The sequence below is a fragment of the Callorhinchus milii genome, unplaced genomic scaffold (assembly GCF_018977255.1).
Source record: "Callorhinchus milii isolate IMCB2004 unplaced genomic scaffold, IMCB_Cmil_1.0 Scaffold32, whole genome shotgun sequence".
Lineage (NCBI taxonomy): Eukaryota > Metazoa > Chordata > Chondrichthyes > Chimaeriformes > Callorhinchidae > Callorhinchus > Callorhinchus milii.
In genome coordinates, this window is record NW_024704773.1 from 596567 (window position 1) to 847075 (window position 250509).

Here is a 250509-nt window from a genome sequence, read left to right on the forward strand (position 1 = left end):
GGTACAATAACAAATCACTGTGAGTGCGATACAAAGGAGGCTTTAAAACTTAATTTCCCCTCGTTCGCTCACTGTCTTAAAATTAGACAAATGAAAAGAGGGTTTGTGCTGTTCCTCGTGCAGACTCCAAGTTCTTGTAGAGCATTGGAGGGATCTCTATCGTGAGGGACCAACTTCATGGCAATACATTAGATAGCTGTAAAGAGGAGGAAAAATCAACAAAATAAGTTGTATTTTATTAAATAAATTACATTTTAAAAGAATTAACATCACCCCTTGCACTTGCATTCCTTTTAGACTGAAGTGCGTTCGGCAGAGCATCAGCTTTTGACTTTGACAAAACAGAGAAGGAAACTAAATCCAGGACATGATGTGATAAATATCATTGATAATTGTCATTTTACCCCAATATAAGTACAATGTAAGTCAAATTATGAATGTCTTTGACACATAAAACTCTATAGATTTATGTGCACCTGCCTCACAGTTCTCATAAGGGAATCCTTGAGAAGGCATATATATATACTTAACATGTCTTTAATTTTTAAGAACTAGTGACAATTTATAACAGTGTATTTTAATAATTTTCCATTTGACACATTGACTAATCACTTTGAAATATGTCAAAGCGCTTCACAGAATTTTCTGTTCAGCAAGTGATTATACGTTTATAGGCAAACACAGCAGCCAATTTGTACACTGTAATGTATTACAAACTGCCATGAAGTAAATGCACATTTTTTTTATATATTAGGTGGATTGTTGTCCAGAACATCAGGAGAAATTCCCTTCTCTTTCCGAATAGTGCCATGGCATCTTTAATGTCCACCTGAAATTTAGGATGGGACCTCGGTTTAACATCTTTCTGAGGGATGGCGCCTCCAACAATGCAGCACACCCCAGCAATGCACTGGAGTGTCAGCTGAAACCCAAAGCTCAAAGGCCTGACTTAAATCCATAACCTCATTAAAAAAATGGATTTGTACAATTCTGGGTTTAAAACTATTTTTCATCTCTCCAGTTTTATGAAGTTAGATGTGGGGGTCAGAAACTCCTCCTTTATACCTAATCAGCATTCTCAAGATAAATAATTTGGTGAAATATGCAAGGTTTTTGGTGATAATTACAACAGCAACAACAATTTACATTTATATAGTGCCTTTCAGATTGGGAGGATGTCTCAAAGCACTTCACATTGACTGGGAGCTTGACCATTTCTGCAAGGAATGGATTACGAAACATCACAGATTTTATACCAATTTTACATAAAATCCCCAAGAAGAAGAAAATAAAGAAAAGCATGTTAGATTTGATATTTTTTATAACCATTGAATTCTGCAAAGCGTTGGGCATATAGTGATAACTTTGGAATTTGATCTCCCAACACTTAGTGTAGGATATCACTAAGATTATTGGTATTATGTGGACAATTCACTAAGAAACAAAGATTTTTCAATCTTTTTGTTTTGGTTGAAAGATAATTATTTTCGTCCAATTTTGAAATAGGGAGGCTTTCTTGTTTTACAATAAGAACACAAAAAAGTGTCCGGTTTTTCATTGCATTCACACAATGCAAGTTGATCGTTTACTGCTGAGGCTTTCATGCTGAATTGAGTGAGAGAAAGAAGACTAGCAGTTGTCTGGCTGTTCATTTGATAAATTGTGATGTGCCAAGGGTAAACCATGTTCAAAGCTGGGGAGTTCAAAGGGCAGGGTGCACGAGGTGTAAATCTTTCACTTACTTCATCATTCTGCTGGTACAGGGTAGGCCCGATCAGCTCAGAGAGGGAGAGATTCAGCACACTGGAGATTCTATCCTCACCTCACATGTTCAGAAAAGATCCTGAATCTCTGAAGTTTGAGACTGCACGGCGAAAGCCACCAAAGAGCGCTTTTTGAGGTGAAATTTCACATTTGTTTTGGTTACTGGTGTTTGGGGGTGTTTCCATTTCTCGTCCACCCTTGGCAAAGACCAAACCTGAAATTGCATTCAACAAGTTGTACTGCATTGTTCACTTATACCAGTCAACAACAACAACAAAGACAACTCCATTTATATAGCGCTCCTCATGCAGGGGTAGTGTCCCAGAGTGCTTGACAGTGGAGGAGCACAATGCCGAACCAGGGGTAGGGTCGGAGAAGAAGGTCTGCAGCCATGACCTGAAGATTGGGAAGGTTTTCAATGCTTGTTGGTTATATATGAAATAAATACAAGATTTTTTGAATTGGCAAACAACATTGAGAACAGTGAGCATTGATCGACAATGGGCGGGCATTTCTGCCTGTGGCATGTCAGTGCTTAACATGTGTGTGAACCAAGGTAGGTTCAAGACGAGCACTTCCCACGAGAACTCCAGGTATGATTCAATGATCCTGCGAATGGTCAGTCTGACGGTCAGTGAAGGATGAAATATGAGACCATTTATCCACGAGAATTAGAATAAGATTGGTTTTCTGACTAGAGAAAATAGAACCATCAGAAGAGTGGAAGCAACATTTGGGTCAGGGAAAATCAGCAAAGAATTCTCTTTAGATCACCCCCATCAGCTGATTCTGTAGCATGTTATTTGCCTGAGCAATATCGAGGAGTTCAGCTTATTTTTGATTTGACTTCAATCCAGATCGTGTGGCATTGCTGGCCTACATCGAACCGTGTCTCTCCAAGACATGAACAATAACTGTAGAAATCTCCATCACATACTTCCAGGTATTGAAGTATACTTCCTTGCTCAGATTCCCTATAAAGGAATCCTGTTTGAGAACACTACATTTGGGTCTTAATGACAATTAATTTATACTGAATATTTGTGGGCCCCAATTAGAATACTCACAGGGAGGGTGCTGGGCAGAGCACATTTTAAGATGTGTTTATCTGGGATTCCCCTATGGTGGATCCATCCTGCCTTACACAGCAGGGTGAGTCTGCTTCACTTCCGCTAACAAGAAATGGCACTTGGTACTCCGTGGTACTCTGTGGAGAAGCTCTTCCAAAAGCAATGTTCTTCAAAGAAAGAAGGTTATTAAAGTTAACGATGTGAAACACACAGGGTCTAAGGGCCATTCACTGAAAGCATTTTCCCCACGGTCATATTTGCCTTTAATTATGAATTTTTGTTTAACATGTGTGAAATAACACTATGAGCCAATTAAAAATAACACCCGGTGTTTATAATCGTTTACTTATATAAACTGCACCTATGTGTCAATTTGACTGTTTTATGGAAAAGAAAGCAGCTCAGGTCCTTCATCAAGACAATACCAAGCACCGTACACAATATCGTGCCTTCAGATTCATTGAACAACAAAGAAATGTACTCCGAATGACATTGGCTAATATATGCTGTATTTATCCCTTTTTTTCTGGGTTTGAATCTAGCTAAGAATCATGCAATGATGGTTCCCACTCACTGTTAGTATCAGCTTTGATAGTAGTGCCAGCTTTGGCTCAGTTGGTAGCAGTCTTGGCTCTGGCTCAAAGGGTTGTCCCTCAATCCCTCCATCTTGTGCCTTCCTTATCCCTACTTCGGGACTTTGAACTTATATAGTATAAGATGACGCTCTGTTACAATCCTGGGGAACTGCCCCATGTCAGAGGTGCTGTCCTTTAGATGTAATGTTGAACCAACGTCTGCCTCTTCAGGTGGACACGAAAGATCCCATGGAACTATTTAAAAAGAGGAGGGAGTTTCTCCTGGTATTTTGGCCAACGATCCCTCAAATAAAATTAATCATTCACATCAAAGGATCATAAGTTTTGTCTGAAGAAAGTCCTTTGGCCTATCTGATCGCATCCCTCCAAAACACACAGTGTACTATCCCCCCACCCCCGCCCCATCACTCCACAAAGCTTTTTTTTAAATGAATCCAGTGTGCTACCCTCTCCTACATTTTCTGGCAATCTGTTCTAGTTGTTGATTCCCATCTGTGTTAAAAAAACTTCCTGGTTAGTGTCCCGATATTGCCTTTTACAAACCTAAACCCGCGTGCTCTTGAACTAGTATCTGATATATCTTGAAGCATTGTTCTGGTTTTATTTTTTTATCACTTTAAGATTCTATAAAGCTCTATGGGATTCTTTATGAGATGTCTTCTCAAGATTGAAGAGCCTTAGCTTGTCTAATTGTTGCTTATTGCTCTTTCCTCTAACACTAGGGATTATCCTTGTCGCTCTCCTGTGCACCGCTTCTAGGGCTTATGGTGACTAGAACTGTATGCATTATTATGCAATATTCAAGGTCTGACCAGAGCACAGTACAACAACAACAATAAAATCACATTTACATAGCGCCTTTCACATCGGGAGGACGTTCCAAGGCGTTGGGCAGTCAGTGTTTCGGACCCAAGCTGGAGGTCAGTATTGGGGAGACTGGAGGGCAGTGGGGGAAGCAGGGTGATCAAAAGCACGGTCGAAGAGATGGGTCTTGAACCTAGGTGTCTTGTTCGACCTTCAACTGTCTTTTCTTCCCCACATTCAAGCCATGACCCACTCTGCCTTCCCTCACCTCTGTAACATCACCAGACTCCGCCACTACTTCACCCCTCAGGCCGCTGAAACTCTTGTTCATGCCTTCATCATATCCAGGCTCGACTATGCAAATGCCCTGCTTGTCGGCCTTCCCAACTCCTCCCTCCACAGGCTGCAGATAATCCGGAACTCTGCAGCCCGTGTCCTCTCCCGCACCAAACTGTGACCCTATCTCCCCAACTCTCGCCCAACTCCATTGGCTCCCTATCCTTCAGAGGATCCAATTCAAGATCCTAGTCCTCACCTACAAAGCCCTCCAGGGCCTCACCCCACCCTACCTCTGTGACCTCCTAACCCCCTATCAACCCGCCCGCTCCCTCCGCTCAGCCGGCTCTGGCCTGCTCCACGTCCCCCGACCCACACGGCCCACTATTAGTGGGAGAGCCTTCAGCCACTCTGTCCCCAACCTCTGGAATTCCATCCCCCAATCACTCTGCCTCGCCCCCTCCTTAGCCTCCTTCAAGTCCCGCCTCAAGGCCCTCCTGTTCGACCATGCCATCAGCCAACCTCCTTCCCCTCTCCTCCCTTCTCCCCCACCCACCGACCCCAGCTCGGGTCTGAAATGCTGTACTCTGTCCAGTGCCTTGGGATGTCTTGGGACATGAAAGGCGCTATGCAAATGTAATCTTGTTGGGTTGAAGGAGGCAAGGGAGGTGGTGAGGTGGAGGGACTGTGGGATGCAGTTCCAGAGGGTGGGATCAGTGCAGCAGAAGGCCCGCACGCCAATGGTGGGGGGGGGGGGGGCGAAGCAGGGTATGTGAAGCAGGCCAGAGCCCACTGAACGGAGGTTGTAGAGGTAAGGGGGAGCAAGGCCATGGAGGGCTTTGAAGGTGTGGGCCAGGATTTTGAACTGTATCCTCTGTGTGAAGGGAAACCAGTGTTAGCTCTCATCCAGAACTTGATGTCTGACAGACATTCTGTCAGGACAGCAATGATCCTGGAGTCAAGGGTGGAGACAGAGAGATAGAGTTGGGTGTTATCCGCATACATGTGGAAGTTGATCCCATGTCTGTGGATGATGTCACCAAGAGGGAGCATACAGCTATTGAAGAGGAGGGGACCAATGCCAGAGTCTGAGGAACGCCGCACGAGATGGTGCGGGGGCTAGAGGAGAAACCGTTTGTGGAGATGAAGTGCAAACGGTGTGAGAGGTACGATCTGAACCAATCAAGGACAGAACCATGAAGGTTGAAGTGAGAGGAGATGAGGACAGAGTGGTCAGCGGTGTCGAAGGCAACAGAGAGGTCAAGGATGACAAGGAGGCAGAGAGAGCCCTTTCACAGATGGACAGAATGTCAACTGTCACTTTGATCAGGGCTGTTTCTGTGCTGTGGACGGCACAGAATCTCCATTGCATAGTACAGTACAGCCTGAGTATGAAGTCTGCAACTCTATATTCAACTAATTTACATTGATATACATTTGGGAAGCAAAACGATAGAAATGGAGTCCTCAAGCAGTCACCTCCCCAATCGTCCATTGTGTAATGATTCTCAACCCACAACGCTGGTATATTACATAATTCGTATATTCTCAGCTCACAATAATCCAACCATAAATCCACAGCCTGGGACCCTTCCCAGGATCCTTTTATATTACCTGCTTCCATTTCATTGGCTCTTTCTTAATTGCCTTTGACTTCTTAGAAGGATATCATACACATAGTGACATTGAGAGTGATATGTCTCTGATAGCTGTATGGCTTTAGGTAATGTAACAGCTGTAAATCACTATAAATCAATGTCAAATGATGGCATCAACGAATGTTGCTTTCAAGGGGAAACTGCTAATTTTTATTGTTTTAAGCAAAGCCCTCAGCGTTCTCTCTGAGGTTTGTGCCACCCTATATTACACAAGGGGGCAGGGAAGGGAGAGGAAGAGGGAAATCCTGCATCTATTTAACATATTACTGATCTTTCCTCTGTATGTGTTGTTAGCTGCAAGTGGCTACACAATATCCATTAAGGGAACCGTAATGCCATCTCCTAGTGTGAATGAGGGAGCAGTGTTGCAAAGATCCAATAAAGATTTAGTACAGGAAAGAAAAGAATATATCTGCTTTTTATTAATTCAATGACCCTCCCCACCCCCAAGGCACTCCATATGTATTCATTAACACAGCTGTTGCTGGGCAGGAAATAACAGTAAGTGATATTATTCACATAATAATATTTACTCCATAGCTCTTGTGGGTAATGAGATCAACACAAATAAGCACCATCTTCACAGCATGTAGGACACAGCCTTATATCCCCCATTGGTCATAGGCCACAAAAGCTGACACTACTGTATGTATGCGCACATTACACGGTTTGTTAAGGACACAGTGCCATTAAATGTGTCTTGTGAATGCTGTTTCACTATATATTACAATATGGCAATGATCAGCAGTATTCCTAAGAGCAGACAACCGTAGTAGAAGCTTCTTAGCATGACCACTACTTACTGTGATTAATACTTAAGGGTAATGACTAATTTGTGTTTTCTCAATTTACTGCGATTAATACTAAATATAATTTCTTGTTAATGTAAATAATAATTGATTTTGATACAGCACCTATTATGTGCATAGCCTCAGGATTTTCCTGTAAAAGTATAATGACTGTATCTGTAGGCAAATGTGACTGGCAATTTTTGCACAACAATGTCTCACAAACAGCCATGAAGTCAACAACCAATTTATCTAGGGAAAATTGTTGATCAGGACCTCAGGATAAACTTCCGTTTGAATGGTGGCAAGAGAATGTTTGTGTCCACTTGAGCAGGCAGATAGGACCTCACTTTAATATTTCATTCAACTGACACCTCTGATAATCCAGCTCTCCCAAAGCTCCACAGTATCTGTCTCGACTATGAGTTCAGAGTCCTAATGTGAAGTTTGAATCTTCTTACCTGAGGAAAAGAGCCAGGAAAAGCAACTGAGGCAGACTGACACCTAGGTATAGGCTCTGGTTAACAAAATTAATACTTGAAGGTTGTGTGATTGCTGATTGGTGTGATTAGAGTAATATCTGAATCATAAGATTCATGCTCAGTGTGGTCACTGGTTCGTGGAACCACTGGTTTATGAGATCACTGGCTAGTCAAACATTTTCAAAAAGACCAAAAGAATTGAGTTAATGTGATCTTTGGTTTCTGCTTCTTTTGATCCTTGTGTATAAAAAAATCCTGGTAAAAAATATGTCTAGAAATATCCTTTGGGTAAGAGAACCTTCTTAGGGCTAAACTGGCTCTGCGACACACCTGACAAGATGAAAGCATGCGGGTCAACAGCAACCCGAGACAGTCTTGGTGGTGGAGACATGTGAGTCAAAGCCCTGATGGATAGGGTGGACCTAGCTATACATGGACTATTTTCAAAAATAGTTTTCAAACTTTATTTTTGTTTAAGTGAAAGAATGACTTGTTTACATTTGGTAAGTTGAGTTCCTGTCGTATTCCACAGAAAAACAAATAGACTTTAAAGAATTGTATCAATTGATCCATTGATCAAATGGGCTCAATTCCAAAGAATTTGTTCATCCCCGGAAGTTTTTTCTTTTGAATTATTATTAGCAAGAATTTAAGTGCAATTTTTTGTCGGCTGGTGTCTAACACATGCATATAACAACAACAACAACTTGAATTTATATAGCGCCCTCCACGCCGGATGGGTCTCAGAGCGCTTTACAGTAACGGATCCCGGCGCCGAGCCAAGGGAAGGGGGAGGAAGGTGACCAAAGGCGCGGTCGAAAAGAAAGGTCTTCAGCAGAGACCTGAAAATAGAAAGGGAGGGAACGAGGCAAAGGGAGTGAGGAAGGGACTTCCAGAGCCTCGGGGCATAGTAGCTGAAGGCACGGCCGCTGAGGGTGGAGTGGAGGACTCGGGGGACAAGGAGGAGGCCAGACCTAGAGGAACAAAGGCAACGGGTTCTGTTTTGAGGAGAGAGGAGGTCAGAGAGGTGGGGGGCTGCAGAGGAGTGCAGGGACTTGAATACAAGGGTGAGGATTTTGAAATCGATCCTCTCTGGGACAGCCAGCCAGTGCAGTCTGGCGAGGACTGGGGTGATCGGGGAGCAGAGTTTGGTGCGGGTGAGAATGCGGGCGGCAGAGTTTTGAATGATTTGGATTTCATGGTAGTGGATGGGAGACCGGTGAGGAGGGCGTTGGAGTAGTCCAGCCGAGAGGTGACAAAGGCATGGCCCAGTGTTTCAGCGGCTTTTGGGGAGAGGTATTCGTGGAGACGGGCAATATGTCGGAGGTGGAAGAAAGCAGTGCTGGTGAGGGACCAGATGAGGGGGAAGAAGGATAATTGGGGGTCGAACCTGATGCCTAGGTTGTGTACGGGTTCAGAGAGTTTTAAAGGGAGGTCGGGTAGGTGGAGGAGGTGAGAGCCGTAAGATTTTAGATGTTGATGGGAGCCAAAGAGTATGGCTTCTGTCTTGTCAATGTTCAGCTGAAGGAAATTTGCGCTCATCCTGCCCCTGAGATCTGACAGGTAGGCTGACAGAACATCAGGGGACTGGGGGTCACAAAGAGAGGTGGACAAATAGAGTTGGGTGTCATCTGCATATATGTGGAAGTGTACCCCATGTCTGCGGATGACATCCGCAAGAGGGAGCATATAGATCAGAAAGAGGAGGGGGCCAAGGATGGATCCTTGGGATACCCCGCAGGTGACGGGGTGAGAGCGGGAGGAGAAGTCGTTTGTGCAGATCTACTGCTGGCGGTTTGTGAGGTAGGACTCGAACCAGGCGAGTGCGGTCCCACTGAGGTGGATGACAGAAGAAAGGCGGTAGAGGAGAATGGTGTGACCGACTGTGTCGAATGCAGCAGAGAGGTCCAGGACAAGGAGGCAGAGGGAGCCCTGGTCACAGATAGAGAGGATGTCGTTTGTGACTTTCACAAGCGCAGTCTCTGTACTGTGGTCAGGGTGGAAACCGGACTGGAGGGATTCGAAGAGGGAGTGGGAGGAGAGGTGTGCGCGAAGTTGGTTGGCAACAATGCATTCTAGGACTTTTACGAGGAAGGACAGGTTAGAAATAGGACAGTAGTGGCTGGGGTTTGAGGGATCTAGGGAGGGGGGTTTTTGAGGAAGGGGTGATGACAGCAGTTTTGAGGGCGGCAGGGACTGATCCGGAGGAGAGGGACTGGTAGTGGGCAGAGGAGGGGGAGCTAGGTGACCAGTAAGTTGGTGGGGAGGGGCTCGAGGCAGCAGGTGGTGGGTTTCATGGAGGTGATGGTGGGTGAGAGGGAGGAGGGAGAAATGGGGAGGAAGGAATGTAGAATGGGGGTGGAGCTCCGAATGCCTGCTCATAATGGGCGAATTCAACCTCCACCTAAACTCTCCTTGCACCACTTCTGCCGATTTCACTACCCTCCTCTTCTCCCTAAACCTTACCCTTCATGTAAATTCACCCACCCACAACCATGGTCATGCACTTGACCTCGTCATTACCCATGGCCTTGACATTTCCGACCTCAGCATAGTGGACAAGGCCATCTCAGAGTCAGGGGACTTAGGGGGTCGGTAGACAAGGAGAATTTTCAATGGGAGAGAGGGGTGGAAGAGGGTGAGGTGCTCGAAGGAGGGGAAGCAGCCAGAGGAGTAGGGAGATATACCCGTTGCCATGCTTAAGAGTATACAAACCAAACTACCGAGAGTTTCATATATGTATGGAAATGTTTGTTAGTCTGGTATGGTTTGCACACTCTCTCTCTAGAGGGGGTGCATCATGCTCAACTAATCCCAGAAAGGTTTACTTGCAGTTTGACAAGAACTAAGGCTTGGGGACACCAGAGTGTGCTTTGGGTACTGCTGGAGATTAACTAGTGAAAACCATGCAGCTTGTCATTGAGAACATTGGCAAGCTTTCCGTTGCTTGTCCAGCAAAGACCACCTTATCCAGAGCTTTGACTTGTAGGGTCAATCGGAGCCGAGTGGGAACAATCCGAGTACTCAATTTCAATAGCGCAAACCAAGATTACTGGAGAATCAGTGAACTGCTTTGACATGTCAAAAGGAAACATTCAGTATCACTTAAGGAGCAGATTGGAGTGAGCACAATGACAAAAAGAGCAGGGACATCTGTCACTGGCAGATGCCACAGGCAACTCGAGGGTTTTTCAATTGATATTCTGACTCCTTGCAGCTGATGTTGTTAATTAATTTGCTTTACAAATGCAAGGTGAAAAATTATCAGTGACCTTGCCCCAGAAAGAGGTCGGTCCCCGAAGGGAGTGGTGAGGGCCGCACAATGCCTGTTGTGAAGTTATGTGGAATTTCTCCTGATGGAATGCTTGGGGAAAACAACAAGCTGTTCCTTTGAAACTGCAGATAAAGCTTGTGCAAACCTGCGAATGGAACCTGCACCAAAATTGCCTGATGCTTTCCAAAAGGCAAAGAGCAGAATCCAGAATAAATGGCGACTAATTTGATATATTGATATAATTTGAGAAATGCAAGGATTATTATTATTATATAGGGGATTAGGAGGGATAGAGTATAAACAACCAAGCGAACATTATGTTAAATACAGACACCAGCATGTTCATTAAGGTAGGTTTTGAGGCTGGTTGGAGACTTAGCAACTGAAAGCCCAATGGTAGGTGCAATTCAACCTGTTGTTTTCCCATCGTCATTGTGCCAAAGTACATGCTAGGCTATTGCATCGTCTCCTGTCCTGTCACACCCAACACATTCTCGGGTCATCAGTTCTCAAAGTGTGGTAACATATTGGCAACCTGTCAGCTATCCTCTGCTTCCTTTAAATTTATCCAACACAGTTTATATAAAAATAATAATATAATAATAATCATAATAATAAATGTATTTGATATGACTCCTTATCACGTAATTGAGGTGTCTCAAAGTGTTTCACAGGATTTCCTGTAAAATGCTTTACGACTATATTTTGTGGATGAAATATGGCAGCTAGTTGCGCACAGCAGTGTTCCACAAACAGCCATGGCGTGAATGACCAATTTTATTTGTGGTGGGGGTGTGGATTGTTGGCCAGGACACCAAGAGAAACTCCCTTCTCCTTTCAAATAGTGTCATATGGGATCTTTAACGACCACCTGAAGAGGCAGATAGGACTTTGGTTCAACTGAAGGCCGGTAGCTCTGACAATGCAGCACACCCTAAGCATTGTATTGAATTGTCAGTTTAGACCATGTGAGTTCAAGTCCTGACATGGGATTTGAACCCACAACCTTCTGACTCAGAGGCAAGAATGCAACCACTTAGCCAGACTGATGCACCTTTACTCAGTGGCAGCACTAATTGGTCTCTGTATCCTGTGGAAATTCTACCCACTGGAGAATACAGTTAGTAATGCCACAATTTTTTATTTGAATACACATATGATTACGACTACAAACCCTCTACAAAGTTCAAAGTGGAAATGCTCCCATAGGTCTTATATTTTGCGGGAAATTTAAATGTTAAATAAATGTCAATTTAGTGACACTAGGTTGTAAATCTCTGATAACTGACACTTTTGTAAAGAGCAAGACTTCTTCCAAATTGCTTTTATCCTGAAGAGGAACTCACTATAAAATGGACTAATTTTGTACCTTATCAGGTGTCTAACAATCTGTGTGATCTTTAAAAAAAATCTAAATGGCAAGATTCCTAAAAAGCATTTGTAAATGACGAATCTGGAACTTCCCTCAAGCGGTCTGAGACACTATCCTGCATGAGGGGCACTATATAAACACAAGTTGTAGTTGTTGTTCAGAAACTAATCTTCTGATGGGCAAAATATCCACAGTCCTGAAGTCAAATCTGAGACCAGTCTGAACAGAGGTGGTAGAGGCAACTGCTTTACATGAAAGGAACTAATTTGGTTTATTTGCACCGTCGATATGTCGATACTCAGCAACAACAGTGGAAAATAAGCTACCAATAAAAGCAATTTCAGTTAAAAGGTCATATTTAACACAACACTTTACTTGTAGCTATATGTACAAAATAAAACATGTCAGTCATTTTCTCAATAAATGTAGTCACCCGGTGCTAAGGGGATTTATGTCTGAGATGTAAACCCTTTCTCTCATGTGTGATCAATCATTGGAGAGTGGGAAGGAACAGTATGCAATTCTTTTATTAAACGTGAGCATCTGTTAAAACAGCGAGCGGCTGCAAAAGGTATAATTATCAGATGACTGTTGACCTCCCACACAAAACATAGCATAACCTGCCTTTCAGATGGTTGATGTTAGGGAAAATTAAAAACAAGTTTAAAAAACCCTGCCACTCCGTTTCCTGTATCGTATTGACTTTGTCCAAGTACTGAATAAACTCAGAGACTCTTTTCAGCTTTGGCATTGATGCTTTGGGTGGATTGTGACAGCAGTGAATGATATTTTACTGGGTGTGTCAAGGCTAGGGAGGTCGATCCAGGATACGATTTGTGCTGAAAGAGTAGCAGGCAAGAAAGGGGTTTCAATAGCACTCTGCACCTGGTTCATTGACATTCTGTGACTATATTCCACATTTGCATGTCAAAACTCTAGAGTAATAATGATCTGTATCTAATGTATTTACATTTCACAGACAGCCATTAAACTTTACCATCTGATTTATTAGCCATGACAGGAGTAACATATAAAACATCCCTCAGGCCATCCGTTAGCTAGCCAAAGTCCTCAGGACTTGAATTTAGAATCCAGGGAGACTGTTATTGGGATAGCGATGTATTGCTGGAGGTATTGGTGCTGACCTTTGGATGAAATGTTAAACTGAGGTATTTTCTACCTGTTTAGGTGGATATTAAAGATCTCATGGCACTGTTTGAAAAGAAAAGGAAGTTTCCCTTGGTGTCCCAACCAACAATACCACAGATACATTTGGTCATTCACTTCATGGCTGTTTATGTGACTTTGCCAATGTGCACAATAGCTGTGTTTACCGTGGACAAAAACAGTCTCTACTCTGACTGCAATTACTTTCCAATGTATAAAAATGAAGTTCCTCCTTTTCCATTTTCCCCTAATAATGCGTAGCATGAAATGTGTCACAAAATGTAGCACTCGGATTCATTTGAGCACCTCCGAAATTCCACTTTTAAAACCTGATACAGAAACGTGAAATGAGTTAGTACTAAAAACTAGAACCCAGTCTGTTAGAGATTGCTGTCTGAGATATTCGATCTTTCTGTTGCTCAGTACCTCTCAGACCCATTAATCACTTGAAATATCTGTGGATGCAGATAACACCTCGGGACAAATTATACCTTGTCGTTTTTTAAGTAAATTATACAGGAAGCAATGGGAAGTCTTGACAGAAGACTAACTTGTAAATGAAAATGAAAACCTTTTTTTTGTATTTTGTTTAAACACCATGCACCTTCCTCCAATAATTATGTGGATAAAAGCACCCCTGCGGCTTGTGACAGAGGAATGTCCCATCCCTGGTGATGTGCTGAGTTAGCTGGTTTCAGAAGAACAATGACAGGATCTATTAAGATTAACCTCAGTAGTTTCTGGGCCAGGGTGTGCATGAAGTGAACAAGAGTAGCAATGCCTATTCAATGACTCTGATGGAAAGTTTGTGAACGTGGATATGGAGTACAAAACAGGCTCAGATTTGGCTGTGGTTTTGCCCAGGGCTGAATGTTAATGGGATGTTGTTAAGACACACGGTGTTTAGGCTCCCATGTGAAGAAAGGCCGTTCGAGGAAAGAACCAGATGGTTGTCAGCCTCTATGGGAACATGCTCAACATATAAATGCCACATTTCTGGAATTCTACTTTCCTCCCTCAAATCTTGGGATTCCTATAGCACAATTCTTGTTATATTGGGGTCTAACATGTGTTCCTCAGTAACACCTGAGTTAAAAATAGACTAAGTGCATATTTGGTTTTGGAACTGAAATTCCGGGATTCGCTATTAAATGTTCACACCTGCAAAGGACATTTTGCAGCTAGGATTCTGCATTCCTTCGGCAGAATCCTACCCTTTATGTGGACCATTTCTTGGCCAAGAAATTACCTGAAAGTGAAAAGTCGACTGCAGTCACAAGCCAAAAGCTGCTATTTGTACAATGACGTCCGGTTTGTGAATGCGTGCTTTTCAACACCACTGACAAACTTTTCATCCCAAGCTAATAGTGGGAAATCACATAATAAATGCGGAACCAAGGGTTCACTGGAGTTACTGAACAGTGTGTGATAGACCCCACTACATGCCTCAGGTCCCAAGTCACACCTATTCCAATTGCTCTCTCACGTAAGTCATTCAGAACAACTTTCATCTTTCCCACAACAGCTTGACAGCATTGCTGCATAACTTGAATCTGAAAAGCTTTAAACTAGCTAGAAATAGCAATTATCATAAAAGAACTTTTAAAGTGTGACAGTGAGAAACAAGGCTATGTGGGGTTCTGACTATGTTACAAACCAGAAGGAGCCCCTTGTTCAATGAATAGTTTGAATCTCTCTGTCAATCATTTTTAATGCATTCTGTAGCTCTCTAACAGCTGGATTTAAAGACTCAGCACAAGCAATTTACAGAGCTCAGTCTTTCTAGATATTTTATGAAGGAAATGGATATTTTTTCCTGAAACAATAACGGGATTAAAGGTGATGTCTCATCGTCACTTTCTTTGTTTAAAGAAGAATTGAAAAGAGCCATTATTGCCTTTAACAAGCTTTTCATTCTGCTCATTTTCTACCATGTTCTACAGCAATTTGGATAGTGCCCTTTCCTTTCCATAGGATAGTGTCTTGCAGTGCTTCACATTGGAGGGGATGAGTGCTGAGCAGCAGGACAGAGGAGGGAAGGGGGAGGTGACAATACACATGGTTGAAGAGGTTTGTTTTAAGGCAGGACCTGAAGATAGATAGAAGCGAGAAGACAGAGAAGTCGAGGTAGGGAGTTCCAGATGTTAGGGGTGTAGAATTGAAAAGTTCGGCCACTAATGATAGCGTGGATAGGACGCAGACATGCAGCAAGCCTGTTGAGCAAGCAGAGGTGGCGAGCAGAGCAGTGAGGTAGGAATAGATCAGAGAGATAAGGAGGTGTTAGGATGTGAAGAGATTTTTTTGGTGAGGCTGAGGAACTTGAAATCGAATTGTTGAGAGATAGGGAGCCAGTGGAGCCTGGCAAGGACTGGGGTGATTGACATGCTGAGTTTAGTGTGGATGAGGATGAGAATGTGTTCTAACAGGTGGAATTGGCTTGAGAGCTGTGGTTGAGTCTGAGTGCGAGGATGCTAATTTAACAGCAATGCTTACTTCCATTATTTCACGGTGCTTTATTGAGTTTATAAAGCTCACTGGGAAAGACATTTATTTTAATGATGGTTTTCAATTCTCTCGAAAGCATTAATATAGAGGATAATGTGCATGCTGCAGTACGTCACAAAACAAAAACATTTGTTGAGGTTCACATAACATAAGGGACCATGCCAGTGAGGCTTATCCTGCTGTCAATGTCTGAATCCAAAGCAACAGGTGCTGAGCACAACATTGGAGTGACTGGTTTGAAGAAGTCAATGAACCAAGCAGTCAATAGGGAGCTTAATGTGCCCAGTTAAAATTTCATATTCACAGAAAGAAAAGTAAAATTACACAGACTGTTAGAACATAGAAACAGGCTATTCAGCCCAACTAGTCTGTGTCGGTGTTTGTACTCCACATGAGCCTCAAAATCCCTTCTCGTATAATCCTCTATTCCCTTCTCCAACAACAACTTGCATTTATATAGATCCCATCACGGGGGGTAGAGTCCCAGAGTGCTTGACAGCGGCAGAGTCTGACATTGAGCCAGGGGCAGGGGGTAGAAGTGACCGTAAGCATTATCAAAAAGGAAGGTCTTTAGGTGGGATTTGAAGGTAGGGAAGCAGGGGGCAAGGAAGAGGGATTGAGGGAGAGAGTTCTAGAGTATCGGGGTCGTAGTGGCTGAAGCACGGCCACTGATGGTGAAGCGAAGGGGTTGAGAGACAAACAGGAGGCCAGAGCAAGCCAAGCAGAGGCAGTGGGTGGTGCAGTGGTCAGTAAGCAAATCGGATAGGTAGGGAGGTGTGAGAGAATGAAGGGATTTGAAAAACAAGTGAAAGGACCTTAAAATCGATCCGTTTGGTACTTGGGAGCCAGTGGAGCCTGGCAAGGACTGGGGGGATGGGGTTACAGAGTTTTGTGCAGGTGAGTATCCAGGCAGTGGAGTTTTTAATTAATTGAACTTTCTGTATGGTGGAGCTGGGGAGACCAGCGAGGAGGGCATTGGAATAGTCCAGCCGGGAAGTGACGAAGGTGTGGACGAGGGTTTTGGCTACGTTGGTTGTGAGGTACGGATGGAGGCGGGCAATGTGATGAAGGTGGAAAAATATGGTCCTGGTCAGGGAACGGATGTGTGTATGAGGTATTAAGGAATATGTGACAGGGAAATAGTGAACTGCCATGTCTTGATAAAATAGCCAAACAGACGGGATGGATGAATAGCCTGCTCCTCTTCTTACGTTACAATGAGGTGAAAAATGTAACTTTCATTATCATCATTATCACCAGCAATGCTCTGCTGGCCTGCAGCCGATTTGAATTGGATTCTTTCCAAACCCGGAAGCATGTAACCTGGTACCTGATTTTCTGCTTTGTTGGAATCAGGAATACATTACTGCTTAAAATATTATAATGTTGGAGTCAGAAATATAAGTTAGAAATGCTTATGTTTGTTAGCTCACCTGGGGAATGACAATCTTGATATTAAACTGCTTATTTAATCAGGTAAATGTTGTTTATCACATGATAGTCCCTTCATGCCCTGGCACCTCCCTGCGTCTCCAACCTGCTTACACCCTAACCTACGACCCGCTGCCTCTGCTCGGCTGGCTCCGGCTTTCTACATGTCCCCCGTGCCTTCCGTTCCACCATTGATCCCGCGCTTTCAGCCACTATGCCCCGTAACTCTGGAACACTCTTCCTCTATCCCTCCGCCTCACCCCTTCCTTCCCTATTTTCAGGTCTTGCCTGAAGACCTTCCTATTTGACCATGCCTACGGTCACCTCGCCCTCCCCCCGGCTCAGAGTTGTGCTCCGCCACTATCAAACACTCTGGGATGCTACCCTGCACTATATAAATGCAAGTTGTTGTTGCAGTCATATTGAACACACTATAAGCCTAATCAGAATCCGTAAAATTGTAGAATTTATGTCTAAGCTCGACGTATGTTACGGGTTAGTTGGTATAACTTTAGATAAATTGTTATGAGGAAATGATAGTATGTTGTGCCATGAAAAGTTAAATTGGTTCAGAAGTAAGAAATGTGTTTATTACAGCTGCATCTTTCTCATCAATTGTTGATGTAACTGCATTGTATTAATCAAACTCAGCTCATGGGTAACAAGGACAGTTCCGCTTGTTTAAACCAGCCAGTAAACAACTGTCAGGTGGGTGAGGACATGTAGATTTGCATGGACCATCCTGATGTTTAACAAAAGGACAATTATAAAAGAGGTTCAGCTAAGCTATACTTTGTTCAGACAGAATTGGTCATCATGGTGTTCAGACTGAGGTGCATCCCTGCACTTTCCTCACACTGTGAATCAAACCACTCGACCCCGATTGGTGCATTGATTTGAGTAATGTCACAAGAAAGTAAAAGACAAGAAATACGACACTGATTCCAATAATATCAGAACGTAAAAGAGAAGAAAAGCGATGAGACAAGAATACGGCTGAAACACAACTGCTAAAGACAAGGACTTTTGATTCCTTAATTTGATACCTGCTATTACCAGCATACCAGTTCTAGAGACAACCCTCGCTAGTTCAAGTTTTCGAGAAAAGAGAAACGAGATCTTGAGATTTCTCGTCTACTGCCTACGAAGCTTATGAATTTATGAACTTTAGAATTCTCATTACAGTAGCATTGCTATATATGTGAGCAGAACAGTCAATATTGTTGGTACAGTAGTAACCCTGCCTATTTTAACTATGTTTATTGAACTAATGCAACTTTATGCCTTATTAAGTCAACAAGAATTTGGTTCCTCTGTTCACTGGTCTGAATATATAAATTTCAGCAAACAGAATAAGCCAGTTTCAACAGATTGGTTAACTCCACTACTTAACAGTATTTTCAAACCCAACAGCTTACATGACTGCATCTCTGTAGTTGAATCACAGTTTGTTGAGAAAACTAGAGGACCAAGCGTTATCAGTCTACACTGCCTGGTAACAAGCACTTCAATGTACTTAGCTCCACAATTCCACTTCCCAGGGGTGGGGAGACAGGGCGGTGGAATTGCATTCACACCAGCAAGTAGGAAAGTTTCATTGTCTAGCACAAGTCTGCAATGTCCTGTCAATCATTAGTTTCTGGGAGACTGTGCCAGCTGCAGCTGCTACACTCACCGTGCCGCCTGGTTATGTATTGGAGGGTCTTGCAGGGTCTGGAGCAGTTGATGAGGCATTGCTCAGCTGTCAGCAGGAGTTTAGCTTTGAATTCACATATCACAAATGTGCCAGTAATTCCTCCAGTATTACTAAGGATGCAATTAGTGCTCACCGACTTTTGATGAGCTGGGTGTCTGACATATGTGGAAATGTGGAAACCTATCACCATACTTAAGAGTAACCAAACCAGACTGAGAGTTCCACATGCGCATCCCAACTACACATGGAAATTTCCCTGTGTCTGTAATGGAATTCTTGCTCTCTGCCTGGAATGACGCATCCGGGAGGAATTAGGTGCAGATTGGCAAAGACGAGGATTGGGGACAGCCGGATTGTGCGTAAAACAAAAACAATGAAGTAAAGCATATGAATCAACCCGAAATAAAAATGGAACCTTACAGTATTGGTAATCCTGTGTAAATGATAGAGTTTATTTGATCATCTGTTCTCTTTGTGTTGTCCTTTTAGACCACATAAAGTCAAGCTGCAGCTGACCTCCATATCTGATAGCACGCTTAGATTTAGCATATAAAACAGACATTTGCACATATCTTACTACTGGGTGCTGGAGCTCCATCAAATTACTCTTTAAAATAAGGAAGCTGGAAGTATGTCATGCTGAATCATTGAACTCTTGAGTCTAATCTCCCTCAGGAGCAGAGTTCCTACGGGCAGGTTAGTGTGACATAGGTGATGTACTTTCAGTTAGAGGCAGAAATAAATAATGAATTCCGTTAGAAAGCAACATACATCATATTTATTGTCTTGCTGCATTTGCTCACAGGCTGTGTTACAAACACAGAGTGGCTCTTATTCAGTCAGATGAGCTAATTCAGCCAAATGCACCTGACAGCTGTTGGAGGTGGTGCACAAAGCCAGCTGTGTAGCTACTCATCTGTATCTGTCTTGTATAGATTGACTAGACAGACACTGGCCCCTATTGTGAGGATCTGTGGGGACAGTTGGGTTGAATTTCTAGTTATGTAGACAGACAAATAAGTAACAATAGATGACTACGTTTTAACTAAAAGCCCTCGAGATATAATCTGCCACTTGAGTAACTTTGACAGAAAGTTTGTCTGGTATTATAAAGCTGATCAAATACAGGGTTATCCTAATACTACAGCGCTACTTATAATACTATAAGTATTTATACTTTATAGCAAAGGTGTACCACTGACTCGAGGCTACCTGGGCTAACCGTCATCCAGGTTGTCAAATTGCCCCTGATATCACTTCCTATCGTGACCCCATCACTCCCACCCTCGCCCGACTCCACTGGCTCCCCATTTCCCAGAGGATCGAGTTCAAGATCCTCGTCCTCATCTTTAAGGCCATCCATGGCCTTGCCCCCTCCTACCTCTCTGACCTGCTGACTCCCTACCAACCTGTCCGCTCCCTTCACTCATCAGGCTCCAGTCTACTCCATGTCTCCCACCCGACCCGCCCTACCATTGGTGGCCGGGCTTTCAGCCTCTCTGCCCCCACACTCTGCAACTCCATCCCACGGTCACTTCGCCTCACTTCCTCTCTTGCCTCCTTCAAGGTCGGTCTCAAGACCCTTCTCTTCGACCGTGCCTTTGGTCTCCCTCCCACCTCTCTGCACCGCCCCTCCCCCATGCTCGGGCCCCGACAGCTGACTGTTCAGCACTTTGGGACGTCCTCCCGACGTGAAAGGCGCTCTATAAATGTAATTTTGTTGTTGTTGTTGTTCCTGAAGTTGCCCTCACATATTGATTATACTTCCTGTGCAATATATGTGCAACATTGTGTCAGCCTGACTCGGTTAGTACCACTTTCTCCTCTGAGTCAGAAGGTTGGGGGTTGGGTCAGGACTTGGAACTCATATGGTCTGAGCTGACATTCCTATGTAGTGTTGCATGGCTGTCCTCTGGATGAAATATTAAACCAAGGTCTTATCTGCCTGTCAGGTGGACGTTAAAGATCCCATGAAACTATTCGAAAAGTGAAGGGAGTTTATTCTCGTATCCTGGACAAGAATCCCCCAGATAAAATTTGTCATTCCCCCACACAAACATGACTGTTTGTGTGTAATTTGTCAGCCAGTTTCACTGACAAGACGCACAGTCACTCCACTTTACAGTAAATCCTTGAAGCTCTTTGAGACATCTTCACAACATGATAAGGCGCTATATCAAATGCAAGGTTTATCAGCATAAGGTCCTTCAGCCCAGAATATAGTACTGTATTTATCTTTCCCATTAAAGCATCAAGATGATTTTAAAATGAATCTAGCATACTACTTCCAACCACCCTTCCAGGTAAGCTGTTCCAGTTGTTATTTTTGGTCAAGCGTTCCAGACAACAGAGTACGGTAGTTGAAAGCTTAGCTACCAGTAACGGGATACAAAGGAAGCATTTTAGTAGCCTCTCAAAGGTTTCCTACATAAGGTGACTGACATTTAACAACCATATACAAAAATACAATGCAGAACACATATGTTTCTGTTTCAATTGGAATTCCAGTCACCTGAATATCTTGTGTGTGAATCAAATCACTTACATAATAAGTACTCGGCAAACACTAAGGGGTCAGTGTCACTGGCACAAACAGAAATTACTGTTTGAAAACATTCAGAACGATGCCAGTCTTTCTGGTCACCATTAGATACAGTACAAGATAAGGAATATGTACTTTACATACTCAGTGCACCAGTGACACCCAGTGGAGAAAACCATCATAAGTCCTTAAAGCACTATAATAATAACCATTGTGTTTGATACAGTGCTTTATCACATCAAAACGTTTCAAAGTGCTTCATAGGACTATTTTCTAACGTAGTGTCTGTGTATTTGTAGGGAATAATTGCAACATATTTGCACAGAGCAATGTCCTACAAAATGTCTATTTTCTTTGTCTGGAGGACATCTAATGCAAGGATAATTAGTGTGCAATAATGTGCAAGCCAAAACACAAAACAATCTTGTTTTTAAACAAAGTGACCTATTCAGACTTGAATGTCATTGATGTGTAAATGACTGAACAAGAGAAAAAAAGCAAAGCTTTAAAAGTGACAAAAAAAACTTGCCTTGTCCTACATACAGACATTCGTTAATTCCATGAAATTGAATAATATTATCAAAAGCATCGGAACCTGATTAAGGTCAAATTTTAATTTTAATAATATATGTATAGATATACAAAGAATCAAAATTGCAGTCTTCCTGATGCATTACATTAGGGAGCATGTAGGTCAGAAAGAGGAGGGGGCAAGGATGGATCCTTGGGGTACCCCGCAGATGACCGAGTGAAAGCGGGAGGAGAAGCCGTTTGTGCAGATGTACTGCTGGCAGTTTGTGAGGTAGGACTCGAACCAGGCGAGTACAATCCCACTGAGGTGGATGACGGAGGAAAGGCGGTGGAGGAGGATGGCATGATTGACTGTGTCGAATGCGGTGGAGATGTCCAGGAGGTCAAGGAGGCAGAGGGAGCCCTGGTCACAGATAGAGAGGATGTCGTTTGTGACTTTCACAAGCGCAGTCTCTGTACTGTGGCAGGGTGGAAACCGGACTGGAGGGATTCGAAGAGGAAGTGGGAGGAGAGGTGTGCGCGAAGTTGATTGGCAACAATGTGTTCTAGGACTTTTGCGACGAAGGACAGGTTAGAAATAGGACAGTAGTGGCTGGGGTTTGAGGGATCTAGGGAGGGGGGTTTTTGAGGAAGGGGTGATGACAGCAGTTTTGAGGGCGGCAGGGACTGATCCGGAGGAAAGGGACTGGTTGATGACATCAGCCAGTAGTGGAGAGGAGGGGGAGCTGGGTGACCAGCAAATAGCTGGAGTGGGGGTCAAGGCAGCAGGTGGTGGATTTCATGGAGGTGATGGTGGGTGAGAGGGAGAAGGGAGAGATGGGGAGGAAGGAATTAAGGATGGGGGTGGTGGTAGGAGCAGATGATGGGGAGGTGAGGGGGACAGAGAGGGTATGGTGGTGGGTGACAAGAGGCAGGTGGATGAGACTGCCTGGCGGATGTTGTGTATTTTAGATGAAAAAAAGTTCATAACATCCTCGCACTTGGCATTGGATGTGAAGATTGAGGAGGCCTGAGGAAGGGCACAGAGGAGGTAGTGTGTGGTGGAAAAAAGAATTTTAGGGTTGCGTTTAGCCTCCAAGATGATATTGGAGTAGAAGGCCGTTGTTGCGCATGTCAAGGAACGACGGTAGCTGTGGAGATGCTCGAGCCACAGTTTGCGATGAACTGTCAGGCCAGTTTTCCGCCATCTGCGCTCGAGCAGACGGGTTTGGGTGTTTTGGCGGCGGAGATGGTTGTTGTACCAGGGGGATTGGGTGGGTTTGGAGATGGTCCTGGATTTCAGGGGGACGAGGGAGTTGAAGGTGGAGGAGAGGCGATCATGGAGCAGCTGGACGGCTGCTTCAAGATCTCTGCGGGTGGAAGGCCAGAGGGATAGGATATTTGATGATGTGAGGGCCTTTGTGAGAGTCTCAGGGGGTAGCCTTTTCCAAGGGCGGTAGAGGATGATTGAGAGCTTGGTGGAGGAGAGAGGGATGTGAGAGGAGAAGGAGATGAGGAAGTGGTCCGAGATGGCCTTGTCCACTATACTAAGGTCGGAAATGTCAAGGCCATGGGTGATGACGAGGTCAAAGGCATGACCACAGTTGTGGGTGGGTGAATTTATGTGAAGGGTGAGGTTTAGGGAGGAGAGGAAGGCAGAGAAGTCTGCAGAAGTAGTGCAAGGGGAGTTTGGGTGGAGGTTGAAATCGCCCATTATGAGCAGTAGTTCGGAGCAGAGGGACAGGGAAGAGAGGAGAGTGAGATGTCTGTATGAAGTAGCCGGGGGGCTTATGGGGGAGGTAAACAAGAAGGATTTTCAATGGGAGAGAGTGATGGAAGAGGGTGAGGTGCTCGAAGGAGGGGAAGCAGCCAGAGGAGTAGGGGGTAAGACCAAGGGAGGCTTTGGAAATGAAGGCCACCCCGCCGCCATGTTGGTTTGGACAGGGGGTGTAGTGGAAGGTGTAGCATGGAGGGGAGGCTTCAACCAGGGGGACGGGGTCGTTGGGGGAGAGCCAGGTTTCGGTGAGCCCAAGAATGTCAAGGTGCGCGTCCAGGATGAGGTCGTGGATGGTGACGGCTTTGCTTCAGAGGGAACGGATATTTTGGGAGGGAAATGCGGGTGGGTTTGCTGGAGGGAGGGGAGGGAGGAGAGAGTGGCGCGGAGAGGATTTTGGGTGTACAGGAGAGATGGCTGTGGAGTGTGGTGGGAGTGGAGTGTTGGGGAGGATACATATGAGGGAGGGGGAAGTTGAGTTTGCCTTAAGGAGGCGGTTTGAGTGGAGGGAGTGAATGATGGGACACATGGGGTTGCTGCTCTGGGACAGCCAGTGCCGGGTGCCAATAATTATTAATAATTATTAATAATAATAATCCTTACATTTGATATAGCTCTTATTACATCTTCAAGACGTCTCAAATATACTGTAAAGTGAATTGACTGTAAATTTGTGGGTGAAACGTGGCAGCCAATTGCGTACAGCAGTATCCCGCAAACAGTCCTAGATTCAGTGACAAAATTATTATTATTATACTTAAATTGTCTTTGTTTGTAATGAACTATATAAGAAAAAAACACTTTTCTCCATGTCAAGATTTAGAAGCCACATATGCTGACACTCAAATGAGGTGCTGGGGATGGGGGGTGGGTGGGGGGGAAGTGCTGCATTGTAAGAGGTGCCATCCTTTGGATAGGATATTAAGCTAAAGTCCTATCTGACTGTTCAGGTGGACGTTAAAGATCCGGTGGCACTATTAGAAGAGAGAAGGCAGTTTCTCCCAGTGTCCTGGCCAACCGTGCCCTAAAATAAAAAAAATGGTCATTCACTTTACGGCCATTTGTAGGACATTACTGTGTACAAAACTGGCTGTTGCGTTGGTCCACAAACCACTCAGACACTGCACCTTACAGTAAATCCTGTGAAGTGCTTTGGACATCTCCCCTGACATGAAATGCAATACACCATAGGTATATATAATTATTACAATATAAATATTACATAATGCTATGAGGAACTGTGAGGCACGTAAAGTGCTACAAGCGACAGTGCACAAAATCTTATTGCACAAAACTATGGATATTCCTGACTGATCAAGAGTTAAACATTTTACAAGATATAACAATATAGGAAGGGACTGGATGTCTTTTCATTCCTGGAATCTGCATGTTTCATGGCAGCCATCCCTGCAGATCACTGCAACAACATATGTAGACCTGAAATTTTACCTGGTCTTAACCTGTAAGATAATTTTGTCTTACAATTTAAGATCATGCAGAATTGTGGAAACTACAGTCTTCCATTTAGAAGCTGTTTTTCCACAATTCTTAAAAAAGAAATTAATGATGGAATTGAAGGGTTTCCCACTACTCTGCACAACCTTAAACATTAAGACAAAATGGTCCTAGGCTAAGAGCAGAAATTTCAGTTTCAATAACACCTGAAATACTATTCTTTTCATTTGCTGTTTTTAAGACAGCAAATGAGGGGAAATGCAGCTTAAAACTATTCTTTTAAAATGTAATTTATCTAATAAAACACAACTTTTGTTGATTTTTCCTCCTCTTCACAGCTATCTAATGTATTACCATGAAGTTGGTTCCTCATGACAGAGATCCTTCCAATGCTCTACAAGAACATGTTAATATCACTGTGACATGCAGTACAATTTTGCCTGTGATATATGCCTGCTATTTGCCAGACTTTTACTGAGGCACAATCTGAGAGATGAAAGGCGTGTGTTCTGCCACAGGACGGGACAGATTTGCACATTACACAACTCGACAGAGCTTTAAAGGTGAGTGAGTGAGTGTGCGCTGGAAAGACTGATTGATGACTCTTTACTTGCAACATGAATTTTTATTATCTGCTCACAGTTATTAAATCTCTCCTCACCTACTGTTGGGTCCCTCCACCTTCTCATCACCCGACACCCTGACAAGCTATGTGTTCCGCAACTGGGATTAGGTTTCTCCTTCAGCAGATGCTCTGGGGGCTGACATGTGTGCATGTGTGGGGGTGGGCAGAACACAATCCCTCATTCACAAGCAAATTAAACAATCCTTACATTTGATATGGTGCTTCGTAACATTGGTGAAATTTCTCAACTTGCTTCACAGGATTTACTGTGAAGTGTAGTGACTGTGTATTTGTAGGTACTTACTTCTCCATAGGTAGGGGGGTGGGGAGTGTCTGAAGGAGGCTGCTCATATTAAACATTTTTTATGGAAGCGACCTTGAGGGATGTATACTGTAATAAAGATTAATGGAAGGGGTTAGCATGTTCCAAATTCTTTAAATAGATACTGCAATAAATATACCAATGCAATACAATATGCATTTACATAGCATCTTTTACATCGGGAAGACGTCTCAAAGCAGTTTGCACAGCTGGCTGGGCATCTGGGTGTTGAAGAGGATGAGCAAAAGTGAAGTGAAAAAAGTAAGTTTGGCTTTAAAATTGTGGAGGCACTGCAGAGGGACTCTGGGTGCAGTATCAGAAAGGGAGAGCAGAATGACTGGAAGCTCACCATCTAATGCTGGGGCAGATAGGGCCGGCGATGTGAAACAGACTAGTGTTCCGTGAATGGAGGGAATGATGAGTTAGTAGGATCGCAGGTATTTGCAGACCAAAGGTGGGGAGACACCATGGTGGAATTTGAAGACAAGGCTGAGAACCTTGAATTGGTTCCATGGGGGATGAGGGAGCCCGTGGAACCGAGCAAGGATGGAGAATGATTGGTTCATAGAGTCTGATGCAGAGTTCTGGATGGAAGTCCATTTATTAATCTAATAAATCACATTAAAAGTAAGAAATTAGAATATTAGCTATTTGATTTGAAAGATAACCATCCTAGAGGTAATGTGATGGCTAATTGGATTAATGCACCATGTGCAACCTTACCAAGTCATGCTAACCTTTGAAGGTCCCAAGTCTAAGCTCCTGTCAGAGAAGGAGCGGGAGTGCCTACACAACAGGTTCAGATCTGAGAAAGGTCATACCAAATACCCTATCCCTTTCTTTCAGGTCCCACACAAATCCAGCACTTTCTGAACAGTTTTCAATTCAAAGGGTTTCCATAAGCTTTCATGAGGTCATTGGTAGGGAAACCAATTTGAATTCTAAACATCAAGCTTTGATCTGTTTGTGCAGATAGGTACGAAGTATGTGACCAACGTTTGGTCCAGACATTTGATTGTTAGGTAGGAGATCATGTAGATCAAGGTGACATATCTTTGCAACATTCAGTTTAGAAATTGACATAACGCCTTATCACATCTTCGAGACGTCTCAAAGTGCTTCATAGAATATACTGAAAAGTGAATTGACTGTATATTTTGTGGGCGAAACGCGACAGCCAATTGCACACAAAAGACTACACAAATTAGGCTCAATACCCTCAATTAACACATTATAAGAAAAAAATTATAAGAATATATCTGATGAGATTTCTCATTTTCCTCACATTTGGAGTCCTGTAGCTTAGTGGTTTAGAACGCTCACCTCGGAAGCGAGAGGACCTGGGTTCTATTCCTGGTGAAACCCTAGGCACGTTTGTTTACTCCTTATGCGTCTATTTACCTAGCAGTAAGTAGGGACACTGTTGATAGTCGATTGGCGGATCGCTTTTCCGGGGTAATAATCTCTTCAAAAATAAAATTAAAAAAATAATAATTTGGTCTCTGAATCCACGACTGTTTGTGGGACACTGCTGTGTGCAATTGTCTGCTGCGTTTCGCCCACAAAATATACAGTCAATTCACTTTACAGTATATTACATGAAACGCTTTGAGGTGTCTCAAAGAAGTGATAAAGTGCTATATGAAATACAAGAATTATTATTATTATGAACACTCACTGAACCCTATTTTCATTAAAACAATAAATATATCAACAAGCACATTGATCTATATTTACAAAGACTTATAGAAGAGATTTGATTGCCAATTTCATGTTTCATTTATTTTAATGAGATGATCTACTGTCATCTCATGAAGAATTGAAAGTATTGAACAAACTGGTTTCATCTCTTAAACTAATTGGGTTCTTAAATTCATATCATAATAAAAATGTGATGTCTTGTAAATACTCAATTGCATATAGAAAGTGACTGCACTTTTGGAACTAGACATTGGATTTAAGTAGTGCAATTCATAACATTTATAGAAAATCCTTTGTTGCAAAGAATCCATTCTGATCTATTATAGTTCTGCAATGTCAAACTTTAAATCAGGCTGAAGCCATACAGTAATCCTTGTATTTGATAATGCACTTTTCACATCAAAAGAAGATTACAAGGCCCTTCACAGGATTTACTGTAATATTGACTGTAATTTGTAGGCAAATTGGCTTGCATGAATAATCTGATCTTTAAAGACAATTTGAAAGGATCAGTTTGTGGTTTGTGACATGGCCAGAGTTTTGTTTTTGTGAAGTCTGGGGACTGTGTATTTTGCAGGCAACAACAACAAATTGTATTTATATAGTGCCTTTCACGTCGGGAGGACATCCCAAGGCACTGGACAGTCAAATGGACAAAAAACAGACAAAGAGATCACATATGCTCATCAAGCTGTGCACCTTCAGGTCAGCCGTTTGAAAACATGGAAGACTATTGTTCCACCTTAGATAATGTTTTGTTAACCTACAGTGCAGTAAATCCAAGAGTTGAAATACTGTACTTTATAAATGTTACAAAACCACCACAAGGTGGCAGGAGAAGCTTTATTTTTGGTCAGCTGGGCTAAGAAGAAGCATCTTACTGTTACGAACACTGGTCAGTTTTCTGCTACTTGTCCACCTAGGACAACCTACCCATTAGGGCTTTGGCTTGCAGGATTAACAGGAGCTGAGTGTGAAGAATCCCAGCCCCCAGTGACTGGTATGCTGTTGCATTTAGGCTTTAGAGTATATCCTGTGAAGCGCTTTGAGACTTCTCGACAATGTGATAAGGCGCTATATCAAATGCAAGGATTATTATAATTTATGTGAAATATTACAAAACTGATTTGACATATCTGCAGAAGAGTTATAGTCAAATGCTGATTTCTTATTCAGGTAGGTCAGGTCTTAAGCCTTTCTGCCCCCATCCTCTGGAACTCCATCCCGGAGCCCATCCTCCCTGCCTCCTCCACCCTTGCCTCTTTCAAGGCCCATCTCAAGACCTTCCTTTTCAACCGTGCCTTCGGTAATCTTCCCTCCTCCACCCCCTTGCTCTCCACCCCTCTCCAATCACAACCTGCAGCTCGGGTACGACACCCTCATTGTCCAGCGCCTTGGGACATCCTCCCGATGTGAAAGGAGCTGTAAAAATGCGATTTGTTGTTGCTGTAGTAATGTGTAATAGAATAATAATAATCCTTGAATTTGATATAGCAACTTTAACGTTTGGAACACGTCTCAAAGTGCTTCACAGAATTTTTTTTACTGTAGAATGCAGTAACTGTATTTTGTATGTGAATGTAGCACTCAATTTGTGTAGTCTCACAAACAACTGTGAAGTGAATGACTAATCATTGCCCACATTTCATACATTAAAAAGAACATGTTTACTGATAGTGTTTGTAATACAATGTAATGCAATATCAGCAGTGAAGTAAATCATTGTAAAACCTGCGATTAAATGTAACTTCGGGGGATAATAGCATCCAAAATGAATTTACACCGAAAACAATTTTCCACTGAGCACTGGTAATGCAAAACCATCATTATAGACGGATGACGCCATTCACAAAGTTGAGTGAATTAATTAATTATTACTGGAATGTAATTTTACATATCAGAGCGGTTTCCCCAATGTAACATAATATACATCAATATGTGAAATTTCTAATTTGCCCGTTGGAATCCCAACATAACTATTTCAAACCTTCAACATTAAAGAACCACCAAGGTTAGATTTCTGATTTTAACTCCAGCCTCAACCTGAACAACTGTCCCTATCATAGTTGTACAACACATTGCTGTGACAGTAAAGAATATTTTTAAAAATGCTGCATGTGAATGGAGTTCAAAATGCAATATTCGCAAAACAGAAACCACTGAATCTTCCATTTTGCAAATGAAATTCTGCGAATTATTCCAAAACTCACTTAAAAAAAGGTGAGAAGAGGAAATTTGGAAATTTTGCCTTCTGACTTTTTGTTGACTTTTAGGTTTTTCTTCAGTGGAGAAATAGCCCAAAAGCAAAACCTTCGGCATTGTCAGAATGAACAAACAGATTTTTTTATAATAATAATAATAATAATCCTTGCATTTGATATAGCGCTTTTCACGTCGGGAGAACGTCCCAAAGCGCTTCACAGAACATACTGTAAAGTGAATTGACTGTATATTTGTGGGCGAACGCGGCAGCCAATTGCGCACAGCAATGTCCCACAAACAGTCGTGGATTGAAGTGACCCAATTATTATTGTTTTTTTTTCTTGTGGGATTATTATTAGGTGTGTGGAGTAAGGAAACTTGCCCAAGGTTTCGCCCTGCCTGGAATTGAACTCAGGTCTCTCACTTGCAAAGCGAGTGCTCTAACCACTGAGCTACAGGACTCCACAAATCTATGACTGTTTGTGGGACATTGTATTATACTCTCTGGAGTGCACTGCCTGAAAGGGTGGATGAAGCAGATTTTAAAGTAGCTTTCAAAAAGGAATTGAATCTGACCTTGAAAAGGAAAAAAAACTGCAGGGCTATAGAGTAAGAGTAGGGGAGTGGGACTCGTTCGATAGCTCTTTCATAGAGGCTCGATGGGTCAAATAGCCTCCTTCTGCACTGTAAGATTCTATGATCTTTAAAGATCGGATTATTCATCCAAGATTAATTTGCTCTACAAATTACAGCCATTAAACTTTACAATGAATCCTATGAAGCACTTTGAGACTTCCTTACGATGCTATATTAAATGCAAGGATTATTATATTTCTACAATGTTCCTTTAAAACACCGTGGCGGGACCTTAAGTGCACTTGATTATTCAACAGTGATCTTCTGGGGGTCACTACTAATCCCCTGAAAGACCTGTACCTGCTGCTTTTGTTTAATATAGCTCACTGCGATTAAAATGGGATTAGAGCTCATCTTCCAGCTATAATAGCAACAGCACACAAATTATCACTGTTGCAGTCAAAACAGTGCAAAAGTCAGTTTTAGTTTCTATAAAATTAATTTCTGGAAGCAGAAGGACTTTGGATATCAATCTTTTGTGGATTATTTAAAAGGGGTGTCAGGAAACTGTCAGGAAATCATCACTGTTGCATCTTTTGTTATATGTTTTCCCCACAAAATATTCTGCCAATCCACTTTACAGTATATTCTGTGAAGTGCTTCAGCACATCTCGAAGACGTGACAAGGTGCTATATCAAATGCAAGGATTATTATTATTATGTTTTGGCACAAACACAAAGCACCGATGTAATTCATAGCCTGAAATGCAGATGCATTGACAAAGTATTGCTGAAATGGTCGTGAGCAACATTGGCGCAGTGGGAAATAATACGCAACACCTCAATGCAGTTTCCCTTCCTGAAATGTGACAATCCCTCTTTAACAGTACAAACCTGCGAAATCTGATTCATTTCACTATCCAGGCTTCGTGTCATTGTTAATCATCCAAGCTTCACAAGCCCGCTTCCGTGCCAAATTCAACACCTTTGCAAGATGACAAGAGGTTCAAATTACAAAGGCCTCTCAGCCCATTTGATTTCAGTCGTCCAGAAAACCAAACCTGGAGTCTTGCAATTACAACATCAAGCTGTTTCTTCAATAAGTCCACACCCTGTCTTCAGCTCCCTTCCAGGTAACCGCTATGTAAAGAAATATGTAAAGAAATATTAAAATTACCCTTTACAACATGAACCTGCTGTCTCTGTATATCTGAAAGTATTGTTCTGGGTTTGCTTTCCCTATCCTCTTTAGAATTATAAGTTCTCCTCTCGGGATTTGTATTTTAAGGAGAATAACGAATACCTGGAAATGATTACATGGCAACAAATAAACTCGGAAGGCTGGGTTGACCTCATAAACTCAGAATGAAGCTCAAACTGCTTATAACTACCATCTGCATCAAGAGATTAGATTACCCCTTGAAATCAGGTCCTCGTACATGTTATGTTAGTGCTGGTCTCTGCTCTCCTCGCTCAACCTCTCCCTCCACATCAACTCCGCCACTCACAGTCACGGCCACCCACTTGATTTGGTGATCACTCGGGGCCTCAGTATCTCGGATGTCACCATTACCGACAAGGCCGTCTCCGATCACCACTTCATCTCCCTCACCACCTCCACCCCACTCCCCAACTCCACCAGACCCACCACCATCTTCTACCGCCCCAGGAAGAAGTTACCCCCACAAACCCTAACCGCTGCTTTGGAGTCCTCTGAACTCCTCTCCCTCTGGCCTTCAACCCTCACTGACCCCTCTTCTGCTCTCACCCTCTCCTCCACACTCGACACTCTTGCCCCCATCACCTCCCATACTGTCTTCTACTCTCGCTCCTCCCCCTGGTTCACCACCCACCTCCGCTCACTGAAGAGCCAGGTGCGGGCCATTGAATGCACCTGCCTCAAATCTGGCCTCACGGTCCACCGACAAATCTGGCTGGACCTCCTCAAAATCTACCGCTCCACTTTAGCCTCGGTCAAGTTGTCCTTCTACTCCAGGATAATCCTGGAGGCGAAGGACAACCCCAGGCTTCTGTTCTCCACCACATCCCGACTCCTCCGTCCCCCCCGCCACCCGGCGCAGGTCATCTCCTCCATCCTTCACTGCGAGGAGATGCTGGATTTCCTTGAATCCAAAATCAAGGGAATCCGCTCCGCGGTAACTGCCCCTCCAACTTCCACCCACCCCCTCCGACACTCCGACTCCTACCCATCCACCCCCTACACACCTTCAAACCTGTTTCCCCACCCTCTGTCACCAAACTCATCCTGTCCCTGAAACCTACCACTTGCTCCCTTGACCCCATCCCCACTCCACTCCATATATCTCAGCTCCACCTCATTGCCCCATTTATCACAGACATCATCAACCTGTCCCTCTCCTCTGGCTCTGTTCCCATTCCCCTAAAAACTGCCACCATCACTCCCACTTTGAAAAAACCCTCCCTTGATGCGTCGCAGTTATCAAGCTACCGGCCCATCTCCAACCTCCCCTTCCTGTCCAAGGTCCTTGAAAAAGTTGTCGCCTCCCAGCTGCGCTCTTTCCACTCCACCCATGCATTATTCGAACCCCTTCAGTCGGGTTTCCGTGCTGCCCATAGCACAGAAACTGCCCTGGTCAAGGTCACTAATGACATCTTGACCATCTGCGACCAGGGCTCCCTCTGCCTCCTCGTCCTCCTCGAGCTATCGGCAGATTTCGATACAGTCGACCATGCTATCCTCCTCCACCGCTTGTCCTCCCACCTCAACCTTCAAGGCCATGTCCTTGAGTGGTTTAGGTCGTACCTCTCCCACTGTCTTCACATTGTTTCCAAAAACGGCTTTTCCTTCAGCTCCCGCACTGTCTCGTGCGGTGTCCCTCAGGGCTCGGTCCTCGGTCCCCTCCTCTTCACCCTCTATATGCTCCCCCTTGGTGACATCATCCGCAGACATGGGGTTAACTTCCACATGTATGCGGATGACACCCAACTCTACCTTTCCTCCTCTACCCTCAACTCCACGACTACCGATGTCCTGACAGCCTTCCTGTCCGACATCAAGTCCAGGACGAGAGACAACTTTCTTCAGCTCAACGGGTGCAAAACTGAGGCCCTCCTGATTGGCTCAAGTCAGCGCCTCCGCACCTCAGGCGCTGACAGCATCAGCATCCAAGGCTGCACTCTCCACCTCTCAAAGTCAGGAACCTCGGCGTTCTGTTCGACCCTGAGCTGTCCTTTCTTCCTCATATCCGCGCCACAACTGGCACCGCTTTTCATCACCTCCGAAACATCGCCAGACTACGGCACTACCTCACCCCTCACACTGTTGAAACTCTGGTCCACGCCTTTATCGCCTCAAGGCTGGACTATGGGAACTTTCTCTTCACCGGCCTTCCCGGCACCTCTCTCCACAAGCTGCAGGTCATTCAGAACTCTACAGCTCGTGTACTGTCCCGCACCAGGGTTCGTGACCACATCACTCCCACCCTCGCTCGCCTCCACTGGCTCCCCATCCCCCAGAGGATCGAATTCAAGATCCTCATCCTCACCTACAAGGCCATTCACGGCCTTGCTCCCTCCTACCTCTCCGACCTACTATACCCCTACCTACCTGCCCGTACCCTCCGTTCCTCTGGCTCCGGTCTGCTCCACATCCCCCGCCCCAACCGCCCTACCATCGGTGGCCGGGCCTTCAGCCTCTCAGCCCCTAGGCTCTGGAACTCCATCCCCCAGTGCCTTCGCCGCCTCCTCCCTTTCCTCCTTCAAGGCCGGTCTCAAGACCTTTCACTTTGACTGTGCCTTCAGCTCCCCTCTCGACTCTCTACCCCCTCCTCGCTCCCTCCCTTCCCTCCCCTCACCCTGACCATTTCCCCCCTCCTCCGGTCCTGACCCAACTGTCCAACGCCTTGGGACATCCTCCCGATATGAAAGACACTCTATAAATGAAATCTTGTTGTTGTTGTTGTGGTCTCTGTTTTAATACTTCATTGGTGATGTTTTCCTGCAAGCAGTGCTCATCAGTACAATGCCTACTGCCACTGTGTGGTTCATACCAATGTATTGAGAAGTATTTCTCAATTGATTATTGATAAAGTCTGTTCAGTTTACATTATAGTAAAGTTATAATTCAATTGACACGGAAAATTCACTTAGTTCCCAATCAGTTGAATTTTGCAAAGTGCTTTGAGACATTTATATATGTGTGAAAATGCTTCATGATGCAAGCTATTATTATCATTATTTTTATCTTTCAATTATGATGGAGCAAAGAAATGTACACAATAACAACAACAACAGCTTGTATTTATATAGCACCCCTCCAGGGCGCTTGACAGTGATGGAGCGCGATGCCGAGCTGGGGGAAGTGACCATAAGCAAGGTCAAATAGGAAGGTCTTCGGGCTCCAATGGTAGAACGGAGGGCACAAGGGACATGTAGAAGGAATGAGCCAGTTGATCAGAGGTGGGAGATTGGGGGTTGGGGGATAAGTAGGTCAGAGAGGTAGGGAGGTGCCGTACATGAAGGGATTTGAAAATGATTTTGAGTATCTTGTCTCTATCACCGAACTAGAGATCTCTATCACCGAACTAGAGATAATGTAATTAGATAGAAAGACAGTGGAGCCTGGCTAGAACTTGTGCAATGGGGGTACGGAGTTTAGTCCGGGTGAGTGTGTGGGTCCGGAGCTTGGAGCTGGAGCTGGATCCTGTGTATGGTGGAGCTGGGGAGACTGGCAGAGGGCATTTAAGAAGTCGAGTCGGGGGGTGACGAACGCATGGATGAGTTTTTCAGCTGCATTTGTGGTAAGGTACAGTCATAGGTGGGCAATGTGGTGGAGGTGGAGGTGGAGGAAGGCGGTCCTGATCAAAGACTGGATGTGGGGAAGGAAGCACAGCTGTGGGTCGAACCTGACATCTAGGTTGCGAACTGGTTCAGTAAGTCTGAGGGATAGATCAGGGAGGTTGAGGAGGTCAGAGCTGCAGAATAAAAGATATTGACAGGAGCCAATGAATATGGCTCGTGTGTCCCCCGTGCACCACGGGGGACACAGGAAGAGAAACCGTTTGAGGAGATAAAGTGAAGGCGGTTTGTCAAGTAGGACTCAAACCAGGCCAGTGCGGTCCCACTGAAGTGAATGAGGGAGGAGAGGCGTTAGATGAGTATGGCACAGTCGATACGGGATGAGAGGAGGGAGGAGATGTCAGAGATGAATGAACCAGGCGGTTTGGGAGGACGAATAGTAACTTCCCATCTATTGGAATAAACAATCTGATTTGGGGATTATTGGCCAGAACCCCAGAAGAAATTCACTTCTCTTTTTGAAAAAGTGCCATGGGATCTTTAATGTCCACCTGAACTGGCAAACAGGACCTTGGTTTAATGTCTTGTCTAAATGACAGCACCTCTGACAAAGCAAGTTCTCCCCAGCATATATATACAATTTATATAGTAGAAAAAGTAGNAAAAAGGTAAAATACTGCAGATGTTGGGGAGACACAATTTATATAGTGAATATATAGGACGTCTCAACACGCTTCAAAATAAAAATGAGGTTTAAAAAATCAAAGCTTCTCGGCAAATCGGTGAGTTTATTGGGAGACTTTGCCTTTACTGCATTCTAGTAAAAAGCAGAGTGAAGCAGAGTGTTGGTCCTATATCTAGATCAGATACAAACAATTATTGTCACATTTTGTTTTATCAATTGCAACTTGTTGTCTCCTGGTATAATCATTACCGTGTTGTGAATTGTAATAGTGAGCATCTGTTTTGCCTTTTGCATTTAACAGAATTACACTGCATTTAGCAATTTATAGTTTTATATGAAAAACACAGCTGATCATTATCCTGTTGTTCCATTACTGAATAGCACCACCACTCCATCAATCATGAAATGTGCAACAGCTCAAGGGAATTACAAGCCAATTTTTCAAAGATAATTTCAGCTCATAAACTATACTGTAGGAAATCTACTCAGATATCAGGAGCATCTTTATACAGTAACAATAACTAAATTAAACAGTGTTACAATGGGCAAAACTAAAATTGTAGCTTGCAGTCAGTAAATGTAAAGGTTAGAAAGAGTATTAAAGGAGGCAGAAGATTTGCTGAAAGGTCAATGATGCCTGAAAGGCAATGCAACAAGTCAGAGATGTGAAAGAGGTCTAATATGCAGCATTTCTTATTAAGGAATCTGAGTTAAGCAAACAGATACTCTTTCAGACAGGGAGGAGTACATCACGGCAACTTTGTTCTGACACAATCTAGAATCATAAAATAGAATTAGATATTTAGAGAAATAGGAATTTATAGTGCAGAAAGTGGCCATTCAGCCCACCAAGTAATCTAGGTCCTTAATAAGGAATCATTAAGAAATACAACAAAAACCTGTTTATTAGTAATAATAATAAGCCTCGCATTTGGTATAGGAGCTTATCACATCGGAAGGACATCTCAAAGTACTTCACAGGATTTACGGTTAAATGAAGTGACTGTGTATTTGTAGGCAAACGTGGCACTACAATCATGCACAGTAAATGTCGTACAAACAGCCATAAAACGAGTGACCAATTTTATTATTTGGGGGACTGTTGGCCAGAACACTGGGAGAGTCTCCCTTCTCTTAAATAAAAAATAAATAAATTCTTGCATTTGATATAGTGCTTTATCACGTTGTCAAGACAACAACAACAAAATTACATATGTAGAGCGCCTTTCACGTCGAGAGGACATCCCAAAGCGCCTCAAAGTGCTTCACAGAATATACTGTAAAGTGAATTGACTGTATATTTTGTGGGCGAAAAGTGGCAGCCAATTGCACACAGCAGTGTCCCACAATTTTTTATAAGGGATTATTACCCCTGGTAAGTGATCTGCCAATCGACTAACAATCAGATTCCTACTTGCTGCTAGGTAAACAGAGGCATGTGGAGTAAGGAAACTTGCCTAAGGTTTCGCCCTACCCAGAAATCAAACTCAGATCCTCTCGCTTGCAATGAGAGTGCTCTAACTACTATGCTACAGGACTCCATGTGAAATGGGATCTTTGACATCCACCTGAACAAGCAGATGTGATCTTAGTTTAGTTTCTTACCCGAAAAACGAAAATGCTAAATAAGCTGTTAGCTAAGCATATGGGATTGGAGGGTGTATAGAGGGATTGGGTAGGAGCAGGTTGGAGAGGAAAGGAGAGCATTTTTTCTTCTTAGCTGCTGTGTTACTGGACATATCTTCACAATTCAGAGTGAGCCTCAGCATCAACTAGGGTAGGTTCTTAAACCATGTGTAGATGAAGATTCTTTGATTGTTTTAAGGAAACAAAATGATACGCTGAGCCTTCATCCAAAAGTGATATCATTTATTTCAGTATTTCTCAGGCATTGTGCAAAAGCACAAGGCCTCACTTAACTGGTGACAGAAGCAGTTTCTTCAATATTCAGGTTTAAATTTCACTCACTAGCAGTTTCGTGCACTTATTCTGCCAAATAACTTTCCCAATCAAGGCCACATAAGCTTTCTCTGGTTTCTCATGGGTCAGGTCCCAACAGTGTCATGAGAAATGTGACTGGATCTGCAAAGGCTGAAAGAAACAGCTAACATCCAGCACTTCAATAACACTTATTAAAATGGTATCATTGTTAAATCCATTTTGATAGCTTTTATAGGCTTATCTTGTGTTTCATTTAACCCTACAGCCTTGTCATTTGAGATGATGCTTTCAGCAAAATACAGAAATTATAATGTGGCAATCTTCTCCATTGTGCTGCAGACAAAGATATCATACAGAGCTAATAGAGTGGGTGGGGGCGAGACTGACAGCGAGAGAGAGAGACCAAGACTGGAGCTTTCCTTTGAAGATAAACCTTACATTTGTGAAAACATTCCTGTAACCCACTAAGACAACTCTAGCAGACTATGAGGTACTGTTAAACATTCAAGCTGTATATGTTACCAGGAGGATTGGGGAAAAAAATGCAACATTAATTGAATTTCAATTGTAATTGAAATGAAAGGGATTTCCCCACTGCTAGGATGGTTACCACTTGCAATCTAAAGTAGTTCTGGCAAATGATTTTAGTTCAGCTGTTTCTACAGTTTAGCTCCAATTGCCAGTGAGGGTAGAATTCAAATGTGCCAATATTGTTGAAATCTTGTACAATTTATCCACTCAGAACAAAGAAAAATGACATCAATTCAAGGCCTTAACAAGTAAAATGGAAATACTATATACTGTATCTGTTATACTTCCAACAGGGATGTCCTTAACATAATTTGCAACAGGAACACGATATTATCAGGATGCTACCCCGCGTAAAGGATGCTAATATAAATGCAAGTTGTTCTTACATACAGTAAACCTCACGAAAGTCGTATCAGTCGGGACCATACATTTAATATGACTTATGCAAAGTATGCGTTCTGTCAAACTTGGAGTAGATATAAACTCTTGAACGGGACTTGAGCAGATGAACAACCTAGGCGATTATATGATTTATACAAATCAGACTTTGCGAGATTTACTGTATAACGATTGTTTGGATAGCCATATCATGGGGTCAAATTAGCAAAGTGTTTGATATTTACTACATGGAACATTTCTTGGAAATGCTAGAGGCAGATGATATTCACATTGGCAACATAAATGAAGCTGAGTATATGACATTGGACTTCAGACTAACTCCAGTATTCAGCTGCTCAATAGATTTTTTAAAAAAGTTCTCTGAACTGGGAGACACATTGTGCAAAACGATGGAACTCAAATGGCCTGGACTCTTCAGCACCTGCATCCAACATGAGTCAACGATGATAATAATGATCCTTGTATTTAATTAGAGCATCATCATTATCACGTTGCTGAAATGTCTCATTTGCTTCACAGGATTTCACTGTAAAGTGCTGTGATTATGTTTTGGTAAGTGAATAATATTGAATGTATTGGTCTAAACTGAGCCCAAATGTCCAAAAACATTGATCCTTCTGCCACCTGTCTGTAAGGGTCTTATATGAAACAACTTTGAGCTGACTTATTCCAGTTCCCGGTGGATGTGGGCGCACAGTAAAACGCTGCCCTCAATTAAGCACTAAATTGCCACTGTAATTCAGAGAACCCATGGGGTGGAAAGTGATGAACAAAGTGAAAATGTCATCCTCTCCAATAGAGGGTGCTCCTCTGCGTATTGGACTAAGCACAGTGCTTTGCTTAGCATCCCATGGAATACCGCACCTGACAATCCCAAATAGCTAAATATCTCTCACTTGATAAGTATAAAACCCACCATTTTTTAAAAAATCTGTTAATTGTAAAATAAATCTGAGTGATTCAAATAGTCTGTCAATAATTATAGAGGACCCAGGTTCGATTGATTCCCATTCGGGGCGAAACCCGTAGGCAAGTTTCCTTTCTCCACATATCTCTGTATACCTAGCAGCAAGTAGGAACCCGGTTGTTAGTCAATTGGCGGATCACTTTCTGGGGGAAACAATCCCCTAAAAAAAATTGGTTTATTCAATCCAAATGCTGTGCGCAATTGGCTGCGCGTTTCGGCCACAAAATACACAGTCAATCCGCTTTACAATATATTCTGTGAAGCGCTTTGAGACGCCTCAACAATACGATAAGGTGTTATATCAAATGCAAGGATTATTATTATTATATAGATGTGAGAAATATTACAATGCTGAAGGTGAACTAAGATGTACTTCAAATGGATTAAGGATTACCTTTCCAGTGTCAATTCTGTGTCTAATGCAAGGATTCTTTTTATAAACTGATGATGTGGTACATGGTGTACCAGAGTTTTGCTGATTCACAACTCTGCGACCTAATATAGTTCACAGTTGCAACCTCGGCACTTCTCACCCGCAAACACATTGTTTTGCAATGCGTGGATTTCTGTGCATTAATTATGCTCCCGTCCACTCTTTGAAACAGTAATCCTCACTGACAAAATCCTGACAATGACAGACAATGATGGGGATCAAACTGTTTGCTCTGAAAGGGAGCAATGCAATGGCACATAACCCATCATGTGAGTCCCATGACTGCTTCCCCTCTCAGCCCCACAGTTGCCTATTCAATTCAGACTCATTCAAATGAAAGAATGATCTATCATTAAAACAAGCTGACTCGTAAAACTTAACCCCATTCCCTTTGTCAACAACCACTTATCTGCCACAAAGGGAACCCGTTTATTATTATTAACAAGTCAAATAGCGTGCACAACCGATGCTCGATGTGTGTTTTTTTTCCTGCAGGGAAAGCCCCAGTGCACCGAGAGGTGCAACAAATTCAATGTCAAAATATACTTGACTGTGGAAATCTTAAAACTGTGATTTTAAAGGCGAATCGGTGCCCCTTTGATAATCTAACACTTTCATTGCGTGTTGTGGTCATCCTAAAATACTGATAAAACGCCGATCGGTGTTGAGGAGCCTTCAGTTCTCCTCTCGACTCTCTACCCCCTCCTCACTCCCTCCCTCCCTTCCCTCCCCTCACCCTGACCATTTCCCCCCTCCTCGCTCCCTCCCTTCCCTCCCCTCACCCTGACCATTTCCCCCCTCCTCGCTCCCTCCCTTCCCTCCCCTCACCCTGACCATTTCCCCCCTCCTCGCTCCCTCCCTTCCCTCCCCTCACCCTAACCATTTCCCCCCTCCTCGCTCCATCCCTCCCCTCCCCTCACCCTGACCATTTCCCCCCTCCTCGCTCCCTCCCTTCCCTCCCCTCACCCTGACCATTTCCCCCCTCCTCGCTCCCTCCCTCCCTTCCCTCCCCTCACCCTGACCATTTCCCCCCTCCTCGCTCCCTCCCTTCCCTCCCCTCCCCTCACCCTGACCATTTCCCCCCTCCTCGCTCCCTCCCTCCCTTCCCTCCCCTCACCCTGACCATTTCCCCCCTGCTCGGGTCCTGACCCAACTGTCCAGCGCCTTGGGACGTCCTCCCGACGTGAAAGGCGCTCTATAAATGGAATCTTGTTGTTGTTGTTGTTGTTGTTGAGGGGGTAACAAATATTTAGCTTCAGATGCGAGATGCAGGAAAGGTGGCAGGAAATGAATAGCCCGCAATATTATTATTATTATGTTATAAATGCGGGGATTTGGCAGCTCCTCTCGGGGCTCCGTGTCCATCGACACCTCAGCAAATGAACCTGTATTTGCTGCAGTTCCTTCGCAGTTCCTTTTATTTTGTTTAGTTGTTTGATTTTGAATTCTAAGCGCATTCGCGATTGCGGGTCTCTCTGCACTGAAATTATTACTGGTCACAAATACACAGTACATATATATAGATATATATATATAATATACACACACAACATACAACAGCAATTTATATCGATATAAGCAGCGTCTCGGAGCGCTTATATGGTTTCATTTATATATGAACCTGTACGAAAATACACACACACACACACACACACACAGATAGATATGAAAAAAAAATAGGATTTTGCCTGTTTTGTGTGTGTGTGTGTGTGTGCTTTTGCATTCGAATAAACCGCGTTTGTAACCATGGTTTCTGGACCATATTCCTGGACAGACTCTGATGTTATTGGGAATAACGTTAATCTGATGCTTTCTTTATCCTCAGGTTTGTCCTTTGGAGATGAGGAGGAGGAGGAGGAGGAGGCAGAGAGGGGAGGGGGAGCTCACAGGGGTGGGGGGGGGGGGGCGGGGGGGGTTATTAAGGCGTTCACGTGGTACTCCACCGTATTATGGCGAGATTATGTCTCGCTGTGGTCTCCTGAGGGCGAGATGTTTGTGGAGGAGGAAGAGGTTTGGCTGATGTGAGAGAGTGGGAGAGGGCGTTCGGTTTGCAGTCAGTGTTTAGCAGCTCCTCCTCATGGCTGGAAGTGGTCGGCGGCAGCAACAGCAGCTTCGTGACCAGGAGAGGAGAGGAAGAGAGAGGACACCGCGCTCCACCTCCACCTCCACCTCCTGCTAACAACTGATCGGCACGGTAGGGTTTCTCGGTGCCACCCGAGCCGGAGTGATGGCAAAGCAACTGTTTGGTGTGCGAATGGGGGGGGAGAGCGTATGTGTGTGTGAGAGAGAGAGACAGAGAGAGTCTGCAGAGAAGCACAAATTGCAATATGTTTGGAAGCTTATGCCTTATGCCTTATGTGTGTGAGTGTATGTGTGTGTGTGTCCACTCGCCCAACGACCAAAGGTTTCGTTTTATTTTCTCGTCTCTGAGTCAAATAATAGCTTTGAGAATGGCAGGTAAATGCAACAGCTGTCCTTGCACAGCAGAGAGGTGGTTGGTATAGGGAGATCTGAGGTGTTGGAAAGTGCTTCCAATTCTCTCTCTCTCTCTCTCTCTCTCTCCCCCCCATACACACACACACACACACAACCTTTGCAAAGTGTTAAAAATGCAGATAGGGAATAATGCGAGAAAGGCAAGGCGAGCCTCTGCCACTGACCATACCAGGCAGCAAGCAGAAGGCGAGTCTTCTTTTTGTTTTGAAGCGGGAATAACTGAAACAGACCCGTGGCGAACGGTTCTTTCACTGTGCATCAAATATTACATTATAGTGCAAAATAATATTACGAATTCTGCTGTGTTTTACGCTATATATATATATATACTGTGTGCATATAAAGGGGATGCAAATATTAGTATGCAATGTGTTGATTACAATGTGTATGACTGCTGTATATTATGTCTCAAACACGAGTCTCCCTTCCCCTCTGCGTCCCGTTTCTGATTTGAATCATCTTTATAAACAGAGATGAACATATGCCGCACAGTGAGTTTGCCCTTCACGCTGCGGTCGTCTGTCCTTCGCTCGGATCCATCTTCATAACTGTTTCTAAAATAATTGTCACACAGTCGATCCGAGCCGTTAGATTGCGGGCTGTGTGACTGATTCCTTCCTTTTTGTGTGTGTGTGTGTGCGCTTTCTGATCCTCCGTCAGCGGCAAAATAAGAAAGAAATATACAGTATATAAAAAAAACACAGGCTTTCTCTGCGGTGATCATCAGGCGGTAAGATCTGCTGATTCATAACAGTTGTAAATGCGAGGTATAAGGGAGAAGAGAACAGGGCAAACGTGTGCACTGTCTGTGAGAGGACCATTTATTTCCAGGTCGTTTTAATGCCTTTGTGTGTGTGTGTGTGTATATATATGTGTGTGTGTGTGTGTGTTTTGCTTATTCGCTCAGTGCACGGACTGATAGATGATATCTTGGCCTCACGTGAATGCAGTGGTAGAAAGGTGACTTTCGATGGTGATGGTGATGGTGTGTGAGTGTGTGTGTGTGTGTATACAATCCGGTTTGAGTTTAGAATACGTGTTATCAGGACGTTACCTTATGCAACACTCCCCAACAGCTCTTGTGTAACTCGGGCAGTTAACGCGTAGGGAACAGATCGCATAAATCGTATGTTCTTAGACTTTCCCCCCCATCATCCAGTTGTTGCCTGTGTATTTCTTTTAAATCCGGATTCCTCTACCCCCCCCCCCTCCCCAACCCCCCCACCCTCTCCCCTCCCCAACCCCCCCACCCCCCCCCTCCCCAACCCCCCCACCCCCCCCCTCCCCAACCCCCCCACCCCCCCCCCCCCCCCCCCCCCCCCCCCAACCCCCCCCCCCCCTCCCCAACCCCCCCCACCCTCTCCCCTCCTGCTTTCACTCCCAATTACAACGCAATGCGCAGAACGCTGTGATCTCTCTCTCTCTCTGTCTCTTTTACATTTAAAAACACAATTTTCTTTTTTCTCTCTCTCTCTCTCTCAATGTTTCTCCAGGACGCCAGAGAAAGTCACATCCGAAAGACTGGTCCCATCTCTTTCCCTCCGGACTCCCCATTGCCTTCCACAAATGCAATGCAGGCAGCCCGATAGACAGACAGACAGACAGACAGACAGACGGAGAGATAAATAGACCAGACAAGACAGTGCATGAATTATCTGAACTTTGCAGAAAGGTGCAGAGAGCTGAAAGCGGTCTAACTACTCCAACCACCAACCGGGCAGACATGGAGTCCAGCGATGTCTTGGGCGTGGGATGTAACCCCGATGGGAAGCCGGAGCTCCGGACATCCCGGACAAAGCTCTTCCGAAAACACCAACAGCAAAGCAAGAGGAAGCTGAGGCTGACTCGGGTCCTGGGCTTATGTCTTGGTCTGATGGCTCTGAGCGCCTTCTCCCTCTCATCCAGTGCCTTCTCGTGGTCCTCGGCCGAGCCTCCCCAGCCCCGGCCCCAGCCCCAGCCCCAGCCCCGGCCGGGCGGCGGCAGGAGCCTCCTGGGCATCGAGAACAAGGACGGCTTCCCCGACAGCCCGAGCCAGAGCCTGGACCCCCCCACCCCGGGCAGGGCTGAGGGGGAGCCGGGCACCGCCACCCCCAGCCCCGCGCCCACACACGAACCCAAAGGAGAGTATCCCAAAGACGTGTTCTCGCTGGAGGAGCGGAGGAGGGGAGCGGTGGTGCTGCACGTGTTCGGTATGATTTACATGTTCATCGCCTTGGCTCTGGTCTGCGATGAGTTTTTCGTCCCCTCCCTGACCGTCATCATCGAAAAACTGAGGATTTCCGACGACGTGGCCGGGGCGACCTTCATGGCAGCGGGAGGCTCGGCTCCGGAGCTCTTCACCTCGTTGATAGGAGTGTTTATATCCCACAGTAACGTCGGGATCGGGACCATCGTGGGCTCCGCCGTGTTCAACATCCTCTTTGTCATCGGGATGTGCGCCGTCTTCTCCAGGGAAATCCTGTGCCTCACCTGGTGGCCCCTGTTCAGAGACGTGTCGTTTTATATCCTCGACCTGATTTTGCTTATAATTTTCTTCTTGGATAATGTCATCGTTTGGTGGGAGAGTTTAATTCTGTTGAGCTGCTACTTCTCCTATGTGACCTTCATGAAGTTCAACGTCGGCATGGAATCGTGGGTGAAGGGGAAATTAAACCGCAACAAAGTCGTGGAGGCCACAGCAACAGACGGCGAAGAAAAGGTAACTTGTGTTTCTTTTTGTTGTTGTTGTTGTTGTTGTTGTTGGCTTGTGTTGGTGGAGGGGAAAGCAATGGAGTTAAACCAGTTTGTCGTCTTCAACGTGGCACTCCTTTAACTGCCCTTCACTTTACCAGTTGGCTTTCCGTTCATGTACTGCCTTTCACTATGTTGGTAGATGTTGGGTTAGGGTAGATGTTGGGTTGGGTAGATGTTGGGTTAGGGTAGATGTTGGGTTGGGTAGATGTTGGGTTAGGGTAGATGTTGGGTTAGGGTAGATGTTGGGTTAGGGCAGATGTTGGGTTAGGGTAGATGTTGGGTTGGGTAATAATAATCCTTGCATTTGTATTTGATGTTGGGTAGATGTTGGGTTAGGGTAGATGTTGGGTTGGGTAGATGTTGGGTTGGGTAGATGTTGGGTTAGGGTAGATGTTGGACCAGCTCAGTAACTTCGCCTTTTAGGACCTGCTGTTTCTGACCCGGCAAAGAGTAAGACCTGGACCTGCAGAGGGAGTCCAGGGTCTTTGGTGATGGAGGAAGAGCAAACCTGTTTCTATATGTTACCATTCATATAAAATGGGCTCTAATTCCTTCTTGTCTGATTTTCAGTGGTTAAGATTGTGCCTGGGGCTGAAGTTGTACTTCAAGTGGCAAAACTACCATTTTTTCTCAAGGCAACCAATCTGCTGGTGTCCAAGGGACCTGTGATGCTTGAGGAGGATGGAGATGATGGACACGCAGAGCCTAGTGCAGGAGAGCATGTGACTGCAGAATTTTTAATGAGCTGGAGCTTGTGTACAGTACCACTTGGCAGTCAGGCAGGTAAAGCATTTGAGAAGTGATGAAAATGTGAATGAGGGCTTTGGTTGCATTGGTGCAAAGATAGGGTCAGAGGCAAGTGAGAATAGAGAAAATTGGTCTTTGTAGGGGACAGGATATAGGGTTTGAAAGAGCTGAAGGTTGACCAAACCCTTTTTAAGCTGTAACAGATTCATCTGTCAGTAAACGTGCTTTGTCATCTCCATAAAGTCCTCAATGAAGTTGCAAATTTAGCCCCTAGATATCAGTTCAATGATGTAATATTGCGGAAGGGCACAATATTGATGGAATTAGCTTTTGGATAGAAACTGAAACCATTGCATCAAGTAAAGTGTCCGATTATCAAGGTTAAATTAACAGAAGTGAATCATCTTTACATTTTCAATGAGGTACTGTAGGCCTAAAGGTTGGAGTGAGCACGCAATGACTGACATTTATTCCAGGCAGGCCTTGAAAAGCATTTGGTATCAAACGAGAATTTCAGCTCTGACCTTCTCAATCACTCCAGCCTCCCTTGCAAACACATCCAACTAGAGCTCAACCTTATCATTTGGTTTGAACCTCAGGTCTCATTCCTTCCTCCCTTCCTTGCATTCGATGCATCAAGGCCATTTTCTTCAGTTCCACCACATGAGCTACCTCCCTATTTCACACCAAAACCCATCAAAACCCTAATTCACACCTTTGTTAACTCCTAACTCGACTTCTCTAATGCACTCAACATGGGTCTTCCTAGTTCTACCATCCTCAGGCTCCAGCTCTTTCAAAGCTCCATTGCCTAGATCCTCACCTGCACTAAGCTATGCATGCCCACCATCACCCCAGTCCTTGCCAAGCTCCACTGGCTCCCTAGCTCTCAATCGAACAATTTCAAGGGCCACATCCCACCTACAACAACAAATTATATTTATATGGTGCCTTACACGTTGGAGAACGCCCCAAGGTGCTGGACAGTCAGGGATTTTGACCTGAGCAGGGGATTGGGATCTGGAGTGATGGAGGACAGGGAGGGTATGGATAGGAGGCACAGTTGAAGAGGAGGGTCTTGAGACGTGCCTTGAAGGAGGCAATGGAGGGAGTGAGGCGAAGGGACTGCAAGATAGAGTTCCAAAGGGTGGGAGCAACTAGGCTGAAGGACGGGCCGGACGGGCATGGAACAGGCCAGAGCCTGCTGAGGGGAGAAACAGACAGGTTGATCTGGCATAAATCCCTTTATAGGATAGCACCTCTCCATCTATAGGATCTCCTACTGCACTCTTTTAATCGCCTCCTCTGTTTGGAAGTCTCGGGCCAGCTGCATGCCCACCCCCTATCTTTTCTACTCCACTATTGGTGGTTGAGTGTTCAGTTTCAATGTCCCCAATCCTCTGGAACTTCCTTCTCTGTTTTTCAATCCTGCCTAAAAAACCTATCTTGTTGACCATACCTACAGTCATCTTCCCACCCCCACACATACACAGACATCTCCCTCTCTTCCCTTGCTTGGGTGTCAGTGAGGTCATCAATGAGGTGTCAGGGCTGCCTATCACCATGAGAGTTTACCTGAGGTCACCAATGGTTGAATCAACTTGCTAAATTTGTTTTCAGTCCAAACTAGGGAAAGGGATGTTATTGTGCATTGAAGCCTGAGAAAATGTGTACTTCATTCAAGAGTAACTCAATGTAGAATATCCCAACTTACAGCGTTCATCATTTTGAAATGTAAATTATAACCTTGAGATATTTACAGTAAGTATTTATTTATCAGAATTCATCTGTACTTATTTATGCAGAAATAACACATGGGAGGAGGTTTGCTGATGTTAGAACATTTTCCACATGGGCTTCATTTTCACTGAAGCCAAGAACAGCCTGTGTGGTTCACATGACTGCTACAGTTTTTCCGGAGCATGATTTTTTTTGTTTGTGTAGTTCTCTACAGACATCGTAAAAATGCCTATTTTGTGTGAAAGGATACACTTTCTTTTTAAAGCTATTTACTCCCCTCTTTTCCACTTAGATCTACCCTGAACTGTGTACTTCCTGCAGCCAATATCGTACAGAAATGATCACCTCCCAGGTTTCTGACATTACTAATCAAACAATGGCTGCTAGGAGATTCAGGGGAGCATCTTGGTCTCTGCGAGTGGTGCACTGACACTGGCTATTTCTTGCGGCTTCTTCCTCCCCAACTCCCCCTTCCACAGTGATAGGATCCAGATTGGTGACTCAGTGGACAAGGGTAACCCACTCTGTGGTGGCCATGTTGGATTTCCGATGAGCTGCACCAATGTGCTTGCCCTCGCTTTTTAAAATTACAAGCCCATTAGAGTAGTGAGGTGTTTTAACGATAAATTTGTGGACTTGGAACACTTTGGATGTACATTACTAGAATATTATAACTGCTGCATTCAGCTGCCAAGTTATTCTTAGAGATGAGGGCATAATGTTATAGGTTTTATGTATTTTTAACTATATTCCTACACTTGTAGTAAGAAGTGTTTTTTTAAATAGTCATCAAGAATACAAAACAAAATGGTTACGCTTTACTTCTCTGTTCAGTTAAATTATTTCCAGTGAGAAATCAATGCTGATCAATGCCATTCTTTTACTGCATGTTGAGTGTTAACATGACTCGCGTTTTTTGTTCATTCAATGCGAATAGTGCAGTACAGATCTGATTTTAGGAATACTAATTTAATTTTGAGACCCATTCCTCAAATCACATATTTTGTCATGAATTGGTTCCATCAGCTGCTGACCTAACACCAACAGTTTGTAATTCCCCCAATATAAGTTGAAACAAAGTTGTGGTGCATTCTGTGTTGTGCCTTTTAAGATGTTTAATTGTCATTAGATATCTGGTCGTGATCCGGGCTTTCTGCAACATTAAAAGATTAAACTTGAAATTCGCTGCTGTTTAGTGGATCATTGCACTTATGCAGAGCTTTTCTCTGGCCCTGGCAAGGACGAGTTTGAGAGAGTAAGCAGGAACACAGGTCTCTTGCTTGAATTGTTTTATTGGAAATGATATTACAGTGTTTCCAGCAATATAAAACCCAAACAACAATTTGCGCTTTAGAACACAAACGGCTGTTGAAGATGGAATATGTGTATTCCATCTTCAGGTCGAGCCTTCGTTTTTGACCACGCCTACGGTCACCTTCCCCCTCCCCCTGGCTTGGCTTTGAGCTCCACCATTGTTAAGCACTTTGAGATGCCGCCCGGCGTGGAGGGCGCTATGTAAGTGCAAATTGTTATCGTTGTATACTGTACAATCATAGAATGTTTGTAACACAAAGTCTATTGAGCACATAATTTCTATATGGTATAACCTCTTTCACTGGATCTTTCTCTTCTAATTCTATTTTCCTGCTCTTTTTCCATGTCCTTTAATATTTTTCCTCCAGTAATCATCCAGTACTCCTTTAAATTGTGCTGTTCACTCTGCTTCAACAGCCGTTTGTGTTCTAACAACAATACGTGTAAATAAAATCCTTCTAAGCAGGGAGGAGATGGAGGCAGATTGTGTCCCCAAATTAGAGGAAATTGGATAGCTATTTCATGAAGAAATCAGCCAGCATGACAGATCAAGTAGTGTTGAGATTGTTTACCTTTGGGATTGACTAGATGGGCTTGGCCAGACCTGTACCTTCCTAGGCTCCTATTGAATGAAGACTGAATAGTCCAGTACATATGCATTATAGTGATGCTGTGGGCACTCTCAATTGTGCATAAATTGAATTGTTGATTTAAGTCATTGCCTCTTGGGAGCTACCAAGCAGGTTGCAAGATCTTCCTTCCCCTCTTGGAGGAAGAGAAAACTGTAGGGAGACAAGCGACTGGCAGTGACATAGGGTGGAAACCATTCACCCTATTAGGAATATTGCATGACTCAAGGAGACCATAGAAAGGAGGGAAAATATGTCACCAAACGCACAAATATAATATCTTTGTAGGGATGGGTTTGGTGAGTGAGTTTCATTGCTGGCCTGCATAATGGCTAAACATTTGTAGTTTGTAATGTGATTTGTAGAACAAACTGAAATATGGACCAAGCATCTAAATATAATAATAATAATCCTTGCATTTGATATAGCGCTTTTCACATCTTCTCAATGTCTCAAAGTGCTTGTTTTGAACTATTTTCTATGTTTGGCAGTAGGGGATGTTTGCGCAGCCAATTTCAATCATTCACAGAATAAATTAATAAACGGTCCTTTTAGTTAATTGCATATTGGAATTACAGTTGCAGGCTGTTTGGATCTGAGAAGTTTAATTTGTGATAATTGAAAAACAGATTTATTGAGCTGTTGTTATCCCATGATTCTGTTCCTTTCCGTTTTTTTTGCTTGCCCCATTTGGGGGTTTGTGTTTTGTGAGCTAGAAATTTTGCAAACTGGAAGTTGTAATTAACGCAATGAATCTACTTTGCAATTATTATCCAATCGAGCTGCTGAGGACAAGTATTTCAAAGATTGTTTTTTGTCTCAAAAATCTCACCCACACTGAGCATGCAAACAGATTGCTTCTCACCTGCACAAACTTCACTTTTTTAGCAAAAGATTGGAACTGATTGTCTATGTGGAAAAGTTTTAAATATGTAATTTAACAGCTTCCTCTTCAAGTGCCTGTATTCTACATGAGATTCCTTTGCTGAGAGAGTTGGCACCTGTTCGTAGGCTCACGCTATTGCTGTTCTTCATCTGTCAGCTATGAGGGGTACTTTTGTGAGTGCATGTGTGGCACAAAGGTTACTTGTAGGATCAGCTTCTAATTTTTCTGTCTCCCTGCGCAGAAGCCCCTGGCTTCTATTCTGTTCTTTTCTGGCCTGATGGCATGACCGAGAAAAAGAGTTCAGCAGTTGAGGAATTGCAATCTCACAGCTTGTTAACTACGCAGTGCAATATGTCTGGTGCACCAACCTGCTGCAGAATCTTAACACTATGAAGGATGGCGTTCAGTACAGCAGAAAAAATTCCACCAATTTCCCTTGCTGATGATTAGTATTCTCCTTCCCCAGTTCCATGAGTAGGCTTGCAATGCTGGCAACACTACAAGATGGAGATTAGCATTCTTGAAGCGAATGCTATTGCGAAAGGGAAAAATAATACTTGTGTTGGTGGAATAAGACATTGTGCTGGTACCCCAAGAGAGAAACATTTTGTCAGGTTATGCAATTGTTCTGTCATCATTATCTTTCACAGCACAGCCCTCACCACCTCTCTTTGTGCATGCACATATGAGAGCAATCCAGTTTGTAGAATGTTATTTTGCGCAGCGCATTTATTTATTAAAGAAAGAGTCCTGTAGCTCAGTGGTTAGAGCACTTCCTCGCAAGCGAGAGATCTAGGTTCTATTCCCGGCAAGGCGAAATGTTAGGCAAGTTTCCTTACTCCACACTCCTCTGTTTACCCAGTAGTAAGTAGGAACCCGGTTGTTAGTTGATTGGCGGATTGATTTTCCGGGGAAAAATAATTCCTCATGAGAAAAGCCCCAATAATAATTTGGTCACTCAATCCACGACTTGGGACACTGCTGTCCGTAATTGGCTGCTGCGTTTCTCACACAAATACACGGTCAATTCACTTTACAGTATATTCTGTGAAACACTTTGAGATGTCTAGAAGATGTGAAAAACACTATATCAATTGCAAGGATTATTGTTATTATTAAACATCAGGTGTGGAGAAATTTAACATTAAAAGGGCTTTAAACTTGTTGCTCTTCCGTGAGATGGTGATAGCATTTCAAAGCAGTGGCATTGTGTAAACATACTATGCGGTGTCTATGTTACACTACAAATGTTCATACAAATTTATGCTTGTAATGTTTATCTGTGATACCATGGTTGTGATGCAGAATGACACTGTGTTGATTCTAGTTTGATACAATATCTAGAATCCAGTGTTGAATCAGATGTTTTTGTGCAGGCCATTTGCCTTATTGTGTCTATCCCATAGTACTGTCACACCTTACCATAATACTGTCTCTCTCTTCTTTTTCCATACAATTATTTCTTCATTTTTCAAGTTTCTAATCTAATTCTGTATCAGCATGGCTCAGTTTGTAACACTGAATCAGAAGGATGGGGGTTGGGACTTTGAGCTCCTAGTCTAGGTTAGCCTAACGCTACGGTTGAGTGCTGGAAAGTGAGGAGGGGTGCCGTCCTTCAGATGTGATGTAAACCAAATTTCTCTCTGCCTATTCAAGTGAACATTAAATATTCTGTAGCACTATCTGCAAAAAGGGAGTTCCCTTTGTCCTGGGGGACAATCCCCTAGTTAAAAAAGTCATTCACTTCCTGGCTGTTTGTGGGACATTGTGTGCAAATTGGCTGCTGTGTTCGCCTACGAAATACACATTCACTACCCTTTACAGAAAAATGTTGAGAGGCACTTTCAGGATTATACTGTTGTTGTATACTAATTCTCTTTATAAATTACATAATTGAAATGAATATATAATGTACTGTGCATTGAAGGTGCTCAGTAACCATCATCTGGTGTGAGATCAAGCCCACAGGATAGCAAAGGATTCAACATTAGAAAGATATATCTGGATTACAATTGACTACATGCACTGGCTGCTCCAGCTTTCTCCACAACTTGGAGCATCACTGCATATGACAGTGCTTGGAGGAAGAAGTACTGTCCAGGGTGCGGTTAGTATAACCTGACTGACCTGAGTAACCTGACTGGTACTTGTGTTGGATGGATGATGCAACCATGTTAAAAATTCATTTGATAGTATGGGCTGGCTCTGTGAAGGATGTAGGTGTGAGTCTTGTTGTTGATGCAGTGGGAGGTGACGGGTTGAGGTCGGAGACAAAGGCTAAGCTAGGTGTCAGGTGGAGTCTGAAATTAATAGCTTCCTTGAGGACACAATTCTTCACGTTATGTGATGTTGACAGCTACGAGTTTCCGGAGAGGTTTCTATCTGCATTTAAGAGGCCAAAGTCAACGTCAGCTGGGGTTAGCCATTCTTTATGCATTTTTAACAAATGTTGCCAATATAAATAATAATAACATCTCCAGTGTTTGACAGTGATGGATATACACGAACCCACACTTAACAGAGCCTCATTGCAGATAGTCATGTGATTGGATAAGTGGAATGGTTGCTTTTTTGAAGGTTACCCTGAGCTGCTAAACTGTTGTCCTGGGAGAATTCGAGATGTGACTTGACAATTGAACAACAACATCTGTTCAGAGGGCATTCTGGTTAGTACTGGCACTGAGGTGATTAATATCCTGAACCGAGCATAGGATGGTGGCAGGAGCTCAAAGGCTGTCAGTCATGATGAACTGAACAATGTCCAGGTAGTGCTCTCACTGCATTTGCTTTTTCATATTAGGCACACTTTTTTATTCATTATTTTCTCTGCTCCCTTGTCTGTGCTTTTAAACGTTGTTGCCATTCCATTGCTAGCTCTTACACACTCTGGCTGAACTAGTTCCCCTGACCAGTGGATCACTCGACTAATGTCTGCTCGGCACCCGATGGGCTGATTGGCCTTTGATAAATTACTATTATTAGCACTGAAATTGTTCCTGAATTCCCAGTTCATAGCTCAGCTATCGGCTAAAACACAATTTGCAATATGTTAAAGAAATTAGCATGCCAGATCCCAATCTGTGAAAGTGCAACTCAGTATCACTTCCCTTCCCAGAGTCCTATGTTGCAGAGTATTTTATTCTTTTTTAATATATTGATGGGTAAGGATGTCTTTCTTGTTCATTGTTCATCATTTCAGCACTCTGAGATGCAAAGGGTATTGTATAAATTCAAGTTGTTTGCTGTTGGGGTATGCTGGCAGTTAGTGACAAACAGGTTTCCATGACCAAATTATATAATTTGTCAAGCAATGATATCAAGATTTAATTGATGATCTGATAAGTGATGTAATAGCCTCATGATTTTATTGGGCATCTAAAATGCTGTTTGGGTTATTAATGGCTTATCACAGGTGATTCTACAATTTCATTGGTTGTTCATTGTATAATTTAAGGCCATCTAAGGAGGGTTGTTAGGATATGGGTTGCTCAGATGCAAATTAGCTTTGAAGAGGGAACTAGAGGATATCTATAAACAACAACAACTTGCATTTATATGGCACCCCTCACTCAGGGTAGCATCCCAGAGCACTTTAAAGGAATAATTTACAGGGCTCTGAGGAAAAGCTGGTTCAATGGAGTTAAATTAATTGTTCCTTCAAAAGAGCCAGCACTCCTTTGAATGGCTGCCTTCTGTTTCTGTAATCTCTGTCGTCCCAGTTCATTTTCAGCATGGTTAATGCATGAACTGTTAGCCCAAGCAGGATACATTAACAGCAAACAACATCAACAAATTGAATTTCTATAACTCCCTTCACGTGGCATTTTAGACCAGCATTGTGTCCCAATACTTGAGGCCAAAGTGGGACTTTTCTCACACTTTAAACCATTCCTTTGACTGACTTGGGAAAGGAGTAATATTTTAGAAATCCAATTTCGTGGAATCAAAAGCGAAATCATCTTGGTTTAAATTTGTTTAAAAAAATGCTATCGGGAAAATTTTACTGTGTGGCAAGTTTCATTTCGAGGGAGAAAGGGGGGAAAATACATCCCAAAGTATTTCAGCCTCAGTTTCTTTTCATAACTTCGCAACCTACAATCCTCCATGGGCTTTGGCTTAGACAACATTGCAGAGTGAATCCTCTTCATTTGAAAACAGGTTATTAGATGATCTGGTTCAATAACCATCTAAAAACACAATTATAGATAGTGTCTTTCACAACTTAGTTGCGTTTGTTTGAGAGAAATTAGTTTCAAATGACCTTATTAGTTATTATATAGAAAACTCAAATATAAAAATGAGCAGGAAAAATCGCAAACCTGTGGCCCAAAATTTTCCCCAAATCTTAACTTGATCACCATTGTCTTAAAATGTAAGGTGCTAAGATTTCCAAATTCAATCTTAATTTGGAAACCAGAATTCTACTATCTGTACAAAACTCAGTTTTATTTTTGTCATGGAAACAAATGTGTTTCACTGGCATAAGCATATTTTGCCATGACGCAAATGTTACATTATGTTCAATCCTTCATTTGTGGCAGCACAATTAGTTTGCAGTACACCATTAAAGAGGGGATTGAGGCATGTTAATGGAGCGTGGGTGTTGACATACTAAAAATAAATCAAACTTAACCTGTATTCAGCTGACACCTTCAATGCAATATTTTTTCATTGTAGTCTTTTATCACTGTATTTTAAGGCTGCAGACTCAGCAGAGGTACAATATAGATTCCCCACTGAGTCACTAGAGGCACTGTGTCTAACGTCTTTTGTGAATTATATAAGTAATGACTTTGAAATGACCTACCTCAAGTCAAATGTCCAACTGATTGCGAATTTGGATCAAGCACCGGACTTGTAAAAATAAATGCATCGATGGAGCAGCAACTGATTGCAAGACGCTTAGCTGAATCAGAGGGATTCCACTTTGGGTACCATTTCACTACTCTTAATGACCCTTAATCGCAGAGAGAGGTTATTCAGCTCCATAGGCTCTTTGCAATGCATCTGTTTATACTGGTTAAGTGTTTTTCTGCAAATTTTAAAAAAAAGCTCTAGTAATTAGGGCCAAATTCGCAAACTTTACCAAATGGAGCAGAACAGCATTTAGCCTACATGAAACCTACAACGAGCGCAACAGAGCTGAATTAGTCCCTAGATAGATGCAGCCCTTGCTACCCAGTTGAACAATCTTAATTTCAGTGTTCGTATTTACTTTGTCCTGAGACCATGTATATTTCTTTCAAAAATATAGAGGTCAAATTTGTAATGCTTCATAATGGGCAAAATTGTATCAAATACTACAAATTGTGTCTCAGTATATTACAAAATTGGACTAACAACAGATTATAATCTCATTGATGTTTATGCGGCCTCTATGCAGTGTTATACATACAATTAAACTCTCTCACTATCTATTTCTTTCCCACACACCTCTCTCTCACACATACAGAGACACACACACAATCCTATTCCATAATGTTATGTAGATGTTTGTACTTTATACTACTTTTACAATTCTATTTTTCAGATTTAGAGAAAATCATGCATACAGTTTTGGCATTCTAGTCAGCTTGTGTGCATCTGTATCCTTTTGGTATGATGGTAACATAGAACCTTATACACCACATTACAGGCATACTGCTGGATATGCTGATATGGTACCTTACTGAAAATCCTAGAAGATTTATAATTAGCTTTGTGTGGTCTGGGTTCACCTTTTAAGATTTCTCAAATCCGAATGGAGTTATCCATTTAAGGAGCTTGAGATTTTAGTAAAGATCTGTACAATCTAACGCAGTATCATAGTGCCAGACAACTGTTCTGTGGACAGATGCACTGACCACTGCTACCAAGTGTAACCTGCAATTTCTGTCGATACATGATTAATAAAAGGCCTTTATTTAACCAAATCACTATCAAACTATATTGTGCCTCATGTAGGAGTCAGTCCCTATTATACTAGTCATTACAAACAAGCAATGAGAAGATGCAAGTAGTACTCCTCAGTAGGCATTATCTTGTCCAACATCTACTCCAGTGGTTAGGCCAATTATTGTGGTCTTATGATCTTTTGGTGGGGATTCAAGTGAACAGCCCTGTTGTGTTCATTCTTTTTTTTTAACCCGATTGCGTACTATGGCTTTACTGTTATACTAAGCCATTAAAACCTTACATCCAATTAACAGATCTATATATGGGCTATGCTCGTATTAGCCATTTCATTAGAAAATGCCGCAGGAGTAGTTCAAGCATTGCATGTCATAATTGCTTAGTTTTTCTAGTCTTTGTAACACAGTCACACATTTATGTTGTGGCCATTTGTGAAACAGCATAAGGAAAAAGAAACCAGCTCACATCACTAAATTATATTTAGTGATGCTTAGTCCAAAATCCCTCGTAATCCTATATTAACTCCTTACAGCTCCAAAGATGGCATTGGTGACTGACCCTAAGCAAATAGCTTTAGCGATGACTTTTGTTACATCATACATAACTGTAATGTGGAGTTACAAGGAAGTTGCAATGAAACATTGGTGTTTTACATGAATTTACAAGATGCAGAATGGCATGTAATAAATGGATGGTGTATTAGCAATCATAGTGCAGATACAATAACAATTTGTGATTCACCCACAGCAATTTCTCCTTCTTTGAACCTCTTTCTCATTCTGCAACACAACCTTTCTTCCCAACACAACCTTTCTCTATTGATATTATAGGTGTCTTGGCTCTTTTTTCCTCTCAGCTTGTTTATATTGTCACCTGTTGTTTCTATTTTATTTAAACCTACCTACACCAAAACAAGTATTTATTTTACGATGGATGTATTCCACAGAGAGTATAATTCAAAGAAGCTGATCAATTCATACAAATGGGTCGATATATTGAGTCTAGATTATGTCAGTGGATCTCAGTAAAAGCATTCTGTAATAATGCTCTCATCTGATAAATTGCCTTATCACACTGTAGCGTCTCAAACCAGTTAATGCAATGATGGTATGTAATGATTGCCCAGCACATCAGTTTATCTGTAATGACAATGTCCTACAAACGGCAGTGAGATGAATAACCGATTAATCAGCTCAGTGGTGAATTTGTATGAAGGAGGCATATTGGCCAGGACATCAGGAGAGCCCACTGCTCAGAATAGTGGCATGAGATCAGTTACAATTGTGCATCTTTTCTTCAGCATATCGAATGCCCTTTGTAGCCCTTTGTAGCTACTTTCCTTTGTCACAAACAAATATGACTTCTCAGAGTTTGTGTGGTGTGCGACAATTCAGGATCCAAGACCCAGCAAGACAATTTCACCACAAGTAATACTCTCAGTTTCGCCCTCTCTTAATTTAGGTATTGATACTATCACTTGGGCGGTAACACATATATTCAATCAGATTATTCAAGGGTCGATTAAAATGACGTTCAAGAAGTTAGAAAAATAATAATAGAAGAACACTTTGCAGAATAAAGTTTACCCAATTCCAAATGAGGTTTTTAGCAAAATGTAGTCCAGATCCCTTCACCAGAGTTTGTATTTTTTTCAAACAAGTTCCCACTCTCTCTAACTCAAATGTTGACAAAGTTCTATGAAGCACTTTGAGACATGACAAGGTGCTATATCAAATGCATGGATTATTATTTATTATTAAATTTCAGATGCACTGAGACAACAGAACAAGAGAACACAGGTTTAACATTGCAGAGGGAATAATTGAAATAATTGTTCTGGGTTTACTTTCTCAATCCCATTTAAAATCTTAAGTACCGCCTGTAAGGTTTCCTCTGAGATATCTCTTTTCAAAACTGAAGAAGCCTAGCTTGCCTAACTGCTGCTTGTAGCTCATTCCTCTAACACTGGGGATCATCTTCCTTGTTTTTTTCTGCACTGCTTGAGCAACCAAAACTCTATGAAATTGCAAGTACTTTAGCTGCATTCTGACAAGAACACTATACAACTTGAGTATGACTGCTGGGATTTATTAGGTATGACTCAATTCTTGACTTTCAACCCCACTGAAAGCCTACAAATCCATTTGACCAGACATTGGGAATGGGCGAGTAACTGTCGCTAGGTGAATATTCAAATGGATAAGCATCCAATGTGAAATTGATTACACTTCAAAAGGCCTGGAACAAATATTATTCATGTGCGCAGAAGCTCACCCAACAACAAGAATCATAAGCAGCAGATGCATTGCAAATTCCACAACAGGCAGACAGTCCGTAAACAACAGCACGCACAACGCAAAACACACATCAAAAATCCCACAGGATGTAAAAGCGGTAAATAAATTCCGCACAAACAGTGCCACGACCTGTACTTAGCACAATCGCAGCCGGTGGAGTGCAGCTTGCCAGGAATCTCTGGGTGTCCAACACTTCCACAGTGTTGCAACAACCACCCACATTCAAGCATTCAACAGAAATGACGGATGGAATGTTTTTCAATAAACATAGGTTGAATAATGCATAAAAGAATTGAACTCTAAATTTTAAGATCCTCTGGTTTATAGAAATTGGGCAATTTTCTTAGATCATGGCTGATCCGTAACTTAACACTATTTGTCTTTTCTCCAAACGCTTTGATATCCTTACTATCCACTTGCCTTTTTAACATTCCCAACCTGCATCAATAGCAGGAGCACAAAACAGACATTCTCAGCAATACAACCACCCTGAATGCTTCAGAAAAGTGAAATAAAAACACAGTTGAGAAATGAATTTTTTGAAAAGAAATCTTCTGGCACAGCTCAAACAAAAGGTCCATCTGATCAACAACCGATTGGACGAAGTTTTTAAAATGGAAAAAAAAATCCTCGTGGTTCGAGCTCGTGTCTAGGCTGGCACTCCCCAATGTGCTGTATTGTCAGGTGAAATGTTAAAGTGAGGTCCCGTCTGCCTGTTTAGGTGGATGTTAAAGATCACACGGCACTATTGAAAAAGAGAAGGGAGTTTCTCCCAGTGTTCTGGCCAACAGTCTCCTAGATAAAACTAGTCATTCACTTCATTCCTCCATTCGTCTTGACTCCAATCCCCAGCTTAGGTGCAAACCCTTCAGTGTCCAGCACCTTGGGATGTCCTCCCACCATGAAAGGCACTTAATAAATGCAGTTTGTTATTGTTGTTCATGGCTGTTTTGGGGACATTGCTGTGTGCAAATTGGCTAACAATTTTAACTGCAAATACAGTCACTAAATTTTACAGAAAAATACTCAGTAAAGTACTTTGAAATTATAGGTTTAATATTGAATGTGAGGATTATTATTTGATGATTGTTGTTTATTTGAAGCTAAAACTATGAGTCGTGAGTAGCAGCAGCCTACCCAATGATATGAGTACGCACTTTGTGGAGGCGATATGTCCATGGGGACCTTGTTTGTTTATATTGGATGATCAATGTTCCAGTGTGTAGTTTCAGATACAAGAAAACACAGATGTAGTCCTTATGGGGAAAAAATGTTCAGACATATACACTTTTTAATACTAGTCCATGTTTCAACAAAACAACATTACATAATTTCAGGGACAGGCAATCCATGTTTACCATTGAACTTGTCCCAATCCACTTTTGCAAACTTGAGGGAAACTAAATTGTTATCTTTTGAAAGCTNAAAAAAAGCTAAAAAGCTCCTTTAAATCCTCTGTTTAATTTGTCTGTGTAGTCTTACTTCAGCTGAATCTTGTGTCACAGGTTTTACCATTTGGGAATATAAACACTTCGCGTTTCTTTATAAAAGTATAAATTGTCAAAAAATATATATAATATCAAAAATCTATTTCAGCAGCATTGGGTGGAATCTCGTAAGGTGTTCACTCTGTGAATTAGTATTCTGTTATGAAAAACACCAAGATAAATAATTGTTATATCCCTCAAGATAATAGTTGAACTGGTATGTAAAAGGCAAATATATTCTGATTGATTTGCAGTCAAAATCCTCAACTATTTTTAATTTCATACCTTTAAGGTCCGGGTTACTTTATAGTGCAATTTCCCACATGTATATTATAAAATGCATAGGCTTGTTCATGTTATTCCATAACTCCTGGGATGATATAAATTTGAAATTAAGTTATACTTTGATATTGGCATTTCACAAAATTAAATTAATGCTCTCTTCTTACAAAGCTTAGTATTTATTAAGCGGAGTCTCCTTGAAGCTGAACTGGCTCCAAAGTGACATGCCTGACAATGGAATGTCGGAATCGAGCCAGCCCTCCTGAGCCAGGCGCGTCTCAGTATTCCAGGGAACTGCTGATGACAACACAGCCAGCCTGGCTCATCGGCAGGACATGGAAGGGCAGACCAGTCACCGGGGTCAGGGAGTCATCCTACTCAACTCCTGTTAACCTTGCAAGCCAAAGCCCTAAAGGGTAGGTTGGTCCTAGCTGGACAAGTAGTGGGAAAATTTGCTGGACAGTAATATCAATGGCAAGCTATGTGGTTTTAGCTGGTTAGACTCCAGCAGTACCCCAGCACACACTCTGGGGTCCCCAAGCCTTGGTCTTGCCAACCTGCGCCTAATACTTTCTGGAATTAGGTAAGCAGGATGCATTCCTTTAAAACAATCTATCTCTGGGATTTTCATGTGTAGGTGGGATGCATGGAAATCTCAGCTTGGTTTGGATACTTCTAGGCATGTTGATGGGTTTCTGTGTGTATCAGACACCCAGCTGACCAAATTTGTTTTAGAAAATATTTTTACAGCTGCATAAAAGCGAGGGCAGAATAAAATGGTTCCATGTTACGAAACTTAATTTTTTTGTTTTTATCAATATCCTTTTTGTCTGATCTTGAAAGCTGGGTTAGACCAGTACTGGGGTAGTGTGTGACCAATCAAACCATTTTGAGGACTTGTGCAAATGTCAGTTGAGTAAAATAATGTATTTCTTTATAACATACCTACAAAGTCCTTAAGGCTATGCTTTCCAAAGAAAGCTATAAATTGCAATAGCTATTTTCCTAGAGCAGCAGTTATAGAACTAAAGCACTTTATCACATCAAGGTGTTTTACAGTCAGAGTGTTTTACAGTAATTACTGTGAAGTGTAGTAACTTTCTGGCATTGAAGCACCATTTATCCTGCTGCTTTTCCAGTGAGTGTCTTTAGAACACCATTATACAATGCTAATCACAGGAGATAGTATGGATACAGTAAAGCCCATGGTAGTTCGAATTTTTGTGCCATGTGGAGGGAAAAGCAAAAAGCAAAAGCTGCATGCCATAATGATTCAAAGCTACGGAGTCTTGCAGCTCAGTGATTAGAGCACTCGCCTCGCAAGCTAGAGTCCTTGTTTTTGATTCCCAGCAGGGCAAAACGTTAGGCAAGTTTCCTTACTCCACACACCTCTGTTTACCTAGCAGTAAATAGGAACCCGGTTGTTAGCCAATTGGCGTATTGCTTTTCCGGGGGTAATAATTCCTCGATACCATGGACCACTCCATCCTCCTCCATCGCCTCTCCTCTCACCTCAACCTTCAAGGTTCTGTCCTTGAATGGTTCAGATCTTATCCCTCACTCTGTCTCCGGCAACGGTTTCTCTTCCAGCCCCCGCGTAGACTTGTGCGGTGTTCCTCAGGACTCTGTCCTCGGTCTCCTCCTCTTCAGCTTCTACATGCTCCCTCTTGGTGACATCATCCACAGACATGGGGTCAACTTCCACATGTACGCAGATGATACTCAACTCTATCTCTCTGCCTCCACCCTCAATTCCAGGACAGCTGACGTCCTGACAGACTGTCTGTCAGACATCATGTCCTGGATGAGTAACAACTTTCTACAGCTAAATGTCAGCAAGACTGAGGCCCTCCTGATTGGCTCTCGCCAGCCATTCCGCAGCTCAGGCACTGGCATTCATGGATGCACACTCCACCTCACCATGCCAGTCAGAAACCTGGGCATCTTGTTCCAGCCTCAACTGTCCTTTCTCCCCCATATCTGTGCCATGACCCGCTCTGCCTTCCTCCACCTCCGCAACATTGCCCAACTCCGTCACTGCCTCACCCCTCAGGCAGTCAAAACCCTCATACATGCATTCGTCACCTCAAGGCTCAACTATGGAAACTCCCTCCTTGTCAGCCTCCCCAACTCTTCCCTCCACAAGCTGCAGACCATCCAGAACTCCAGAAAAGGAGGGAATTCATCCACATTATTCAGGATTACAGTAAGAATGAAAACTTTGACTTCCCTCCTTTATCCTGACAGATTGATGATGGAGAGCTTGCTCAAGTTATCTGGTAAAACAGAAGTATAAGAAGATGTCCCACGAACAATCAATTTTTTTTTACTTGGGGGGGATGTTGACCAGAACGCTTTCAGATCACAATTGCCGGGAATGTAATAGCTAAAACTAAGAAAATAGTGACTGCGTTTTTGGTTTGTGCTTCTGTAGAATGGAAGGGATGGTGTCATTAATCTTTCAGTGACAAGAGATGTAGGGATTTATGTACAATTAGAACAAATTAGTTATTTGATCTAATGCTCATTGCTTGCATTAAATCGGTTTGGATGTTTTTCCAGTGGCGAGGTAGAGATCTGTTGCTGTTTAAATTCATGATCTGACATGTGTTGCAACGTCAGGTTCGATCAGGAATATAGAGCCATCTGAAAAGCCACATCCACATTGTGCTAGGGGAGGCAAAACACTCAACAACAGGCAGCTTGAATCCCAAAGCTATTTATTTCTCAAAGGATCATCAATAAGTCTCTAGTGCTATAAACACTTATATTTCTATTAAGTCATTTTCAGGGTAACCCATCTATTTCAAAACAAGGTGGTCACAGGTCATCTCTTAGATGGCTCTATTATTCCATAGTGTAGTCTATCTCCAATTGTAGTGTATGATAATTTCTTTGAAGAATTACATCTGGAAAAGTTTAGGATTTATTGTTTCCAATGTCAATAGCATGCCTCGCAAAAGAGTTCCCAACGACTTATTAGAACAGATTAGGAAGGTGCACCATCAACATTTGTAACAAATAAGAATGTTGTTTGGATTTTATTACCAATTTGAAAAATTTTAGTCAGGTCAGCATGACTCCTACTTTAATTTAGCCACACTGCTGTATGCCAAGAGTCCGCAAAATTGCCAAAGTTACTTAGAAGTCTGCCTGGGCACTTGTAGGTGATGTGCCTCAGGTTTGCAAACCCTGCTCCAAACATAAGTCTCAAATCCTAGAAAGGCTAAAGCACAAGGGCCGTCAGGAACCATCACCTGGTGCTGTCAGTAACCTTGAAACAATAAATAAACCAAAACATATGACTTCTTAGTGGGGACATTATAGGGCTATTTATTTACAACTCTGTCCGCTTCAGTTTGGAAGATGCTCTCAGGGGCATTTTATATGAGCCTGCACGATTATGCTTATTTCAATTGAAATGGAGCTACAAACTGCTATCACTTCATTGTCTAATAGAAAATGTGACAAGCTGCAAAGGAAAAGGAAAACCAGTATTTTTATTATTTGCTTATTTATATTTATATAATATTATCCCGACTCTTGAGACATCTTCCTGACGTGAAAGGTGCTATATAAATGCAATTTGTTGTTGTTAGTATTTTTATTACTTAGTTATTCTGTGTAATGTTTTCCCTGTTCTCCTGTTCACCTTGCTGGCCTTCACTGCATCATGCCAGGTTTTAACATTTATTGTAGTCAAGATATTCATATCAGGGCTTTGTTGTATTCCCTTTTGTTCAGAAGCTTTCAGTCATTTACTGTCACACAGATAACGTGCTCTGTGAGTTGTTATCATCAAATACTCACTTAATATCTTACATCTGAATTTGAAGAGCTTACAAATTGTTTGAATACTTAAAACAACAGATCAGCTCTCAATGTAAACAGACCCTGAGTTCTTTAACTTTTCACCCAATTCATAGTGACGTTTTGGGGGAAGAGGAATGGTTATCAAAATCTAGTTTCTAGTATTTTTATTACTTAGTTATTCTGTGTAATGTGTTCCCTGTTCTCCTGTTCACCTTGCTGGCCTTCACTGCATCATGCCAGGTTTTAACATTTATTGTAGTCAAGATATTCATATCAGGGTTTTGTTGTATTCCCTTTTGTTCAGAAGCTTTCAGTCATTTACTGTCACACAGATAACGTGCTCTGTGAGTTGTTATCATCAAACACTCACTTAATATCTTACATCTGAATTTGAAGAGCTTACAAATTGTTTGAATACTTAAAACAACAGATCAGCTCTCAACGTAAACAGACCCTGAGTTCTTTAACTTTTCACCCAATTCATAGTGACGTTTTGGGGGAAGAGGAATGGTTGTCAAAATCTAGTTTCTTAAATTCCTACAAATCACAGGCAGAATCAGTGATTCCACCCCCACCCCATCCCCACCCCCATACACACACACACACCAAATCTGGCTACCTTATGCAACATGCTTATATGTCTGGCCCAGAATGTCAGTCTCAGTTAGTGAATTAATCATTATTGGAAAAACTTGGAAAATTTAAGCATACCAGTACAATTATCCTGGGGTTTCCAAAATGTTACTATTCCAGGAAGAGATCCATCTTAGAAAATGAGATTCTCCTTTTGCCTTTCAACCTTATAATAATAATTCTTATATTTGGTGTAGCACCTATAAATGTAATATTTCTTAAAGTGCTTTACAGAGTTTTATGTTAAGGTTAGTGACTGTGTATTTGTAGGTGACCGTGGCAGATGTCCTGTGCCCAGCAATGCCCTACAAACTGTTGTTAAGCGAATGACCAATTTTTCCTGTTGAAACTCCCTTTCCTTTTCCCTCCCTTTCCTGAACAGGCCGACAAAACCTTAGTTTAACATCTCATCTGAAGGATGGCACATCTGACAATGCAGCACTGCCCCCAGCACTTCATTGGAGTGTCAGCCTAAACAATGAGCTCAAAGTCCCAAGTTGGGGCAACCTTCTGACCTAGAATTGAGGGTGCTAACAACTGAGCTAAATTGAACCCTTTGGCTGTGAATTTACCAGATATGTTGCTGAAGGCACAGCACCTTATTCTCTGAGCTACAGAAGGAAACTCGACTTTCAATCTTGAACTTCATGTAAAAAATTTGGCAACATTTCTTTTAGACTTAAAATTAATTAAAAGTCTGAAGTGAAGTGGGATGAAAGTCCTTTTTAATCTTGTGTGTGTTTCCAGTAATCTCATCTGTCTGGCTGGTGCTGTAGATTCTTTCGATGGTCCAATGAAAGTTATTAATGCAGTAGCATAAGAAAGTGCTTGGTTAGCATGACTTCGATGAACCTACTTAAGTTTAGAGAAAACAATCACTTGGAAAAGGCAAATTCCATCTCATGCCATGGCATTATTCTCTAGAGAAAACACACAATAGTCTCAGACAGACACATTTTGTGCAAGGTGATACTGCTGTTTGAACTAACTAGTACATAACAACATAAGAAAGGTGCTAAACTGAATTTGACATGGCAGATGGAACTAATTCAAAAGTGTTGGGCTTTGAGTTTTCTACACTTGCATCCTCACTGCAATTTGTATTATTTTCCATTGGCTTTCTTGAACTTACCACAAGTAACACTTATTTTTTGGGGGAGAATTATAATGATCCTTGTATTTTTTATAGCACCTTATCATGTTAAAATGTTTCAAAGTGTTTGCAGAGTTTTCTGTTTAATGAGGTGACTGTGTGCAAATGGATGTTCAGCACTTTGGTCACCAGTTGGCACCTATAATGACTTTCATTAGGAATGAAGAATAGTTCTGACTGGAAAGAAAACCCAGATATTAGCAAAGAAGATAAAACACTCAATCTTACAGCTATATCTATTATAAAAGTCATTAAGAAATCTCTAGGTTTATTTATAATTCAGTTTAGATTCCTAAAATATAAGATTTATTCCAACTCCAAGTAGTTACAGATCATCCATTGCCAAATTGCTTCCTTGTTGTGAATTCATCTTTTCGTCAGTTGATATTTGATGGATGCAGAAACCTATCACCATGCTTAAGTCCATGATGCAGCATCAGGATTTCCAGACAAAGTGGAAAAGATGGCTTATACACTATATTTTCTTTCTATATATTATATGCTTCATATTAAAAAATACATTTTTATTTTGTCTTAAAATTTAAGATTGCATAGATTTTTGGTCTACAAACAATTGTTTCCTGGTATGAATCCTACCTCACAAACCGCCAGCAGTACATCTGCACAAACGGCTTCTCTTCCCGCTCTCACCCGGTCACCTGTGGGGTACCCCAAGGATCCATCCTTGGTCCCCTCCTCTTTCTGATCTACATGATCCCTCTTGGGGATGTCATCCGCAGACATGGGGTACACTTCCACATGTATGCAGATGGCACCCAACTCTGCTTTTCCACCTCTCTTTGCGACCCCCAGTCCCCTGATGTTCTGTCAGCCTGCCTGTCAGATCTCAGGGGCTGGATGAACGCAAATTTCCTTCAGCTGAACGTTGACAAGACAGAAGCCATACTCTTTGGCTCTTGTCAACGTCTAAAATCTCATGGCTCTCACCTCCTCCACCTGCCCGACCTCATCCTAAAACTCTCCGAACCCGTACACAACCTAGGCAACAGGTTCGACCCCCAATTATCCTTCCTCTCCCACATCCGGTCCCTCACAAGCACTGCTTTCTTCCACCTCTGACGCATCACCTGTCTCTGCCAATACCTCTCCCCAAAAGCCGCTGAAACCCTGGTCCATGCCTTTATCACCTCTCAGCTGGACTACTCTAACGCCCTCCTCACCGGTCTCCCATTCACTACCATCCATAAAATCCAAATCATTCAAAACTCTGCCGCCCGCATTCTCACCCGCACGAAACTCCGCTCCCCGATCACCCCAGTCCTTGCCAGACTGCACTGGATGCCTATCCCAGAGAGGATTGATTTCAAGATCCTCACCCTTGTATTCAAGTCCCTGCACTCCTCTGCACACCCCTACCTCTCTGACCTCTCTCTTCAAAACAGTACCCGTTGCCTTCGTTCCTCTGGGTCTGGCCTCCTCCTCGTCCCCCGAGTCCTCTTCTCCACCCTCAGTGGCCGTGCCTTCAGCCACTATGCCCCGAGGCTCTGGAACTGCCTTCCTCACTCGCTTCATCTCGCTCCCTCCCTTCCCATTTTCAGGTCTCTGCTGAAGACTTTTCTTTTCGATTGCGCCTTTGGTCATGTTACCCCCCCTCCCCCTGGCTCAGTCCTGGGATCCGTTACTGCAAAGCGCTCTGAGACGCCATCCGGGTGGAGGGCACTATGTAAATCCAAGTTGTTGTTGTTGTTATCTTTGATGGATCGAAGAAAGCAGATTGTTGAGCAGTCTGAATTCCAAACCTTTGAATTTCAAAATCCAATTAGGATCAACTTCAAATTCATCATAAGCTATATCAAATGCAAGGATTACTATTATTATAATGAATAATAAGTGAGCTTTCAGGCAGGAAAATGCATCCCAACAAAAATAAAGCAGAATCCAACTTGATAAATATGTGGTTAAGAGTACAATACAATTTATATTTATATAGTACCCTTCAGACAGGGGTATGTCTCAAAGTGCATGACAATGCTGGATGGAAACTCGGGTTGGTGGGGTAGAAGCTGAAGGCAACAGGGAGGGAAAAAATGACTGAATGTACGGTCAAAGTGCTTTAGATGGGACTGTGAATAAGTGGAGGGATCAAGTCAGAATGACTCTGGGATTGTGTTCCAGAGAATAGGGTTACAGAGCGGAATAGGCAAAATAGAGCCAAGAGTAAGTGTTGACTGTGATATTTATCCTCAAGTTTAACATTGGGCTCTCCTTTGCAATATTCACAAACCAGATTCAAAGCATTAATTGAGACTCGAACAGTAACATTCTTGAAGCCTGAAATTTCACCCGATCTCAGCCTGTAAGATTATTTTGTCTTAACATTTAAGTTTGCATAGATTTGTGGAAAATTCCTGAATTTGACCTTAATTTGGAAGCCATTTTACCGCAGCTCAAGGACCAAATTTAAGAAGTTTCCATCATTCTGTGCAATCTTAAATATTAAGGTCTTGCAGATTCTGGCTGGTGGAATTTCAGGCCTTTAGTCTTTTGTCATGTGACTTGTATACGTAAACTTCCATCCTGTTCTGAACCAAATTGTCATCAATTTGGGATCTGGGTTATCGTATTCTCTGGGAGGCACTTTTTCGAATCAAAAATGTGAAATGCTTTAGGTTTGCGAATATTGAAATCCCCCTCAAATGCACTATCCCCCAACAGTTTTCAATGGAGGCAGCGGACGTATTACGTTAATTAACTCTGTGTCCTTTCATATCTGGAAGTTGACCAGTTCACCATTGTCCAGAAAGTATTGAAATTTTGGCACTGACCGCATGAGCAGAATCATTTTAAAATGTTTGACTAGGAGATTCCAAGTGATAAGAGTATGACTGACATTGAAAACGTGTTTTTAGCAATACTTAAGACTTAAAGGGTTTCTAAATGGGGTTATCCTTTATAATTGATCTTCTTACTATCTGCTGATTTGTCAAGCATGATATAGAGGCAGCAGAGTATATAAGCATGTCTAAATACTCGACTTCTGGGTATTCCAGTGGATTATTTTGCCTAAAATATAAATGCACTTGTGAGATGTGTATTCAGTCAAATGTGTAGTCAAAATATGGACAGAAACTCAAAATGTTTCCAGAGGATGTTGAGTTTGTGATTAGGCCTTTCGTTTGTTTCTTTCTCATGATAGTAATTCTAACTAATACCTGTGGAAACCAGCCTCCCTGAGGTTTTAATGCTTTAAGAAAATAAGAAGACGAGGAATGAGAAAGGCAGTTTAGCCCACAATGCACATTCTTTCCAGAGGCACAAACCTATAGTTAACTCTACCCAAACCGTTTCATTTTCAGGAAAGTACTGGATAAACACTGCCTGACTCTGAAACGCGATTGAGTAAAACCTTCAGAAATCTTTCCATCCTTATGTCCAATATTCACATTGACCAGCTTCCTTCCATACACAGACTCACCCTCCCTCCTTCCCCTGGCCTGAGCCACACAATATGTCCATTTCATTTTTTTTTTCATCTCAGTCTGCACCTATCTATATATTGTCCAATACTGTCACCAAGCAGCTTTGTATTCAGTTTTTTTTCTTGAAGCAGTTCTTCTACACAGCAGCTGCATTTGTTTGTAACCATTGCTCAATAGTCTGAGAAATAACATCTTTCTGGTGTCAATTTTGCTTTGTTAATTTTAAGATTAATTTTGAATCTAGTTTCATGATCGAAATCAAACACCCTCTGAACCTTTACATCACCTTGGCTCTTGTCATGTTAAAACCTGGATCCTGTCCTCTCTCACACTTCTTTTCTCCAGTGAATTTACGTTCAGCTCTGCAAAAGTCTCAGGAACCCAAGATCCAGTTTATCTTGTTTCTCTTCTCTGAAACTTTTGTAATCCTGTAATTTCATTTTTGTAAAAAATGTTTCTAAAAGTGTGCACAGTTCTAGCTTTATGTATATATATATATTTATGTATATAAAATACTAGAAATGATGTACAGTATTCTAAAATTGTAATCTAGTACATTTAAGAAGCACCGCAGTATTTGATTAACTTTGTGGATAAAGGCTCCACATTGAATTGGAAAATGTAAGTGAGCGCTGAATGATTATACTGGTATTGTTTCCTCTCTGCCTCTAATAGATACAATTCAATTGCAATTGTGTTTCCTACATCCTGCTCCAATATATTAATAAAAAATAATAAACCTTGCATTTGATATAGCACCTTTCACGTCTTCTGGATGTCTCAAAGCGCTTCACAGAATATGCTGTAAAGTGAATTGACTGTGTATTTGTGGGCGAAACGCAGCAGCCAATGCACACAGCAGTGTCCCACGAACAGTCATGGATTGAGTGACCAAATTATTATTTTATTTATATTTTTTCTTGAAGGATTATTATCAGGCATTTGGAGTAAGGAAACTTGCCAAATGTTTCGCCCTGCTGGGAATCGAACCAAGGTCTCTCGCTTTATCGATCGTTTTATGTGTTTCTAACTCTGAATATTTGTCACTTCTCCAATAGAATCAAGTTCTGGAAGAAAAGTTTGGTCTCTAAAGAACTTGTACCCTAAAGTATGTGTGTTTTAGTAAAGAACAGTGCAAGATAGCAGCAAGCATATCTCCACAGTGGGAATGGAGCTGAGTGGTAGAACGGAAATAGGTAAAGAGAACTCGCGAGATAATATAAGAGTGTAAGACTTGGCCACAGGGAGAGATACAGGCTCAAAGATTGTGGGTGGAATTGACTTCAATACTAAAATAAATTTGGGTAAACATTGTTCGGGATGACATCCAAAGCAGTTCTGGATGTGTGCTGCATTGTTGGAGGTGCCATCCTTCTGTTGAGACGTTAAACTGAGATCCTGTCTGTCTTCTTGTGGACATTAAGAATTCCATTAAGAATCTTTGAAAAGAGAAGGGAATTTTTCCTGGTGTCCGTTTGTGGGACACTGCTGTACACAAGTTAGCTGCTGTGTTTGCCGACGATACACAGTCACTATAATTCACAGTACATCCATGAAGTGCTTTGAGACATTGTCCCAACATGCAAGGCACTATATAAACAATGTAAGGATTGTTATGTAAGGATTGATAATGTTTACATCTTTCTAAAATCTGAAACCTGAACAAATGCCGAATTTGAGTTGAACAAAAGCCAAATTTATGAAATGTCCCCTGGTCTCTCCCAGTTCATGATATGAAAATACCAACGTCCTGACCTTTAAAATGAACTTTGGAATCCAGAAATGGCTATGTTACATTTCAACATGACTTGAACGCATTACACTCATACCACACCCACCTTCAGAACACTGTAGTGCTTGACAATGATGTGGGAGGTTGAATGCCAATTCTGCACTGCTACTTCAAATGTTGAGCTGAATACTGCAGTTGATCTGAATACTGAAGTGAGATAACATTTCATTATATCAGTAAAGTGTTCTTCTTGTGGCCAGCCCTGTTTTGTTTTTCATCTTCTGCACTTCCACCCCAACCAGCATTGCCTCTTGAACCCTTCTTTGAAACAAACAGTAAATTAAGATCTGAAGTTTATCATCAGAGCTAATTTGCAAAATTGATAAGGAAACCAAGTGCACAAATGGACTTTTTACGATAATTGGAAGTGCATCAATCTGACCCGGCAGGATCCCAATCCGATGTACTTCTGTATTTCCCACGATGGGAATTCTAATTGTTTTCCCTATTAAGAATTCCTGCTAAGAAATACTTTAAATAGACATCGTAATTACATAATGCTAAGTTGTATCACCTTCCAGTAACATCAGGATGGAAGCTAACTAAAATTGATTAGCAAGGAAACTAATTTAATAAGGGCAACCTTGCTGTTATGTGCCCCAGTTTAGTGACGGTCCCCTTATAGTGTGAGAATAATTGGCCCACCTTATGTCAGATGCACAGTCTACTCAGTTTTCGGCACTAACTAATTGACTTCTTGTGCTAAAAATTGGTAGCCTTCTGGATTGTGGGGTCACTGCTGTTGCAATTTCCTGCATGTTTTCTGCAGCCCAGCTACTCTTACTTCCTGTACCATGCACATGCAAGCTTTACGTAGGAAGCACCACTGACATCACTTTGCAAAGGAAGTAAAATCAGCAGAACTTCACACATACATACCATGTGCAAGAAAGTGATGATAATAATCATCCTTACATTTGATATAGCGCCTTTCACATCAGGAGGACATCGCATAGCTTTTCACAGGATATATTCTAAAGTGGAGTGTACCTGTGGACAAATGCAGCGAGCCTTTGATCTGGGAAGCAACTGTATTTTGTGTTTCATTTTAACCTGGTAGACTGAGTTTATGTTCCCTGACCACCACCTTATATCAGGATAATCCTGTAATAACCGCACCACTCAAAAACCTTTTAGACATTTTACGACATCACTGTAAGAGTAACCACCAGTTACTGGGAACCTCTACTAAACGGTAGTAGAGCTATAGGCAGATTTGTCATCATTCCACCATTGATGGCCAAGCCTAGATTCACTACGTCCCCTCTCCCAGTAACTCATATCATGTTTGAAAAGTACTTCACAAAAATTTATTGTCAAATGTAGTGACTTTTTTTGTAGAATCGCAGCAGCCAATTGAGCCAGTGAACCAAACAAGCATAAATTTGAAGGATTGTTAGTCAGGACACTGCGAGAAACTCCCTTCTCTGTTCAAATGGCGTTATGGGATCTCAACAGCCACCTGAACAAGCAAAGAACACATCAGGTTAAAATCTCATCCAAATGGATTGCACCACTGACTGCACTGGACTAGACCATGAGCTTGCATCCTAATTAGGGAAGGGGTTGAACCCACAACCTTCTGATCCAACAACAACAAGATTACATTTGTATAGCGCCTTTCACGTCGGGAGGACGAGCTCACTACCAACTGAGTTAATCTGGCACAACAAGAGACAGCATTAGAGATGCATTAAATTATGTTGCTGTGGGCTAGGTATTTTATGAAAATTGAGTGTCTCCTGTTCACGAACAAAACCTGTTTCAGCTTCTGTATTTTGCCTTTTCTTAACAATATAATCAATACAATACTCTACTAATAAAACTGGCAAGTCCTCGCTACTGGCTTGATCATGATATTAGACTAACTCATTCACAGTGGAACCTTGTTCACACAACATAGTGTTTACCTTGTGAACAATCTGTCTGCTAGCCTGACCTTTAATATGTTGAGCAGTTTGACAACTGTTTTGTTAACAATAACCCTCTGTTCTTAGGAAATTCTGAGCAGTAAAAATAAGAAAATCCTGATCCTGCGGACCAGAGAATAATTTAGCCGTCTTCCCTCACCCCTGGCTCTCCTGCCTCACTGAACCCAGTTGATTCTTTCCAAGGGAAAGAAGCTGAGGATTTCAGAGGCAAACAAAATGTATGATGTTCGTATTGATTATTCTTGCCAGAGTGCACTGGTTCCCAGCCCTCCCAGTAGATTGTCTTCAAGATCCTTAACCTGACCTTCAGACCCTTTCATCACCTTGCCTCACACCAACTTTGCAACCTTTTCCAGCCTATTTTTCTATCTGTGCCCTTCGCACTTATGTCTCTGTCTACTGCTCCATCCTCGTTTCCTGCGCTCCACCATGGATAGTCACTTCAGCCACTTGTCCCTAATCTCTGGCATTGTCTCACAACTTCCCTTTCAACTCCCGTGTCGCTGCCTTCAAAGTCCTCTCAAAAATATACTTCTTTGGCCATCACCTTTAAATTCCCCTTCCTTTCCTCTTTGCTCAGTGATCGCCATAGCCTTTGTGAATTGCATTGCATTGCAGAGGTTATCTGCTGTGAAAAATGCTAAATCAGTGCAAATTTATGATATTTGGGGATTTTTCAATATTTTCCATTTTTAAAGGGCTGCCGAGGGTGGGAATGCGAGAGTGGCAACCACACCACTGTAGTAAATAGTTAAAGTTCACATCAGTGTCACCTTCTCTGCCTTTTCACAATCATCCTGTAATCTTTGATGTGCCAATGCCAAATGGTAAGAAAAGAAAAAATATTTTACTAAAAAATAAGTTCCATATCACATCAAGAATAAAAATAGCTGGCAGTGAGATTAAATCTATAATTCAATCTCAAGGTCTTGCTGACACTTGTGAATTGCTTAAGCTTTGCTCTTGTAGTTTAGCATTTTCAGAACCAGTGGATTGAATTACACCTTTACAATCCTTTACGAGATCTGCAGATATACATTATATATGCAGATAGATATAAAGTACCCTGGACACAGAATGTCCTTGCAATACATGATGCAACTTATTTTTTGTTAGACCTGGAGTAATGGAATCGCAAACATGTTTAATATGTTTCTATGACTAACAATATGAAGAAGCAAAAAGGGATTTAAAAGTTATAAAATATGGGTCTGGAAATTGATCATGTATTATTTAGGTTTAAATCCATCATTTTAATATTTAAGACTGTGCAGAATGTTAGAAAACAGTCTTAAATTCAGTCTTAGTTTGGCTTTTGACAGTTCCTTTTGTCTATAGCGGAAAACAAGTGTCAAATTAAGACATAATATAAAACTGTTATACCATCAGCTACTGCATTTTTCACCATGTGATGCATCAGAAACATATTGCTGTTTAGTTACTTGTTAATTGAACTTGATCTTGATTTTCATTGCAAGGTTCAAAGTGTCTGAAAATACACTGTGATGTCCGGGATTATTGCACTAAACACTTTTGGATATTTTTGGCGGTGACAGTCAGGTGTCTGACACGTGCGGAAACCCATCACCACACTAAAGAGTATCCAAACCAAGCTGTGAATTCTTTGCATCCCACCTACACATGGAAATTCCAGAGATAGATTGTTGGAATGGAATGTGCGCTCCCAGGAGGGACGTATCCTCCTTAATTAATTTCAGAAAGTATTAGGCGCAAGTTGGCAAGAGCCAAGACTTGGGGACCCCAGAATGTGTTAATAATAATAATAATCCTTGCACTTGATATAGCGCTTTTCACGTCGGGAGGACGTCCCAAAGCGCTTTACAGAACACACTGTAAAGTGAATTGACTGTATATTTGTGGGCGAACGCGGCAGCCAATTGCGCACAGCAATGTCCCACAAACAGTCGTAGATTGAAAATGACCAATTTATTATTGTTTTGGGTTTTGGAGGGATTATTATTAGGCTCTGTGTGGAGTAAGGAAACTTGCCCAAGGTTTCGCGCTGCCTGGAATTGAACTCAGGTCTCTCACTTGCAAAGCGAGTGCTCTAACCACTGAGCTACAGGACTGTTGGGGGTACTGCTGGAGTCTAACCAGCTAAAACCGGATAGTTTGCCATTGATATCATAAGAATTTATTATCAGGATGAATTCTTTATGCTTGAGAAAAGTGGACTAGATGGCAGCACTCAGTTAGCAGCACTCTCTCCTCTGAGTCTCCTCAGAAGGTTGTTCTGTTCAAACGTACATTTTAAGACCATGGTATTATGACTAAGAAGATGAGGGATTTCAGGCCTTGATGATAATTTTCCTGAATGAGGAGAATGCCAGTGTTTTGGTTAGAACATTGTTTTATACAGCTGAATTGAACTGCAGCCTTGGAATCACTCTGCTTCCATTCCATGTTAGTATAACATGGAGGATCCTGAACGTCATACAGTACTTTATAACGGGGGAGGTGGTGGTGGGGGGGTTTCATAGGAAGTTATCAGCAGAAGCATGACTAACAATAAAATCATTACACAATTGCACAAAATTACCAGCATTCAGCATTCTCTCTGCAAAACTCTGGTTTCGTCAAAGGAAAGAATATCTTTAAAAATGGTTGCAAAGGTTTCTGTTTACTGTATATAGTGATCTGCCTGATGCTGCCAATATTTCATCAGGAACTTACTGGCTCAGAAATCCCACCGTGATTCTGAGTCTGTGATAATTTTTTTTGCATTATAGCATTATAAAGAACGTAAAATAAATCTCTACGAATATTGATTTGGCCAATATTTGCCAATCGTGATTTTTAAAACGAAAATAAGCTTACAAAGGGTCAGCTCAGTTTTTCTGCCATCGACGTTAGTTATGGGTTGAGAGGTGACAGTAACAAAATGAAATATTTGTTTCACCCTAATGAACAGAACAATAGGGGTGAGGCTTACCCCTCAGCAGCCACATTCCAGACTGTGTCCAGCATGGAGAAGGTCAAAGAGGTCCCAGGAGCAAGCTGTCTTACATCCATGGTTTCATATTATTGATCGTTTGTTCTAAAAGTAGCACAGGATCCCTTGGTTTACAGATGACAGCAAGAGGTGTCTCTTACCCACTCATGCTGAGGCATTTGTAACAGTTGTCATTTCTCGCGTCTGTTATGAAATGAACTGTTACTCTTGAATGTCAAAGGAGAATTCTTAGCTGGGCATTGATTTTGAAATGTGCAGCATTCATGGTGGGGCTACTTAGTGGATGGAATATTTAATGGTCAGTAGAGGCCAAGGTTAGGATAATCTATTTCCTCCTGATTTCCATCTGCATCAGGAAAAGTACTCTATATTCATGTGCAATCCTATGATGCTTCCTCTGCAATCCTATAAGTCTTGTGTAATGACCAAACAATCCTTACATTTCATGTAAAAATTATAACGTCAACAGCTCAGTGCACTTCATTGGTAATTATGTCAAGTAAAGTGACTGTGCATTTGTAGACAGACATCATAGGAAGGCATCTAGCCTACATTTGCCAATCTGCTTTCACGTTTGTGGGACATTGCTGTGCGCAATTGGCTGCCGCTTTCGCCCACAAATATACAGTCAATTCACTTTACAGTGTGTTCTGTGAAGCGCTTTGGGACGTCCTCCCTACATGAAAAGCTCGATATCAAATGCAAGGATTATTATTATTATTATCCTTATTGTAGTTTATTTTACCTTTATTATTGAAACAAATATTGTTTTTGCTCAGCTGTTAGCTGAAATCCAAAACAAACAGCAAATCAAAAACGATTGCAAGATGTGTTTGGTAACCATGCTTTCTCTGTCCTCTCCCCTGAAATATCTCACCAGCTGCCTCTCAGTCAGTGGTTTACACTCTCTTGGTTTTCTGGTGATTCATTGCCCATCTTTTATCATTTGTCTTGCCTCTCCCCATGATCCTGGGAAGTCTCTCTGGAGCAGTTTCACTAACTGTGTCCTCTGTCTGTACCTAATCAATCATGCCATGGAATATCAAATCGTATTCCTTGATTTCCATGTTCTTCTCACTCGTCGTTCATATTATTTTATTTCTTTCTGTCCTTTAAATTTAGTTTGTTTACATCCACTCACCTCTGCGGCTGCATCTCAGTTTATTGAGTTTTGGCATGTCAGGCAACCTTTATTTATGAGTTTTTGTCGCTTGTTCTTAAAATAATAGTTTTATGTTTCGTTTTCTTCTATTTTTAAAAGGGTGGGTTATATTGTAATATTGTAATTTGATACATGGTTCTTTTGCCATGTTTTATCATGCATTAATATTCCCTTTTTTTTAATTTAAATATTGTCATGTGGTTGTTTCGTGTGGACTGTGGTCAAAATTGCTACTCCCCTTACTTAGTTCATACAATACAATTTACACTTATATAGCACCTTTTCAACAACAATAACAAATTACTTTTGTATCGCGCCTTTCACATCAAGAGATTGTCTCAAAGACATCAAACTTTTGGTTGGGTACCCAAAATGGGGATGGAAACTGAGTGGGATGGGGAGAGAATAAGTGTAATCTGTCTCTCTGAGGCATCAAGAAGGTATCCTGACCAAATGTGGTATAAAAAGCATTAGAGCAATAATCCTAAAGTATATTTTCAAACACTTGAACCCTGCAATGAAAATCAAGATAAGATTCAATTAACAAAGTAACTAAACAGTGATGTGTTTCTAGCACAAGCAGTAGTACGTGATGTGATAATAATGTGCACTTTGGCTTTAAAAGGGTATTGATGCATTAGAGAAAGTTCAGCAAACTGAGTGATGTAGATATTTGATCCAATCATAATAATCTTACATTTGGGATAGAAACTTTCACATCAGGAGGATGTCTCAAAGCACTTCACAGAATATACTGTAGAGTGAAGTGACTATGTGTTTTGTAGGGAATATCCAGGCAATGAGGAAGAACTCACAACGGAGAGGATTTATGAAGTAGTGCAGTTGATAACAATAATAATAATAATCCTTGCATTTGATATAGCGCTTTTCATGTTTTCTAGACGTCCCAAAGCGCTTCACAGAATATACTGTAAAGTGAATTGACTGTATATTTGTGGGCGAACGCGACAGCCAATTGCGCACAGCAATGTCCCACAAACAGTCATGGATTGAAAATGACCAATTTATGATTGTTTTTTGTTTTGGAGGCATTATTATTAGGCGTGTGGAGTAAGGAACTTGCCCAAGGTTTCGCCTTGTCTGGAATTGAACTCAGGTCTCTCGCTTGCAAAGCAAGTGCTCTAACCACTGAGCTACAGGACTCCACAAATAGTAGGGTTTTAAAGGGGGTTCAGGAGCAGATAGACCTGGCGGTTCATTACACAGGTTTTTGAAGGTGGCAGTACAGGTTGATAGAGCTGTTAAAAAAGCATATGAGATCCTTGGCCTCATAAGTAGAGGCATAGAGTACAAAAGCAAGGACATTCTGCTAAACCTTATAAGTCACTAGTTAGGCCTCAGCTGGAGTATTATGTCCAATTTTGGGCACCACATTTTAGAAAGGCCTTGGGGAGGGTGCAGAGATTTACCAGAATGGTACCAGGGATGAGGGATTTTAGTTATGTGGAGAGACTAGAGAAGCTGGGATTCAAAAGGGAATTGGATAGGTGCTTGAAAAGAAACACAACAACAACTTGCACTTATATAGCACCCTCCATGCAGGGCAGCGTCTCAGAGCGCTTAAACACGTGCAAGGACATGGGGAAAGAGCGGGGGTGTGGGACTGATTTGGTAGCTCTTCCAAAGAGCCAGCACAGGCACGATTCTATGATAATTATTCTATGATTCAATGATTCTAAAAATAAATATGTTTTAATTGAGCAAAAAAGGAATTTGAAGAGACAAGATCTTTATAATGTTAAAGTCATGAATATTGTAAGGCGGATATTGATGTAAAGTTGGCAAATCTCAGAAGATTTTTATCCCCTTCCCCAGAGAATAATAGATGTGTAGAGAGTAGACTCCATCAGAAGTCATTAATACTATGTTGGACAAGACCTTTAAAAGGGCCTAAAATAAGATTGAGGTTATCAGGATTAAGCACTGAAGAGGATTCAGAGAACAGCAGCAAAGGTGATACCAGGACTTTGAGCTCTTTGATACTAGAAGAAGCATTCATATTAGAGCCAATATTCTCTTTGGAAATATTATCAAGGGGGGAGATGAACCAGGTCTTTAAAATTCTGTGAGGCGTTGGTCATGTGGAAGTAAGCAAGCTGTTTGGCACAGCCCTCAAGAGCAGAACCAGAGGGCACAGGTTTAAAATTAAAATGATTCAAGAGATGCTGGAAATTGGAAGTATTTTGACTTCCACCTCTACTCCTCCAATGCAGAATATGGGAAGATGTGAGAAAAATAATATAGATTGAGCAAAGTGATACTTCATGTGAGAAAAAATTTGACCTTGTACTCCACCGGCTGATATCTACAGATACAATTCATCAAGGCTTGCTGCTTACTTGGCTGATTACATGCACTGCACGTGGCATCATTGCTCATCATTCCATGTGCCCTTCTTGGCATTATATATTCAGGCCTGGGTACAGGGACTGGAGTTAATCTCTTCCAGACAGCCCCTGATACTTCATCATTCCTGCACCTTTGGCTATGAAACTTAAATTCCATTTGGCATTAGCGATGATGCCTTTACCCATGTTGTTCGCAGAAGATGTATACAGAACACCGAACAAAACTTCAGTCTACTCGTATCTTAACAATCACCCTTTGATGGGTTACAGTGGGAGGGGGTGAGGGTACGAACTGTAGACTGATAAACAGACTCGCATTTTGCCATCCAACATAGAAATCTTCCTTATGTTATAATAATCCTTGCATTTGATATAGACTGACACATATTGCTGCACTGTAGCTTTAATAAGATGTTACAATATGTGCTCCGAGATACTACACCGTGTGAAGGGTGCCATATAAATGCAAGTTGTTGTTTGTATCCTTTGAAGTTAGACCAATTTCTCAGGTTTTCTTTTTTTTAAATTGTCACTTACCTTGTCAGACACAAGCTGACTATTTGACGTTGATAGTGAGAGCAGGAATAGTGTGAGGTGAGTGGGAGACGACAGAAAGTTAAAATGGAAAAAAATAAGACACACGTGAGACTAGAGATCATTTTTTTTCTTGCAGGTTGTGAGAAAATGTGTGAAAAACAATATAAAGTGTGAAAAAAGCCTGGCCTTGCCCTCTCCTTCACCTGACACCCATGGGGATAATTCCAACAGAGTTTGCTGGTTGGCTGTCAGGAGACTGATTGGATAGACTTCATATCAGGCTCCTTTGCGCTCTGATCTTGATTTGTCTTTACTGTTTTTTGGAAAATTTCAATTAGGCATGTCTTGGAATTACAGTGACTGTACGGCACGGAAACAGGCCATTCAATTCAACTACTCTGTGCTGTTGTTTATATTGTACACGAGCCTTCACTTGTCCTATTCCCCTCTCCCATAACTCCTCTAATTCCTTCTTCCTCACGTTTGTGCAAAATTGTAACATTGGACGGTGTTCGATATTGACAAATGGAAATCGCAATTAGCTTTTCAAATTCTGCTTGCAAAGTTTGCAAATTGGATCATGTTTTAAGACATCCTTCTGACATAATAAGTCCTGTAGAGTATTGGTTAGAACACTCAAGCGAGAGGACCCGGGTTCAATTCATTTTACAATATAATCTGTGAAGTGTTTGAGACTTCTCAACGTGATAATGCGCTATACCAAATGCATGGATTCTGCTTCTCCTTCTCTTTATTATTATGTGTTCAGCAACTTTACCTCGATAGATTATCACATTGCCTCCTATCTAAAGTGGCATCTACCCATCATTTGTAACTATTTACTGCACATAGCTTGCAAAGGGAGGTGCACTGAATAAAGGCTGCACTATTTATATTTTATAAATAGGTATTCATCATGTAATAGCACTTAACATTTCTCATCAAAGAGCTTATTACAGATGGATGTTTGAAGAGCATTTTTTTCCAAGTTGACATCCTCTTTGATGTGAAAAGTAGCATTTTGATGGCTTACATTTTGTAGTGCTGCATCATGAACTATTAAAGTGATTTGGAAATTAAAATGTTTTCATGAATATTACAGTAGAATTGTTAAACAAATGTTCTCATTCAAATTTTTTAATGCATTTGCAATGTATCCGTGCCTATCAAAGCTTTTTTTAAAAAAGGCGTTGTAAATCAAATGGTAGTTATAACAACGGCCTTATGGATGGCAATGTGATATTGAAGGAGTGTCTGTGTCTCAGACAAAACATGTTAGCTGCTGAGTATTTGTGTAGGCGACCCCCTTTAAAACATTGAAAATCAAACTTCTAGATTTGCTCAGCAGCCCATGCTTTTTTTTATTGTTCAATTCAAAGTGGTATGAAGCGCTAAGTGTAAAACCGGAATCCTGTTCCACTTTGCTCACCTCCCAGGAACATAGTGCCTTTGTTTCTGGCAGTGTGACGGCAGCATAAAGACACAGAGAGAGTTTCTACCACAAATCACAGTGTGGTTTTGGAATGATATGTTTTAGTGTTGCTTTGGTAGAGTGCATTAGCTTTTCCTGGAAGCAGGAGCAACTGCAGTCAATTAAAAAAAAACTGGAAACAAAAGCTATTTCCACCAACCCTTTTGTCTCACCTGCAAATGGTGCAAGAAGCTCTATGTTCTGTAATAGTACATGTGTCTCCAATTATAGGCACAAGCTCTTAAAGTAAAAAAAAAAGCATGCTAACTGCTTTAAGGTATTGAGGATGTGAAATAATTCGTAACCAAGTGGATCAGAATTTTTTGGGGTGAGCCATGCGTGCAGAAACCCATCACCATGCTTAAGAGTATCCAAACCCAACTGAGAAATCCATGTATCTCACCTACACATGCAAATTCCAGAGATAGATGGTTGGAATGGAATGCACACTCTCTCCCTGTTCTGCAGCTGTCACTATTCCTCAAATGGCTGTCTCCAAATGACTTCTCTCACTCTCTCATGGTCACCTACTGTGTAACTCAAGGCTCTATTCTGGGGCTTTTCGTTTTCCTTATCTATATGCTCCTTCCCATTGACATCATCTGCAATCATGGAGTTAGTTTCCACATGTACACAGATAACACACAAATTTCCCTCTATACTTCTACCCTTGATTCCAGCTTCCAGACTGATGCTTGTCAGATATCAAGACCAGGATGAGTCTCAGCTGAACATAAACAAGACAGAAGCCATTCTTATCAGCTCTTGCCAACATTTCCTTGCTTCTAGTTCCAAATTCTTCATATTTCCTCTCCTTTCTCTTCAACTCACTGAACCACTGCATAATCGTTTGGTATAACCCTCATCTCTCTATCCTCCTCACATCTGGTCCTTGACTAACACACTGTTTCTGAATGTTCGCTTCATTTTACGTCTCTGACCCTATCTCACCCCCGATGCTACCCAAACTGTCATGTATACCAAGGATGAACAACTTGCGCATTACGCATGCATAAAATATGCAGTCTGCTGGTTGCAAGTTGGTCATCCCTGATCTACAGCACTCGACTTCTCAATTTTTCTTTTCGCCACCTCTCGGCAAAGCTCTTCCCGACTTCATCCTTACCCACATAAAACTTTGAATGTTCTTCACCTGGCTGCACTGTCTTCCCTCTTCTCCTAGTGAATCGATGTTAAGGTCCTGACCCTTACGTACAAATCCCTTCTTTCCCTCACACCTCTGTGATCTTCTTGAGCTTAATTCTTCTGCTCACCCCCTCACCCACTGAACACATTCTCATATCCCACCAGCGGTCAAGCCTTTACCCTCTGGAACTCCTTCCCTCAATCCATTCATCTCACCCCCACTTTTTATCTCTTTCACCATGCTTATGGTCACCTCCTTTCTGCCCTAAACCGCCTCCCGCTCAGTGTCTTTGCAAAGTGCTCTGAGATATTACTCATTGTGAAGGACATTATATAAATGCCAGTTGTCGTTGTGGATATCCTGAAGGATGCTTTTTTTTAAAGTTGTCTAGTCAGCATGATCACCGCATTGATGCTGAAAACTGCTGAAAGCTGGTGGTTTGAGTGTGCACTCCTGCATCAGCTGCATTGCACAGCCATTTATGTAATGTTATGGATGTGACCACAGTAACAACGCCATATCTGAGCTGAGGAAACCTGTGAGATTCAGTGTTTTAATTTGGTCACGCAATATCTGGCTGTAACATTCCATTTTTGCAACCGAATTGCAACAGCTGGGCATTGCAAAAACGAAGTATATTGTAACTGAGTACGCAAATAATAACTCAAAATAGATCAAGCTTTCCTCTATAACACATGAAAAAGGAATAGCTGACAAGTCATTATGATGGCAGCATTATTCATTTTTTTTAATAACCATGGCAAGCATTCTCTAGAGGGAGGGGGACTGTGTTTATCACTAATGATCTGAAGTTAGTTTGCATTTGTGCAAGCTGGGGAAAAAGTAGAGCTAAAAGAGCATGCAACAAAACGGTTGCATTTTGTATCTGCTACGTTGGCACACTATAAAGCGCTTCAAGGTTCAAATTTCATCATCTAGGTGAGGAAACTGGTTGAATAATCTGTGCAAAAACACAAGCTCACACAAGGTTCAAAACAACTGGGCTTTCTAGAGTCAGAGGAAGCTTGTGTTTATTATGGGGAGTCAATTTGTGTCAGCTTGCAGGAAATAATCTACTTTCCTGTACCTTTTAAATGGCTGTTCTTTGCATCTAAAGAATGATCGTATTTACCAATTTTTATATGAATTTAGATATGAGTTGAAAACAAATTGTTAATGGAGTTTACTTCTATGCATGAATATTTGAGGGTAGGTGAGGGCATTATTCTAGCGTATTCCTTTATAGGAAAATTATGGATGTGAGAAAATATGTCATTTGTAGTGCCCAGCTCTTCTTTATAGGATAGTGTCCCTGATTTCCGGGAACAGTCCCCAGATGAGGTATTGGGTCCCTGGGGCCAAATTTGCCCTGTCTTGCATTCAGCAATAAACTGAGCAAGAATAATACAACTATAAAACAGATACACTCATCAGAAAAACACAGCCGTTAATCCAACAAGCTTCTCCAGTACTGCCAGTACTGTCAACAATTTTGGTGAGTTCAAATTTTTTATATGGGTCCCAGATTCGGTTTACAAAATATGGCCATCCTATTATAGGACTTTCTCTATAATAAGGCTATTGAATATTGCTTCTTAATGTTTTCATGTTATGTTGTACACTACTGGGGAGAATTTTTTCTGTAAGTTCGTTATAGCAGTTAGTTTATTGTGTCTAATTTTGGTCTTCACACTATCAGGGCCTATAGAGAGGATGCAGAGGAGAATTACCAGGATAATGCCAGGGATGAGTGGTTTGCATATTACATAGAATCAGCTCCTGTTAACCCTGCAAAGTCCTAATGGGTAGGTGATCCTCGCTGGACAAGCAGCAGGAAAGATTGCTAGGCAGTGATATCAATAGTAAGCTATGTGGTTTTAGCTGGTTAGACATCAGCAGTTCCCCCAACACACACTCTGGGTTATTAATGAGGTTCTTGCCAACGTGCACCTAATACTTTCCGGATTTAGGTAAACAGGATGCGTCTCTCCAGGGAGAGAGTGCACATTCCGTTCCAATGAACATCTCTAGAACTTGCATGTGAAGGTAGGTTGCGTGGAACTCTCAGCTTGGTTTGGATATTCTTAGGCATGGTGATGGGTTTCCACGTATCTCAGACACCCAGCTGCCCACCCCCACCCATCCCCCAGAAAGAAAATTCACATATTCACATCCTAACATCTCCAACTCTCCTCTTCTCTGCTTTGGAGTCCTGTAGCTCAGTGGTTAGAGTACTTGCTTTTCAAGTGAGAGACCTGAGTTCAATTCCAGCAGGGCGAAACCTTGGGCAAGTTTCCTTACTCCACACGCCTAATAATAATCCCTCCAAAAACCAAACCCAATAATAAAATTGGTCATTTTCAATCTACGACTGTTTGTGGGACATTGCTGTGCGCAATTGGCTGCCGCGTTTGCCCACAACTATACAGTCAATTCATTTTACAGTGTGTTCTGTGAAGCGCTTTGGGATGTCCTCCTGACGTGAAAAGCGCTATATCAAATGCAAGGATTATTATTATTATTGTTATTATTTGAGCTGGCCATTGTTAACCGCTCTGGGACTCTACCCTGTGAGGAGGTTGCTATATAAGTGCAAGTTGTTGTTGTTTGGTTTTGACTTAACTGGGCCTATTTTCATTGGATCAAAGAAGGTTGAGAGGTGACCTGATTGCGGACTTTACAATTAGGAAGAGTTTTGATAGAATATATAAAGAAAAAATATTTGCACTGGTCATAATAATAATAATAATCTTTGCATTTGATAAAGCATCTTATCACATCTTCGAGACATCTCAAAGCGCTTCACGATAATAATAATATTAACAATAATTATAATAATAATCAATGGTTAGCAAAGGAGCAAAGAAGGAGATTCGGATCAATATTTCCATATAAAGAGTTGTTAGGATGTGGAATGCCCTGTCAGGTGCGGTGGTCGAGGTAGAATCCATATTGGCTTTCAAGAGAGAACGGATAGATATCTAGAAGGAATTATTTGCAGAGGCATGGAGAAAAGGCAGGTAAATGGATTGCTTTTATAAAGAGCCAGCACAGACACGTTGGGCCAATGGCTGCCTTTGCTGTGAATCTCTGTGGTTCTTCAGAAAAACTTCAGAGTCGAGACACAAATCAATAACTTGTTAAATGATGTACGCTCTAAAATGCTATATAAATATAGGCCCAGATTGAATTTCTCTCCATAGGTTGTCAAGAAGGTTGGTTTCATTAACCTTGACAGTGAAAGTAACAGATTTATATAAAAAAAACTTGCTTATAACCAGAAGCGAAGCAGCCTTTTTGCTTTTTCATGTAAAATTTATGTACAGTGCATCATGTTTTTTAAACCCAGAACTACCAGGCACTTACTTTGCACGCATCTTGTACAGAGTGTTTGGCTCCCATGGAAAAACAACAACAACAACAAAATTACATTTATATAGCACCTTTCACGTTGGGAGGATATCCCAAGGCGCTGGACAGACAGTGTTTTGGACCAGGGTTGGGGTCGGGGATGGTGGAAGCCAGGGGGGAGGCAGGGAGATCAAAAGCACGGTCGAACAGGAGATAACAAAAGATAACAAAAGGTGAACTTCTCCAGGAGATTACTCTGCTATATCATTAGATCATTGCAGATCTTTTAATCTCATTTTTTAACATCCCTTATAATAGTATAATAGTGCAGTCCTGTAGCTCAGTGGTTAGAGCACTCGCTTTGCAAGTGAGAGACCTGAGTTCAATTCCAGACAGGGCGAAACCTTGGGCAAGTTTCCTTACTCCACACACCTAATAATAATACCTCCAAAACCAAAAACAATAATAAATTGGTCATTTTCAATCTACGACTGTTTGTGGGACATTGCTGTGCGCAATTGGCTGACGCGTTCGCCCACAAATATACAGTCAATTCACTTTACAGTGTGTTCTGTGAAGCGCTTTGGGACGTCCTCCCGACGTGAAAAGCGCTATATCAAATGCAAGGATTATTATTATTAATTAATAATCCTCACATTTGAAATAGTGTTTTATCATATAGTTGAAACATATCAAAATCCATCACATGATTTGCAGACAGCGCAGTCACTATTTATCTGTGGAATACAGCAACCAATTTTTGGGCACAGCGATGTTCCACAAACAATGATGAAGTGATTGTCCAATTTGATCTGAAGAATTGTTGAACAGGATTCCAAGTGATACTCCCTGCTCTTTGGAATAATCCTTTGGGATCTTTAACTTCTATTTGAACAGGTAGACAAGACTTTGGTTTTAATACCTCATCTGAGGGATGGCACTTCTAACAATACAGACAACCCTAGGACTGCATTGGAGTGTCAACACAGACTGTGAGCAATAAATTGGCAACCAACATGGGAAATATCAAGAAAATATTTGCAAAACATTAACTTTATCAACAACGACAACAACAACTTGCATTTATATAGCGCCCTCCATACCGGGCAGCATCCCAGAGCATTTAACAATGGGGGAGCCGATGCCAAGCCAGGGGGAGGGGGAAGGTGACCATAAGCACAGTCGAAGAGGAAGGTCTTCAGGCGGATCCTGGAAATGGGGAAGAGGGCGCAAGGCGAAGGGATTGAGGGAGGAGTTCCATAGGGGTGTAGTAACTGAAAGCACAGCCACCGATGATGGAGCAGAGGATTCGAGGGATAAGGAGGAGGCCGGAGCCAGTAGAGTGGAGGCAGCTGATGGTGCTGTGAGTACAGAGGAGGCTGGAGAGATAGGGGGGTGCAAAGGCATGGAAGGATTTAAACACTTTGAGGATCTTGAAGTCGATCTGCTCTGTGACAGGGAGCCAGTGGAGTTTGGCAAGGACTGGAGTAATTGGGGTGCGGAGTTTAGTGCAGATGAGAATGCGGGTGGCTGAGTTTTGGATAAGTTGAATATTGTGAATAGTGGAGGAGGAGAGACCAGCGAGGGGGGCGTTGGAGTAGTCCAGCTGAGGGGTGACAAAGTCGTGGATAAGAGTTTCGACAGCTTGTGGAGTGAGGTATTGTTGGAGACGGGCAATGTAGCAGTGATGGAGGAATACAGTGCTGGAGGAATACAGTGCTGGTCAGGGATCAAATGTGGGGAAGGAAGGATAACTGGGGATCGGACTTGACCCCTAACTTGCACAAGGGTTCAGAGAGTTACAACAGCAACAACTTGCATTTATATAGAGTCCCGCAAGGTAGAGTTCGAGAGCGTGTTTTTATCCTTTTTTAAAAAGAGAAATATATTCTCCTCACAGATTGAAGCAACAAATCTGATTGATGTTTACATTGCCAAGAAGGGACGTGTGATGCATAGTGATGTGTGTGCCCATAACCCATCTGGCTAACTTCAGGTTACAGGCATGTTCTATGATGTACATTCATTCCTAGAACACACTAGTTGATGCACTGCTCATCACGTTATACGCACATTTCTGGAATTGGCAATGCAGAGAAATAAAATCAATAAATTCACTTTTTAAAAATGAAATTCGGGTGAGAATGTTTTTTCGCCTGATTTGCTTTCACCCAAAAAAGGGAGTGTTTATCAGCAAAAATTGGTAAACTATTTCAATGGTCCTTGTTTTACGACCCTCAAGGAGGGGAAATCTAGCTAAATCAATTGTCATCCATCTTGCTGATTCCCTTCGTTATTTTAAACATCCCAATCAGCTCAACCCTTAACCTCCTCAGCTCTCAAGAATATAATAATAATAATAATCCTTGCATTTTAAATAGTGCCTTATCAAATCTTCGAGTCGTCTCAAAACACTTCACAGAATATACTGTAAAGTGAATGACTGTGTATTTTGTGGGCGAAATGCGGCAGCGAATTGCGCACAGCAAAGTCCCACAAACAGTTTTTCTTTAAATTTTATAACTTAAGTTTACCCATCCTCTCATTGCAGCTGAACTCCTTCCTCCCAGATATTATATCCTTCCTAAAGTTGCTCACCCAAATCTCAACACAATAATCCAAATAAATCCTGAGTGTACTTTATATAACATTAGCAGGACTTCCTTTTCTTTACATTCCAGGCTCCTTGTTATAAAGCTAAGCATCCTATTAACCTTATTGATTGCTTTCTGTACTTGGAAACTAGCTTTTAATGACTTATATGTTTGGCTCCCTAAATCCCTTGGCTCATCTACCCTCCCCCCGCTCTTCACCATTTAGAATTTATTTCCATCTGCTATCCTTGCATGAATTTTTGTACCTTCTCCTACTTTGCTGTGTTGCACTCCAGCCATACTTCTACCATTTGTTTAATCTAGCTATGCTCCTTTGCAATTTTTGGCTCTCCAAACACTGTACAGCAACTAAAGTAGTTAACTACAAAATTGGATACTCTCCTCAATCTGCCTACAATTACAAAGTCACTACACTAACAGTACAGCCTCCAATGCACTATGAGATGTTTTGATGAATTGTTAAAGTGTTCTGTTAAAAGCAAGGATTATTACTGTTATATTTCTATATGCAGGTAATTTAAATACAACATGAAAAGCTGGGTAACATCACGTGTACAGAATGTCCCTTTATTTGAATTCTCTTTTGTGTCTCATCTAATTTTCTATTAACGTCACAAGGTTCTCTCCAATTCTGTGGACTTTAATTTTAGGTAGTAATCTTTTATAGTCAAATGCCTTGCAAAATTCATAGAAATTACATCAATCTATCCTCCTTTATATATCACTTTAGTGGTTCTGACAAAGAACTCCATTAGGTTAATCGGACACTGCCTCTCACAAGTCCATCCTGCTCCTTGATATAGTAGTTCATATTTATCCAGAAGCTCAGTTACACTGTCCCTAATGATGAATATCAATCATTTGTGCTTAACTAATATTAAACTCATTGGCCTATAGTTACTTGGTTTCTTCTCTTCTTGAATATTGGAATTGCTTTTGGTGCCTTCCAATTATTTTGATATTGCCAAATAGTTGTAATCTTTGGAGATTATAATTAAAAAATGTCCAATTTAAGATACAGATGTGGAAACGTACATTCATTTCACACAATTGTACAAAATCTATCCAAAAATATTTGCTTGTTTGCAGTTTCTCTTTAGAAATTAAATTCTGTTTTCCTTTCAAATGTTGAAAGTCTCTTCCCTGGTGTGCTTTGTGGGACTACTCTGAAGAAAATAAAAGGGAGATGTGGGTGTGGTGGTCGAGTTTCCCAATTAGCTTTCAAGAGTAAATTAGAAAGACATCTTAAAGGATTAATTTGTGGTGATATGGAGGGGAGGGGAGACAGGTGAATTGGACTGAATGGATTGCTCTTTCAAAGATCCAGCACAGATGTGATTTAATAATGAGAATAATTATTGCATTTGATATAGCACCTTATCACGATATGATACAATACCAATTTATATTAATATAGAATCTTTCACGTTGGGAGGGTGTCTTAGGGTGCTTGACATTGCTGGTAACCAAGGGTAGTGCGGTGAGGAAAGGTAACCAACAGCGCAGCCAAAGAGATAATGAGTATTGACTCAGACCTTGAACGAAGTGACAGAGGGTGGAGGTCTGGGATGGAGATCCCGAGAGCGGGGGTAGAATAGCTGAATGCCTGCTCACCGATGGTGGGGCGGGGGACAATAAAGCAGGCCAGTGCTCGCTGAGCGAAGGGAGCGAAGGGTCGGTGGGGTTAAAGGAGGTTGCAGAGATAAGAGGCAAATGATGGGTTGAATGGCTTTCTTCTATGCTGTGAATTTCCATGGTTCTATTTTTTTTCTGTTTATGCACAACACAGCCCTTTGTAGGAAAAGTCAGAAGTAAAACACAAACAAGGTTAAGCAGGGTGCATTGTGAGCTTGCTGCACACCTGCAAACATTTAATCCTTTCTCCTGAGGTTTGCATTTACCAGGAAATCACAATGCATCCAAAGAAAGCACTCTGATGTTCCATCGCTGGCACGTAATCACATTCTGTGTTGCTGCTGGTAGTTCTCTTAATATGGTGCATACTGGGGCTGAACTGTGTAATGCAGTGTAGCAGTGACTGGCACTGCGCAGCCAATCTGCTGTCTACTGCATTAGCCTTTCGTGAAGGACAGTTTCCTTGACCTTGATAGCGCAATTCATCAAAAGAACTCTGAAAGTTATGGATTAAAGCTGCCTGTCTTTTTTAAAAGCAGCGTTGTTATTGAATGCATAAGCTTTTTGGGAAATTTGATCACGTGTAATCAACGGAGGCAGATTAGGGAGAAACTCATTTTTTAAACTATTTTTTCTAGTATAAAATGATCGAAAGCTCTCAATGTTGTAACAGTATCTCTGTGCTCAGTTGTAGGGAAAGTGCTGTATTATTAGCCAATCTACCTTTGAAATGAAATGCTTCAGTTCCCTACCCTTGCTTGGCTGTTAAGCAACGATCCATAAAAAACACATTAGAATTTTTTCAGCAAAGTGATTTTCTTCTAATGACTTTGAAATGCTTCATGACAATGTGACTTCAATTGTCAATACCCTTAAAGCAGCATCTCATCTTAATAATAATCCTTGCATTTGATGTAACGTCTTATCACATCATTGAGACGTCTCAAAGCACTTCACAGAATATACTGTAAAGTGATTTGACTGTATATTTTGTGGGTGAAACGCGGCAGCCGTTTGCGCACAGCATTGTCCACAAACTGTTGTGAATTATTATTATTATTTTTGGAGGGATTATTACCCCCGAAAGGCAATCTGACAATCAACTAACTACCTTGGCAGGAGGTGCCAGGCATTTAAAAAGTCTCTGGGAAGCATGTTTCAGAGATGTTCCATCTTACTGATTGCCCTCTTACTGTAGCAACAGATTGATTGTTTTAATAAAACATAAAGCAGCTCTCTGACATCTTCACCCTGTTCATCAAGACATTCGTCTTCTTAAATTTCATCAGGATCGGTTGGGTTGTGGACTATAAAGGCCTGAAATTACCACCCAGGCTTAGCCTGTAAGTCAATTTTGTGTTAAAATGCAAGATTATACGGAATTATGGAAAATTCTTAAATATGGTTTCAATTTGGAATCTTATTTTTTCTGTAGTTCTAATCACAATAATAATCCTTGCACTTGATGTAGTCCCTATAATGTTGAGTACATCTCGAAGTCCTTCACAAAATTGCTGTAAAATGCAGTGACTGTGTTATTTGTAAGCGAATTTGTGGGAGCCAATTTATGCATACCAATCTCCCACAAAAAGCTATGGATATATGGTGAATTTTACATGTGGCATTGTTGGCCAGGACACTGAGAGAAACTCCCTTCTCATTTAAAAGTGGCATGGGATCGTTAAAGTCCATCCAAGCAGGCAGATGTTAATGTTTCATCATTCCTAAAAAGAATAGTCCACCTGCTGCTAGTCCAGTGACTTGACAAAATGCTTTATTTAAAGTGCGGAAATACCTGTGTAAGGGCACATGTCCCTCTATGGGTGAGAAATGAAAAGAGATCCAGGATGGGAGCTGATTTAAAAAGGCCAATTCAGAACCTGAGGTAATTTAATTGAGCCACTGGCAGTAACTTTGCAAATGCCTGAATTTTGTCCCATCCAGATGATTTAGATCTCTTTCCAAAACACTCCTAATTGCAATAGGTTTGAAACTTGCCATCTAAATATCTAAATTGCAAGGTTTGATCACTGAAGCCACAACATTTTTCAAAGTACAATTCCACCTGGATCCAGATTTATTCTATTAATGGAGCTTTTCAGAAGCATTCCAGAATTTGGCAAATTCTTAAGCCTTAATTCTGAAGCTGTTTTCCAGTGAAAACTGGGGCTTCAAAGTTAAGCCTGAATTCGGCTGTCTGCCTGGTGGAATTTCTCCCACTTGAAGCTTACGCAGACCCTGTCAATATGAAGTTTCTTGAATTATAGATGTTTTTCAGTGTATTACTGCAGTGTATTCAACGCTCTGAGACTTTACTCCAAGTGAAGGGTGTTATATAAATGTAAGTTGCTGTTGTATTATGAGCCGTTGTTCCAGGCTTTGTGAATTGATATTTTGAAGTTTGGTAACGATAATCTCTCCCCCATCTCCACCCCAATACTATAAAACAGACTCTTTTCGTGCGGCATATTAAATTGTGGCAATATTGGGGTAACCGATTGAATTTTCATCCAATGGTAAATGACACTTCACACATCACAATTTCTACCCTATTTTGCTTTAGCTTTGTGGGAAAAGCATTACATATGGGATAACACATACCGCATTACAACCTCTAGTAGAACATTGTGAGGATCATATTAAATTATCAGCATCACCCGCTCCCATTTCACCCCTAGATTTCATATGGTACACCTCTCCGATTCTCCTGTATAACACACACAGGTAGCAGTTTGTCCCACTTGAATTACTGCTTTGTTTGTTTTTGTCAGTGGACTGCACCAGATGACTGGCTCTTGTGATCAACATGTAATTTGAACTGAAGTGTATCTTGAACCTCATTTGAACTGCACTGATGTGATTTGTTTTCACTGGATATTACGAGGAATTAGCGCACCTTTTACTTACAGATGAATCGCACGTTGCACGTGGCTTATTTTGTGCGTCACATTCCCTGAAGGATAGCAGCTAAAGTTAACTGGAGAAGGATATATACAATCTAACCGATCTCTGGTGACTGTAATAGCCTCTACATCATGGTTTTGATTTTATTTTGGTGGCGAAAACGATCCCTCATTTCGGAACGTCTCCTCCATGCTCCCAGTTCACACTTCGAATCTGCAAAAGTCTTGTCCCCCCCATTTCTCAATTTACACAAAGCTGGAGCACAGACATGGTCTTAAGCTCTTTGCTGTGTGGGCCTCAAGGGCCTGTTGTGTGGAGAAGTGTTAAGATTTATTTGATGCAGGAGCTGTGCTGACAGTAGCATCCCATCGTGTTTCAGTACAGTGCGCACCAGCTCAATACACCATGAACTTTGTGGCATTCTGCGTAATTTCCTCTCTGCTTGAGCTATTTGTGGTATATAAATCATTTGCACAGAAAACAATCATTTGGACTGGACAAAAAGTGTTGCATAAAGGCAGGTTGTCTAGCCAAAGTCATTTCTCTGAGGAAAACAAAAGTGGCTAGCTGTAGAATATTGTCACCTATAAATAATGTAATCCAACAGAATTAGTGAATAAAGTATTCAGTGACTGTGGTATTAATTTTTTACAGTAAATTGACCTATACTGAGCAAAACGATATTCTGACTAGCGATGTAATGCACCCTTTTCTTGAATAAAGTCAAGGAGAGGATAGAAAGATGCCTACAAAATGTACAATCACTTCACTTTACAGTATATTCTGTGAAGCACTTTGAGACGTCTCAAAGATGTGAAAAGGCGCTATATCAAATGCAAGGATTATTATATGAAGAAAGAGACTTGATTGGGAGAATGTACGTTCTTAGTTAAAGGAAGTACCCTCATAGAAAATAAGGCATGGATCCCAATAAGGGATGATATTTATCCAGTTTGTAAGAATTAGTTGAATTCCAGGAATTTGAGAATGTTTACCTTGGTTGAGTCTATAATTATCTAATTTTCGCACATCTATATACTGCAGTGATCATCTGTCAGCGAATTACAAGGCAATTAAACACTTTGAAGGGGACAATGATGTAAACATTGGGGGTGAAAAGCCCAATGTTTCAAACAGTTTTAACACCTTAACTATCTTAAGTGATATTTAGCGCATCAACTCTGTTAGGGAGCATGGCATTTTTCACACCATGTTGTAATTTGCACACATTGGAAAAGCCTGCATACTTGTCAGAAGATGACAAGCCTCTCCATCCAACTTCCCAAGAGATTCCTCCAATCCATCTAATTCTTGACCTGATGTATCTTGTAATACTATTGTGATTTAAACAATTGAATAATATCACTTTTAATCACAGTTTGCCGCAATCCCCTCCCTTGACTCCTTCAAGACCCGTCTCAAGACCTTCCTCTTTGACCATGCCTTTGGTCATCTTCCCACCACCAACCCCCTTGCCCTCCACCCTTCTTGACTCCAGCCTGCAGATGGAGTGCAATCCCTTGACTGTCAAGCAACTTGGGACATTCTCCCAATGGGAAAGGTGCTACATAAACACACTTTGTTGTTTATAGAATGAAATGCAATTATCATTTCCATGATATTGCAAGACTGCATCTTCAGATAAGTTTAATGGGCCTTTTCATCATGTACAAATCACAATATTCTCCTCAAAGAACCATAGGCAAAGAGGTGATAAATACACTTTGGAAAGCTTAGTGTGCTTGCTGGACCTCTTCTGGTCAAACCTCTGTACACAATAGATATGATGGCTGCAAGTATAATCCTACAATACCCTCACACAACTCTGAGTGGGTAAAATAAATTACCTTGAGTTTGTCAGACTAAATGGACTAATGTAACGTCATGCCTTCTATTCATCTGTATTTGGTCTTTCTTGACTCAAACAGTTGCCTAGAGTTCCTTCCAATCAACATAATTGTTGATGGCTTGACAACTTCCATTGTGCGAATTACTGGGGGTTTGTGAATTATTGTTTTTAAATCTCCAACACTACGGTATTATTAACTTATATTAGTTGACATAATTCAGGCTGCTTTACTAAGATGCCATGTTGATTGAAACTGATTTCATTATCTGTGCCACCAGCTCTTATTGCTGTGCTTAATATTATTTAGAGGTTACACTTTTTCTTTCACTAATTTGCTCATGTTTACTGGCGTTTAGTTTTAACATCACCAAATGCATGAAGTCCTGAATAATTTAAATGATCCAGTTTGTTAACCGGGATCAATTAAAATATGAATTATTCATTGTTATTACTGAATAAAGACGGAATGGTTCTGTTTTTGGCATGAAGATACAAATCAGGGTTTTTTATGTAACCACCATAAACTACAACAACAACAAATTGCATTTATACAGTGCCTTTCATGTCGAAAGGACATCCCAAGGTTAATAACACTAAAACCTCCAGTTAATATAATCTATCTATTTATGTACTTGCTGATTTTTTGGATCCCTCAGATCCTTTGGCAAATTGCTTTATAAGCAAACTGCAGTTTGTATGTGAGTATGTGTGTGCATACTTTAAGTATATATTAATAGATTTCACTGTTCCAATTCACTTAAGAATCAAGGTTGTCCCTGCTGGCACTAATTGAAGGTTAAATGTTTATAATAATAATAATCCTTGCATTTGATATAGCGCTTTTCATGTTTTCTAGACGTCCCAAAGCGCTTCACAGAATATGCTGTAAAGTGAATTGACTGTATATTTGTGGGCAACACGGCAGCCAATTGCGCACAGCAATGTCCCACAAACAGTCGTAGATTGAAAATGACCAATTTATTATTGTATTTTTGGGGGGGGATTATTATTAGGCGTGTGGAGTAAGGAAACTTGCCCAAGGTTTCGCCCTGCCTGGAATTGAACTCAGGTCTCTCGCTTGCAAAGCGAGTGCTCTAACCACTGAACTACAGGACTCCACATTAATCATTTTTGAATTATTTGAAATTTCACCTGACATAATGATTTTTACCTAATTGTATGAGGCAAACTACTTCATTTTTTAAAGGAAATCAATGTCTGAAATTTTTTCAGGGGGGCAAAAGGAATCATCAAACGCTTATAAGCTGAAAGAGTGAGAAATACTTGGGACGAGCAGTGCATGCAGACGCTTAAGGAACATTTGGTCTGGTTGTCCAGCAAATGGATGCTGAGCAAGGCCCAATAAGCTAAAAAATACACAAAATACTGCAGATACTGGAAAGCTGAAAACAAAAACAGAAGTCGCTGGGAACACTCAGTAGGTCAGGCAGCATCTATGGAGAAAGGAAAGTGAGTCAACGTTTCGGGTCCACGACCCTTCGTCAGAATCTAATAATAATCCAATAATCTAATCTGTGTAATTCTTCTGTGGAATAGATTAAGGACATGAAAAATGTGATGTGATTTTATCACATGGTTGAAGGTTCAATCCAATGTCTCAGTCAATGTCTGGCTGTGGATGAATCCCAACCATGACTTTGTCACAATGGTTGTGCTCATCATGTGCTGCATTTTTCACCCCTCTGGTTCATTTGCTGAAGATCTCCCTCCTTCCCCACTTTCAAATCCCACCTAAAGACCTTCCTTTTTGATCATGCTTATGGTCACTTCCCCTCTCCCTCTCGCCCTGGCTCAGGGTCAGACTCTGCCAATGTCAAGCGCTCCAGGACGCCAACCCGCGTGAAGGGCACTATATGAATTCAAGCTGTCATTGTTGTTTTCTCTGTGGGATTCATTCTTCGCCTGCAGGAGGCGCTGCTCTGGAATCAACACCATTGATATAATGTTGAATATTAATGAGAAGTTAATGATATGGGTTGGAGTAAAAACATTTTGGTCAGACCAATTTTTTTTGGGGTGAGCAGTGTTTTCTCCACTCACCCCCACTAAACTTAATTAAACCAAATTGCATTCCACAACCAGCAATGTAGGTTGCCTCCCAGGCAACCCTTACTCCCATCCCAAATCTGGACCCTTGACCGTCAAATGACCTGATTCCTTGCAACACAACCTCTCGGGCAAGCCAGTTGGCCAGATAGCCTCTGCAAGCCTGGCAAGCCCAGTTTGACCCTGGTGACCAAAGGTTGTTCTGTGTTCCCGTTCCTCCACTCCTCTGTGAGAGCAGATCAAACTCCTACCTTTCTGACCTACTATCCCCCTACTTACCTGCCCGTACCCTCCGTTCCTCTGGGTCCGGTCTGCTCCACACCCCCCGCCCTAACCTCCCTACCATCAGTGGCCGGGCCTTCAGCCTCTCAGCCCCTAGGCTCTGGAACTGCATCCCTCGGTGCCTTCGCCTTGCTTCCTCCCTTTCCTCCTTCAAGGCCAGTCTCAAGACCTTTTTCTTCGACTGTGCCTTCAGCTCCTTTCTCGACTCTCTACCCCCTCCTCGCTCCCTCCCTTCCCTCCCCTCACCCTGACCATTTCCCCCCTGCTCGGGTCCCGACCCAACTGTCTAGCACCTTGGGACGTCCTCCCGACGTGAAAGGTGCTCTATAAATGAAATCTTGTTCTTGTTGTTCTTTGACAGCAGTGCCACAATATCTTTAACATCCCCCTTGGCTTAACATTTCATCCGAAGGATAACACCTCCAACAATGCAGTGCATCCTCAGGATTGCATCTGAGTGTCAGCCAAGACTATAAGATTTTAAAGTTCCGGGGTGGGGATTGAACCCACAACCATTGTCTGACTCAGAGGCGAGAGGTCTACCTACTGAGGCCTGCTGACAGTAACAGGAAGTACACACTGATCAACAAGAATTTGACAAATACTGGAAGCTCTGAAGTGTTTCATAATTAGAAAAATATCCAGGTGGGATTTATGTTCCACAATCTACCCCCAGAACCGAGTTCCTCCAGTGTCAAACAGAACTTAACTGGAATTCCTTATTCAGCAATAATAATGTGGTTTCAATTCCTGCATTTTAGACCAACAACATAATAAGAAAAGCAACATTTTATTTAATGCATCTTTAGTGAAATATCTATATTTAGATCACAATTTGCATACAGTTTGAATCATTAGAAACATCAGTTGCCCACTTTATTAATGCACAAGCTGTAATTTAAAGATTTGCCCACAAAATACAGTAAGTCCACCTTACAATATATCCTATGAAGCACTTTGAAATGTCTCAATGAAGTGATAAGGCGCTATATCAAATGCAATTATTATTATTTTAGTGGAAGGAACATACCCAAGATCAGCCTCTGATTGAACTGATCTGAGAGCCGAGCTCCACAGATCAGATCCATCCGACTGGCTGATGAAGGGCTCTATACAGCTCTGGTTCGACACACTGGTGAGCGTGTGTGTGGGTGGTGTGGGGGGTGGGGAGGGTGGGGGGTATCTGGTTTCAGGCCAGTGTAGTCAGCAGATTAATTATAGAGCCAATCTGCTCAGTTAGCTGTGCCCACCATAGTAGCATGCTCTGATGCAAAGATGTAATTTCATAGCACAGCTGCTGTGTGACGGCTCCACAGCCTCGGTAACATTGGCAGGACATTCAGGCCTCGAAGCGCTGTGCTTGTCAGTGTGGAGAGGAAGAGCTCCTAAACCAAGTCTCCCTTCATGCAGTTTAGCCAGGTTCCTGGGAAGACCACAGCGTTAATTGAACGTACTGCTCCAGACTGTTTGTGGGATTCTGCTGTGCGCAAAATGGGCGTTTGCCTGCTGATGCAGTCACCACACACTTGACAGCGTTTACCTGCCATTGTGACTGAATAATACACTACGAAAATGCAAATTAATTTCTTCTTCATGAAGTGGCCCTGTGGAAGAAGGTGGAATTCTTCCATTCCCAAACTGCACTGTGCACTGCCACCACTCATGGCATCACCTTTTAAACTTCACTGCTTACACATTCAACTCACTTTGATTTAAATACTTCCAGATACAAATAATGAAGATTAAAGAGTACAATGGGCATTCTGTTCCAATTGTGAGCTGTATTGTTCTGATAGATGAGGACAGGAAGAATATTACTTCAAAGCTCAGTGGGTCTGAACAACTCTTCAACCTTTCAAAACTTATATAATACAATTTACACTTATAATAATAATAATGATGATAATCCTTGCATTTCATATAGCGCCTTATCACATCACTGAGACATCTCAAAGCACTACACAGAGTATATTGTAAAGTGGAGTGACTGTATTTTGTGGGCGAAACGCAGCCAATTGTACACAGCAGTGTCCTACAACCAATCGTGGAATACTCCCCGGAAAAGTGATCCGCCAATCGACTAAGAACCGGGTTCCTATTTATTGCTAGGTAAACAGAGGCGTGTGGAGTAAGGAAACTTGCCCAACCTTTCGCTTTGCTGGGAATAGAACCCAGGTCTCTTGCTTGCGTGGCGAGCGCTCTAACCACTGAGCTACAGGACTCCACAAAAAGAGGACACTGAGAATGAAAGTGCAAAGAGGGTGTTATGGTGATTTGTCCAACGGATTAAAGTTTAGTACAGGCTAAGCATATGAATAATTAACATTTCTAGAAAGCGTCTGCTGGAAACATATCACTTAAAGTGACAGGTTGCATCTATTTGAGCCATGTTGATACTTTCTGTTTTAATCTTAATAATGCAGTACAGTGCCTTACGATAAGTCTGAGTATAAGCTATAGTAGTTATGCTGGCTTTACCTCAACAAGAAACAATACTGTCGTTTGGAATTGTCTGTATTAATGCAAGGATTATTATGTATCTGTAATGAACTTGCACATTTAGGCTGTGCACTGTACCAGCTAGGTTTCTTTGAATGTGAGACTTATGGAGCAAACAAAAAATCAAACTATTAATAATAATAATCCTTGCATTTAATATAGCGCTTTATCATGTCATAGAGATGTCTCAAAGAGCTTCACAGGAATATACAGTAAAGTGAATTGACTGTGTTTTGTGGGCGAAAATACTGTATCCGCACGAAGTTAAAATGTGCTAGCAAAAAAACGAAGTCATCGCCTTCGTGTATCAATATCAGGAAGCTTGGGATTGTGATTATAGGACAAAAGACAAACTAAAAATGAGCTCTGTTGGAAACATAACACTGTATTCTCTGCACCATCAAAAGTCAAACACATTGAAGACCTTCAGTGGTTTGCTAATCGAATAGCGGGGCAGGCTCGAAGGGCCGAATCGCCTACTCCTGCTTCTAATTCTTATGTTCCTATGTTCTAATACTTGTTTGGAATTACTTTTAATGTTGTTTCGATTTGAGTCCCAGCTGCTTTCAGGATAGACCATGGAGCAGTTTAGAAATGATAATCATCATGAATCTAAATAAAAATTGCAATTTTTTTAAAAAATCAGTTACTTGCAGGATTGATTTTAAAAACCAAGTACGTTTTCCTCTTTAAGATTAGGTTTATGATTTAGATCTTTACTAGGGATTCTTGTGTTGAGTTCCGCCCTGCATGTGCAACCGGCGTACTGATCGCTTCAGATAAGATGCATTCTTGTTTTAACAGGTAAGATATTACTTTTCTCTTATCTAGGCTTTTATTTACCGTATTTGGAAAAGGGAAATTGTTTTCTTGAGTGCTAAGAGGGTTTTCTTGCTGGGTTCCTGGCAAAAGGAAGAGAGAACATCAGATGGGTTTAGGTTAGATTCCGTCTATGGACTAGTCTGGGGGACTCCTGTAACAATAAGGATGAAAAAACAGGTTTACCAAATGTTTTTTCATGAAGGCTTCATCACCTTTAACGCATAAAATGACAGGCCAAGTGTGCACTTCCTTACTACTGTGCAATGTACGAGGCAAGCGTGTTGTTATTAAGTGTGGCCTCAGCTGCATGTAGTGCTGTTCTGTGCATTCTCAAGGGGGGGAGGGGGGAGTCTGGCAATGTGCAATTATTGCTACAGATTATTAATACAGTGCCCTTATCCATGAGGGACCATTCTAAAAAAAACAGCCACACTCAGGATTCCTTGTCCTTGGTTGTTACCAAGGAACATTCTAGAACAGGGGTTCAGCTTTCAAAATGTTAAGTTATTTTGAAAGAGTAGTTTAGCCAGTATCAAATTTGTATAATAATCATTGCATCCGATGCGGCACCTATTACGTTCTGGAGGACATTTCAAAGCACTTCACTGCGATTTACTCTAAAGTGTAGTGACTATGTATTGTGTAGGCAAATTCAGCAGCAAGCTTGCATGCAGCAATGTCCCACAAGCAGCTACAAAATGAATAACTGATTTTATTTTGAGGGATTGCTGTTCAGGAAACTAGGAGAAACTCCCTTCTCTTTTTGATTAGTATCATGGGATCTTTAATGCCCACCTAAACAGGTAGACTGGACCTCAGTAACATCTCATCTGAAAGATAGCATATCTGACAAGGCAGCGCTCTCCCAACTAGGGGCATAGCCACAGATGGACTTGGGAGGTCCACGGCCCACTCAGTTAACACCCAGGCCCACCCGTCACTCTCCAGGCTGCCTCATACATGTCTTCCGTCTCTCTTCCCATCACTGAGTGGTTCATAGAAAATGAAAACCAGTTATTTCAATTTTCTTGTGAAAAAAAATGAATCTGCAAATTCTTCATTGCCATTTACATCAGGAATGGAAATGGCAACGTGTGAAAATAAATAAATCAGACCTGCTGCAACTAATGCTGTTTTTAAGAAATTTCAAGCTGCCTTTCTGATTTATCTAACATCGATGAACCGCCGAACCAGCCAAAATAATTTTTTCCCACTTCTATTTTCTGTGGTTTTAAGTGTTTTAAATCATTTGCAATGTAAGTGGTTTGCTGTGACATCAGAGCTTTGGTTATTGGCCATCCACCATAAGTTGGGGCTGACTCAAATTTCCATTCCTAGCTACGCCAATGCTCCCAGTACGTATTGGAGTGACAGCCTTGACTGTGAGTTCAACATTTCAGTGTGGAGCTTGAACCCACAACACTCTGATTCGGAATCGAGAGTGCTACCAACTGAGCCAAGCTGAGACTATCTACAGTATCTGCAGAAAAACATCCTAATTAAATTCACTTCCCTTTACTTGTAACTATAAATTGAGGGGATGAGGGAGCAAAAAAGTATCTATTACAGCCTGGGAAGGGTGCCTGCAAAAAGCAGAAAGCCGGAAAATGTCATATTAATTTAATGTTCCAGTTTCCACGATCATTATGTAACATTTTGAAGACATTTGGAGGTTTTAGTCACCTTGTCAACCCTGACACTTGTCCAGGGTTTTAATTATTGATGGAACATGTGCATTTTTCACTGCATCCGTTAGCAAATCAATAATATCGTTCTCTTTTGACGCACTTTGACTTTTACCCGTCATGCATTTTGCTCTGAAATAATTTACAGGGGGGAGAGTGGGTAAGTTGTATGTGTGCAGAAACTGCTCACAAACGCAGCTATAATAAATAAAATAATAATCCTTGCACTTGACATAGCGGCTTATTACATCGTCGCGATAACACAGAATATGGTGTAAAGTGGATTGACTGGGTATCTTGTGGGTAAAACTATTGTGCAGCAGTTGTACAAAACAAAACAAACAGCCTGCTGTGTGCTTGGGCGTCTTTGACAGGTGGCGCTAGCTGCTTTGTGGTGCCTGGATGCTTTGAGTCGCACCACGCACGCAAGGTTGGGTTTTGTTTTGTGGTAAACACTGCTGTGTGCCACATGTCGGCACGGGTGACCTAAACTGCACTCGCGACAAGAGCGTCTAATCCCGCTAATCATCTCTTTGTTTTGCGGATTACCACTAAAGAAAAGCATTCAGGTTCCAGTCGGCTAATTTTACTGTCGCTGTTAAACATGATTGAAGATTGACTGGAAACTGGAATCAATCAAACATGTTGGGCCAATGTGTGCAGGAGGGGACATGCAGCAAATTAGCCCAAATGAAAGCGACATTGATCAATGAAATTTAAAAGTAATTATTTTGCATCCACTCAGAACACATGGTAAGGGTTTTTTTAAAACCAATTTCCGGAAAGGCATGTTACCCGTGTAATGTTTGATGAGAGCATTTTAGCCACCATTTAATAGTCAACCGGTGTGTTTGGCGCAGATTGATTTCTGTTTAGAAAATAAGTTTAATTATCAAAAGCGAACAGCATCTGGACCCCCTCACACCACATAACATGCAAATAATGTATGTGATATCTTTTAACATGTTTTGTTATTTATTCAGCAAAACAATATTTGTGGCTCGCCTCCCCCTCCTACCCCCACCCACCAATCCTCACCAAGTAGGCTCCAACCAAATAGCAAGAGCTTGGTGAGCATTAGGAATTCCTCATGCAAAGGAACCTAAAAACAGAGGAGGACAATTAGTCTTTTGATCCTGTTTTACAAGGTTATTAGATCATGAAGTTGAATAATAATAATCCTTGCATTTGATATAGTACCTTATCACATCTTCGAGGCGTCTCAAAGTGTCTCATAGAATATAATAATAATAATAATAATAATAATAATAATCCTTGCATTTGATATAGCGCTTTTCACGTCGGAACGTCCCAAAGCGCTTCACAGAATATACTGTAAAGTGAATTGACTGTATATTGTGGCGAACGCGCAGCCAATCGCACAGCAATGTCCACAAACAGTCGTAGATTGAAAATGACCAATTTATTATTGTTTTGGTTTTTGGAGGATTATTATTAGGCGTGTGGAGTAAGGAAACTTGCCCAAGGTTTCGCCCTGACTGGAATTGAACTCAGGTCTCTCACTTGCAAAGCGAGTGCTCTAACCACTGAGCTACAGGACTCCACATATATAAGTAGAACATATAAGTTCTATATAAGTAGAACATACAACAACAGCAAATATACTGTAAATTGAATTGACTGTATATTTGGTGGGAAAAATATACAGTTGATGTGAGGAGGGAGCAAGTCAGAGGGACTCTGGGATAGAATTCCAGAGAGTGTGAGCAACTAGCCTGAAAGCCCGCCCGCTGATGATGGTACAGATAGAGGTAGCGGACATGAAGCAGGCTGGCACCCATTGAGCATAGGGAATGGTTTGAAGAGATCGCAGAGGTACGGCGGGGCAAGACTGCAGAGGGATTTTAAGATTTACCATCTTGCTTATGAATTCCCTTTACTATTTTAAACACCTCAGTCAGACATGAGCAAACCCAAACACCAAGTCACTCTTCTGTGAGATTGCTTGCAGGCTCTGGTGTTTTCCTGGCGGTCACAGAGCATGAATGTGTGGAATTCTGGGATCAGGGGGACCTAGATTAGCAGAAAACCAGCTTTACCGCACAAGTCGTATTGTATAGTGTTTAACCTTTGGACTGACACTTGATACTGGGTTGCTGCAATGAAAACAGAGCCTCCTGTAATGGGCACGGCTCTGCAGTGCTGCAATAAAGAGTACAGAACCTGTTCCTTCTGATTCATTTCCCTTTTTTCCACCACATTTTATCCTGAAATTGAAGTGGTCTTTAGTGATTTCAGATTTCCCTTTCCTCCCTTCTCTCCCGATGGAAGTGCCCTGTACCAGATCCACAGGCACCAGGAACTTTTGGGGTAATATTGTGACCAAGTGACCAGGCTTTATTTTAACATGAGAGTCTGCACAATGAATATGGGCAAGCTATTAACTGGGGAAGGAGACATCGCTATCAAGCCCATGTCTGTTTTCACATCACACTGTCATCCTGGCTCAGATTGTTGCAGTTTCACCTCTGAGTCAAAAGGTTGTGGGTTCAAGACCCACATCAGGATTTCAAAGTTAAACTCTAGCTGATGCTCTTAATATAGCACTGGGGGAGTACTGTATTGTTCTGTCCTTAAACTGAGGCTCCATCTGCCTGTTCAAGTGGATGTTAAAGATCCCATGACACTATTCAAAAAGAGCAGGGAGTTTCTCCCGGTGTCCTGGTCCACAATCCCCAGATCAAATTGGTCATTCAGTCCATGGCTGTTTGTGGAACACTCTTGCGCACAAATTGGCTACCACATTTGCTTACAAAATATAGTCACTGCACTTTATAATAAAAATCCTGTGAATTTCATTGAAATTCAACATGAAAGTCGCAATATTAATTGTAAAGATAATTATTATTACCTGCATTATATGTAAAGCCACAATGAATATATCGCTGGGGGAGAGACGCTGTATACTCTGAAATCTCAATGTAACTTGCAATGTAAATTTGTAAAAAAAAAGCTTATTACTACCTTATTTCCTATTTATGTTCAGATATGATCGATCAAGAGCAGAAACGCTGGGTGATTTATGTCCTCCATGGTGATCAAAGCAAATTATAATACCTCTTTCAATGCCCCGAATGAACACAGTTCATAGGGATTAATTGTGGGATTTCCTAGTTATATAAATTAGTACAATGTGCATTTAGGATCTATCTTCTTTGACACTTTGTTCAAAAGTGAAACATATTTTTGTAATAGAAATGATCCCTTGTTGAATTTTCATCATGTTGTGAAGAGTTACCTCGCTGGTTATCATAAAACAGTTGTGGTTGTTTTCTTGAAATCTGATTTGAAAAGCAGATTAAAAATTGATATCGGATGTAATGATAACACACCACGATTAAATATTCCTCAACAGCAATAGGACTAGTTGACTGACAAAGTGTTTGGTACTTAGATGTGCCAAATAACTAGATCTCAAGATAAATAAAAATGATCTAACGTTTGATATTGACAATGAGCAAAACAAATTAAAAGTGACAGGAGGAAGCTTTCTGAGTTAGAAGCTAGATAGAAATTTATCATCTACTGAAGGATTTTTGTTGGACATTTAATTGAAAACACAGTTCATAAGCTACAAACCTCAAAATAGTATTGATAAATTAACTTGTTAGAACAATCAGCAGTGTCTTATGTTCGGATATATGAGGAACAAGGCCAGAATGGGAGCTGTGGAGGGGGATCTGGGTGAATGTAGGCTCATTTGGAGTTTTAATACTATCACGCACTAGTAAATAATAATAATAATAATCCTTGCATTTGATATAGCGCATTTCACGTCGGGTGGACGTCCCAAAGCACTTCACAGAACACACTGTAAAGTGAATTGACTGTATATTTGTGAGCGAATGCGGCAGCCAATTGCGACAGCAATGTCCCACAAACAGTCGTAGATTGAAAATGACCAATTTATTATTGTTTTTGGTTTTGGAGGGATTATTATTAGGCTCTGTGTGGAATAAGGAAACTTGCCCAAGGTTTCGCCCTCTGCCTGGAATTGAACTCAGGTCTCTCGCTTGCAAAGCGAGTGCTCTAACCACTGAGCTACAGGACTCCACGAGCTAGTTGGGCCGAATGGTGCATAGATTCTATCTAATTCTGTATAACAATCAGTATGATCTTATTGGCCCCAGTGTTACCTTTTCAATCATATTGCACTCTGTAATCAGTACTGCAATACGCAGAATCTGGAGCTGGTCAGGATGTTGGAAAATAGAGATCAGATTTCCCCCCAGAACAATATCCAGCATCCTCAGGCTGTTATCTATTTATAAACCTGATTCCCAGTTAGAAGTGATTTAATGTGCAACAAAATGGATTTTCAGACCACCTAGTTATTGGTTTTGAGGTTTAAATTTCATAGAATTGTTATCTACTGATGTTATTGTTATTGCTGTGCGCAGTTTACGGTGTATCATGTGAAGCGGGTTGAGATGTTCTCCTATCAAATGTAAGGATTATAATTATTATTATGGTGATGATAGTACAATGTTGGAGATGAGCTGAAATATTCCCTAAGAAATATACAGCATGAAAACAGGCCAATTGGTCCAACCACTGTGTGCCGGTATTTATATACCACACAAGTCTTTACCCATTCCTTACTCTTTTCCATAAACTTCTATTTCCCTCTCCCTCATGTAGCTTCCTCTTGAATCCATCAACTCTCTCTGATTCAATCACTGTTTCAGGCAGCTAGTTATTTAATACTGAGACGCTTCACTACAAAATGCACAATCACTACAGTTGAAGGGTCAGACCAGTCACTGGGGGTATGATTCTTGCAGGAAACTTGTCAGATAATAGAAGTCCTTTGGCAGTTTATTGGGGATGTGATCTAAGGCCCATTAGACCCATAAATGCCAGTGAAATACAATGGCCTTTTTGTATGAGTGACCGTGGGGGAATGAGAGATTGATTTATTCTTTGGGTAATATGGCCTTTGCATGTGTGGCTCCTGGTACCAGTCACAAGCACATCTTATACTCTGAATTGTGAACGATATTTTCCCTTTATCTGACCCTAAGTCCAATAGCTTTATTAGGGGGAATAACCTGTTTCCAGAATTTCACTGCAATTACTGTGATCAGCAGCTACAATGTGCTGAAACATAATCCATGGTGCTCTCCCCCCTCCCACCTAGGAAGCTGCTTTAGTACTGAGAAGCTCCCTCAAATGGCTGAGATCAGGAGTGCTCAGTGTGAGGATTTGCAGGGTGAAGCCACACAAGTCTGCAGAGTAGGTGCAGTATGCTGGTGCACTAACACGCAGCACCAGTATGCTTGGATCAGCCTATAAGACCAGCTTTAAATCCCTCCTGGAGCACTCTGCACTGCACCAACTAAAAACATTGTCACTGACTTGTGAACTGTCATATTTAGTATTTGAGTTATGCAATTCTCAACCTCTTAAGTAATTCTACTACCAAAACCTATGCCCCTTTATTATTTGGATAATTTGACCACATTTTCCTCCTGAATACTTCACCAGAGTCAAAATTCACTGCACTGCAAAGCCATCTGTTCCATAAGTCAATGACTGTGAGCACAAAATAGTTATTTCTTACGCTAAGTTTAGCTTGTGGCTTCTTCAGTCATATTTTCCGCCTTTGCACTTCTCTCAATCTGCTTTATTGATTTCTCTCGTTTTTTCTTAAAATCTAGTATCGCATCCTTCTTCATCTTTATTTTTTAATGAGAATGCCATAAAGGTTTGAAAGCAATTACTGGGCATGATGAATATCACCTACTGAATATCAGATTTCTGTGAATTATTTCTAACAGAGGCATTATTAAAATGAGCACAAGGTTACTATTCCCCCACTGTCTGTCTCTCCTATTAGGTTAGCTGTCATTGCCAGTTCTGCCTTTCTTAATCTCTCGATTTTAATTGACTCTCTCTCTCTCTTTGCCCGTTGCTCTGATTGTACTTTTCGTCTTTGTTTTTAGTAAAAGTTTTCCTCTAATTTCTTCCCTCCATCATCTGATTTCATATTCTGCTGCACTGTCATTGAATTTGTGCACTTTCAGCCTGTTTCAGCAGCCGCTCCAAAAATGCAGGTCAAAAGTCACCCTCTTGACCACTGCAATGAGCCCCACTTGTAATAAACGCTGTGCGTATTTCCAATACACTGTGTTCAATTTTTGTTCAAATTTATCGTTTGAACTTTGCCCAAGTCTTGACAGCAGATGCAGTCAGTGATACAGTGTCATTGTCACACCCCTGATCACATTACAGCATTTTTCTGGTTACAAAGGTGGTGAAGCGTCTTACAGAATGTCTCACCAAATGTCCATGTAATGGTTATTTTTCTGCTTTTTTCCTTTTCTCTGCCTGACTGTCCTTGCTTGTCACCTTGAGCTCTTTTAATAACGCTTTTCTCTTTCATTGTGAGCAGCAGGATTTCTCGACCAGCGACCAAAAAATCAAAATGCGCCACTCTTCCTCTGTATTCATGCGGATCACTTCTCATCTGTAATTCCACAGAGTTTCACACTGCGCCACACGCAGTATTGAAAGAGCTTCATTTCTGGTACAGCTGATGGTCGTTTAAGTTCAGCACTGAACAAAGCCAGTGAGCTTTCTCCTAAAGCAGGACCCCTTATTTCAGACTAAACAATCTTTTTGTGTGTGTGTGTGTGTGAGTGTATATGTGACATATAAAGAACCTGATCATGAAGGATTAAACAAAATATGATGACAGCTGTAATAATATCCTTTGCATTTGACATCTGTTGAACATCTTGAGGAGCTTAGCAAAGTTTCTGTAAAGTACAGTGACTGTGTATTTCTAGGCAAAATTGGCAGTCTATTTGAACAAACAGCCATGATGTTTATGACCTTTTATTTATCTGGGGAATTATTATCCGGAACACTGGGAGAAACTAATTTCTTTTGAAGGTGCTGTGCAGAATTTTTGACTTTGTTGTCTCTACCCCAAAGAGACAAAATAAGTGTCCTCACATAACAAAATGGTAGTCACCAGCTAGTTATTAGAAATCTGACAAGCACAGGTTTTAGTCCTTGGAAGGTGGATACCAGGAACTTGGTTACTCAATCCACGAGTGTTTGTGGGACACTGCTGTGCGCAATTGGCTGCCGAGTTTTGACCACAATTCACTTTACAGTATATTCTGTGAAGCGCTTTGAGACGTTTCGAACACGTGATAAGGTGCTATATAAATGCAAGGATTATTTATTATTATAACTACTTGTGAACCCCGAGTGAACACAGCTCAGTGTGAAATGCGTGATAGCATTGCCACCATCCTCCTGCTCACAGCTTGGACAAACATTGAGCATTGAGCGATGCCTCCATTAGTTGGAAGTGCAGAGCTTGAGCAGCAGCTGCTTACCTCTCTGCATACCAATTAGGGTGGATTCCAAACCCTGTATAAATGAGTGTGTGTTCACGAACATGGACTGTAGGTGATGTCTTTCAGCAGCTGTCATCCCAAGCCTCGGAATTTCCTCATTGACTTTTAATTTTATGAACATTTAACAAGAAAGTTAACCTTCAAAGCCTACTTGGAAGTATTGCCGCTGAGATACCATTTGGCTTTAGTTCCCGTTGAATAACAAGATTGAATTTGATATTCACAAACATTTGGGAAAAGCTCAAAAGGTCTGACAAACAATGGAAAAGCAAAGTGCCAGCTGCAAAACAAAATTTGGGATCAAAATTTGTCCCCCAATCAATCCCACAATTTTACAGGATCACAAGATTAGTTTGGATGAAGAAAGTCCTTTGGCCTATCTGATCTCATTCCTCCAGAACACCCAAACCTATCATTCCTCTCCTTCACTAACCAAAGTAACTATGAGCCTGGTTTCTCCTGATTTGCCTATACCCCATTTTTAGCCCTAAAGGAGCAACCGGTCTAAACTAAGCGTTTTTGTTTTGCCATCAGTGTTCATCTAAAAAGTGATACTTGATCAATATTTCTTTATGCTGAATTTTAAAATGGGAAATATCTTCTTTGTTTAATATTAAAGGAATTCCAGGGCTGTCCAGCCCCATCTTGTGTGATGTGAAGGAAAGTGACTTAGGTAGATGTCTAAAATAGGGATAAAAGGCAGGTCAATGGGACTGCATAGATTATCTTTCAAAGAGCCAGCTCATACACAACAAGCCAAATATCCTTCTTCCATGCTGTAAGTTCCTGTTGTTTTACAATAAAAATGTAAAGTTCGGATCAAAGCTAAAAGGGAAGGCTGTTGTGCCACATGTGTCACTACTACTATTACTACAGCCACTTTGTTCAATGCTGGGCACAGGCTAAAGTCCCTCAAAGGACCTCAAGTGCTGCGTGCTTTCCGGGTGATGTATTTTGTCAGCTTTTGGCCCTCCATTCATAGGAACAGAGGAACAGGCCATTCAGCCCTTCGAGTCTGTTCCACCATTTAATTAGATCATGGCTGATCTGTACCTCAACTAATCCTTTCAATTCCAATTTCCCACTTTCTCCCCATATCTCTTAATACACTGACCTACCAAAAATCTATCAACCTCACTCTTGAAGGTGTGGATGGATCCAGCATCCGCGGCCTTTCGGAGGAGAGAATTCCAGATTTCTACCACCCTTTGAATGAAAAAATGCTTCCTATTTTCTCTCTTAAATGGCCTGATTCTAATTTTAAGACTATGCCCCCTTGTTTTGGATTCCACCACCAAAGGAAATAGCTTCTCTATATCTACCCTTTCAAATCCCTTTATCATCTTAAATAGTCAATCAAATCACCCCTCAACCTTCTCAACTCAAGGGAATACAATCCAAGTTGGCAGGGCAGGCTCGAGGGGCCAAATGGCCTACTCCTGCTCTTACGTCTTATGGTCTAAGTTTATGCAGCCTTTCCTTGTAACTTAACCCTTTTAGGCCCGGTAACATTCTGGTGAACCTGCGCTGCACCCCTTCCAAGGCCAATATATCTTTCCTGAGGTGTGGTGCACAAAACTGAACACAATATTCCAGATGGGGTCTGACTAACCCTCTGTACAGCTGAAGCATCATTTCATCACCCTTTGCATTCCTGGTCCCTTGAGATAAAGGCCAACATTCCATTCGCCTTTTTGATTACTTTTTGAACTTTTTGATTACTTTGGGTTTTAGTGATTCGTGGATATGGACACCCAAATCTCTTTGCTCCGCCACAGTTCTTAATTTCTTCCCATTAAGAAAATATTCTGCCTTATCTTTTTTCGGTCCATAATGGATAACCTGGCACTTCCCTACATTGAACTCTATCTGCCACAGCTTTGCCCACTCACTTAATTTGTCTAAGTCCCCTTGTAACTTCCTATTCCCATCTACACAACTTACTGAGCCTCCTAGCTTAGTGTTATCTGCAAAATTGGATATAAAACTTTCTATTCCTTCATCCTATTCCTATTCCTTTCATATATAGTGAAAAGCTGAGGTCCCAGTATAGACCCATGGGGGACACCACTTGTCATGTCCCGCCAATCAAAGAATGTTCCCTTTATCCCTACTCTCTGTTTCCTGCCTCCCAACCTACTACCAAGCCAAATCACAAGGTTATCTCCAACTCCATGCATTTCCATTTTCGCTAATAATCTTTTGTGTGGAACCTTATCAAATGTCTTCTGAAAGTCCATATAAACGACATCCATAGACACTCCCTTATCCACCATTTTAGTGACCCCCTCAAAAAATTTAATTAGATTAGTCAGACACGACCTACTGTTCTCAAACCTATACTGACTCTCTTTGACTAGCTCATACCTGTCCAAACGTTCAGTCACTTTGTTCCTGATGATGGATTCCAGTATTTCCCTACAACTGACATTAAGCTGACAGGTCTGTAGTTTGCTGGTTTCTCCCTCCCTCCCTTCTTAAATAAAGGGGTGACATTTTCCAATCTAAGAGCACAATTCCCACATCTAGTGAGCTTTGGAAAATTATGAAGAATGCACCTGCAATTTCCTCACTTATTTCCTTTAACACTCTGGGGTGGAAACTATCAGGTCCTGGAGACTTGTCTAACTTGAGTCTCATTATTTTCTCCATTACCATTTTTTTATTTATATAAATTTTATTAAGCATTTCTCTTTGACTTATTTTAGGTTCCCCTGTACAGCTGGTATTTTGTCCTCATCCTCCACTGTAAAAATGGTACATTCACGCAGAAAATACCCTCAAAGCCACAAAAGGTTCCACAGATTGACTCCCCATGCATGAGGATGATCAAGATGTTACTGACTATTTTACTAACTCCCTTCCTCCCACCTTCCCCCTCCCCCCTCCAGGGTAATTGCTTATTTGACTCACTAACAGAATGGGCTCAGGTCAAACAAAGGAAGCACAGCATTTTTGAGCTCACAGAAGTGCACATATGAAAGCCAAGGGCTAAATGATAATTCACTCCATGGCTGTTTGTGAACATTTCTGTGCACAAATTGGCTGCTGCCTTCGCACAAAAACACATTACTAAACTTTGGGATGTCCTCCTGATATGAAAGGCACTATTACAAAAGCAAGGATAATTATTTTTTATAAATACCACTCTCCTGCTAAAGTCAATGGCAAAACACGCAAGAATGTGTTATACATTTTAATACCGTCCTGCTGAGATTTGATTGTATTGTTTCCAACGGCAGCATCCTGGCTCGTGGGGCTTCAACTGTGGGTGGAAGGAGCAAATGAATGATAAACAAAGGGCGTGAATAATGTTAAAAAAAAGTTAAATATAGGAAAATGTGTCATAAAAGGTGAGGAAAAGGGGGATGAAAGTGTAAAATAAAATAATGAAACAAGGGACCAGAGCATAGAGGCAAACTAGGGGCAGTAATGAATTGGAAAGAACAGCATGAGTTGATTCTCATATATAAACATTGACTTTGCTCAGTACCAACCAAGTTATATTTGGCAGCATGCCTTATTTATGCCTTAGCACAGACATCATGGGCCAAGTGGCCTCCTTCTGTGCTGCAGACATTCTACAATTCTATGATTTCAACAACCAATGTTCCTTATCTGATTGAAATTTAAACATTGAGGTTTTTATCAATGATCGCAAAATCAAAATGGACCTGTTAAGATGCACTCTAAAGTTGTCAATGCATTTGAAAGTGGAGTGCTAAATGAATCCAGTGTCCTGGCCTCAACCACTCTTCCTAGGAACAGATTGCAGCTATCAATTATGCTCTGTGTGAAGAAATACTTTCTGGTGTCTGCCTTAAATTTGCCCTTCACAACCTCTGAATGCCTTGCCTTGTCCTACTGCCTTGATGTATCTGTAAGCCTTGTTCTCTGGGTTTATTTTCTCTATCCCAATACTTCTAGATCTCCATAAGGTTCCTCTGAGATGACCAGATATCACCTCAGAGCTGAGCACTTGCTGTCAGCCAATCTGGTATCACCTCAACTGACTGGGGCGAGTACTCAGCTCTGAGGTGAGCTCTGATTGGAGTCAAGGTCTCACAGGCCCTGTGTTATGTTCTTGGAGGAGATGCATCTTATGTCCCCAGGTACTTCTCCTGACGCTGAGGTGCCCTAATGTACAGTTCAGCTGCCAATTAAAGATACAAGTCCTAGTGAAGATGTACATTTTATGGAACAGTCTGATCTCCATTTTGGGGAGAGACCCTGACAATCTCATGCATGGAATATAAATAATCATTACTACATTATTATTAAATGTGCTAAATTATTAAATATGAATGATTCAGAACTTTTTTAAAAAATCATTCTCTTCCATCTCCTGACTCCTGCTGGATTATAGTTCCACTGGAGCCAGCAAGTGTTTTTGCTATCTCAGCCAAGCGGCAATTCTTGATTTGTGAGCCTTGTGGTGTTAGGAGGTTATTTGACTGCACAGAGGAGAGGATTGATTAGTGAGATCAACAACAATAAAATTACAATTGTATGGAGCCTTATACGTTGGGAGGATGTCCCAAGGCGCTGGATAGTCGGTGTTTCGGATCTGAGCTGGGGATCAAGATGGGGGTGGGTGGAGGGCAGAAGGGGAAGGAGGGTGATCGAAGGCACAGACAAAGAAGAGGGTCTTGAGATGGGTCTTGAAGGAGGCAACTGAGGGGGCGAGATGGAGGGACTGCGGGATGGAGTTCCAGAGGGTAGGCGCAGAGAGACAGAAGGCCCACCTGCCAATTCTGGAGCAGGTGAGGTGGGGGGTATGAAGCAGGCCGGAGCCCTTTGAGCGGAGGGAGCGGGCAGGTTGGTAGGGGGTTAGGAGGTCTCAGAGTTGGGGGGGGGGGGGGGCGCAAGGCTATGAAAGGCTTTGAAGGTGAGGACCAGGATCTTGAACTGTATCCTCTGTGTGATGGGAAGCCAGTGGAGTTGGGCGAGGATGGGGGTGATAGGGTCACGGGGCCTGGTGCAGGAGAGGATGTGGGTTGCAGAGTACTGGATGATCTGCAAGTTATGGAGGGAGGAGTTGGAGAGGCTGACAAGCAGGGAGTCTCGTACCCTTGACTGATAATTCCTACCTAACCTGAAGACACAGAGTAAGTGTAAGCTGCAGCTGAGGTCAGTTAACTCAGTCCACACCAGCTAACATATAAACTGTGACCTCTCCAGTTCGGTACATTTATCCATTGGAATTCTGGATGGGGTGGCGGGGGGTTGGTGGTGGGGAGTCTGAATTCAATAGATTGTGGTGTCAGTGAATCAGTTTTGCTGATACCTTAAGGGCAGTGATGGCCAAACTTTTTGGTCGGCCAAAAAAATAACTGTTCTTGATTGAATATTTCTTGGATTATGGATTAATACCCATAAATCAAGAAATATTCTACCAAGNAAAAAATGGAAAAACACATTGATTTAAAACATACTCAGCTGGACTAATGCGAATGTTAGAGTTTCAGATTAATTGGTATGTTTGCTGTTGGTCACCTCCCTTAGAAAATAAATTGGGAGAATATCCTTGTGGACATCAGATTCATTTCATAGCAGCCATGCTCTGTTAGAGGGGAGGTTCAATCCCTGGATGACCAGGGATATTCTGTCTAGGATGAAAAAGAAGAAGACGGCGTACGACAATTGGAAGACGCAAGATATTGAGGATAGCAAAGCGCATTATAGAGAATGCAGGAGTGATCTTAAAATGTGATAAGACAGGCTAAAAGATCGCATGAGAAGAGGTTAGCGGGTAACATAAAGGGGAATTCTAAAATATTTTACAAGCACATAAAGGAAAAAAGGTTAGTTAAAGATAGGGTGGGGCCAATCAAAAACAATGATGGCAATCTTGTTGTGGAGGCAGAAGGCATGGCTGATGTACTGAACGAGTACTTTGCATCTGTCTTCACAACGGAAATGGATGCCCCTAATGCCGCAGTATTGGATGAGAGAGTAGAGGAAATAGATCAGATTACTATAGGCAGAGAGTAAGTTCTGAATAGATTGACTGGGCTCAAAATTGATAAGTCACCAGGACCAGATGGGTTTCACCCAAGGTTGCTGTGGGAGATACGGGTTCAAATAGCGGAGGCTTTGGCCATTATATTTCAATCTTCATTGGACACAGGAGTGGTGCCAAGAGACTGGAGAGTGGCTAATGTTACCCCCCTCTACAAAAAGGGGCAGAAAGACAAACCTGGAAATTACAGGCCAATCAGCCTAACTTCGGTAATAGGAAAACTACTGGAGACCATAATCCGGGACAGAAAAAATCTCTACTTAGAGGAACATGAGATAATTAGAGACAACCAACATGGATTTGTTAAAGGCAAATCTTGCCTAACAAATCTAATAGAATTTTTTGAAGAGGTGACTGCAAGGTTTGATGAGCGAAATGCGGTGGACGTTATTTACATGGATTTCAAAAAGGCTTTTGACACAGTACCGCATAAGAGATTAATATAAAAATTAGAGGCCCACGGTATTAAGGGGACAGTGGCAGTTTGGATTAAGAACTGGCTGAGTGACAGAAAGCAGAGGGTGGTGGTTAATGGGTGTTTCTCGAAATGGAAGGAGATGTGCAGCGGTGTCCCCCAGGGATCAGTATTGGGACCACTGTTCTTTCTAATATATATTAATGATCTGGACTTGGGAATAGAGAGCACTATTTCCAAGTTTGCAGATGATACAAAGTTAGGTAGGGTAGTAAATAGTGAGGAGGACTGTAACCAACTGCAAGCAGACATACACAGAATGGTGGAATGGGCTGACATGTGGCAGATGGATTTCAATGTGGATAAGTGTGAGGTGATACACTTAGGTAGGAAAAATGATAGGAGGCAATATAGACTTGGTAGCTCAATCTTAAGGGGGGTGAATGTACAGAGAGATCTGGGTGTTCAAATAAGCGATTCATTAAAGGTAGCGGGGCAGGTAGATAAGGCAGTAAAAAAGGCATTTGGTGTACTGAGCTTTATTAGTAGGGGCATAGAGTATAAGAGTAGGGAGATTATGGTTAATCTATACAAAACACTGGTTAGGCCTCAGCTGGAGTACCGTGTCCAGTTCTGGGCACCTTACTTCAGGAAGGACATTAAGGCACTGGAAAGGGTACAGAGGAGATTCAAGAGAATGATACCAGGAATGGGAAACCTTAGCTATGAGGACAGGCTGGAGAAGTTAGGACTTTTCCCATTAGAGCAGAGAAGGTTAAACGGGGACCTGATAGAGGTCTTCAAGATCATGAAAGGTTTCGACAGGCTAGATAAGGAAAAGCTGTTTCTGCTGGTAGGTGTGTCTGTGACCCGTGGACACAGTCTTAAGATATCTACCAAAAGAAGCAAAAGGGAGGTTAGAAGAAATTTTTTCACTCAGCGAGTTGTTTGAATTTGGAATGATCTGCCTGAAAGGGTAGTGAAGTCCGATTCAATAACAGCTTTTAAGAGAGAATTGCATAGGTATCTGGGGAAGACAGGTTTGCAGGGTTATGGGGAGAAATCTGGTGATTGGGGTTAGTGAAAGTGACTTGCTCTGTCAAAGAGCCGACACAGACTCGATGGGCCGAATGGCCTCCTTCTGTGCCGTAACATTCTATGAATCTATGAATCAATGGGCCAATTCACACTTTCTCATTCTACACCTTTTGTTTTCAGAACTCTTGAGCACGATCATATTCCCTGCCATTTTGATGCATGTTGTATCTGGATTGATTATATTTTTTGTGTTGCAAAATTCTTCTATATATCACAGTAGAAATTTCTGTTGCCGTGGTAGTTTTGAAAAAGCAACAGCCTCTTACCCAAAAACAGTGGCATGCACATTCACACAGCAAATGATTATTAGTCATCGGAGACTTCTCGCCCCTTACCCACTCACCCCTGCTGCAGTTATTTACTTACACTCACAATTAAAGCGTGTTTGATGTTTACATTAACTATCATCTCTCAATTCACAATGATTTTGTAACTAATGGGCAAATCATTTATTGTTGGTTTGTTCATATCAGTTATGCATTAGTACCCATCAGTTACATTTACATGCAACAGATGAATGCAGTTTCTTTCAGATCCCAAGCATTAGGTTTCAATGCAGCTTCATATCGATTATGCTTGTCATAGGTAGACACTTGGCCTTGATTCAAAATGTTTTCCTGAGGACAAGTGGTCTGCGTGACCTTCCTCACTGAGCATTTAAAGGTGTAGATCTGCATTTGCAAATTGCCTTTTGGAAGCTCAGTAGGTCGTATCAAGCATAGGGGTGGCTGATGAATGGTATCAGCTGCACAATACAGAACAAGACAAAACACAGCTGTATTGTTCGGAAAAGCCTGAGAAGTGCAAGAGTTCATTTGGTGTATTTACAGAAAAGCATCTGGGAATCAAGTGTGCTATCTTGATATATATATGTATATTTGCTTTATATATGTATATATATAAATATGTACAGTGTAACACCACTTTCCACTGCTCTTGTGTCTTTCAAACCAGGTTTGTTTTGTTTAATGTTTGTACAGTGCTGGGGGTAAGCTCCACTGTTAGAGGTTTCATCATTCAGATCAGATGTTAAACCTAGGTATCCGTCTGCTTGTTCAGGTGGAACAAAGAGATCCCATGGCACCATTTAAAAAAAGGGAGTTTCTCTTGATATTCTGCCCAACAATTCCCCAGATTCAATTGGTCATTCACTTCATGGCTGTTTGTGGGACATTGCTGTGTGCTCATTGGCTATCACATTCACCTACAAATATCCCCAGACATTACACTTTACAATATATACTGTGAAGTGCTTTATGTTCTTTAGACACTATATCAAATGGAAGGATTTAATTTGTTTAATTGATTCATGTATTTTAAATGCAATTAATGTATCATTAAGCATGGTGATGGGTTTCTTCATGTGAAAGACACCCAGTTGACCAAAAAAAGTGCAAGGATCATTCATATTTAGAAATATAGGAAGAAATATTTTGGAAACATTTCTGAAATATATCCAAAAGTTTGAAGGCCTGTTGTGCAGATGAGAAAAGGAGAATTGCAGTCATTTATCACAACACAGCTGTTTAAGCACTTGAAGGTCAATAGTGACTTGCATTTCTGATAAGGGACTTTTATAATAGAATATTCCATTTGTAGTTGGAACAGCATTGCACAACAGTAAGAAATCAATTGGTAGAGTGATTTCGGGAATGGAGAGATTCTGAGGCATACGTGTGAGTGAGTATGTTTTCAGAGAATCTGAAAGTCAAGGAAAACTAACAGCTGGAAATAAACAGCAGATCAACCATCATCCAAAGTGAAGGAAGGTGAACAGTTGAAGTGTGGCCATTGATCAGGTCAGGTGTTTCTGGTGCTGGCATAGTGTGGTAAATGTTGGATAGGTCAAGGTTGGTCCTTTCATAGGATTTATGAGGACAAGAAGTAACAGAACATGAACATGGGAAGAAGATAAAAATGTAAAATCATTAACTACGTACACAAAAAGCAGCTAAGGGGTGATGAAGAGCTTGCGAAAGGCAGGTGTTAAGGTGCTACACAGTAGGTGAATGTCATTTCAAATGGTGAGTTTCGAGATGGTAGAAACAAATTGAATTTCAGTGCAATTCTGTGTTTAAAAGTGTCAGATAAAATTGGTCATTCACTACCTGGCTGTTTATAATCCTTACATTTGATATTGTGTGTTTCACATTGAGAGGATGTCTCAAAGCCCTTCACAGGACTTACTGTAAATGTAGTGACTGTATTTCTAGGTTAACATTCCAGCCAATTTTGCACAGCGATTGTGTCACAAACAACTATGAAGTGAATGACCAATTTTGTTTGACAGGATCATAGAATCATAGAATATTACAGCACAGAAGGAGACCATTTGGTCCATCATGCCTGTGCTGATTCTTTGGAAGAGCTAACAAATCAGTCCCACTCCCCTGCTCTTTCCCCAGATCCTTGTAAATTTTTCCTTTTCAAGTATGTATCTAATTCCCTTTTGAAAGTTGTTATTGAATCTGTTTCTATCACCCTTTCAGGCAGTGCATTCCAGACCGTAACAACTCTCTGCGTAAAAAAAATTCTCTTTATCTCCCCTCTGGTCCTTTTGCCAATTATCTTGAATCTATGTGCACTCGTTACTGACTCACCGCCCAGTGGAAACAGTTTCTCCCTATCTACTCTATCAAATCCCCTCATAATTTTGAACACCTCTATTAAATCTCCCCTTAACCTTCTCTGAGGAGAACAAACCCAGCTTCTCTCGTCTCTGCACATAATTAAAGTCCCTCATCCCTGGTACCATTCTGGTAAATCTCCTCTGCACCTTCTCCAAGGCTTTGATGTCCTTCCTAAAGTGTAGTGCCCAGAATTGGACACAATAATCCAGCTGAGGCCTAACCAGTGACTTATAAAGAGATAACAGAACTTCCAGGAGCACTTCAAGGATACCAGGAGAAACTCCTTTCTCTTTTCGAATAGTGTCCCCCAGCAATACATTGGAATTTCGGCCTAGACTGTTAAACATCCTAACATGGGGCTTGATCTACAGCCCCATGAAGGGGACGTTTAAACGTATGACATGAACCCACAGCCTTCCTACTCAGAGTCGAGACTGGTGCCCGCTGAGCCAGGCTGACACCTGTGAGACATGTTTGTGGAACATTGCTGTGTGCAAATTGGCTGCTGTATTTGCAGGCAGTAAATCCTATAAAGTGCCTTGAGATGTCCTCCTGAGGTGAAAGGTGCTATTTTAAATGTAAGGATTTTTTTAATTATTATCTACAACACTGCGAATGTAAGTGAGCCCAGCTGTATTATGCAAACCTGATTCTGTTGGGCAATTATTCAATTAAAAGCAAGAGTTGTTAACACCAGCGGAGAGGCAGTCATTAACCCAGGGTGCTTCAGAGACCTTGTCATTTCAATTGTGTGTATGTGTATGTGTTAATTCAGCTCACCAGCACACCGGCTTGTCTCAGTGATGTCTGACCAGCCAGAACTCATTGAGAAAAGGAAAATAGAGCTTTTAAAATTTAATTCCAATATTTCATACTTGTTTGATTTTGGAAGGCATACTAGCTTGCTTCTGTAAGCAGTTGATTTACTTACTGACTGTTCAGTGCACAGAGAGTCCTGAGGTAGCATCCCACAGGATTACATGTACATAGTCACTGAAAGTACCTCACCTCGAAGGTTTACTAGTCCTTCAGATAAAGCGCTAAATTAATTAAATCAATAAAATATTCATTAAATGAGCAGGCATTCGCCTGCTCCATGTCCCCTGCCCTGTCTTCTCCATTATCGGTGGTCGAATATTTTTGATTGGGATCAAGGAGGGTGGAGGTCAGAGAGGGTAGGAGGTTGGGATCAGGGAGGATGGAGAGCAGAGAGGGTAGGAAGGTACTATTGAAAAGGAGGCTCTTGAGGCGTGCCTTGAAGGAAGCAAGGGAAGGAGCAAGGGAAAGGGAATGTGGGATAGAGTTCCAGAGGGTGGGGGCAGAGATGCTGAAGGCCCGACCGCTGATGGTATGGTGGGCCAGGTGGGAGACATAGAGTAGGCTGGAGCCTACTGAGCGGAGGGAGCGGACAAGTTGATAAGGGGTTAGCAGGTTAGAGAGGTAGGAGGGGGCAAAGCCATGGAGGACCTTGAAGGTGAGGACGACAATTTTGAACTCGATCCTCTGAGGGATGGGGAGCCAGTGGAGACGGGCGAGGGTGGGTTTGATGGGGTCACGGAGCCTGGTGCGGGAGAGGACACGAGCTGCAGAGTTCTGGTTGATCTGCAGCTTGTGGAGGGAAGAGTTGGGAAGGCCAAAAAGAAAGGCGTTGACATAATCGAGCCTGGAAGTAATGAAGGCACGTATGAGGGTTTGGCGGCATGAAGGGTCAGGCAGTGGCGGAGTCGGGCAATGTTGCGGAGGTGTGGGAAGGCAGAGTGGATCATGGCATGGATGTGGGGGAGAAAGGACAGTTGAAGGTCGAGCAAGATGCTTGGGTTCCTGACTACTTGGTGACGTGGAACATGCATCCTTGGATGCTGTTGCTTCCAGTGCCTTCTCTTCCAGTCAGGATGTAGCTTCCATATTTGGCACACGTCCAGGATAATGCAACAGAATCTGGACTAATGCTTCAAAACTATTCAAATCTTATCTGACACCTCCTATACACTCCTGTTCATAATTTTTTCAGTGTGTTGCAAAAATTAATTATTTATTTGGCTTACTGCTAACAGACCTCTGGGAACTTGATTGTTGTTCAGTACAGCAGAGATGGTGACTTTAAGGAAATAGGACATAGTGGTGGCTGTGCTCTTTGTTTGAGAAGTGGGCATAAGACTAGGAGGAGGCCATTCAGCCCATCAAGTTGGTTCCATCAGTTTTATTTTAGATCTTGGCAGAATGTAGTCCATTTTGCCATACCCTTTAATGCATCTAATGCCTAAGTGTCTGTCTATCTCCCTTTTAAACATCACTATTTACCCATTATCTTCACTCGAATGGCTCCGGGCTCCTGCTCATGCCCTCTGTTCCACCATTGGCAGCCGTGCTTTCAGCCACTACGCCCTAAGACTCTGGAACACTCTTCCTTAGTTCCTCCGACTTGCCCCTTGCTTCCCCATCTTCAAGTCCCTCCTGAAGACCTTCCTCTTCGACCATGCCTACAGTCACCTCCCCTATCCCCTGGGTTGGCATTGTGCTCTGTCAATGTCAAGCGCTCTGGGATGCATGAGAGGCGCTATATAATTGCAAGTTATTGTTGTTTATGAGGTAACTGGTAGCGTTGTATGCTTTTGGTACAGATTGGAAGTCGGTCAGTCACAACTACTCCCATGAGTTTGCCAATCTACATCCGATTCCGGCAGTGAAGTCAGCAGATGGTCCAACTTTTTGGCTGCTGAGGTCCTGATGCTGGATTTGAGAAGCGTGCCCAGGCAATATTTTATCCTGATTGGCCAGTCCTGTTGCTGGGCAGAGCCTGAGCTCCTGGTGACTCACTCCTGATTGGCTTGGGACCTGCTTGTCGCTGTATTTGTTCATCAGACATTGAAGTTAGAAATGGTTCGCGGACCAGATGAAATCATCCTTTAGACCAGAATCGGCCCCCGGGCCACCAATTGCACTATCCTGGTCTAGGGGATATTGCGGCCGCCGTACACTGTTTACTAGAAATAGAGGTCTTCGCATCATTTGTTTGTAACAATTTGGAATGAAATTTCCTGTTCCTATCCCTAGATTTAGTGATTTAGTGATTGTCATTCACTGTATCTAACTTGCTCCAGCGTGTCTTCCAAAATCCATTGACAGACAGTTCTACAAAATAACTGGGAGAAACGCGCATTCATTGATGTGAGCTAAGTGCTATTTTTCGTGAGCTCTGCAAATTTGTCCCAGTATAGTACTCTAAAAAATATTGTAATTTCAAAAGTATAATTGCATTGTAAATGTATTTATAGTTTGAAATTGCACTTGAGTTATTCAATATTACAATAGGGTGAAATTGATAAAACTTATTGAATGAGGGTTAGAATGCAGCTCACACTCATGCATGCTGAACCGTGGCGATCGAATAATTTTAGACACATTTATAGTATAATCTGGATTTTCTTGCGCTCCAGTAAGTGTCCAAAATATGATTTTTAATGAGTGTTAGTCGTGGTAATAATAACTACCAAGTGATGACTTACAGTTGGATGGACAAATATAGAATTTACAGTATGTATATGTTATAATTTCATCAGTAGCAGCAGTGATGAGATCGAGCAGAAGGTTGATTTAGCATTGCACTATCTTTGCTTTCGCATCTAAACACCCACAGAAAATTGTCCAGGGGTTACTTTAATCAGCAGCATCTTATTAATATTAACACATGAGGAGAGGATGTGGATCTGTAAAGAAAGACCAGATGTCTACCATGGTCATCTGATGGTATTTACCGTATCACTAGTGATATTATATTAACAATACTAATAATCCTTGCTCTTGACATAACACCTTATCACATCGTCTAGATGTATAAAAGTGCTTCACAAGATTTACTGTGAAGTGCAGTGATTGTACATTTGTTGGCGAACATGGCCACTGATTGTACATGGCAATATCCTGAAAACAGCCATGGAGTGAGTGACCAATTTTATTTGGGGATTGTTAGCCAGGACACTGGGAGAAACTCCCTTCTCTTTTCGGCCAATGACATTAACATCCACCTGAATAAGTAGACTCTACCTTGGTTTAATGTCTTATCCAAAGGATGGCAACACAATCTATGCAATCAGTGCCAAACATTTATAGACAAGTTTTTACTCTATTTATAATCAACATATTTCCAAAGATCTCTGTGGATTTTCTTGTAATACATATAGATATATATTCAGCCATTGAATTCTAACCTTCCTCAATTTCATATTCACCAAGTTATTCTTTACTAAGCATCATAGAACAATATCGCAAATTATACTGAAGATCTATTTAAAATGGTAACTATATTCAACACTTAAGATTTTATTGCTCATTGACTGTAGGTTCAAACACAGGCACCAGTCACATTTCTTTGAGCAGTGTTACATGGCATGTTATTTTGCTCACTGTGCTATGAGAGAGCCCAGTGCTCAAGGAGTTTTACTCAAAAAAATAATACTGTTTAAAACCATGAACAGACTTTATTGAGTGGAAGTGAGGAAGGCCTTTGTTTGAAAGTAAAACCAAGCAGTAAATGTAAACCAGGAATAATACTTTCAGAAGGACCCAGACAGTGGAACAAGAGGGTAAAGGGTAATTTCAAAACAAATATCAAGAAATGTTTCTTTAGAAAGTAATTAATGTCTGAAGCAGGTTATCAGGAAGGGTAGTTGAGGGCAGGATGCTGAACTATTAATTCTGTGGAAGAAGGACTCTAGGGTTGATGTCATGAAAGGATGAGATCAAATGGGTCGAAGGGGCTGCTTCATTCAACTCAATCTTGTGATCCTGTGAATTAGGTGGATGACGAAAATGTGGTATTTATCACATCATATACCATATTCTTAACCCCCGCCTCCATAGAGTTGAAATTAATATTTTTGTCAGTCTAAAAGTTTGATGATTTAAGGAATACTGTGCACCTAGCACAGCGACTCTTGAGTTATGTTGAATACTGTAACTCCAAAAGGAAAAGAAGTGAATTGATAGCGAGCAGAGGGCAAAAGCCATAGTGCCAATATATGAGTGGCGGAGACTTAAAGGGATACTGAAGAGGATCATAAAGAGGCAGTTCAAGTGTAATTTATGCAGACAGTTGGCTAAGATCAAGTGTAGTTTCTGTGCTATTAGTTACTCCTTAGGATATGCGCCTGCCAGAAAGATCTCATTTTAAGATTCGCTTGTGCAAACAACTGACTGATTCTCCCTATAACTTTGGCCCACTGTTGGCTGGGATCAGTATTGCAGTTCTTCTGAACTGAGGAGTTTGATCTGCCCTAACAAAGAGGAAGGAGAGTTACTAGAATACAGAGCTCACTTGAGCACTTGGTCACTAGGCTCAGGCTGGGCTTGCCCCGCCAGAGAGGCCATCCATCATCTGACTTGCTCGGGTGGTCGTGAAGATAGCCATCAGGTCCGCATTGTCCTTTGACGATTTGGGCCCTAGAGAGTTTGAGGGGGAACAGGGTTGTCTTTGGGGACAACCCTCGTTCCTTTGAGGAACATGTTTCGGTCTAATTCGGCTTAAAGGGTTGATTGGGGCTTAACCTCACTCACCAAAAACAAATTTATGCAGAGAGTAACAACAACAGCAACTTGCATTGATAGAGCTCCCTTCGTGCAGGGTTAAGGTCTCGGAGCGCTTAAAGTGAATAATGAACAACTGAAATCAACTATCCGGATAGGTGATAAATGCAGCAAATTTAAGATGCAATTAGATAGCTATTTGATGAATAAATCAATTGAAGGTTATGGCGGATCTGGATCCAGCTTCTTAGCACCTCAGAGAATATTGTGAAATTGTTGTGTTTTGTTTTAACGTTGAAGCCTGTAGTCCTTAAAGAAGCTGGCTTCAATATAATACTAATCTTTACATTTGATATAGAGCCTCATCAGGTCGACAAAATGTCTCAAAATGCTTCAAAGGATTTACTATAAGAAGAATATGAGTACTTTATTGGTGAAAATTAAGACCAAACTGGAATTGTAGACTTCACCTAGAAAAATACACAGTCACAACAACTTTGTAGTGAATCATATGAAGTGCTTTGAAACGATCTCAAGATGTGAAAAGCGCTAAATCAAATACAAGGATAATTATTATTACTTAAGTATTTGCCGAATTTTGGATACTTTGAAATTACAAGAAAATGGGAATAAAAACCTGTTGAGGTTTCTCCCCCAGAGGATGAAAGGAAGAATAGCGTAGGAATATTTGGTGAAAATTTTTTTCATGAACAGAATAGTTAGGATATGAAATGACCTACCGTGAGCGGTAGTTGAGGCAAAATCCATATTGGCCTTCAAGAGGGCACTAGACAGATGCCTTAAAAATAGTTAGCTACAAGGGTATGGGGAAAGGGTAGGTAAGTGGATCTGAAAGGATTGCTATTGAGGGAGCCAGCCAGCAAAGACATGATGGGTCAAACAACCCCAGTTAATAGAGCAAACTGTACGTGTTCAATACAATACAAATTTACATTTATTTAGCACCTTGCACATCGGGAGGTGGTGCCAAGGTTCTCAAAAGTTTTGCCCTGTAGCTGTTTGCCTGTTATTTTGCTGGGATATGCATGCTTTTCATTTACTTATCATTAGTCAGGTTCATGGCAGCATTAACATTAATTACAGTTAGTTTTTCAACGCTTGCTGAAAAAGAGCAATGAACAAAAAAGTTGCTTTTGGACAGCACCTATAACATCCAGAATATCTCAAAGAACTTAACGACGTTTTTTTTAAAGTGCAGTGACTGGGTATTTGTGGATGGAAGCATAACAAGAAATGAAGAAGGAATGTTGCTGTGAATGCTGGTGAAATATAGTCTTGTATAAAAGGATGATCATGTTAGTCAAAAAACAGAAAACAAGGCAGTGTTCCTGCTCAGCATCAATGCCCTTTTCCTTGTGGCTGTGTCCAGGATTTTAATACCATAATACAATCTTTTTTTCTGTACAGAATGTTAACAGAAAAAAAGATTGTATTATGGTATTAAAATTACTTTCAGCTCTGCCCGGTATAGTTTTTCAGTGTTAGAACCAGCGAGTGATTTTGTCAAGCTGCTTGATCCATGATCAGCAATAGCAATTGTCACCCTGGTGGCAGGAACATGTTCCTCACCAAGTACATCTGTCTTTATGTTTGGATCAGATTCAGCATCACTGTGTATCTTGTGTGAATGAGCTAGTGGGGGAGGGAGAGGGGAGAGAAATATAATGTGCCAATTCTCATCAATGCTGATAATCACTTTACATACCGCTTCTTCCTTCCCCTGCCCCTCCTCCATCAATCTTCAACAGGGCAGAATGATTTGTGTGCTCGTGCAGGATGTTGATGGGGGTTGGGGGGAGAGAAATAATAATAATTTGGTCACTCAATGCATGACTGTTTGTGGGACACTGTTGTGCACAACTGACTTCTGCACTTCACCCACAAAATATATCCAGTCAATTCACTTTACAGTGTGTTCTGTGAAGCGCTTTGGGACGTCCTCCCGACGTGAAAAGCGCTATATCAAATGCAAGGATTATTATTATTATTATTATTTTGTGAAGCGCTTTGAGATATCTCGAAGATGTGATAAGGCGCTAAATCAAATGCAAGGATTATTATTAGAGAAAAAAAATTCTTCTTCCCCAAGAGATAATGCTCAATGCCAATGCTCTGCTTGCTGGACTCCCCAGCTCATCCCTGCACAAGCTGCCAGCAGCTCCAGAACTCTGCAGCCCATGTCTCTTCCCGTACCAGGCTCCGTGAGTCTGTCCTTGCCCGGCTGCATTGGCTCTCCATCCTACAGCAGATAAATTTCAAGATTCTCACCTTTAAATGCCCCTCCCTAACTCTGTGACCTCCTCAAACCCTACTGTCCCAGCTGATCCTTTCACTCACCAGGCACTTTGTGTCCCCTGCTCTTCATGGGGAGGCTATCAGCCTTTTTGCGCCTATACTCTGGAACTCCATCATGGATTCTCTCCAACTTGCTCTTTTCATCATCTCATTCAAGGTCCATCTCAAGACTTACCTCTTTGACTGTGCCTTCAGTCATCTTTCACCCTGCACCAACCCCCTGGGCTCCCACCTCCAGCTCAGATCCCCAGCCAGGACTATTAAGTGCTTTGGGACGCCCTCCTGACGTGCAAGGTGCTATATATGTCAGGATGGCTCAGTGGTACTACTCCTATCACCTTTGAGCCTGAAGGTGCATGGTCCAAATCCCATGTCAGGACTTGAACTCACATAGTCTAAGTTGACATTCCAATGCAACGCTTGGGGGGGTTGGGGGGCGGGAATGTTGGAGATATTGTCCTACAGATGAGATATTAAACCAAGGTCCTGTCTGCCTGTTCAGGTGGAAGCTAAAGATCCCACTGCACCATTTGAAAAGAGAAAGGAGTTTCTCCCGGTGTCCTGCCCAACAATCTCCCAAATAAAATTGGTCCCTCGAATCATGGCTGATTGTGGGACATTGCTGTGCACAATTGTGCTGCTGCGTTTGTCTAAACAGAGGATGTCACTTCATTTTACAGTAAATCCTGTGAAGAGTTTGAGACATCCTTCCGACGTGATAGATTGCTAGACCAAAAATACAAGGTTTATTATATAAATGTAAATGTTTATTGAATTATATAACATAGATAGGATGGAGTCCATGACTGGATAAATTGTGTCTGTTTTTTGTAGGTAGTGAGATTATTGAGCTTTTTGCATTCTGTGGTTACACTGTATTCTGCTTATATTCTGCTTATAAATAAATGGGTTGTAGGGTCTAATCTATCAAAACTGGGGCTGAAATAGCATCCTTGCTACCCATGAATCTCTTAATCAATTGTCAGAGATAAATTATAAACTTTTGTGGAATGCTTGCGTTGAAAAGTTATTTAGAGGTTGCTTGTAGTAGGAATAGACAACTGTGCTCTCAATAACTAAGAACAACAACAACTTGTATTTATATAGCCCTCTTCACGCTGGATGTTGTCTCATCCGGGTATCATCCAGAATTCGACCACCCACATCCTCACCCGTATCATGCTCTGAATGTCCATCATTATTATTATTATTATTATTATTATTATTATTATTATTATTATTATTATCATCCCAATCGTCGCCAGGCTCCACTGGTACCCTATCTCTCAGCAGATCTATTTCAAGGTCCTTATCCTCACCTACAAATGCCCCAGCACCTCCCTAACTCTCTGATCTCTACAATCTCTGGCTGCACCACTTGCCCCTCAGATCAGTGATTGGCATCCACCCCACCATTGTAAAGTGCTCTGAGACATCATTGTATGTCATTGTATGGGTGTTTATATAAATTCTAATAGCAAGCAAGTAACAACTTTTTAAATAAAACGTTATTACCAGCTACTTGCAAATAGCAAAAAAATTGTTGTTATCCACTCTGAATGTATTTGTGTTCCCAATAGGTGTGAAGGATTCCCACATATTAAATTAGTGACAGATTAAGTCCAAAATGTGGCATTTTAGGACACCAGATCTCCAAATACCTCATGAATTTAGGCTCAAGCTCACTGTCTTAGTTTTGGAGACGGTTTTAAATTCAATTCCTGTTTCCTTATTAAAGGCAACCCACTTTAAATTGCCATCTAGAAGCCCCTTGGATCGCGTTACATATTTCTCTACAACTGTTCACAAAATAACTTTTCAATGCAAACATTCCACAAAAGTTTATCATTCAAGCAGTCTTTTATCTTTGATAAGGGTCTAAGAGATAATTGGGTAGCAAGGACATTGTGGAGTCATGTAGCTTAGTGGTTAGAGCAGTCACCTCACAAGCAATAGGATCTGGGTTCGATTTCCAGGCAGGGTGAAATGTTGGGCAAATTTCCTTACTCCATAAGCCTCTGTGGCACTGTATGAAATGCTAGGATTAAAGCATGTTTACTCTTATTGGGTTATTTGCTCTGGCTGCTGAGATTTGCAGCACTCTGTCCAGCACTCTGTTTGTTGCAGGCATAGGTGGACAACTGAGATCATTTTGTTTCAAAACACAGCCTGGCAGTGAATTGCAGAGTACGCAGATAGCTATGGAAAAAATAACAGCCCAGCTAATTCCATTCAGTCCATCAGAGTGAGTTAGCAAAGTGATATCCTAGAAAAGGTTAGAGAAGATGAAATACCATTTTTTAAACCTTGTTTGACAAAACAATGTTCATTATTTCTCCCCCTCCCCTCTCCTCCCAGTATAATGCAAACCATACAAAATGTCTCTCTTATTACTATGGTCAGACCAAACTGAGTCACCTTTAAACAACAAAATGCATCAATAACATCTGTTGTTCCTAATTTTTATTGGTATAATTTTTATTAGTGAATTAATTTTCTCTCATTGTTGTGAGAAATCTAATTTCTTGTATCAATAAGTCCTCTCCATTGAAAAGTCCCATCCAATTTTCCACCTGTCCCCATTTTAAACTGACAGTGGAAGTAAGTTTGAGGAACTAAGAAGAGTCAGCAAAGTGGGTATTGAATTGCTGCACAAAATTGATTCTGGAGTTAATCCAATGGCTGGCAAAGTATTTTCAGAAGGGAGAAGATCAAACTAGAATGCTGACTGCTACAACTTCAACACAGTTCTCAGCAATTCATTCCTGCCTGCACTGGGACAGATTCCTGCCGATTTCAGTTGCTTTTGCAAAGTTTTGAAAAGAAAAATAGTAATAGTAATAATAATCTTTGCAATTAATATAGAGCCTTTCACATCATGAGGATGTCTCAAACACTTCACATGATATATTGTAAATTGGAGTGGTTGTGTGTTGAGGGTGAATGCAGGTGAATTTGGGGGTGGGGTGGGGAGTCAAAAGAAAGAAAGATGCAGGATGCAGATGGCTTCAGAAATAACTGTTGATCTTAGGTTACAGGGATTAGATACTCTTAAGCAAGGTGATGAGTTTTTGCCTGTGTCAGACACTAGGCTGACCAAAATAATTTATAACTAGTACAACATACCTTTGCATGATCAATCAAAGGTGTCCTTGCAATTAACCCAAGCAAATGCTATATTAAACTTCTTAAAAGTTGACATTTTTAGTAAAAAGACCAGTTAAAGTCAGACAGGCTCTGGTGCTTTTCTGATGCCAGGATATTCCAGAAAGATTTCCTGCTTAATAATTGGTCTTGACAATAAGGGGATTACTCAGCTGGTAGAACCTTATACTTAGGCTATGTTAACTTTAATTCCATAATTAAACAGCTGGATAAAGAATGTTATATTCAGAGCAGATAACAGACCATGCCTGGCTGTGTCCAAATCTCCCGTTTCAGATTTGTCAATTCTCTCTTTGAGCTTTCAAAAACATTCATTCGGTTTTACCCTTCATGCCTTCAGTAATGTTGGCCACCAATGACATTTTCTATTGTGGGATTTGATATTATTGTCGAATATTGCCAAAGGTGCTGCATGGAACATTGAACAGGATTTTTACCCCTGTAAGGTAAGAATTGTTCTCTTAGGCCCTGGGATTTGGTGTTCCGCAGTCCTAATATTTTTGCTTTCAGAAATGAATATGTGCGTCAGCCTGGCACAGTTCCTAAAACTCTTCTCTGATTTAGAAGGTTGTGGATTCAAACCCCATGTCAAGACTTGAACTCACATAGTCTAAGGTGACAATCCAATACAGTGCTGACTCGGCTGTCATCTGCAGTGCCTCAGAGTACTGCAGACCTGCTTGGCGCAGGAACTGCACTCCTGAGAACTACTGAGGCCATCACAGATGGTTGGCTCTATTATGACATTCAGTTGCCAAACGTTACTTTGGAGCCGGTTCAGCTCCAAGGAGACCTGACTTACGTTCTCCTCCAACCCCCCCAAAGGTGGATAGTTACCATTTGGTCATTTGACATCTGATATGCGCTGGTTTGAGCCCTCACTCAGTGGATAGCAGGTATCAAGAAGTTGATGAGCAATATTGCTCAGCATGAAATGCTGAACACACAGAATAAGCAAAGCAGAAAACTGCATGATACGAAAGGGGACATCAATATTAAATCTTCTTGAGAGAATGAATGAAGTATAAAATAAATCGATATCACACTTCTCATCAAGCAGCAAACTGCAGATGAATACAAACCTGAGTGGAGCAGAATTCTGAATTATAATGTGTTGGATCATTTTCTATTTAAGTTCAAATCAATCAGCAACATTGTGTGGTGAAGGTGCGTTTGTACAGTATTTACAATAATGAGGACTCGAGCTATCCTGATTTAATCTTATTGTTTACATAAATAATAATCTTTGCGCTTGATATAGTGCCTTTCTCATCAGGAGGATATCTCAATATGCTTCACCACCGGATTTACTGTGTAGTGACTGCAAATTTTATAGGCAAACATGGCAGCTGATTTCCAATGGCCCACAAACAGCTATGAAGTGAACAACCAATTTTATCTGGGGGATTGTTGACCAGGACCAGGACATTGGGAGAAACTCCCTCTCTTTTCGATTTGTGCTGTGGGATTTTCAACATACATCTGATCGGCAGTTAGGACCTCAGTTTAACATTTCATCCGAAGGATGGGACTTCCAACAATGGAGTACTCCCCCAGCACTATATAAGACTATCAGCCTAAACTGTGAGTTTAAAGTCGACTTGGAGCTTGAACCTACAGCCTCCAGACTGACCCAATCAATTATTTGGACTTTACATTAATTATCATTGTTGTTTATTTCTACTTAGAATAGCAATCCCCTTGTTTAATCATAGATACATTAACCAATTTTTTTTCGTGGTGCTGAAGGACCTTTCTTACCCCTGGGTCAGTGTTAGGCACTCTGAGGTTACAGATAAAGTTCAGTTTCAACAATAACCATTGGTTCACAATAATGAGAGAATGTTACCACTACCTGCATGAGCAGGGAATGTTCCATTTCCTATACCAGCTATCTTTATTGCCTCTTCAGAGAGATGATTTTTAAACCACATGAGTGTCGAAATACAGTGAGGTATATCCTTTGAATCCGCTAGGGAAATGCATTAAGTCTGGCCAAACTTATTCCATCTTTCCGACCACAGACCTATTTCAGCCTTGCAACCACATAGTGTGTGTGAGAGAGAGAGAGACCACTGCTATCCCCCCATATGATGTGACCCTGAGTCAGACTCTAATCAGAGGTGAAAGAATGGTGTGCCACCCTGCTGCACCACACAATGCATCATTAAATTAATCGCCCCCACATCTTACCTTTTTCCTAGCTTCCGGACTACAACTGAGAGGAAGGGTAACAACTAGAAGCAACATTTAAGTAAAGTATTTGGGCAGACATTCTATTTTCCCTTACTGTGATTCAAAGGCCCAAAATTCTGCCTAGTCCAGCCCGTAAAATTTAATATTGTGCAGAATTATAGTAAATTCTTAAATATGGTCCGAATTTTGAAACTTTCTTTTTAAGAATTGAGAGAAGAATGTTCCACTGTTGTGTCCTATCTTAAATTTCAAACCAAAATGGTCTCACAGACAAAAGGGCTGTGAGAAATTTCAGGCCTTTGGTTTCCATTTGAAGTGTAACTCAAACAGAAACTCCTGTTTGCTTAAGCTAATGTTAATGTTGCAGTTAATATAATTCAAGCGCTCTGCTGCAGTTAACCTGATACCTTTTGATCAGGTCACTGTTACAGTAGATGAGGTTAGATTTTTGTTCCCCAAAGCTTTAAGAATGACATAGTCTTTTTATTAAACAAGTGAGACAGGGTGCAGAAAGAGACCCACAGTCAAAATATCTACAGGAATGTGAATAAATGATTCTAGTGTGTTTCTATATTTTTAATCTTAATTTTGCCCACAGTAAGTAACAAAGAGCATTGTTACTGTTGGTGGTAAATTGATCTTGTCGTGCTTTCCCTTCAACCAGCTGGGAGCTATGTATACAGGCAACTGCCAGGCTGAACAGCAGGCCCATCTGGAATCCCAGAAGGCAGCTTCTGCTGTTGTTCAGCAGGCTGGTGTAACAGAGAACAGGTAGTCATTACAATCGAATCACTGGTGCTATTGACTCAAGGTTAAAAAGAAAAACTGAATGCTGGGAATAATAATATAATCATTTGTTTTGCATTTGGTAAAGAGACCGTAACTTCAAGGACATCTCAAAGTTTCAATAAAGTAATGTGCTTGTGTACTTGTAAGCAAATGTGCCGGCTAATTTGCACAAAGAAGCGTCCGCCAAACAGCTGTGAAGTGAACTTTATCTGGAGAATTGTTGGCCAGGATATGGGAAAAATACAATTTTTGTTTGAATAATAATAATAATAATCCTTGCATTTGATATAGCACCTTATCACGTCTTTTGAGATGTCTCAAAGCGCTTCACAGCACTATGGGAACGCTAGTGTTCACCTGAACAAGCCTCAGTTGACTGTCTCGACTAAAGGATAACATCTCCATCAAAGCAATGCTCCCACACCGCTGCTATGGAATGTAGAACACTCTGACTCAGAAGTGAGAGCGCTACCAACTGAGCCAAACTGATACCTGGAATCTAAGAATGGGGCTGAATAAAGTCCTTGTCATGAAGAGAGCAACTTAATAGCACCTTGAGATCAGAAAAGACTCCTCAGGATGTAATGTGCATCCCCTCCAGGATGCCCTAGCCACGGCAGACTAACTTGAGAGAAGTCAGCTCTGATTCGAGTTTGGTCATAGAGCCAAAGTCTTGTGGGTCAGTAAAGGATAGAGGCCAATTGTATGGGAAAGAGATATAGTGCAACATGCCTCTTCCACGACTGTTGTGTGGGGGGGAGCGGAGTGTTTTCACTCCATTCAGCTCTCAACTCCATTGCCTGAAACAAAAAATGGAAAAGCCAGGGATTTTTAAAGTAAGGCTGGGCTGCACCATGAGTGAGGCTGTGCTACCTACATCTTCACTCATTAATGACTGTATTGCAGGAGGCAGTGGACAATACAGGCCCAACACTCGTCAATTTTTCAAATGAGCTACTCCATAGGTTTCTTCTTTTCTTAAAACAGCACCCGATAAATTACTCCATGCGGTGCTCAATAAATGCCCTTAGTGCTAATATACACATTATGGGTTACCTTGAGTTGTGTTTCACAATTGAATCAATGTGTCTGTGTAAATTAGCAGCCCCCACCCCCAGGCTCTGCGCGATAAATAACACTCTGACCATGAGTGATTACCCGTAGAGTTGTGCTGCACCATCAATTTGCACCAAGACATTGACCCCTTCCAAGCTGTGCTCATTAAATAAAGAGATGAGCCCCTTAATAGGAATATTTTGAGGCAGACTCAATAAATTATCATTTCTTTTGCCAAGTTAATGTACGTAGCTATGGTCAATAACCAATTAAAAAGTTAACTACTCAGCTAACACTCAATCACCATCCACCCATGCTTGCCTCTGTCTCATAGCTGTATCCTATATTGCACAATCTTGATAATAATCCTTGCATTTGATGTAGAGCAATATGCCTCAAAGCTTTTCACAAAGTTTCAGTCAAGTTTATTGACTGTATATTTGAAAGGGGATCCAGCAGCCAGTTTGCGCTCAGCAATGTCTCCCAAACAGTTGGGAAGTGAATCTGGGGGATTGTTGTCAAGGACATTGGGAGAAACTCCCTTCTCTTTTCTAGTAGTGTCATGGTATTTTTAATGTCCACCTAAACAAGCAGACTGGACCTTGGTTGAATGTTTCATCAGAAGTCAGCATGTCTGACAATGAAGCACTTCCACTACACTGGAGTCAACCTAGTCTGTGAGCTCAAGGTCCTGAGCTGAGGCTTGAACCCACAACCACAACTTAGAAGTGAGAATGCGACCAACTGAACCAGGCTGAATCCTTTGCCATTTTGCTTGATCCCAAGCCTCACTTCCCATCTCCAGAACATCTCCCACTTAGTCACTTACCTCATCCCTTCTCCTGCTAAAATCATTATTCATGCTTTCCTCACCTGGAGAATAGACTTCACCAATGATCTTCTTATTGGTTTCTCTCCGTGAGATCCAGCTCATGCAAAGTCTCCCATAAACCCTCCACACCTATTATCTCCTCACCAGGCTCCACCAGCTCCAGTGCCTCAATGGATTGACTTTATGGATTGACTCAAAGATGCAAGAGATGACCTTCAGATCCTTTTGTAGTCTCATGCCTACCTTCCTTTGTGCCTACCACTCCTGAGCATGTCCTCCAATTCTACCCCTTAGACTTGGGCAGACCTGCTCTGTGGATAGCTAAAATGGCTATGCATGAAATAAAAATTCCCTAATAAAATCTTTTAGATATTCTTCAGGCAATATAGAAATATGTTATACATTGGCTACAAGGATCTGCTGGTAGCCTTGTGGTGAAGGCCTTGTCGAGCCAGGCATTGGGTCATGCAGGCCAGGAAGCTGCCAGTTCAAACTCTGGTGTGTGGCGAGTGCACTGTGGGAGCAACAGTTATGGCACTACAATTGGCCATAGGATTCCTGGATCAGAAAGGGTAAAATCAACTAGTGTTCCCCCTCCTGTGTGCCACCTAGAGGTTGGAAGGTAGGTCTGTGTAGATATTGGGTGAGGACAGGATTGATTACGTGGGCCTGTGAACACTTAACATCAAGGATCACACATGCCTAATAGCTATTGAAGCAAGACATAAGAGGGTGATTGGTGTTCCTTGAATTACAAACTAGGCAGAGGGGCAACACTTGCCCCTTTTATTAGAGTGTCCATTTATTTTAAGGAACATTTGCTAACTACCAGCAGGTGGCAGCACGGCTCTGCGGAAAAGTGCTTTGTTAAGACCTCGCAAGTCTTAGCGCCATCAATTTGCTGGAGCCAAGACTGGCGCTTTTTATTTTAGGCCCCTACATCGAGCTTCAGGTCGGTTTATTTGATCAGTAATTCCTCACCATTCATCTTCTGAAACAGCTTCCAAAACACTTGGTTTGGTCCTGCATGCTCAATATTCATTTACTCTCAAAAATTCTTAATATCCTACATTTTTAAAAGTTTTTTTCTGCTTGAGGAATGCGTGAGGAAACACTTTACCTTGAAAGAAGCTCTCTAAGCTAAATCTCTTATTGAAGAACACACAGCAGTTTGAAGACACATGCTTGAATACAATAGAACATGGTTTATTTGCATTGCTATCATATCTGGGGAGTCTCTTACAGGATCTCATCTACCTGGGGAGAAAAAGAGAGCAAAGCAAAAGCTTGGTTTCTCATTTGCCCACAAAATACACTACATCAAATTCAAGGATTATTATTATTCACCAAAGTTTAGTAGGATCAAATTCGAACATTTTGCAAAGAGATGCACGACAGGCAGTTTCTGCAACAATGTCAGGGAATTTGGAGAATTCAGAGATGAAGTAAATTAAACTTAATGAAATTGAATAGATGATTTAAAATGACAGTATTCAAGAATTTGTGGCATAATAATAATCCTTGCATTTGACTTCACGTCGGGAGGATGTCTTAAAGCGCTTCACAGGATATACTGTAAATTACAATGATTGTACTTTGTAGGGAAATGCAGCAGCCAGCTTGCAGACAGATCAGTAACTATTACGTGTCAAGGCTGATATTACACATCACAGTTTGATTTTAGGGCTAGAATGCAGCTCAACTGGCCTCTCTGGTGACTCTGTTGTCAGCGTGTATTTGCAACCTCCCAGTATTTTAGCGCAGTGTGTGCCTTTTGAGATTGACAGTGCCAATTAGAAACCTGTACCAGTGGGTGTCACAAACAAAAATAGCAGCCTGCTTTATGCCTGACTTGTTTTCTGAGAGAGCTCATTTGTGCCACGCAGCCAGCACCAGGAAGATTAGTCCCATTTCACAGGAAAGATGTGACCTTACTTACCTGAAATAAATGGCACTTACTTGTTAGAACCAATATTTCACTCAATACCTGTTGCATCTCAGCTTTTAGGGGTATGTGCCTTCAGACTGCTTTGTGTTCTTCAAGGAGAGATTTAGTGTAGAGAGCTTCTCTCAAGGTAAAGCGCTTCTTCAAGCATTACTGAAGATAGAAAAGCGTTTTAAGATGTTCACTTTACAGTAGATGCTTCAGAGAGAAGCTATTTTCAATATTTCAGTATTTCTCCACCTACCTGTGGTTTTAGATGGTTGAAATCAGTTGTAATTTAACAACAACTTTCATTTATACAGCGCCCTCTCAGAGCGCTTGACAGTGGCAGAGCACGATGCCGAGCCGGGGGAAGGAGGAGGTCTAAGGTTTAACACACATTCCAGGGTCCCCAAGCCTTGGCTTTTGCCAACCTGCACCTAGTACTCTTCTGAGTCACATAAGCAAGGTGCGACCCCCAAGGAGAGGGTCACATTCAATTCCAGACATAGAGACATTTCCCTGCATAGATAGCATAAGTATGTAGAACCTTCAGTCTGGCTTGGATTCTCTAAAATAACCGCATGTGTCAGGCAAAAAAAAAGCTACTTTCATTTCCTCCCTGTAGTCCCTTCCCCTCTTCCAGAAGTAGCTTTGTTCTGTAAATTCACTAGGTAGTCAGCTGCTGAGTCATTTACCCCCCCACCCCCCATAGAAAGAATCACTTTCTGCAGCTGAATGTTGATCAAGATCACGAGATCAGTTTGGATAAGAAAAGGCTCTTCCCTTCCTCCCTCAACCATCTGATCTCATCCTTCCAGAACACCCACCTACATCATCACAACATCGAACAATGTTTTTAATGAATTCAGCATCATATCCTCAGCCACCCTTCCTGGTAACTTGTGCCAGTCATTAATTTCCCTCTGGGTAAAAAAATACTTCCCGATGTGTCTGTCCTAAAAAACCTGGGTCCTCTTCTTCTGGTTTCTCAGTGCATTTGAAATGACTATATTGTTTTGGGTTCATCTTCTGAATCCCAGTTAAAATCTCTAAGAGGCTCTCTCTGAACCTTATAGAGGCATGAAAGATTTTAAATGGGGTTTAAAACGATTGAAAAAGACTTTTAAATGGGATTTAAAACGATTGAATGGGCTAAGGCTCTTCAGTTTTGAAAAGAGACAAGACCGCAGAGCTGTAGCCCATGCTCACAGCTCACTCCTCTCACACTGGGGATCATCCTCGATAAATTTTTCTATATTGATTCTAGGCTCTGGGCAGCCCCAGAATGTGAATCCAAGTCAGGCAATGCTCTCAGTGTCCGAATACACAGAACACTGACTATTTTCTATCTTACCCTTCTTTACATTCACAAAAATCATGTATTTAGCTACTATGTCACAAGTGAAACCTATTATTTTCTATTTGTCTTTCTTTCCGGCCTCTGCTCTCCCTCTTTCTCTCCCCCCATCTCTCTCTCTGCCTATTTCAAGCATCTTGAGATATCCTGCCAACATGAAACATCAAATTGGATTTATATACAACGCTTCAATGTAAATTGTATTGTATCTTTCTCTCTATCTACCTGTTTTCATAAAACATAAAGAGTTTACAACGAGAAAGACCACTTGACCCATCAAACCTGCATCCTCACAATCAAAACATGCAGTATATAGTTTGAGACATGACATATGCATGCGATTGCCAGGATGGTGGAGGGCAAATTGGATGGACCATGGTCTTCTTTCGTCTACCAATTGTTATGTTCTTATGTTCTTAATGCAAAACTAATCCAAACAGGCAATTCACTCTTTTTGGGGAAAGTTCTGAATTATATTAAGTTCTAAGTATATTAAAACTTAAAACGTAAATCTAAACAAATGACTTCCATGAGTATGATGCTGGGTGCAACATAACTCAGGGAATTCATTATTTTATTAAGATATTGTTTTGTACAATTTATCATTATTTACACAACCCAAAAGCAAAGCAATCTTATCAGAGATTACAAATAAATTTAAATACATCTATATATTTTAAAAAATAGGTTAGGTTACCTAATATAAGAAATTATCCTTAAATGGTTATACTGTTATAGCTGAAGCTCTGCATAGAAATAGTTGTAACTGTGAAATCTCTAAACTGGTGGTCTCCACCTCTTAGTTATATTCATCTGTAATAGAATTTTCCCAGCTACCACAGTCGTGCCTTTGTGTATCCTGGAACCCTATGTATAACAGGTGTGACTATATGCCAGAATTTAATTATCTATATTGTTTAGGTGGATAGTCTGGGACAGCCACACATTAATGTAGCTTCTTTGTGGCCATTATGAAGAGAAAGGATCACTAATTTTAGTAATCAACATTAGATGGGCTCCATTGGGTTGAATTTGGAGACCAGAATATTTCCTCCACGTGTCCCCTCCTGCTGTTTCTCTTTCGCTGACTCCTCTGCATTATCTGTCAATTATTTTTTGCCAGAATTTATTCAGATTTCAGAATATACATTCACAAGAAAATAAACTTACAAGATTAAGAAGAAGGCTTTAAGTGTACTGCACATATTGAATGGAAAAGATAATTACATTCAGAACTGGGGTTTGTTTTTGATGCCCTGTCTTTTGACACAGAGGAAAAACTGAGAATCTTAATGTTTGAAATGACAGCTTTTACATTTCACTTTACTTCAAACACAAAATTGTCTTTGGTCTCGAAGAATATGTAAGCACAATTCTGGTAATGGCTTGCTTTGTCCAGGTCTTCTTTTGATGAGGGAGCAACAGTGCAAGAGAGCAGTGCTTTAAGCCCAGAGTCTCTACACGTGCTTTTCATTCAGTGAAAAGTAGCGTATGTTTTTGGGTTGGAGACAGCAGTGATCGCTGATTGATCGCTGGTTTGTTTGACGGAATTGCACAGTGTGCTGTATGCATTGCATCAGTTGAAATGTTCAGGAGTGTTTCTTGACAAGCTTACAGTTTAACAGCGGGAAGCTCCACAGCAGTCTTCTTTCTTTGTTGCCCATTAGGAAGTTGTAATGAAAGGATCACTATTTTAGTGATCGACATAAGATGGGCTCGACTGGATAGAATTTTGAGACCAGAATACTTCGTCCACATGTCCCCTCCTGCTGTCTCTCTTTTGCTGACTCCTATCATAACAGTAGGTGTTGGTATCTGAATGGAGCCAAAGTCATACAGTGACATTCAGTGGTTCAATGGAGAAAACACTGTTTATGTTGAAGGTGCTTTTACCGACAGACATACAGCATTGACGTAGGTAGACCTCTTGTTTAGACTCCAGTACTGTCCATTATTGCCTTATACAAGTCAGAGCAGAGATATTACAATGGGTCTAATACATCAGCATTTGGGAACAGACATCCTTTTGCAAAGTATGTTCATGTGCAAGTGTCTTTCATTTAACCTCCAGTAACTGTGCTCTGTGCTGACTATTAATCTCTCTCATTCAAAGTCTCAGCTAATCTCACTGGATAAATTCCCCATAAAGAGAGTTCAGAAGATGTTGTTACATTATTTGCTAAACCACTTGACGTGGGAACTGCATGTGAAGTATCCACGATTGAGGTCTGACTTGGTTTCAGGGATGTGATTCTAATAAATTAATCTCAATTACTGCACACTTATGCTGTGTTATGTGCAAAGCAGTGGTGCACAAAGCAAAGCCATGTGAACAACAGCACGATTGTGAGGGGCTGCTAGCCAGTTAGCAAAAAGTATTGTCTGCTACTTCTCAAAGCAGGAAAGGCTAAAAGATAAAAATAGTAAATCTGCAGCTACACAATAGAGCTGTTGCTTGGTTATCACCCCCCCACCCCTCCACCATCCCTAATCTTTAACTAGAATATTCAAATTCATTGTGTGCTGCTTCATTAGGACTAATTGGCTAATGTTGACTGTCTCGGGGATGCTAAATGTGTGTCTTGCTTCATCAAATATGGATGTCCTTCAGATGAGATGCTAATCGAAGTCCTGTCTACCTGCTCAGTGGGTTTTAAAGATTCCCCCTGGCAAGACTCAAAAAGGGAGGGAAGTTTATCCTGAGGCCTCGGCCAGCATACCTCCAGATTAACTTGATTATTTCACATCGTGGCTGTTTGAAGGACGTTGCTGTGCATAAATTGGCTGCTGCATTTCCCTACAAATACAATAATAATAGTATAATATAATAATCCTTGCATTTGATGTAGCGCTTTTCATGTCTTCGAGACGTCTCTATATATTTGTGGGCAAAACGCGGCAGTTATTTGCACGCAGCAGTGGCCCACAAACAGTCGTGGATTGAGTGACCAAATTTTTTTTTTCTTGAGGGATTATTATCAGGCATGTGGAGTAAAGAAACTTGTCCAAAGTTTCACACTGCCTGGAATCGAATCCAGGTCTCTTGCGTGCAAGGCAAGTGCTCTAATCACTGAGTTACAGGACTTCAATCGCCTGATTTCACAGTAAAATCTTGTGAAGTGCTTTTAGATGTTTTGACAATATGATAAGATGCTATGTCAAATGCAAGGATTATTATTATGATGATTATTATTTATAAATACAACAAAATCCTGTTCTGGTTGCCTCAATTAAACAGCCATACAATGTAAGTGGTCAGTTTTGCTCAACACCAGCTGGTTTCTAATTTACTTAACTCTGACCTGTACCTGGATTAAAGAGCCACCTGCCAGCGTAGCCATAGGCATGGGAAAAATCAACAGGTTACAACAATGTAAATAAAGGCAACCTGCTCCTTTATTACCATCTCACATTAAGGCAATCATGATCATTCAGCCACCTGTACATTTTTTTTGCCAATTGTGCCAACTGCCTTTTTCTCCGTTACTCACCTTAAATAAGCCCACCGTTGTGGGGGTATCAGTAGCAGAAACTTTGACCTTGATGTGAGAGTGTAGACAGTGAATGTCTACTGCCTGGGTGTGGAGAGTCATAGTTGATCTGATCCTGCCCTTGCCTGAGATCTGAAATGTTCACACAATCTTAGCCTTTTCTTAAACTCAAGTCTTAATTTTGAAGCTGTCCTTTTGACGCCCCTAACCTCCTACTCCCTTTTCTTTATTCTACCACTCCTTTTTGCTTCCTCTTTTTCCACCACTCCCTTGCTCAGTGCCCTATACCATCCCTGTGAAGCACTCTGAGACGTCATCCTATGTCCAGGGAGTTATATAAAGCCAAGCTGTTGTTGTTGCTACTCAAACTAATTTTAATGTCAGTGGCTGTGCTAAGACTAACTGGAACATGATGTGTGTTTCTGTTTATTTGCATTTACTATTTACACTTGAGAAAGAAACAAACATCTGTCGAAATATGGTGGAGCAAAATAAGCAGAGATATTAACAGTATCTCTGTATTTATTAGAAACAAGAATTTATAAGGCCACAGAGTGAGATGGAATGAAATACACGAAGCTACGCAGTATTTACTTCATCCCAGAGAAATATACATAGATACAGGCATTTATTTAACCCTAAGTTATGTTTAAAATACCACCTATATTTAGCCAAGGAACAGGAGGGTAAGACCCTAAGGAGGGTCTTTCCATCTTATTTGATCTTACAATGGATGAAATTATAATGGTTTGATACATCTTTAACACAGCTGAAACAGTGTGGCTTGCTAGTTCAAGCAGTTGTGATGTAGATCCCAAGCCTGAGTCTCAGCTATTTGCTGCCTGCACTCTTTTGCCCCTGGAGGAGGAACAGTGGTCATAAGCAGCCCAAAATAAGAAGGAAAAATAAATCTATTTTGTGTATATCAAAAAGGTTAGCCAACAAAATAATCACAGAAATAACATAATAATAAGATAATAAAACACTAACATACATTTGAATGGACTTAATGTTAGTTTCTGTGTCCCTGGCTGTTTGTAACCACGGAAGCCCAACGTGGAGAAAACATTGATTCTGGAATTACACTGAACCTATCTTTGGCAATGAAACCTATGGTTTGGGCACTAATTTGTTACTAAAAGTCCAGTATAAATGGGGTCTCAGACAGTGTGACTGGTGCTGGTGCCACGATCCTGACACAGTCTGGAGGAAGTTGTTTCAGGAAGGATGTGATCCTTGCTCACACAAAATAAATGCAGAGCTGGGTTCACTCCCTCGAGGTTTGTTCAATCTCTCAGGCCATTCTTCTTCCTTTAGTTTATATAATCATGGAAATTTTCAGCGCAGGAGATCATTTATTGAGTATCGGTTCTCAGAGCAAGCTGTTTTTTCCATCCCACATTGTAAGAATTATATTATAAGAACATGTACATTTCTGCTCCCAACTTCTCCCAGGATAACATATCCTTTGTGGGTTGTGTGGCAGACATAATTGGCCAAGAGACTCAATTATATATCCTGGTGGGTTAACTGTAGGGCAGTAATGATAATAGATGATCCTATCTCAGACCCAGAGGGATAGAGAATATCATTGATGAGGGCAACTTGAAATATGAGGAAAACGGGAGGAATAACAATATTTAGAAAAATTAGCCTATAATAATCAATCTTACATTTGATACAGGTGTCTTTCTCAAACCAAATAAGTCTCTCTACATCCATGGGATGTGGAATGGTGGTTCAGAAGCAACTGATGAATTAAATACAAACTCAGTTTACTTAACATTTAAGACCAAATTGAGGGAGTAAAATTCTGAAGCAAAAAAGTAATTGCAAAGTAATTCTATTGCTAACGCTTTTGCTTTTTGCACATTCAAGGAGAAGTAAATAGACTTCTCTTTGGCTGGGCCTAGTTGCCCCACCCCCTCCCCTTGTGGATTGTACACACCCAGAGATTCCACACAGGCTCTGTGAGCCTGTGAGAGCAAGTTATCTGGGGTGGGAGGTTGGGTGATGTTATCAGTGCTGGAGGGGCTGGTGACTCCCAAGCCCCTCAGTTTTGCCATTGTTGAATGAGAGAAAGGTAAGGGTCATCCAGGATTTGATGTCTAATATTACATCAGAAGAGCAGTAGTGCTGGAGTTGAGAGGGGGAGACAGAAAGTAGAGTTGAGTGTCATCCACGTGCATATGGAAGTAGAATCCATGTCTGCGGGTGATGTCACCGTGTGGAGGAAGGCCATATGTGAACTAGTGGGGACAGGAGGAGAAATCATTGGATGAGACAAAGTGGAGACCTGGGACAGGTAGGAGTGAATCTAAGACAGTGTAGAGCCTCTGAGGTGGAATCAGGGAAAGAGAAGGTGGAGAAAGATTGAGTGATCAACAGTGTCATAGGCAATAGCTATATTCAGGAGGACAAGGAGGCACAGGCACCCCTCGTACCATTTGTGACTTTGGCCAGGATGTCTCAGGTGCTATCGATGGGGTGGAGGGCAGATTGGAGCAAGTGGTGGGAGAAAAAGGAATGGAGCTAGAAGGTGACAACTCATTCCAGCACACTGTGAGAGGAAGGGCAGGTTGGAAATGAGCCAATAACTAGAGAATTGGGAGAGATCCAGTAGCGGTTCAAGTCCAGGGATAATTTTTTTAAGTAGAAAAGGAGAGAAATAGGAGATTGTTTACAATTCCATGTGCAGTATGAGTGTGTGTGTGTGTTGTCTCTATAATCATAAAATAACAATTATGGGCATTTAAACAGCAAGCCGAATAATTTGATTTGAAAAATCCTTAAGCACCAACGTGACTGTTGTGACAGCTGAAGCAGAATTTCTCAATTGGTGATTTACTGTAATTATACTTTAGCAATTAATTATAGTTTTAACAACCAAAATCTGTAGCTCATTAATTGCACACCAGTCTCCATTTATCTCATAGCTGTCGTTGTGTGTAAATATCACCCTGAGCGTCCTTCAGACTTAATCAGTTATTTTTTCTTCTCTCCATCTGCACCATTGTGTATAAGGGGGAAGTGGGTGGGGCAGAAGGGAGTGGGAGAGGCAATGGAGGTTGGACCAGCTAAATGAGTCCAGGTGTGAAACGTAAGGACAAATTAATTTCAAATTTATTCAGGAAGAAAGGGAATAATCCTTGCAGCTGATCTTGTGCCCATTGGCCTGAATAGACCTGTTGGTCACCTAGTCCTAACCTGAGAGACCACTTTGTTTTAAAATTAAAGGTCACTCAGAATTGTGGATAATAGTTCAAAACTAGTGGAAAATGGTTTTCAAATTGAGACAGAGTTTTCCACAGTTCCATATGATCTTAAACAATGTGTTCTTACAGGCTAAGACTAGATAAACTTTCAGGCCTTATATTGTCAAAAAGTCTACAAAGCACTTCACATGTAGTTGCTGTCAAATATAGTGTCTGTGCATTTGTGGAACACTGTGTTTTTGGATACTCTTAAACATGGTGATGGATTTCCACCTGTGTCAGACACCCAGTTGATCAAATAAAGAGACTCGCAGCAGTGCTGTCCTTACCACTGAAACATGTGTGAGAATGTGACAAAACCTCTTATAAATGTCATCTATTTGATTGTGTTTTTGATCAACACCCTCAAACTTCTCTCTTTTTCTTCCTTTTGGTGAGGCCCATTGAGGATTGTGAAGCATTTTGTGAAGTTTATCCTTTCTTTTGATCCACCGGTGACTGACACATGCAAAAAAAATCCAAATCAAACAGTTTCATGCATCCCAACTATGCATATAAATTCCAGAGATGTTTATTGGAATGCAATGCGCACTGTCTCCCTGCTTACCTAATTTCGATGAGTATTAGGCACAGGTTGATAAGAGCCAAATCTTGGGGATCCCAGAGTATGCGTTGGGGGTACTGCTGGAGTCTAACTAGCTTGAAAGGCACTGTATAAGTACATGTTGTTGTCAGAGGCCTAGTAGGAAATATTTCCTGATATTTGATCACACAATATTGAGAAGCAGTACCCGATAGCTCCCTGTGGCAACTTGCCCTATAAGGAAGCTTTTAATGGTGGCATTGAGGAGTCCAAATTGATTCATAGTCTCACCCTGCCATATCAGAAGCATTACTTTGTGGAAAAAGTCAAATTGCGGTAGGTTTTGAAGTTTATTTTGCTGTGTCAAAGATGTGCAGCCTGTTAGTGTGATGACTGGTGTACCGGGAGATGGAAGTGGTTATTTTACAGCACTTGAGGTTCTGTCAGGGGATTGTCAGCACTGACTTTAACACCTTCCTCCAGACTTTCACAATCTGTTAATCACCCATCAGCTGCCTCTTTATACTTTGTTCTGAGATACCACCCTGCATGAATTGTCCTATATAAGTGCAACTTGTTGTTATGGTTAATGTTTTGTGGGCATATTTATTTGCCTTCAAAATACAGTCACTACACTTTATAGTAAATTCTGTGAAGCGCTTTGAGACATCCTCCCAACATGAGGATAGATCAAATGCAAGGATTTTGTTAATTTATTAATGCTTTTATTTTTGTAATTTCACAATGCCTTTGTTTTCTTGCTCTTATCCTTTTCACCCTCGTCAGTACCACAGAGAGGCTTTGTTACCTCAAATATTACAGTTCGGGTGGAAGTGTTCAATCCTAAACATTAACCTGACGTTGTGTTTCATGCTCTGGCAAACTAACTGAGAAAAGCAGAGACTAGAGAAAATTGGACACTCAGCACTGCCTTCCACTCTCTGTCCGTACACAGTGACCATGACACTTGGAGAAACTCCATTCGCTTTTTGAATAGCCCCATAGGATCTTTAACATCAATCTGATCAAGCAGGGTTCAAGAGAGCAGGAGTAAAAGGGCTGAAAGCTAACCTGTCATTGGTGGTATGGAGGTGGAGGGGGATGTCGGGAGCGGAGTCAGGAGAGCGAGGGGTGGAGCCGAGGCCTAGCTGAGGGTATAAAGCTCAGCCAGATGAGGAGCCATTCAGTCGGGAATGGAGTCAAGGAGAGCGTGGGGCGAGGTAAGTGAGGGGGGGGCGGGCAAGATTCACAAAGTGACGTCAGCGTGATGTCACGATTAAAAAAAAATCCAGCGACAATAACAACAACAATGTCCTGGCAGCCCCTGCCACTGCCATCCCTGCCACGACCACACAGCCTGTGGGCTGATGCCATCCCGCTGATCGCTCACTCCCGGTCCAAACCAAGCCTCCCCCTCCACTCTAAATGTCTCTCCTCCAACCCCCCTCTATCCGCTACTCCTCCTCTGTCCTTCTCACCCACCGCCCTCCCTGCCTGCTCTCTCTCCTCGACCCCATCACCACTTCCCTCTGCTCCAGCCTGGGCATCCTCCGCCGGGCCCATCGTGGCTCCCGGCACTGGCTGTCCCAGAGCAGCAACTCCACGTGTCCCATCATTCACTCCTTCCGCTCAAACTGCCTCCTTAAGGCAAACCCAACTTCCCCCTCCCTCATACGTACCCTTCCCAACTCTCCACTCCCACCACACTCCACAGCCATCTCTCCTGTACACCCCAAAATCCTCTCCGCATCACCCTCTCCTCCCTCCCCTCCCTCCAGCAAACCCACCTGCATTTCCCTCCAAAATGTCCGTTCGCTCTCAAACAAAGCCCTCACCATCCATGACCTCATCCTGGACGAGTACCTTGACATTCTTGGGCTCACCGAAACCTGGCTCTCCCCCACTGACCCCGTCCCCTAGTTGAAGCCTCCCATCCAGGCTACACCCTCCACCGCACTCCCCGTCCAAACCAATGTGACGGTGGGGTGGCCTTCATTTTCAATGCCTCCCTTGGTCTTACCCCCTTCTCCTCTGGCTGCTTCCCCTCCCCTCCTTCAAGCACGTCACCCTCTTCCACCTCCTTGTCTACTGCCCGACTAAGCCCCCCGGCTCCTTCACACAGATATCTCTACTCTCCTCTCTTCCCTGTCCCTCTGCTCCAAACTCCTGCTCATAATGGGCGATTTCAACCTCCACCTAAACTCCCCCTGCACTACTTCTGCCGATTTCACTGCCCTCCTCTCCTCCCTAAACCTCACCCTTCATATAAATTCACCCACCCACAACCGTGGTTATGCCCTTGACCTCGTTATTACCCACGGCCTTGATATTTCTAACCTCAGAATAGTGGACAAGGCCATCTCGGACCATTTCCTTATCTTCCTTCTCCTCTCACATCCCTCTCTCCCCCACCAAGCCCTCAACCATCCTCTACCGCCCTTGCAAAAGGCTACCCCCTGAGACCCTCACAAAGGCCCTCACATCATCAAACATCCTATCCCTCTGGCCTTCCACCCGCAGAGATCCTGAAGCAGCCGTCCAGTTACTCCATGATCGCCTCTCCTCCACCTTCAACTCCCTCTTCCCCCGAAAATCCAGGACCATCTGCAAATCCACCCGTTCCTCCTCATAGAACAACCATCTCCGTCGCCAAAAAACCCAAACCCGGCTGCTCGAGCGCAGATGGTGGAAAACTGTCCTGACAGTTCATCGCCAACTGTGGCTCGAGCATCTCCACAGCTACCGCCATTCTTTGACACGTACAAAAACGTCCTTCTACTCCAACATCATCTTGAAAGCTAAACACAACAACAACAACAAGATTGCATTTATAGAGCGCCTTTCACGTCGGGAGGGGCTGCCGGGACATTTTTGTTGTTATTGTTGCTGGATTTTTTTTTAATCGTGACATCACGCCGACATCACTTTGCGAATCTTGCCCGGCTCCACTCACTTACCTCTCCCCGCACTCTCCTGACAACCCTTAAAATCCTTTTTTCCACCACCCACTACCTCCTCTGTGCCCTTCCTCAGGCCTCCTCAATCTTCATATCAAATGCCAAGTGCGAGGAGGTCATGGACTTCTTCTCTTTTAAAATACATAACATCCGCCAGGCAGCCTCATCCACCTGCCTCTTGTCACCCACCACCACACCCTCTCTGTCCCCTTCACCCTCCCCCATCATCTGCTCCTACCACCAGCCCCATCCTACATTCCTTCCTCCCCATCTCTCCCTCCTCCCTCTCACCCACCATCACCTCCATGAAACTCACCACCTGCTGCCTCGACCCCCTCCCCACCAACTTGCTGGTCACTCAGCTCCCCCTCCTCTGCCCACTACTGACTGACGTCATCAACCAGTCCCTCTCCTCCGGATTAGTCCCTGCCGCCCTCAAAACTGCTGTAATCGCCCCCCTTCTTAAAAAACCTTCCCTAGATCCCTCAAACCCCAGCCACTACTGCCCTATTTCTAACCTGTCCTTCCTCGCAAAAGTCCTAGAACGCATTGTTGCCAATCAACTTCCGCACACCTCTCCACTCACTCCCTCATTGAACCCCTCCCGTCCGGTTTCCGCCCTGCCCACAGTACATTTCCCAGCGTTTTCAGGCACCCTCATGAATGTTTATTCAGCAGCATGAAGTGCCCTTGGCTCTGCCCTGCCAGACATTATTATATAATCAGTATCTCAATGTGCTAGATATGCACATTGGGTGCTGACACAGGATAAATAAATATTTTGCTCAACTTATAAAAACAGAGGTGGAGGAGAAGTGGATTTGAGAAGATCCATATATAGCTTTAAAGTAAGGGCCAAGAGAATATTCAGAACAAGAGGTTGAGAAGCATTTCTAAGACACAAAGGGCTGCGAGAATGTGGAACACATTGCCCCGAAGGTCATACATGAAAAATGATTTGAGTGTTTAAGGAGATCTTATGGAAATTTGGGAAGGCAAAACATGGAGAAATGTTGAGAAGATGGCATTGAATAGACAGATGCCATGAATGGTGTAGCAGGCTCAATAGACCAAATGGTCGCCTTCTGTGTCTCTGGGTCAGGAGCTCCCATACCACTATAAAAGCACTGAATATATTATTACACCAGTTCAACGGTCACATGCACCACTTTTTCCAGCTGAACAATGGTATTACTTGTACCAGTGCATGGACTGTAGGTCAGAAGAATTTCTGCTAAGGTGCAAACTACTTTTTTTTCTTTACAGCACATCTCAGTATCCAATGCAAATCCAGTATTGAGTAGGAATTGTATTGTGTTCCTAAAATGACTGAAATGTACCTGCCAAATGATCCAGCATATGTAAGACCCTCATTGAACATATCTCCAAATACCCGACTCCAATTGCATCACGTTCCTTTTGCTAGTCCTCAGTTCAAGGAAATGTGTGAATCTTATGGAAATGAAAGAATACAGTAACAAAATGAGAGCTGTAATCGAGACCAGAATATGAAACCTGAAAAGGGGAATTTTAAAAGTATAATTTTAAGTGATGTGTAGGAATGAAAGTATCCCAAAGAGAAAAAGATAAACATAAAAATACCTAAGCCATAATAGTTAAATAAGTAAGCACAAAATTAAAGCAAAAGCCAACTGGGAAAGCTATAATAAGGTAACAAAGTGCAAGGGATTTGGAGGCATACAAAAGTCAATTGAGGTTAACTACAAGGCTAAAAGGAGTATTAAAAGAGGCAACAGGGCAGCAGAATGACATATTGCAAGAGGGATCTAAAGAAAGCTTGAGCTATGTTTCTAGTGGATGGAGTTTGAAAGATTAGCTAAGTCTTTTAAGGGATAAGTTGAGAAGTGATAAAGAGGATCAGGAAATGGCAGATATGCAGTATAGACTTTCACAATAGCCTTCGCAAATTAAGACAGATCAAACTCTAAACGAGTCATTTTGGCTCAGGAATGTTTAACGCAACTGGATATTCATAAGTCTTGTGTTATGTAAAAAAACAATGTTTGCTCTTACCACCAAAGTTGGCAAATTTACTGACTAGTGCTGAGTCAGATCCAAGGTTGGTAAATCAGTAGGAGAATGAAGAAAGTGAGGAGAAATGAATTGCGGTTCGGTGAGGTATTATTAGGAGCCCCATAAAATGGATAGGTTGCCATTGCAAGCACCATCTGGCAAGCTTCTTGCTGTTTGTCAAGCTAGGACCACCCTAACAATTAGGGACTTCACTTGCAGGATTAATAGGAGCTGAGTGGAAGATTCCCCACCCACAGTAACTGGTCTGTTCCTCCAAGTCCTTTGGGTGAGCCAGACTGGTTGATCTGTCATCGGCAGTGCCCTCGATTACTGTGGACTTGTCTGGCTCAGTATCTGTACCACCGAGACTGCCACAGAGGGTCGACTCGATTCAGAAATTTGGTTTCCAAGCATGACATCTTAGAAACCATCTACTCACCTTCTCTTTACCCCACTCAGAGGATAGTCACTAGTTGGTCATTTGACATCCATAAGGGCAGATGTAAGAGAAAGCACTGTTTATCCCAAATACCGCAATGCAATGTTTTGTCCATCTGAACTAATCTTGTGATATATTCTCTTCATAATTTAAGTAAAACAGATGGAATTCATTTTCAAGTTCCAAGCTCTATTTTTTTGCACAGTATGATTGATAACTTGTATCCAGATAACACCCACACAAAATTTGCATTCTTCTGGAAACAATGTGTTTTTCTCTTTCCTGTGCAGTGCATTTACAAAACAAAAGTTGAAATGAAATATATCATAAATTATAAACTTTAATTACTTCCCACTCAACTCCTGTTAACCCTGCAAGCCAGCGCCCTATTGGGTGGGTTGGCCTTAGCTGTACAAGCATGGGAAGTCAGCCAAACAGGTTTGCGATGCTCAGCTGCACAGTTTTAGCTGGCTAAACTCTAGCAGTATCCCAATGCCTACTGTGGGACGGTTTCTGGGACATCGCTGTGTGCAAAATGGCTATCGCATTCACCTACAAAATACACAGTCACTATACCTCACAGTGAATCTCGTGAGAGGCTTTGAGATAACAAAGTGGACTCTGGAAGGAATAGCGTATTCAAAAAAGAATTGCACAAGCACAAGCAGAGGAAGAGTGTTGGAGGGTCTGGTGATCAAGCAGGGGATTAGGATAAGGTTGGATTCTTAGAGGAGCAAATACCAATAGAAAAACAAAGTTCCGATTGGCCTTCTACTGTGTCACATATTTCTAGGGTTCTATTGAATGGTCTGGCTGGGCCAAATATTCTCACCTCCGTTTATATTCACTCATGTTTTACTGAATACTGAGTTTCACTGTGTTGCTTCATTTCAGGTGACTGAAATTTCTTTTCAATTAATGACATTAGGCCGGGTTGATAACTGTTGGCTTACAAGGTGATACCTCACTGAGGAAGAACACCCTCCATTTACAGATTTGTGATTCATTCATTACATAACAATAACAAACACTGGGTGCCTTGTATCATGTCAGATACAGACAACCAGTCAGCTCTGTGGTCCACACAGAAAGTTTAGAGTGTGAAGGAATCACTGTCTAATATGTCTCCTACCACTGGGTCAGAATTTGTGGCTTCTAGACACTTTACCACCATGTCCTAAATCCTTCCATCGTTTCCTCATTCTCCACTTTAAAAGCCCTTCTCAAATCCTACCTCTTTGATTGCGCCTTCTGTTATCTCAGATTCCCACTCCATCTGTGTAAACACTTGGAGACATTTAACTATGTAAACTACTTATATGACCCATCTTACCCTACCATCAGTGGATGAGCTTTCAGCTCTTCTGCCTTGTTCTCTGAAAGCCCTACCACGTCCACATCTCTCCACCTCACTCTCTCATTCACTCTCTTCTTCCCTCCTTTAAAGCATGCCTGAAAACTCTCCTTTTCGACATGCTTTTCATCACCCCTTTACCCTCCCGGCCTTCCTTAGCTCCCCTACCCCCAGCTCTGACTTCTAGTCGGCTGTGTGAAGTGCTTTGAGATGATCCCCGAATTGAAAGGTGCTCTCTGTAAAATTGTTGTTGCAAATTGTTCTTGTCCAATGATAATCCAAGCTGGTTTCTGAAAGATCAGACAATTGGGATAGATTACTATTTCTCTGGAGGGTGATTCTCTTTTTCACCTCAGCACTAATTTTCAGATGATTTCTTTGTGTAATCCAAAGATTTTTCTAATGATTTTGTGTCAGATCGTAAATTTGATTAAATATTGCTATACAACCACATTGTATCATATGAATAACAAAGGTCTCATTCAAATAGCAAATTGTACTGAGTTCATTACTGAGTTGATCTAACAGCACAACGGCACAGAGTGGAATTTGGCAGATAACTAGGATTGTCTGATGGGACATTTGGCTTCTGCTGTGGGAGGCAGGAAGTGCTGCTGTTTGTGTTTTAGAGTCATGCAGGTTTCATTGGGGGATGAAATGAAAATCCAAACTGTATGAATTTGAATTCTGACGTGCGGGTTGAACCCACAATCTTCTGACTCAAAGGTGAGAGTCCTACCAACTAAGCCAGGCTCACATCTGATGATAAGGCCCTATATCAAATGGAAGGATTATTATTTTTAACATTATAAACTTCTCTGACATTTGAGTAGGATTAGGTACGACTAGCCCAAATCCTCATTATTAAGTGTGGGTGATATTGTAATGTTTAATTGCAACTACTTTGGTACTACTTTAGGCTTTAGTACAAAACAAAAACTCATTTTTATAAAATCTATTACAAATATTTAGTTTCAATGTCATACCAATAAAAGGTCTTGAACAGATCGGATGAACCTTCATTTAGTTTACCATAAGGTTTAAATGGTGTATCAGATAATGTAGTTCTATACCGCTTATCATATTGTAAAATTGCCAGGAGTGTAGTTTCAAGGTGCAGTCTTTTGTATTTATTGATTTGAAAGCAAAACTGGGTATTTTCACACGATGGAATGTGGATCAAAAGCATTTCTCTGAGTAAATTGAATGTTGGTTTTATTTTACAAGTGGAAATGGTCATTAGAAATGGCCATTGTTGTACAGACTGAAAGCAAGAATGTTTTGATCACTGGGCATCTTAACAAGTCTTCAGACTTCTTGTTAAATCCTCCTCCGAGGCATGAAGTTGTCTGTGAACAAAAGGTCTCTGCTGTGACTGTTATATAAGTAATTTCCGTCATTATTTCTGAACGATTGCAGTCGCTTCATTGCTGAAATGAAGTTAAATTCATTCAAAAATATCCATTCATAAGACACTGCTTGAAATATATTCTTTATGCATGGATTTTGTTTTGTGTGATTGCCATATAACTGTCACTTCTAAACTTCTAAACTTTCTTTGACTTTGTTCATAATTTATTTTACAATTGCTTTGTTGCTTATGCCTACACTGTACTTACCTTTCTTTTCATTTTTGATTTATTATTTTATTCATTTTTTTTCTTCCTTTCTCACCATGTTCTTGAAAGGCAAGTAATCGTGAGGAAACCAGTATTGAGCAGAAGGATCCTAACATGCTCACGGTAGGAGCAGCTGTAACTAGCTTGACTGTTACTGTGATGACTTTGTGCTGGTCTGTGTCCGTCTGAATGCTTAAGCACTGTGGTCCCTGTTTCCCTGTTGTTGTTTGGTGTGGCTGTTCTGTATAGTTTTTGCTGTTTGCAAGAATTCTGCAGGCACAATGTGGAGAAATGTATTGATAGCACACACCAATGGGTTGACTGGCTTACTCCTGTTCCTATGTCCTTACCTGTGTTAATGCTCTTGAAAATTAATCTCATGGCTATGGTTCAGTCTCCAGATAGATTAAGCAGCGGGAAGACTGAGAGGGGAGGGGATGTCAGCAGTTAAAGAACTAAATTAAAGCTTGACGTGATATAATGCTTTAATCCACTGAAAGTCCCAGTTCCACAATAAAAAAACAATGGAGACTGCACTGTTGTCTGGGAAATACTGTGGATCACTCTCACTTTCCAATTCAGGTAACGTATTTTTCAGGATACAAAATCCTATTGGGGATTAGAAGGTATCTTATTTAAATTCAGTCTGACTGGCTATATACAACCAAGTCTAAATTCTGGTAAACATCTTCATTATAAGGAGTGGACCTTTTTGTATTTGCCTCGTTTTTTCAACTGAAAAAATATCCCAGACAAAGAATTAACTTTAATACCAATTTTCCCCATATTCGGTTAACAGTTTGGTCGAGATAGTGACAATGGGGGAATCGACAAAGAAGAGAAACTGAGCCTGCCTGTGAGGAGAGATGGATTTCTGCATGCTGTTAAAATGTCACTTGGCTGAAGCTCTCTTGGTTAATGTGCTCCTATTAATTCACTTGCTCACACCTGTAGACATCAGTGGCAATGCCAGCAGAAGATACCGTTTAGTCAAAATTGGCCTCTTTGAGAGGGAGAAGCAAAGGAAATTAAATTATTTGTGGCGAAACTTTGAAACTTTATTTTGGTTAATAAATAGGAAATCCTTGGTGGTGACATTTGTTTCTAACTCTACCCCAAAACCCCTTGAGATCTTCTGTGTTCTGGGAACTTAGCGTGGGCTGGCACAGAAGCTCTGGTCTGCCACTGGTTCATTTAGAAGGTGCTACATTTTGGCGCAAACATGAGCCTGTGGAGCAACTCATGAGCAAACGTTCCAAGTGAGAGTTTCCCTTAGGGTGTGGTTTATGAGTTGTTCGAATAAAAGTCCATTGGTTGGCACAGGCCTGTTGGTTGATGTGTATTTTTTCCCTCCAAAATGCCCAACACTCGCTGCACTATTTTAAACTAATGTGATGATAATTAATGCTGGTCATATTTTTTCTTTCCCCCACTTAAGGTGACCCCCGTCTTTGGTCACCTTCCTCCCCCTCCCCCTGGTATCAATTGCGATGGGAATTATTTGCTTTACACTATTCTAGTTTGAATTGATTGCAATTGTATCTCGGAAAGAAGGAAGTTCCCAAAAGTTATGGTGTCCAATGGAACTGTTCTGTTATAAAAGCATTTGTCTGTCACTTCCAATCAGCTAACTTCCCAACACCTGACATGAAAACATAAAATATACGGCAATGAATAATGCCTCCATTGTTAGTAATGGTTATTTCTAATGGTAAATAGGGGAGTTTCCAAAGGTGTTTTTATAGTGAGTTAAGTCGATGACAGTCCAAAAATACATTAGGAAAAATACTTTCATGACTTTGAAGGTTGAGGGACACATTTTTTATTTTTCCCCGTCTTATCGAAATGGTTGATGTTTACAACGGGTTTCTATTGTATGTTGAGAAACCATCCTCCCTTCACACACAAACCACTTACTGAATTTCCATGCTCTCAGCATCGCTCAATTGGCAGCTGATAGTCAGAAAGCACTGCATTGTCAATGATGCTATGCTTCAGATGAAATGTTACACCAACACCAACATGTTTGCAGGTGGATATTAAAGAGCCTTTGGTACTAATCAAAAATAAAAGGGAGGAAATCTCCAGTGTCCTGTTCAACAGTCCTCTTGATCCTTCGACCTCCTGCTGCTTGAAGGACATTGCTCTGTGCAAATTGGCTGACGCTTTCACCTTCATACCTGCATACCTACCACAATTAACAGGAATTAATGTAAAAGCACTTTGAGATGTTTCCATATCATATCAAATGCAACAATTTGATGCATCACCATTAAGGTTGAAAATGTCTCAAAGTGTTTAAAGTTTCTGTAAAGGGTAGCGATTGTGTATTTGTAGGCAAATGTGGCAACCAATTTATGCACAGCAATGTCTGGCAAACAGCCATGAAGTGAAAGACTAATTTTGTCTGGAGGATAGTTAACCAGTATACTGGGGGAGATTCAAAGTGGAATATATATTCAAAAAATTCAACATGCATTTTTAAAAAAAATGAATTAATCAAAGTACATCTGGTCAAACATTCGTCAAACACCAAATAATACCACATGTAATTTCTACAGAAATAAAATAAAAAGGATTGAAAAATCAACTTTTCTTGGAAGAAAGTTTCAGTTCTTTGAATGTCAGTGTTTTGGAATTGGACAATGATCTCACCAAGCATTTTGTTCTTACCTACCAAGTTTCACTGTCATCCTGTTGCTTTTTAAACCTAGGCCTCCTTAGAGACATTATGTGGGTGCTATTGGCATTCATAGCAGTTAGATGACATTGACAATTGAAGATGAGTTTGACATGGAAACTGCTTTGAGTGGCACTTGGATGGGCACTGAGGGCTCCAAGGTTAATCAGTGTCATGTGCACAGCCGTGACGGGATTGTAAAATCAATTCGAATAAAAATGTGTTGGATTGGGGATATTCGCCCACACGAGCGGGGCTGTCAAATCACCTTACAGCATGTGCTTCTGATGCTGAGAAAGTAAGAAGAACATCAATTTCCATAAGGGGATTCAATATAATCCCATTTGAGAGACTAATTTGGACGAATGTACTGACTTAAACAAAAAAAGTTAATGGGATCATCCGAAGTGACATCACAAGCTATGCACCACATTGAATGAGATGAAATTAATTTTTTTTCCAGGTCCTTGTTAGAAATTATATTAAAATTTACAACAGAATAAACCACATTGTCCTTGACATGATTTTCCATAATTACTACCCTTTTTCCCCTGTTGTTAACTGTTTCCCAACCAAATTAACAAAAGTATAGCATTGCGATTTCCCATTAAAATTGAATTGATCCTATGATGGGACTCAATGTGGTATCAGTACCAGCAAAACATATGATATAAAACTATAGAACCATAGAAATCTATGGCACAGAAGAAGGCCATCCGGCCTATTGTGTCTCCCTCGAGCAATCCTTTCAGTTCGAATTACCTACCCTTTCCTCATATCCTGGTAGCTAACACTTTTTAAGGCATCTGTCCAGTTCCCTCTTGAAGGCCAATATGGATTTTGCTTTAACCACCGATCCCGGCAGGGCAATCCATATCCTGACTACTCTGTGCGTGAAAACCATTATTCTAACCTCCCAATTTGCTCATTTACTAACTATCTTAATGTGATGCCCTCTTGTCACTGACTCATTGACCAGTAATTTCTCCCTGACCAGGGGATTTACTGACTGTGGGAAATCATTTCTCCCTGTTGACTCTATCAACCCCCCCCCCCACCCGCCCTCACACACACCCCATAATTGTAACTACTCCTATTAGGTCACCCCTTTACCTTCTTTGTTCTGGCAGAAATGTCTTACGTCTTCCAGTCTCCGCTTGTAAGACAAATTGCTCATTCTTAGTATCATCCCAGTAAATCTCCTCTGCACCCCTCCATCACCTTGATGTCTTTCCTAAAGTGATCAAGACTGGACACAATATTCTAACTGCAGTCTAACAAACAATTTATCTAAGTTTAGCATTACCTCTTTGCTTTTATATTCTATACCCTATTTCTAAAACCTGGGATTCCATTAGTATTTTTGACAGCTTTGTCTAGCTGCCTTCCCATCATTAAGGATTTATGTACATTAACCCTCAAGTTTCTTTGCTCTTCCACTCCTTTCAATATTTTACCTCTCAAGTTATATATCATATGCATCAGATGGGACCCTTCACCTCCACGCTGTTTTGATTGCAATGTCCAAGAAGCCAGGCCCAAGGCATTGAATTTCTGACTTGTGGATCACTGCTTTCACTGTTGTTTTGCAGGATGCTTGCTGCTGTGTTTAGTCAGTAGGCAGTATTCTGTTAATAGTCTGTACATTTTGTATCACATTAAGGAACTAGGTAAATACACCTGATACATGGTGAGCAGGTGTTTTCCCTAAAGTAATCTGTAATACCTACGTTTTTGTTTGCATCTAAATTACAATCCTTGCTCTCTCTCAGACATGCACTGTCCATTGCCCTGAGGGCGAGCAGGCAACCTGCTTACTCAAGCCACTAGGAGGCAAATGACAGTGAGGTTCATAGCCATTACTGAACTGGCTATCCTATTTGTTGAAAGTTTTACACTAAGAACCTCTCTCTGCCAAAGCAAACACAACTGTCCAAACCAATTTCACTCAGAAACCTATCCCAAACACTGAACCATATGCCAGGTTTACAGCAGTGACCTTGATTCAAGCCCAGATCAGCAGAGCTAAAAGAATGAGTTGTAATCCAATGTTCCATCAAGATCCCATCCAGTTTCATCCCACAAGAGTCTTCAGTTGATTATTTTCATTATTATTAAAATTTTGAAAATTGGGACACTTGCACAAAATTGAGCATTGACTCTATCTAACCAGTTTATCATTACAGAACAGAACAAGGGAACTGCAAATAAAATAAGATTACATACAGTTAACTAAACTAGAACATAAATGGAAACATCGGTGAATCATTTCTAGATGCATGCATCGCTATTCTTATATGCATACATTTCCATTCTGATATTCATCAATTATTTACTTAGGTTGATTTTCACTTTTCATGGGTTTGAACACAATTATAAGGGTGCCCACCTTCTGTTCTTCTAATTCTGATCTATTGCTTTTTCCTCAAATCCTCCATCACACCTTTGGTGACCAAGGATTCAGTCATTAAAACCACTTGGTTTCCAAAATCTCTTTACCTAACTTGGTTCGCCCTCTTTGGAACACCCTCACACTTACTCCCTCCCTCACCTCCTTCAAGGTCTGCCTCAAGATCTTCCTCTTTGATCGCGACTTCAGTCATCTTTCTCCTCCCCTGGCCCCTCTGCTCCCATTCCCAGCTGGGTACCAAGCAAGGACTGTGAAATGTCTTGCGACGTCCTCCCGATTGGAAAGACGCTATATAAATATTATACTGTATTATGTTCCTTTAGCTGTTTTGTGTTTTGGTCAATGCCCTTCATTCTCTCTGCTTAGTGCTCCCTCTATTTGTAAAGTCGTCCGTTCGTTCTCTGTGAAAGGTGTAATTTGAGTGCAAGTTGTTGCACAGAGGAAAAAAAAGTACTGCTTATTCATGTATTGATTAATTTTGTTGTCATTTTGCAGCCTAAGCCACGCCTCCAGCGGGGTGGCAGCTCGGCATCTCTGCACAACAGCCTGATGAGGAACAGTATCTTCCAGCTAATGATCAACACACTGGACCCACTCGCTGAAGGTAACCTATTGCTCATAGATGTGAAATTTAAAACACAATGGAACAGATTCTATGAAAATGTACTGTCTCATTTGTATTAAGTGAAACCAGTCTGTCTAACTTTTGCTGTTCACCATATTTTAGGTTACGTGGCTTGAATCTTGAAATACCAAATCATTGCGTGACACTAGCTGTTAAACAAGGAATTCATTTTCTTTGGTGGTTGGGTGGGTAAATGAATGCTGGACTTTTTCACCTTGGTTCTCCTTAGAAGAAATTACTTGTGACAGCGCCAAAAAGTTCACTAGGATGTTCGGCTTTAGTTGTGAGGAGAGACGAGAGAAACTGGAGCTGTTTTCACCAGAAACAGAAGAGACCTGTTCAAAAGGATTACTTTTGTTTGATAAGGTAAATAAGAACAAGGTTTTTCTATTGGTTGGTGAGTGGGCACAGAGGATTACACAGAGGGTTGGAACATTGAATACCTTACCAAAAACTGTGGTTTAACCATAAGCATAGTTTTCAAAAGGAAAACGGACAAATATCGGGGGGAAAAAATGGGTACGTTGTGACAAAATTGATTTACATTGTAAATGTGTTCTTGCCATAGTGATTCTAAGTGGAATTAACTTTAGCAAGCAATTATTTTCCCTGACTGAACAATATATTAGCAGCTTTGTTCCTCCTAAGTTCACTGCAATGTCCTTTATTCAGCCTGATTAAAGCATGCAACAAGGATTTTTGTAGGATGATAAGCATGTTTTTTTTAATATTTTTTATCCAAACCTTCATCAGCAATGTTCAACCATCTTGACTATCTCTGATCATTTCTTCATCTCCTTCATCTCCCATAACCTCTTCCCAATGCCAGATCTACTATCTCCTCCTACGCTTGGAGAAAACTAGCCCACGCACCCCCTTACTCTTTGCTCTTTCACCAATCGCTTTACGACTCCCTCCATTATGGATTTCCACTCTGATCAAAGTAACACAACAAATTAGATACTGTCTGTGACCAGAGTTTCCTATGTTTCCTTGATATTTCTTCTGCTTTGGACACTGTTGACCAGGCCACCCTTTTCTACTGACCCATCCACTGGATGGCTCCCTATCCCACAGTGGATCAAGTTTAAGATCCTCGATGTTGCTTACAAATAAATACCTTTTGGCCTAGCCCCATTCTACCACCACTATCTCATGCAATACTACTCTCCCAGTCAATACTTCCTGTCAACAAACTCTGGCCTGCTTCATGATCAAAACCCCCACCGTCCACTTCCTTCATCCTGGATGAGCTTTCAGATACTTTTCTCCTCATCTCTGGAACTCTCTTCCAAAATCCCCCCCTCGCCCACTCCCTCTCTGCTTTCAAGATCTGTCTGAAGAACAACCTCTATAATGATGCTCTCACTGAGTGAGAGTTGATCTATAACAACACATTGTTGTTCTGTAGTTATGCTAATTATCTGGTGATTTTAAAACAGTGTGTGGCAAATCATTTCCATGAATGCAAATTTCCAGAGGAGTTTCTTATTAATTTGATTTTGTTTAATCAAGTTAAAAAATGATCATATTGGGAAATGGAATAGAATTCTTCAGTGGCACTAAGTATGTTGCATCTGAGGTCACATATAGTCTGGGTTAGATGCACTGAACAGCTCTAATTATGCCACCCAAGAGCATGCCCTAACCTTCAGAGTGTCTCTTCTGTATTATTAAAGCAATTGCATTTTGTACACCTGATGCTTTCATGAATATCTGAAATGAGATTGTCCAAGTAATGCCAAACTGAGGGAATTTAGTGCTATGAATATCATCCCACCTGAAAGTAGATACAGAGGTCAAATTAATTTCACTTAGGACTCTTTAAGATTCATTGCAGAATAGAGGCTTTCATCTCTGCCCTCCAAGCTAAATTAGAAAGCAGCTGAAGGGAGATTTTAACCAATTACATTACCAGTTTGTTAAGTGATTATTTGATTGAGGTTGAAAAAAGGTATACTTAGGCATTAAAGAAGGAATTTGCAGCATACGTATACCTAGAGCGTATCTAGAATATGCCCCAATTGTACTAACACTTAGTGTCAATTCAGTATAGTTTTTTCACTTTCAAATAACATTGAAACTGCGACATAAATTATCTAATAAACCACCTCCAGATGTTGGCATCAAAATTGGAACAGATTTTCATGCTATTAGAAAGCCCTTCATACTCCTGACTCTTTAATAAGATTTTAGGGTGTGAGTTGGATGATTTCTACATGTGCAAAGAATTCTGGATTGGTTGATCTCTCCACCATCCTTGGCGAGAGCAATTGACAGCAAGCAATATCTTACTGCAGTATTGAAGGGACACTCATTATACAAAACACTAAGGCTATTAATTCCCCTGTTAACAAACCAACTGAAAATGTGAGCATTCACAATCATCCAATATTTACCTTTTTGTGATGAATTCATTCTTTTTATCAATCTGTTTAAGGAATTGTAGTACATGCTTTGTATTGGTAAAGAATTTGAGAGAAAATTGATTTCAGGACTCGTCACTGTGTATAATATGAAGAAATCTCACTGTATCAACTCAAGTGCAGCATAGAATTTATGAAGAGATCGATTTGGTATCAGATGCTTCTGAACTGCAACACCAAAGCTCAATAATGCTCCTGATTTCTATTTTCTTGGTGTTAGCACAAATGTTGGTGTTCAATGAATTAATGAATATGCATAAACGTAATATGCATCTTATTCATCGCTGGCTTCATGGAAAAAAAGCAATTTAAGCCAAGTGAAAGAAAGCCAACTAAACGTGGGTAGAGAATTCTGATGGCAAAAACTAGGGTTTGCATCCTGTAAGATCTTCCAAATTATGGAGAATACACCCCCCAAAACGTGCCAGTCAACAAAGGCAGTGATTCAAAGTTTCTAAGGTAGAAGTCACCAAGCAAGTGACTCCTAACTCCTTCCCACCACCACCACCTCCTGAAAAAATAACACTCTCTTAAGTCAAGCATCAAGCATTGAGTCAAGATTTCAAAAGAGCATCGAACTGCAGTCAAGATGGGCCACAAAAACCTCAGGAGAAGAATCATCCTGCAGAGAGCCTCTAACCTGCTCAGGTCAGGACAGCTGAGCTGTTTTTCACCTGATCCATTGACAGCATGAACGAGGTGCTGATACAGAGCAAGTCTTATCGTGGTAAGTGCTATGCCACTCACTCAATAGACACTTGTAATAAGAAGCTCATCGCCCAAGTGAATAATTCAACAAAAAAATGATAACTTGATAAATTCACACATTAGTAAGCCTATTGTATTTTCAAAACATTGCATTCAACTTTTATTTGTTGTGTTGTTTATCTGTTGATTTTAAGGTCTATAGTTTTAACTCTGTTATCTTTCCCACACAGATACAGATGTCTGTTGAGTGCAGAGGCACCATAGACATCTCCTGCTCCAGTCAGGCATAGACACGATGGGGACAGGCAAATGTCAATTCCATCACTGTCTCCAATAATAAGGCCGCTACATTATTCCTCAATGGACCAGCCAAAGAAAGGGAAGCATCAATTAAGGAAAAAAACACTGGTTCCCTCAGACTCAGTGTTTAGTAATTTCCATGGGTTCGAGGTTAATGATTTATTCATCAATTTTGGTGGCCTGAATGAATGCCACGCTCAAGCTCTGGAAAGAGGCAAAATGATTTGAGACTGGAATTAACCTATTCACCTAGCTCCAAGGGAATATACAATCTAACATGGTAAAATGATCATGCAGACATGTAGATTGCAGTTGAATGTTACTGCAGACATGTACATTGCAGCTTGGGTACTGATTCAGATTCCAGTAACCATGACCTTTTCTCAGCTGGATGGGGGACCTGACCTGACTAAGCTTTGAAGCATCAAAGATCATTCCTGCAATGTGGGCTGTTGAGACCTCACAAAATGAGGCTGAGGAAGATTTCAGCTGAGCCCACTTGTTTGCACGTCTGACGTGAAAACAAGCTCGGGTAGAATGCAGTGAGGCTACTTTCCATTTCAGAGGATCCTGGTAAGAAGTACAAGCTAACCAGTCTATTACAAAGAACATTTGCACCATTCAAGAAGATAGAATCAATACTATACAATGCAAAATTATATTTGTAAAGTGCTTTTCACATTGGGAGGACATCCCAAGGTGCTGGATCTCCCTGCATAATGTGAGCAGGAGACCTTGCATATAGCACCTTTCTATAAAAGTTTACAGATTTGAATAGAGTGGTCATTTGTGTTCTTGCAGTGATTTGCATCCACCCCATTATGAGTTACAGCTGGTGCAATAATTGCTGACATAACAGAGGGCACTTGGTCACAAATAATCAGAGGAAAGGTTTCCACAACCCCATAGTGACAGTACAAAATATTAGTTCTGTGAAGAAGAACAATTCTCAGATGAAACTGTTGACACGCAATTGTAAACTGAGTTAGAAGGTTAGGAATAGATTGCTGTGATATAAAGTACACAATCATCACAATCTTTACGGATATTTCTAAGAATTTAGATAATCCAGAATAATTTAATTATGTTGTTTTTATTTCCCATCAATTTTTCCATTTTTTCTACTCCTGGATGCTCTGTTCAAACCATTTTTATCCCTTTGAATCTTCTGTTAGAGTATGGTTCCATGGGCTCCAGTCATGGTCTGGGTACCTCACCAAGTGAACGTTATTCAGGTGTGAACCTTAACAGTGCGAGTGTCAATTCACATGGAGCATCACAGCCAATATCCACATACCTAGTCATTCCAGCAGGCATCCCAAATTGTTTTGTTCCTAACCCAGGGGCACTGATTCCAATTATAGTATTCCAAATGCTGCCCTGGCTGAGATTGGCAAACTAGCACAGATTCAAACCTGCAACCTTCCGGTCTGCATGGCTTACTGTTATCCTAGGCGGTGTCTTTACTCACAGGTCCATCAGGGAGCTTAGCATAATTTTTAAGGTAGGTTGATACTTGCAGGTAAGTGAAGTGCACTTGAATAAACTGAGTTGTGATTTCTCTGATTCTGCTAGGTGCTTAGTCTCTAACTGCATCCACAACCACTGCTCCAAAAATAGTGTGTCCGTGCCAAAAGAATACAAGGGGAATGTCAATAAGGAAGGCACTTCAGCCCATTTAATCTCATTCTTCTGGAATAACCAATCTATTGTCTTCACATTGTAGCTTTGAACTGTTTCTTGACTGAGTCCAAAGTCTTAGCCTGTACTATTATGACAAATCTTCTGACTGGTTTACTATGGCTTTAGTGCAAAATCACTTTAGCCTTCTACACAAGCAGAAAAGGAATATTCAGACCACATCTACATAATAAGGTATTCTTAATTCAAGCAAAATGCTCCAAATTCTAATTGGTAAACTTGTATCCCAAGTGATGGTTGCTTGAAGATAAAGAGATTTCAGGTTCTACTCTCAAATATTTCTCAAAGATCTTCAATATAACCATTCTCAAAAAACAAATTGCATTTATATAGCACCCTTAACATCTTAACCCTTAACATCTCAGAGCTCTTAACAGTGGTGGAGCCCGATGCTGATCCAGGGGGAGGGGGAAGGTGACCGTAGGCACGGTCAAAAAGGAAGGTCTTCAAGTGTCACCTGAAAATGGGGAGAGAGGGGCAAGGCGAAGGGATTGAGGGAGAGAGTTCCACAGCTTCAGAGCGTAGTGGCTGAAAGCACGGCTGCCGATGGTGAGGCGGAGGTTCCGGGGGACAAGGAAGACGCCGAAGCCAGTCGAGCAGAGGCAGTGGGTGGTGGTGTAGGGAGAGAGCAGGTTGGAAAGATAGGGGGGGTGCCAGGCCATGAAGGGATTTAAATACAACAGTGAGGATCTTGAAATCGATCCGCTCTGTGTCAGGGAACCAGTGGAGTTTGACAAGGACTGGGGTAATGGAGGTACGGAGTTTAGTGAGGGCAGCGGAGTTGTGAATTAGTTGAATTTTGTGAATAGTGGAGCAAAGGAGACCGACAAGGAGAGCATTTAATAGTTGAGGCGTGAGGTAACAAAAGAGTAGACGAGGGCTTCGGCAGCTTTTAGAGTGAGTTACGGACGGGGGTGGGCAATATGTGGAGGTGGAAGAAAACGGTCCTGGCCAGGGACCGGATATGGGGTACATAGGATAGCTTGAGATCGAATTTGACACCTAAGTTTGTGAGTCTTAGGGAGAGATCGGGTAGGGTGAGGATGTCTAAATAGCAGGAGAGAAGACGTTGGCTGGAGCCAAAGATTATGGCTTCCGTCTTGTCAACATTCAGCTGCAGGAAGCTTGTGCTCATCCAGGCCCTGGTATCTGTCAGACAAGGTAATAGAACGTCTGTGGACTGGGAGTCACAGCTGGAGGAGAAGTAGATTTGTGTGTCATCCACATACATGTGGAAGTTTACCCCCTGTCTGCGGATGACATTGCCGAGAGGGAGCATATGGATGAGGAATAGAAGGGGGCCAAGGAAAGGGACTGATTTAGTGTGCAGAGGAGAGGGAGTTGAGTGACCAGCAGCTGGATAGGGAGGGAGTCAAGGCAGCAAGTGGTGGATTTCATCTGGGTGATGGAGGATTAACTGTAGGAAGGTCACCAGGCTGCAAGTAATTGTTAACGATCAGCCTTAATATTATGATCTTCAACAAATGTTTATCAGCTGTGGCAATCCAAATGCATCATAAAAGCTTCAACAGTCCTATCTTAAGAGTCTCTCCATGCACAGATCCTATCTGAATAACTAGTAAAATGATCTGATCAGGAGAAAATAGGGAAAACTCTTTGACACAAAACCTTCGCATTCTGAGAAAAAGTCAAGGAAGAGATTAACAGTTTGCTATTCAGCTCAAGTGAGCACAAGTGAAAGGTGCCATGCTCGAGGCTTTGTTGCATTCAACTCTGTAAAGTAAAATCTTGCTATCCATTTCTGTTTGTTAGAAACAAACATGTTGCCCTAACATATACAGTACTCCCCATGCAGTGCTGCAGGATAGTGATGGTTCAGTTTTCATACTTCCTCACATTACTGTTCAGGCTATCTTTAATTGAGGACATGTAGTTTGCCAGAACTGTTATAGTGTGTTTTCTTGTCTTGTAGTCAGTCATTATCTTCCATTTGCAGTAGAGAATAAATGGAAAAGAAACATAGATCAACCACTGAACGTGTAGTGATCTCCATTCTTACAAATAGGTGCTCCAACTTAGTATCAGTTTTTCCACCCCAGTTCTTCATCTGGATTACAGAAGGGATTCTTCTCTGGGTCATTCTGCTTTAAATACAGATCTGTGTTTGAAAAATGGATAACTAAGGCTGCAGATTTTACTGATGACATACAAACTGAACGGTAGAGAGAAAGAACACTGGTTCATCAAAACACATGTCAAGGCTGGATTCATTAAAATAACATTATTGTGATCTTTTGTTTCATTAAAGAGATTTATGCAACTTATTTTGAACAGAAAGAGAAATACGTCGGATTGGCAGTTATACTAGTTAACAAATGGTTGTTTGACGGGGAAAGACTTGCTTCTTCCTTTGTACTAATTTGCAAATTCTGTACGCTGATTTGGCCTTTGTCAGTCAAAATGACCCTAGGAGCATGCATGAGCTGTTGGATAGGGTGTGAGAAAGATTTATCTTAAAGAGAGTGGCATTTAAGAACTTCTCTCAAGGGGCATGTTAGCATTAGATTAAGCATGGTATCACCCCTGGAAATAACGACCCCATCATTACCTCTTAACTATTCTTTCTTTGGCTCACAACTTGACCAGGTCTTGAAACCTCAACTGACCTTGTCTGGAACTTCAATGCTACTGTCACCATAAAACTATGGGACATTTCCCGCTCTACAAGTGCCACTGATAAAACTCTGTCATCTCAGTGATCTCAAGTCCAAATCAAAGCTAGAGCGTACAATCCCCACTCTACAGCTCTTCTGTTCATATTCTGCAACCCGTATCCTCTGCTGTTCCTGACTGGTCAGTTATTCATTCCACTCCAGTGCACCAGTGTGGTTAACAAGTGGTCTGGTCTTCAGTCTTTGGATATTCATTGACATCAGATTGGACTGTTTGCTACCTAAAGTGTGGTTGCTGTGAAGGCAGCAGCTTCTATACTATAAACAAATTCATGCACCTAGGTGTTCAGATTGTGTGAACAGCCATCTTCAGATATGAAGAGCAGCCATTATTACTCCTTCCACTCTACCATCAACAACAACAAAATTACATTCGTATAGCGCCTTTCAAATCAGGAGGACATCTCAAGGCGCTGGACAGTCAGTGTTTCGGACTTTTGCTGGCGGTCAGGATTGGGGAGTGTGGAGAGCAGGGGCGGAAGCAAGGTGCCAATGGTGAGGCGGGGGACATGAAGCAGGCCGGAGCCTGCTGAGTGGAGAGAGGGGGCAAAATGGGAGGGGTGAGGAGGTCGCAGAAGTAAGTGGGAGCAAGGCCATGGAGGGCTTTGAAGGTGAGGATCAGGATCTTGAACTGTATCCTTTGTGTGATGTGAAGCCAGTGGAGTCAGGCGAGGATGGGGATGACTGGGTTGCGGAGCCTGGTTCGGGAGAGGACACAGCTGCAGAGTTCTGGATTATCTGCAGCCTATGGAGGGAGGAGTTGGGGAGGCTGACAAGCAGGGAGTTTGCAATGTCCAGCCTCAATGATATGAATGCGTGTATGAGGGTTTTGGTGGCCTGCGGTGTGAGACAGTGGGGGAGCCGGGTGATGTTCCAGAGGTGGGGGAAGGCAGAACGGGTCATGGCATGGATGTGGGGTAGAAAGGATAGTTGAGGGTCAAACAAGACCCCAAGGTTCTGGATGGCTCAGTGTGATGGAGTGTGCAACCATGGATGGTGATGCTGTCAGCACCTGAGGTGTGGAGGCGCTGATGGGAGCCAATCAGGAGAGCCTCGGTCTTGTGGACATTCAACTAAAGAAAGTTAGCTCTCAACAACAACAAGATTCCATTTATAGAGCGCCTTTCACGTCAGGAGGATGTCCCAAGGCGCTGTACAATTGGGTCAGGACCCGAGCAAGGGGGAAATGGTCAGGGTGAGGGGAGGGAAGGGAGGGAGCGAGGAGGGGGTAGAGAGTCGAGAGGGGAGCTGAAGGCACGGTCAAAGAGAAAGGTCTTGAGACCGGCCTTGAAGGAGGAACGGGAGGAAGCAAGGCGAAGGCACTGAGGGATAGAGTTCCAGAGCCTAGGGGCTGAGAGGCTGAAGGCCTGGCCACCGATGGTAGGGCGGTTGGGGCGGGGGATGTGGAGCAGACCGGAGCCAGAGGAACGGAGGGTATGGGCAGGTAGGTAGGGGGATAGTAGGTCGGAGAGGTAGGAGGGAGCAAGGCCGTGAATGGCCTTGTAGGTGAGGATGAGGATCTTGAATTCGATCCTCTGGGGGATGGGGAGCCAGTGGAGGCGAGCGAGGGTGGGAGTGATGTGGTCCCGAAGCCTGGTGCGGGAAAGTACATGAGCTGCAGAGTTCTGAATGCTTGTGGAGGGAGGTGCCAGGAAGGTCGGCGAGGAGAGAGTTCCCATAGTCCAGCCTTGAGGTGATAAAGGTGTGGACCAGAGTTTCAGCAGCGTGAGGGGTGAGGTAGTGCTGTAGTCTTGCGACATTCCGGAGGTGGTGGAAGGCGGTGCCAGTTGTGGCGCGGATATGAGGGAGAAAGGACAGCTCAGGGTCGAACAGAAACCCAAGGTTCCAGATGGCTTTGAGAGGTTGAGAGTGCAGCCTTGGATGCTGATGCTGTCAGCGCCTGAGGTGCGGAGGCGCTGACGTGAGCCAATCAGGAGGGCCTCAGTTTTATGCACGTTGAGCTAGAGAAAGTTGTCTCTCGTTCAGGACTCGATGTCGGACAGGCAGGCTGTCAGGACATCGGTGGTCATGGAGTTGAGGGTAGAGGAGGAAAGGTAGAGTTGGGTGTCATCCGCATACATGTGGAAGTTAACCCCATGTCTGCGGATGATGTCACCAAGGGGGAGCATATAGAGGGTGAAGAGGAGGGGACCGAGGACAGAGCCTTGAAAGACACCGCACGAGACAGTGCGAGGGCCGGAGGAAAAACCATTCGTGGAGACAAAGTGACGACGGTGGGAGAGGTACGACCTAAACCACTCAAGGACAGGGCCTTGAAGGTTTAGGTGGGAGGACAAGCGGTGGAGGAGGATAGCATGGTCGACCGTATCGAATGCTGCCGATAGGTCGAGGAGGACGAAGAGGCAGAGGGAGCCCTGGTCACAGATGGTCAGGATGTCATTGGTGACCTTGACCAGGGCAGTTTCTGTGCTATGGGCAGCACGGAAACCCGACTGAAGGGGTTTGAATAATGAATGGTTGGAGAGGAAAGAGTGCAGCTGGGAGGCGACAACTCATTCCAGGACCTTGGACAGGAAGGGGAGGTTGGAGATGGGCCGGTAGCTTGATAGCTGCGACGCATCAAGGGAGGGTTTTTTCAAGGTGGGAGTGATGGTGGCAGTTTTTAAGGGAATGGGAACAGAGCCAGAGGAGAGGGACAGGTTGACAATGTCTGTGATATGTGGGGCAAGGAGGTGGAGCTGGGAGATAAGGAGTGGAGTGGGGATGGGGTCAAGGGAGCAGGTGGTGGGTTTCAGGGATAGGATGAGTTTGGTGACAGAGGGTGGGGAAACGGGTACGAAAGTGTATAAGGGAGGATGGGTAGTAGTCGGAGTGTGGGAAGGAAGTGGTGGTGGGGTGGGTGGATGTTGGAGGGGAAGTGTCCGCGGAGCAAATTCCCTTGATTTTGGATTCAAGGAAATCCAGCATCTCCTCGCAGTGAAGGTTGGAGGAGATGACCTGTGCAGGGTGGCGGGGGGGACAGAGAAGTCGGGATGTGGTAGAGAACAGTAGCCTGGGGTTGTTCTTCGCCTCCAGGATTATCCTGGAGTAGAAGGACGACTTGGCCGAGGCTAGAGTGGAGCGGTAGGTTTTGAGGAGGTCCAGCCAGATTTGTCGGTGGACCGTTAGGCCAGATTTGACCCAGGTGCGTTCAGCGGCCCGCACCTGGCTCTTCAGTGAGCGGAGGTGGGTGGTGAACCAGGGGGAGGAGCGAGAGTAGGAGAAAGTACGGGAGGTGATGGGGGCAAGAGTGTCAAGTGTGGAGGAGAGGGTGTTGTGGAGGAGGGTGAGAGCAGCAGAGGGGTCAGTGAGGGTTGAAGGCCAGAGGGAGAGGAGTTCAGAGAACTGCAAGGCAGCAGTTAGGGATTGTGGGGGTAACTTCTTCCAGGGGCGGTAGAAGATGGTGGTGGGTCTGTGGAGGTGGGGAGGGGGTGGAGGTGGTGAAGGAGATGAAGTGGTGGTCGGAGACGGCCTTGTCGGTGATAGTGACATCTGAGACACTGAGACCCCGGGTGATCACCAAGTCGAGTGGGTGGCCGTGACTGAGTGAGGGAGTTGATGTGGAGGGAGAGGTTGAGCGAGGAGAGCAGGGAAGAGAAATCTGAGGAGATTGAGCAGGAGGGGGTGAAGTGCAGGTTAAAGTCGCCCAGGATGATGAGGCGATCAGAGCAGAAGCAGAGAGATGTAAGAAGTGTCGAAATATCAGAGATACAGGTGGGAGAGGTTTTAGGGGGCCGGTAGAGGAGGAGGATTTTAAGTGAGAGGAAGGAGGGGTGGGAGAGGTTGAGGTGCTCAAATGAGGGGAAAGAGCCAGAGGAGTAGGGGGATAGGGCAAGTGGTGTCCTTGAGATAAGGGCAACACCACCGCCACAGTTGGGGCGAGGGATGTGGTGGGAGGTGTAGCCGGGTGGTGTGGCCTCCGTGAGGGGGAAGGTGTCGCCTGGGGTGAGCCAGGTTTCTGTTAAGGCCATGATGTCAACGCTCTCATCAAGGATGAGATCGTTGATGACCAGGGCCTTGTTACAGAGGGAGCGGATGTTTTGTAGTCCGATGTGGAGGGAGCGGTTGACAGAAGGGTGTGTGGGAGGAGAGGGGGGTCCAGGTTGTGAAGCAGGGGTGGGGGAATGGGGATAAGGGAGGAGAGGTTGACTCCCCGGGTCTGTGTCCGGGGTGGCTGGCGAGTGTGGTGGGGAATGGGGCAGTCGGTGTGGCTGCTGCTGGACAGCCAACGCCGAGTGCCGCGGGGGACCGGGAGTGAGCGGTCAGGTGGATGGAAACATTATCCCATAGGATGGGGCTGGCGCAGCCAACCCAACAGGACCATGGTGGGCTCTGATGTGAGCCCTGGGTGGGGGGGGGGCCGCAGAGATTTTTTTTTATTTTTTTTGCGTGCGCACACTTCTGAAAACTACAACTATGACGTCAGCGGTTCCCCCGTTCCGCCCCCACCCGTTCTCTCCTCATCCCCACAGCCCTGTGCTGCACTCCCTGCCGCGTCAAGTTTAAATACCTGGGTAGGTAGGCCCAGGCTCCTCCCCGCGCTGTCCTGCCGCCGCTCCCTGTCCAGGACTTGAGGTCTGACAGACATTCTGCCATGATAGCAGTGATCCTGGAGTCAAGGGTCGAAGCAGAGAGATAGAGTTGGGTGTCATCCACATACATGTGGAAGTTGACTTAATGTCTGCGGATGATATCACCAAGAGGGAGCATATAGATATTGAAGAGGAGTGGACCAAGGACAGAGCCCTGAGTAACCCCGCATGATACGGTTCGGGGGCTAGAGGAGAAATCTTTGTGGAGATGAAGTGGAGGCAATGTGAGAAATATGATCTAAACCATTCAAGGACTGTGCCGTGAAGGTTGAGGTGAGAGGAGAGACGTTGTTAAAGCCGGCAGAGAGGTCAAGGAGGACGAGGAGGCAGAGGGAGCCCTGGTCTCAGTGAACAGAATGTCCTTTGTCACTTTAACCAGGGCTGCTTCTGTGCTGTGGGCGGCATGAAATCTCGATTGAAGGGGTTCACAAAGGGAGTGGCGGGAGAGGAAGTAGCGAAGCTGGGAAGCAACAACTCGTTCCAGGATCTTGGAAAGGAAAGGGAGGTTGGAGATAGGGTGGTAGTTTGAGAGTAGGAATGGGTCCAGGGAGGGTTTTGTAAGAATAGGAGTGATGACAGACATTTTTAAAGGGGTGGGAATGGTACCAGTGGACAGTGAGAGGTTTATGACATTTGTGAGTAGAGGCGAAAGGAGGTGGAGCTGGGAGTTAAGGAGAGGGTAAGGATGGCGTCGAGGGAGTAAGTGGTCGGTTTCATGTGAGTTATAATGGGGGTGAGAGAAGAGTGGGAGACAGGTTCGAAGGTGTGGAGGGAGGGATGGGTAAGGGCTTGAGTGTAAGGGGAAGATGGGGAGGAAGTAGTAGACAGAAGGGAAGAGATAGCTGAGCGATTCCCTCGACTTTGGATTCGAGGAAGTCCAGCATCGCATCGCAGCTTGCCTTGCAAGCGAGACACCTGGGTTCAATTCCAGGCAGGGCGAAACCTTGAGCAAGTTTCCTTACTCCACACGCCTAATAATAATCCCTCCAAAAACAAACAAAAAAAAATTGGTCATTTTCAATCCACGACTGTTTGTGGGACACTGCGGTGCGCAATTGGCTGCCGCGTTTTGCCAACAGATATACAGTCAATTCACTTTACAGTCTATTCTGTGAAGTACTTTGAGACTTTGAGAAGGCGTGAAAAGCGCTATATTAAATGCAAGGATTATTATTATTATTATTGGAAGTGAGGATGGGCGAGGCATGAGAAGGTGGGAGGAGGAGCTGGTTGTTGATGGAGAAGAGAAGCCTAACTCTTCTATCTGAAACCATGAGGTAGATTCTCTGTCTAAATCTTGCTGTATTCCCATCTCCAAAATCCTCCTAAGAACATACTTCTTCAATCATTCCTTTGGTGAACTTTTCTAAGTCTTTTTTTTACTTCTCACCACTACGTCTCAAGCACTTTGAGATGTTATTTCACGTGAAAGGTGCTAAATAAATGCAAGTTATTGTTATAGGTTTTGAATCAAATCTTGATTTGAGAAATGCACTCTTCTACACTGCTGTATAGTCAGTGAATTAGCTTATCACTTATCACTTTGAAATCTTAGGAGGGGATGCAACTCCAGTCTTAATTAACTGGCACAACAGAGAACTGTTGAGGTTATTATGGTTCAGATATAGTGACAGATGTGATAGTGAATATATCACGTTTCTCACTGAACCACATGTTCACAGGGGACTTTTGGGCAGCAGAACTTTACATTTCCTGCTGCACAGAAATCAAAATCTGATATAAAAAATAGTAACGAGGAGTGACAGCTCACTAAGTGAGCCTTCCTTCCGTCCATTTGTACTGTATAAATTACATGCAAGCCATATCACAATGCACACAGAGCTAATCTTCATTATGGTTTGATGTTAATTTATTGATTTCAATATCCTAATATCAATCTGTGAATGGAAACAGTGTAGGCTCCTTTATCCTCAACAGCCTTAATAATAATAATAATCCTTGCATTTGGTATAGCGCTTTTCACGTCAGGAGGACGTCCCAAAGCGCTTCACAGAACACACTGTAAAGTGAATTGACTGTATATTTGTGGGCGAACACGGCAGCCAATTGCGCACAGCAATGTCCCACAAACAGTCGTAGATTGAAAATGACCAATTTATTATTGTTTTTGGTTTTGGAAGGATTATTATTAGGCTCTGTGTGGAGTAAGGAAACTTGCCCAAGGTTTCGCCCTCTGCCGGGAATTGAACTCAGGTCTCTCACTTGCAAAGCGAGTGCTCTAACCACTGAGCTACAGGACTCCACACAGCCTTGCAAACACACAGAGAATAACAATTGATGTAATTAAATTGCTCTGGACTGGAGTGTTTTTTTTGTGGGGTGGTTACTTTTTTGATGCTATTTTAGTTTTTATTACCCAAATATGGCACCTGCAGCTAAACAGAATACAATCAAAATGCTTACAATGATTCATGTGAGAAAATGTATGAATTGCTTTGCGGGCAAGGAATTGAGTGAAATAAATTATAAAATTTATCATTCCTTTGGTAAAAGGAGGTCTTTTAAAAACTTAAGGAGATAAAATACTGCATATTTTAGAAATCATGAGATAATAAATGTAATTGTGTGCCTTAGCTGTTAAAGATATAGCACAATGTAAAAGTGAGCTGTAGAGATAAGGAAGAACCCAGGTTCTTTCTTTGAGCTGGTTGATCTGACCTGAGGCAGCGATTGTAGGTGCTACAAATGGCATCAACATCTTTGGTACAAGGAGGAAGGGAAATAATTCAGCAAGACTCCTACTCTGGAGGCCCCAAAATTATTCTCTTAATATCTTTTAAAATAATAAAATTCTTAAATCCAGTCTAAATTTGCAAGCCTTTAAGAACTGAAACAACAAAAATAAGCTTAGGAATTCGGATTAAATTTAAGAATTTTTCACAATTTTGCACAATCTTAATCTTTAAGAGCCTTTAAGCTAAAATCTTGACACTAAAGTAGGTGAATTTCCAAGCCTGTGATCACTATCTAGTATGCCCTGCTAGTGTGTGTATATCAGATGAGGACAGGACTGGGTTTGGTTCTGATGGGGCTGAATAGTTTGCCAATATTCACTTCCTGGGCTCAGGGTGAAGAAGGCCCCACTTAGGCAAAATAGGGAAGGGCGGAGGAGGGGAGCTGTGATGCTTATGTTCCTGTATATCGGTCCAAGTGCTGACTAGGAGAGAGGAAGTAGAGGGGAAATCATTTTCTTCTTACCATAGAAAACTGTGGATGATGCTGTTAGTAAAACTGCATTGTTCTTGTTGCATAAATGACTTTAAGTAATAAATGTCTTCAACAAAATTACATTCATCCAATGTATTTTCTTAATTTGAATATTGATGAAATTATGCAACAATATTCTAAATCGCACGCTTTGGCATGAGCTGGGGATCTGAAATCCTCTGATTAACTACATATTTTTTAACCACATTATTTATCTGTGCATCTTTTTTAAATTACATTTTTGCTGCTTCCTGACTTTTAATCTGCTTTTTTGCATTCTGCTCATTTGTTTTCTTTTACTGTGATGTTGTAGAACTTGGAGCATATGGAAAACTAAAATATTATGACTCAATGACTGAGGAAGGTAAGAATTTCAACATCTTTCTCTGTTGCATTTCCCCCTGTAATGTCATGAACATACATATTTTTCATTTGAATAAAAATCCATTTTGGAAGATGTATGTGCCTCATTGTTTCTTTTGACATTTATCCTTAATCGTCACAACATCTTTGTGTACTTTCTGTTTGTTTGTTTTTGTACCTTGGAGATGTTTACCTATGTAACAAAGTAGGATTTATTGTGAGATGCCGTAATGTTTAATGTAGGTCCATTTGTTTTTCATTTAAAGTGTTTTAATCCCTCCCCCCTTCCTTTGAAGTGAATTCCACTCCTTTATAAAAAGTCTCCTCTGCCTTATTAGTAGTGTGATTAGGTTATTCTATTGTTCTGTGTGGTTGTGTGTGTGTGTGTGTATAACAAAGCAGCTGATTTCACAAACTATTGTATAGGGTTTTCTTTACCAATGAAGTTTCATTTTCCCTTTCTTTATCAGAGCTGTTTCCAGGATATATCTATTGCTATTGCTGGCTTTATACAGTGGCTCTGCCGGTGATTGAACTTGTGCCAGCATGTGCCAACCTGCAATGAATAAGTAGTGGCCTGCTCTTTGGCATTCACAGTTAGATAATTGCCACTCCCATTGACTAAATAGCCAACAATTGTTGTTTTGTGCTTACATTAACTCCTATATTATAGCTTTGTGTACAAATATTTCATGTTTCTCCCATCGCCACTTCCTAAATAACAGAAGCAAAGCCGGGAATAAAAAAGGCCAGGAGCATAGTTGAGTGAGAGGGTGGGATTGCACTTGGAGGTTCACATGGAGGAAAACAAAAGGTCCAAATGGTCAGTTTCTGTGGCTGTAACATTGTATGTTTTTACAGGGTGAAAATTGGGCCGTGTGACTTGATGATTATCAATGGTAATAATTATCACTGATGAGCATCTTCAGCTTATTGAAAATTACCATCCAAACCAGTCTTTAATTATTGGCTGCTTCAGGTGTGAACATATTTACCCCACCACCAACACAACCACCACCAACATAACCACCAACATAACCACCAACATAACCACCACCAACACCACCACCAACACCACCACCACCAACACCACCACCACCAACACAACCACAATCAACATCACCAACACAACCACGCCATCACCACCAACAACACAATCACCACCAACACCACCACCAACACAACCACCACCACCACCACCAACACAACCATCACCAACACCACCACCACCAACACCATCACCACCAAGACAACCACCACCAACACCAACACCCACCAACACAACCACCACCAACACCACCACCAACACAACCACCACCACCACCACCAACACTACCAACACAACCACCACCACCAACACAACCATCACCACCAACAACACCACTACCACCAACACCAACAACACCACAACCAATACCACCACCAACACCACCAATACAACCACCATCACCACCAACACAACCACCCCCACTAACAACACTAACACCACCAAAACCACTACCACCAACACACACCAACACCATCACCACCAACACCACTAACAGCAACACAACCACCACCAACACAACCATCACCAACACCACAATCACAAACACGACTACCACCACCAACACCACCACCAACATCACTACCACCAACACCACCAACAACAACACCACTACCAACACCACCACCATCACCACCAATACAACCACCACTAGGCACCACTACCACCAACACAACCATCACCAACAACACAACCACCACTAACCCAACCATCACCAACACAACCACCACCAACACAACCATCACCAACACAACCACCACCAACACTTTGTCTCCAGGTGTTTCCTCGAGACCTCTGACCAATTCCATTGTTCCCACATGTAGAGTGTGCTGCTTGGGTGTTGTTGAACAGCACACTAGTGTAAATCACCTTTTAGCGAGAAATGCCTGAAGCCACGAGCAAAACAGTGACTCAGATAAACATTTTATACCCACAATGTAAACGGGCATCAAATGATTAATAGCGAACAGAACCACAAAAATCACACAGTGCCTTTTTCTTCAATCCTGGGTGTGGTATCTTCTCTTCCCCTGCCTCCCCCCTCCCCCCACCCCACCACACAAACACACATATATATATACGTACATACACACATACACGTATCAGGCTCACGTATATCACACGCATCTAGCATTGTCTGCCCTATTACACACATTTAACTATTCATTAATTAATGGCTCTTCTGGGCACATCAAATTTTTGCCCTACTGCAATACAATACCCTTTACTTACATAGAGTCACGTCATCAGGAGGACATCTCAAAGTGCTTTAGAAAATTATCAATTCTATGATTTACATGTTGTTCCCGGCCGTTGCTGTTGTTGTTTAGGTAGCGGTTGATCCAAAAAATAATGTGAAAGGTTCCGCCCAGGGATAAAAAACACACAGAAATCATCAGGATGTTAAAATCTAAAGGTTCGGGTGAACTGTGAGCGTAGGCCAAGTACAAGAGGGTGGGTATAGGACTTAAACATCAATTGTATGTTTTGTGTTACTGTTATTTAAATGTAAGGGATTTTTTTTGTGAACAATAGCTAAAATCTTTCTGACTAGCCTCAGACTGGATGCATCGCTAGTTTGAACGTTGTTGAGTTAACAACTGTCTTGTGAAATAAAAACCAAGGATTTTTATTTCGTTTTATCTATGTGATTAAAAAGAACTGTGGGGAAATAGGTAACAAAATTAAGAATTAATTTTTTTCTAAAATTTTGTATGATGTTAAATTTAAAACAGTGATCTTGAAGTTAAGAAAGTTCGGGTCTACGGTTTCTTCCTTCTGCAGTGTCCCATTCTTTCCCCCACAGGCGGCTCCTTTAACTGAAGAATGTTGTATGTATGATGGGCTATTAATTCTTTCTTTGCAGGTTACTATGATGCTGATTGTTTTTTAGTCCAATATCTGATGCATTCAGAAAACCGTTTACCATGCTTAAGAGCATCCAAATCAAACTATTGATAGCGCCACATTTGCCTGGAAATTTCCCTTTGCATGGAATAAAGTGGGACGCACCGTGCTCACCTAATCTTAGAATGTATTGAGCACAAGTTGGCAAGAGCCAAGACTTAGAAAGCCAAGGCTTGGGGACCCCAAAGTATGCATTGGGGTATTGCTAGAGCTTATTATTAATAACAATAAGAATAATCGTTGCACTTGAGATTGCACCGTATAATGTTGTAGAAGCAAATCACAGGATACTGTAAAGTGGATTGCCTGTATAAGATTACTGTGATTTGTGGGTGAACATGGCAGCCAGTTGCGCACAGCAATGTACCAAAAGCAGCCTTGCAGTGAGTGACCGATTTTATTTTAGGGATTTGTTGGCCAGGACACCTCCCTTCTCTTATCGAGCAGCGCCATGCAATCTTTAATGTCCACCTGAAGAGGTAGACAGGACCTCGGTTTAAAGTCTCATCAAGACGACGGCATCTCCGACAGTGCAATCCCCACCCCCCAGTACTACATTGGAGTGTCATCTTAGACTATGTAATTACTAGTCCTGACGTGGGACTCAACCCCACAACCTATTGACTCAGAGGCAAGAGTGCTACCACTGAGCCAGGCTGATACTAACTGCATATACTGACTAGCCGTTTATCTAGCTAGACCACATTGTAAGACCATCAGAAGCTGCAGCACCTGCTGGAGTGTTATGTATCTGTTCACGTGCCAGGAGTCCCTGAGCCAAACCTGTGACTGATGACATGTTAATTTCTGTCCTCATAGACCTTCCTCACTTTTGATCACCAGCACTATGCCCCAACTCCACCCTCAACCCTTTCGAATCCCAAATCTTGTAAACCTTTCCCATCGTGAGAGCAAGAGAAGCAAATCCAGACTTCTCTAAGGCTCCATTGCCATCTGGAGACCATTATATGCTAGTGGGGGGTTAATAATCCCCGTTGGATTATGTAAATTGTCATACATCCTTCTGCATATCAAGCATCTCCTTTTAGCTATTTGGGAATGCCCTGAGGCAGCAGAACAAAGAGGGCACAGGTTTGGGGCTGCAAAGAGCGTTTTCAGGGCAGACACCAGGAAACATTTCCTTATCTAGAGGGTAATCAATGACTGGAGCAGGTTACCGGCAAGGGCGGTTGAGGTCAGGATTCTCAACTCATTTAAAAAGCAGCTTGATACTGTGATGGAAGGAGGTAGGATTGATGGTCTGGAGGGATGGGATCAGATAGCTGAAGGGCCATCTTCATCTAAACTAATCCTGTGGCCCAGTATTTTGATCTTGTGAATTAAAGCATAAGCACAACTCTAATAGTGTTAAATTTGATTTATTTTGAGTTTAGTTTAAAATTCTTAGCACTTTCAATGGTTCTCGACTACGATGGCCTGAAATTTAACTTAAATCTATGACACATTTTATCCTTAAATTACATAGAATTATGGAAAATTCTTGAACTCAGTCTTAATTTAGGAGCTGATTTCTTTTTAAAAACTATGGAAAATGAACTTTCCCGCCATTATGCGTGATCTTAAAATTTAAGACAAAATGGTCCAGGTTAAACATCAGGTCTCAAGTGTTTTAGCAATTTATTTACATTTAAGAAGACGGAAGAACCAGAAACTTATAGCTTTTGCTATTGCATCCTAACAGCTTAGTTAATGTCACAAAGCTGGCTCAAATTTCAGTCTTTATGATTCCCCACCCATGTCAGTACTTAAGGAAAGCAATTAAAGATAAGGATCACAGGGTCCCAATCTTGCTAGAGTTGATGTGGTTATTTTAGCTGCAGCTCCTTATCTCAGCTCTTGAGTCAAGGTTGTTCTGGGTTATGTGCAACTTCCATTTAGGCAGATGGCAATTCACTAAATGTGCAAGAACACAGGGCTGTAGCTGGAGTGTGAGTGTGGTACAGTACGATCACAGCACATACAGGATTGTTGGAAATGTTAAACTGGGTTGCTGGGGCATAGCAGTGAAAACATTAATAATAATCCTTGTACTTGAAAAGCACCTATAATGTAGAAACATCTCAAACTGCTTCATACAGATTTGCTGTCAAGTGTAGGTTAAGAGTGCAGCCAACGTGCACACAGCAAGGTCCCATAAACAGCCATGAAGTGGATGGTAAAGGTCCCATGGCACTATTAGAAAATAGAAAGGGGGTCTACCAGCGACATGGCTAACATTATCCACTTACAAAAAAAGGTAATTCACGTCATGGCAGTCACTACAGTTACAGTAAATCTATGTAAAGCATTTTGGGACATCTTGATGCCTTGATAATATAATACAATACAAACAATAATAATTTACAGTTTTATAGCACCTTTCACGCCAGGAAGACGTCCCAGGGTGTTTAACAATATTGTCTTGATCTTATAAGGTGCGGAGAATTGCCAGTTGCTGGAACTGAACAGTTAGTAAGAACATAGGGCAGACCCTGCAGTTACTATCATCGTCCCTGTGGCAGTAAGATAAATTACCCAAGACATAATCGGCCCATCTAAAAACATAATCATTTTTTTCTGCACATTGCCAATGCAGATTGAATTGAATCAAATAGCAACCATTTTCAGCCAAACAATATTAAAACTCACAACTTATTCCTATGCATCGCTTTCTGTTTAATATTGAAATTATTTCTATTTGTCAGAGTATGCTAGAAGTTTCTTTTAAAATGAGAATCTAGTTTTCCAATAACTACTGCAGAATGATCTCTTTATTTTGTAAGAGGGTGTGGGCACTATCTCAAGGAACACATGTGTGACCCACAGACAACCTGTGAATCCTTTACACAATCGCTTCTGGTTGCCTGAAATTACTTATCCTAATACTGTGCCTAGATTTGGATTTGGACCAGTAGACTGGAACTGCCACAAGCAGGGAAGTGTACTGTTCAATTGTTCACCATGCTCTTTGCTTGAACAATGTTCAACCAGTCATTAAAATAGCTTCACTTTACAATACTTGTTCTTTTTCAGTCGACTGTGGAGGCTTTGCTTCAGAGCAGCAGCAAAGTGATGTGTTTCCGCACTGAACTCCGTACGTCCATTACCCCAGTCCTCGTCAAACACCACTGGCTCCCTATCACAGAGCGGATCGATTTCAAGATCCTCTCTAATGTATTTAAATCCCTTCATGCCCTGGCACTCCCCTATCTCTCCCTACACCACTGCCCACTGCCTCCACTCGACTGGCTCTGGCTTCCTCCTTGTCCCCGGACCCTCTGTCCCACCATCAACAGCCGTGCTTTCAACCGTTACACCCTGAAGCTGTGGAACTCTCTTCCTCAATCCTTTAGCCTTGCCCCCTTTGTCCCTATTTTAGGTCGCATCTGAAGACCTTCCTCTACCCCTCCCCCTGGCTCGGCATCAGGCTCCGCCACTGTTAAGCGCTCCAAGATGCCGTCTGGCAAGAAGGGCACTATATAAATGCAAGTTGTTGTTTTCGCTGGGGAAACACTCACCAGAATGACTTCCTTTAAGATGTGGCTTTGCCCCATGCTTGCTGATTCAATTTTTCCTTTAAAAAGAGTTTGTCCCCTTTAATCGAACCCTAAATTATTAAATGGAAGAATATCCTACAGGTCTGCATATCCTGCAGTGCTGTGTATCATACAATGCTGTACATAATAATAATAATGTTTGCATTGTCTTATCACGTGATTGAGATAACGCAAAGCGCTTCATAGAATATACTGTAAAGTGAATTGACTGGGTATGTTTGTGGGCGAAACGCAGCAGCCAGTTGCGCTGTACAGCATATTCAAAGTGCTGGGTTTCCTGCGTCTTGTAAACCTAAGATTGAAAACTACACACAGTGGAACATTCCCTCCTCCTGACCTTGTGCAAAGGATGAGGTCCAAAGTTACTTGTGTCAGCCATTGAGCCAGCTGGTGTCACTTTTGTAGCTGCCATTACAAAGCCCAGCATTTCAGATCCACTTCACAGAGTGGAGGCTTAATGCGTCTTTAAGGAGCAGCAAATCTGAACAGTGTGATCATCATGATAGCAAATGTTAAACTTTCTTCTGATTTAATCAGATTTGCATAATACAGTTCACACAGTGAAGCAAACATAGTGATATACTTCTGAGAAAAGTGCAACTGATCAAATTACTTATCCACATGGGCTTCGCCCTCTCAATCTGAAGTATAACAGCCATCAAAGGGCTTTTTACATCCGAACTTCACTTGTGACCTTGTCATCTTCAGAGCATGACTGTGTTTTCATTTCAGTTCAGTTGTATATTTCTCCTCTTGTTTTATTTGTATTTGCAGCTTTTAAAATAAAGAGGAAGAAATCTTTTTAAAACACATCCAGGTCTCGCAAAGAAGAAACAAAACAATTTCTGATTGATTGAGTTTAATGATCGGAGAGCAGACAGGAAGTATCACTGTATGTCACTTCCTATCTGCTGCTCTACTGTGTGAAATGTCAAACCAAATGAAGGGGAAAAAATAAATTTCGATGGGCTGATAGATTGCATTTTTCTAATCTTTTATGTAGTTTATGTAGTTTATCTTTTTCTCCGTCAATAGTAATGACATTCAGTTAATAAATCAACCTACTGTTGGTGCAGCCGCTATAGCTGTTTGTACCAGTAGCAACATGCTAGGAAAATTATTGAGTTTGAAAGACATAAAAGTCAAGGATAGCACAGGCACAAGTGATTTATGGTCTTCTGCTTGAGTGACAGAACCTTGGTATGCTAATGCTAATTGTTTCATTATCTAATACAAAACCATTACTTGTTTTTTTCTCTCTAGGTTCTGTTGCTATAATCTCATTTGCTGCCTATAATTTTATCACTTTTTATTGAGAACAAGTTACTCTCTTCTGGATAGTAAATGTTCAGATTTTAGTGGTGTGATATTCGGATGGAATTATAGACCAACATTAATGAGGTCCTTAAATTGCCTGACCTTGGAAGAATTACCCTTGTTAAGGACATACAGTGTTGAAGCAGTTCATCCCTGATTATTGAAAGGCCTGCACAATATAATATGTTTATACAGCACCTTTCAGTTCAGGAGGACTTCCCAAAGTGCTTAACAACACTGGCTTGGTATTTAAGCTGGGGTGGGAGGGGAAGAATGACGAAAAGCATGGTTAAAGAGATAGGTCTTGAGCCAGACCTTGAAAAGGTGAGGGAGAGAGCAAATCGGAGGAGACTCCAGGTGAAGCAGGCAGATGCCCGTTGAGCAAAGAGAGCACCTCTGAAATGGGAAAGGCATGATATATGAAGAAGTGAAATACGTTTCTGAAGCTCTCTGTCACTGGTGAGGTATTCTGTTCATTCTGGGGGAGTGTAGCAATGATAAATTGATTCTGGAAGATCACTCCTGCCACTGACTCACTTCTCTGTTTTCTTTTTTATCATTTGTGTTGCTCACATATTTGAAATAGCAATCCTCTGGGCAATGCATGTTGGCTATTGAATATAAATCAGAAGATATATAAGGTGCTCCAAAAAGCATGGAAAAATAGTTAGATCCTTCTCAGTTGTGCTAGAGATATTAATTTAATTTAATAATCTCTGCAGGCTATGCGTTATTACAGTTTTTGGGGCTAGAATCCTAAGTGACTAACTCAGACGCAATTATGTAATGTGAAATTGTTTTCACCATAGCCTTTAACTGTAATTTTGAGTGTTACATTTCAAAGTGATTGATGCCAGAAACTCATGGTATTTTTGTCCAATATCCTTGAGATGTCATCTGCTGCCCTTGAAGCTAGTAGCATTTGTCCCTTCTCTCTGTGCAAGGGAGCGAACAGCAGGAGCCAAGACAGTTGGTATGGAATCAGAGAAGCAGAATAATAAATCCATGAAAAATAAATAAAGCCAGAAATAAGCTCCCTGCTGTCTGTAGTCTGCCTTGTCCAATACCGAATGCCCTTCAGATGTTTACAAGTAAACATTTAACAGTGCTTAAAATGGATTTGACTACTGCCTAATACAAATAATGCAGCTTGTAGCAAAGTAATTAATGTTCCACAGTAGCTTGTTCACATTGCCTCCCTCCAATGGAGCAGGCTTGATTTCAGTCTTCAGAAAATGAGTGAGGCACATTCTAGAATGATTGTAAGATTGTGAAAACACTCGAAACAAGGAAAGGCCATTCAGCCTTTCGAGTCGCTCCCTCCACAGCCATGCAAAACTTCACTCTACCCACTCTCCTGCTTTATCTGCAGAGGTATGAGGGGGTGGGGAGGGGAACTCTTCAAAGGCACAGAGTCCCAGTGTCAGTCGAGCAACAACTTCAGAATATTTTTCCATTCCTACATCTCCATTATTCAACTCTATCCTCCTTCCCTCCCCCAAACATTTCTCTCTCCTTCTTCCTCCAATCTCAGCAACCCAGAAACACCTTGTGTTCTGTTCATCTCAGTTTGCACCTTAACCTTACATCCTGCAACACTGACCTCAAGCAGCTTATCCAGTTCTGATTTGGAAAGATTTACTTCAACAGCTTTGTTGCCTATCACTAACACGTGCCACTCATTTATCAAACAAAAATATAACACAATATATGAAGGTACACAAGAATGCAGAATTAGGTGGGGAACAGCTCAATGGTGTAGTGGATAGAGAGGCAGCTTATGAAACTGGAACTTGTTGGTTCAAATCCCGGACTGTGCTGAGATTACTAGTCTCAGGAGTTGCAGAAGAAGGACAAATTGTTCCTGGCTTTCTCAGAGTTAGGGATGGAAATGTTAGCTATGGTTCCTGCTCATGGTCTCTCTGCAGGAGTCTCTGCTGGTTGTGTGCATCTGTGGCAGATGATTGCAGAAAGGTCAGGCTCGGGCACACTACATTTATTTGAAACAAAATACAGAATTGCAGATGTCATCTCCTGCAGTCTTCAAGTAGACAACCATATCACAAGACTTTCCCAGCACATGAGTACTAAATAGATCCTCAACTTACAATGACAACTGCTTGAAATTGAAGAACAATGATCAAAAATGACAGATAAATTGAATTTGTAAATTATAGAGTAACAGCAAGCAGTGAGATACATGCAAAATTCTGAATAATCAATAAATAAACCTTGCATTTGACCCAATACTTCGCCATGTCTTCGAAATGTCTCAGAGCATTTTCTTGTAATATAGGTGAAACTCTACAAATTCAACTGATTCACTGAATAGATATATGTTAGTTTGTTAATGTGGAGGGAAAAAAGAATGAGGAAGATTAAGCAAAATAGTGATGCAAAGATGTAAAGATCATGTTTAAAGTTTTCAGTGACTTAAGACACGCAAATACATATCAGAAAGGACAGCTCTGCAAAAAATCTACAGAAATCAAGAAGGTGCAATTGAGGAGGAATTTGAGCTGGAAACAGTTCCTAGAACTATCGTCAGCACATCGATTTAATTTGCTGCAATTTAAATGCAGATGGTGTGAATTGATCGATTCGGCTTACATTCAAAAACCGTCTCTTAAAATATTTTGGCCTGTCCAATAACGGGGAGGGGAAGGACAGATAAGAAGGAAGGTCAGATTTCAATTCAAGCAGTGACATGCAAACTACTGCTAGGTTGATGGAAAATTAAAGTGATTGAGGTTGAGATTGAGACCATCAAGAATGTCAAGGGCAGCGTGTTTCCATATTGATGTTTTAAATAGGAACTTACAACTCGTGCCACACCTTGCCCGCCCCACCATTGGTGGGTGGGTGTGCCTTTTGTCTCTCTGACCCCACCCTCTGGCACTCCACCCCGCAGTCCCTCCGCCTCGGCCCCTCCCATGTCTCCTTCAAGACCCGTCTCAAGTCGTTCCTCTTCGTCTGTGCCTTTGGTCCCATAGGAATTAGGAGCAGGAGTAGGCCATTCGGACCCTTGAGCCTGCCCCACCATTCAATAAGATCATGAATCCCCTACCCTCCCTACCCTCCACCCCTCAACCACCAGTTTGGGTGCAGATCACTGACTAACCAGCGCCTTGGGACGTCCTCCTGACGTAAAAGGTGCTATACAAATTTGTTGTGTTGTTTGCTGACTTCTGCACAAAAGAATTCTCTTTTCACTACTATTGACTCAGGAACCAATTGTGTAGGCAGCTCCTGTTAAGATGCTTTAATCTTAAGAGGACATAAATATATATATGAAACGAAATAGCCTGTGACTGCACAGGTCTATTGCAGAATGTTATAATCCAGTAAATGGTAAGAGCATGTTTGTTGTGTAGAGAAGACTTGCCATGCGTCAGCTTGGTTCAATGATAGCAATCTCGAGTCAAAAGGTTGTGGGTTCAAATCCCATGTTGGGACTTGGAATCACATAGTCTAAGCTGACTCTACAATGCAGTCTGGGGGGTTTCATTGTCGGAGGTGCCGTCCTTCGCATGAGATGTTAAACTGAGGTCTCGTCTGCCTGTTCAGGTGGAAGTTAAAGACCTTGTGGCACTACTCAAAAAGAAAGGAAATTTCTCCTGGTGTCCTGGACAATAATTCCCCAAATAAAATCGGTCACTCATTTCATGGCTGTTTCTAGGACATGACTGTGTGCAATTGTGCTGCCGAATTACTATTATTATTTAAATACAAACAAATTTCAGGTGCTGATTATAATCAATTAAGATGCATTTCAGGGTTTGCGTGGTGGCGGGTTAAGTTGACATCATCTTTAATTGTTTATCTTTCCTCTCCAGGAAAATTCCGCGAGAGAGCATCGATCCTTCACAAAATGGCCAAAAAGAAATGTCAGTTAGTGGACTGTGAAAAACCCAATGGAACTGCAAATCACACAGGTATTTGGGTTTGTTTTAACATCGCTGATCAGTAGCGCACATACTCACATCTCTGTCTTGTACCTTATAGCACGCAGACACACTCACAAGTAAATGATTTTTTCTGACCAGTTTTGGTTTCCAGCATTTCTGGAATTCCAAGCATATTTAAGAACTCTCCCAAATGCCTCATTTAGTTCAATAAAAAGCCTCTTGCCCAGAGAAAAACTGAGCCATACAGACCAGGAAGGTCCTAACGTTGGATCCCTCTGTCCTGAGTTAGCTCATCTCAATAGGGTGACATTCGGGAAGCAAGCAATCCAGCAGATCTGCCCTTGTAAAAGAACAGAGCTTCATTTTAGCTATGATCAGGGATACTAGCACCAGCACAAGTACAATGTTCCAAATGGCCTCTTCCTCTGCTGCAAACATTCTGCAATTCTAAACTACGCAGAAAGAAAAGAAGAAATTCATTAAACATACTTTTTTGTTGAAGCACATGGGTGTGTAGGGGTGGGGGTGTGATATTCTTTGATAAGTTACCCAAACGTTTTTCTCTTTTACCATTGTCAAGATGTATTATGTTTATCAGCTCGCAAAGCACCATCCGCATGTTTTCATCCAAACGTATTTTTTTTAAAATTACTTTATTTACTGTTCCTGCAGTTAATTTGGGAAATTTAACTTAAATCTTTCAAAGAATTGAAACAAATGATTATTTTCAGACACTGCACACAAACTGCAAATGGCACAGACATTCTTCGAGTTTTAAACCAAACTGCTTCAGTCTAGTTTGTGTGCAGCACCTGGTTTGTTTATCGGTGGTTACTTAATCTGGCAAATCATAGGCACATTATTTAATGTATTACTATCTCATTTAATAACATTTTATTATAGTCATCACTTCCAATCTTAATTGATTAGCAGTGAAACATTTGGATGGAAGTAAATTTCTCCAATTTTAGAAATAACTGCAGTACAGGAAATATATTCAGTATTATTGATGGGAGGTCCAGCTGGCTGGTTTAATGAATGGCACATGTAAGATGTAGTTCTGCCAAATCCACCAATATAATCAGATGTAGTTCCAAACACGTCAGGAAGTTAGCCATGGGACAAAGGCAGATTGGTTCCCATCTCATTTGTGTTGTATCAAGACTGGGCAATCTTCTTCTATAATCTTCATTTGAACAACTTCTTTCTGCACTTGTCAGAACTTCCAAACCTTTTCAGTGTCACTTAGACACGCTGGAAACTTTTGAAGTTTAGTGCATCACAATTGTTTAGATTTCTGGACAGCTCCATACATACTATACATGTCCTTCGGATGAGACATTAAACCCAGACCCTGTCTGCCTGTTCAGGAGGACATTAAAATCCCATGGCACTATTTGAAAGAGAGAGGAGTTTCTCCTGGCCAACAATCTCCCAAATAAAATTGGTCATTCATTCATGGCTATTTGTGAGACATTGCTTTATGCAAATTGGCTGCTACACTCATCCACAAAAACAACAGCAACAAAATTACATGTGTAAAGCACCTTTCAGGTCGGGAGGACATCCCAAGGCACTGGACAGTCAGTGTTTCGGACCCGAGCTGGGGATCAGAATTGAGGAGGGTGGAAGGCAGGGAGATCAAAAGCACGGTCGAAAAGGAGGGTCTTGAGATGTGTCTTGAAGGAGGCAAGTGGGGGCGAGGTGAAGGGATGTGGGATGGAGTTCCAGAGAGTGGGTGCAGAGTGGCCGAAGGCCCGCCTGCCAATGGTGGGGCGGGTGAGGCAGAGGATGTGAAGCAGGCCGGAGCCCGCTGAGTGGAGGGAGCAGGCAAGATGATAGGAGGTCGCAGAGATAGGGGGGAGCAAGACCATTGAGGGCTTTGAAGGTAACGACCGGGATCTTGGACTGTATCCTCTGTGTGATGGGAAACCAGTGGAGTCGGGCAAGGATGGGGGTTATAGAGTCATGGAGCCTGGTGTGGGAGAGGACACTGGCTTCTGGATGATCTGAAGCCTATGGAGGGAGGAGTTGGGGAGGCCAACATGCAAGGAGTTTGCATAGTCAAGCCTCAATGAAATGAATGCGTGTATGAGGGTTTCGGCGGCTGCAGGATGTGGGGTAGAAAGGATAGTTGAGGGTCAAACAAGACGCCAAGGTTCCAGACTGGCTCAGTGAGGTTGAGTGTGAAACCATGGATGGTGATGGTGTCAGTGCCTGAGGTGTGGAGGCGCTGACAGAAGCCAATCAGGAGAGCCTCGGTCTTGTTGACATTCAACTGAAGGAAGTTAGCTCTCATCCAGGACTTGATGTCTGACAGATATTCTGTCAGGATAGCAGTGATCCTGGAGTCAAGGGTGGAGGCAGACAGATAGAGTTGGGTGTCATCTGCAGACATGTGGAAGTTGACCCCATGTCTGCGGATGATGTCACCGTGAGGGACCATATAGATATTGAAGAGGAGGGGACCAAAGACAGACCCCTGAGGAACGCCTCACGAGATGGTGCAGGGGTTTAGAGGAGAAACCATTTGTGAAGATGAGGTGAGGCGGTGTGAGAGGTACGATCTGAACCAGTCCAGGACAGAGCCGTGAAGGTTGAGCTGAGAGGAGAGGCCGTGTCAAAGGCAGCAGAGAGGTCAAGGAGGACGAGGAGACAGAGGGAGCCCTGGTCGCAGATGGACAGAATGTCATTTGTCACTTTGACCACAATCTTTACTGCAGTTAGAGTACTATATACTCTGTGTGGCGCTTTGAGATGTGCTCCTGATGTGAACGGCACTGTACTAAATGTAATTATTATTATTATTATTATGTAATGTAAAGGTTAGAGTGCGTGCCTGTACCATAAAAGCACTGTTAACTGTTTGTTGCAGTCTTGTGGCACCAGTTGAGTGTCTGACACACGCAGAAACCTGTCACCATGTTTAAGAGTAACCAAAGCAGATTGAGAGTTCCTCATGTGTATGTCACTTATACATGGAAATTTCTCAGCGTAGGCAACATACAACATACTCGACACGCCTCTGTTTACCTAGCAGTAAGTAGGAACCCGGTTGTTAATCAATTGGCAGATCGCTTTTCTGGGGGTAATGATTCATTCAAAAATAAATAAATTAATAATAAATTGGTCATTTCAATCCATGACTGTTTGTGGGACACTGCTGTGCGCAATTGGCTGCCACGTTTCACCCACAAAATACAGTATATGCTGTGAAGTGCTTTGAGACATCTTGAAGACGTGATAAGGCGCTATATCAAATGCAAAGATTATTATTATATTTTTACATGTGGAACTGTTAATCTGGTTTGGATACTCTTAAACATGATGATGGGAATCCTCTTGTTCAAATCCCTCCATGGCCTCACCTTATCCTACATTGGCATCCACCAGCAACCCTACCAACCCAGCCGTCAACTGCATTCAGCAAACACTGTCTTGCTTCATATCCCCTGCTGGTCTACCTCACCGTTGACGGGCGAGCTTTCAGATATTCTGACCCCATTTTCTGGAACCCCATACTGCATCTCTCTGCCTCACCCCCTTCCCTCCCCTCTTTTTAAAGCGTGCCTTAAGATTTGCCTCTTTGACAATGCTTGGGGTCATCTCCGCCCCACCACCCCACACACATTCCTCAGCTCCCCCCTGCACTGGAAATGAATCCTGTCGGAGCACAGTATACTCAGCGCAGTTGTTCCAGTTCCAGTTAGCTGTGTGAAGTGTTTTGAGACGTCCTTCTAATGTGAAAGGCATTGCATAAAAGTAAATTGTTATTTGTTGTTGTACCTGAAACATGTTCCTCACTTTATCCACTGCAGACAAAGTGGACGTGCCCAATACAGCCAATGTAGAAGTTGAAGTGACACCTCCAAAGGATCCTCCTGCAATACAGAATGGAGGCATGGGACATGGAGAAGAAGCTGCAGTGGGACAGGTAAGTGATGGTTGTTGAACCCTCGGGTGGGGAGATATGGACAAATCCACCAAGTACAGACTTAACAATTCAACTCTGGGTAACACTGAAATATAATCTGCAGTAGTCACAAAAGCATTTATGATTAGGGATTGTTGGGTGTGACCTGGCTTGGCTGACCCACTGGAAGATACTTCAGACTCCCATGAAGTTGACATCTGAGCAAAGTTCCCGAGGGTTGACTGGGAACCATTCCAGAATTCACTGGAATTCACAAATCATTTTGCAAATCAGAGACCATTAGCTCAGGTTCCCATTTCCATTCTTTTACAAGCTGCAAATGTGCAGCATATTATGAGTTAAATGTAAGTAATTCAGTGAGAATATTAGCAATGTAAAAATATTTTCAGCTGAAAGCAATTCTCACATCAGCCACACTGAGAGAAGCTGCATGGCCAGAAGTGGCCAACAAATGCTCAATATGTAATTTTGACCATACATTTTCTCATTTGTCAAAGTATAATTCCTCTTTGGGTGATTTCGAATGAGCAGTGTTATACAATTGAAGTAAATAACCAAGCGATCAAATGGGAAATCATTCTTTCCTAATGAACAGAGTCAAACTCCAATGATCTGAACGAGCCATCTGGCTGAGAACTAGCAAAGTGCAGCCAACTGGGAAAAGCAACTGTGAGAGCAATGGGACTCAGCTTGGCCAGAGGAGGGCTCCAAAATATCCAGAGCATGTGCTGAAATGTGCCATACAGCTAGTGCTGGCTGGTGAAATGGTTGAGTAGTGTCAGTCTGTTACGTGAGCTGCCAAAGAATAGTCTTAAGATGTCGAATTCAAGATCCTCATCCTCACCTACAAGGCCATTCACAGCCTTGCTCCCTCCTACCTCTCTGACCTACTATCCCCCTACCTACCTGCCCGTACCCTCCGTTCCTCTGGCTCCGGTCTGCTCCACATCCCCCGCCCCAACCGCCCTACCATTGGTAGCCGGGCTTTCAGCCCCTAGGCTCTGGAACTCTATCCCCCAGTGCCTTCGCCTTGCTTCCTACCTTCCTCCTTCAAGGCCGGTCTCAAGACCTTTCTCTTTGACCGTGCCTTCAGCTCCCCTCTCGACTCTCTACCCCCTCCTCGCTCCCTCCCTTCCCTCACCCTGACCATTTCCCCCCTGCTCGGGTCCTGACCCAACTGTACAGCGCCTTGGGACATCCTCCCGACGTGAAAGGCGCTCTATAAATGGAATCTTGTTGTTGTTGTTGTCACTCTAATGCTACGTTGTAGGAATGCTGCATTTCACGTGGTGTCACATTGTAAAAGATAATGTCCTATGGATGAGAAGCTAAACCGAGGTCCATTGCCTATTCAGATGGATTTTAAAGATCCCATGGCACTGGTGAAAAAGAGAAGGGAGTTGCTCCTGGTATTCTGACTGAAAATCCTCCAGATAAATTGCACATCTACCACCTGGATGATTGTGGGAAATTGGTGAAGAATGAGATACTTTTCTATATTGACACCCAGTATGGGTATCAAGTACTCTCAGTCAGGCCAGTTATACAGTGAGGCTCTACACCTAATAGTGTGCCTTAACTTCAAAATGAGAGGAATATCCCCTAGAGTGCCATTTCTGATACCAGGCTCCCATTTTGATATCAGGTTCCTATTTCTGCCTCAGTCTAATTGCAAACAGTGCCTTTTATCAGACCTCCCTGTTGGGTTCAAAGGTGGGGCCATAAGTGGAACTAACCACCCTGTTCAGAATTGGACAAAAAATGAGAATAGAAAAGACTGTTTCGCCAAACATAAAATCGTGAACCCGAGAACAGAGAAACTGAAGTCATTTGTATTCTATGCTCAACAACTCAATTAATTACTGAGGCAAAAAGACATATATTCTTTCATTGATTCAATAAACAGGGTTACAATAGACAATATTATGCTCGCTTAGAGTAGATGACACTGGTGACAATTTCAAAGTTCATAGCATAGACAGCTGATAAAATTCTCTTGTTTCATTTTGGGGACTCTGATAATAGCAAGCGTTGAATCTTTTGTAATTGTATTTTTGTATCGTCGATGTCTGTTTTTTTCTTTTCCTGCTATTTCTTGAATCTTGGACACTTTAGTGGCTTGCATCTCGGAACCAAGGGTGGGAGTTCTGCTTTCCTGGAGGAGCCATTGATGTATTTGCTGTCGTGCCAACTCAAACTGCCAAAGTTTGGCTCGGCTATGTGTCTTTATATCATGGTTCTTTACTTTAGGCTGATCTATGCATCTCAGCATGTTCTCACCCACCAGGTGATTGTTTGATCACATTGCGCTTGGATCCTTTGCCTGAGTCTGATTAAGACAATACAGCACTGCACAACAGCAATTAACACAATAGCTACAACTGGAATAACAAATTCACTTCTTCCTTCTTAGCCAATAAAACTCTTCATAATACAATGCCCAGCATACAGTATGGACATCTTCTTTTAACATTTTATCCAGAGTTATATCAACTACCCATAACACCTGTCATGTTTAGGTAGCGGTTCTGCAGTTCAATAATGAAAATTATATTTCTGCAAGTCATCTCAAAACCGTCATCTGAGGAGTCGTAGCTGAGTGGAAGCCATTTCAGTCTTGGCTGTGAGAATTTTAGATTATGTTGGCTTTGTTGATGCTCAGTAGGGTACCAGGCATCTGTCCAACTGTGACAGCTTCTGAATCTAACTAAACATATTTCTCTATTGAATGACAGCAGGAGAGCATATTCCTCAGATATGTTTGTTTTTATTTGCTGTACTCATCCTTCAAATGGTTGATTACTTGCCTCCCTGTCGGAAGGTCCCAGGTTTATGTCCCATAATTGCCTGTTGCTCAAATTGACTATCCTCACCTCAGTGAGTTGAGTTGCCTCTCGGGCTAGTAATTAGGTGGTGAGCTACATGGAAACAAAATGTAATGTCTTGGAAGGAAAGGTGGAGAGAGAGAAAGAAGCTGCTGTCGGAGAAGAAAGATTGGACACATAAATTATACAGTAGAACCCTATTATAACACTTTTCATTAAAATGATATGTTTAAAGTATGAATGAGGTGTGAACCCTGACATTTTCTTAGCACAATTGTACCAAGTCTGAGGTAAGAGAGGAGTGCAAAAGAGCAGGGCTGGCACTGAGTGAGACAGGAGAGCTGGCACAGTGGGGAAGGGATGAGAGAAGGGTTTGTCCTGTAGAAATCCTGGGGAGAAGATTTTAGTTAGCTCTGTACATAATATTTTGCAAGGTGACCTGATATCCCCACTGTTTTCATTGTCTACATTGTGATCTGTTCCAATTATTAGGGCTCTCTACTATAGAGTGAAATTGACACTGGATGATTTCTGAACAGCTTTACCGGCTGAGTCTTTAACAAAAGTAATTTAGCAGCAACAGGTTCATTTGTAATATCATTTTACATTATCGTGAAGCAGTTGCTTAGGGTACAAAAGCAAGTTAATTTAGCATCAGCTTCTGTGCCCAAACTATTTGATTGCTTTGCAAATGCAGACCTGTAGATGAGTAAAGATGAAACTTACCCTAATGGCCAGTTCATTTGACCTTTTGTGCAACAGTCTGACAGTTGGTAGCACTCTCGCTCAGAAAGTTGTGGGTTCAAGCCCCACGTCGGGGATCACATAGTTTAAGCTGCCACTACAATGCAGCCCTGGGGGTGGGTTACATTGTCAGAGGTATTGTCTTTCAGATGAGACATTAAACCGAGTCCCATTTGCCCGTTCAAGTGGACTTTAAAGATCCCATGGCATTGTTTGAAAAGAAAAGGGGGTTTCTCCCAGGGGTCCTGGCCAACAATCCCCAAACTAAAAATTGGTCACTCACTCCATCGCTGTTTGTGGGACATTACTGGGCACAAATTGGCTGACATGTTTCACTCACAAAATACACAGTCAGTCCACTTTGCAATATATCCTGTGAAGTGCTTTGAGATTTCTCGACGATCTAATAAGGCGCTATATCAAAGGCTAGGATTATTATAACTGCAGCAATATTGTTTTTTTGTGTTGACTGAGGAAATGTTACTGGAATATGTATGGCTGATGGTGGCAGTGGGGGGGTCAAAATAGCAGTGGTTCCCAATGAGATTCACTCCAAGTTGCTAAGTGGGAATCCTGCCGATAACCAGCAGTAAGTCATAGGAGCCCTGTTGGCAGGCACCAGCAATAAATTGTGGGGTTCCTGTCAGCTGGACGTGGTAGTTGTGGTAATGGTGGTGGAGGGTTTCAAACCTCTAAATAAAGGCAGATTTGAACCACATTTTCCACCCTTGTGAATGTTATGACCCATCACACTTTGCTGCCCCATTAAAATAAATTCGATCGCGAGGCACCAATGCTTCCAATATATGGTCCATTGTGACTTCTTAACATTCCAACTGAAACCACTCATATCGGAAAACCCACTGTGGAAATTAGACTCTTGCTGTCACTCTGATCTTCCCTTTCTCACACGTGCAGCTGGCAGACAGTCCTGTGTAATGCTTATCGGATGTATTTCTTTTTACAACGCAAAGTCTCATCACTGCGAGAGATCAAACCATTTATACCCAGATGCGGTTGGGCGGCTCCTTTATCTGTTTCGGAGTTGTTTGTCCTTTCAGCATGCAGCGTGCGTGAAGGGTACCTAACACTCCAGGGGCTCCATTCCCATCTACATTCAACTGTTTTAAATCAGCATCTCCCATTGAAATGGAATGAGGTAGATCAAGGTAGACCAGCTATCTAGTAAGCATTAATTAGAACTCAGCATCAGAGACATTCAAGCGTTTTACAGAACCTGTGCTTTCCTGCTCATTGCATATAGACCACCAAATAGTGGGAAGGAGATAGATGAGCAAATCTACAAGCAGATTTCAGAAAGATGCAAAACCAATAGAATAGTGATAATGGGGGATTTCAATTATCCTCACATAGACTGGCAAAATAACAGTGTAAAGGGCAAGGGGAGGATTCCTGAAATGTGTGCACCTTTCTGGATCAGTATGTTTCCAGTCCAACAAGGAAGGAAGCAGTGCTGGATCTAGTTCTAGGGAATGAAGTGGCGCAAGTGGAGCAGGTTTCAGTATGAGATCATTTGGACAACAGTGGTCACAACATCATTAGGTTTAGAGTACTTATGGAAAGGGACAAGCAATCAATTGTGAAGATACTCAACTGAAAGAGGGCTAATTTCAATGAGCTAAAAAGGGACCTAGCCAAGGTGGACTGGAAAGAAAGATTGGCAGGTAAAACAGCTAATGAGCAATGGGAAGCCTTCAAGGAGGAGATAGTTCGGGGACAGAACAAATACATTCCCACCAAGGGGAAAGGCAGGGCATCCAAACCTTCCTGGATGACTAAGAACATTGGGATTAAAATAAAACAGAAAAAGGCTTGTGATAAATGTAAGATCCAAAATACAGAAGATGATCAAATAGAATCTAGAAAGTACAGAGGAGAACTGAAAAAGGAAATAAGAGGGGCAAAGAGACTGTATGAGAAAAATTAGCGGGTAACATAAAAGGTAACTTTAAGGTATTTTATAAGCATATAAAGAATAAAAGGTTAGTCAAAGGTAGGGTGGGTCCAATTAGGGACCAAAGAGGAAATCTTCTTGTGGAGGCATGGCTGAAGTACTGAATGAATACTTTGCATTTGTCTTCACAAAAGAAGAGGATGCAGCCAATACCATAGTATCGGAGAAGAGGGTAGTGAAATTGAATAATCACCGAGAGGAGGTAGTAAAAGTTTGTCAATGCTCAAGGTAGATAAGTCACATGGTCCAGACAGGATGCATCCTAGGTTACTGAGGGAATTAAGGGTGGAAATAATGGAGGCTCTGGCCACAATCTTTCAATCCTCCTTAGACACTGGGGTGGTGCCAGAGGATTGGAGGGTTGCAAATGTTACTTCCCTGTACAAAAAGGGGCAGAAGGATAAACCCGGGAACTACAGGCTAGTCAGCCTAACGTCAATAGTGGGGAAACTTCCAGAGACTACAATCCGGGACAAAATAAATTTTCACCTAGAAAAATATGGGTTGATAAAGGACAGCCAGCACGGATTTGTTAAAGACAAATGTCTAAAGAGCTATCCAATTCAATCCCATTCCTCCGTTCTCTCCCCATAGCCCTGCAAACTTATCCTCCCCAAATAATTATCCACATCTCTCTTAAAAGTTGTTATCGAATCGGCTTTCACCACCCTTTCAGGCATTGCATTCCAGATCCGAACAACAATTTCTCCTCACCTCCCCTCTGTTTCTTTTAACAACTATTTTAAATCGGTGCCCTCGAGTTACCAACCCACCCGCCAGTGAAAACAGTTTCTCCTTGTTCACCCTATTGAATCCTCTCATCATTTTGAAAACATTTATTAAGTATTCTCTTAACCTTCTCTGCTCCAAGGAGAATAATTCTAGCTTTTCCAGACTCTCCTGATAACTGAAGCGCCTCATTCCTGGTACCATCCTCGTAAATCTCCTTTGCACCCTCTCCAATGCCTTGACATGCTTCCTAAAATGTGGTCCAAGAACTGAACACAGTCTCTAGCTGAGGCCTAACCAGTGCTTTGTACAGCTTTATCATAACTTCCTGACTTTTGTATTCTATGCTCCTATTTATAAAGTCTTGTATCCCGTATGCATTTTTAACAGCTTTATCTACCTGTTCTGCCACCTTCAAAGATTTACTTATATGAACCGCCAGGTCTCTCTGTTCCTTCACCCACTTTATGATTGTACCATCAGCTTATATTGCCTCTCTTCATTCTTCCCCCAAAAATGCATCACTTTGCATTTCTCCACATTAAACTTCATCTGCCACATGTCTGCCCATTTTACTAGTCTGTCTATGTCCATTTGCAGTCTGATACTATCCTCCTCACTGTACGTTTCCTAGCTTAGTATCATCTGCAAACTTGGAAATTGTACTCCCAATACCCAAGTCCAGGTCATTTATACAGATCAAAAACAGCAGTGGTCCCAATACTGATCCCTGGGGGACACCACTGCACACTTCCTTCCAGTCAGAAAAACAACCGTTCACCACCACTCTCTGCTTTCTGTCTCTCAGCCAGTTCTGTATTCATGCTGCCCTGTCCCTTTAATACATAAGACACTAATGCTCCACAACTGCTAAGATATCAGCTGATGTCTTGAAGAGTTTGTTTTGAACATCAGTTTAGGTAAGAGATTTTCCATATCACACATTGGTCCTTGAATTAACTGCTTTCTGCAAAAGCCTCCAATTAGTTTCCTCTCAGACGCTATCACATTTTTGGTCTGGAAGGCAGTTTCCAATTTATCAAATCCTTTCATAATCTTAATTACCTCTATTAGAGCACCTCTCGTTCGTCTGAACTCTAGAGAGAAAGTCTCCAAACTGTCTAAGGTTTCTTGATAGCTGTTTCCACTCTTCTCTGGTAACATCCTTGTAAATCTACATTGTACCTTCTCGAGGCCAGTGACTAGAGCTATAACAGTATTCCAAAAAAGTGTCCATTTTAACTACCCTGCTGAAAAAAAGACAGATTTCTCAGACCGATTTTTTATTATTATTATTATTATTATTAATTTGTTGTGTGCATAGAAAACAGGAAGTGACATCACGGTGACCCAATGACCCGGGAAACTGACACTTTTCTTTAGTCCGGGAATAGTGTAAGTCATTTGCACGCATGTGAAGTCAATCCCATTTTTGTATTAATTATTTCAAACCCTCTTGATAACACAGGTTAGGATTTTATGCATCTCAAACCCAGGGCTGGACTGGATTCTTCCTCTGGTATTCTTTATGAATGGCCACTATTGGCGGAATAACAAGTGAGGAGCATCCAGCCTAGCAGCATAGTGCAGGCTGGTTGAGAAAAGGCAAGTTTATTGAAGCCTCCCTCCTTGAAAAGTCATTGTTTCACACATCTGAGCCCTCGTCCTCCGGAGACAACATTCCCTCATTGTCGAATAGAAGATGGTAACATTCCCAACATTGTCAAATGGAAGACAGTAAAAAGATCTGTGGGAGGGAGTTTTTCCAAAAGGTACAAATTGAGCTATAGTTACTCATCTCCACTACCTTTTGGAAATAGTACTTGTATGGAGTATACGTGCCTTAGTTCTTAATTCCTGTATGCAGTAGCTTGAATTTTCTGTATTGAACTTCACTTGAAATTCCTTGAATTTCAGGACAGACACCAGAAAGCATTCTGTTACCCAGAGGGTAATTATCAAATGGAGCCGGTTACCAATTGGACTGACGTGGCTTCTTCACTCGAACATCTCTTGTGATTTTGTGATCTTGTGCAGTACCTTGTTAACGTGAGACTATTCTCAAAAAGGCTAATCCATTACTGGGATGTGTCTCGAGGGCCTATGATTATAAACTATAATTTCACCCTGCCGGCCTCATTAGCTGTTCCTCAACTGGAGTATAATGTGCAATTTTGGACGACCTTTCTGCAAGAGGACATCAATGTATTGGAAAAGTTTCAGACAGATGATTTCTTTACTTAAATCTCTAAATTCCAAAGGCTTTTGTTTCCTTTGCCAGAAACAAAATTGAGCACTGAGCTGAGCCAGCTTTTTATGAGGGAGTGATATTGTAAATGTGCGAAGGTCATTTAACCTTTATTGCAAAACCAAATAAGGTAAGTATAGAATTAACTTCCAGTGAAGCAGCAGATGAGAAGAATTCTTCCCATAGAGCAGTAGATGAGCCTGGACCATCTGGATTGCAAGGCACCCACAGCTCCAGCAGCTATTCACACCACCACTCCCGCTGTACTCAGCACTGCACAGTGACAGAGACACCTATACTGCCAACACCACCAGCTTGCACCTAGGAATGCTTTTTTTATATAGTTCTTTTCATGTAGAATGGAAGTCTCAAAGCACCTAGCACTTATGCTGGAGGGCACTGAGCACCGAGAAGAGAAAGTTGGGATGTTTAAGCAAAAGCTTAAAAAAAAGAGATGACAACAGCTTCTAGGTGGGGGGGTGGAGAAATTGTTCAATAATTCTTATACCCACCATCTCACCATCTAGGAGCTCTGGATCTTTGCAAAACACCAGCATTTTGTTTCAATGTTAGAAAAATGTACATTTATTTCTAAGAGTTATGAATGCCTGTCCTCAGAGAGCAAATTAAGTTGATTCCCTCTGATTTTTTCCAAACTAAAGGAGAAAATGGCATCATAAATTATCTACGTTGAGCGAGCCTATTTCTTTCCCGTCAATCTCTGAGCATAGCCATATGACACAAAGAAACAATCCAGCCATGAAAGAATATTACTTTGACCCTGGGGAATAATGAAAAAAAATGCTCCTATCTTTCTCAAGGCATGATAGAGACAGGCGAAAGCTCAGGTAGAAGATAATAGCTGACAATGAGAGTCACTGAAGGAAACTTATCTCAAGAAGAACTCCCATGGAGTCCTGTAATGTATTGGTTAGAGCAGTCACCTTGCAAGCGAGAGGATCTAGGTTTGATTCCTGGGCGAGGCGAAACCTTAGGCACGTTTCCTTACTCCACACACCTCTGTTTGCGAGCAGTAAGTTAGTCAATTGGCAGATCACTTTTTTGGGGTAATAATCCCTCCAAAAAAATAATAATAATAATAATTCAGTCAATCAATCCATGACTGTTTGTGCACAATTGGCTGCGGCATTTTGCCCACAAAATATACAGTCAATTCGCTTTACTCTATATTCTGTGAAGTGCTTAGAGACATCTCAATGATGTGATAAGGTGCTATATCAAATGCAAGTATTTTTATATTATTATAGATCAATTTGCCCAAATGACTTCAAAGCTCAGGTCAAAACTTCTCCACTGATTTGGAAATCAACCTTCACCACTGTAACAATGGGAAACATTGAAATCACCTTCTGGGAAAAGAGGCATCTCTAGTTGGGATAGTTAGGAATGTTATTCAAAATCTCAAGTTGCTGACCTGATGCTTTAGACTTGTGTTTATATTGTGTTTATGGGAATAAGAGCACTGGACTCTGAGCCAGGTCATACAGTAATTTCTTCCCAGTAATAACCAATTGTACACTGAAGCCAGGCTTGATCATTCAAATATTTCAGATTTATCATCATTGGAGAAATGTTACATAATATTTATGATTTGTCAGAGTGTCAGACAGCAGAAATCAAATCCTGTGTGAGTATGAAGCTGTGTTTATAGGTTTTATAAGGGTGACATTCACCCAGACACAGACTCAAAACATCACACTTGATGGGTCAATCATAAAAAGCGCTATATCAAATGCAAGGATTATTATTATTATAATCAAAATATTTAAGAGGGAGGTAAATGAATATTTGGTAGGCAGGGAATCAAGGAACCTCATAGTCTATTTTGACATTTCAGTGCATTATTGGGGAGCACTGCATTGTTGAAAGTGCCGTCATTCAAGTGAGATGTTAAACTGAAGGCTTGTCTGCCTACTCAGATGGATGTTAAAGATCCCATGACAATATTTCAAACTGGTAGTTTCTACTGTCAGAGTGGCTCAGTTAGTAACACTCTCGCCTCAAAAGGCTATGGCTTCAATCTCCACATTGGGACTCTGAACCCATCACAGTTGAGGCTGACCCTCCAATGCAGTGATGAGGGTCTTCTGCAAACCTTGAGATGCTGACCTTTGGATGAGACTTAAACCGCTACCATATGAAACTGTACAACACCGCTTGACATTTGAAGCTTAGGATCAACTATACATTAAGAGTTTGCATTTGGGTCATGAGTTTGCGTGTGCAGCTGTACAAGATTAGTTTATATTGGCAGTGTAGCATGTTTATTTTGGGCTTGTTAAGTTGTTTAGTTAGGGAGTGATGTGTTTTCTTAGGACAAAAAAAACGGTTCTTCTTGTTTAACCCTAACCCTAAACCTGCTCCTAAATTAATTCAGCTGGGAGGTGTTTTGTAAAGGAATGTACAAATCTACTTTGCTTCCTCCAGTACCAACTCCAGTCTGCCAGTGTTCTATCACCTTCTCTGGCAGACATCAGGACCTGGATGAGTGCAGACTTCCTACAGCTGAATGTGAACAAGACGGAAGCCATACTTCTTGGCTCCCGTCAACGTCTTCACTCCTGTGGATCTGAACTCCTTGGGCTCTCCCTCACACTCACTGAACCAGTGTGCAATCTAGGTGTCCGATTCCACTCTCAGCTGTCCTTCCTCACCCATATCCGGTCCCTGACCTTCTTCCACCTCCGCCACATTGCCCGCCTCCCACCGTACCTTACTCCAAATGCAGCCGAAACCCTCGTGTATGTGTTTGTCACCTCCCGCCTGGATTACTCAAACGCACTCCTCGCCGGTCTCCCCAGCTCCACTATTCAAAAGATCCAGCTCATTCAGAACTCTGCTGCCCGCATACTGACCCGGACCAATCTCCATACCCACATTTCACCAGTTCTGGCCGGGGGTCACTGGCTCCCCATTATCAAACAGATCGATTTCAAGATCCTCACACTTGTGTTCAAATCCATCACTCTCTAGCACCTCCCTACCTCTCCGACCTCCTCGCTCCCCAATCGACCACCCGGCGCCTCCACTCGACTTGCACCGGCCTCCTGCTCAACCCTCGCACCCTCCACTCCACCATCGAAAGTCACGCTTACAGCCACTGTACCCCGAAACTCTGGAACACTCTCACTCAGTCCCTCTGCCTTGCCCCCTCTCTCCCATTTTTAAAGTTCGCGTGAAAACCTTCCACTTCAACCATGCTTACGGCCACCTCCCCCCACCGAGTCAGGCTCTGCCACTATTAAGTGCTCTGAGACGCTACCCTGCACGGAGGGTGGAAACAAAATAAAATAAGGTCATTAATACCATGAAACAGTGGATCCTGCCACAGAACATAGTTTGTGTCTGGGTATATGCCACCTTTGTACTGTATAACCTATAAACACAGCTTCATATCCACACAGGATTTCTGCTGTAATGACACACTGACACTCTGACAAATATTGAACATCAGTTAACATTTCCCCCGTGCTGACAACTCTGAAACCTTTGAGTGGGTTGAGCCTAGCTTCAGTGCACAATTGGTTATTACAAGGAACGAAGCAGTGTTTATAGGTTATACAATATATAGGTGGCGTACACCCATAAACAAACTACGGTCTGTGATAACATCACCAGTGATAAATATCACATCGGCCAAATAAAATGCAGTGCAAAACAGTCAATAATGATCACTAGCTTCAGCTCAGGGGTTAACCTCTGGAGATCACTATTGACTGCAATGTTTGGTTCCCCTGTCATATGTTTAATTCTCTTGCCTCACTGGAAGGATCTACCATTTCACATCATTGATTTTATTGTAACTTGTTTACATGCTAAGTTACCCTTGCCACCCCCTGTAGTTATTGGACTTCTGAAAACCCAGTATAGTATTGACAAAGAAATAGGGCCCAAGTCTTTTGATGTTAACTGTGTGTCACTGACAAATCTTAAACATTTCCCCAGTGCTGACAACTCTGAATCTCTGAAACCTTTGAGTGGGTCGAGCCTGGCTTCAGTATACAATTGGTTATTACAGAGAAGAAAGGTTATATACTGCAAGAGCTGAAGTGTATTCCTAAATAAAGCCAATCCAGAAATGATAAAGAAAATGTTGATCGTTATGTCATAAGCCTGACCCAACTTTACTTGACCCATTAAGCACCTACTGCTAATCACGCTATCTCAATGCAAACATTCTCAATTGGAACAAATAACCAAGATTTTGGATTAGATCACACAAGGGGAATTAGGATTGTGCTTGTTAAGTGAGGTCACTAGTTTGTGTTAGCAAAATCCTGGCAATGTGCAAAAGTGTAAAATCTGCCTGTGCTGCATTCCTCTGAAGTATTGTGGAACAAATTGCTTACCTTTCCAATTTGATGACTAACTGCAGTGTTGCTGTATAATTGATACCTCATGGGGAGTTTATCTTCCAATTGCCAGTCAGAAATGATAAAGCAACTGTTGATTGTTATCTCATAAATCTGATATTCATTGAGACAATAGGCCATTCAGCAGCCAATGCAAATAACTCATTGCAAACACTTTCAACTGGAACAAATAATACTGAGGAGATGAGAAATCAGCTTTCCGTGCCTTGTTCTTGCAGGATACTGGTTGTGGGGCAATGGATGACAAGATTGCAAGAGTTCAGATGGTATCCCAATCTGTGAGGGCGTATCCCGATCAGTTGAACCCTGGCACAGCAATGCTCTTCAACACATCCCGTATGGTTTATATTTATGTGTAGTGACGATATACTTGTGATTTGGAACCAAAAGGTGTGATTTGGGTGTCATGTAGGTTATTTGGATAATGACTCAAAGAAGTGTTCAGCACCCACCACATCAGTAATGCCAGACATTTCTTGGTACGTTTGAAACTGTAATCCAATCTTTAGATGACAAAACACTCTCAAGGTTTATGATCAATCTGACATTCTCGGTGGGGCATTTCCAGAGAGGGAACTAGGATCATCTTGGTAACATGACAGGATGGTAAAAACCTGGTGTCAAAATTCTGTGTCGCAATATTTGCAGTTCTCACAATCCTTATAAGTGTGAGGTATTTCCATAACAGTGCTGTAAGCATCACAAAATCACATCAGAAGTTTGGATGAAGAAGGCCCCATGATCCAGGTTGCCCATCCAGTCTTTTCAACAGCAGACGAACATGTTTCGCCGAGACCAAAGGGGTCTTGCAGAAAACATTGAGAGATTCATTCCTGGAGTGGAGTCCTGTAGCATATTGGTTAGACCACTTGCCTCGAAAGTGAGAGGACCTGGGTTTGATTCCCGGGCAGAGGGAAACATCAGGCAAGTTTCCTTATTCCACATGCCTCTGTTTTACCTAGCAGTAAGTAGGAACTCGGTTATTAGTCGATTGGCGGATCACTTTTCCGGGGGTAATAATAAATAAATAATAATAAAAATAATTTGGTCACTCAATCCACAACTGTTTGTGGGACACTGCTGTACACTTTTGGCTACCGCGTTTCGCCCACAAAATATATAGTCAATTCACTTTACAATATATTCTGTGAAGCACTTTAAAGACGTGATAAAGCTCTATATCAAATGCAAGGATTATAATATATTATTCCATCACAAAAAAAACTTCTGAAGATTTATAAAGCTGTACTGAATTCTTAGGGCTCGAGTGACATTTATAAATTATTTGAGCTATGTCCTGTAGTTCACAAGGTCACCTGAGCCCTTTAATTGTGAACACAGCTGTGCAACCCCCCCCCCACCACCCACCCCGAGGTTTGTGTTAGTCTATTTGTAATAGCTGCAGTGAACCAGAGGAAATGTTAGCTTCATGATATGAACTGTGGCATCCATAATTTAGAGAGTGTAGAAGGACAAAGATGTCAGGACTTTCAGATGTCTCTATTGTGGAGGATTACAGAAAATGCTTGCATATTATTAATATTAAACAAACACATCTTGTATCAAAGCAATATTTATTCTGTTCTTCTTATTTCCAAATTGTCTTGGGGTTATGGTAAACCGCAGAGAAAAAAGATAGCATGGATATTCAGTAATTATTGAATGATCTGTAAATTAATCCTGTGACTTTAAACTTTTTTGGAGGGGTTGAGAGAGAAAAATCCTGCTGTATACGTACGTGATCATTTCCTCTATCTTACGAAGACGTTTTTCTTTAAATAGATGGTGTACTTGTTCAAAGTACAGATCATCTTACAAAAAGAGCAGACCAAGCATTATAGGAACATTTTACTTTTACAAAAGCCAGATTTGAAATCCATGATTCCTTAAATCTTCTTCATTATGACTATTATTGAAAATGTTTCATGATGCAGCTGGTATTAAGCTGTGTCACTCAGGAATTTTTTTTAAAAAGCTAACCCAAATTACAATAGAAGTCTGAAATAGTAATGGATAAATTCCACATAAATCAAAATGAAGTAGATAAATGTTTGGATTACTAAATATAATCTTTTTGAAATCCAAATAAACATGCACACATACCACAGGATAATTAGATCAGGATCCCCAACCTGCATATTAAATGATTATATAAATGTAAGTTTTCAAACATAAGTATTATGTTCCGTGGTTAAGCTATGTTCCTCTTCCAGATTAACTAGGACATGACATATTTAGGTCAAAGCTTTGAGGCTTTGAAACACTGCAGGCTCTTTTACGTTGCGCATATTCAGACCATAAAGTTATGAAAAATAGCAATGTGTTATTCCATTTCTCTATTTAAAATAATACTACTCAAAAATCATATAATACAACAGTTTGTATTTAGATAGCACCTTTCGCACAGAATAATGTCTCAAGCTGCTCAAGATCAGCACCTCCAACTAATAATCTAATAATAATAAACTAATGAACCATGGCTCAATAGGAAGGGATGTGCACCCGAGTTGTGGGCATAAGAATTAGGAGCGGGAGTAGGCCATTCGGCCCCTCGAGCCTACCCCGCCATTCGATAAGATCATGGCTGATCTTCAGACCTAACTCTAATTACCTGCCCTATCCCCATATCCCCTCATCCCTCTATTTTTCAAAAGCCTTGAAGATGTTCAAGGACTGAGCATCGACAGCCTTCTGGGGTAGTGAATTCCATAAATTCACTACCCTCTAAGTGAAGAAATGTTTCCTCAACTCTGTTCTAAAAGGCTGACCCTTAATTTTAAGACCGTGATCCATGGTTATAGATTCTCCTATCAGGGGAAACAGACCCTCAGTGTCTACTTATCTAGCCCTTTAAGAATCGTATATGTTTCAATAAGATCTCCCCTAATTCCTCTATATTCTAGAGAATACAGCCCTAGTTTATTCAGCCTATCCTCATAGGTCAGTCCCCTCATCCCAGGAACTAACCAAGTGAATCTACACTGCACCCCTTCTCAGGCAAGTATGTCCTTTTTTAAATAAGGAGACCAAAACCGCACACAATACTCTAGGTGCGGTCTCACCAAGGCCCTATACAGTTGCAGCAAGACTTCCCTACTCTTGTACTCCAAACCTTTTGCAATGAACGCTAACATGCCATTCGCCTTCTTAGTTGCTTGCTGCACCTGCAAACTAGCTTTTTGGGACTAGTGTAGAAGGACACCCAAATCCCTCTGAACACTAACACTATCAAATCTCTCCCCCTCTAGAAAATAATCTGTTTTTCTATTTTTTCTACCTAGGTGAATAACTTCACACTTCCCCACATTAAATTCCATCTGCCACTTACTCGCCCACTCCCCTAGCCTATCTATATCCAACAATCCAAACAGCATTGCTCTTACATGTTTTATGCTGAGTTGTGTTGCCCACCAGGAAGTTTGCAGGAAGTTCCTGGTACCTGCAATCCATCTAATGAGGGCTCAAACCCACGCTTGTCAGATGTCAAATGTCCAACTACTGACTATTCTCCTGGGGGGCTGGGGGAGGAGAGTAAGTAAGGTCTCCTTGGAGCTGAACTGTCTCCTAGGTGACATGTTTGGTAAAAGGCCCCTGTTGCATCCAGGCAATTCCTGAACCAGGCAGGTCCCCAGTATTCCAGGGAACTGCTGTTGACAGCACAGCCAACCTGACAGGAATTGGAAGAGCAGACCAGTCACTAGGGGCAGGGAATCTTCCCATTCAGCTGTTAACTCTGCAAGCCAAAGCCCTAATGGGTAGTGTTGGACAAGCGGCAGGATAGCTTGTCAGACAATGCTTTCTATGACAAGCTATGCAGTTTTAGCTGGTAGACTCTTAATGCTATACACAAACATAAGGAATACTATCATTATTAAACTGCAGTAATCCATATGTTGTTTCATATTGCAAAACTTTATTCTTACTTTGAGTTCATGGAAGGCTACAAAATGCTGTTGGAGTTGACATTGAAGTAAAATTTGCAATGTTTTTAAAGTCTTCACTGTGATAATTAACGCTGTGTGAATTAATGATTTTTTTAGTGTTTGATCTCTCGTCTGTTCCTGACCATGCCATCGGCCACCCCCCTTCCCCTCCCCTCCCTTCTCCCCCAAACCCCCCTCCCCGACCCCAGCTTGAGTCTGAAATGCTGTACACTGCCCAGCGCCTTGGGACGTCCTCCCGACATGAAAGGCGCTATACAAATGTAATCTTGTTGTTGTTGTTGATAGGCCAGCGCTCGCCATGATCACTACTATTATTTTTTGTATAGCTTCTGCAAGGAGAAATTATCCTTTTAACTCCCAGAGGCTCAATCCTCTCCTTCGAGTCTTCTTTCAGTCATGTTAGCCCTACTGATTGTTGAATGTTATTTCTAGCCAGTAGCTATCATTGGAAAAATAAATCAATCCTCTCACCTTTAGCAGTAGGTCAATGCAGAGAGTCTTAAAACGCACACCATCTTTCTTACAACTTCACTGCCTGTGAGTCTGGTCTCCTTTTTTTTGTTTTCCCATTTGCTTTCTGTAGGGAAAAATATACCGGACAAAACATGCTTAATAGTTAAAAAACATGGATTTAATAAAATGAAACAAAGCAGAATTCTGATATCATTCTGTTCCAAGATGTAGGTCTATCAATGGCCTATCACTAAAACTAGGCTTCTTTTTGTTACATAACAGGAAATCTCATTAGAAACATGTAACACTTAGGTCAGCACATGATAAGACTTGAAAGAATGCTCACAACATTGAAAATTGGCCTGGAGAAGTTAGTGGCACTGTCAGTAAGATTAATAAATAATCCTTGCATTAGATATAGTATCTTATCAGATCGTCAAGACATCTCAAAGCATTTAACAGAATATACTGCAAGCTAAATTTACTGTATATTTTACGGGCAAAACAGAGCAGCCAATTGCGCACAGCAGTGTCCCACAAACAGTCATGGATTGACCAATTTTTTTTGAGGGATTATTACCCCCGGTTAGTGATCCGCCATTAAATGAAAATTGGGAAAGTGTAGATTTCATAACAGACACAGTGAGATTTCCCTGCATGCATGGAACTCTCAGCAATTGGCTTCAGATACTCTTAAACGTGCTGGTGGATTTCTGCGTTGGATGGTAATTTTTCTTGATTTTGCTTTGTTCCTTGGATACAGTAGATGCTGCTGGTTTTTCAACGAATATTTCACTTCTTCCAGTCACTCTTCTGATTGACTTCACAATGTGATATATAATGATTGCAGAAAATTACAAAAGCATGACTCTGCTCTGAGTACTTCAAAAGATATTTAGGATTGACTCTGTAACTCTAGGTTTCTATTTACACTATTTTAAGCATCTTGATCTCTCCAATTTTATGTAATTTCAATGTACGGTTCGAAATAACTGACCTGAATAATCAACCTTGAGTTCCTATAAATTACTGAGATGTGGCAATAAGTTTACTGCACTCGTCTAAGTTGAGAGCTGCCTCTCAGCACTATGGGTGGGACTTGGTGCAAAGGCTTCAGTCCTACTGGCAGTGCCCTGTGGTCCCAGGGGTGCCTACCTGGTTGATCGAGTGCTGGAATGGTAATCAAATCCAACAACATTTGTAAAATTTTGTTTTTAGAAGTTTTAAAGATGACAAGTGAAGTTGGTGGTGACCTGATGACCCTGAAGTCGGCCATTTTTATTCTAGCCTTGGAAGCTAAAGACGTCACTTCCTGTTTTATTCCCATGCAGCAAGACAGGACGTAGTGTCAACAAGTGACATAATGAACTGGAAGTCTGCCATTTTAGCATGAATAGTCAGCTAGTATGCAGGCAGTGAGTGGGCTGGCTGCAAACATGCCCAATGAATGGGCGTCCCCATTCAAGGCTACAATATTTTCATTCAAATGCAATTGTTTGCAATAATTTGGTTGTTATAATAATTTCTGCATTTGAAATAACGCTTATAATAACACAGTGTACTTCAGAGGTAATTGTTGTTTAAGTGAATTTGTAGACAAACGTAACATCCAATTTGCACACAGCAATCTCCAACAAAATAGCCTTGAATGGTCAATTTATCTGGGAGATTGTTAATCAGGACACCGAGAGACACTCCCTTGCCTTTTCGAGTAGTGTCAAGGGATCTTTAACTTCCACCTGAGCGAACAGAAGGGTCTTTGGTTTAACATCTCACCCAAAGGATAACATCTGCCATTGGGGTGGAGTGGCAGCCTAGATTGTGAAGTCAAAATCCTGAAGTGGAATTTGAACACTTTTTTAATCAATCCCACGACATTCTGACTCAGAGGCAAGTGTGCTACCAAATGAGCCATGCGACATACACTTCACATGATCCATTTTTCAGCTCTATAAATCAGCAACAAGCTTTCCAGAGGCCGATTTTCTCCCAACGTATTAATTCTGGAATTGCCTTTGAGTCACTTAGTTCTGACATTTAACACTGTGTTTCTGATGGTCAGAACAGAATTCCTACTGTTCACATATCAGAACAAATCAAACTGTAGCTGGGATAAATTATGGGTGCTCGTTAAAACTGCAAAAGAAGAAGTGGCGTTGGTTTTATGAACTGAATGTAATATTAGCCATAAAAATAGCTTAACCCAGAGCATTCAGACACAGATTGTTGTTAGGCTCAAATCAATAGGTCTTTCCAGCATTGCTATATTATTCAGCTCCTCATCAGGCAAACGTGTCCTGGTTAAAATCAACCAGACAGCGGTCAGCCGTATTATTCTGTCTACATGTTGACCTTATATCGTATGGGAGAGGAGGGGGGGGGGGTGGGGGGTGGTCTCAAGCACCAAATTCTTCCCGCTATCTCAGCCTGAAAGAACATTTTGTCTTAAAACTTTAAATTGCCCCAAACTGTGGAAAATTCTTAGATTTAGTCTTAAATCGGAAGACGGTTTTCCTCATTTCTTAAAGTGACCTTTCTTAAAGAGAGATTTTTTAAAAAGGCTGTGTGTTCATCAATGTTTAAAAATATTACAGATTTGCAGGCTAAGACTATGCAGAATTTTAGGGTTCAGATGATGTGTGGATAGCTTTATCAGTTGCAGGGATAATCAAGTACTCTTCCGTACACATGTTACAATAGGAGGGTTGTATTGGTAATGATTACATTGCAAAATCCTTGAATGCAGCAGGCAAGTTGCATTCTGATCCATCTGCTCCTTCTCTGGAGTCATCCCTTGAGTTAAGTGAAGTGAGCACTATACCAATGCCAGTGACAGCAGGCACTTGTGCAGTGCTGCTAGAATCAATGAAGGTCTGACTCTCAAGTCGGAGCCTTCAACTCAGCAATTTTACTTAGAATCAAGTGAGCAGAGATTTCAATGTTACCTCTGTTTGTTGAGTTAAGCCAGTAACCCAAGAGTCAACATTAAAAAGTTCAGGAGACTGTGCAAGGATTACTTGCAAGACAACAAACCCACACAAGCAATGATTTCAATCAAATTAGTTCTTTACAACAACAACAAATTACACTTGTATAGAACCTGTCACATCAGGAGGACATCCTGAGGTGCTGGATGGTATAAATTTACTGAGAATAAATGGAATCAAACGTACATAATAAAATCTCAATCAAAGTACAGCCAAGTATAGTAGCAACAATTCTATACTATGATAGTATAATAAAGTAGCAACTAACATAACGATGGGAATGATCAGTTACCTTCTCTGGGAAGATTTGACACTAAGACTGTAATCCTAGCTTCCCTCCAGACTCTCGTTCACCAAAATTATCTAAACTTCCATCTTTTATACCACAAAGTCAGTCCCTTGCAGGAAAAAACAGAGTTCAACGGTTGTTTTGCCCAATCACAGTTCAAAGTTGAATTGTCCAATCATATTTTGGAACTGTTCTGACTGATTGACTTATTACACCTTGATCATTTGTGTTCTCATCAAGGAAGAATGTGGTCCAAGGATCTATCTCCTTATTGTATCCTGGCCCTTTGACAACTCTTTTCTCAACACATAATCGCTTGCTCAGAGTGATTTGGGATGATTTTGAAGAAGTTGGTGGGGAAGGGAGGACAGGGGATGCACAAGTTGCCAGACAGGGAGAGGGCAGACTTGTTTTGCAATGTGACAATATCATCGGTAACAATTATCACATCACAAGTCACATTTTTCATCCCCTATGTTTCTGAGGCAAATTGGTTTGCTGTCTTGTATTGGAGCAATCTGTGTTTTTGTTTTTCATTCATGGTTAATAATCCTTTCCAATTTCAGCTGGTGATGGAGCTTAGGTCAATGAGATAACCACAAAAGCAGATTGCATTAAAAAGCTCATGATAATAACTTCAGCCAAACGATCTGTAGGATCTTTAGTGCACTAGATTGCAAGACTGGCATAGCAAATTGAATGCTTCAATAGTCGTCATAAATATCAGGCTACAATACCGAAAGAATTTTGACCCTCATTTAATTATCGAGCGGTAGATGTTATCGCAATCAGTACAGTTTTTTGATCCATGGCCTTTCATTTACATTCCCTTTTCAGGAAATATCAGTCCCCATTTCTGCTGGGGCCACAAAAACAATTACTCAGTCATTGTGAATGATGGAAAGTATACCTTGACTTAGTCAGCGTGTGATTGTGTTCCACTTGCTCTGAATGCTGAATAAATCAGAGCTGCATTTTGAACTCACTAACTTTTGCTCACTGCTTTTGTAGGCGGATGTCCACCCTCCGTGTGATGAAGATCGACCACTTAGCTTGGCGTGGCCTGATACAAATCGCAAGAGACTCGCCTATCTGTTTGTCCTTCCCCTTATCGTTCCAATGTGGCTCACCCTGCCTGATGTCAGAAAACCAGTGAGTAGCTGAAAATTTAATTTACTGCTCTTCATATCTTTTTCTCTCTCTCTCGTTCTTTAGATTATTTGCTTATTAACTTTTGATCCTGTTGTATCATGTCACCACATTTGTAAAACACTGTGCACTATGATCCTTGTGATACTATAAATACAGTAGTGATACTTTTAGATAAATGTCAGCTTGGCTCAAGTGGTAGAACTCTTGCCTCTGAGTCAGAAGGTTGTGGGTTCCAGCCCCACATCAGCACTTGGAACTGATATAGTCCAAACTAAAATTGATCCTTCACTTGATGGCTATTTGTGGAACATTGCTGTGTGAAACTTGGCTGGAGTGTTTGCCCATAAAACACACAGCCACTGTATATATATACACTGTATACAATATATCCTGTGAAGCGCTTTGGGAAATCCAGTCCAGACTAGCATTGCAATGAAGCTTGAGAGAGTACCTCATTGATGGATGTGCCGACCTTTGGATGAGATGTTGTACAGAGAACCTGTTTGAGTGGACATTAGAGATTCTGTGATATTATTTGAAAAGTTAAGGGAATTTCTTCCAGTGTTCTAATAAAAAAAGTCCATTTACTTCATGGTTTTTTGTGCAGCATTGTTGTGCATAAGTTGGACGCTGCATTTGCCTATGAATATACAGCCATTTTACAGTATAAACTCTGTGAAGTGCTTTGAGATTATACAACATTATAGGCACTATACAAACTATATCAAATGTTACGATCATTATTATTGAATCAGATGGATGACAATCCTACATATCCTCTGCTTAAAGTTTGAAACAGCGACAATTATTTTCTTCGACCCAAGTCACTGCTTGAGGGGCAGATGAAGTTTAGATAGGGGAATTTATGACCCATCTGAAAGCTTTGTTTTTAACATGCTGATGAAGCGAATGGTGCAACTGCAGGGCAGAACTGTACTTGTGTTCAAGTAAACAATATAATACTAGCATTTGATATAGCGCTTCATCATATATTTGAGACGTCTCAAAGCACTTCACAGACTAAACTGTAAAATGAATTGACTGTACATTTTGTGGGCAAAATGTAGCAGTCAATTACACACAGCAGTGTCCCACAACAGTCGTGGATTGAGTGACCGCATTTTTTTTCACTTTTATTCTGATTTCCCCTATTGAAACGTACTAAAAATAAAACTACATAATTTTATTACTTATCTTAAAGCAAATAAACCTTCCTTCATACTTATTGAATATTAAGCAGTTATGGTATTTGCTGGTTTTAATACTTTTAAGGCACTTCAAGGTTTGTTTTATATAAATGAAAAAACCATCCATGGAGAGACTTTAAACCATATCAGGAGCATCAAGGAGTGCAAGGGGGACCAACAACAACAATAACATTCCTTTATTACAGTTTTTTCCACTGGATGAGCTCAGGGAGAGCATCAAGTAAGCTCGTGCTCTTCAGAAAAGAGATGTCTCACAAGGGACCTTACAGGAGTATATAAAGTGCTAATTGGGATATAGAAAGTAAATCTAGAAAAATACTTCCAGATGCACTGAGGTAGCTGGACAAGAGGGACAGCAATAATAACAACAATCCTAATATTTGATGTAGCTCTTATCACATCAGGAGGATCTGCCAAATCACTTCACAGAATACATTGTAAATTGTGTAATGACTGTATAGTTTGTAGGTGAACATATACCTGAACAAGGCAGATGGGACCTTGGTTTAACATTTCATCCAAATGACAGCACCTTCAGCAATGCATCACACCCACAGCACTGCATTGCAGTGTCTGTCTAGACTATGTGAGTTCAGAATCATGACATGAGTTTGAACCCACAACCTTCTGACTTAAGAAGAGTGAGTGCTATCAACTGAGTCGGGAAAATACAGAGGTGATGAAGGACAATTTCACAAAGAATTTGTTTACACAAGATAATCACAAACTGAAACAAGTTACCAGCAAATCAGCCAGTATTTAGAGAGTTACATCATGTATTTTCACTTGCCACTTGCCTTTTCATGGTCACCACTTTTATCCAATCTCATTAGGGTTTTACTGTTGCTGACCATGCCTCACAAACTGAATGCTGGAGAATGACTGGGCAATGCTATCACTCAATCAGAGAGCCTTATTACCTTTCCAAATGCTATCTGTGTAAAATGATCAATTTATATACATTCTTGAGTGCACATGATGTTTTACGGATCTCGTAAATGCAAATGGTACTTTGGAATCTTCAGTTATTTTTTTTGCCACCAAAATGTGGGAACTTTAAATATTGAACCACTTATGGTGCCAAATGGGAGCTGAATTATGGATTAAATTGTCTCCCCAATTTCCTCCTGTAAGTGTACTGTAAGATTTGCACATAATGTGCTCCCTTGAGAATCTTAGAGCACCACTTTAAGCTCAGCCTAATGAAAGGAGAAGCACACACAAAACAGAATTGCTGTTGGAAAGCAGAGCTGAATGGTAAATGTAGGGAAAGTATTTGAAAGTATTTCAAAATAAATAATTTACGATGCTCGCTGATCGTAGCAGATTGAAAAAGTATAAAGGTTCTGTCCCCGCGGTTTTAGTAGGTCTTGTGTATCTTTTAAACATGTGTTGTAAATATATTTATATTCCAAAACTAACCAACAATACTGGTTGCCTACATTTATGCTACTTTAAGCCATGTTCAATGTTCTGCAGTATGTATTCACCACAGCATTTAAAATGCAACCTTGCATTACCACAAGAGGGTGTTATTATAGCCCTATTAATAATTTGTTTCCTTTCCATCTTATTGAAGACTGTGACTAAAAGGATCCCTGCATTCAGCAGCGACATTGCAATTTAAACATCTTTTCCAATGGGGAAAGAGCTGTCTAATGCAGGACTAAGGCACAGAGAGGATGACGGTTGCAGGTTGTCCCAAGTTGGTTGTTGTGAGCTAGGGCAGTGATATTGATGTCACAATTTCCTAAACACCCCATTGTAAAATTGTAGGCCTTGAAGCTTAGGAGGAGACCATTCAGCAGAATGAGCCTTTGATAATGTCTCCGATCCCTGCTCTTTTTCCTGTATCCTCTTATATCATTCCTCAAAATATTTATCCCTTTATTCTGTCATCACAGTTTAGTTAAATTGCCTCCCATACTATTAAACTTCTGTAAACTTTAATAGCGTCACATGGAGAATGACAACTGTGTGCTAGATTTGATCTGTCTCTGGCACTGTGCTATATTTCACTCTGCACGTATTTCTGTTTTGGAAAAGCTTCTTATATCACTCTCAGTTTTTAAATTATTCATTTTAGAATGAGAGAGGTTGTTGCTTTAAAGCAGCAGTGGGCTGGCCTTAGGTTATTTCTCACTCGTCAGTGGATTGTTGCTTGTTTCTCCTCAGTTGCCTCTGGGTATTCTTTCACACCTGACTTTGATTCTCCAGTTTTCCTGACTTGTTTTACCTCACAATGTAGTTGCATTGCTCCACTGTACTGCACTCAACATTAAAACAGATGAAATGTCAACAGGCTCCTCTCTGGAAGGAGTCCTCTATGTAGCTGGGTTAACAAAAACTGTGACCTCAATATAGTTTGAACATAGAAAATAGGAACAGGTAGAAACTGTTCAGCCCACCGAGCCTGTTCCACCCATCTATTAGATATTGGCAGATCTTTTAATACAACAACAACTTGAACTTATACAGCGCCCTCCACGCAGGGTAGTGTCTCAGAGAGCTTATATACATCCACTGACTAACCTAAGAGAATTATTGTGAAGCACCATATAGAGCAAAGAGAAGCCAGCCTTCCCAATATGTCTTCATTTTCTGAATTTCACAGTAAAGTTTCTGTTTAAGAGTCAGCCATGTCTATTTTTCCGTTGTAGTTTGGCCACAGTGGGATACCTCCATAGCTATCCCAGTTTTAAATATGTTGCATGTATTTAATTGTCTAGCAAATGATGTCTCAAATCTAGAAGCACCATTTTAAGGTGTTTTTAGAGGTACCACCTGGACTAAGCTGATACCCTATTTTTAGATGGTAAAATCCATGACCCGAGTGTAGTGATCTTCAGGTTTCCAATTTCTAGCCAAAATGGTGTTGATAACTGATTTGTTTCCACTGCTATGAGGCCATGGAGAAAATGAACAAGATAATTCACTTTAGGATAATTGCCTTCAGTGAACGGGTGCAACAATGCCAGGGACAAATTGGCTGTCAGTTCGCCTACAAATGCACGTCACAACATTCCACAGAAATGCTTTGAGGGTGTCGAGGTGATGAGGCATTATATCAAGTGTAAGGATTTATTAAATCTAGACCCGGGAGGAATTTCTCCTCAAATAAATCAAAGCTCTGTAAAACGACCAAGACTCTAACTGCTTCACTGTGCTGAATGGCACCCAAGCTGGGAGTGGGAAGATTAAAGATGTCCAAAAGCACAGTCAAAGATGTATGATTTGAGGTGTGCCTTGAAAGAGGGGAGGGAGCGAGAGACTTGGAGGGACTCCAGGATCTAATATCAACTTACAATTTTTAAAGGCTATTTATTGAGAAGATGAAGCCAAAGTTTACTTAAAAATTTATCAAACCTTACACTGCAAGTGGTTGGATTATCCCACTACCAAAACAAGAAAGATTGGTTGGAAAGTTGGATTTAGTATCTTCAACTGAGAGACCTAGAAAGTGACATCAAACTTGATTCCTCCCAATGTGAGCTTCTTCTCACTTTGAGCATAAAGTGGCGTACTGTTGTTGCGAAGCCAGTCTCACAGGGTTTGCTGCTCATTAGAAGCTGTTAACGAGATCTATCGAATGCTCTGGCAAATGTGCCTAGAATTGATATTCTTCAGGGTCTGCCATTGAGGTTAATTCTGGACATCCCTCACAATATCACATTGCTCCAGCTGGCTGTTGTTTACTAGATGCATCTGATGTTGGAACTCTGCAGTGGGTGGAATAATAAAGCTTTTTATCTCATTATTGAGCTCATTCAGGAGATTAAATATGACCAGCAGAGTCTATTACAGAGCACATTCTACATGATCTACGGAATTTAAAAACTGTCAGATTAACTCAGCGAGTAGCACACTGGTCTCTATGTCAGGAGCTTGTGGTTTCAAGCCCCTGTCGATCATCATCCAGGCTGCATTGTTGGAGATGCAGTTTTTTGGATGAGGTGTTAAACTGAGACCTTGCCTGATGATTCATCTGGTGAAGATTAACGAAACGTTTCTCCTGATGTCCTAACCACCAATCCACCAGATTAAATGGTTTTTACCTCATGGCAATTTGCCAAACCTTGCTGGTGCAATGGCTGCTGTGTTTGCCTATCAAAACAGCCAGTTGATAGTAAATACTTGGGAGAAGTTTTAACATGATTATATAAATAATAATAATTCTTGCATTCTTGCACCTTATCACGTCTTTGAGATGTCTCAAAGCGCTTCACAGAATATACTGTAAATGGAAATTCTTGAGGAGTTACATAAAGGCACTTTTTTCTTTCTTTCAAGCCTCATTAGCTAAGTTTATAAGAAACAATTTGCATTTGACTCAATGGGGTGATGTCTACAACACTCTGAAGCTATGTGTAAGATTGTGAGTTCAACCCCAGCATTTGTCAAAATTTGTCCTGCACTTCATGGCTGTTTGTGGAGCATTGCTGTGTACAAATTGGCTGCTGCGTTTGCCTGCAAAAGCACTCACTCTACTTTACAGTATATCATGTGAAGTACTTTGGGATGTCCTCCTGACATGAAAGGTGCTATACCAAATGTAGGGAATGTTGTTCTAATTCTGCCTAGCCTTCAAGATTCCTTGTAAAGTTACTTTTGGGCCTCAGAGAAAACATTTTTTTCACCTCTTTGGCAGATCAAGCTCAGGAAACATATTAAACAAAACAAAATTCAAAAGATGCCCTCTTATGAATAAAAGTTGTGTTGATAAGAAAGTACAAGCATAAAAATGGCATCAGGCTAGGTGGAAGAGAACAATTCTTTAGTCAGATGGTAATTAACAATTGGTACAGGTTGCCAGGAAGGGTGGCTGAGGCTGGAACACTGGACTCATTTAAAAAAGCAGCTTGCTGCTGTGATGAGAGGACCCTAGGTTGGGTGTTCTGGAGGAATCAGATGGCCACAGAGCTTTTTTCATCCAAATCAATTTTGTGATCTTATGAATTCCGCTTACCTGAAGAGAGAAAGAAATCCCTTCATAAGAAATTCATAAGAAATCCCAATATTTGTTCTGATAGTCTCAGAGCTCTCTTATCATCATAGCTTCCAAACTAGCACAGTCAAATATTATATAGCTTTAGGGACTTCTACAGTACATCTCCAAATTGCAAGAAATTGTTTTACATGCTAAAATGCTTGAACTAGAAGTTAAAGGACAAAAGCCATTGACTCTCCAATATGTAGGAACTAAATAGAGCAGAAGTCCTTAAACTATGTCAATGCTATTCGCAGGATGTGTGTGTCAATTTTATGCATCTGATTTGTGTGCTGAAATACTGAACTTTTTGTTCCAATAATGTAACACAAACAATTCGACTGGAATTTGCTTGCCTTACAACCAGAAGCACCTCTTTGATGTCAGATTCTTTAAGTGCATTTCATATCATTAGGCAGTACAGTTAACATGTAGGTGGAAAAGAAATCCATTTAGGACTCCATTAGGAATAAAACAAATAATGTTTTAAGAAAAAGAAAGTGTCAAAACGATAAATTAGTACACGTGAAATGAGCTGAATATTTTAGTTATAATAAAAATAACAGTCCTAGCATTTGATATAGTATCTATAATGTTAAAACATCTCAAAGTATTTCCCAGATAATTGCTGTAAAGTGAAGTGACTGTGTATTTGTAGGTGAACACATCAACCAATTTGCACACAGCAGTATTGCATGAACATCTATGATGTGAATGATCACTTTATCTAGAAAGATGGCCTTGGTTTAAATGCCTCATCCAAAAGATTGCACTTCTGACAATGAAATGCTCTCCCACCAATGTACTGGAATCCCAGCCAAGACTGTGAGCTCAAAGTCCTGGTTTGGGACTCCTGAACACAAACCCTTCTGACTCAGAGAGATGAGAGCTACTAACTATTGTTTAATAGAGAGTTGAGGTGGGGGGGAGGGGGTTCCAGTCCTGTCTTCTCCCATCAATGGCCTAACAGGTCTTCTCCTGTCAAATGCTCTGACTTTTAAAGATGATCTACCGCCATTTTTCTCATTTGAGGTGAGAGATTTTTGGATTTGCATTTCTCGCCTCTCAGTTTTAGGTGTGAGGTTTTATTTGGTTTAATAGTTATTTTCTGTGCTCCACCTTTTGAAGGGCTGCAAAGTTCACACTCCTCAGCCCAGAAATGTTATTTTCCTGCTTGAGGTGAGGGTCTTGTGCCTAATGTATGGTCAAAAAATATAAAAACAGAATTATTTTACCTCAAAATGAAAACCAAATGTCAGTAGATCGATTTTGAATGTCAAAGCACTTGAGATGAGGGAGGCAGGGAGGGAGGGCCTTGGTCATTTCTTTAGCTGAATTCCCACTTTATTGGATTTGGTGAAAAATAAATAGAAAAACTGGAGGAGTAAAAAGCTGTTGTGTTTGTAAAGGCATTCACCTACAAAATACACAGTCAATCCACTTTGTAATAACAACAACAACTTGTATTTATATAGTGCCCTTCACTCTTTTAGATATCTCAGTGATATGACAATGATATCAAATGCAAGGATTATTATTATTATTATTATTATTAAAGGCATTTAAAAACTGCAGCTTGCAATGAATGTGATTATTCAAGAAGAAAAGATTGAGGGGTGTTTTTTTAAGAAAAGTAATAAGAAGTACAGACAACCATCGGATTCAATAAGATGTTTGACTTCAAGTATGAACACAGAAATCAAGAACATAGTTTTAAGATTAACAGGCCTGAAGTAAGAGTGGATATTCAGAGTTTCTTCCCACAAAGAAACTAATATTAATACTTGCATCTGATATAGGGCCATCATATCGGGAGGATGTCTCAAAGCGCTTCACACCATAAAGTATAGTGACTGTGTATTTGTAGAATACAGCAGCCAATCTGCGCATACCAATGTCCTACAAACAGCCATGAAGGGAATGACCAATTTTATTTGGAGAATTGTTGGCAAGGCATCTTCTCTTTTTGAAGAATGCTATGGGATCATTAAGAATTGAGAATCCACAAACTTCTGATTTGAATGTGAGTGCTACTAACTGAGCCAGGCCTTCAAAAGGTGAATGAGTGTGAGACTGAGACTGAGACTGACTGGATTTTTGTAATGCAGCATTTGCAAATTGCTCTGCTCAGTTTTTATTTGACAGACAGGTGAAAGTTAAGACAGAAGTTTATAGTCATTAAAAGAAATTGGAATCATTTACTTGATGATTAAATTAATTTATAGCTATTGTAAAACTGGCTCTGTTTTAAATGTTACAGTTTATCACTGATGACATTTCTCTTTTAACTGGTTGTGAAATATGTTAAGAGTCAATAACATGAGATTTGAGAATATTCTAATTCTAGATCCAGATTATAAGCACAGACTGAATGCTGATCCAAACAATACTTTCTATTCCAGAAATTGCAAAAGTTTTTTCCAGTTACCTTCTTTGGCTCAATCTCGTGGATTGCAGTTTTTTCCTACCTCATGGTCTGGTTGGCCCACCAGGTAAGCACAATAATTCACAGCAACCAACAGAGTAGAGACAAAAGTAGAGTTTGACTTGACATTTATCCCTCTTCAATTCGCTTGCTAAATTCCCAAGCTCCCGATCACTAATAAAAAAAAGATTGCTTTGTTGCGAAGGAATTTTGAATTACAAAGTCAGTAAAAAGATTATTATTTTTAGCCATTGATGCCAACCAGGTTCCCCATTTCAAATGGACACCACCATCAAGTGTTTGACACACGACACACCTCTCCGTCAGGGTTGGCTGACAATGAATGACCCTGGCATTCCGACTCACAACACCACCTGGAGTGGGTGCTGTCAGATGCAATTCACAGCTGTGGCTGTGTAAACATGGCAAGTGCAAGTCACGCTACACTTGCTCCCTTGTGCTCTGTTGAAAGCTCTTGGGAGTTCCAGTCAACCTCCAGGTAACCTTTAAAGGAGCAATTTCTTTTAAATAGTGTTATTTAAAGAGACAATACGATGATTGGCTCTTTAATAGCAATTTTAAGAAATCTGTGGCAGGTCGGCTGGGTGCACGTGACAAACTCAAACAAAAAGAACATTTTAAAAAAAACTTATCCTACCCTAGACCAAGACTATATTCTAGGAAAATAGCATCACTTCCTTCTCCCATTTCCTGAGAGTTTTCCAAAGCCAAATAGCATGGCCAAAGGGAGAGTGAGACAACACAACCCTGAAAAAAACACATCCACATCGACATCCTTGCCCCAAGCTAAAAAAATTCCATTTAAACCCACCGCCCCCCATAATGATTTATCTGAGATTTAAGTTCTCAGATAAATTATTATTGCTGGACTTATTTCTGCTTATCGACACACTTCAATAAAAATAAACCCAGGTCTAATTTGAGGTTCCTTCGCTATCCCCAGGTGACCTTTCTTTGACCATGTGGCAGTATACAATTTGTGTGAGACTTTTTATTCTGTTCTAATGTCCACCAGATAATTATGCATCATTAGTCCTTGATTTGCTCAGTCACAGAGCTGCAAGAAATGATAAGTTGTTCAGCCTTCATAAAGCAGCTTTGCTACATACTAAGTATGAAATAAATCGTGGGCTTCCTGAAGATCATTTTATCTTCAGAGATAATTACCTAAGATTATGATCCTGTCTCTTATTCTGAATCAACTTCTAACTATACACCCAGAACCCAATATCCTGAAAATGATTTAAGCCGCTTATTATGTATCCTGAACTCCGTTAATCTTTGATTCCAGGAATTATTTAAGCAGATACACAAAATGAATTGACTGATGGTTCAGCGCGCTGACCTCCGCATGTTCGGAACTGATGATTTTTTTTTCCTCCTGATGTTGCTCAAATGTGCACTGTCTTGTTTTATAGGTTGGAGAGACAATTGGGATCACTGAGGAGATCATGGGATTGACAATTTTAGCCGCAGGTACATCTATACCTGACCTCATCACAAGTGTCATTGTAGCACGCAAGGGACTTGGCGATATGGCAGTGTCGAGCTCAGTGGGAAGCAATATATTTGACATTACAGTTGGGTAAGTCATGAAAAATCATATCCAATCATTTTCAAGTCATACCCATTTTTTCCCCCCCCTCTTCTGACTATTTCCATTTCTTCAGTTAAACAGCTCTGTATAATAATCACATGATTTAGATCATATGAATATGCTCTGTTTGATGGAGCGATTGGACTCTTCAACCTTTGATATTAACTTTGATGATCACGCAAGTGGCATTAGGCAAATTACTTTGCAATAATGACGTTTTCTAGAAGTTTCCACTGTAGCATCCTTTGATGTCACCCCAGTTCAATTGGCAGCATTCTTGCTCCTGGGTACAAAGCTTCTGCATTCAAGCCCCACTTTGGGACTTTGAGCTCATACTGTAGCCCACAGTGGTCCATCCTTCTGGCTGCTGAGGGCTGAATACTGGATTTGAGAAACTCTGTAGGCCACATAACAACAACAACAACAACAAGATTCCATTTATAGAGCGCCTTTCACGTCGGGAGGACATCCCGAGGCGCAATATTTTATCCTGATTGGCCAATCCTGTTGCTGGGCGGAGCCTGAGCTCCCAGTGACCATCTCCTGATTGGTTCAGGGCCTGTAAGGTGCTTATATTTGCCCTTCGGACAGTGAAGTCAGAAATGGTTCGCGGACCGGATTAAGTCATCCCTCGGGCCAGATGCAGCCCATGGGCTGCCAGTTGGACCAGCTTGGTCTAGACTGACACACCAATACAGTGCTGGGATGTGCTGCATTGTTCAAGGTGCTATCTGCCTGTACAAGTGGATGTTAACTATCCCATGTCACTGTTCGAAAAGAGAAGGGAGTTTCTCCCGGTGTTCCAGATAACAAACCCCCAGATAAAATTGGTCATTCACTTCATGGTTGTTTGAGGATGGTTTTTGCCCTTCTTCGTCAGTCCAACCCTAGAAAATAAATATCAAAACAAATAATGATAAGCCTCTCCAGGGCCTGCAAGTTACAATAACACTCAGCTCATTGCAAACTAAAGAAAATGGCAGCCAGTGATTATGACCATGGCCACCAATTGGCTGTAGGAGTCCTGTAGCTTAGTGGTTGGAGCACTCTTGCAAGCGAGAGACCTGGGTTCAATTCCCAGCAGGGCGAAATCTTGGACAAGTTTCCATACTACCACACGCATACCTGATAATAATCTCTCAAAAAAAACAATAATAAAATTGGTCACTTCAATCCATGACTGTTTGTGGGACACTGCTGTGCGAAATCGGCTGCCGCGTTTTGCCCACAAATATACAGTCAATACACTTCACAGTATATTCTGTGAAGAGCTTTGAGTCGTCTAGAAGATGTGAAAAGGCACTCTATCAAATGCAAGGATTATTATTTATTATTATGACAAACGGAGAGACCTCTTACCAGTGTGGTGTGCTGCTACCTGGTGGTCATTTAAGATTAAACACTCAATCACTAAATCGCACAATGTTAATTATTACAGTGAAGGCTTAAAAAAGTAGCAAATTTGACTTTAATGTACCCTCAAATAGCATTTTGTATCCTTCTGTGAGGTAAAAGCAAGAAACAACAGCTCTATTACTGCAATTTAATAATAAAAGCAATCCTTATATTTGACATAGCACCTTTCACGTTATTGCCCGGTTTAAAGTGTAGGGTGTGCTAAATAAACCTTAGCTTTATATAGAAAGCTAGTCATCAAAACCACTGTCTTGGCTGTCTCTCTGAAACAACTATCCACTTAAACACACTCTGCTCCTGTTTACCCATACTCTTTTACATTTCTCCTTTTCGCATCTTTTTCTAATTTCCTGTAAAGGCAAATATAGATACTGCCATTCTGGCCAGGGTATTCCATGTCCTAACAGCCCTCCGAGTAAAACAAAATTAAAACCTCTCCCTTTGCTCTTTTGATAATTACCTTAAATCGCTGCCCTCCAGTGGAAATGATTCCTTCCTCCCCATTTACTATTATCAAAATCCCTTGTAGTTTTTAAAACCTCTATCACGTCTTCTCTCAACTTTTTAAATGGGATTGTAAAGGTAAAGTCAGATCAATACTTTAGTATCCACCAAGACAGAAGAACAAAATGACATACATTTAAAGTTGCAAAGAGCAATGTCAGGACGGATACCAGCCAGTTTTTCTTTACTCAGTGGGTATTTAACTACTGGAACAGGTACTAGGAAGGCAGGTGGCGCCAGGGCACTGGAGTCATTTTAAAAATAAGCTTGATCCTGTTATGGGTATTCTGGAGGGATAAAATCAGGTGAGCCAAAGGGCCTTCTTCAACCAAACTGATCTTGTATGTTCTTGGGAAGAAAGGCAGGAATGTTAAATAACATCCCTTCAAAAAATGAGTGGGAACTTAGCAGTTGCTGGAGGAGTTGAAAATCTTTTGGACAGGTGAGTGTGTATGGTCTTTTATTTTTGGAGCTGTTTTTAAGTCTTTTTCTCTTTTGTGTTTACACAGCCTGCCACTCCCATGGCTCCTGTTTTCCCTCACACACAATTTTACCAAAATCCAGGTTAGCAGCAACGGCCTGTTCTGCGCTATCGTCCTCCTGTTCATCATGCTTCTCTTCGTCATCCTCTCGATCGGGGCCTGCAGATGGAAAATGAACAAAATCCTTGGACTGATCATGTTTGTCTTGTACATTGTGTTTCTGATCACCAGTGTTCTGTTGGAACAGAAGATCATAGAATGCCCAGTGTCAATCTGAGTTTCGCCTTGTGCTCGGTGTCACTTTGACACTGATGGGATGGAAATGACTCCTCCTGGCCGCTGCAGCCTTTCCTTGTTTCAGATTGACTCAGCCGCCACACACAACTCAACCAAGGATGGAGAACGTGATTTAAAACAAAACAAGCGTTTTTTTTTTGTGCTTGATTGACCAATATTCAGTTTTTATTTCAAGCAAATGGGGTAGTACTGGTGTTTGGGTCGGTGGCATTCAAAGGATGAAAGCGAAGGATTTGTACTTTCTGGGATTTTTTCACTTGGGTTTAAATCTAATGTCTCCAAGAAGCCTGCTGTTCAAACTGATTATAAAGTCTTTTAAGATTCCTTTTTCCCCTGCGTTGCTTGGTCATGTTTAAACAGCAGATTTTTTTCTTCTTTCCCTCCCTACCCCTCCTCCTTCCCACCCAGATGTTGAAATAATCCTGCATCATCTATCAGAATGACCCAGAGGTTTTCTTTTTAATAGAAAGAGAATGGCGCATAAAAGCTGGTTTCAATGGTCACGGGTTTTTCTTTGGACATATAGCAATAGAGCATGTACCTCTAACCAAGCCTGGCTGATCCTTTTGTTATTTTTTTAGGAATACATCTGCATAAACTGACAATCATATCAGTACTGGAGGCATGGCGTTAGGAATACAATTACTTTTAGAAGTCTTACGTAGAACTTTTTTTTTACACACATTTATGAAAAAACATTATATGATGACAATTTTATGTTTTTATAACTTATTTTGGCTTAACTGCAACAGTTTTGACTACCAGTGCATCCTATTATTGAATGAAATGATGAAGCTGCTATAGATTGTGGTACTTGAAGCAAATTCAATCAGGTGTGAATGGCTATATTAAGGTCATAGCTGTTTATCTATTGTTAAAGACTTAGCTGTTTATTATACACTTAACACTAAGATTATTCTGCCTGGCACAGATTAAGATTTAGTGATTGACATTCTGCCATATTGTGGAATTAACACCTTAGGGCCTATAGATCATCTCTGCACTTTACTTAGATAATGTTAGACGTTATTATATGTTCTCATTTTACAGTCTGTCTTTTGTTTTAAAAGACTCGCTAAGAATATATTTTCAACGTAAAATAGTCAAACCTGACATGCAATAGGCAACACAGCCTTTCTTTGAGATGTAGTGATTTAAAATGCTGTGATTGACATTTTTTTAAGAAAGAATTACAACTTTATTCTATATTCCTTACAAAAGTTATTTATTTAATTAGATTGTGTTTCTTCCCTCTCAAAATTCAAGTTTGGTAAAGAATGAAATTGTCGCTCCAACAGTAGGAAATCAACCCCCGTGCAAACTCTTTCACTCACTTCTCTGCATAACTGTTGCTGTTGCCACTGCTTCACACAGTATTTACTGCATAGCTCAGATAAATGTAGGGGGAGCTGCATGACAACCTATCTTATGCATACAGTGCAAAATCATTATCTATACTGATCTTTACTCTTCTATATGCTGCTGTTAAATGGCTTTAAATATGTAAAATGATTGCAAGTTACCAGATTCAGTAAGTGTGGCCATTCTGTTTAATGCAATATACTGTTACTTCGCAAACCTAGGGCTGTGAACATGTTAACATCAGTGGATATTTTACTACTGCATCTTCCGGTAAGAATTGGAATGGGGGAGGGAGATATAGAGACGACAACAACAACAACAAAATAGAGGGAATCGATGGGTCATTTACTGCTGTCAAGAAGAATTAATGCATAATACAGCAATAAGATCATTTTGATGGGCACTATAGTCTTTACAGTAATGATCATTCGCAATGCCCTGATTAAAAAGTACTGTGCTTAATACTATTGTTATCAATCTCAGATGTATTATAAATTCTCAATAAGTTGTGGTTTTGGCCAAGAGGTTTGATTGAAGCTACTCTGGTGCCGCACTCGACAACAACAACAGCAGCAACAGCTTGCATTTATATAGCGTCCTTCATGCTGGGCGTCTCAGGGCGCTATTCATGAAGTTCTGAGCAGTAATGGGCAGGAAGATATGTGTGTGTCGGGGGATTCTCTGCCCAATAGCTTTGCCCAGAGTTGAATTTGATTTCTTAAACAAACACCAGTGTTTGGCAGAGATTCAGAGCCCCTAAATTTCTCTTGTCCTTTGGCTTATGACCCTTTTTGGTCAAACTTAAGATTGTGCAGAACTTTGGAGAGCAGTCTTAAACTCAAGTCTTAATTTTAAAACTGATTTTCCAGTTCTTTTCCAGTCTTGCGAAAACTGGTTGTGCCTGTTTTCTAAACATTTGCATGATGTTAAGATAGTGATCTGAAGCCTGAGAACATAAATTTGGGGAAGGACTGGACTGTGTGTGTGGGGGTGGGGGGGTGGGGGGGGGGTGGGGAGGGGGAGGTGTATTTATTAAATATCTGAGTAAAATGAAATTGTCTCTTTTTAAAGTGCAGTGATCACTTACAAAGGCATTTTACCACGCTGGTTTAACGCACAAAGCAATTGATATCAGCCTCCCTACAGCAACGTTAAAGCTAAAGCAATGAGAACTAAGCCATAATACAAACACTGCCTAACAAAATCCATTGTACAATAAATCACTCTCCTCCACTTTCCCGAACAATTGTTTCATTTCAACTTACAACCTGTTACAGACCAAAAAAGTTTTTTTAAACTCCTCTTGGGATGTGGTGACACTGGCAGGGCCAGAGTTTCTTGCTACTCTGAGATGGTCATGGTGGTGCAGTTTTACTTTTAAGCCAAGAGTTCTTGTGGAGATGGTATTGGGTTGGGAGTTCCAGATTTTTGACCCAGTGACAATGGAAGAACATCAACCTATGTTCAACCAGGATTGTAAGTGGTCTACAGGGGAACATGGATTAAATTATGACTAGAAAACATTTTCACTAAGCCATCTCCCACACTTTTTTATTTCTAGTTCAGTGTGTACTTTCCTTTATTATTTGTCTCGTTCTGTTCTTTTTTTGTGTTTTTTCCCCGGTCATTTTTATTATTTTGCAACCTTGACTCTTAGACACCAGTTTCACCTTCCTATTTCCTGGTTGGATATCCCAGTAAATCCCAGCGCCTTGTGACATCCTCCCGAAGTGAAAGGCGCTTATAAAAGTAACTTCTTGTTGTTGTATTTGTTGTAAATTTTTCCCATCCAGATATTCTGTTGTCTCTTCCCAGGTTCTTTTACTTGCTTAAGTCTTGTAATTGGTTTCATCAAACTGGCTCAGTCCTGCAATGCCAAATATGTTTTATTGTCTCCTAGCTGCAATTTAAACTTCTAATACTTTTTAGAAAATCAGCAATTTGAAACAGATCAACTAAATAGTAACAATAATAAGTTTCCATTTTATTTAGTACCGAAAGGTTTCTAAGCACTTTACTCTTTTTTAAGTGTAGTCTCTGTTGTCAGTTCCTGGCTGATCTGTGTCCAGTGAAAGAGTTCAAAGATCAAATGTGAGATGTGAGCGAGCGACTGATTGTCGTTTGAATGAATAATTGAATGAATTATTATCCTTTCAAAAGGTTATGTTTCTTAAATTGGCAGTAGCACATGAATGAAATTCTTATTGACAGCAATAAATGTACAGAACAAAAAGTTGTTAAGTTTGATAATAATGATAAAAGCATCATTATTTGGGGCCTGTAACAATTCTGTTAGTTTTATTATTGCAGCAAGTAGTCCCGACAATGATTCTAAATGAGGTGCAGTCAATACTTAATGCTGGGACGTTATTCACTCATCTTTCTAAGTAAATTTCTCTTGGGGTTAACAAAATTACCTCAAACACACACCCGCACACACATTGCAGGATATATTGCATGGAAATTAAAGATGCATCTTTTACTAAGCCATTGCTCCACTGTATGATAGTTTTAAACCTAAGATATGTGGCATTTTAACACTTCTGCCACCCAGACTTTGTTCTCGGGTCTATCAAACCTGGATGTAATAGCTCTGTGAATAAAATCTTAGTTGTAAAAATAATAAATGCAAAGCACAGTGAGTGGAATAGCCTCAGATGGCTCTTGAAGAACAACCATTAAATAATGCTTGATGACTGCCTACATTGCAGATAAGACATAGGCCCTCAGATTCATTATGTCGTAACTTTTTATCTGTTTTGAAATACAGTACTGTATAGAGATTTGAAGTTCCTGCAATCTAATGTCTGTTGAAGTCATATTTCAGAACTATTTCATATAGAGATACACGTATTTATTGAACACTGTGCAACACCTTTGTGAAAGAGTAAAAGAATGCAGAGATGATGTAATGTGCATGTATTTTAATAACACATCTGTCCATTTCTAGGAAGTAATAGAATTACACTTTGTAAGAATATTCATCCGTGCTGTGAATCTGTGAAATAAAAATGCAAAACTCACTCTCCCTTGTATCTAACGCAAAGCAATATTTGATTGCCGTAATTGAATTTGTTAGAAGACATCTCTCAAAATAGTCCAAAAAATGAGTATCTATCTGCCAGTATTCCTTGGATTTACAAAATCACTATTAATCTTTTGGTTTCTATCAGATTCTGTTACTCTTGAGTAAAAATGTGGTCCAACTGGTGAGTTTCCAGACAGGCTTAACTCCCAGCAAAGCCAGTGAAACCTGGCCCCAAAATCTCTATTTTCGGACATAATGCAAGCTGCAGAAAATGCTGTGCCCACTGTAGCCCCAACTTTCTTATACCTTTTTGGCTCTGTTTTTATTCTTTTTAACAAAAATAAAAATGAAACTATTTTTAGCAACAGATGCAATCACTGATGTGATTAGGTTTGCCTCATTGCACTGCCCCTCTGTTAAATTGCCTGACAAATTGCCTTGAAAAGCAATTTACCAGACAATATATCCCTTTAACCCTAATTCCAGACTCTCCAACCTTCACACAAATATTAATTGTGAGGACTATATATACATGTTGGGCATTGCCATTAACCAGTGCAACTTGAAATAATGTACGTAAATAATTTAACATTATTCAAACAAGCATAGACTTAAAACCAAATGTACTGTAACTGTGTATAGGTGTAGTCCTTGTCATTAAAAAAAAGTTCATTAACAGTAGTGCACGACTGTACATAGAAAAAAAATATTTATTGTACATAAACTATTAAAAATATATAAGGGTTGCTTTCTGAAAAAATTATTTTGTTTCTTGCACTATTGTTATTGTTTTTGCTGTGTTTGTGTAAGGTTGCTCCACCGTAATAATATTCTTGTACCGCTGAAGGCAATCTATTTCAATTGTGTCAGAATTATAATGTATTTATGGAAACGTAAGTGTGAAAATAAAAATTACAAATGAAATCTCTACCCCTTACCATTCTTAGGACAACCACAACAACAAAATTGACTGTGTATTTATGTAGTGCCCTTCACGCAGGGTAGTGTCCTGGAGCGCTTGACAGTGGCGAGTCTGACACCAAGCCAAGGGGAGAGGGAGGGGATCATTCATCTTGGCTTTCAGAGGAATCTTCATAATAATGACTCTTACATTTGGTAAAGCTCCTTTCATGTTGGGAGGACATCTCAAAGCTACTTCATAGAATTTGCTGTAAAATGTAGTGACTGTTTTTGTAAGTGAATGCAGCTGCCAAATTCCACAAAACAAAGTCCCACAAACAGCCATGAATTGATTGACCAATTTTATTTGGGGAAAGAGGGTTGTTGGCTCGGACACTTGGAGAAATTCCCTTCTCTTTTTGAATAGTGTTATAGGATCTTTAGCATCCACCTGAACAGGCAGACAAGGCCTTGGTTTAACATTTGATTCAAAGTTACCTCCAACAATGCAGCGCTGTATTAGACCGTGAGTTCAAATAATAATAATAATCCTTGCATTTGATATAGTGCTTTTCACATCTTCTAGACGTCTCAAAGCGCTTCACAGAATATACTGTAAAGTGAAATTGACTGTATATTTGTGGGCGAAACGTGGCAGCCAATTGCGCACAGCAATGTCCCACAAACAGTCGTGGATTAAAATGATCAATTTTTTTTGAGGGATTATTATCAGGCGTGTGGAGTAAGGAAACTTGCCCAAGGTTTCCCCCTGCCGGGAATAGAACCCAGGTCTCTCGCTTGCAAAACGAGTGCTCTAAACACTGAGCTACAGGACTCCACCCTGTAAGTCCCATGTATCTTGAATTCACAACTTGACTCAGAAGAAGAGTGCTACCAACATGGTTACATGAACCTGTCTGATATCACTTACAGGGCTTTGCCACAAGAGACCATGTAAGTTACAGGCTTTACAACTGTAGGTATTTTGTTTTCAAAGCAGGAATACTTTCCTGAAATGACAGACAGTGGGCACAGAAGCTTGGGCTTAAGGTTCCAAAGGACTTTTTAACGATGTCACATCTGCTATCTTTATCTTAATCTTATCAAGGAATTTTATACTCTTGTTCAAGGATAATCAGATTGTAGAATTAATTCTTAAATAATAAAAAATCAACCCAACCCAAAAACAGTGTCTGCTGAGGTAAAAACAACAACAACTTGGATTTTGTATGTTGCTGTATATTCGACATTCAACTCTTTGGGTAAAGAAATGTTCCATTTTCAAGATGATTCACTCTCATTTTAAGATTATGTCCCTGTTCTGGAGCCAAAGCGGTAACTTTACTGTGTGTGCTATACCTGACATGGGGTATGGTAAGGTTTGACCATGTGTAAACTCTGCTTGTAATCAGGCAGACTGGAAACCACTGAGGGCAGCGTTATATCCTCTAAGGCCATTGGTAAGAGAAAATCAAAATTAAAGTGTAATTAAATGAAATGTAACATTTTAATAATCTGGCAGCCATTCATTATTTATTCAGTCAATGAGCTCCAAATTAGAGTTCGAGCTGGCATATCCTTGCTTATATTTTCTATTATAAAGGTAAAGATTATTACGGTTGATGAACTCCTTGTTCATTTTTTTATCTTATTGGACCAAGGCATTCATGTCAGACTCCACTACACGCAGTGGTGGCATCAAAATTCCATTATAACCATTATCATTTGCTGCCTTTACAGCCACCTGACATATTCTATGAAGAATATTCTATTCTCTGCTTTGAAAAATTCCATTTATACCTTGTGAAGCAAGAACGGTTCATATCATGGGCTCTGAACCAGTTGTGCAGAAATGAAACTTCAAGCTTTAAACAACTCTGTGATTCCCTTTTCATTATAAAATGTTTCAAGACAGTTATCTGATGCGAAAGGCACTAAGTGTATGACTGCAAGTTGTTGTTTCTAATACACAAACGCTCCTCAGATACTCATCTCGCCCAAGTTCAGTTCAATCATTTTGTCTATATTGCAATTAGGGTTACAGTAGGATTACGTGGACTCTTGTAGCATAGTGGTTAGCATGCTCACCTCGCAAGCGACAAGTTTGATTCATGGGCATGGCAAAACTTGAGTCAAGTTTCCTTACTCCACACACAGCAGTAAGTAGGAACTCGGTTGTTAGTCGATTGGTGGATCACTTTCCTGGGTAACAATCCCTTTGGTCACTCAAACCTCGACTGTTTGTGGGACAATGCTGTGCGCAATTGGCTGCCACGATTCACCCTCGAAATATAATCAATTCAATTTACAATATATTCTCTGAAGCGCTTTGAGACGTCTCAACGATGTGATAAGACGCTATATCAAATGCAAGGATTATTATTATAGGGTGAATTTAGTGTGAATTGCTTCCACTTAGCTAATAGCAAAAGAGATAGCATTGGCCACCCACATATTTTGCTGTGCATTAGCTTTCAGCTCAGGGAAACTAGGGATGTTGATGTGGGTTGGGATACACGTATATCTTGTAAGATGTCTATAAAAAAAGGAATAGAACATGCAGTATGTGAGGGGAATAATATGAAAGGCATAATCCTATAGACTATCAGAGAAAAGAGACTTGAGGCACTTCTTCACGTTTGATAGCTGTGCAACAAATCTTTGCATAGAACCAAACCAATTTTTCTGTGTGTGATAGTAATAATAATTCTTGCATTTGATATAGCGCCTTATCACGTTGTTGAGATGTCTCAAAGCACTTCACAGAATATATTGTAAAGTGTAGTGACTGTGAATTTTGTGGGTGGAACGATATATAATATAGGAAATAAGCTTTTGCTATGTTATGAAGCCTGATGCTCTTATTACTTTTGAGCATTGTGAGTTATAAATAAAAACATTAACTGGTTGCAATAGTTAATAACAAGGTGTCTGTGAACTTTAAAAGAATCTAGTGTCTGGTCACGATCCTTACATTTGGTAAAGTGCCTTTTAATGTCTTACTGGACAGTCTCACCTTATCTGAAGGATGGCACCTCCAACAATGCAACACTGCATTGGAGTGTCATCTGTGGAGTCCTGTAGCTCAGTGGTTCGAGCACTCGCTTTGCAAGCGAAAGACCTGAGTTCAATTCCAGGCAGAGAGGGAAACCTTGGGCAAGTTTCCTTACTCCACACAGAGCCTAATAATAATCCCTCCAAAACCAAAAACAATAATAAATTGGTCATTTTCAATCCACGACTGTTTGTGGGACATTGCTGTGTGCAATTGGCTGCCGCGTTCGCCCACAAATATACAGTCAATTCACTTTACAGTGTGTTCTGTAAAGCGCTTTGGGACGTCCTTCCGACATGAAAAGCGCTATATCAAATGCAAGGATTATTATTATTATTATTATTATTATTATCTTAGACTGTGCAAAAGACTTCCATTGCCAGCTCCTTTCTACAACATGCTCTTGGTCTGTGAGTAAACTGACTTTACTTATCTTTTTTGCACATGGTCCTCTCATGCTGAAAGTCATTATGTTCAGAAAGATGGAATTTAGTTTAGTTTTGTACCATACCAAAATTACAAACCTCTATAAAAACCCTATGGGTTAAATATTCAGTGAATTATGCGATAACTTTCCGTTGTCATTGTTCACAAGGCAATAAATATCTCCCTTGCTGGATCATAAGCCAAGCCTGCAGGCATTTAATCAAAGTTGGGTAGATCTTTATTGCCAAGGACACGTAGGATAAATGGAGGTTACTGTTTATGTACTATATTTTCAGAAACTGAAGATTTAACTATGCAAGATCTGAAAATACTGAGGAAATTATAAATGTAAAGTTAGGAACTTGGTAAATCCTATCACAATTTATTTTTGTCAATGATTTTGTCAATANTTTTTATAATAATAATAATCCTTGCATTTGATATAGCACTTTTTACGTCTTCTAGACGTCTCAAAACGCTTCACAGAAACGCGGCAGCCAATTGCACACAGCATTGTCCCACAAACAGTCGTGGATTGAAGTGACCAATTTTTTTTCTTGAGGGATTATTATTATTATTAATAATGTTTTACCATTCATTAATGACTTGTTACTATTATTATTAGGGATTATTATTATTATTAATTATTATTAATAATTTTTAGCCATTCGTTAATGACTTATTAGTAGGGATTATTATTAATTATTATAAATTTTTTACCATTCGTTAATGACTTGGTAACCCTCTCCCCTATGCACCCGCTGGCACAAACACACACTTACACATACATTGAGATTGGCTATTTTTGTGTCATTGAATGCAGCCGTGAACTTTTCCAGCAATCGGCCTAATGGAATGTAACATCCATGCTGCAGTGCCTGCAAGTACCAGAGTGGAGAGCAAGCTGCTCCAGGCAGTCTATTCTTCTGCTTCACTTTGGGACCTGGGCAGGTGTTTGATACAAGAATTCCCTCAGACAATTGTAAGGGTGTTTGTGGAGGGATAACCACCCAATAAATGTAAATTACTGTGTGTGATAGTCAGCTGATGTACATCACAGATATTGGGTACAGGATCTCTTATCAAGTTTGATCATCACCCTCATCTGCTGATATAGAGCTGATCAGTAGAGCGTCTAGGAATAGCCCATCATCTGCCACTCTCACCTACCAAATATACAATCACACCATATTCTGTGAAGCACATTGAGACGTGCTCCCAATGTGAAATGTGCCACATCAGATGCAAGGATTATTAATATTATTATAATGGTTGTCTGCCTTCTTGCTGGTAGGAGGCATGTGCTGCCAAAGGACCAATAATAAGAACATAAGAATTTAGGAGCAGGAGTAGGCCATTCGGCCCCTCGAGCCGGCCCTGCCATTCGATAAGATCATGGCTGATCTTCTGACCTAACTCTAATTACCTGCCCTATCCCCATATCCCCTAATCGCACTATTTTTTAGAAATCTATCAGTCTCAGCCTTGAAAATGTTCAAGGACTGAGCATCTAGTCCTCAAGGACTGAACATAATGGGAGCATGGATGACGACAATCTACAAAGGTAAAGGCAAAAACAAAAAGTCAGGCTTCAAATACACGAGTTAGCCATCCAGGTGATGTGACAATGCTCTGAATGTAATTCTGTAGCTATTTTCAGAAGACCACAGAAGTGCTTTTAAAAAGGAAAGCACAATGAACTTACAAAACACAGAGAGAGAGGGGGAGGATGATGCCAGCCTTAGCAGGAAGTTTGACCATCTTTGGCCACATGTGTGGGGAATGAGATTCTCTATTGTAAGATGGCAAATTTCAGCATGTGTCAGATCTTTGCCCTCTTTAGAAAAAGGTATTCAAAAAAACTATGTCCCTGACACATGTGGAAACTCATCACTATGCTTAAGTCCAAACCAAACTGAGAGTTCAATGTATCCCAACTACACATGGAAATCTCAGAGCAAAAAAAAAACAATCCTGTAAGAGTTCAATAACAACTTTAAAGAGAGAAGTAGATAATTATTTGGGGAGGACAAGTTTGCAGGCTATGGGGCGACCGAAGCCAAAGTCGAAGAGGAGGGTCTTAAGGTGGGTTTTAAAGGAGGCAAGGAAGGGGGTGAGGTGGAGGGACTGTGGGATGGAGTTCCAGAGGTGGGGACAGAGAGGCTGAAGGCCCGCCCACCAATGGTGGGGCGGGCAAGATGGGGTTCTTGAAGCAGGCCAGAGCCTGCTGAGCGGAGGGAGCGGGCAGGTTGGTAGGGGGCTAGGAGGTCACACAAGTAGGGGGAGCAAAGCCATGTAGGGCCTTGAAGGTAAGGACCAGGATCTTGAACTGTATCCTCTGTGTGATGGGAAGCCAGTGGAGTCGGGTGAGGATTGGGGTGATAGGGTCACGGAGCCTGGTGCAAGAGAGGACATGGGCTGCAGAGTTCTGGATGATCTGCAGCCTGTGGGGGGAGGAGTTGGGGAGGCCAACCCATAATCATGCTTAAGAGTGTTCAAACTGCTGAGACTTCCACATATGCATGGAGATATTCCTGGAATGCTGACTCTCTCCTCAGAGGGACACATCCTGCTCACCTAATCCCAGAAAGTATCAGGCACAGGCTGGATAGAACTAAAACTTGGGCACTCCAGAATATGCATTGGGATACTCCTGAAGATTAACCAATGAACACTGGTAAGCTTTTTGCTGCTTGTCCAGCTAGGACCGCACTACTCATTAATTTGATGCTTTGGCTTGTAGAGTGAATAGGAGCCAAGTGGGTGACAGCGACTGATTTGCCTCTTGAAACCTCATCAGTGTGACAACAGCAGTGTCTTGGAGTACATTAATACCATGGAACAACAGAATTGAATATGTTCTTTCACAAGAGATAGCAACAGATCAGAAACACTAGGCATTGCCAAAGTTCTGTCCGCTATATTTAATATCATGCTCCAACTAGTGTTGAGTTTCTGGGACATTAATCAATGTTACTGTGGTGCATTGCTGCATTGCTGTAGTTGAAGTAAATTGAACTCCAATTACTCAGGAATTAAGTTTGTCTTCTGAGGGTTATTTGATGGTGCCAATAATTTTTTGCTACTGTAAGTACATCTGCTGGGAGTTGAGTACAAATGAATGCTTTGCAGCACAGAATTTTAATTGAGTATTGTAAATGATGTTAAGCCAGATGGTAATGCAGAAATGATTACATGTCCATGACAAGAAGTGGCTATTGGCACCAAGCTCTGTTATGCAGAGGTCATTCGAGAATAGTGTGGAGTGGTTCAATGCAAAATGCAATGAGTTTCTTCCTCTGACAAATGTCTGCAGGAACCAAGAACATTGTACTGAATCCATCACAACCAGGAGCATGCCAGTCAGTTCCTGAGAGACACCGAAGTGTCATTTGAAGGTACAATGAAAAGCAAACATGCTGTAGCAAATGTTTGAAAAAGTGAATCCTTGCTTTCAGTGCACATAGCAATGAGTCTTTGCTAATAATAAAAATGGCAGTAACTTGGCTAATAATGAACCACAATAACAACAGCAATTTGCATTTATATGTAATGTAACATCTCCGAGCACTTTGCAGAGACAATGTCTGGCATTGGGGTGGGGTGTGTGTGGGGAGAGGGGAGGTCACCTTCATGTTAGAATTTACACTTTTTGTATAATGTTAGAATCATAATAATGTTGCAAACGGGTTAACTTTTAAGTTAAGTGTTGGGGGGGCAACTGGACTGAAACTCATGAGTTTACACCCAAGATCACGTGAGTGTCTCAAGGACAAGATGTGTACTACTGCCCAGCACGTACACAAGATAATGGACTGTCTCAAGGACAGTGTGTTTGTGTGTGTGAGGCACACAAACCCTAACCTCATGAGATGTTCACGTGAACCCAGCATGATTTCGGCAGGTGATCTAATGTCCGCACCATGATTGGATGAACATCGGTATAAGAGTTCCATTAACTTTGTGAACGGTGCCATCCCGGGTCGCGGAGACAAGGATATGAGAGATGGGGCCATCCCGGGCCGCAGAGACAAGGATACGGTAGATGGAGAAGGACCTTGGAGAGTGAGACAACACTAGGAGGACTGAGGATATTGGATGGAAGATTGAAAGTTGTAAGCAAGAAGACTGAAAGCATGAAGAATCAAGCTTGTGTGCTGTAAAGACACAGTGTTGAACTCGAGGTATCTACGGTGGTATTGTTCTGTTATAAGATCTGTTGATTGTACCGGCCTTTGGTCTGACCCATCGGGATATTGGGGAATAACGAACGAATAATAATAAAACAGTCTGATATCCGGTTGCAAACAGATTATGGCTGATTTTATTTTCTAACATTCAGCACAGTCAGAGGTAGGTTTTTAGGCCGTTTTTGAAGATAAAAAGAATTGGAGGGGCTGAGGGAGGGAGCCTGTGCTTGTCGGATGTCAAATGACCAACTAGTAACTATCCTCCTTGCTGGGTCCCATGAGAGCTGAACTGGCTTGGCAGCTTGGAAACTGAATTGTGGAATCGAGTCATTCCTATATGACAGTGTCTATAGTCCAGTTCTTGAGCCAGACAGGTCCACAATATTCCAGGCCACTGCTAATGATAGACCAGTCACCCTGGCTCATTGGTAGGATTTAGAAAGGCAGCCTCCTTCACTTACAGAGCCAGAAAGATAGACTGATATTCAGTGAGAACTGAACGAGAGTCATTAACACATTTAGAGGGAAAGAGAGAAAGAATGTCAAATATGGAAAGTGAGAGAAAGAGAAAGAGGGACCGAGACATACAGAAGAGAGTCTGACAGAAAGCGAGAAATGAAATAAAACTACTAAATGATTTGTGTGTGTGGGGCGGGGTACAGACAATAATAATAATAATAATTCTTGTATTTGATATAGCGCTGTATTACATCTTTGAGACATCTCAAAGCACTTCAGAAAACATGCTGTAAAGTGTACTGATTGTATATTTTGTGGGCGAAATGTGGCAGACAATTTTTTTTTGAAAATTTAAAAAATTATTACCCCCGGAAAAGTGACCCGCCAATCAACTAACAACCAGGTTCCTACTTACTGCTGGGTAAACAGAGGCATGGGAATTGAACTCAGATTTCTCACTTGCAAAGCAAGTGCTCTAACCACTGAGTTACAGGATGCCACAAAGAGGGAGAGAGAGGGAGACAGAAAACTACGCAGCGACGGACTTTGCTACTTTTTATTATCTTTTTTAATATAATCCTGAAATCCTGGGATTTTCTTCTATAAATCTTGGAATTTTGGGAGAACCATTATAATATGGGATCTCAGGATCTGGGGTTTCGTGGGATTGCAACCCCTAACCTGGATAAAGACATAAAGAAGTGCAAGGAGTCACCACCACCAACAACAATAACAACAAATTACAGTTGTATAGCATCTTTCATGTAGGCAGGACGTCCCAAGGCGCTGGACAGTCAAGCATTGGACAGACAGACACCAGACAGATTTAACAGCTTTTACTTTTCACCAAGCACAGCAGTTCAGTCTCAAACACTTTGGTGTTTAAAAAGTATCATAACGTCCTGAACTATTTATGTGTTAGGGTTTGTTTCTAATGCTTTGATTAAGTGCCAGAAATCATAAAGCATGTTATCAGTTAATATTAACATGCCATTATGGTATGAAATATTCTTCAGCAATTTCAGGACTGTGTATTTAAAAAGCACGTCTTGTGTATCAATAACAATAATGCAGGATTTTATTTTCCATCCAAAGAAGATTAAGCCAGTGCAGACTCATAAATCAGTCAAAATGTATTTGCAGTAGCTTATTATGAGCCTATTTCCATTCATATGTTAAGGTTTAAAGAAGATTTTGTGAATTAGCTCCTAAACGTTAAACCTACAGTACTACAGTTTGGAAGCAAGCGTCAAGTATATCAGTAATGTTGCCGTTACTGTTGAATCTGATGCGTTTCCCTTCAAATTTAAAAGAAAGCATGGAGCTCTTCACATCTTCTCGTTTGGATAGAGTTGCATAAGACTTGGGAGTTAGGTATTCATGAATTATTCATTAATTAGTATGGAGGACATTAGAGGGTCAAAATTGCATAAGCTGCGTGTGATAAGCCAGAGGCCTCCTGGATCTCTGTGAGTGTGTGTGTGTCTGAGTGTGGAGACTCCTGATTTGCAGGCAAACTGTATAAATTGTATAAAATCCAATTTAATCAATAATCTGTGCTGCTCGTGCCTAATTCAATGCAGCTGGTAAGTGTGTTGTCAGGTCAGAACATCATTTCACACGATTCAATGCAGCTGGTAAATGCAGGACTAATGGAGGGTAGGAGAGCCGGGTATAAGTTAGGAGATGATTAATACAACTACTGTAAAGAAATCTAAGTGGTTTTGATAGGAAACTGAATGACACTCAGGTCGATGTACCACTTAGGCAATTATACGCTTTATAAAGGTAAGATTTGTATGAGTTTTACTGTAGTAATGATAATAATCCTTGCTTTGATATAGCACCTTATCATGTCTTCGAGATGTCTCAAAGCTCTTCACAGGATATACTGTAAAGTGTAGTGACTGTGTATTTTGTGGGTGAAATGCGGCAGCCAATTGCTCACAGCAGTGTCCCACAAACAGTCGGGGATTGAGTGACCAAATTATTATTATTATTTCTTTAGTAGGGATTATTACCCCCAGAAAGCGATCCGCCAACCCACTCACAAACGGGTTCCTACTTACTGCCAGGTAAACAGAGATATTTCCTTACAGTTGTAAGGAAATTTGCCTGAGGTTTCGCTCCATATTAATTTGGTGACAGTTTGATTTGATCTCTGCACAAATAACACATTTATTTTAATTCCCAAAGTGATATCAGTGGTTTGTTCATGGCTACAAACACCACCATCTCTCTCAATGTATGATTCAACATCGTTCTTGAACCATGAGTGGATAGCTCATACATGTCTGTATTACCACATCCACTGAGCCATTAAAATGCCCGAAGTACAGTAAACTTAAAATGATGCAATTTGCGATGTTGGCAAATAAAGGGCACAGAACATGTTGAATGAGGAAATTCAAAACTACCTTACATATACTGTCAATGTACTTGTACTCCCTAAACTCCACCACAATCACACATTTGCACATTATTCAAACCATACCTCATTTCAACACTTATATACCCACATAACTTTCTTACACAATTATTTAGCTTTAAAAATGTAAGTGTGGGTTTGTCCAGGCTCTTTCAATTGGTGGTGATGCCACACTTTTTAAAACATTGAAACTTGTATGTTTATCGTGCCTTATAACATTCAAACATCTCAAAACATTTTTACACTAGTTTCTGTTAGGGATCATGATTGCTTTTGTTGGCAGACGTGGCAACTAATTTTCACACAGCAAGATCCCACGAACAGCCATTCATTTATCTGGAAAATTATTAGCCAGGAGGAACCTCCTTCTCTTTTTAAATTGTGTCATGGATCCTTAGTGTCCACTTGAACAGGCAAATAGGACCTCAGTTTAACACCTCACCGAAGGACAACACTTCTGACAATGCAGTGCTTTCCCAACACTGCATGAAGTTTCAGTTTATACCATGATCTTAAATGCCAATGATCTTGGCTTTTCACTCACTATGTCAAACAACAACACTAACTTGCATTTATATATAGGCCCCTTCACGCTGATAACATCTCAGAGAATTGAAAACAGTGTGAGCCAGCAATGAAGAAGGCAAACAGAATATTGCCAAGTCAGTTGATTTCAGATCCCCAAAAGTCATACTCCAGCTGTATAATGTTCTGGTCAGGCTAGACATCGAGTCTGGCATACAGTACTGGTGACCACAACATAAGGTGGCTGTCGAGAGGCAGTGTAGAGGAGAGAAACAAGAATGATCCTTGTTGTTAGAGGAATGTACTATGAACAACAAATCTACAAGCCAAGGCTTTTCAGTTTTGAAAGCTGTTTCAGAGGGGCCCTGATATAGATATATAAGATTTTAAATGGAGTTGAGAAAGTAAACACAAAACAATACTTTCAGATATACGGTTACAGCAGAACAGGTTTAGGGTGGCAGAGGGCAATGTCAGGACAGCAACCAGGAAGTATTTCTTTACCCAGAGGTATAGGTGTTGAAAATATTTAAAACAAATTCTGAATGTTATTGACAGCTAGATTTGTATTAGAATATAAATTTATAAATGCCCATTCTTAAATGCAACTTTTCATTATCCTTTAGCTTTCAATTTTAATTTGATATTTTGATATTTTATATAATTGCAAAGGAATCCTTTGAAAAGGTAGTTTCATTTTTCCACATTGTTCTGGCAATGAACTACCTAACTAAAACAAGTAAATCATGTTATTCATAAATAGGTATAATGCTTTCCTCAATAGGTGTTATTAAAAAATACACATCTTGTTGTACAAAACATAACAACAACAAGATTTCATTTACAGAGCGGCTTTCACGTCGGGAGGACGTCCCAAGGCGCTGGACAGTTGGGTCAGGACCCGAGCCTTGGGGGGAAATGGTCAGGGTGAGGGGAGGGAAGGGAGGGAGCGAGGAGGGGGTAGAGAGTCGAGAGGGGAGCTGAAGGCACGGTCAAAGAGAAAGGTCTTGAGACTGGCCTTGAAGGAGGAAAGGGAGGAGGCGGCGAAGGCACTGAGGGATAGAGTTCCAGAGCCTCGGGGCTGAGAGGCTGAAGGCCCGGCCACCGATGGTAGGGCGGTTGGGGCGGGGGACGTGGAGCAGACCGGAGCCGGAGGAACGGAGGGTACGGCCAGGTAGGTAGGGGGATAGTAGGTCGGAGAGGTAGGAGGAGCAAGGCCGTGAATGGCCTTGTAGGTGAGGATGAGGATCTTGAATTTGATCCTCTGGGGGATGGGGAGCCAGTGGAGGTGAGCGAGGGTGGGAGTGATGTGGTCCTGGTGCGGGACAGTACACGAGCTGCAGAGTTCTGAATGACCTGCAGCTTGTGGAGGGAGGTGGCGGGAAGGCCGGCGAGGAGAGAGTTCCCGTAGTCCAGCCTTGAGGTGATAAAGGCGTGGACCAGAGTTTCAGCAGCGTGAGGGGTGAGGTAGTGCCGTAGTCTGGCGATGTTTCGGAGGTGATGGAAGGCGGTGCCAGTTGTGGCGCAGATATGAGGGAGAAAGGACAGCTCAGGGTCGAACAGAACCCCGAGGTTCCTGACTGGTTTTGAGAGGTGGAGAGTGCAGCCTTGGATGCTGATAGGTTGGATTATAAATGTTTTGCAGCAGAGTCAAACAAATTGAGCTTTCAGCTTATGTAATAGTCTATTCCAGACTGCAGTATAAAACAATCAATATTATCTTGCATTTATTTGGCACGAAGATACTGGGCGCACAGTGAGCTAGCATATTGACTTTCCACTTATGGGACTGTTATAGGATTGATATAGGTTGAAACCTTTTTCTTCATTGCTGACTGCAAGCATCCTGTGTAAAATGAGGTTGGTGGGTTTGGTATCAATCTGTGGTATTGGTAATCTCAGTCAGAGAGCCCAAAAGAAAGTGGAAGAGTTTTAATACCCAATGCAAAATTTTGATCCACAAAATAACTTTGTTATTTTTAGCAGTTGAAATAAGATTGAATCATCAACATAAAGAAAACTTAATTTGTGAAAATCTCACCCCAATTGAGCTAATTTGCCATCAGTTTTTACTCAAAAAACTAGCTTTTCAAAAAACTCCTGAAAATAATTTCTTGTGTTATATATCGTTAGTTAAAAATACTTTTTATTTCAGGATTTTTTTACTTTATTCAATATGGATCAAAGTGTATCACAATGCAACATTGTTGTTTAAAGCAAGCCGCAATCTTATGTTAATCAGAATGAACTAACTAACAAATAAGGAGAATACCTTCTACTTTAATCTTTTACAGATAGTGTTTTTATGCAATATAGAGTCAATTCACTTCACATTCTGTGAAGAGCTTTGAGCCAAGGCGCTATATCAAATGCAAGGATTATTATTATTATTAACTCAGGTTGAATCTACAACTCGCCCTCAGTACTACAAGTAACGGAAAGGACTGAACCAGTGAATGGTAATGTAGTGCCCTCTACTGGTCAAATAAAATATTGAAATCATACAGATATCTTCAAAACAACAAATTACATTTGTAAAACGCCTTTCATGTTAGGAGGACGTCCCAAAGCTCTGAAACACGGAAACAAATCTTTTTCAGAAAAAAAAACCTCTGTACCACTTTTTCATTTTCAAAAAAAATTGCATGCTACAAGAATAATCCAATTATCGAGTATTTTAATCATTTTACATTGTAAAATGTCAGTATAAGTTATAAGCCGTAGACTGTTTAATACAAATAAATGCAGGGAACTTCATATAGAAAACAAGTTTAGGTAATTTATACACTCCGTGGATGTGATAGAACTTGCCAAGGGGAACTCTGAAAGAGATCACTCACTATGTCAAAATAAAACAGTGTGAGGCAGCAATAAACAACACAAACAGAATGCTGGGCTATATTGCCAAATAATTGAGTTCACATCTCCAGAAGAGGGCTCTCCACACCCAGGCAATGCAGAGGAAAACAACAAGGATGATCCCCAGGGTTGTAGGAATGAGCTGGCGTAATGATAAGACAAATTAGCTCTTTAGACTCGAAGGAGACAACTCTAAGAAGCCTTATTGAGGAACTTAATATTTAAAAAGGGATGGAAAATAAAGTAAACCCAGAACAGTATTTTAGGATGGACCAAGACAGTAAAACAAGAGGACATAAGTTTAGAATCGCAAAGGACAATTTCAGAATCGACTCCAGAAAGTTTTTCTTCACACAGAGGTAATTAACAAACAAGTTACCAGAAAGGGTGGTTGGACCAGGACACTGGACTGATTTAAAAGCAACTTGCTGCTGTGATGGGAAGACAGTAGGGTTTATATGACTGTTTAGTCCATGACCAATTATCTTATTAAGAAGTCACAAGATCATAAGATTGGTTTGGATGAAGATTTGAAGAATGAGATCCGATGGGCTCAGGCCTTTGTCATCCAAACCGATCTTATGATCTTGTGACCACTCAATAAGATAATGGACCATGGACTGAACAGCACTATACAACAACAACTTGTTTTTTGGCTCTGGAATTATTTTGTGTTCTACCTCTTAGTTCCTGGAGTCCCTCAGCATAGTGGTTAGAGTGCTCACCTTGCAAGCGAGAGCACCCGGGTTCAATAACCTAGCAGGGCAAAACCATAGGCAAGTTTCCTTACTCCACACGCCTCTGTTTACCGAGCAGTAAGTAGGAATGCGGTTGCTGGTCGCTTGGTGGATCACTTTCCGGGGGTAAAAAATAATTGGTCACTCAATCCACAACTGTTTGTGGGACACTACTGTGAACAATTGGCTGCCGCGTTTCACCCACAAAATACACTTTGAGACGTTGCAACGATGTGATAAGACGCTATTAAATTCAAGAAATATTATTATTATTATGACTTGCAATTATATAGTACCCTTCAAGTGGGGTAGCGTCTTGGAGTACACACAGTACTTGTGAGTCTTCCGTGACAAATTCCTTTATGATAACACACGCACACACCGCACACACACACCGTGCGCACACACTCTCACAATCGCACACACGCAAGCCCAGAGACTCATTTCGTTTAACACAAAGTTTTTTCTACAAGTTTTTTTATCAACAAAATGTTCGAGTCTGACATTTAGGCCCAGAAGATTTTGAAGTTGGATTCTTGCCAGCAGTGTTGTGTTGTTCCATTTCTATAAACGTCAATCCATGTGGAACAAAGGCACTGCACAGGGTGAAACTGGGAATATCAAGCTCATGGAGGGTTCGATTCCAGTTGGTGCTATGCTAGCTTTTCTCAACTAATGTGGTCATACAACTGGGGTACAACTGGTCAGAGTGGCTCTGAGCTCAAGAGGAGGAAAATCAGCCTGTGCTCCACTCCCACTGTATGGTGACCAATGAGCATGTAAGTTGAGTGAGGTCAGAATTAGAATCAGACCTCAAAAGTCCCCTGCCAAATGTTGGAAGGTATGAAAAAAGAATTGAGTCTCCTCTACCAGAGTAAAACAACAACTTGCATTTATGTGGCGACCTTCACGTGGGGGAAGTGTCTCATAGTGCTTAGAACATCTAAAATAGAAGATGGTTAGCTTTTTTTTAAAAAAGCAGCTTTGTTTGGATTTGAAGAAAGACCATTTTTATAGCACCTTACCACATCAAAATGTCTCAGAGCGCTTCACAAATAATTGTGTTTAACCAGTGATTATTAAACATGAGGTGAATGATTAATTCATGTGGAGGATTGTTGGCTAGGGCAAGTACCATCATATGATTGGATCAATACACCTGATTGTTTTTTAACCAGGTTAGACAAAAAAGGTTTTTAAAAATCCCTGAATTTGATTTGACACTTTATAACATTGAAACATCTCAAAACGCTTCACAGACTTTTCTGTAGCGACTATGTATTGGTAGATAAATATGGCAGTCATTTTTTGCACAGCATTGACCCTCAATCAACCATGAAGTGAATGGTTAATTTTCTTTGACCATAAATATAAAATAATCACCAATAAATCAAATAGCGAAGTCAGAAGAAACTTCTTTACCCAGAGAGTAGTGGGAATGTGGAACTTTCTACCACAAGGAATAGTTGAGGCGAATAGAATAGATGCATTTAGGGGGAAGCTAGGTAAGTACATGAGGGTGAAAGGAATAGAGAGTTATGCTGACAGGCTTAGTTGAGGATTGGCAAGGAGGAGGCTCACGTGGAGCATAAACTCAATCAATGTGAGGAAAGTGGACACTCACTCTGCAACACGAGTCCCGATGCATGTAACTCTCCATTGGCCAGTAATAGAATGAATGAATAGAAGTGGCCAGATAGACAGCCAATAGATAGATACTCAACTAAACCCATTCATACTCTGGGCTTTACCAAAGAAATTGGGGAAGGGGAGAGTAAAGCAACTAACAAGATGCAGCAATTTAATACTGCAAACACAAGCAATTGTCCATCATGAAAATACTGAGTAATGAGACTTTTCCACATTTTAAAGATATTGGTTCCATTTCAAGCATTTCCAACTTCCCCACTAATGTTCTAACTTCAAATTTCCAATACTCCTTTTCTGACTCTAATAGTAATCAATAGAGGCATTGATATTCCTGTCATTCTCTATCCATTATTAAGACATATTAATCCACCCCACCCACTTTTGATGGCATCATTGAAATATAAATAATCCTTGTGTTTGATATATCACTGTATCACATCAACATATTACAAAGCACTTCAGAGATTTCTGCAGACAATTTTCACAGCAATATCCCACAAACAGCCATGAAGTAAATGAACTCTTTTGGATAATTGTCGATAAGCTTGAGGTTTTTCATTGAAGCTTCTGTCAGCATCTTCTCATCTCAGGGGTTGACCACTGATCGATCTGCAGTGCTCACTCCACTTCAAGGAGCCAGTGAAAAAACGGTATTTTGTTCAACCCTCAACCTTGCATCGTCATCTAATGCTATGTTCACAGACCAAGTCAAACAGCTTGCTCACATCAGCGTTATATATTTCCTTGTGTTGGAGACTTGCACCATGTCTCAGTCATTTCACTCAATCCTAACTATAGGGCTGCTCTAAAGAAAACAGTGATCTTGTTTACCAGAAGTAAAAATGGAGAGCCTGCAAGGGTAGAAGAGAGTTACGCACCATTCTGTAAGTTGTCTAACAAGAATCTCAGCTAGAATTGACAAAAGTGCAGTCATGACATTACGCTTTGCTTTAACAAACTCTTTTGGCTTCTGGTTTGGCACAGCACATCAGTCTCCAGATCATGACACACAACAACAAAAAGCCTGTGTTGGATACGAGCAGAGATTTACCATAGATATCCAGCACTGGGTATAGGACACTCGTGTCGTTATGATGTCATTTTGGGTCCTGCCAAAGGTTCCTATTTGTGATCCTCCTTGTGTGTTAGTTACTTCCTTCCTCACCACATTATTCACAAAGGTACAGATTGATCTGACTCGGTGTTGATGTGTTTGTGGATATTNAAAAAATCTTTTGGCTATAAATTACTCCAACGTCACCTTCAGGGGCATAAAAGTAATTTCCCAAGTTACAAGTGTGTGAAAATCGCCTCAGCCTTCGGCTTTGGGCATCATGCAGCACTTTTCTATCGATTGCATAGCTCTGGGACTTCCTGGAGGCCTTTATAATATTAATTACAAACATTTTGATAACAAGACATTTGAAATATCCCATGGTACAACACA

General features: G+C 41.5%; 1 protein-coding gene across 3 annotated transcripts; it reads left to right on the forward strand.

Annotated features, from left to right (window-relative positions):
- Positions 1-45007: 45007 nt before the first annotated feature.
- LOC103182853 (sodium/potassium/calcium exchanger 2) lies at positions 45008-227423 on the forward strand. 3 transcript variants are annotated; one of them, XM_007900014.2, is made up of 10 exons: positions 45008-45519; positions 155441-155494; positions 160957-161065; positions 177048-177098; positions 188761-188859; positions 192651-192766; positions 214366-214506; positions 223104-223193; positions 224566-224732; positions 227174-227423. In XM_007900014.2, exons 1-10 carry the CDS (start codon positions 45013-45015, stop codon positions 227421-227423), a joined length of 1584 nt encoding a protein of 527 aa, XP_007898205.1. In that variant the 5' UTR covers positions 45008-45012. The 3 variants fall into 3 exon arrangements, with proteins under 3 accessions (XP_007898205.1, XP_007898206.1, XP_007898207.1); XM_007900015.2 differs by lacking the exon at positions 177048-177098; XM_007900016.2 differs by lacking the exon at positions 155441-155494.
- The last annotated feature ends 23086 nt before the right edge of the window (positions 227424-250509 follow it).

What these genes read in the sequence shown, in the direction of transcription:
- LOC103182853 (XM_007900014.2), top strand. Translation starts at nt 45,013, where the DNA reads ATGATTTACATGTTCATCGCCTTGGCTCTGGTCTGCGATGAGTTTTTC. An exon ending in AGGATCCTAACATGCTCACG is followed by an intron (nt 155,495 to 160,956) that starts GTAGGAGCAGCT and finishes GTCATTTTGCAG; the next exon opens with CCTAAGCCACGCCTCCAGCG. An exon ending in ATATTTGACATTACAGTTGG is followed by an intron (nt 224,733 to 227,173) that starts GTAAGTCATGAA and finishes GTGTTTACACAG; the next exon opens with CCTGCCACTCCCATGGCTCC.